Genomic DNA, 271943 nt, shown 5'->3' on the forward strand with positions numbered 1-271943 from the left:
GTCAAAAGGATCAATGTCGTAAAATAAGTAATTGACTTGCATAATAAAGGATCAATTTAGCTGCGAAAGCAAGGCGATGGTCGAGCTCACTATGGCAGCTTTTTTGATCCTATCGTCTTGCAAGGGAAACAAGCTACCAATTGCACCACACGGAGGCATCAAACTAATAGTTGAATTTCTCGATCAACATTATGCAGAAGGCATCGGTGTGCAAGCCAGACTCGACAGCATAGCCACACTACACAACCTCTCGACCTGCCATCAGACTACGTCTCTTTGGGCGTAGTGTTTTCGTTGTTACAAATAATCCACGGCTTGGAAAAATCAAGCCAACTGGACGACATTGTTTCTTCATCGAAGACTCTGCTTAAGGAAACTGCAGGTACGTGCGACACAATCTGGGGGCTGGTTGAGACCATTGAAGAGGAATCGATGAAATGCAAGGAGCACGCTGCGAGTATCTTCCTGCTTATGTGCCAGAGCTGCAGAGAGAAGTACGGAGGACTAATACTGTGAGAAGAGCAATGCTCAGACTGCTTCGTGGGGGGGAGGTGGGGGGTGGTGGGGAAGGAGTTGATGGATGCTTGCAAAGATCAGCTGTGGACGATGATCTCGACCAAACTCTGAGATTTGCCATCTACGAGGACGCCGCCGCCTTTTTCGCTCTTTTGAAATTTGAGAATTCTTTGACAAAAATTATCATAAATTTTGACAGAATCAACGGTTGAATTAAAAGTCCAGCAAGCAAATCGAAAACAATCACAAGAGCTTAGAAAACACCACATCAAAGCAGTCTCAGAACAAATCCCACTATCAAGATAAAGCCATTCAACAGTATATTGGAACAACAAATCAGCTGTGTAAGCAATCAACTACGGAAAGGAATAGTGAAAACTTTTGCAACTATATACAGCTTAGCTCCGGGAAATCATCCCACCCTCCAAAAACGAACATATAGTGTAGCTACCATATTCTCCTGTCATATAAGAGCTCATTTTATTGACGTTATAACATCTTTCTACAAAGGAAAAAAAATATAGGGCCTCTACACCCGTGGCAGAACCCGACATGGATTAGAGTACGTTTCAGCCTGACCTTCTATAAAAGCTATAGGCCATGGCCACTGTTGCCACTGCTCCAACCACGGCAGCAGCTGCAAGAACATCGCTTTGCTCCCAGTTCCCAATCAAGCTTGACAGCTTCCCTAAGGCATCCTTCCTGGCACACGACTCTCTGGTTTCTTTCAGCTTCTTATTCTCACTTCCACCATTCTGCTCCAAACTTACTTCTTTGCAGCATGTAAATCCATTACTATTAGCAACTTGGCAACAGCCTGAAAAGTTCTCATTTTTCTGAATCTGATTGCCGTTTTCTTGTGGCTTCTCCTGGATTTTCTTACTTTCCCCTCCATTTGAAAGCTTCGGGTCATTAATTTTTTCAGCTTCATCAGAAGATACTCCCATTTGGCCCCTGTAAGGAATGAAATTGAATTTCGTGTTCAGTTATTTAAAGATTCAACTCTAAGTTTCAACAATAGCTATTGAGTAAGAACAGGTATGATCAAGCTTAATAAACAACTAGCATATGGGCACACACAAAGTGTGTGAGAAAATTTTTTATTTTTGTTTTTTGAAATAGAAGGAGACAGGAAGAGAGTAATAGAGAATGTGGGAGTGGAAAGTTTTTTTTTTTTTTTATTTTTAATTTTTTATTTTTTTTAATTAGAGATATGTTAGGATTACATGTAGGTGAGGCTTTGAAAAAAAAAAAAGCAAATTTTGGTTGCGTGAAATTACATTTCTGCCCCATATTTCTTATTCATGTTCTGTTTTAATTAGAGGGTTCAACTGGTAATTTCATAGGATTTTGGTTGACAATGAGTGTTTTATTAATTAGTAGAGATTTGACAACAATTAATCAGAAGAACATTACAAAACAGAAACATATACAGGGTAATGCCATTATATCCAATTCGCTAGATCTATTTCGCTTTCTCCATCTCTGTAAAGTGTCTACTTGACCACATCCCCCGTTCCCCAAACCACCTCTGGTGTGGTTTATCAACAAAAAAAGGGTAGTTTGATTTGGTTCCTCGATGTTAATGCAACTCTATGTCAATTATCTATCATACAACACTAGAAATAATCAGCAATTGAAAAATATGACAGACGCTTCAGTTCCAGTGAAATTTTCATCAGAAGGGGGTAAGCAAAACCAAAAACGCACAAACCTCCAAAGTCGTTCGATGATCTCTCCCTTCCCAATATGCTGATCAAGCAATTCTGGCACATCATCAGGAGTGACATAGCCATACCTGGAATGAATAATACATAATATTCACATTCCTTCATCAATCCCAATACAATAAATTTTAAATTGTTATGATCCGGATATTACCAATGGCCTGTTATGCTTCCATCTGAACCTGGGCTGTAGATAATCAAGTTTCCAGCATACTTGTGGCCTCCAATGTGAGAGCAAGCAGTAACAAATACCTGATTCATCAATCCTCGCAGCTCAGCCTCATCTTTGAACTTATCAATGAGAACAGGTCCACAAACACCACATCTTTTATCTCGACTACCATGTGCACATACAAATATGTGGGAGCCAGTCAACGCCTCTTGCACTCCGGAAGCCCATGGTTTGTCATTCACAAGGACATCATCAACAAAGCTGTCCACATCCGACTCTTTCAAGCCCCTTTGATCGAGAAACAAAAACAACCTCAGAATCACAAAAAGAAATTTACAGTAAACAATAACCTAACACTCTTCAATTCCTTGTAAGGCAAGGAATTAGTCATAAACTGAGCCATTAAATTCAATTGCTAGAACTAATTTCAGAAGCTAACACATATCTAATTATCTATTTAATTCAGTAAATTTAGCACAATCTTGTAATCAAAAGAGAAGTCGAAACAGAAATAAAACACTAAATGCGGTCGTAACTTCCATTCAATCAATTTCCATGAAAATCACGAGAACTTTTTTAGGTCCAAGAACATGGCCCGGTACACCAAATGTCATAATACAATTGGTTGAAAACTTGAAAGTTTACAACCAATTGTATTATTACTCTTAGGGTACAGGCCGTGTTCCGACACATTGAGAAATCTCTTGAAAATCACTATAACGTCAGCTCAGATTAAACAAGGAAAATTTCAAGGTATCAACACCAAAACTAGTCCAAAACACACTAAATTAGCTCGATTTGAGACTTCATACATCGAAATTGAAAAATCAAAAACTCTGTCTCTAGCTAGCAATCATCGAAATCTACAAGTCAAATAATGCAAATCTGAAGAATCAAAACACCATTCACTAGTTAATTATCTAAATCCTATAAATTCCGATTAAAGTTAAAGCAACTACAATACAAAGACCTCAAGAAATCACCGTGAATTTACCTGTATTTGATCATTTGTGGGAAAATCAATACATCGCCATCGGAAAACTCAGTTCCTTCGCGTCCTTCAATTACTGTCAGCAACGTCTATCAAAAACCAAGAAACAAAGTGAGTAACGGAGTCAACTCAGCTCAACACCAGAACTCAGTAGCTCCAGGGAATAAGAAACGGTAAGAAAAAGCCATCAGAAACGCCGACGAATTGAGCTGCAAAACGGACCTTAACGGCGATGTCGCTCTTGCGAGCTTTGAGAGCGGAGGCGAAGAGCTTAGGTAGTGGATCGGACTCAGAGCCTTCGACGCGCGACGGCCAGACCTCGGGGGTCTTGTAGCAGAGGAAGACGTGGCGGTCGTAGGCGTTGACGGTACCGGCAAGTTTTTCCTTGAACATCTCCGATCTCTTGAAACCGAACTTCTCGTCTTCGGCGGCGGTGACGGCGGCAGAGAGGTCGTCGGAGGCCATTGCTAGGGCTCCGAGAGGAGGAAGGAGGGGTTTAGCGGGGGTCGAAGTTGAAAACGATGAGAGGGAAAAGATGAGAGAGAACGAGCGTTGTTGTTTGGTTGTTTTTTTTTTTTTTTTGTCAAAGTAGTTTGGTTGTTGGTGTTGATATAATGAGGAGGCTGCGGAGGGAACGGCGGTGTCCGTATGGGTGTAGGTGCGCAATGCGCATACGGCACACGATGGGGTTTCTGAAGGTAGGAGTCGGGACGCGTGGGATTGGGCGCGTGGGGTTTGATTTGTAGTTCATGTATATACCTCTTTTGATATCTCCGATCATATTGGACTGAAGCTAAAAGATAATTTGTGCACGCAAAAATGGAAGGTCCTACAAAAGGAGGAGGACCACTCTCTGCACCCGGGAAGTGGGGTACAAGCGCGTGGGATTTAATTTTGTGATTCATTGCTGCCTGTGGATTTTTGGTTGGAGGGAACTGACTGAGGGCGAAATTGTAAAATCACCTAAACTTGGTGATGTGGCGATCTGTAATTAAAAAATCCTTTTCAGATCTCTTCCTCTTAATTTATCAAGTTCGGAGATTCAGATTATTGAAGTTTGATCAAACGATTATAAAAAAAGTTAACTTTAAAATTTATAATAACTTTAATCGTTTGATCAAATTTCAACGAACTGATCCTTAAAATTGATGCATTTAGAGAAAGAGATTCGATCTATTTCCCTGTAATTCGGCCTTCAAATTCTGTCAAGAAACAGGCCGGTCACTTCGTTGACTATGTCAAGCCGTAAGCCTGGTCCGACGTGGACAACTTCTAGAAGTCTTGTTTCTTTCATTTATTTATTTCTTGAGAATGACTTTTAATATTTGATTTAAATTTTTTTGGTTAATTATTGAATTTAATTTGTCAATGGCTCAATTTGTCAATGATACAATTTAGGGTGGTGCTATTTACGCAACTATTTTTACTTCTCGACATCCTTTGTTAATTTATGTCTTTTATCTTTTTCAATTCATTTAATTCGACGGCTGAAAATTGAAAGGGTTGTATGGAACTGTTGACTCTAAAATTTACAAAACCTACGTGGCGCGCAGGCCGAGTAACTAATGAGCTAACTACGTCCTTCGGTTGAATGCGGGGCGTGCCAACTCGTCGGCCGAGCCCGGCCGAGGAGTAAAATTTGATGTGGTCGCGTTGAGCGCGCTGTTGACTTCTGTATCTTGCGATTGCGACCGAGGAAGGAACGCTCTCGGTCTCTGGATTCTATAGCCTGAAGACAAGGCTACTAATTCTACGGAGTTCACGAATCGTCGAAGCCTGATTCGGCCACTGTGATTATATTCGTAAGAGTATAAGCACGCCGAACTGAGACCAAACTATACGGGCACAGGTACTCGAATGTGATATATGTCTTGATGGTAAACGTAGTTCGGCCCTCGGAATGCCGAACCCTGAAACCTACTTGCGAGTATCCAATCATAAACTCACTCGGCCTCCAATGCGCCGAGCAACGCAATACGTAACACCCAACTATGCCGCAACGGCTTAGTAAGATGACCTCTACCAACAAAGGTTCGAAAACCTCTCTCGGCCGAGACTGAGATAGATAATCGGTCGACCTCGACGCAGTGCTGTTTATCCAAACTGAAGGTGCTTCTCGGTCGGCTGATTCTGCGGCAGCAGTGCTGTTTATCCAAACTGAAGGTGCTCACCGGTTGCTTCCACAGTGCTGTTTATCCAAACTGAAGGTGTGTCGGCAGGAAAAGAAAAGGAAAAATCTCAAGGTATTTGAGAGGTTTTGCGCAGGGCAATTGTATGCTGATTCTGAAGGGGCCTTTCTATTGCGCAATTTCTTTGTATTTATAGCACCTCGCTCCTTGAATCCCATTCTGATTTGGATTGGGAGTCCTTACCCCATTTCACCTTTAACTCGAACAACCCTAGTCCTACTGGGATTCTGAATTCTCCTCCTTTTGAGGCTTTATCCCTTGCCGGTCGAGAATCCTGGTTGCACCAGGATTTCCTCGACCTTTCCTCATTTATCTGGACTTCTTAAGATAGGATCTGGCCGATCCTGCCAGCTGGTCCGGGTTTCATTATTCGGCCCATAGCATGTGTCATTACCTTGGGCCGAGCACATCTTGCTGCTCGGCCCAATCATAATATTTTGGGCCCAAACATTGCCCCCTCGCTTCTGAGGTCGCCGACTGTCACTCTTGGTCGGTTCTTCGGCCTTGAAGAAGCGAAAACAAATCCTTTCCTGGACCCTACTTCATTAATGACCATTATTCTTGCATATTTATGAGACATGATTGCACATCCCTCGTTGCCCCCAACGCGTGGCCACGCGTCAATTCTCCGCCGTTCTTAAAAGCTTCAATCATGGGCCTCGAAACTGTGCACTAACTGAACCGTCTTACCCTCATTAATGCATTGAACCTGTCGCCGCACGCCATCGTGCGTCCTGGGTTTTCGACTCCTCGATCCCATTTTCGCAGGTTCCCAAAATATCCGAAATGATTGCAGGCTTTCCCGGTTAAATTTCCCCCCACTTTAAACCAATCGCTTTTTGAATTCTAATGCCTTTCGAGATTCGGGCGTTTGATCTTCGATCTGAAAGCCTATAAATACCCACACTTTACTGTACTCGTATCTTACGTTTTCAGAAATCCCAAATTCTCAAATTTTAATCATCCTTGCTCGTTCAGACCAAACCCTCTAGTTTTCCTTTCTGCAATCTTTCCAGTTCTTCCAGATTACTCTAATGGCTTCCTTCATCGCGAAACTTTCCGAGGAGATCAACAAATGCAAAGACTTCATTGATCGGAGCACCGTCAAGACGCTGCGATTTGAAGAGGACATGGCCATCACCCACCAGATTCTGGGTCCCCTCTTTAGAGACGCAGTACCGTCGTCCGTTACTGACCTGCTCAAGGAGCAGTGTTTAACGCCCTTGCTGCAGGGGTTCGACTGGTCCAAGTGGACTCTGGCGCGGCCTCAGGGAGCCTGGCCCTCGACCACCACGGCCTGGGCTGCCTGGGTCGACCGGATGAGCACATTCTTCTCCAAGGAGTGGAAGGCTCTTGGCATCTATGATGCCATTATGCTGTCAACCATGGAGATCGCCATGGATAAGGAGCTGCTCCTGGCGGCCATGAGTCTATGGTGTTCGGCCACCAACACCATGGTCTTGCCTTTCGGCCCCCTCGGCCCCACCATCCTCGACGTCTCGGCCATCCTTGGGACTTCCCCGACCGGCCTTCCCATTGACGCCGCCCTTTCTGGATACCCTTCTCCTCTCGACCTGAAGGCGCTATTCGACGAAAGGGCCGTTGAAACACTGAGCCGGGGCGATCAGGAGCCCTCAAGGGAAGAAGTTCAAAAACTCCACAAGAACTTCTTCAACTACAACACCCTCATCCTGCATTTCGCCGGTCGAGGCGAGGAGGGCCTGAGGAAGGGAGAGCACGAGGCCTTCCGCTTCTACTGGTACAACAAATTCATCTGTTGTACCAGGTCGAACAAGTGCCTGGTGGAGAATATGCTCGTGGCCCAGGCACTGGCCAATGGTCGCTTGCTGGCGCTTAGTCCAGCCATACTTGCCAACCTCTATCGTTGCCTAGCTGAGGCGACTATTGGCAAGATCGACCCGCACCAGAACGGACCCCTCTGGGTGTTCCAACTCTGGTTGCAGGTCTACTTTTCCACCCTTCGACCGGAGGTTCCTGCCTTCGACCGAACGGCCGCCCTCGGTCCTCAACTGGCCTCGCGACCGGCGCCTCCCCACCGAGCCGACGAGGTCTTCAAACACTTCTTCAGTCTCGACGTCCTCTCGGATGACGAGTTCCTGGTGTGCCGGCACCAGGAGTACCCTTCCTCGCTCGGGCTTCCTACGGCAACGTGGGCCGCGTCCGAGGATGCGGACATTCGCCAACGATGGGGATCGTTCGTTGTGGCTCGTGACCTTCCACTGGGTTGCGATGCCCGCCGAGTCGGCTGGGAGGTTTATCACCCCCACTTCCTCGCCCGGCAGCTCGGCTATCTTCAAGGCTGCCCAGTCCCTCTGCTCGCCTCTCGATCCCTCCTGAGCCGAGGGCGTCTTACCGGTTCCTCTGAAAGGGAATGTAAGACGTCGGACCAGGAGTTCCAAGAGAAGTGCAGGAAATTTCGGATTCGGCCGGCGGCTCCGGAATCTCTTGGAACCGACACCTTCGGGGACTGGTGGGAGGAGTATACCGGCGAATTCTTCGGCGCCTCGGCCAAAGGTCTGGTGAAGAAGATCTTCGGCGACCGTCCCGGGTCAACACCTTCGGCTCAACCCAAGGAGTCGGCCCAAGGTAGTCTTTCCGCTTTTCTTCTCTTTCCGTTTCTTTACATCGCGTCCTTGATACTAATTACTTCGCTTTTCAGGGGGTCGCGTGTCGAGGAAGGTGGAGGTGGTCGCCGCGGTGGCGAAGGCGAAAAAATTGAAAAGGACCATCGCTACCGAGCGGGTAGTTCCAGCCAAACGCCCCCACCGAGCGGCCGAGCCGGAGGTTGATGCCCCTTGCCCTTCTAAACGCGTCAAGAAATTGGCGAAGAAGGGCGACCGGGAAATTCATGTCGTCCCCAGTGATACTACAGGGATGGCTGCTCCTGCCGGCTCTGAGGCCACAGCCGACCCTATCGGCGCCCCAGCTCCAGCCTCAGAGCCAGTCGTGGCGCCTGCCGTGGAGAAGCCGGCTGCGCCCGTCGAGGGACCCTCTTCTCCAACGGTCATTCTGGAGGTATAATTCTACTTCTGCTCGCTCCTTTAGGTTTTTGGCCCTAACGCTGAAGTTTGTTTCTCTTTTCGTTCAGGATGCCGAGAGCGAGAGCGAAGAAGTCCCCCTGGAACGCCGTCGCCTACCAGTCAGCACTCCTCCCGTCCATCCTCCTCTGGTCGTCGAGGCGACCGCTCGACCGACTCCTCCTGCGGCGGATCGCGGCAAAAGACCCATGGCCGATCCCGAGGCCACGGCCGAGTTGCCGATCCATCCGCAGGATGAAGATCTCCCCATTCCTCCACAGGAAGTCTCCTCGGCCTTTGTAAGTCTTTTTCCTTTTGCGTTAAAAACTTCTCATGACGCATGTTCTTAAAAACTATTAAATGTCAGGTGCCTGAACGGTCATTTCACCGATAATTCTATGCGCCGACGGGCGTTGTCTATATCTCTTGGCCACAATCGTGGCCATCAAATGTAGATAACCTCCATCGGCCGCGTGAATTGAGAAGCGGTCTAAGGTACTGGGCTCGGCCATTAAGTTCCCTGGGTTCGAACAATGACCCAGAGGGCATGGCCGAAGTCTCCTATCGGCAGGTCTAAAACAATCCTCTTTCTTTTGATGCACTATACCATGATATCTTTACTATTCTTCACAAAATTTCCTCTTATGTGCAGCCATCGTGGGAGTTGGAGCTTGACGCTCTACTCCAGAGCACGACCGGTGAGGCCGGCTCCTCCGCTGCTCCTGCCGAACCAGCAGAAGCCATGCCCGAGGCTGAAGTCTTCGTGAAGCTGCATGAAGTCCTATCTCTGACAGCCTCCCAAGCCCTCCGATGCAAGGGCCTTGACTCCGTTGGAGAGTGTCTTAACGCCCTTGCCAGCGGTGGTCACCTGAGCCCGGAGGGTATCTCCTTTCTCACCGATCTCCTGGAGCGGACTCGGCAACATTTTCTTATCTTCGAGCGAGCACTGCAAGCCGAGGATGACCTGAAGGTGGCCAGAGTCGCGCATGAGGCCGGCCGAGTGGAGATAGAGGCAATCAAGGCGAAGAAAGCCAAGCTGTCCGAGTTTGACCGTCAGATTTCTGACCTCCAACGTCAGATTTCTGATCTTCAACGGCAAAGGTCGGCTGCTGCTTCCGAGCTTGAAAAGGACTTTGAGGCCAACAAGGCTCGGCTGACGGCCTTCGCTGCCGGTGCACGGCGTATCCAGCAACTGCAGTGCAATAAAAAGACACGGCAGGCTGAGATCATTTTGAGCGAAGCTAAGTGGCTGGAGCTAAAAGCTGCCCTCGAGACTTTCCTTCCCTCGACCCCTTAGGGCCCTATCATTGTATTAGCCTTTGTTCTTGTAAGGACTTGTTATTAATACAGGTCGTTTGCTATTAATACAATGGTCTTACTCTTGCATCTCCCATGTAATTGGGTAGTACTTTTTAAAAACTTTCCATTAATCGGTAATTTGTGAACTGAACCCGTCCGATCTCTTAAATGATATGCCCCCTTGCCGAGGACTTTGTGAACGACGAATGGCCCTTCCCAATTCGGCGACCACTTCCCAAATCTGGGGTCTTTAATTCCGATAGGCAACACCGTTTGCCAAACCAATTCTCCTTCGCCGAACGTTTTTTGTCTTACACGCTGGTTATACGCTCGCTCGGCAATTTTCTTTTGCGCTATCAATAAGTTACCCGCGTCGATTCGACTTTCTTCCAAATCTTCTAAATCTTGCCGCATCGCTTGACAATATTCAATACTGAACAAATCACTTTGCTCGATTACTCGTAACGAGCTTATACTCAACTCGACCGGTAACATAGCGTCGTGTCCATAAGTTAACGCGTAAGGAGTGGTTCCAGTGGCCGACCGGGGTGAAGTTCGGTATGCCCATAACGCTTCATTTAACTTCAAATGCCACAAACCAGGTTTCTCTTTTATCATTTTTTCAAGGATGCCGATCAACACTTTGTTGCTTGCCTCGGCTTGCCCATTTGCCTGTGGGTAGTACGGCGTAGATTGCTCGAGTCGGATGTTCAAACTTGCCGCGTACTCCTTAAACCTATCGGCCGTGAATATAGTGCCATTATCAGTTATGATCGTTTCTGGCACGCCGAATCTGGTCACAATATTTTCCTCTACGAAATTGCATACCTCATTGGCCGTTAATTCGGCGTATGATCTTGCCTCGACCCACTTAGTGAAATAGTCAATTGCTACCATTATCCACGTGTGTTTCGCTGCCCCCGATGATGGCGTGATTTTGCCGATTACGTCCATTGCCCAACCTCTGAACGGCCATGGTTTAGTAACCGAGTGTAGTAATTCGGCCGGGGCTCTCTGCACGTGTCCATGAATTTGGCATGGTACGCATCTTCGTGCATATTCGATACAATCTTTTAATATACTGGGCCAAAAATAACCGTGTCGTCGAAGCAACCAGCGCATCTTTCGTCCAGACTGTTGTGCCCCACAAATACCTTCATGTACCTCGGCCATTGCTTGGGTGGCCTCATGTGGGCCAAGGCACAATAGTAGTAACCCGTCCTCGCCTTTGCGGTACAACTCATTTTGGTACGTCACGTAGTTCGTGGCGAGGACCTTCGTTCTCCGGTCGTGTTTCCCGTTGGGATTATCGAGGTACCGTAACATCGTCTTTCTCCAATCATCCGGTTCTACCTCGACGGCGCATACCTCTACGGGGTCTCCTCGTTCTAGTAGGGATGGGAGCGACATTACCCTTGTACGTATTACGTGTGTGCGCTGGAGGGTTTGCCGATCGATCAAGGCCGGGTATGATTGCAGGCCTGTGGCCGCGATTCGGCCGAGTTTGCCCCCCATGAGTTGTGCTCCGGAGGCGATCTGGGCGAGTTCATCGGCATCGGTGTTGTGGATTCGTGAAATATGTTCAAACGTGATCCGGTCGAATGACTCGGCCAGGTAGGTGGCGACCATGTGATATGGCGCTAAAGGACAACTCATGCAACGAAAAATGCCGTTCAATTGGTTAATCACAAGTTCCGAATCACCGAGGACAAGAATACGGGAGGCCCGTAGATCGTGTAAAACGTGGAGACCGATAATGAGGGCTTCATATTCGGCCTGATTGTTTGTGCAGCTGAAATCCAACTTGAGAGAGAAGTACCATCGGCAGTGGTCGGGCGACTGAATTACGATGCCGACACCCGCCGAGGTCGAAGTACTGGATCCATCGAAATGCATAGTCCAATGGGTATCGCGTGTGGTGACTAAACCGATGTTGACAATGCCCCCTTCAAAACCATATGGGGAAGGGTGCTGGGCCAAGAAATCGGCGAGAGCCTGCCCCTTGACGGCTTTTTTGGGGACGTACTGCAGGCTAAATTCGGATAAGGCGAGTGTCCATTTCCCGATTCGGCCTTTAACGATAGGCCGAGTGAGCATATAACGAATTACGTCTGTCTGGGCGATGACCTGCGTAACTGATGGGAGCATGTAATGCCGAAGCTTGGACGCGGCAAAAAACAAAGCTAAGCAAAGTTTTTCGACCGGTGAATAATTAAGCTCTGGTGCATTCAGATTTCGGCTAAGGTAAAAGATAGCTTGCTCACGACCTACGTTGTTGTCTTGCGCGAGGAGACAACCAATGGATTCGGCGGCTGCCGAAATGTATAATTTAAGGGGTTTGGTGCGACAAGGTGGAACCAGCACGGGTGGGGTCGAAAGGGCCACCTTGATTTACGTGAATGCACTCTGATGTTCTTCGCGCCAAACAAATTTATCGGTATCCTTAAGTTTAAGAAGAGTAGAGAATGCCTTCATTTTACCGGCCGAATTGGCAATGAAACGGCGGAGGAAGTTGATCTGCCCGAGTAACGACTGCAACTGTTTCTTTGTTGTGGGAGGTGGGGCGCTAATGATGGCGCGGGCTTTATTGGCGTCGACTTCGATGTAGCGATGGTGCACCAAAAACCCTAGGAAATTGCCGGCCGAAACACCGAAAGCACACTTGGCTGGGTTCATCTTGAGATTATTCTTGCGCATGCGAAGGAACGCTTGTCGCAGGTCATCCAGGTGTGTTTGGCGGCGTTTCGACTTTACCACCACATCGTCGATATAAACTTCGACGATGGTCCCAATTAAGTCGTGGAAGATCATATTCATGGCTCGTTGGTATGTGGCGTCGGCATTCTTGAGGCCGAATGGCATGACTACCCATTCGTACGTGCCGAGTGCCCCTGGGCAACGGAAAGCCGTTTTGTGGACGTCGGCTTCGGCGATGAAAATCTGGTTGTATCCCGCATGACCGTCCATAAAAGATAGTAGTTCATGATTAGCTGCGGCATCAATGAGCAAATCTGAGATTGGCATTGTATATTCGTCCTTGGGAGTCGCCAGATTCAGGTTACGGAAATCGGTGCAAATGCGGAGGGCACCGCTTTTCTTCAACACTGGGACGATATTGGCCAACCATTCGACGTACCGAGCGGTCCTAATAAATTCGGCCTTGAGAAGCCGAACCAATTCTTCCTTAATGCCGAGTTGTAACTCGGTCGAGAATCGGCGAGGGGGTTGTCGAAAAGGCTTACAACCGTCTCTGATGCGTAGCTCATGTTCTACCAAGTTTCGATCGAGGCCTGGCATTTCATGGTAACTCCACGCAAAGCAATCTTTAAATTCCTGGAGTAACTTACGGAGTTCGGCCTTCGTGGCTGGTGGGAGTAACGCGCTTATAAACAATATGCGAGGATCATCGGCCGTGCCTACGTTAACTTCTTCTAATGGGTCCTTGACTTGAGGCCGATGGTCCTCGAGTTCGGCCGGTGCAGCCAGAACTTTCTCAAGAGACAAAACAGGGCCGTCATCTGCTTCGGCCAAAAATTCAATTAAATTAATGCCAGAATGCGGTTGCTTGGTAATGGCGTATCAATGGGCCAGCAGACGTTCCATCGTTGATGAAACCGCGGCCTGACGCTGTTCTTGTTTGGTGTACTCAATCATCGGCATTGGGGACTAAATCTGCCAAGCCAAGTCTCGCCGAATCCTGTTGGACAGTCTCGGCGCCGACCTCAATCACTTTCTGCACTGAAATTCGCGTCGGCCGCCCATCCTCGTTAAGACCTTGGAGGGTGATGTAGCCGACGTGATCGTCATAATAGCGAGCCTGAATCATGTTGGTCTCAAATGGTTGATTATCGGCTGGATGGACGGTGACCGATTTGCCGTCCCAAAAGATGAGAACTTGGTACAGTGATGAAGGAATGCAACTGGTTTGGTGGATCCAGTCTCGGCCGAGTAATGCGTTATAGTCGGTCTTGGAATCAATTATGAAGAATGCCGTCATGTGTTGACGACCGGCAATGCTAACCTCCAATGGTAACACTCCTTTGGTCTGAGACTTGTCACCAATGAAGCTGCTCATAGTGATCCCTGACGGAATGAGTTCATTATCAGAACGGCGCAAAGCCTTCATGACAGATATTGGCATAATGTTGACTGTGGCTCCACAGTCGACAAACACTTTGGAAATAGGGAATCCTTCGATGTGAGCCGTGATGTACAACGGCTTCAGGTGTTGGAGATTAACCGAAGGGGAGCGAGGAAATAGCTCGGCCAAAGCTGCCTTAAGGTTGTCCGTGCTTCGAGTTTCTCTGTCGTCGTCGTTTGCGACGAAATCGACTTGTGTTGCTTCTTCAGCGACTACATCTCCGTCCAAGAAATTTGATTGGTAGGTACTGGGTTGGAATTCAGCTGGTAACACGTGGACCATGCTGATTTCCATTTGTTCGAGGACCGAAGGGCCCATTGGATCGTGGTCGTCGTCTTCTGCCGAACTAGCCACAGTTTCAGCCGGCGGAACATCCTCGATCAAACTTTTGAGTGTCTTGGTAAGAGCCGGTATCCGCGACGTGGGAACCAAGTCGAGTGTGGTGTGGCTATTTTCCTCGACCATGTTGACTGTCGAAGATTTATGTTGGTCCTTTGTTATACGGGCTCGTTCTTCATAGGCAATACGGGCGTTCCTCGTGTCGAGATAGGTATCCAACCGTGCTATCCGTTTTTCTTCGTCGGCCGTGAGGCCGAAGAGTGATACCGCCGAGAAAACTTCGAAATGATAACGCAAATGCTGAAGGTCATCGAGCGAGAAAGGTAATTCGGCGGTGTCGATATCTGTATAAGGATCAACATCAAAACCAAGTACCCGAGCTTCCCGTATATGTTGGAACCTTGCCTTAATTGCTGGGTCGGAGGTTTTCTGAATGATTTGCTCGGCATCGGGGCAAGTGAGAGCTAGGTCAAGGGCTTCCTGACACGCCTTGGGCAGTCCGTACAAGTCATTGGCGGAGTATTTCTTATGGAACTCTCGCATGTATTCCAAAGATTCGCCGAGGAATGGGGGATGTAAGTTGCGCCGTACTTTGATAAACGGTTCGCGCGGTGGTAACGGGGAGAGTTCCCTTTCGGCCTCTTGCGTGAAGTGTTCTAGCCGAGCTCTAGTTTCCCCAGGCCGGAGAAGGATTTTGATACGTTTCTCAGCATCCTCAATGGTGGTCTCGAAACCGGCAGCTGCTACTTTCTTCCCTTCGGCTAACTCGGTCATGATAGTCGGGGTTGGCCTTTCACTTATGCTTTCCGTGGCCTTCTTTGGTTGCCACTGGTTGGCAGTGCTGGCCTGCGCTTCTAGTCGCCGAGCCATGCAATCAATCCGTTGACGGCGACGCTTTTGGGACTTAGACAGCGCTGTATATAAACCAGTCGGGGAGTTGTAACTGTACCAGCGTTGATCCGATGTTCTGGGTGGTTTGAAGGTTCTGCGATCGGCTGACGAGCTGGAACTGTGGGTATTGTGCGAGTAGTAATCCTCATTATAGAAAGGCGCGTCGAAGTCAAGACGCCGCCTGACTGAGGCCTGGTCTGTCGGCCGTACTTGTGGACCGAGTCGATCGAACACTTGACGTCGCGGACCAACTTCCTTTGGTGATGTGGTCGGGGCCGTGGGTGGTGTTGAAAATGTCTTCTTCCCAGGTTCAACCGGTGTTTTACAATGGTCACATAAAACCTTTGATCCATGAGTTTCGTCTGAACTCGACCCCGTCATAAACTCATCGGCGAGGGGCCTCGATTGTTCCGTGGGTGGTGCATTCGAAAATATATCAAGCTTTAGCCTTGTTCGACCATTCTGTTTACGGATATGCTGCACCGGGATGTATTCGGCCTTCCCTTTGTTTTTAGGAAGATGAGCATCCACCATACCAATTGTTGTTGAAGGGAAGGGATTGACGTCGACCGCCATCTGCTTTTCCGGAAATTTCAACTTTCCTTTCTCGATCCAACTTTGGATTGTATCCCGGAACACGACACAATTATTTGTTGCATGCTTATTAGAATTATGGTACTTGCAGTATATCTTTCCTTTCAAATCATCGGCCTTAGGGATAATATGTCCCGGCCGAAGCTTGATGATCTTTGCCGCCAATAATTGATCGAAAATTGCATCGGCCTTGGTGATGTCGAAAGTGTATACTTTTGAAGATTTACTTATGTCCTTGGCGGCCGAATGGGCTTTGGTGTCTTTGCCGTGTACTTGAGCCAGAGCCTTGCAGACGTATGGTTTATCTATTACTATCTCGGCCGCATCCACACTGACGTACTGAGGGTCCCCGCTTTCGGCCGATGCATAGCTGACCGTGGGGTTCTTATACAACGTTCCCCGGGATGGTGACTTTGAGACCTTCTCTTCTCGGAGCAGGTAATCATACTGTTCGACATGTTGAGCAAGTTCGTACATATCGCGAATGTTTGCCCCCAGGAACTTCTTCTTGTATTCCACGTCTAATCCGTTGAGAGCAATCCTGACGAATTCCACTTCGGGGAGTGGTACTCGGCACCAATTCCTGGCCGACTTAAACCTTGTTAAGTACTCCATTGGAGATTCGTCGGATGCTTGAGCCATCCTGGCCAAGGATGATACGGACATCTCCATCCCTGGCCGATAGAATTGTTCATGGAACTTTTCGACCAACTCCTCCCAACTCTGTACAGAATTGGGTGGAAGATTAATGTACCAGGCGAAAGCGGAGCCTGTTAATGAAAAATTAAACAAACGTAGTTTGTAGAAGTCGCTATTAACGTCCCCACACTGCGCTGTGAACCGAGCCACATGTTCTAATGAGGACAAAGACGATTCCCCGGCGAAGAGGCTGAAATCAGGGATCTTAAATCCTCGTGGGTATTCAAACCTTTCTACGTAAGCCGGGTATGGATGAATGAATTTTGGAAACTTCGGCCCTTTCTTCAAGGCCGAATCAATCATTCTCTGGACCTCGGTCATGTTCACGGAAGCGGCTTCTTCTCCCTGGCTTGGTCCCTCGGATCTATTTCTCGGTCCTCTTTCTAAGGTGACTGGCTGCGGTCGAGCGGACGCTCTATCGGCTGGTATGGGCACGTTCGTCGAGAGCTGCCGAGGTTGGCCGACCTGGCCATCTTCGAAGGCTTTACTAACTAATATTTCAAGCATTCTGGTCTGTGTATCGTTGTTACTTCGTATTGCTTTTAGCAAATCATTCATCTTTTGACCAATCGACTGCTCGACCTGACGATACTGCTCATCAAGTCGTCTCCGAAGAAACGACCTAGTTGGTGGATCAGAGCCTTCTCCACCATCGTCGTCGCAGTCTTCCACTATCCCCTCCACAAATATGGGCGTCGTTTGATTCGGGATTGCCGCGTTGTGAGGTTGCCCGCCGAGACAGATCTCATTCTCTCGGCGTGTTACACTTGTAGCCTCAGGTGGCAAAGCAATGACCGGATTTTTTGCTGGGTGTGAATCCTGCCCAAGGCCTTGCACTGGTAAGTCAGCTGTTGACTTTCCCATGTTTGTTTTCTTCTTGGTAGACCGTGTCTCTACGGTCATGAACTCCGAAGGTTTAGCACAATGGTCCCACTGGGCGTGCCAAAATGTTGACTCTAAAATTTACAAAACCTACGTGGCGCGCAGGCCGAGTAACTAATGAGCTAACTACGTCCTTCGGTTGAATGCGGGGCGTGCCAACTCGTCGGCCGAGCCCGGCCGAGGAGTAAAATTTGATGTGGTCGCGTTGAGCGCGCTGTTGACTTCTGTATCTTGCGATTGCGACCGAGGAAGGAACGCTCTCGGTCTCTGGATTCTATAGCCTGAAGACAAGGCTACTAATTCTACGGAGTTCACGAATCGTCGAAGCCTGATTCGGCCACTGTGATTATATTCGTAAGAGTATAAGCACGCCGAACTGAGACCAAACTATACAGGCACAGGTACTCGAATGTGATATATGTCTTGATGGTAAACGTAGTTCGGCCCTCGGAATGCCGAACCCTGAAACTTACTTGCGAGTATCCAATCATAAACTCACTCGGCCTCCAATGCGCCGAGCAACGCAATACGTAACACCCAACTATGCCGCAACGGCTTAGTAAGATGACCTCTACCAATAAAGGTTCGAAAACCTCTCTCGGCCGAGACTGAGATAGATAATCGGTCGACCTCGACGCAGTGCTGTTTATCCAAACTGAAGGTGCTTCTCGGTCGGCTGATTCTGCGGCAGCAGTGCTGTTTATCCAAACTGAAGGTGCTCACCGGTTGCTTCCACAGTGCTGTTTATCCAAACTGAAGGTGTGTCGGCAGGAAAAGAAAAGGAAAAATCTCAAGGTATTTGAGAGGTTTTGCGCAGGGCAATTGTATGCTGATTCTGAAGGGGCCTTTCTATTGCGCAATTTCTTTGTATTTATAGCACCTCGCTCCTTGAATCCCATTCTGATTTGGATTGGGAGTCCTTACCCCATTTCACCTTTAACTCGAACAACCCTAGTCCTACTGGGATTCTGAATTCTCCTCCTTTTGAGGCTTTATCCCTTGCCGGTCGAGAATCCTGGTTGCACCAGGATTTCCTCGACCTTTCCTCATTTATCTGGACTTCTTAAGATAGGATCTGGCCGATCCTGCCAGCTGGTCCGGGTTTCATTATTCGGCCCATAGCATGTGTCATTACCTTGGGCCGAGCACATCTTGCTGCTCGGCCCAATCATAATATTTTGGGCCCAAACAGGAACGTAAAAAAATGTTTGAATAGCACACCCCTACAATTTAATATGAAGGAGTGCAGATTTCAAACAACGATTCATTTTTAAGATGAAGCTTTTTGTTTTTGAGTTTGAAATGAGCCATTTTCAGTTGAAAAAACGAAAAAACTATCGTTTTTCCAACAAAAAATAAAGACGTGTAGGGTGGGGACGGCATTTAAATATTTATGTTGAGAGTAAGGAAAAGAAAGAGGTGTGTAAAATTCATTTCAGTTCATACATTTTTGTGTTGTTTATGTTGGTCTTTCAATTATTTATGTTGAGAGTAAGGAAATAATTTGTACTTGGCAGTGTCAAATTACAACCCTAATTGAAAAAGATCTTGTTCGCCTGACCTATAGAGGCTTTACGGTGCATACCTAGGCACCCAGAGACGAGAAAGGGTATAGTAAGCGATGAAATGCTTCGGAGAGTTAGAAAATAAGTGCAAATCCAGAGATTCCTGAATATTTGACTGTTCCGAGCAATATGTAGGGCGAAAGGCGAACGATAAATAAACAGGTTATTCGAAGTAGGGATTCATAAACATCAAGTATACATCCTCAAAATTTTCAATGCAATTGCATTTCCTCAAATCTCAGGAACTACCAGATTGTAATGCTTGCAATGGAAAGGAACCATTGTGTACATGTAGCAACCACATGAAGCAGTAGGACACTTGTTTTTCATCAGAGGAAAACAAAAGGTTAAGAATCAAAAGAAATCAATCTCTAAATAATTACCCGAAGGCTTCAAATCAACGCCCGGCATCTTCCCGTTTAACGGTTCTTTCGGTGTGTCAGGAGTCTCCAATATGTAGTGCTTTGGCACCTGGGGTGGAGTTGTACAACGAATTAGTGCCCAATTCACGCTTTGGAAAAACGGATGTTGTTTAACTTCTGTTGCTCCCCGCCTATACGCAAGACGATGCTGTGGCTCCTTGACAAGTAAACCTCTGATCAAGTCCCTGGCTGCAAAGCTGACAGAAGGCAGCTCTGGAAATCTCAAGGGCTGGCCAACCACATTAAACAAAGTAGCCCGGTTTCCTTGCCCCTTGAATGGAGTTCTTCCGAACAAAAGCTCGTAGAGAAAGATCCCAAAGGTCCACCAATCTACAGCGCTGCCATGGCCTTCACCTTTAATGATTTCAGGCGCCAAGTACTCATGTGTTCCCACAAAGGACATTGATCTAGCACTTGTCGGTTCTGCAACGAGTTCAGGGAGAGGGCTCACTTGATTGTATACATCATTATCATTCTTCTTCACTTTGATCTTTTTATCTTTCTTGGGTTTGCCCTTGAAAATGCGTGGACCAAAACATGTGGGCGTAATGCAATTCGGCTGCATTACACAAGTTGGCTGGATGCATGCAGGCTGAACACAATATGCTGATTTCCTTGTCTCCAAACTTAAGTTTGAAGATCTTACCAGGGTGGGGGAAACGGCACATCTTAAAGAAAGGTCGAAATCTGAAAGCATTATATGTCCATCTTCCCTCACCAAAACATTCTCTGGTTTGAGGTCTCTGTAAATGATCCCGAGCATATGCAAATATTCCAAGGCAAGAAGAACTTCAGCCACATAAAACCTGCAAAAACAAACAGGAGATTAACACACTAGAATTATTATCTTTAGCATGTCCCCAACACTGGCAAATAAACGTGTGCAAAACACTTGATGTCCTTCTAGTTTATAGGTTTACTACTCCCTTTTCTCTGCAGGCTATTGAAATATGATTCCTATTGTAACCTAAACTGAAAGGGGAAGTATGAAGGAATATCTAACCTAGCAGCATGCTCCGAAAAATGCTTCCCAGGTTGTTTTTGTCTGAGTGCATGCAGGTCACCCCCGGGACAAAACTCCATCACCAAACAAGATACCTTCGCAGTCTCAAAGTGTGTATACAATGTTGGCAGGAAAGGATGATCCAGAGATTGCAGTATTTCCCTCTCTGTCTGAGCCCTAAGAAGTTTTTTCCTACTTGCCAGTAATGCTTTATCCATAACCTTCATGGCGAAATAAGTTTTAGTGCCAATCAGTTCAGCCAAATAAACGCTGCCTATATCTCCACATCCCAGTGTCCTCAGCAACTTGAAATGCTCCTTACCCAGTGTTCCATCATGATGAGATCGCGCAGCTTGCACCGCTTCCCAACTAATATCATTTGCCTTGTGGGGCTTGTACATGGCATTGCTCAAACTACTGGAGCTGCTCTCATCGCTAACATCACTGTCAGTGCTGCCTCTATAGATGCTGGTCGTCTTGCTCTCAATAAGATCACAGGAATTAGTAACTTCGCTGCTTTCAACAGACTTCTCCACACTGCTGATACATTCACTGACTTCTGTATTGGTGAAACTCTGCTTGGCTTCACAATACAGTGAGGCAGAATATAAACTGTTCTGAGGGCTTGCACAGTGAGAAATGAGGTGGCTATTTGTCTGCCCGGCTACTTCTTTATAAGGAACCAAACTGTGATTACTAGATTCCAGATATCTACTCGAATCACAATCATTAACTGGATGCTTGAAACTTGATTTTGCTTCCAGCACGGAAACCTTGTTCAGATAAGAAGTTTCGGCTGATTTGTTAAGAACATCATTTGGGCCTCCATGTTCGAGTGTTCCTTTATTCGAATTGTGGTAGTGTTTCCCCATATGAAGAAACTGTTCCTGCTGCATGCTATGATTAGTTGTCTTGTTGGGGTTCTTTTGATTATTTACAGAACCATTTGAGTAGCTGTCTGTCTTCACTGAATAAGTATGCGCAGTCATGCAGGATGGCGACGAAACCCCTTCGCTTCTTGATTGTTTTGGAGATGAAGGCTGAGAAGGACGAGGAGTCCCAGTTGTGGAAGGAGGGTTCTTGCCTACCTCGGGCGGTGCAGAATCGCGAATTTTCGGCAAAGAATTAACCCCATCAACCAGTGACCCCATGGCTTTCACACAGGCACTATCACTGCAAAATTCAACTGAGCACTATGATAATATGATATGTAATAATCTTACCGCTAAAGGCATTAAGTACATAATCATCAACTTAATTTGTCTTCCAAAATTCAAATTAACAAGGCAGATTGCATCAGAGCAGTCAATTCGAAACACAGAATCAACAAAAAATCTGCAACAATATACAGTCAAAGAAAATCCCAGATGAACCGAAATTCAACATACAAACTTTAATTCACAATCTAATTAATGGCAGCGCGAAAGGGGAAAAAATGCATTTCCTCGACAATCCATGGCTGCCAATGCCCCAAACGCCATTTTTGGTGGCAAGAAAATGTTGAAGGGGGGAAAATATATCAAAAAAGGATCATTTGACAAAATTTTCAACACAAATTTATCTTTTTATAAAACCCAGAAACCCAAATTCTCCAGTGATTGAACCCAAGTTCTAATTTTGATTCTTTTCAAAACCAAACCCGACTTTCCTTTTCTTTCGTTTCCCACAGTTTCCCGGCAACCAAACAGCAGAACAACGCAAAAGAACCTCATAGCAAAGAACCCAATTAGCCAAAGAGAGCTTAGAAAAATTACCTGATCAGAGAAGAGAGAAAGCTGACGACAGCAAGCAATCTCGCATGGCTGGTGGGCACAATGAGAGAGAGCGAGAGACCCAAAGCGCGAGAGCTCACGGAGAAAGTGAAACAACTTAGAGGGGGTCCCTGTTTCTGTTTTTTATCTTTTGGATTTCACTGAAGAGCTTCAGATCCGATCGAACAAGAAAACCAGAGGAGGATCAAGCAACATGACAACAAAGAAAGAAAAAATATGAATAAATTTATTAATTTTTAACTTCCGGGGAGAGCAGAAAGTTGGAGTTTCTCTGGTTTTTTTTCGTCGCGGTGCGGATTTGAGAGAAAAACGAAGCCAAAATTCGCAAGCATAGCGTAAAGCTTAAAAGGCCGTCTTTGTCTTTGGATGTTTTTTCCTCTCTATTTTGTTCTCCGAGACGAAAATGTGGTGGAAAGAACGTCTCTTTGCTTTGTTCTTGTTTTTGTGAATAAACTCAAACTTTTTAGTTGTATCATGGCTCATTGTACGCCAGAGATATTTTAGTGTGTCAAAAATATGGTCTGATGCGGTAAGTTTCACAATATAATTGGTCATAAAAATTTCATGCGACATATAGTGTATCAAATCATGTGCTTTTAAAGTGTGTCGAAAACATAATCCGATACGTTAAATGTCATAATACAATTGGTTGAAAAAATTTAATATGACAAATAGTATATCAAATCGTGTGCCTCTAAAGATGTGTTGCAAAAGTTGATTTCAATTTGTTCATTGAGGTATTTTAGCAATTACAATGAAAACAACCAGCGCAAAAAAGAGGTATGTAATGTCCGTAATCGAAAAAAAATTTCTCGCATGAAATTTTTTGAGTGCTCTCTTAACCAATAACCCGCTTGGAGAATTCAATCTTGAATGAATGAATTGGTCTTGTGAATGTTAAGAATTATTAGCTGTGATCAGACTAGTGTTACATTTTTTTTCTCAATGTTTGAATTCTCAGTACAATAAATTTTGAGGCATTCAATCGAACCTACCTGGCAAGGATGTAGATTTTTCAAACGTATATTTATAAGATATGAGGAATTTAAATGAAGAAACCAAACCCAAATTTTGCAATAGCCTCATTCTACAACTACATACTCAAATGCAATATCATACGCAATTATACAATATCAAACTCATTTTTCTTTTATTAATTTTCAATTGTTATCATAGTCTTCAAAATGTAACTTATTTTTCGAGCTGCCAATAACAACTCCACTTACATTTTATATGAGCAATGCAATTATCAACATCACGTGGCTCCTACATTTTTTCAAGACAATTATGTCCAAGGACGAATGTACATTGAGACCAAAGTGGTTTTAGGACCACTAGGAGTTTGAAAAATATACATGTGAATGTCTTTCGAGAAATGATTGGTACTAATCCTTCTTGTGCCCATTTGATGTAATGCATGCCAGAATATCTTGAGATGATGCGTTGATATCACTCGACAGATTCTCTTGATATCACTCATTAGACTGTTTCAACATATGTCATTATCTATTGACATGTTTCTATCTAAAAAATTAATATTAAAACTTTCAATGATTCTAATCTTAAATCCGCTACTGATTATGTTATCCGTTTTATCCCATGAGTGAGAGCAGAGGTCCTCAACATTGTCAAATTTTCAAGCATTCTTTCTCCTCAAATATTATTTTATTTTCTCACTAGATTCCAATAATACAATGCTAATAATTATTTTTCAATGGAATCTAATCCAAAGAGTGGAAAATATCCAACATCTAGAATGTACCTAGACAATGTTTTTGATTGACCGCAACACCAAAATCTTCGCCAAGTAAATTTCGGGCCACCAAACCCTGCAACTGATGAGAAGGCCCCATGGAATAAGGGGAAGTGTGTACGTTGTCGTCTTGGTTTTGTCTGGTAAATTGCGATGGCTTCAAGACACATTCTTTCGAAGAAAATGACATGGATAACTAAGGAACCACTACAATAGGAAATACCACAAATCAATTGAATATACTCAAAAGCTGCCTCCCAATAGCAACTATGAAAGCCACACTCTAAAAGGTTCGAATAGACATCCGATAGATAAGAGGGGTCGAAGACCTCCTCTTCCCCGAGCAACTCTTACTTAAATCAATTCCATCATGCCCTTGAATCAAGATTTCCTTACCCCGGAAAAGGCTACAGAGCCTTTAGACGACACTGATGCTGCCATTTCGAAATCAAGGAATATGATGACAACACCTGGAGATATCAGAAGTGAGAATGCTGACATGAGTAACGAGAAATCCTGTGAAAAACATGATCGCCTGCAAGGGAGCAGATATAGGACTTAATTTTCATTTTTTAAAACATTATTTAGGTCAAGATAATTAAATTAAATTATAATTAGTCGTAATTACATGGGGATTAAGTAACCGCACAAATCTCGTTAACTCCTTTCGCGGGAACCAGGAGAGAGGCCGCACATGCGAGCACGTGAACACCAGCGACAAAGCACGTGGACGGCTGTCATGCCCGTCGCGTGAATCTACGGTATGCCCGCGGCGAAACAAAAGGTTATGTTTAATCTGGAAGGACCGGCCGCCCGTATCAAATGTTACGGAGCTTTGGGTACGAGGGTCTACAATCACAAAAAAAATTCAATGTGTCGAAAATACAGTTTATTAAACAAAATGTCATTGTACAAGCAGTTAATTTTTATTTTTTTTTTCAAATATTCAACTATTTATGTTATAAAACTTAGTGCGTTAGTGCGTTTTCAGGCAAACTAAAAAATCTCACCACAATCACGCTGGGGTTCCCACTAATTCCATTATGTGGGGCCGAGGGTGGTGTTTTGTATTGTAGATCGTAAGTGCAGTGAGATTTCTATAACAACTTATATAAAACAAGTATTTTAATTGTAAAAATCAATTTTACTACACAATGTTTCGTGAAAACAAACCTATATTTGACATTGTGTATTAGTATCGGAACGTCCTAATTGCGATAAACACGAGTTGTACAAGTTATTCTTGTAAGGTTAAATCTACTTCCTTTTCGTTCGTGTAATAATATCAATGTAAAAAAGTAAAAAATAAAAAAGTCATTCTCGTGATGGTGACCAGATACACGTAACATGCTTTCCTAACGATGTGGGATCCAAAAAAAACCCATTTCAAACCATACGTTCATCAGACGGTTGTATAGGGAACGGATCCCCTCTTGAGCTTAGGAGGTAGCCTCCTAAGCAAATCACACGAGCCGTTGGATTTTAATCCAACTGCTACAAACAAGAAGCCCCTCTGAAAATTATAATAATTGTAACCGTTTGATTAAAATCCAACCATCCGTATGATTTACTCAAGAGGCTCAGGAGGAATCCGTTCCCGGTTGTATATGGTGCAGAACACTTGGTTCTGACACGGATAATTATTAGGAGGGAATTTAGACAATATCTTGACTAGTAGGGACCACCATTGGAGACAGATTGTCTGTCCCTCCTGTTTGGGTGTTATTCACATTCCTTCCTATTTGTACCGTCATGATTAAGTCACGTTAATATTTTATATATTTTTTTTTCTTATTATCTCTATAAAAAAGAATTAGCTTAATCGTGACATCACAAAATAAGAGGGGATGGGAAGGGCACCCAAACAGGAGAGCAGACAATCTGCCTCCTTTTCCATTTCTCCCGGTGAGCAATCTTTCAATGTACCTAAAACACAGCCACACAATACTAACATAGAGTTGTCAAGATCAGTTCCAAACTAAAAAACCTTAAGGCATTTTCTGATGAGCTGGATGGAATAAGTTGTGATCAATTAAAATAAACTTCAGTTCAATCCGTTATTTATTGTGTCAAATGTGAGATGGACAATATTAGTGCATTATGAGTTCATAATAGAGTGAATTATACGTCACTGCGAATTCAATCATATCCCTATGATCTAATCTCACCCATCACGCCAAACAAATCCCTTTGTGGCAACACAACATATTGACTCATGTGTGAAACTCATTGACCACACATGCTCCATATACAAACAAGTAACTTTTTCAGTCAAGCACTTACACTATCATGTGATTTTACGGATCTATTCATATTATAACATATGCAACTATAACATTTAGTATACGTGAATTAGTAACATCACGACGTAGATGTCCCACCAAAGAATTCTCCATACAATTACAAACTAGAAGCATTAAACTAAACATTCCTTTCCTTCTCTGTGCATGGGCGAACTAGCAAGGAATGTGATGAGGAAACTAACATTAAACAAGATGTCAAGATTGTTCTTACAAGTTTTCTAGGTACAAATTTAAGACGTATCTCGCCGTTGACAAAACGTCAAGCCTCTTCTCGCTCGGTTCATACTTCCCCTTCCGGAGCCAGTACCGACGAGTTACGGCCCAGATTGTGTAAGTTTGGCCTTCTATTGTCACACTGTCCCCGCAATGTAGGTTCTGCAGCATGGAAGGTGCAATAAGAATACACACAAGGAAAATCAAAAGAGAAGAAAATAGCATATTCGGTCGCAAATTCGATGTATCACACACATCCGTAGGGCCTGCCGCTCCCCCATGGATGAGCAAACAAAGTAATATAGACAGCAAGACAGACGTAATCACACTAATCATAGTTATTCGTATAAACGAAACCAACACAACAGAGTAATACTGACAGCATGCCGGAGAGAAACGATCAGTTTGGATGCAAGTATAGTTTTAGGGAAGGTTCCGGTGCAGTTTCCTGAACTCGTGCGAAGGGGTGCCCTCTCCCCGCACAAATGTGATGGAGAATGAAACAGTGTGAGAACTTCAAATCTCATAGGTGGTGATCATTTGCCTAGCCAAATAAAAAGGACCAAATTTGATCCCGTACGTGAATCATCTTCCATGCCTGTACATCTTAGAACAACATAAAACGGCGTTTAGACACTTAAGAAAAGAAAATGCCGCAGCACAAAGACTTTGATCACCTTGTGATCCCATTCACCATTGCTCGGTCACTGTGTTCTTTAGGTGTGTGCAGTAAACACTGAAACTCGTGCTCTTAACTTCACGCTTAATTAAGTTAGCCACGAATGTGAATTACATTGCTTATCTTCATTTCGACATATTATTGTCTAAGTAATCTGTTAGTTTCTTACAGTTTCTGAAAGATCAAGACGACTGAGTACACGGTCGATGCTATGTTTTTACCCAAGCGAAACACTACTTTAGAAATGTTTCAAGCGAAACACTACTTTAGAAATGTTTTCACACCCGAAGAAGCCATCTGATACACATTTAAACGAGGACGCCTCACATCCTCGGTATGGTTTTGCATTTCTCGACGGCACAGTGATGCTTACTAGCCAAAAGAGAAAAGAAAAGGAAAAGTGGGACTCATTGGGGTTCAACCTCCTCCAAAAACCATAAAGGGCTTCCTCTTGTGACACTTCCCAAAGTCATCGCCAACACCAATCTATCAGAACAAGTGTATATGTCCCCCTAGAGCAAAAGGGATTTCAGTGACCAACTCTTTCAAGTTTCAATACATCGATCACGCAGCTTCTACCAAATTCACACTCGAAAAACTTCCTTTTACAGTCAATTTGTACATCTGTGACATCCTAATCGACGGCATTAGTGCTTAATCATTGCAGTAATCGAGCTTAAACCGCTCATAATACAATTAATATAATAAGCAAGAGCAAATGCAGCAGCAGCAGCACATGCATAATTCCCACTCAACAGACATTCACAGATTCAGAATTGATCCCCAAAATTATTACTGGGATTTGATGCTCTTTTGCCACAAGTCCCCAATCTGTCTAGCAAAGGGAAACATTTTTGCCTCTCATTTTAATATTTTCTTTTTATAGGGAGCTGATCCGTGACTCCATTTTTTACATAACTTTTGACATACATTATTTTGGAGTCCATTCCGTAATATATTTTAACGATCCGAACCATCACTCATATCATCCTTGCAAAAAACTTAGACAAATTTAAAACATTAACACATTCATGTGTTGAAAAAATAAAAAACTCTGAACACTTAATTCAACGGTCATATGGCTTTATAGTGGGGTAATTTTTTGAAGATGTAATCTTTGAGAAAATACCTAAAACATAAACGGTTCAGCTTGAAATACCATACGGAGTGGACCCATAAAAACGGAAAGGAATCCTCTCTGAATTCCTCTCTCCTAATCCATCGAGTCCGGAAATTCGGGCTATTGAGATTTGATCAAACTGCTACAAATAAAAGCCTATTTTAAAGCTTATAATAATTTTTACCGTTGGATGAAATTCCAATAGCTCAAATCTCTAAATTTAATGGATTAAGAAGAAGGGATTAAGAATGATCCCTTTCCCATAAAAACTTGGGTACTTTTTTATATTTTAATTGGAACATATTCTCTAGTTTTCTTAGCCAATTATGAAATTGCAATTCCTCAAACAAAAAGTAATTAAAAAATAATTCGCAGAAAAAGATTAATAATTTGCAAAAATGAGATAGGACTTACGGAGGGAAAGCAACGAAGGCCGAGATTCTTGGGCGGAGGCGTAATTTTGATGACTTTGTAAGGGTCATAGTTATCTTGATTCTTATCTCTCTTTCTGCAGGAGACTTGAAGCAGCTACGAGAACAAACAATGGCGACACCAAATGGAGATTTTCGCAGTTATTATTATTTTATAAATAAAATATGTAAAATAAATAAATAAATCTATGAGTCTGTGTGCACCTTTAGGCGTGGACTCGGGCTCAGATTCCAGGACACCGTCGCCATTCTTTCTCCATCGCGCGTGTGAAATTTTTAATTGTGACGCATCACATATTTTTATGTAATTGATGAGAAATTTTATTTTTTAAGTTAATAACTTTTTAACACATATTATATTTCATCATTTGTGTAGTGACACGTAGTGTATCACTTCATGCGTCGGTCACACTAAAAAATCTCTCCTATATGTGATTAATACTTGACACAAACCAGCTCGGAGAAAAGTCCTGCCTACCAGAAAAGTAGTTTCATCTTTTTTCTCTCTTTTTTGGGTTACTTATACAGGTCAAAAGATGCATCGATAATTTCATAAATTTATATAATAATATTTTCAATAATAATGATATTTTGAATACTGATCGAAACCATTTCACCCTTATGAAGTTAAGAAAATTGTACGAGTAACAATATACTGTTTTCTTAATCATTTTGTTTTGGTTGTAGGAGTCAAGTGATTCGAACTTAAAACTGCTTCCATCACTAGGAAGAGAAGCATCACCGAATCAAAGGTTAATTGGTACTGGTTGTCTAATTATTAATTTTTTGGGTTTAACTAAAAATTTCATACGAGTTAAAAAGAAAATATCTAAAAGCATGTATTGACACAAAGGGCAGAGCCCAAGACGTACAAGCATCACAAAAGATGGAGGACGGTGAAATGCTTTCCAAACAAAAACTAGCAAATCATGCAAAAATTGTTAAGAACATCTCCAACGGGTGAGATCCTAAAAGTCCCACGGACTCAGAAAGTAATAACAAAAATGGCAGTCTCTAAGCCATCGTACGAAATAAAATTCAGTGCGAGAATGCAAACATCTGCACAAATGTGCAGCCTGTTAATGTCAATTGCCAGGTCTCTTTAATCTCATAGTCCTGGTACAAATAAAGGGCTTCAATGAAATAAAAAGAATTCAACCGAAGATTATACGGAACGTCCTTGACACAAGGTTACCGGCCTCCATTGCCGCCGGGGCAAAAGAAAGAAAGAGAGAAATGAGACCAAGTGAAAAACTGGAAACACACGCCTGTAGGCTTGAAGCCAATAGCTACAAAGTTAGGTTCATTTAGCTGCGGACTTCTTTCATCCTAAAATACAACAGACCCTTCTACCTCCCATATGGATGATATCGGCCACTACCTGCACCGCCATATCCCCCTCCTCGACTACCGTAAAAGGAAGCTCCACTACCACCTCCATAGCCCCCCCCATAACCACCTCCAAAACCTGCATCATAGCCACTCCCATAACCACCACCACCAGCAGCTGCCCCGCCAGCACCTCCATATCCCCCATAACTCTCACCAGCTCCACCATAACCACCTCCCATATCGTAACCCCTGCTATAGGCTCCTCCATAACGGCCTGAATATCCTATGGAAGATTCTCCCCTATAAGCCCCTATACCACCGCCGCCACCATATACTCCATATCCGCCAAATTCACTGCCACCATATCCTCCATAAGCACTGCCTCTACCACCATAAGCAGCAGCTGACCTATAACCACCAGCACCACCATAACTGCTACCTCCAAATCCACCATAGCTTTCTCCATACCCACCACCATATGCAGGTCTAGAATCATTATAACGTTTTGATGGTGGTGCAGGTTGGTTTGGCTTCTTTGGCTCAGCCTTTTTTATCTCTACCTACAAGAAATAACAGATGAATCCAAATTATCAAGCTTCTTGAATGATCATAGATGCATTTACTATATGGCCAGACCGTCTGAGTACAAGTAAACTATTTTCTTGTACGCAAGTGAATTCTACCTTAGTTTTGTTTGGTCAAGCATACAGTACCATGGTTTCCTTATTCATCACTTCAAAAGTGAATAAAGCAATGCGAACTTTTTTTTGGTAATTAAAACAATAAGTAACTTTTAAGTAATTTACAGGTACTACTAAACCAAGCAACAATTTAGTGCAACCCATTACAAAACCATTATTCCACATCGATCAGCAAAAGCAGAAAATTAAAAAGAGGGAGCAAACACTCAATTGACAACATGAGACGACACATATAATAAACACAAAATCTTGATAAACAAGATACTGAGATGGCCATTCGTGTATGTCACTACTCACTAGTACTAGAATATGACAATTAACGAGGATATGTGGAACATCAATGCAAAATTCGGCACACCATAATCCTAAACTACAACCAATGCAACAGATAATGCATACGATAACTATTTGGGAATTTGCCCCATGTGGCATAATCATAAAGCATACAAGGGCACAGACAAATGTTTATCAGTAGACAACTCACCTGAGCTCCAGCAAACTCAAGCTTGTTCCCCTTGTCCAAGAGTTCATCCACTGCTTGCTCTGTGTCAAAGGTAACAAATCCAAATCCACGGGAGCGACCAGTGGAGTGGTCCCGCATAATCTGATGTTCCTTGACCTCTCCGTACTGTGAAAAGAAGTCGCTAAACTCCTCTGCCCATTTACAAAAAAACATAAGTACCTCATTAACTATACTCAAGAACTAGAAACTGAAAAGGGACAAGCACCAACAAATAAGAGCACCTTCATTTACAGTTGTTGGAATTCCACCCACAAAAATCTTCTTGGTCTTGAAATCCTTAGAACCCATTGCTCCCCGGGGTATTGTTCGCTTGATTTCGACCTCCAAATTATTAAAAAAAAAAAAAAAAAATTCATACGCAAGTTCCTTTTTTTACAAACAAAAGAAGTATACAGCTCAAAAATACCTACTTGTTTGCCATTGATAACATGAGCATCCTCAATGACTTTATCAACCACAGAAGGGTCTGCGTACGTCACAAACCCGAAACCACGGGGTTGGCCCGTCTTCCGGTCCTTCATTATCACCGAATCTATAATCTCACCGTACGCACCAAAATGCTTTATAAATTGCGCTGCATTACCAGAACAGATTCCCAATCAGAAACCCTAAAAACTAAAAAATCACAGTAATCAATCAACTAAGCATATACGAAAATTGAAAATCCTACCTGTGGTAGTCTCTCTTGCCAGACCCCCTATAAAGATTTTCCTACGGAATTAGAGAAAGATAGCTAAGCTGAGATTTCGAATTTTTTCTGGGTTTTCCCTAAATTTTCTCGGGAACCAAACGGAGGCGTGAAAGTAAAAGAGAAGAGAGATTACCCGGGACTGGCGCCGTCGCCAGTGTGAGGCTGGGACCTGCTGTAGTCGTCATCCTCCGCCGGCTCGTGCCGGTGGTCTGGCCCGTTAATGTCGTGAGCTTCGCCGTCGAGGTTAGGGTCGTTGGTATGCGAATCCATGAGGGTTTCTAATTCTGAGAGGAGGAAGTACAGAGAGCGAAGAGGAAGACCTAGAATCGACAAAAAGAAGAAGACGACCTAACAAAGTAGGAGGAAAGGAAATGTTAGCTGCTAAGGATCTTAAACCCTTCAAGTCTCAAGTCTCAAGTCTCACGAATTAAATATATTTTTATTTTTATTTTCCTATGTAAGAAAGAAACAAATCCCCAATCAATTGCGTACAATATTTATAGAGAAGCTAATATCAAAAGTACTAGTTAATTTGGACATAAGTATGACACTATAACGAAAATTTTGCGCCAGTATTATAAAATAGGATTTTTTTTATCATAAATGATCTTTGAAATTGACCTCACTTTTTATTTTAGTTTTTGAAAATTGATCAATATCGTTCTTGAAATTTGGTATCACAAATGAATCGTCCCTACCGTCCCATTCCATTTATTTTACTATTACTTTGATGACGTGTCAGACCTATGTGGTGCCACATGGACTAAACTTTTTTAAAAAGAGAGAAGATTTAAAATCATTAACAAAACTCCAAAAATAGAAAAACACGACCCACCCAACTCTTCAAAAGTTCATAACACCGACAGAAAAAAAAAAGTTTCTTCAAATCGAGAAGAGACTCACATTTTATGGGTTTTAGAAACATAGATGAAAAAACTAACCGAGCTACCTACTCAGCCACCTCCCTCATCTCCAACCATCACCTTCATAATACCCTCTTCAAGTTTGATTTCATGTTCATCCCTCTCTCTTTCTTATGAATTCCTAATACGTGTTTTGATTTCATTTTTCGCAAATCGATTTTGATCTTTACTTGATGGCATTTTTAATCCAATGATGATATTCACGAGGCTCGAATGATAATTTTTACGTGTAATGAAAATTTGAAGGATCGTCACAGAATGGGTTAGCTATCATATTTTGGTGCCGACGCTATCTAATATCAAATGTTTGTTAATTTTTAGTTTTCTAAATATTTTTAGAGGGCAAAGTTGATATTTCCACGTGAGGCCCAATTTCAACTTTACGTTGATCCCAAGCTCTAACAGAAAAGCCCAATTTTCCAGGAAACCCGCGATGGAGGCGGGAAAAAATAAACAACGGCCCAAACTCGAAACGCGGCGTTTCATGTCTTTCGACAATCCATTTTCTCCTCTTCCCTATATATTCTTCCAATAAAACCCTAGCTCCTAAGCTCCTCCATTTCACCAGCAGCCGCCCCCCAAAAACCCTAGCGGACAACGATGACGACGAGGTTCAAGAAGAATCGCAAGAAGCGGGGCCACGTCAGCGCAGGTCACGGGCGTATCGGCAAGCACCGCAAGCATCCCGGCGGTCGCGGTAACGCCGGAGGAATGCACCACCACCGGATCCTCTTCGACAAGTACCATCCAGGGTATTTCGGTAAGGTCGGGATGAGGTACTTCCACAGGCTGCGCAACAAGTTCCATTGCCCGATCGTCAACCTCGACAAGCTGTGGTCGCTTGTACCCCAGGACGTGAAGGACAAGGCCGCCGCCGCCAAGGGAGGAAGCGAGGCGCCGTTGCTCGACGTCACTCAGTTCGGCTACTTCAAGGTGTTGGGGAAGGGCGTTTTGCCGTCTCAGCCGTTGGTGGTGAAGGCCAAGCTGATCTCAAAGACCGCCGAGAAGAAAATCAAGGAGGCCGGTGGCGCCGTCGTGCTCACCGCTTAGGTTTTTTCAACCAATTCGATATTTCTTGTCGTTTTTCGGAGTTTTTCGCTATTTTATATAATGTGCTACCTTATTATTGAGATATGGTATTGGATTTTATTGCTTACTGTTAGATCGTCTTTGTTGTTTTATGCAAACAGAGAATGAAATGGGTTTTGTTGACTCAATTTTTACTTGCAATTTGAATCTGTTTCGATTTTCGGAATGTTCGTTTGGGTGTGTGGTTATGTGTTTGCTTGTTGGAATTAGTTATGCAATGAAAATGAAATAGTTGATGGCTTAAGAACTCTGCGTGGGTCGCACGGCCTTCATTCTTTTTAGGGCTAAGTAGCGCCTTCGCTTTGTTTGTAATGAATAGGAGAGAGGCTCTTCGGACATTTTATCCAGTTGGACATCTTGGCGATGTTTGAACACGGGCAATTAGCTGGCTGAACCTGCTCTGCTCAGCTAATTTTTGTAGGTCAATGACTCAATTTGTATTTGGATTTTGAGTTTGTTGGGTTTTCTGGTTTCCCAATTTTTGGTTGTATATTTGATTCCGTGTTTGCTTTTGGGTTATTAGTTATTCAAGTGAAATGAAATGCTTGATAGATTAAGAAAGAACATGGGGACATGTTGGCATTGTTGCCAATTCGCAAGCTACATGGTCCGCTTAAGTAGCTTTCTACGTAGCTAGCTTATGATTGTCTTTAACCTTCGTCGCTAGCAGTTCTGAGTAGCATGTGCTTGCTGAAGATCAAGCAATTAGCTAGCTACATGGTCGACTTAAGTAGCTTTCTACGTAGCTAGCCTATGATCATCTTTAACCTTTGTCACTAGTAGTTCTGAGTAGCATGTGCTTGCTGAAAATCAAGCAATTAGCTAGTTACATGGTCGACTTAAGTAGCTTTCTACGTAGTGTTTCTGTATACTCACTGTCGTAGTTGATGTCTGTTTCGAAAGGATTGTTTAGGTGCTATAGGGGTGTTGCGGTTCTTTTGCTTGATCATATATCTCACCGATCTTGGTGCACCTTATGTAGTTGTAGGTATTATTTAAAATGGGCTATGCCTATGTTCTTCCCGGTTCTACCTTGAGCCGGTGTTGAGGCCACTTTTACTTGTACGTTATATACAATCTGCATGTCTGTAAAATCGATTTTCTGGAACCCATTGAGAATGTTTTGCTTTTCTATCGAATAACTGTTATTGCTGCGTGCGGAAGATCGAATTACTTTTGGGCATGAATGTTAAAGAACTCCGTAAATGAATGATTTTGTGACCGCAGTGTCAGCATGTAATTCGATTCGTGTGTGCTTTTTTCATGAGACGTGAAAGTAGTTTCGTGATTTACCAATGGTTATCAAAGGCAGTAGTGCAATTGACGTTATACTCCGGTGCATACTAGAAGAAAAATCCGTTGGTTTTGTTTTCTAAAACGTTTGAAGAAAAAAAGGAGGAAATGGGATAAGAGAAGAGGCCAGTGAGAGAATTAAAGCTCTAGCCCAAACTACCGAACATGATTACATAAAGTTTGTTTGGATGTGCTTTTAAAATGACTAAAAGTACTTCTAGTGAAAGTGTTTTTGGAAACAATCCTTAGTAAAAATGCTAGTAAATCCTGGAAAAGCACTTAAAGTGCTTTCTGGAAGAAGCACTAAGCACTTTAAGTGCTTTTGAAACCCAAAAATATTCTAACAACGTTTTCAGTCATTTTAAAAGCACATTTAAACGAGCTCATAGGCTATATCATATATTCTTCATACTTTGCTTCCTAATTCAAATCCTACATCTGCGTTTTAGAATATCGCTTGCATGCCAGTTAGTACTATAGTGAGTAGTATTAGGTTATATTCTACGTCAAACTAAACCGGCATGTTGGTTTAGGTAAACGAAGTGGTGGCTGGCCTGCTGATCAAGCTTTTTGCCAAAATGGCCCATATTATATCAGATAAGCCCAAAGGCCTTTTCGTCTTTTACCCAATAAATAAGCCCAAAAGCCCGATACCACCCTCAAGTCCTCAAGTCCAACCCGCCAACTCGGATCTCGTCGTCTCTGACTCACTTGCGGCTTTTAGCTCAGCTCTTCCTCTTCGTTCCCTACAAATGGACTCCGACTGATGGACTGCGAAACTCACACTTCCCCTAACAGAAACAACCGATCCCATCCGCCATCGGATTTCGAATCCACTCCGGAGAACAATGGCGGAGTGCGGTAGCGAGACCGCCACCGGAGCTAAACCTAAACGTAAACCGATCGTATGGCTGGGGATCTTCCTCATCTCCCACAGCTTCTTGTTCAGGTAATTAATTTAATTTATTTCTATATATTACATCCCCATACTAAATTATTATGGCTGTCACCAGCTAATGCTGATAACGATGAATTGGCGGTCGTTTTTCTCTTTTGTCAGTGTCGTTTTCTCCGCCGCCGGGGTGGTGGCGCTCTTGCTGCTTCCGGTTCTCGCCAAGAACACTTATATTTCCGAGAATGCCCTCATGCCTGGTCAGTTCTCCAATTTCTCTCTATTTTTCACTTCCGTTTGGGTTATTTGTCGAAAAGTATTCGGTTATGAACATTGTTCTGTTGCTGCTGATGTGGTTGCTTAATTCGCAGGCTCCGTGGCGTCTATGCTTTCGAATCAGGAGGTTGCAGAGGCGAATAGATTGGTAAACGATTTGACTAATTCGAATTCGAAGACTCTCGGTTCTGCAATGTATGTCATTCGTTTAAATTTTCGGTGCACTTTATTGTTTATGTTGATTGTAGTCTGTAGAGTGTAGACATTGCTGTTTACCGTTCGAAGTTACTTAAAAAACCAAAATTTAAACTTTTTGCTTCGGGCTCCGGCACTGGAGAGGGAAACTACTGTCTAATATTTAGAGGTTGATTTAAGTACCATGGTAGGTTGCTCAATCGGGCACATTACATCTTAAGTTTTCGACTTTGAAAGTAGATTAGTTGATCGTGTCAGATTTATCAAACTTTTACGGCATGTTTCAGAGGAAGTCAAAGAATCATTGCCCAGCATATGTCGAACTTGGGTGCTGAAGTTAGTTTTCACAAGTTCCATCCTCAGTTAAACCAATTTCACCCGCTCCACTTCTTTTCTAGCCCTGATTCTGGAAGAGTTGAGCAGAACATCAGTTGTGCGTTGCATGGGGTCAATACTGTTGGAATTATTAGAGCACCACGTGGTGATGGGAAGGAAGCTATTGTCTTAGTTACTCCTTTCAATTCAGCTAAAGTGAACCCGAATGAAGCCTTTTCTTTGGGCATTGCATACTCGGTATTTTCCTTGCTCAACAGAGTTCCTTGGCTGGCCAAGGATGTTATATGGCTCGTTGCCGATTCCCAATTTGGAGAGTATGCTGCAGTTTCTGCTTGGCTAAGAGACTATCACACGCCTGTATTTAGTGGACTGGGTACGCTAGATGCAGAAATGTGTCCTGAAAGCAATAATCTGTATGAAATGAATGAGAACCTGTCAACAGAAAGGGCGATTTACGACGGATTTAAACGTGCTGGAACCATGGCTGCAGCTCTTGTCATCAAGGTAGCAGATCGAAGTGAACATTTTGAGGATAGTCTAGGCATCTATGCTGAGGCATCCAATGGGCAGATGCCAAATCTTGACCTCATCAATGTTGTGAATTACTTAGCAGTGCATAGGCAAGGTTTGCGGGTAAAGGTGGAGAAACTTTGGTCTTTACTTGGCTTGAAGTGGCTCAAGACTTTGGGTGAAATATTAGAATCACTAGGACATTTTGCTAGAAGCTTAAATCCCAACTGGAAATTTGGTATCCCAGCTGCTGATTATGTCGAGGGCAGTGCTACACTTGCAAGTTCATTGTACAACCAGGTCAGTCAACTTTCTTTTTGTTGTCTTAGATTACTTTGTTGATACTTTTAAAATTAAGAAGCTAAGAATCTTTGTTTATAGTTTTGAATTTGATGTAAAAGGATATAAAACAAAGATATTTATACTTATATCAAATTCTTCATGATGCCAGGCTTTGGGTATCCCCACTGGTCCTCATGGTGCCTTCCGTGATTACCAAGTTGATGCAATTACGTTGGAAATTTTCCCCCAATTTTCTTCTTTGGAGAACATAGCCAGGCGAAATGATTTACTTCTACGAAGTGCCCGGTTAGTGCTGAATAGCATCTACTTCCTAGAAATATTGATTGCTAATAAGTTGATCATATGCAATTTTCATTTTCATTTGATATGTCATATATAAGATTTTTTATTTTTTATTTTTGGTTTCTGTAAGCATTTAAAGCTTTTTAGGGCATCTTCAATTTTACAGTTCGTTCTTTTTGTTTTCTACATATGCTGTACTTGCGTATGCATCTATGGCATGCAATAATATGAATATTCAGTATTTGAGTGTAAATTTTTGTTGTGGGTTTCTTTTTTATTTATGCAGATTAATTGAAGGAGTCATTCGGTCAGTAAACAACCTTCTAGAGAAGTTTCACCAGTCATTTTTTCTGTACCTATTAACGTCTCCGGCTAAATTTGTGTCAGTGGGAGTCTACATGATTGCTTTTGCCCTACTAGTTGCCCCACTCCCCTTGGTAGCAGCTTCTCTCTATGTTAATTCTAGTAACTCTGATTCTAGTGTGAAAAAAGGGAAACCTGCTTCCTCGGCCATCGTCACTCTCGAATCATGGAAATGGCTATATGCAACAAAGAAGGCTTTTATTGTCCACTTGTGGGGTTCTGTTGTTTCATTACTCCCGTATTTTATCTGTCAAATACCGAGTTGCACCCCAACAACCAGCTTTGCAATCTGGGTTTCGCTTTCAGTTCTCAGCCTTGTGGTCATGTACATGGTTTTGGCTTCTCCGTCTTCTCATGCCAATGAATCTCAACCTCAAAGAGAAGAATGGCCCATCTTGAAATCAGTGACTCTTTCAGCTGCCTTCACTGGTTTGTGTCTCATGTCGGTCATTAACTTTGCTACAGCAGAGATTGGGGGGTTACTGATGGTACCAATGTGCTTGATGGCTCATCCGTTGAAGCCCGATGTTAAAGCTAGGAGCATAAGAACACTTTCAAGGGCGGTTTGCAATCTCATTCTGGGGTTTATTGGGTTCCCGCCAGTTGCTTTTATAGTGTTGAAAGCAAAATTCGAAGGTTCTGGCAGCACTAATGTTGGTGACTTCTGGTCCTGGGTGGAGTCTCTCTGGGCATGGAACAGTGCTACTTACCTCTACATAGGTATGGTTCACCTGCCATGCTGGGCGTTGTGTATTCATATTTTGTTTCATCGTTCTTAACACGTTATAAACAACGTTCACATGAATTTGTAGCTGGTTAGACCTGCAGACAATTAGAAAATGAAGATTACTGCTTTTGTGTGTCTATATTATGTGTGTAGTGACTGTTGTGCAAGTGTGGGATGGGTTTAGAGAATGCATCATTGGACATAAAATTGAGGCTAGTTTCCATGTAATACATGAGAAAAACTTATCTGCAACGGGATGTCATTGTGTCGGTATCCCACATCAATCACTCAAAACAATGCGTTTTAACTTTCTCATAGGCTAGACCAGTGCATGCGTGATTGACTTGGGATACTGATATCTCCGTTGAACAAGTAGGATGGAAATTAAATGCAGTAAAAGAGACTGATGAGGACCTATTGCCCTGCTGGCTTAGGCCATTTGCCAGGTAAGGAATTTAGGCCGTAGAATAAAGATGGTTGTGGTTCGAAGGTCCTACACAACACAGCTAGTGTTTCATTTCTTTTTGTATTTTGGTTGGTTTAGTGTCACTTTAGATGTATAAATACACATTCAAGAGTTCTACGGCTGTGATTGCTATACCGTCGCATAACAAGGTGTCAATCAAATATAGAACAACCTTAAATACTACTACATTCAAGGGGTAAATGAATATACATTGTTAACCGCTTGAGCTACAAGTTTTATGTAAACACGTTGTGCGTGAATTCTTCTTAAGCAGAGATATTTTCATACGATCAGGTTTTTTGTTTTTGTTTTTGTTTTTTTTTAACAAACGATAGTATTTACTAAGGGAGTAGGGGATGAACTAAGTTTTACACTGAACCAGCCATTATAATGTGGTTCAATTTAGCTTTTGGTAATAATCAAATCTAAGACATTTTACTTACAAGTAAAGATGAATAATACTAGACCGTAATATCAAATGGTCTCAATAAAATTAGTATAAATACTTACATGTTAAAAATGCACTATCAATCTAATTGAATGATTATTGATATAAAAAATTAGTGACCTTGAATAGTTAAACGGATAGATATTTCTCTTCGTGTTAGGTGACGGATCTTCTCAACTTAAAGATTTAACATTTTAAGGATTTTCTCAACTCAAAAATTTAACATTTTACGGCACGACCTGATAACAATTATGATGAGAGATCTTCTAGATAAGTATCTTACATCTGAATTGGATTCTCCCTGATTAAAGAATTTTTTTCTAATTGTTCGGAAATAATTAAAAGATTTTCTAAAAGAAATACACGCATGGGAGAATCTCTAGGACCTTTATCATTCTCGTGTTGTAGGCTTTCCTTTTCAGTGGTTGAACTTGCTTGGGACGGGGTACACGATAATCACAAACTTACGGCTGCCGTTGGATGATGGTAGAGTCTATCATTAGTTACTTTTCTGGGTCCCACTGCCCCTCACTTCACACGCCTTGTCGCGCGTGTGAGTCACGTAACCCCTTGAGAACGTTGCTAAGAAGAAATTTTTAATTGTGATGAAAACACGGATGGTACATCACGTGGTTTTATGTAAGTAATGAAAAATTTTAATTTTTAAGTTATTAACATCTTAACACATGTATCTCATAATTTATATAAGAACATATGATGTACTATCTCGTGTAACGGTCATATCGAAAAATCTCTCGTTGATATGTGAACGCACTTGAAACTTTGAACTGCAATTAAAGCAAACTCCCCACAGAATCTAGTAAGCAAAACCAAATGAAAACAAAGCACCAGCAAAGCAAATAACCAAATAGTTGATGCTGCCAAAAAGTCTTTACACTTCATCTGCAATTCTGACGTTACGTGCCAATAATATATAGTTACCGATTTGTGATTTTACAGACACTAATGCTACGACGACGGTATACTCGTAAGGGGCTCATCTCCATTTGGGTAGGTGGTGACTCGAAAGTAGTTTTATAGAAGAATATATTTAGATGCTGAAGGTTACGAAAAATTGAGAAAGAGATGGACAAGGAGCTATGTGATGAACTACTTCAAGAAGTCTTCCTAAGGCTGCCACCATCAACCTCCTCCACCGTTTCTTTGGTCTCCAAGCGGTGGCTCCACCTCTACCGCACCTCCACCACCTCCCTCTCTCTCCGTCTCAGCCCTCATCCTTCCACCCTCCCTTCTCTCTCCTCCATCCTCTCTCACTACCCTTTCCTCTCTACCCTCTCTCTCCTCTTACCCCCCGACCCTCCCACTGTCGGAAAAACCACCGCTTTTTCCGACCACCTCCTCCTCCTAGTCTCCTCCTTCTGCCCCAAGCTTCACAGCCTCAGGTTCTTAGCCGGCCCTGTCTCTCTTTCCTCCCTCACTTCTCTCTCCTCATCATGTACCCACCTCACCTCTCTCTGCATCAATCTGTCCAGGCCTCTGTTCCTCATGTGGGTCCTCAAGTTTCGGTCTTTGAAGGAACTGTCGATCAGGGTTTGCTCTGGGGGCGGCGTTGACCCCAATTGGGAACATGGGTTTTCTGCAGAGGAGGATTCGGCTGCAGAATTGGGTTTGGAGAGTCTCTGTTTATCTGGAATCGGAGATGACGATAGGGGCTTTGGGTGGCTGTGGAGGAGCTGCAGAAAGCTGAAGAAACTGCAGTTGAAGAGCTGTGAAGGGATTGGGGATGGAGGGTCATTTTCGTCATTTGCCATGTGTTTGCAGGGTGTTCAGGAGCTGGAGCTCCGGACTTGTAGGGCGATAATCGACGGCGTTCTACTGAAAGTGGCGGAGAATTGTGATTCTCTGACTTCACTCTTGGTTTATGATGGTGGCAGCAGAGATGGTCTGCTTAGATTCTTCAGCCGAAGGCGTTGTAACCTGCGAAAACTCGATTTTCGATTGCCTCTCGACCTTAATAACGATCATCTGTTGGCTGTGGCGAAGAATTTCAGAAGCATTTCAAGTATTAAGCTTCAAAGTTGCTGTCTTGTGAGTGGTGAAGGCATCAAGGCTCTTGCTATCGCTGCGAGTTCTGGCCTCGAAGAATTGGCACTGGTGAATTGTGACGTGGTTGAAAGAGAACCGGGGTTGTTGGCCACATTAGGACAGAATTTGAGGCAATTGAGGAAGCTGGATTTGTCTTATAACGAAATGTTGGCGGATAAAGAGTTTGTATCGATGTTAGTTTCGTGTAATAATTTGGTTGATTTGAGATTGAGAGGGTGCGGAAGGCTTACTTATGCAGCCGTGGTTTCGATTTTTAAGAGCTGTAAGCATTTGGAGAGTGTTGATATCATGCACTGTCGTGAGATTCGAGCTGACGCGATTGAGTTTTTGGTGCTCAGCTGCCCTCGGCTGAGACAGGTGCAGGTGGAGCAAAGCAAGGTAACGGATGTCGCAAAGACTTGGGCCTCATGTGAGTTCGTTGCGGCTGATGCTTGATTCGGCAAAGCTACAAATGTATGTTTATGTTAATAACATGTTTCGAAGGAAGCGAAACAGGTATTTATCGATTCACTATACTTGTTCTGTTTTAAATTGTATGTATGTTTGTTGTCTGGAGATGAACTCCAGAAGAGCAGCTCGTGCTCCTCTCTGAATATGGTACTTGTATGTGTATGAATGTTGATTATTTATAAATCATAAGAGTATTGCATCGGTTACATCTAATTATCCGGTTTCGTTGGAAGCAAACCAGTTGAAACAAAATATATGATTTGGTTCTGCAGTCAAGAAAAGTAGTATGTTGCTCCGGTTGTATAAGATTTTATCTTAAGAACCCATGTGCTGCTGTTTGGCCTCGAATGATTAGTGAAGAGCGGATGAAACATGCCGCGAAGTTTACTTTTCGAGCTGAATTTTGATCCGGCTCTGATAGTCTCATGCTTGTGCTTGTAAATAGTTCATCGGGAATTCTTTGAACGTTTCAAAATGCATAACTGAGCATCTGTTTCAGTTCCTAAACCCTGATCGTGCAGCCACTGATTGTGTAAGACTCTGTTTTCGGGTTCTTAGGTGGTTCCGTCTCCCCTAGTTTCCGGCTGTTTTTTAGTTAGGTTGGTTGGTTGATTCTGTATGGATGCATTTAAAGATGCAAAGTCGTTCCCATTTGATTGGATTTCTGGATTAAAAGTCATTCTCTTGGTTGGTTGGTTGGATGGATTCGAAAACTCAACAAATTAACAACAAATGATTTAAGTTTTGCAAGGAGAGCAGTCCAACGGCAAACGTGGTCCGGATGTTCCTACACAAGTTTTTCTCTTGAAATACACGACCTGCTTGGGAAGCAAACATGGTTGTTCTCTGGTCGATATTGATCAGAGAACTCATTCAATCAAGATTTTAGTGAAATCTAAGTCTATTCAAAGGGTCATTGGTTCATCGCTCTCCATGGTGGCCGTCGGCGACCGCTCGCCAACCCTTTCTCCATTGCTGCGGTATCTAGGTTGAATTTCCGCTAACAGCCTTATTTGACCCAACAGGACACAAGCATAGCTGATAAGTGATGAGATTTCATCTTCTGGATCGGAAACTCCGTGAATGGCCTGAGAATAGAGAACGCAAACAATCATAGTTACGACCTCCAACACCGTATGAATTGAGTGCCAAGAGAAAAATCTCAGATATAAACTCGAGTTTATGCAGTGTAAACAATAGCTAAATGGAGAAAAAATATATAAAAAAAAGACCAATGTATACGTTAAGAGACCGTTGCAAAGTTTGCCTCTTGAGATGTCGAATTTCATGTCCCTAAATGTGCATATAACCGGAGTTTTAAAGCCATTTTAGGTCATTGAACAAAAAAACAGACATAAACGCATCCTACTTTGGACTGTTTGTCAATTAGGAATTATGAAGCAGTTGATACGTTCGTGGTGCCCGACTCCTATTCTTCCCTATCAGTCTTTTAACAAACAAGAAAAAATAAAACTCTTAATGCAAATGAATCGTGCTTCAATATATCCATATTTCCGCGAAAACATATATGATAAGTAACTCGTAAGAAAATAGAAAGTCAGTGTTCAAAGATGCATACCATTTCGGGTGAGTAGATTTCCAGTAGGCCTCTCGATCGGGGAAGGGGGCTGCATATGACTCGTCAACTGTACTAGTAAACCTTCAAACCTATTCATTTGATCTGATAGCAAACCCTCAAGACGACCAAATTGCTCTTTCAAGCCCTGTATCTCAGCAGCACTCTTTTGTTCATACTCTTCTTGTCGCTGCTTTGCTTCTTCAAGTTGCCTTTTGAGTTCACTAACAGTATATGACGATGACGATGACGGTGTTCCCCATAACTCTTTTGGGGTTACACCACCGTAACCACGTAATCTCGAGGGACGCTCAGGTCCAAAAACCTTGACAAAAATCTCGTCTTCTGTCATCTGTGAGTTCTCCGCAGCCATTTGAGCATACAATTTCTTGAGCTTTGACTGCGTTCACAAAATGGAACTCAACACACGTATTAAAATAACTAATAATTAGGCATGCTTGCAGCTTTAGTTTAATTACAGGTTCAATATATACCAATGCCTCCTGTGTAGCTGGATTTGGAGCCTGTCCATCAGGCCGAACATGGGTGCGTTCCCAGAAAAGTGTACGGCCAGGCTCATTTCCAGTCTTCTTTTTCTGCCATTGCAACCAAAAAACAAGAAGAGAGATGAGAATGCCAGTAAAATATTACTAAACACAAGATGCAGTAAGTGAAACAGGTCATACCTCTTCCTCGAGGACTTGCGAGAAACTCTTGGACCCACACGTGTGAATTATGGTATTCTTGGAACGATTCTCCTTGTATTGCTTACTGATTTTCTGCATTCAAGGAAAGGACCATTAATGTATAACAATCTAACTACAGAGTAGATAACTGAAAGGAAAATAGGGAATAACGTAATTCTTGATTTTTTTTTTCCCCTTGTTATCTTCTTTGATATCATGATATCTAACATTTGGTAGTACCTGCCATTCAGGTGAGGTCCACAAGTTTACAAGATACTGCCAATCCTCCTCTGTAACATTTGGTGGTACTTTTTCACGTGCTTCCTCAGTCGTCTCACATGTTTCAAACCACGTCGTCTTCAGATGATGCCGATAACTGTTGTAGGATCTATGAATCTGATCCAAAACCCATTTCATGTGATCTTCGACTTTGAAACGCTTCTGAAAAACATACATGAAGATATATTACACAATAAACATGGCAAAATGGGATTCAAGGGAAAATCAATTGTTACAGTGTGAACCAATTCTATGATTTTTGTTGTACTAACCAAAATATGTTCAAATGCCTTCTGTTTAATATCAGATGGGATTTCCTTCCATGACTTAACCTGTAGGGGTATCTCCCGGGTTTGCCTAACCAGGGCTGTACACTCTGATTTGAAGAAAGTGGTGGTTTGACCTACGGGTCTCCGGTTCTTCCAGCTGAGTTCAAATCTTTCCCCGATAGGAAGTTGAGCTAGTCTAAGGTTACGGGTAGGTCCTCGCGTCTTCCTTTTCCCCACATTAGAGCTTAGTAAAACTAAAAAGAATCTAATCAAAAATTTAACAAAAATGATAGTAGCCCACACTGGTAATGTTATACATTCATAAAAGTAATGTGAAACCCTTACGGTTACTTGCCCCGGGTTCTTTACTGCACAAACCAGCAGCTGTCCAATATTTCATGAATTTCTCCTCCACGCGTTTCATAAGGTTCAAAACAAAGTTACCCTCATTGTAATAGCTGCAACAGTTCTTCCAAATGCATTGGACATCCTTGAATACATCCTCCGCATTCATATACTTGGTACCATTTTGAAGATGGCTGCATATAGTTCCAAAATCCATTGGTGTATCTACGACATCAAAGTAATCCTGGTTCCAGAAAGGACAAAAAGAAACAAAAGAGAAGATAAAACAGTAAGGCAGAGAAATAATCATGATCGAAAGGAAACAGCGCATTTCAGAACACATATGACATGCATAACGGCGTTCAGCATTATATTGTGATTACCAAGAACTCATTTTGTATACCTACTACCTAGATAGCTAAGTCATAGTTCGGTGGACAAAACAAAAGACTCGGGTCAATTTTCCACTAAATTTCCAAGCTTAATGGTAGTCAAGTTTGTTACCACAGGCAAGTTTTTTACATGTTTGACATGGTACCTTGATATACTTGATGCTAAAAGCCGCAATCCCCTCTTAGAAGCTCTTAATACCCCAATAGAGATACGGGATTATTTCACTTTTTTACACACAAAAAGAAGACAGACACCAGATTGTGGTACATCAAAATGATCACCGAGTCATGCTATTACTTAAGAAAAAGATTAAGACTACGCATATCGAAAGTCACACTCACAGGTAATCTCATAGCAACTGGATCCACGGGAGTGTTGAAAGGTACAGCTGCATCCATTTTCATAACCTTCTTAATGACCTAAAATGTAAAATCGTTCAAGAACAGCAGTAACTAGTAAGTTCAATCACATTAAGCATAAGAATATAGAAAAGACTATACAAGCAGAGCCCGAAATTGTAAACCAAAACGATATGGAAACCTGTTACAAAATATATATCATACCGCCAAGGCAGCACTCAATTCTTTCTTGTTACAGGGAGGATCCTGCAACGGCATTACTTGCTCATTCTGGACTCTACTCCAAGAACCTAAGACGGTCAATGGCATATTTTGTGCGTGATCGTTCTGGTTGGATGAGTTTCCCATCTGGAGATCACCTTCACCATACCTGCTAAGCAAGTTCTGCACCACAGTGCTTACATTTTGATCACCATCTGACCAGTCACTCTCCATTGAAGAAGGATCACTAACCGAATCATTCTCCAATTCAGGGTTACAATCCTCATCATCACGGTCTTCATCATCAGATTGATTCCACCCAAAATCATTTCTTTCTTCTTCAACGTTCTGGTTAACAAAACTCAAGAACGCTTTCTCATTCTCATTGACCACTCTCTCATTGACCAATCTTTCACTGACCACTCTCTCACTGACCACTCTTTCACTGACCACACCCGGAGCCGGATTTTTTCGTGGCCTTCCCCTTCCCGTTCCCGGGAATGCTTGTTTCCGCTTCATGATCTACCTACAAATATTCAAAATTTAAAGGAAATCAGATACATTATATACAACAGCAATCGTATGCCAAAACGAATCCTATTTCGGCTATTAAAAGCTTCAAAATTCGTTGAATTCATTTCAAAGGGAAACAGAAATCAGTCAAAGATACTATCTTTTAGTGACAATTGAGCGGCATAAAAGCTTAGTTACCGTAAATTTCACTTCACGGCGACCTATACATACACACATATTATAGATGTAAGTTTATCTGAAACAAAAGGATGCAAGACCCAGAATCGTGTAGTTACCTCTTTCCTGTACGAATTGGATCGCAGGAGATCAGGATTTGGGGAAGTTGGACAATTGGGGATTTAGGGTTTTGAATACCTGGATTTTATCTGGAGTCCTCGCAGTGACAACCAGCACGCGCATTGTCGCGGTAGGTGTGTATTGTGGGGACATACCGCTTAAACTGTTACGGATACTTTTATAAAGCCAACCAACCAGAATTTTGTCATTAATGAGTAAATGGAGGGTTTGGTCACAAAAAAAAAAAAATTGTAAATCAACGGATTCGTCGCAGCTCAATGGGCTAAGCACTTCGCCCTTCCGTTTGAGGTCTCGAGTTTGATTTCTCCATCTTCAATAGTGCTTATATGAAAGAATGTCAATTACATTAGATTCGATTCGGTTAAAAAGTGAGCAATTTTTTACACGTTATGGATGCGAGACTTTTTGTTTCGTAATATTTTTTTTTTGTTTTGTAAATACGGTACATTTATTTTGTAAGCAAGCAAGTCAACTATCGCTAAAAAGATAATTCAAACTGAATTCGACCACTTGGTAGAGGAGTAGGTGATATTTTTTAGTGCATGTTTTCCATATTGATAAGAAGGTTTTGTTACTTTTTAGGAAAGTCAGTCATATTAATCCACTGTACTTAATGTACTCATTATTTGTGTCTTATCTCCGTTAATCCAGTTACATAAACCGTTAAATTACTGACGCACAGACATACCAGTGAGCCCTTTGAAATATTCGGCCCTGGGCTAGCTTGCCAATTGAGGCTGCCCTTGGCCCAAATATGGGATGGATCTTTTAGTCAAATTCATTGTGGACCATGACTGGACATGATCTTGGGCCATTTTCAGCTAAATGAGGCCCTTTGGACCAGTGCACACGGGGGCCCATTTTTAGACCAAATCTTTCAACGGTCAGGAATTGGTATCAGTGGGACCCAACACAAAATCAGCGGTGCTGTGACAGCTTGGAGAAACATAGGAAAAAGCATCTAGCCGTCACACGGCTCTCACGTTTAGCGGGGCATCAAAACTTTTGGCGCGAAAATAAATGAATAAAAAAATTGGTGGTTTTCAAAGGGGCAAGTTCCCGCCAAAATTGTCGGGCAGTTCGGGCAGGCAGCATGGCGGGTTGGGTCTCTCTTCTCTGCTGGGGACATTGGGGTGGGCAAGAGCCGGCTGAAACCGCGTGAAAACAAGTCAAGCTTGTGAGGGCCAACGGGCCAAACGGAACGAAATTCGATAAAATTAATTAAAAATTGCAGGAAAAAAAAATGAATATTTAGTAATTATGTAATTTGTAAAGGTAGTGCTATTTTCACATATCTGATTTTATCTCACACATACTTTTATAATTTTCGTCATGAATTTTCTTCAATTTATTTGACCCGATGATCGAAAATTAAGAGGGATGTGAAATGTAAAATGGGTGTGTAGACCCTTTGCAAATTTGAGAAAAGTTGGTTTAACGTTACTATTCTAACTACTTAGTACTATTGTCTCATGTTATTCATCTTCACTTGAAAGTAAAAGATCTTAGATTTAATTCAGGCGAATTCAAACTCTACTATTAAAGGTAACTCATTTTGAAGCTTATAACACTCCCTTCATCTTGTAATGTAGATAATATCGTATGTCCTAAAAAAAAGTTATTATTCAAAACATTAGGATTAGAATCTTGAGATGGTCTTAGGATTCCTTGGAAGGACCATGTGTACGTGTTTACCACCTTTCTTTCCATTCATTGGATTCCTTCGTTCTTTTTACCCAACCCTAACCCTATCTCCTACCCCCTAACCTGGTTGCCCTCCCTCACGACAGAAATTATAAAAAGGCGATCATAAAATCCGATTCAAGTAATTTGATTACTATGCTTAAGAGAGAAAACTATTCAGATTAGTATGCTTAAGAGAGAAACAATTCAGATATCATGATTGATAGCATTATTTATGACATTCGAAAGCTAGCGACAGAAGCGGAGTCCGTTGAGCTTTCCTACGTGCCTCGAGCTTGCAACAGGGTAACTCACTCGATGGCTTCGTTGGTAAACAGAATGGGGCAATCACAAATAGGGTTTACTTTTTTCGAAAATTCTGCTTAGTATTATTGATGAGAAAACATTGATATTCGTCTTAGATTCAATGAAAATTTGACGCTCGACAAAAAAAAAAAACCATTACTATATACATATAGTAGACTGAATAATTAATTATCATTAATTATAATTTATGATGCTTAGTGCTATGTTTCACTAACTACCATGCATTATATTTTGGTATTTTGGTTGAAGCCCACATGGGTAGTGTATTTGTTTAGCCCTTCGAAGATCTATCTGATCTTGTGTTTCGGTAATGCATACATGCTTCTGTAATAATTAAAAATTTTGATTAACACATGTGCTCTTTACTAATCAAATTTTAAGGAGCTCAAACCAACTTTTGACTACCTTGGAAGCATGGTTCATGGAACAATTATTCTCTACCGCTCATAAACTATTGTGGAGGTCGTTTGGTATAACAGATCGGATAGGAAGGAATAACTTTAGTTCTTCAAGGCACAATGAAGGTAAATGAGAACGATTCTTCGTTTCTATGAGATTAAAAAGGATTGGATGTGTAGAAAACTTCTTTCTTCTAATTCTCTCATTTTTTTGAGAGGATTGGAATGGATACTTTTTTTTACTTGAGTAATCCTTCTCCTACCGTTAAGTTAATCACAATGTTTTTTTTTTTTTTCTTCTTTCCTGTACCTTAAAAATAGTGTCTTATCCCATTCAAGTTCGATCATGTTACGAAACGAAGTCTTGAAATACGAAGACTAGTATAACAGTAAGAGAATTGTTATCAGCACATCAAAATTCTCATTTTGCACCTCAAACTTCTTTATTTAAAAAGAAATATATACTTATGAGAAATGCGAAATGAGATTTTTTTTTTTAATACCAATAGCAGTTTTCTATCAGTAATTGAACTAATAATACCACCAAACGATGTTATAGGGGAGAAAATTTTCATTGTGATGGAAATACGAGTGGTACACCACGTGTTTTTATGTAAGTGGTGGGAAATTTTATTTTTTAAGTTATTAACTTTTTAACACACATATCCCACAATTTGTATAATGACACATGGTGTACCACCTTGTGTGCCGGTCACACTGAAAAAATTCTCGTTATAGGGACTAAGAAACTCTCTTAAATCAACAACAAGAAAGTAATTATATCGTTGATCAGGAGACAAACCATCACTAATTTGACCATAACGAGAAGAAATAAATAGTTTAGTCTGGCTAGCAAGACTTGAAAGTGGAATTTGAATGATGTTTCAAACCCTAATTAAGATATTTGTGACAATTAAAAAGGGTCAATCACTTTAATTAGTTGAACTAAAATTCTGTGGAGACTGAGAAGCAACTTTCATGTTGTCTTCTTCCAAGGAGACGATGTATATTTCGATCCTCGCAGACAAGAAATCGAGGATTTTAGCTAGCCAGCCGGATAAGGACATGGCTAGTGCTGTTCCATGAGGACAAGCACAAGTCCAATTCATCAGGTCTATATTCCAATTTCGTGAACAGTTTTATCTCAGAGATCTGCAAATTGCCCCATTTGAAAATGATTGTTTGCCTTGGTGCTATTACAATTTACAAGCAGGTTGTGAATTTGAAGAAGCGGAGAAAAACTCGCATGTGACGGGAGTACATCCCGTGCCTATCGCTTTCAATTGATGAGCGAGGAAGGGAGAGAGGGGATATGTTCTAGGGATGGTAAGTATTTATTGAAGGAACGACACATGCATCCTCTAGACACTACTGAAGATTTTTTTTTTTTTTTGGGACAAAGCGATATTCTAATTTTATATAAATTATTAAAGAGGGATTTGAATGCAGAATTGTGAGCGCATACTATTTAAATCAACTTAATTACGCTTAAATTTGTAAACAATCAAGGTTTTACGTTAAATTTTCAAAGATAAAATGAAAGAGAGTGAGTCCACTTCCATACAAAATGGTGGTTTCAATATTGGTGTTACAAATTCTAACTGCTCCAAAATCCATATAGAAATATTCTTGAGAATTGCATGCAATCAAAGCAAGGTTCTAAAAGACGCTAGACACTAGTCGGACGATATGTTGGGGCCTAGCAGACTAAGTGGATTTAAGTAAATCTATTATATTTCGTGCATAGAAGTGTTTGTTTATACTTAAAATATATATAATTTCATCACAAACTACAAAGTAGAATGATATATATATTATGAAGTATTGGAACATAATGAAAACATAGGGAACAAACATATAATGTGTGTTCATTTAAGTATACAACAAGTCCCTAATAATTTTATTGTAAAAAATAAAATGTAAAATTAAAGTTATCTATTTTCTGTCTAAGTGAGTCGCAAGTTAGGCAGGTCTGGGCAAGCTCGGCGGGCGCCTCAACAGGTCTAGGCGTCATTTCTTAATTTTCAAATACCTAGGCATTAATAGGGGGTGATCAGCCACCGAGCGTCTAGACGGCGCTAAACGGAGACTTTTAAAACAGTGAATCAAAGTATTGCATCTTTGTAATATCCAATAAACAATACAAACCAAAAAAGAAAAAAGAAAAGCAGAAAGTCAAAATTAACCATCTGACTTCTCATTAGAAAAACCCTAATAAACAATCAATTTCATGTGACATCCAAGTCTAACTACACCGCTAAGATGTCTATCCAATCCGAAAAATGTCCCCAATCAAAACAAAAATAGGACCTTAATTTTGAATAGAGATCCTCTCTGGATTTCTGAGTTCGAAGTCCAAGATTAGGAGATTCATACCACTTATTTTAAATACTATAACACTTATTAGTCTATTTCACTGGTTTACCTCACACAAATCAAGAGTTTGAATCTCTCTTTCTTCAATGGCTTTGATCTCCTAATCCTTAAACTCCGAACATAGATATCCCAAAAGGATCTCAATTCCTTGTTTTTAACTAAAACTTGTTGTACGCTTTCTTTAAAAGCCAAAAGAAAAACCTAAAGGATTCTAATCCCTAGAACCCCTTTGTTTAATCTCGCTTAATCACGTTTTTAAACAAATCCCCTGATCATGCAAAAGCATATCCTCCCTAATCCATAAAAAATGGGTTGTTTGGGTGCAAGATAAACATGCCCTAACCTTATCCAAAAAGAGTACACCAAATCGACAACTTGTCTTTGTCATCAAGTGCCGAAAACGTTTAACTTGAAGCTCTACCAAACTAGGCCTTCCAGCCCCACATAGGATTCTAATCTATCACCTTATATTGTATTGTGCTTTGTCTTTAACAGTGAAAGAAGCCTTACATGGAGATAGGGTTTCGAGGTGAGGTGGGGACATCTGATTGGCAGATTAAAAGCAGAGCATGGAATTAAAAAGATACTTGAAGTTGAAAATCAAAGCATCCGTGCAGCAGCTGTAGCATCTCAGCCATGAAAAAGATTTACTTTTACATGCTTTGGGCAAACATTAGGGTTTTCAGCCAGTTTTTCTCTCAACAATATGCTCATTCTTTGTTATTATCAACAATGTTTAGCATACAATATATTAATAACAAAACGTATTGACATATTATCAATAATCCGTCTTTTTTATAAAGAACAGACGTCGTACACAGGTTTAGCTACTCAACCAGCTAGACATACAAGTGTATGGTAGGAATTATGACCCTCAACGCATACAGTACATGTGTGTTTGTGCACTAAAAAGAGGAAGGTATTGGAGGCACAGGCTTAGCTAGTTTCCCAGCCATCTCTCAGTTTAGCTCAAAATATCTCTGCTCAAATGCCAATCATTCATTTGTTTCTGGGGGGTAGAGAGAGAGATTCACTCTGGCAGCCGTTTATTTCAGCTTCACTAAATTCAGCATCCATGTAAACCAGTGAGAGAGCTCACTTCTGGTTGTTGCAGGCTGCCAGCTGCCATGTTTAGCAATCTCAAAAACTACAGTAGCTTAAAATTTTGAAAACAATAATAACTAAAACATATTTAATGATTTTCACTTGCAGAGTTATTTAACTAAAAATATTTAGCATTTCTGTGTGATCCATTTTTGAATTTTCGTCATTCTAAAAATCTCATTCTACACTTATCATATCCCGGTCTGGGCGGGACCACTTCCCGGGTCCGACTCCACCGTAGCACGATATTGTCCGCTTTGGGCCTCCAACACACCCTCACGGTTTTGTTTCTAGGAACTCACACGAGAACTTCCCAGTGGGTCACCCATCATGGGAGTGCTCTCGCGCGCTACTCGATTAACTTCAGAGTTCTAACGGACCCCGAAGCCAGTGAGCTCCCAAAAGGTCTCGTGTTAGATAGAGATGAGAATATACATATAAGGATCACTCGCCTGGGTGATGTGGGATGTCACAATCCATCCCCCTTAGGGGCCCGACGTTCTCATCGACACACCACAACCAGTGTTAGACTCTGATACCAAATTATCACATCCTGGCTCAGGCAGACCACTTCCCGGGCCCGACTTCACCGTAGCACAATATGTCCGCTTTGGGACCCCAGCACATCCTTATGGTTTTGTTTCTGAGAACTCAGACGAAAACTTCCCAGTGGGTCACCCATCATGGGAGTGCTATCGCGCGCTACTCGCTTAACTTCAGAATTCCAACGAAACCCGAAGCCAGTGAGCTCCCAAAAGGCCTCGTGTTAGGTAGAGATAGGAATATACATAAAAAGATCACTCCCCTGGACGATATGGGATGTCACAACACTCATCATAAGTGTATTTTTTTTTAATTATAAAAAGTTTAAAGTACAAAATGAAAATTTTAAAATGCTAATAACAATTCCCTTCAAACATTCAACATTAAAGAGTTTTATGATAATCCATAGTAATCAGAGTCAGCGTTATTACCAATATTGCAATTTTCAACTAAAATTAGCCAGTATAGTTTAATGTACCAAATGAATTAACGAATCATTATATTATATGAAGTTATGAACTAGAACAAAAAAATTATAAATTAAAACTTGTCAAAATATATGAAGTTATGAACTCAGCTTCTCTCTGGGAATAAAAACTTGACCTAAAAACTAATCTGGAAAATAACCATTACATAAAAGATTTCATCTTTGTACAACACAGGTGCTTTTGCTCTGCTGAGCGGCGCCAGGATTTAGAGAGACAGACCAACAGCCCACTATTCACTAAGACAAATAAATAAAAGTAAAACCACAGCAAAAACTCCTAATCTCTGCTCTAATTCTTTGCTCTTGGCAGCCTAAATATTGAACTCAGTTTGCTTTCTCAACATGGAGCTTGAACACCGTTTCCAAATCCGGCGGAGTAAAAAACTCCTTCACGCCATTGAAGTTGCATCTGGAAGGAGGCCGGCTCTTTCTCGGCGCCGGCGGGCACGAAAATATCTCCGGTATTCTTGTTTCTTTCGTTGTTGGGGTTGTCGAATACGCCTCCTCTTCTTCTCCGTCGTCGCTCTCTTTCCCCCTCGCCGGTTTCGTGTTCACTGGCTTTAAGCAAGTCCGGACTGAGATTCCGGCGATTACCCACTTCTTCCCTTCGGATTCCATGCCTCCGTCCGCGACCTGGGACTTCTTCGAAAAACCCATGTCTCAGTTTCTGAAGCTGTTTTCCTCGCGGAAATCCAGCCAAAACAGAGCAAAAAAGGTGGGATTTTGATGCGAGAATCAGAACAAATCAAGTAAAAAAAAGATGGGTTTTGATCTGGGAATCGGAACAAACCAAGAGAACAAGCTGAGAGAATCGGAGGGAGAAAGATTGGAAGAAAGAGTGAGAGAAAAGGGTCTTTGCTTCTTCTTCTTTGAGGAAGCTAAAGACTTTTAAGGCGGCTGGAGAGAGAGAAAGAGGAGGGAAATTGGACGGTTTGATTGAAAACAAAAGTTTTTTAGAGAGAGAAAATAAATTAGAAAGAAAGAGCTTTTGTGCTGAGGAATAAAGATGTATATATATATATATAGATACATGTATATGTATTGGCAAAAGTTAAAACAAGGCTAATCAGTGTGGGAATTGAAAGAGAGAGCTGCCCGGGATTTTGCGGGCAGCCCCAAACCGAGTGAAATGGATTTTGGCGCCCAAAGTTTTGAGGTTTGGTTACCAACGGCTCTTTTTCCCGCTATGGGTTGAACTGTGAGATTACGGTTTTGCCCTTGTTAAGAATTATTACTTTCTGGGGACTGGTGCTGGCCTGTCAGTGCACAATCACCGGCATATGGAACGTCGTCGTGTTAAGGTTAAATCAACGGTGTACTATTTATTGTCTGGTTCTGACCAACCTTAACCTGGGCCTGGGCCAAAATCAGCAGGCTTCAGACTTCAGTTCAGCCTTTTGGTTGAATTATCTGGTAAGGTCCAAAAAGGGAACACCTCATGTTGGCCGAGTGCCGCGCTGACAGCATCTCAAGTTAATTATGTATAATTATTTATATAATTGATTTGAGATAATGTCAATTAGTACAACTGCATGGAGTTCTTTTCTCATAACAGACCGCTTTACAAAAATTTTAAAGAAAAATTAAATAGTCAAAACTCAAAAGGCAGAATAAGTAGCGTTTTCAATGGCGAATGGTTGTCGAGTGTGATTCATCTATTTACTTAATTCAAATGGGAGTTATGAATCAAGAAAAGAAAAATAATGCATGTGTACGAATCAGCTTGGCCTCTTTATTGGCATATTTCTTGATTTTACAAGTATTTGATTACGTATTTTAAGACGTGCTTTTTCGGTTCTACATATATTAGTAAATGTTTATAAATTAGAATAATTCAAATACCTATAATTTAGTGAATACATGGAAACGAGAATTGGAATGAGTTCAATTTCCTCTTTATCTACAACACATCATAATAGCTTTTTCAACACTGTGTCGGTGTGGAGTTTGATTCACTTTACAACTACACTATAAATTTAGTCTAGTTGACAATCTTTACTTCCATTATGAAATTAGCAAAGAACTTGGCTTTTTAAAAAAAATAAAAATAAACTAAAACAACTAATGACAAGCCACAGTTTTACATTCCTTGTTACTATCAATATTTTTAGAAAATTAGCAAACAATTATGCATGCTGATTTGCAGTTGGATGATCGCCAAACTCCATTCACATGATTTACTCGCATACGGGAGAAATCAGAGGCGAGATTTTCTTCGATGCCAGGTGTGGGGCCCTCCATGGGCGGCCAGCCACCTCAGCCACCCAACTCAAATCACGTGCGTCTTACGTAGTGGGCCCACATAACCTCTGGCCAATCGGATATCGCAGAAGGCAGTGTCAGTTGGCCCATCGCTGCGCTTGATCTCATCTTTTACCGGCTACAACATTTTGTTTTTCTTTGGACGATGCTGATCCACATCACTGCTCGTCAGCTCAAAGCCGTGGAGAGAATGGTAGCCGTCGGATATGGGGCAGCATTTGCTTGGTGACTGGTGACTTGTGACGTGACACTAATTCTTCTTGAGTTTGGTTGGACCTGGACAGTACATCCTAAATATGGCGACATTGACCGCGGTTTGACCTCCTTATTTGAACAATACCTAAGTCCTAGGGTTTTCATTTTTATGGTGATTTTGGTAACATTCAATACAAGAATATTATATCTCTTTTGTTACATGACACAATGTGTAATTCGATTTGAATTATTGTTATAAATGCATGGACTATTGCTCGCAGCATCTATAGAACAATGTATAATAATCAAACACTCTTTAATCTTCAGAAATGACGAGTTCATTGTTTTCACTTTGAGTAGAGAAATAAAAACTACAGTTGGATGTGAAATGCATGACATACAATATTGTACGTAAAATCTCTTACTTCCAACTATTTCAGCCAACAAGTAATGTTTTTGTTTTGTAATACGAATTTTTTAATTTCATTTAAACATTTTCAAAGCATTTTAAAGTAAGACGTATAAGCATGCTGCATACCATAAGCAAGGCCGCAAGTTTCTTCCGGAAGAAGTGGTCAAAGTGTAAAATAATAACGTTATTTTTCTTGACATATAAATATATATATATATATTCATTTTGTGGAATATATGCCTAGCAATTTCTTATACGACCCATTAAACCGACATGAAATAATATGAAAATAACAGGTTTTGGATCAACTCTGTTAACGAGTTGGATTGTTACCCGACAATATATCGTTTGTCAAATCTAGATATTAAACACGACAATTTCTTGTATGACCCGTTAACCCAACATGAAACGACACGTTACGATAATGAATCAAGTCGTTGTCGAATCACTTGTTAAAACCTATTAAGATAAGTTTGAAATGATATTTCTATTAAAATAACAAGTATGACACAAAAATGACATGAACACAACAAACACAACCCGTTTGAAGTCTAATTCGAACAAGTACACCCAAGTTGCTATCTCCTTTTGCTTATCCACATAGGGGCGGCGAACGAAAGCAATCCTATGCTTTTATTGGGTCGGTTTTGATGGAGATTGTTGTCTTGTAATTTTATGATAATTTTCATATCCAAACACAAAGTTAGGTATACTATCTGAATTCTTGAGCAATTTTAATTTGACACAATTATTCTATCTATTTGGACGGTGTACATGGTCATCAGTACAGATCATCGAGCTGGATGATGCACCAAAAAAAATCCACGTCAGCCCGATACTCTTTCGGTTTATGGTCCAAAAGGCCAAAGCTTGTGTTAGAACAATCAGATCACGTCATTTATGAGTCATCTATTGTGAAAACATGATACTTTATGTGTTTTGATATTACTTGATTTTACCACCAAAACTGAGAATTGGTATAGTCAGACAGCTTTATCGAAGTTTTACTCCTATACTTATTATGGTAATTCTGTAAAATTCCTAGAGATAAGATGAATGATGCAAATATTGCTAACGATTTGCTTTCATTTGTTGGTAGAGAATAAACGGAAAAGACATGAGGACAACCGAGGAGCGATGGATGAAGAGGGATGGGAGAAATGTAAAATAAGAAATATACGTGGCGAATGACATACAAAGTGAAAACTAAACTCAAATTGAAATAGGTTTCTTTGTTTCTTTTTGAAGTTTTTGATTTCATTACATTTGCTTAATTTTTAATCGACCATCCATTTCAATTTCAATCTGTAAACTTTCTTCCGATTCACTAATAACTTTAGTAAGTGATAAGTAAAAGATTTAACAAAAGGGAAAATAATTGAGGGAACAAATGATATAACTGAATAATTTTGTCCTAATAACACCAACCTCCCTCAGTATAATTAACAACAAAACTAGTATTCCAATCGGATGTTGAGATTCAATGAGATGGTTTCTTGGAATTCAGATCATCTATGCATCTCGCAGTCAGAGCCAACGAATTGAGAAATTTGGACCGTTCAAGAGAGGGAGAGAGAGTTCCAAATTTTTGAGGTTGGTCTGTAAAATTAACTAACGAGAATCGTAGAATTTAAAATGAGTTGCTCAAATCTCCAAGTCTCTGAGCCATAGAGGGCCTCCAGGCTTGCCAACGTGGACCTTCATATTATATTTGTTTCATAAATTTTCAGATGGGTGTTTAAGTTTAAATATCATAATCACGATCGTTATCTTGGAGAGAATATAGTCTTTGGACTCATTATAAAAGCAGGCAACCAGAAGCACTTGCTGGAAAACTGCTTTTTTATATTTTCTTTCACTAAAATAACTCAGTTTAAGACGATTTGTTAACTTCATACGTAATCTTCCATGTTGATGTGTGCAACTTGCACTTCAAAAACTTTCGAAAGCTGTCTGCAGCTAAACCATCACAGTGATCAGGTTAGACATCCAATCTCTACTTAGTACTTTGTTAGAAAAACCTCGTCAGTTCAAAATTCAAATATCATGAATGATACACAACTAGACTTGGAATGTAACTTAAATTGGCAGGTCAAGTAATTTTGAAATCAATGATCAACAATAGTAATAATACTAAGTGATTGAAAACGTCAAGAGTTGTCCCGCATCAAAAAGTTAAAGAAGGATAATGAGTTGGGTTACTCTTATTTTAGGTTAGAATCTCAACTTCTTTCGTGATATAAAGCTCAAGTGCTACACATGTTTAAAGTCATCCGATATGCATTTTCACATATTTAGCTTGAGTCTCCACAAAAAAGAGGCGTCTAAAAATATCGCACCTCAACTTCCTTTAGCAACAGCAAGTATAAATATTCACCTTAAATAAGATTTTCTGCAAAAGCAAGTTGTATTACGCAGATTGGGGAGCTGTAAAGTTGTAAACCTGTGGTCAGACAAAAAGGAAACTGTCAAGAAGTCTGGCTGCTTCCATCTGTAGGTGGATTAAAATATCCTAATCAATCTTATTAAAGAAAAAACCGATCACAAGTCAACAAGACTCTTTATAGTCGGACATTTATCGTAAGAAATTTTACCTTTGCTTTATAAAAGGGCTGTTTTGAACTCGTGACTTTTCAGGTATTAAAAAAGCAACTTTTTCGTTGCGCCAACGCTTGCCATTGTAATCAATCTTATTAGCCTTAGAATTTAAGAAGTTTTAACGAAAAACCCACGGTACTGTTCATTTTAACGAAAAACCACATTTTTACATTAAAAAGTCAATCCTAGTACTATTCACTTTACCCTTTATTTTGTCTTTATCGTTAAAACTCAAAATTTTCAAACCATTTTCGTTAATTTTCCTTAAAATTTATTGATCCCAATAAATTTCCACAGCTTCTATAAAATCTGCATTAGTGTTACAAGGCCATGTGGGAGATCGATCAATCAGTAGCAGTAGGACCATTGCCTTAGTGGCCAACTCACACCAATAGAACACATTCATACTATACATGGAACTTTAACAAAAAAAACTCACAATATTGTTCATTTTAACGAAAAATTATATTTTTACACTAAAAAGTTAATCCTGATACTATTCACTTTACCCTTTATTTTGTCCATATCGTTAAAATTCAAAGTTTTAAGTCATTTTTTATTAGTTTTTCTTAATATATATGTATATATTATATATATCAAGTTGCAATTTTGTCACTTCTTTGGCTGCTTTTTTCCTATATACCAATCAAGTGAATAGTACAGATATCTAATTATCAAACTTTCAACTTTAAATCCCACACGACGGATTCAACTTAAAGCAGCAAACCTTTAAGCTGGCTTTTGAAGTTCTGATCAGAACAAATTTTCTTCATGCGACTCAGAATCCAGAAGAACACCGATGGCAACGGAAGCTGATGTTCCGGAATCCATATCCGTCACGGTACAGTTTCTTCATCACTCTTAGTCAATTAACATACCGTGTTTTTTTCTTCATGTAATATTATGATCGATCGTTGTTTGTGGGATATAATTATATCTTATACGATGGTTTTCGTAGTTTAATCAGGTAATCGAAAGATTGATCTGTGTTATCTTACGGTGGTGCGTAAATATTATTTAGGCAAGATCATGTGTTACTAGTTTCACCAGTTTGTTTTTTGAGCAAGAAATCCAGATAGAAACGTAGATAAAAAACAAAGACCACCCCAAGCCAACAAGACTCTCCGCTTTGCGATGGTCAGAGAGAAACGTTTAAATCCAAATAGAAAGTAGATAAGCGAAAAATTTCAACGTAAACTAGTATGGTTATGCTTAAACTTGTTTATTTCTTGATTAAGATTAGTGTTATATAGTCATTTTTTTTCATAGAAAAATACAAATGTTGCCATTTCTAGATTCATAATCAAAGATCGAATCTAGGAAATAGTTGTTTTGACTAAACAGTTATGGATTCTTTTACAGTTTATGTTAATTCGAATCGATTAGTATGGTATATTTTTCACATTAGTAACAGTACGTCTATGTTTCTGCTTTACGAATATGATTTTTTCTGGGCAGTTCTGATAGTATCAAGTGTTATTCCTATTTGGTCATTTCTAATCTCCAGAGTTTTAACCCAATTAGCAAATACCTTAAAAACTTTTTGAGTTATGGATCGGGAATGGAACCAATGGAGATGCTCGGTTACAATTTAGAATATGTTATTTATATGTTTGCTCTGGTTTTTGTTGTTTTTGATGTTTGAAACGGTTTTTCTTTATCCATGGACAATGAGTTTCGATGTATTGGAACTTGGGAGTTTCCGTATTTATAGAAGCTTTAATTTCCGTGACATTCTGCGCAACGAAAAAGAACAGAGAAATGAGGGGATTCTAGTTACGAATTCCATGCTTAGATTGATATTCTTCGTTGTATGACAGTTAGTTTATCTCATTTCGCTGAGCAACGAATGATCTCTTGCAACATCTTCTTTGTAAAATAAACACGAAAAGTATAGGAGTTAATGAAAAATTAACAATTCCTTTGTAATGCAGACAGAAGCGGGAGACGGATATGTGTCAACGGGGAAGTTTGACATAACTGTCGACCAATGTTCCCCATTACAGTTGAAAAAATCCGAAGGCCAGGAGGATCAACATCCTGAACCGGTGAAATGCCTTGTAGAGGGTGAAACGGCGCGTGTTGAAAGCAAGAACGGAGTCTCAGAGTGCGGAAATCCTTTGGAACCACTCTCAGATCCAAAGGTTGGCAAACAAGAGACCTGCGTAGCGGAGAGTGTCCAAGTTGATGAATCAAATCAAGCAGAAACAGGGATTCCAGATTGGGAAAATGGAGAAAAAGGAAGTGAAGAAAAGGAAGCCGTGGAGGCAACGGAGAAAAAGTCTGAACAACATGTTGAGAGTAATGGCATTGTAAATGCTGAAGCAGCGGAAGCATCGAGAAGTAAGATAAACCTTGATGAACACGTTCAAGTAATCTCGGACCAACAGGATTCCGTGGATGAAATTCCACCGCAGAAGTCTTTTGCCATGGTGTATGAGGAAAAGGGTCCTGAAGTAACCTTGGAAACTAAAGAAAGCGCTGAGGACAAGCTCGAAAGTGCATCCATGTTAGATGAACACGAAGAAAAAGCTGGACTTGGAAAGGAAATCCAAGAGAAGAACATCCCAGATACTCCATTACCCACACAAACAGAAGATATCATTGAGGAGAGTCCAAAAGAAGTTAAGAACCAATATGAAACCGTTGAGGAAACTCCCGAAGCTAGTAGCGCTGCAAGTGAATCAGTTAAGGAGGATGAAAATGCAGAATGTCAGGTTGAAATTCCATGCACCAAACGCGAGGAAGATACACTGAAAAAAAGCGAGACACTGGATACAGGAGAGGCTTCAGTGGTGGAGGAGGAAGTTCTTAATGTTTCAACTGTGAAATGTGACGAAGGTGATCGGGGAGATGGTACCAACCCAACTAAGGATGACAAAGATGTAGACACATTTACCGCCAAAGTGGCTGAAGATACTATTCCAGTCACAATTACAGAAACGAGCGCGAAAGTAACACCAAATTATGAAGAAAGTTCACCACAGACCTTGCAGAAATGTGATTCAGGAGAGGAGCTTCAACATTTGCGGGACGTGATGCCTGAGGAAACTAAGACAGAAACATCCCGGGAGAATGCAGAAGAAATTACCTGCACGAAAGAGGAAACAACAACTCAGAACACGCAAGAATCCTTGGACGAAGAAAAGAAAGAAGCCACTGAAAACACAAACAATTTAGAAGATGACAATGCAAGGGACGAGGTAAGATTGGAGTTAACGCTTTTTATGAGTTTTTATGTCTGGTTTATGATCTGTCATCCCAGTTTATGATGGTTTCATCGCTAATGCAGGTGCTTGAGACTGCCGGTACAGAACAAGAAACCGGAGAACACGTGGTTAGGGAAATTCATACGGTCGCAGAACCACCTCAAGATTTCGTTGATAAAGAAACAAATGAAGAAACCTCCACGGAATATCAGGTTTACTTGAACACAAATATAAACCCTACAGAAAGTGCTATCCTATTTCTTCATCTCCAAGTATATGACCTTTCGTTTGTTTCAAATTTTAGGCTTGTACTGAGGCAGCTGATTTGAGTATAAATACAGCGGAAAAGAACTTACAGGAACAGGCTATTCTGGAACTCTCTTCACCGTTGGTAGTAGAAGAAACAGCTAAGGAAATCCCAAAGGATGAAGAAACCGATGTACTTGATTCTAAAAGAAGAGGTTAGCATGATATCAGAATTTTCGATTGTTACATTATAGTATTCTATTACAAATTCCAATCAACAATTGGTATCCACTTGCAGAACAAGGAAGAAGATGCAGAATGTAACGAGCCCGCTGAGGTAAAGAGTATGACACGTGAAGCACTACCTGAAACCACAGAGGACATAACAGAGTCAAACAAGGACCTCAATGCTCCAATTTCAGAAGAAAGCAACAGACACATTTGTTGAAAATATTTCCTCTCTCGCTGAGGTATCTGAGACGGAAACTGAGAAAAATATTCAGGAGAAAGATGGCCTGGAGGTTAGCAATTCTGACTTTGTGTCGGGTGAAGTGAGTCATGTAACAGGTTTGAAGGAAGCTGAAACAGAAAATGAGAGCAGAAAGAAAATATTGATACTGCTCCGGAAGAGAAGGCTCAAGCAACCATCTTAACAGATGAAACTGGCCTCGGAAGTTGAAGATATTGGTGTACAAGCAGAGGAAAATTGTGAATCAAAAGAGAAGTTGGAGGAGCATATTCCAACAGCAGCAGATGAGGGTGAAACATTCTTGAAGGAAGCCGAGGCAGAAAAGAAGGAGCAGATAAAATATAGTGATATTGCTGCTGAAGAGAGGGAAGCAAACATCTTAACAGATGAGACACCCTTGGAAGATACTGACGTGCAAGCAGAGAAAAATGTCAAACCAATAGAGAACTTGGAGGAGCAGATCCCAATACGAGCAGATGAAGGCGAAACGTTCCTGAAGGAAGCCGAAGCAGAGAGCAAGGATGAGATAAAAAATACTGATGCTTCTCATGAAGATATTGATGGACAAGGAGAGGAAGTTGTCAATTCTGAGGAGAACTTGGACAAGCAGATTCCAACAGGCGACTGTGAAACAAGCTTGAAAGAAGCCGAAGCAGAAAAGGAGGAGCAGGGAAAAAGTACGGATATTGTTCTGGAAGAGAAGGGTCCGGAAATCATCCTAACAGATGCAACATCCTTGGACGTCGAAGATATTGAGGTAAAAGCAAAGGACTATGTTGAATCAAAAGAGAACGAGGAGGAGCAGATTCCAATAGCAGCAGATGAAGAAAAAACTACTTATATTTCTCTTGAAGATATTGATGTACAAGCAGAGGAAAATTTCATTACACGAGAGAATTTGGAGAACCCCATTCTAACAACCTCAGATGAACAAGAAAGAGGCACGGAAGAAACCGAAGCAGAAATTAAGGCGCAGGTGAAAAGTATTGATATTGTTCCTGAAGAGAAGGGTCTAGAAACCATCTCAACAGCCGAGACACCCTTGGTCCTCGAAGATATCGATGTAAAAGCAGAGGAAAGTTTCGAATCAAAAGAGAATGTAGAGGAGCAGACTCCAACAGCAGCAGATGAAGGTGAAAAATCCTTGAAGGAAGTCAAAGCAGAAACCAAGGAGCAGATCGACGAGGAAAATTTGAATCCACAAGAATCCTCAGATAAGGAAAAGGAAGAAGTGACTGAAATTACAAACACAATAGAAGATGACACAGAAAGGGAGGAGGTAAGATCCGAATAAACTTTTTTATGAGTTTTTCTTTCTGGCTTATCATCTGACAAGTTCTCCCTACACGGTTTTGTTATTGGTCGAGATGCAGGATTCATAACGTATCACTGATAGATATGAACATGCGAAAAAATGATGTTTTATTTTAAATGGCACAAACGGTCTATTTTCTCCTTATATATCATGACGGTTTCATCTTTAATGTAGGTGCTTGAGACTACCAGTACAGAGCAAATAACTGGAGAACATGTGGTGCACGAAATTCATACTGTTGCAGAACCCCCTCAAGATTCCATTGATAAAGAAACAAATGAAGGGAACTCTGCGGAACATCAGGTTTATCTGGACACAAACATAAAGCCTACAAAAGTGGTGTCCTTTTTTCTTCGTCTCCAAGTACATAACCTATGTGTTTTTCTTTTCCTTCCAATGTTAGGCATGTACTGAGGCAGCTGATTTGAGTACAACAGCAGAGGAAAAGAACTTAGAGGAACATGCCATTCAGGAACTCTCTTCTCCGCTGGTAGTAGAAGAAGCAACTAACAAAATCCCAAGGAAGAAGAAACCTACACCACGCTTACCACGCTTCTAGAAGAAGAGGTAATCTAGCATACGATATCAAAATTTTAGATTAGTGCATTGTAGCATTATCTTTCAAATTCAAATTTACAATTCATATCGACAACAGGGAAAGGAAGGGTATGCAACATGTAACGAGGCCACTGAGGAATATGCGGCTGGGATTGAGAAAAATATTCAGGAGAAAGATGGCGCCACACCTAGCAATTCTGAATCTGTGTCTGGAGAACTGAGTCATGTAACAATTTTGAAGGAATCTGAAACAAAGATCGAAATGCAGGACAAAGACATTGATACTGTTCCTGAAGAGAGGGGTCGACCAACTATCTTAGCAAATGAAATGGCCTCGGAAGTTGAAGATATTGATGTACAATTAAAGGAGAATTTTGAGTCAAAAGAGAACTTGGAGGAACAATTTCCTATAGCTGCAGATGAAGGTGAAATATTCTTGAAAGAAGCCGAAGCAGAAAACAAGGAGCAGATAAAAAATGCTGATATTGCTCATGAAGATGTTGATGTACAAGCGGAGAAAACTGTCAATTCAGAAGAGGACATAGATAAGCAGATTCCGCCAATAGCAGATGAAGGCGAAACAAGCTTGAAAGAAGCTGAAGCAGAAATTAAGGAGCAGGTCGCATATGCTGATATTGTTCCCGAAGATAAGGGTGTAGCAGCCATCTTAACAGATGAGACACCCTTGGAAGCAGAAGATACTGGTGTGCAAGCGGGGGAAAGTTTTGAATCAAAAGAGAAGTTCGAGGAGAAAAATCCAATCGAAACTGATGAAGATGAAACATTCTTGAAGGAAGCCGAAGCAGAAAGCAAGGAGCAAATAAAATATAGTGATATTGCTCCTGAAGACAAGGGTCTAGCAACCATCTTAACAGATGAAAAGGCTTCGAACATTGTAGATATTGGTTTACAAGCGAAGGAAACTTTCAACTCGAGCAAGAACTTGGAGAGTAAGATTCCATCAACAGCAGATGAATATGAAACAAGCTTGAAAGAAGCCGAAGCAGTAAATACGGAGCAGGTCAAATATACTGATATTGTTCCTGAAGAGAAGGGTCTAGCAAACATCGTAACGGGTGAAACATCCTTGGACGTGGAAAATATTGATGTAAAAGCTGATGAAAATTTCGAATCAAAAGAGAACATGGAGGAGCAGTTTCCAACTGCACCACATGAGAGCGGATCATTCTTGAATGAAGCTGAAGCAGAAAATAAGGAGCATATAAAAAATACTGATATTTCTCCTGAAGAGAAAGGTATAGCAACCATCTCAACAAATGAAGCAACATTGGATGTGGAAGATATTGGTGTACAAGCAGAGAGAAGCTTTGAATCAAAAGAGGACTTCGAGGAGAAAATCCCAATAGCAGCAGATGAGGATGAAACTTTTGTGAAGAAAGCCGAAGCAGAAACCAAGGAGCAAATAAAATGTAGTGAGATTGCCCCGGAAGAGAAGGGTCTAGCAAACTTAAGAGATGAAACATCCTTGGACTTGAAAGATATTGATGTAAAAGCAGATGAAAGTTTTGAATCAAATGAGAACCTGGAGGAGCAGATTCCAACAGCAGCAGGGGAAGGTGAAACACGTTTGAGGGAGGCCGAAGCAGAAAACGATGTTCAGGTCAAAAATGATATTGCTCTTGAAGAGAAGGTTCTGCCAACCATCTCGAAAGATGAAATGGCCTTGAACATTGATGATGCTTATGTGCAAGCAGAGGCAAATTCCGACACAAAAGAGTTCTCAGACGAGCAGATTACAACAGCATCTGATGAAGGTGAAGGGAAGATAGCACATGGAAATGTAGTTTTGAATGACACACCTAGAGTACAAATTCTTGAAGAAGCAGAACCGAAAGTGGGAGTCGAGGAGAAGAGTTGCAAGTCAGAAGATCAACCTGAAAAGACTAACACGATAGTTGAAGAGGTACACAATAGAAAATGTGAATGAATGTATCCATCTGACACGAACACACAGAATTATTTCTATATCTCTCCTTATTCTTTACGAAAATTCAATGTCTACAGGTCTTTGATGAGCCAAAGATCACAGGCCGAGATTTCAACAAAGAAGAAATCGTAGAAGGTAATGTCGCAAGTTTTGCACAAGAATCAATTGAAGAGGATACAGTTAACAAATCTCAAGAAGACGAAAATGAGAAGAAAAAATTAAAGGAAGAGGGAAGCTGTATAAAGAGCTTAAAAGAAGGCAATGGTGATGGTCTCTCACCGGAGTACATTCGAGAAGATGAAAGTGAAGCGTTGAAAGATGATGAAAAGGATGCAGTGAAGTCCGGGGGAGAGGTCAGCTTATAAGGCACACTTTGTCTCTACATGAATTTTCTTTTTGTATGTGTATGTCTATATATAAAATATAAGTTATATTTGTGCAGATTCTTAAAGAGCCACAAACTGATGGAGTAGATGTGAGCATCACATGCGAGACAACTACGATTGCTGAAAGGTCTGAAGAAATTGTTAGTTCTTCACCGTTGAAATATGAAGTCGGCGAGCAGAGAGAAAGTAGCAGTCCGGGTTCAAAGGAGGAGGGTAGCAATGAGGACACATTTTCTATCAAAGTGGCTGAAGAGGGCAATGGCGATAGTGGTGCAGTCACAGTCACAGAAGCAAGTGCAGACGTAAATGAAGAAGAAGGTTTACCACAGGCCGTGCAGAAATATGAACTGGTAGAGGGGCATGAAAAATTGCCGGATGAGATGCCTGAAGAAAGTAAGACAGAATCATCGAGCAAAAAGGCCGAAGTAGTTAGCTGCACAAAAGAGGAAGAGACAACACCCATGAATGATACAAAAGAAAATGAAACTGAAGTAGAGGAGGTAAGATTAGCATAAACAATTTATGACCTTTTATTTTTGGAACTTATGTCACAGTTTATAATCCTTTCATCTCTGATATAGGTGTTTGAGATTGCAAGTACGGAACAAGAAACAGGAGAACATGCAACACGGGAAATTCATACAGTAGAGGACAACGCTCAAGAGTTCCATGATAAAGAAACAACTGTAGAAAATTTGAACGAATATCAGGTTCACTTGAACATGAAAAAGAAAAGTGCACTGAAATACATGCTCACTATTTTAGTATTCTCCAATTGTGAAACTCTTTTTTTCCATTTAGGTGTCATCTGAAGCAGCAGATTCGAGCACAGATATTGTTGGAAAGAACTCAGATGAACAGGCCAGTAGAGAACTCTCTTCTTCGCTGGTAGGAGACGATACAAGTAATGAAAGCTCAAAGCAAGAAGAAAACTATGTGTCAAGTCTGAAAGAAGAGGTCAGCTTGCATACAATGTAGAAATAAGTTTATTAGATTGTTCGATTATATCATAACTTTAAGATTGTCGGTTTACACATTATACTAGGAAAAGGAAGTGAATGTGGAGTGTAAGGAGCCGGTTGAGGGAGCAAATGCGACACACGAAACAAAATTTGAAACGTTAGAGGACAGTATAGAGCCAAAAGAGGACCTGTATGCTCATATTTCAGAGGAAGAAACCCACACAGAAGAAAGCAGTAAAGTAGTTAATTTGCTGCAGTCTGAGGTATCTGAGAAAGATGGCTGTTCAGATTTGGAGGGTGCTGAAGCAGAAACCAAAGAGCAGGTCAAAGATATTGAAATTGATCATGAAGAGAAGGGTCTAACAACCATCTTAACAGATGGAGCCACCTTGGAAAATGTTAACTCAGAAGAGTTTCCAGAGAACCAGATTCCAACAGTAGCAGATGAAGGTGAATACAACACTGAGCTGGCGGGAGATAAGGCTGCTGAGGAAAGCCTTCAAGTGCGACGCCTTGAGGAAGCAGAACCAAAATTGAGAGTTGAAGATGAGAGTCGCGAATCTGAAAACCATCCCGAGAATAAGAACATGATTGTTGAAGAGGTATGTAATATACAATATGATGACTATAAGCATGTGACACCCATGCACACTTATATAGAAACGCTAAATTTGTATTCTCTAACTTTTCCTTTTCTTTGTGAAGCCTCAACTGCTAGAACAGGTCCTGGATGAGCCAAAGAGCACTGACGGCGATTTCAGTGAAGGACAAACCACAGAAGGCAATGCCGCAATTTGTGCACCAGAAATAATTCAAGTAGAAACTGCTAAGAACTCTCAAGACAGTGACAAAGAGACAGAAAATTTACAGAAAGAGGGCAGTGGTATCGAGAGCGTAAAAGCATACAATACTAATGACCTGTCACAAGAATTTACTCCGGAAGATGGAAGCAAAAATTTTGATGATAACAAACAGGATACAGTGAAGTTCGAAGGAGAGGTCAGCTTATAAAGCTTAATTTGTCTCTAGGGAGATTATTGTTTGTCTATTTTGAATATAAACTTATTTTTTGTACAGATACTCAAAGAGCCAGAGATTGATGGAGTAGGTGAGAGCACCACATATGAAACAAATCAGATCGTTGAAACATCTGAAGAAATTTTGGATGCTTCACCAGTGAAGTATGAAGAAGGTCAGCCGGGAGAAGGTAGCAGTCAAGATTCAGCAAAAGCTTCAAAGGAGGAGGATGTTAGTGAAGTTGATGACAATAATGGTGCGGTCACAGTTACCGAGTCAAGTGCGGTGGTAACATCAAAAGGAGAAGAAGATTCAGCAGAGGCTTCAGAGAAATATGAACCGGAAGAAGAGAAGGTACCGGTCAGAATTAGTGATGTACCAGATGCGAAAGAGGTTTGCGACTTGGAAGATAAAGCTTCTTTTGCTGAAAAGACAACAGAAGAGACAAGCTTGCAGAAGGAAGGGCATGCAGAGGTTTCTGAATTGGCTCCGGAAAAGCTAGATGTTGATGCTACTGAAGAAGAATTCAAAGAAAGTTCTGAAATAGTTCCTGAATCTGATTCTCGGAGCATTGATGTAGTTTCAAAAGATGAGATCATTGCTAGTCAGACACTCGACAAAGGGATGTTACAAGAGCAAGTTGAAATACCATCTTGTACATTGCTTACCGAGGAAAAGGAGATCGAATCTTCTCAACATGAGCATGAAACTCCAACCAAAGACAAGGATACAGAAGAAGAGCCCGAAAAGGAAGTGCCAGCTGATGGAAACGTGGGAGATTTATTTGCTTTGAGGTCAGAAGACAAGGCACCGTTGCAAAAGGAAGAGTCCGAAGAGCTCAAAGCTTCTGAGTTGGCTCTGGAAAAGCTGGATGCAGGTGATACAGAAAAAGAAATCAAAGAAACTTTTAAGACAATCTCTTTATCCAATTCTCAAAGCACTGATGCAGTTTCGAAAGATGAAATTGTTGCTGATCAAACACACCTTGAGGCATCTTATGCTTTGCTTCCCAAGGAAGAGGAGCTCAGAACTTATCAAGACGATCGTGAAACTACAACCCAAGACAAAAGTATAGAGGAGTATGCCAAGGAAACAGAAGTGCCAGCTGATGAAAATGGCAGAGATTTAGTTGCTGCAACGTTGGCAGAAGAGACACTGTTGCAAAAGGAAGAGCCCAGGGAGCTCAAAGTTTCTGAATTGGCTCCAAAAAATCTGGATGCTGGTGAAACGGAAGAAATCAAAGAACCTTTTGAAAAGGTGTCCAAATCTGATTCGCAAAGCGCTGAAGTTGTTTCGGGAGATGAGACGACTGCTTATCAGACACTCAATGAAGGTATATCAAATGAGGAGCTTCAATTACCATCTTACACTTCACTTCCCGAGGAAAAGGAGTGTCAGGCAGGTGAAAGTGAAGTGCCAGCTGCTGAAAAAGGGGGAGATTTAATTTCTGCAATGTCAGTCGAAGAGACAATCTTGAAAAAGGAAGAGCCCGGGGAGCTCAAAGTTTCTGAATTGGCTCCAGAAGAGCTGAATGCTGGCGAAACTGAAGAAGAAATCAAGAAAACTCCTGAAACAGTATCTGAACCTGATTCTCCAAGCACTGACGTGGTTTCGAGGGATGAGGCCATTTCTGATCAGACACTCCATGAAGGAATATCAACAGAGAAACTTCAAATACCATCTTCTATATTGCTTCCTGAAGAAAAGGAGATCAAAGCTTCTGAAGAGCATAGAACTACATTCTGTGACAAGAATATAGAAGAAAACGCAAGCAATTTGCAAATGCAAGTTGATGAGAACGTAAAAGCTACAAGCATGGAGGAAGAGACAAGCTTGATAAAGGAAGAGCCGAGGCAACTCAAAGCTTCTGATTTTGAGCTTCAACTTAAAGCAGAAGTACCAAGGAAAAGTTCAAATGAAGAGGTAATATTTACATATGGACTCATTCATCGTGTATCTCTTTTCCTGCAGTTATCTATATGTTACAGCAAAAGTATTAACCTGGGGTAAATTAACAGATCAAGAAGGATGAGAAACTTCCAGAAGAGTCGGAGCCATATTCTGTCAGAGAAGAGAGCCATGATGAAAACAAAGCAAAAGGTGAAAAACAAGGAGAGCAGATTGATGAAACATCTACGATCAAAACAAATGAACATCAGAACGAGGTCAGTGAATAGAAAACAAACGTTCCTAATTATGGTTTTAACATAAATTCTCATTACTTATAATTTTGAATTTTTAATCCTATAATCCAGTTGTCTGAGGTAGATGGAAAGGGAATTGCTAGTGACAAGTATGAAAGACAGCTTACATTTGAAGGCCTAAGTATCAAGGAGAAAGACCCACGCTTTATCGAGGATAAGACAACACATGACGGCTTTCCAGAAGAAGAGAAGAGAGTTGAGGAGGCAGCTTTTGAATTTGGTCTTAAAAATCAGGGAGATGAAATAAACTCTAAGAGCAGCATAACATCAACCCAAATGGAAAAGGTCAGATTGCATGAGACCCTCACTTCTTTCTTGCCACTCAAGCTATTTATTGCACACAAAAATTCTGCTTAGTTATCTACAAGAAATAAACATTCCTTTATCTTTCTAACAGAAATTTCAATCTTCTTCCTTAAAAATTTTTATATTGTTGACCGAAAAAATCGATTTTGAAGCTTAACCATTCATCTCACAAGCAGGATTCAAGCACTGAGGTCAGCCGTAAGGCTCCTATTGTTGAAACTTCACAAGGGATTGAATCAAATGAATGTGGAAAAGTAATATCGACTGAATCAGGGACAGTTTCGTTACCTAATCTTGTGCCTGAATCAACAAAAGAAACAGCAACAGCTTGCAAAGAACTGAAAACAGAGGAGGACGAAGAAGAAGAGCACGAAATTTCTGAACAAGTGAAAACGGATGAAGAGAAAGGAGAAAACGAACACAAAAACCGAGAGGCAGGATATGAGTCCCCCATCATGGTAGAAGCCTCAAGGGATGCTGATGTCAATGTGAAGGTCGTTTCACATAAGAAATCTAATAACATTCTTTCGGGTATCAAGCATTCGATGTCCAAGGTGAAGAAAGCCATCATCGGTAAGTCTTCTCATCCAAAGACGCATTCAGAAAAATGAATGAAAAAAAATATGCAAGAATCCAGATGAGTTCCAGCAGTTGAAGAATTGGGTGCTTTAAGGAATTTTGTGGGTGTGCTTCCAAGTTCCGATTGTTATCGATAACATTGAAGAGATTTGAGTGTGATGTGTGTGATTGTGCAGCTTGAGTTAATATTCGTTGATGTGTGAAGAGTGAGCTAAATGATTGCAGGACTGTAAATTTGTAATTTGTGTACAGTAAAGGTCAATTGTATATGTTTCTCACTTCGATTTTTTGAGTGAAAAGTGAGATTTTTGAATATTTAGTCACAATTTTATGTACCAATCCTAAATTTGAGTGTGCTAGCTCTATTTCGAGTGGCAATAATATTTGCTGGTGGAGTCGCAAGTATTAGGGTTTGGAAAGGTGATCCTCTCTTGCATTGAGGACACAGAGTCCCAGTAACGTTTTCCGTCCAATAGATGCTATCAACCAAAATTTTTTTTCAAGTTGCCAACCAATTTTAGTATTACACTTGGTGTACCGGGTAGTGTTCCGGCACAATGAAAAATCTATCCTTCAGCATACCATATTCAAGGCTACCAATAGACAATAAGATGGCATGAGCAAAGACGAACTCAACTAACTCTTTAACAATGATCTAGAAATAATGCATTAAGATCATGAGAATATTAATTTAGTATTCAATAAAATCTACTGAATGAAATAAACGAGTGAAAATATTCAAGTATTTAAACCACAAAAATTCATGAAGATCCAAAAGCTTGTGAAATGATGATAATGGATTAGGCTAGTCGAGCAACACACAAGGCTTGGTTGTCGAACTACAATAGTAGAAACCTTACCCTCTTTACCCACACAAAGCGGAAAGAATGAACCAAGACTCATGATTAGCCATCAACTACAAGGAGGCCACTTCTTTCCGGCTCCTACTTAATCAAGTTGCTGAAAATTTGGTGTGAACCATACAGTTTTAGAGTGGAATAGACTAGTACGAGGTTCCTCGCCGGGAACAGTAAAACGCTTGATGCTGTCGTTCGCCAAGGAAAAGATCCCGAAATCGCGCCCCGTGGATGGTGATGCTAGACAGGGATTATCAAAAGCAAAATAGATGCAGTTTTCTTCAAATTCCGTCGTGTAATGGGGACTAGTAAGGCTACTAGCAGAGATTACTTTGTTGCTTGCCTCGCTCATAAACAATATCCGATCACCAAGGTCGTCAACCTTTTTCCACCGAGAACCACTGTTGTTACACTCGAGCTTGAACACCCGAAATCCATGAGTTTGAGGTGGAATGACGTAATTACAACCTAGGCCGGACCAAGGAATTATTGGTTCTTCTTCATAAGCAAAACTAACATGATGGAAAATCATAAACAAGTCCTTCGACGTCGGATCTTTTGCTAAGTAAACTTTTTCACATTCGGTATAGCGCACGACTCCAGGCATGGTATTTGTAGAGTGCAAGGAAGGAACTGGACGGGGATGAAGCATAACCAACATTTTAGGCGGTCTCCTGTAAATACTACCACAAGGACCGGCATTGGCATGATCGTCAACATATAATGTTTCAAGGTCATAAACGATTAACTCCGATGAATTCCGAATTGAAGCAAACAATCTCCCATCAATTATTTCTATATCCTGAATCCTTAAACGTCTAGCGTCCGGCATCGGATCAATGCGTGTCCATAGTTTATCAGTTGGTCTACAAAAGGCCAAATAACGACCTCCTGCGGAAAGGCCGGCGACAAAACACGATGGGTTTAGCTGACGATGATGACCTGGAGACGATGTCGTTATTGGCACCGATGAGGCCACTATTTTCTTGAAGAAGAAAGGTCTGCTGCTGTAACCATATCGAACCGTAGATTGTGACGGGAGCATGACTCGGGCACCCGACGTTGGATTCAAGAAGAAGTTGACAGTCGCGTATGGATACTTGAGGTTGTAATCTAGCAAGTGCAAGCCAAATGACCAAGGATACAAAAAACCCTCGGGACGCCAAAACTCGCTGTCGATCATGATCAACCACCCCTCAACTGAACCAACACAATCCCTTCTGCTTATATAATCATTAGGGTTGATAGATGAAGACTTGTAAGTTTTTTGGTCTCCAAGACTCAGAAAGCGGTGTTCTTCGAGGGAGAAAGGGTGAGAACGGAGCATGAGCCATGGAAGTTGAGGGCAACCCTTAGGTTTAGTGGCACTAACCGCCGCTCGCCAAGAACGGCATACAGTACCGCACCGTAGATGGTCCGATACGCATAACCGCCGTAGAATCAGTTGCATGATTTCTACGGGCAGTTCACCGGACCACCTACTGGTACGAATATTTATCAGTGGGAACGTTGTTTTTACTCTGACCTTTGCACTTGCTAGCTTGTGGAGAACAAAATGGAGAGGGAGGGAAAACAGCTTTATTGATAGGCGGCAGTAAGAGAATGTGACCTGAAAAATTGCAAAAACAACTTGAGTCAGCTTCATCCTTGTCTCCGGGGAAACTTTTCTGATCGGCATCCTTGCGGCGGTCGACGGGGGATTTCGTACGAATGTCGACTTGGATTTTCAGTTGAATTTGAGTTGAGAATATTTGTACAAGTTAATGATCGATGGAATCTCTTCCCATATATATATAGGTAACTGAGGAAGAAATTCTCCAAATTTGTATTCGGTATCCTAAACCTAATAGAACTACAGTTTTGTATCCGGTAACCTAAACCTAATAGAACTACAGTTTTGTATCCGGTAACCTAAACCTAATGAAACTAGAAACACACGTAAGATAGAGAGAATTAATTAATTATGGATAATGCTAGGGCCAACAAATTTTAAACTAAATTTTGTAAACGAAATGATGTTGTTATTGATAATTGAATTATTAACGTGTTTATTTTTTTATTGGTAACATATTATTTTATTTAAAAAATAAAAAAACTAATAAAAAAATAAACTTCAAAACTTTTAAATTTAACTAAAAATAATCTTATAATGATAAGGAATAAAAGTACGAAAGTAACTTTCTACTTTTGCTACAACATATTGGACTTGTGATTTGAAAAATACAATGAAGAGTTTTGGCAATGAAGGGATGTTTTGAATGACGTTACTGTAATTTCGTGTTTGTTAGTTACAAGGATTAGTTTTAGCGAGACTAGGAGGGACTCGCTTCGATTAAATTCCTCACTTAAGGTTTTTAGCAAGACCCTTCGAAAGGTAGCGGACTGCTAAGCAAGACGTTGCTCGCGTCCTCGTCTCGACTGCGTCTTTGTGCTCTACTCGACTGCGTCCTCGTCCTTGCGCTGCTCGACTGCGTCCTTTCGCTGTCATATCATCGTAATCTTACAGAACATGGTATATCTGCTATCCAAATAAAATCACTCCGAAACACATTTTCCACTTGCATTGCTTTGTTTTTGCTCTTAATAAAATGAAAACTAATGAAAATAACTTGATAACTTTGAGTTTTAACGATAATGACAAAATAAATGGTAAAATAAATAGTACCAGAATTGACTATTTTATAAAAAAATATAATTTTTCGTTAAAATAAATACTATCAAAAACTTTTTGTTAAAATTCCCTTAATAAACTTTCTTGCAAATATTTGATAACATACTGACATCAGAGAGCAAAGGAGAGAGCAACCCAACCGTTGACAAAGCAAAATTGTGGTTTGGAAAGCTTTTGTTTTTGCTCCAGTTATCCTTTATCTTTTATCTTTTTATTTCTCAGTCTCTTTGGTCAAAGTTGGATGAGACTTGTGGGTCCATCCATTCACTCACTCATATTTTATAAAAATTTAAATCACCTTTTTCAGATTAAATAAGCACGGTCTATAAAATTTAAAATAAAAGTTTTTTTTTTCATTTTCTTTTGGATTGCAATATTATTATTTAACCCAGACAACATGACACAAACTTAAAAAATTTGTTAAAATTACAGTTTTGAAATTAAAATAAGAATTGTTTATAATACTAAAGAATAAAAGTTTTTCTTCAATTTTTTTTTTGTAATAGTATCATTATTTAGAAATGGTGACAACTGTTTCTAAAAATAGTAACCTAGTTTTTAGAAATAATCTATTGATTCTAGAAATATTATAACTGTCTAGAAATGGTGACCACTGTTTCTAGAAATAGCGTTAATATCTAGAAATTGTGACTATTATTTTTAAAAATAGTGACACCGTTTTCTAGAAATTTATTATATTTAAGAAACAATATTTCTTAATAATAAAATTTTATCAAGTGTCTTTTATTACAAATTTGTTGATAATATTTTGTTGAATTTTGACATGTGATAAAGTTCATATTGTTATTATGCCTTGAAAAATATGACTAATTTTTTAATTTTTGTACATAAAAAACATTAAAAAGAATAATATATGGGCATCAAAGTAACAAGTTTTTGCTGTTTTCCCTTCCCTTACCGACATTTATCATAATCTTATTTCTCTTACTTCTCTCCCCCACTTTTTACTTTTCCTTTTTTAAATTTTAATTCCAATTTAAAAAAAAATTATATATATAAACACACACAACTTTTATCTGGTATATTATAAACAAACAGAAAAAGAATTAAAATGAAACAATAAATAAAAATTTAGACTTCTAGAGAGAAATAATTTCTGTTTGTATTCATACAAGCTAATCGGAGTTATATGCTACATCGGAATCTTACAACTGTAGCTAACAAACTAACTAGTCAACCACTAATATGGTGACACATGGCTCTTACCTCAACCACTAAGATGGTGCCACATGGCTCTATCAACATACAAATGACACGTGTTCATACACTCCTATACAACTATCTTGGATGTGCAGTCATGCAGCAGATCAAGAACGCCAAAGCAACAGCAATGACGACAGTCCACGCTGCGAATGCAGTAAGCACCTGCAAGTTCGGGCAGCGGCCAAGATTGTTACTACTAGCGTTTCTTGGGTTGGGGGAGTTGACGCAATCTTCCGCACGCGGGGTCCAGTTGTCTGGCCATGGAACTTCCTCCGGCCAGCTACTCACCGGAAGCTCGTCGTCTTCTTCTGGCCAGTCGTCGTCCTTTCCTTGAGTGAAGGTAGTACGGCGGGTTAGGGTGCTTACGATGGTAGGGGAAGCAGGGTGGCGGCAGGGAGAGTGGTGGTGGTAGGTGGGGCGGTAGGGAAAATGGGGGTTTCAGGGGCGGAGGTAGGTAGAGTGGGGGTTGCAGGGACGGAGGTAGGGAGAATGGGGGTTTCAGCGGCGGAGGTAAGGAGAGTGGGGGTTGCAGGGACGGAAGTTTCAGGGGCGGAGGTAGGGAGAATGGGGGTTGCAGGGGCGGAGTTGGGGAGACTGGGGGGTACAGGGACGGCGGTAGGGACAGTGGGGGTTGTAGGGGCAGCGGTAGGGACAATGGGGGTTGCAGGGGCGGCGGTGGAAGGTGGTAAGCCGATAAACCATACGGATGCCAATGAGAAGAGGAGGATGAGAGTTCTTGTTTGGGCGTACATGTTCCTTGGTGAAAGAATTATCGAGAGATATTTTGATAGCGATCGCACAGAAATGAAGTTAATTTCAATTGGGGGTGCGGTTTATATAGTTAACGGCAGTATTGCCTCTGAAGAAGTACGCCCCTTGCGCCGTCATCATCATCCCAAGGGATGAGGACCACCGTTAGGATGCTGCCACGTTGCGTGACTAACATTTCCCAATTAAAAAAATGGTCCCTCACTCCCCTACCAACCCTACTCAAATACTGAGATAATTCGACTCAAGAGAGCAATATTTGGCTTGTTAAAATATATCTTAACAGTACCAATCCTTGGCAAGAAAATTCACTAAAAAGAGACGGCATAAATAAATTTGTGAAAACTTACGTAAATTAGCGATAATTATAAATTGTTTGTATTGATAATATGCTTGGACAACAGCTTAAAAGTTCAACGTTCAAACATAACTAAAGATTACAGAAGTCACTCGGTCAATAACAAAATCAAACCCAAAAATTTCCACGGCGGCATCAACACCCTCCAGACTTTTGAGCTCCGAAAACAGCATGTCAATAACAACACCGTATGACGCAGACTTCTTGACTGCCTTAGCCCGCTTATTTGTTAGATTCTTTAAGTTTTCTCTTCCGTTCTCTGATGACATCAACATGGTCCTTCTTTCGCTTTTTGCCTTTCTGTATGATCAAAACATCCAAGAATCCTTGTGTTGGAAATAAGGTACAAGAAGGAATTTCTGAAGTTTTCGGAAAATACATCAAAATAGCAGGACATTATCAATAAACTTACCTCCATAGCTTCAAGAACACCCCTCTTCTTACGGGACATTAACATTTTAGACATATTGTCACGATCGGTATCAGGATCAAACTCTTCCATATCCTCGGTGGTTTCCTTGGCAGAGTTCTGATTATCTACATTCGAGGTAGATGATGAATGTTGGATGCCCTGAAGCTCCATATTCAATTCGTCATGATACTGCTTTTCAAGAGCCATCATCTGTATTGCATCAGAATTCAGTTAGCATCAATCAAAACCAATCGATGAAGTCTCTATGCACGTCATGAAATCAATTAGCAGAAAAATCACACATCTCAGCATTATTATTTAAAGCTTCTTTACCTTCTTCTTTCTCTCTGCAGCTTCTTTTGCTTTTGCTCGGTCAATAACACCTTCAGACAGTAAATTCTGAGGATCTTCCAAATCTTCTTGTCCCACACCTGGCAGGGGGAGGACTTCACCAGCAGACTTCCATTTTTTTATGGTCTCAGCGTAATCAGGAACATAACCTTCTGCCTCATTGTCAACAAATGGTGACAAGTGTGGCGGAGGATCCCTGTTAAAGAGCAACCAAATTAACAATCTTACAATCGGAAACTTTGACTATCAAATTATAAAAAGAAAGGGTAAGTAAGGGTCCACCCATCCAAATAACCTAGGCGTGCACATACAAACATATTAGTGGATGCAGCAGAACATACTATATGAAATTATAACTATTCATTTCACCAAGGTCCAAGGCAGAGAGTTAACAACTAAACAAAATAGTAGAAAACACGGACTGATATACAAGGAAAACAAAGAAATATGTCTCCTAATATTACCTGCCCGCCAAATAACCCCCAGTTGGCAAAATGATCCGAGCATTTATACAGTCATAAACCCATTGTGGTTGAACATATTCCCTGGCAAGGGTCTGACGACCATGCATTGGCCTGTCAACAATCTACAAAATAAACAAACAGTGTTGTCAGCCTTATGATCAGTTCTTTTCGGTTTTTTCTTCTTTATTTTTTTTATTTTTAATTTCTGTGAGGGGAGAGAGTGAAAAACCAGATCAGCCAATGATTCAGCCATAAAAAATTAAATAAAACAGTAATAGCTTACCTGATGGGTAATGCTGTCATCAGCTTCCTCAAATGGAGCCCCATCACCTTCCCAGGAAACAGTGCCACCAAAAGCAGGAATGACAAAAAGCAACGACTCTCTGTAAACCTGAATACAGAAAAAATATTAACATATCAAACCCAAACACAATTCTATTGCCTATCATGTAGCCTATCAACTAGAAGAAACAAAGTTGACTAGTATTCCAATATTAATCATGAAGTGAGTTTATCCATTGGTTTTTTAAAAGATAATTGCCTTTTAATATTCTCTTCTATCAAAGCACCCTTAAAAGGCCTCACCCATCAGACCTATTTGTTGGTAGGAAAATAACTTTTTGCAAAAATATCCACTACATTGCAATTCAAATTTTAAGACTCACCTCACGGTTCAAGAAAAATTTCATATCCTTGAAGAGTTGCTTACACTCCTTTGTATCATTATCCTCTTCATCCTCGCCAGAAACATCTTTAACAAGGTGCATCAAGGCACCTGGTTCATTCGAAGGCAGTTGATGCTGAAGTTGAGCAAGTCTTAGTTCAGACTCTTCAAGCGAAGTCTCAATCTTCTTGTTCTCACCATTCCCAGATCCAGACAAACTAGCAGCTTGAGAATCCAACACTGCGGACCGAGAATTTGCATCAAGGTATCGTGCTAGTGCATAAAGTTCTGAAAAGTTGAGGAAATCCATTAATAGACACGCACAAATGTACAATCACAACTCAACAGCATTAAAAACTCTAAATGACAAGGTAGGACCTTGTAAAATATCATAAGCAACTAGTAAAAACTTTTACCTGCTGCTAAAGCTTCCAATCGAGAATCAAGAATCGGTGGGTACTTCACATCTATGGAACGATATAAATGACAATTCACAAAGGCAAGAAGAGCCTGCACCATACGAAGCGCAAGAGTTTATTTAAGTACTTGATTCGTTGGAATGAACCACAATTACAGCACAGAGGTTGATAACAGAAAAAAAGAAATACAAAGTACTAAATATAACCGAAATATAACCTCGTAAAATTCCAAAAAGTTTAGCATGATATTGAAGTCAATATCATCAGTCAAAACTTGCTGCAAAGGGTGAGGGGTCAACCATGTGACTTTTTGCCCCTTAACCTCGGCCTGCATGGACAAACAACGGAAGAATTCATACCCAAATAACACAAAATGCACAGTTGAAGATTTAATAAGCAGTGTACAGTACATAACCAAACCTGATAATATATGCCTTTAACAGATACAAAGACTTTACGCAATTTATGAGTCCGAGATATGTAAGCTTGCCATTCATGACTCAACCTGGTACGAAAGCAACACCAATAGTAAGAGAAGATTCCACAAAACGATTAACTCCTAGAAGTAACTAAGCATCATGTCATACTTCAAAACTCCTTTTATTTAGAAAAATTCAAATATCTACCTTCGACAGTTATGAATGCGTTTGACATCAATTCTGTCCTCAATAGCAGGTAATGCCGCAAAGAGGTGAACCATTGTGAGGCAGTCGTCTACATCTCTGAGCGCATCAACGAATTTTGGATATCTGCAGTTCCAAACATACCAAACAACGACTGTCAGGCTCGGCATACAATAACAGACATGCAACTAACTTTTTAACAGTAAGAAAAACCCAACAAACCTCTGCAAAATAATTCTATCTAATTTGTAAGTGGGCCTTCTCTCTTTCAGGAGAGCAGCCCGTTCCTTGTTCTTCTTCGCATCGGCTTTCTTTACTTTCCTTTCGTATGCTCTTATCTCTCTCAACCGCTCGAGTAGCGGTTCATGCTGAATGAAAGAAACATCCTTCAAATGATAATAGGTATGGTGATTTCCTTTCACCTTTTTCTTCGGCTCCCGAGGGAACACGCCCTTTAGAATACACAATTTCCTAAAATTTCCAACAGCATGAACATGTATTAAGCAATCATACAATAATTCAATCGATAAACCCTACATTAACATAAATTACATAAATCATGTGAAAACACAGAAATTACAACTTGAATACCACAGACGGACCTGAAGAGGGGAAGACTGACTTGAAGCTGCTTGACAGCTTGTGACCTGGTGACGTACCTCGCGGCATTTCCTTCCTTCTTCTTTCCCTGCAAATTCGAGGGAAAATCAACTGGAAGTGTGAGAAAATGGTGAAATTAAATATTGGAAATTGTTCTTTTAATACTGATATGTATATAGGTGAGCTTATCGGAGACGGAGAGGTGAATTAGAACATACGGCAGGCCTGTAATGCTTATGCTTCACCGGGGCGGCGGGGTGCTTCACCATGGCAGCGGCGGTGGAGAGAGAGAGAGAGAGAGCACGCGCGGAGGCTGAAGAGACTGTAAACGTAGAGGTTTAGGTTAGGGCTTAAGCGGAACAGAGCAGACTTCGAGTTTGTTCATACGGGTCGGTTTTAAATGCGGGTTTGGGCTAGCTCGGGTCATGTAACCTATAGTTTTGGACTTATTTCTAAATTGGTGTACATTAAATAGGTCCATACGAAAAGAGTTTTGCTCTTTCGTACATTTTCTTTTTCGATAACAAATATGACACGTGAATAATATATTTTGAATTTTTTTTTTGAACAAAATATATTTTGAAAATTTGAATATTCCTCTAACATCGTCAATTTAGTTAAATTTTATATGACCAAATTAATGATTTTTGCTTATTGTTATTTTGTGAATTTAGAGTCCATTTACTAAACAGGAAAAAGATCATAAAGTAAAATAGTTTTAAAAAGAAAGAGAATTTTAGCAATGATCCCTGAATTTTAGGTCAATTAAAGCTTTAGTCCTTGAATTAGAAGTTTGTGCGTATTAGTTCTTAACTTGTTATAATGTGGAAGGTCCTTTTGATTAAGGGCTGGTTTGGTATTGCTGTGCTTTGAAAAAAAACTGTTTTTGCTGTGCTGTGAGAATAAGCTCATTTTTGTTGTTTCACGTTTTCAGCTTTTTTTCATTCAAAATTGTGAAAAAAGCTGTTTTTAAGTGTTTATCAAACACCTTTTTTTAGCTCTTTTTTTTTTTGATACTCACTTTTTATAAAAGCATCTTAGTACCAAACTAGTACTAACTCTCAAAATTTTAATTTAGAGACCAAAACTCCAATTGAGTTTAAATTTAGGTACTATTACTCTATATTTATAACAAATTTAGGAGTACATATTCATGAATTTTTAATTTAAAGGTCAAAACTTTAATTGAGTTAAAATTTAAGAACTGTTGCTCTAATTATCTCAAAAATAAAATAAAAAAGTTAAAAAAAGGGTGTAGGAATTGGAGAAGAGGAGAAAATAGAAGGGAAAACCGGCAAACGTCAGCCCCGCTTTGGCGCCAGCTGATATCCGTCAAAGTTTCAGCAATTAAACATCAAACTCATTTCCCGCCAAACTTCACTCGCGCCAACTCCCCAAAGATACATAAAGGAAAAGAAGATGATGAAGAAGAAAACCCCTTATTCTCCGCCAAACATCCTTCCTCCGCAGCTCCGCCGTCTGCTGCTTTTAACGATTCTTCAATCCAATTTACGGTCTTAGGGTTTCGATGGAGATCTCAAAGCCCCAATCGTTCTTCCAAGACATCAGATCTAGAGAGCTTCACGGATTCAGAGGTTCCTCTCTCTCTCTCTCTCCCTAAATCTACACTTTTTAGCAATCAATTTGATAGCGCATCTCATGATAACTAAACGCTGCGTTTTTTCCCAGCTCGGAAGCGGCCGTACACCAATGGCTTGGCATCAGATTTCTACGAAATTGGCGCCATCGCTGCAGAGCACAACGGCCCTCCGATGGCGATTTCGTTCGGCAAGGTAAACAAATATGTTCCTCTTGGCCTTTTTGAATCGTGAACTAAATTTTTGGAACTAATCAAAATCATATTTTTCATTTATCATTTTAATTTCGGTGCAGACTTGGAAAAGCTCGCACATAGTCGCCATGTCCGACGAGGATGGGTACTTGAGCCTGTTCGATACACGTCGCAAGTTCTCCGCATCTGCATCTCACCAAGAAAACGCAGGTTGATTACTTGGAGATCGAATCGATTGATATAGATTGTTGATTGCTATGGTTTGTGTTGTATGGTGACTAAATTGATTGTTTGGGTTTATTGTTTTCAGATAAAACTAGGGTTTGCGATTGGGTTGCGCATCAAAACACTGTGTTTGATATCTGTTGGATTAAGGTATAATCCATAAATTTTCTCTCTAATTTTGAATTATTCTCTCAATAATCTTCAATTGTAATAGATATTTGTGTATGCTACACACAATAGGTTATTGAATGGCGGAATGGGGAAGCCGGAAATTCTTGAGGAGTAGAATGTTACATGTCAACTATTAGAAATTGGGAAGTGATATTGCTGTTAATTTGTTGACTGGAAAAAATGACGTTGCTGTTAATCTGTAACTAGCTGTCAAAAGTGCAAATCCTTTTTTTAAGTATTATTGGTGTTAATTTAGTAGATGGGTTAACAAAATCGGAGAACAAAATTTAAGATTGCAAAGTCTTCATCTTTTTAGTGCTAATGTGTCTTTTGCAATATAAATGTTTTTGCAGGATGACACTCAAATTATGACAGCTTCTGGTGATCAGACTGTAAGTGATTAAGTTCTAGTCCAGCCTCTTTACTTGACGATTTTACAATTGTAGCAAACTTTCATTTCTGTAAAGGAAAGGGAATTGTATTGAATTTATTAGGATTAAACTCTTACTGCAATGTGCTACATAACTCAGATAATTAAAGTTATGAAATTTGATATACCTTGTAAGGAAAGTTGCATTAAGTAGTTCTCATTTCATATCACAGCTACTTCAGTTTAAAGATTGTGTTTTCCTTGGCCTTTTCTATTTTCTCCCAGATCAAGGTATGGGATATTCAGGAAAAGAAATGTACTGCATTACTGATGGGGCACACAGGAAGTGTGAAATCTCTTTGTCCTCATCCAACTAATCCCGGTAGGTTTATATTCTCATCTGAATGTGGGTTTTTGTATATTTATTTGCTTGTGCTATTTTTGTGTTATGACTAATGAGAAATACAACTAATTTGAACTATTGCTTCTCATCTGACAGAGATTATTGTCTCTGGTTCGAGAGATGGCTCCTTTGCTCTTTGGGATATGAGATGTAATTCAAGCTCCACAAATATGCAGGGGGAGCTTTCTATACGGTAAACAACTTCTCGTAAAGTATATTTTCATTGTCGATATAAGTTTGATTTATTTTCTAATTCTAATCCATAATAATTTCTTTCAGCTCAACTGCCGTGGTTACAGGGGCTCACATTTTTCCACGGGCAAAACGTGTAAGGCGCGGAAAGGTATGTTTCTGATAATGGTTCTTATAAATTATTATGTACTCTTCATTCAGACTTCAGCTTTTACAGGCTGTTTCCATGAGCATCACGTCAGTTCTTTATCTTAAAGATGAGGTCTCCATTGCTACTGCCGGAGCTGTGGACAGGTATATAGGGACATTGGAAATGATACAGCATAATGGAACGCCAAATTTCCTTGTCAAATGCATATCATACTAATGTAATCTTATGGTTCGTTTCAGCATTGTCAAGTTTTGGGATACCAGAAGTTTGAAAAATGTTGTCACACAGACGTGCCCTCAACCAGAGTCAACTGAGAAGGTATGTCTGGCACTCTGTGATGGTACTAATTTTCTACTGGTTAAGTGTCTTATGTAAATTAAGCTGTGAAGAACTGCATATATTTTTTCTGTTCACCTTGATGATATCAGGATCATTTCTGGTTTATGGTTTCTTATATTACAAGGATTAAAAACCTGAAACAAAATAAAAACAGCCAAAGGCTCATGACAGTTTAGCAGAAAGCAAGCAACAAGTGGTTGGATTATTTGATGATGTCTTCATAGCTAGCAATTCTCTTAATTTCAGGAAAGACGATTACACGGTATAACTAGCTTATCCCAAGATCTAAACGGAGTGTTTCTTTCAGCTTCATGCATGGATAACAGGTACCTTTTTCTATATTAGCACATCTTTATATGCTCGAAAGATATTATCTGAAATTTGATGCCTTGAAATTCAGCGCATATCCCCGTACCATACAACCATCACCTTAGTTGTTCCTAGCATAAGAAACTAATATTTCTTTCAAGTCTTGTAAAAACTAATCAATTTTTCAACCTATAACACTTCTTTTCCTGTGTTTTGTCAGCATATATTTGTATAATGTACTTCAGCTACAAAAGGGTGCTATGCAAACGTTCACTGGATGCCGGATTGAAACTTTTTTTGTTAAGGTAAACATTGCTGTTGATGAGTGCACTAGTCCAGTTTGCGATTTCCCACCTACTTACACTTTTTGTTTCAAACATGTAATTGCAGTCAGTTATTAGTCCTGATGCTGCTCAAATACTCAGTGGCTCTAGCGATGGAAATGCCTATATTTGGCAGGTAAGGTTTCGTTTTTAAGGCGCTACTTGATACTGCTCTTGGATCGAGAATGACTTTATCGGTAATGTCAACCAGGTAAACAAGCCTCAGGAAGACCCCATTATATTGAAAGGCCACGACAGGGAAGTTACTGCAGTGGATTGGTATGTATCCTATTCCATTCCTACCCTAATGCTGCTGGTTTTCAATATTTCTTGACAAATGATTGAACTGTTTTTCAACTTCGAATAGGTCCCAGTTTGAGGTCGGAAAGATGGCAACTTCGTCAGATGATTTTACGGTATGCAAGATAGTTCATGGATAAGATTGTACATTCATCAATTTTCACAAGTACATGCTATTTTCTAAAACGTATTAAATTCGACCCTTCTCCTGTATTTTTCATCTCGATAGGTTCGCATTTGGAACTCTCAGAATAGTGACTCCCCAAGCACAAGCTCTCCATCTACCATTCGAAGGAGAGTCATGGCAATCCCAAGTGCAGAGTGTAGAAAGCTTCTGATGAATGAATCAACAATGCATACCTCAAAGGATTCCGGAAATCTGTGTCCATCAGATGAAGGATTAGACAAAACTAACTCACTCAATCCGATTAGTATGCATAAAATGAGTACTCCCCCGTCTCAAAAGAAACAATCTACGTCGGATCCTGACTTTAGCAAAACCTTGGAGAAGACCCCCGAAGCTGCATTGGACAGCCCGTCTTCTGTTCTGCACCCTCCCTCCTCTCTAAAAAGGAAAACAATTCGTGATTACTTTGGAGTACCTCCCTTAAACTTGTAGGTCTTGGGTTTATTGTACAAAGTGCTGACATTGCCTCTGAGTCTACTGCTTCAGAACTGGATCGATCAACCCCATTTCAGATAATTTCTACCGTAAGTACAAAAATTTCGCTGACGCTTTGTTTTCTCGAAATCTCATTCTTTGTTTCGAAGTTTGATTTTTTTTTTTTTTTTTTTTTTTTTTCCTGGATTGATTTTGTGCAGGTTTCTATATTGTATGTAAAGCGTATACAGAAGGATCTTTTTGATGAAAATCGCTCTGGTCGCATTGTATTTTTGTGCCACAAGCAACTGGGCGTGATTCAGAATACAGTTTTAGACGCTTACTGAGCAAATCTGATGAGTTCTTTTTCATTACAATCTAATCCTGATTAAGAAGAGGCGATTTGAATTTAATTAAAGTAAATTAACGGGAAATATAAACACACGATTTTTTTTCCCGGAAGGGTAGCGCCCCTTGAGCAAATACAGAAATAAAATTTGGAAACCGTATGATAATTATTTTATTTTTTGTTTGCATTTTTTTGAAATTAAAAATTTGTTTGGAAACTGAAAATTGAATTTGTTATCCACGAGATTTGAACTTAATCTCATTTTTAAATGAAGAGGAATATTATCATACCGTAGTACTGAGAGGCTTTCAAACCTTAAGAAAGTAGAAAACTAAGAATATTTACGAATTAAGCGTGGTTGGTTGTATGAATTTTAGAATGCTAGTACGTTTTTTCTTGGAATCTTTTTTCAAGTCTTCTTAGGTCTTTTTATCCTTTTTACTCGGCCTTTCATAATATCATCTTTTAACTGGCGTATCCATAGGTAATTAATTCAAATGTCCCAAAAACATGTTAACCAAACCAAGGGAATCTACCCCGGCACCAGGGCGATGGGACCTGGCGAGGCGGTGGTGGATGGTGTGTTGCTGGAGTGCGGTGGGTGGTTGACGGCAGTGGTGGGGTGATGGGTTGGTGGCATAGGGGATCAACGGATGACTGTATACTTCGTTCGATATAAGTTACAAATAACAAGGATAACTACGAATATTATGGACAATTGACTACAAGTATGTTAAATGATACATAGCAAGTCTGCTCACGAGAGCTTTTGGCCGTAAATCGAATTTATCTTCGACATCACATCACACACTGATAACTTATTCCGACAGTAAAACGGGATCATCCACTTTTTACTGCATAATGTAAAGTTCTTGTTTAGCTATGGAGTAGCAACCAATTATGTTGCTCGGCTCCATGATGAACTGCTCCTGAAACGTACCCATTCGCTTACTCGAAATATCAATGGAAAGATCTTTGATGCTTGGCAACCCCTCCACTTGTACGCCATCTCCACATATGAGGAACTGATTCCCAACAATGAATGATCCGGATACCCTAATGGCCACTCCATCCTGACCGTGGGCGCGGCACTGAAGCTTTTCTACAACGTGCACAAGTCTTTCAGGAGGCCAGTCACCAGCTAGTGTACTCCGGATACTTGATAGAGTCGCAAAGATATCATTTGGGCCGACATGTTGCTTTCCTGAGAAACTAAAAAGATAAAAGAACTCAACGACCCACAGTGATTCCGCAAGAACTCAACAACGCCGTCTATATCAATTAGATGCTGGAAATCAAAATTATAGTAGCACTGTTCAGTACCTGAAAACTGAATCTTCGTTGTATAACGTCCTTGAATGTTGCCATTGCTCATCAGGTCCATCAAATAGTAGGTAGTAATGTATCGTAAGCATCTGGTAAAAAAAAATTAATAGCTTAGATCAATAGCAGTAGATCACAAATTGTTAGAGATAAGATTTAGACTTAGCAATTTTAAGCGGTTTTTAGCGCACATTTGTTGGTATAAAGATAATGCAAGGGTCAAGTACTCACATCTGCCAAGTCCTTCATCCTTTGTGTTGGATCAAATACGCTTCGGACAAATGCTGCTAAGTCCACTTGGGAATCCTCGTACTTTGTGATGAAGGGGTGTGAAAGTAGCTGCAGGAGGAGAATACTAGTTAAACAATGTTGATGTCAAGCTACCGTCTCCCAGATTGAAATCTGTAGTTAATATGATCACCTGCTCTGCTGTTGGCCTAGCATCTTGATCCTTTTGCAAGCAAGCTTCAATAAACGAGCAGAACTCTGGTGAAAATTTGTGTTTTGAAGGTGTAGGTGATGGATCTTCCAGGATCTGCCAGTGACCTCAGCACTTTAGTTGCAAAACAACGACGAATGTAGGCAATGGAAAGCATATGATTGCAGCATAAGATTGGCAAATATAATCATGTTACCTGCAGCATAAGATTGACAGGTCCTTCAGTAGCTGTATACGGGAATTCTCCAGTACCACACTCAAAGAGAGCAAGACCAAGGCTCCAAATATCAGCTGGATAAGAATAATTCTCATTTCGAATTCTCTCAGGCGACATGTATGTGACCGTCCCAACAAATGTCGCACACTGGTAATTACATTGTTAGATTTGTTAATACCGAAAGACCACTTTTAACATCTATGAGTCATATGTAACATGAAAGGAGATGCTGCCAATAGCGGAAATGAATGCAGTTAAGAAACCAGTGATGAATCATGATGATTAAATCAAAGTACAAGGATCACAAACCATTGCCATTGAATTCTCTAAGCCAGCACTTATACCAAAATCTGTTATTTTTGGCTCACCCTTCAGATTCACGAGCAAATTGGCAGGCTTTATGTCTCTGTGGACTAGATGTCTAACTCCGTGCAAGTACCTCAGACCCTTCCACATTAAAACATAAGAATAAGAAGCTTAAACACCATGCAAATGTGCCAATATTCTGATAAAATCTAGCTGAAACCCAGTGTGCATATGCTTACATGTAGAAGCTTTTGAAACATAGAAGAAAGTAGAGGTTCGGGTATTCTTTTCTGCAATCTTAATACATCCGCCAACGATCCTCCATCCATATACTCCAAAGCTATGCTTATCTGTCCAGAATCCGGTGTATAAAATGCGCCGTGAAATTCTACAAGGCCTTGGTAACAAGGTGCTTCGCATAGTGTTCGTATCTCAGTAAGCAGCTGTTGCCTTTTCTCCTATCATGCAACAAACAACACTAATTCAATTCCCACACTCAAAATTTGCCGGGTTTTTCGCACCATTTGCATTCGGATCTCTAATCACTAGCATAAAGCTTCTAAATTTGGAATTTACACTGGGCAAATCAAAGTACATACTACTAAGCAACCATATAATCCCATTTTTTACTGTAAAAATCAAAACATAAACAGAATATATCCGAAAAGGTGAAAAATGATACCTTCTCGAAAATGTTGATCTTCTTGAGAGCTAGAATCCGATGAGTGGGAATGTGGATAGCTCTCTGCACAACACTGCTGGCACCGCTGCCGATTGCCCCAAACACCCTCATCTCCCGCGAGGCGCACCGGTAGGTCTTCTCGGCGCTGTCGTCCACCGCCAAGGTCGTGCATTTCTGCAATCCGAGCTCATTGATGTTGTACACGCCGTACGATCTGCTCAGCAAGTTCACCGTTCCACTGTCCGATAGCTTCACCACAAAACCCAGAATCAAATTTCCACAATTTCCAGAAACCCAAAATTCAAAATTCAAACTTTGATTATTCGGATTGCAGAAAAAAGTCAAAAGTGCTTACAGTGTAGGAATCGCAAGGGTCGAGCTCCAAGGAAGGGCCGCCGGCGGAGAAGCCCTTTTCGGCGTCGAACAAAGGAGTGAGCTTTTTTCTAAGTTCTTCTAATCCAGCCATTTGGGGATGATGGGTTGATCGAAATTTGGTTCGATTTGATTTGTATTTGATGATTTGTTATGTACGTTGATGTTCGGGTCGTTCATCTTCATCCTTCGAATCGAAGGGGAAACCTCCACTTGGATTCTAACGCCGTTATGTTCCTGCGGTTATCCCAGATTCCAATTAACAAACCAAAACAGTGTTTTAAAAGGATTTTCTTTTTTAATTCTCGAATATTATTCCTACTATTATTACAATAATTTTTATTATATGTGACTTAGATTGGTTCTTTTTTGTTTTTTCTTAAAAAATGGTAAGCTTTGACTTCATCATGACAATATATTCTTTCAGAAACGAGAATGAATCACAAAAATATTTTTACTTTTATTATCATATGATTTATCAGCATTAAAAATCAAATTATAACGTGCCGTGTGAAATATAAAAAAGTTGAGAATTTATCTTTCGTATTTACTTAGCAATTTTTTTTGTTGGAGTAGTTACATGGCTAGTGCATAGGATCCACGATTGTGTAATTGAATGCCACATGAGTTAAATTAAAATTGAATTGAAAGATGTGTTTTTTTTTTCCTGCTTTTCACATGTCAACATTAGATTTAGATTCGCATTTCTTTTCTTATGAGTTGAATTATTTTTGGAAATTGTTATTAACATTCCAAAAATCTCATTCTACATTCTGCACAAAATGTATTTTTCTTTCTAATTATAGAATGTTTGAAATGCCAAATGAGATTTTTAAAATGTTAATAATAATTCCCTTATTTGTTTGTTGGAAACTTATGAGTGGAAAACATGAAATTGATTTTGCATTTCTCCATTCAGAAAATAAGGTAAAAATAAAAAAACAATTCGGTGCACATAGCAAGCTCAGACAAACTCCAGAAAGTAACATCCGTTCATAAAACAGCAGGCAAGGCAACAAAACAAAGTGGCAGAACCCAGCGACTGAGAAAATTTTTAATGTGTTGAAAATACGATTTAATATATTAAGTGTAACAATATAATAGTTGAAATTTTTTTGTTTCAAATGTCTAACTACCTATAGTATAATTTTTACCAAATCGTATTCTCGAAACATCGAAAAATTCATATACGCAGAATGTGGCAACAAATATTCCTACAGAAAGTCACCTCAACGTTTCGAATTAATTTTTTTTGTTTCTTTCAGTAAATATATATTTTTGGTTTTTCTAATTTCCCAAAAGTTGCACTGAAACTTGTTCCACATGCAAAGCCCCAACTCACCCTCACACCTTACGTGTCACCGCCTCCTCCTCCTATAAAACCACCACATCGCCACCTCCTCTTCCTCCATCTCTATCCTTCCACAACAATTCTCCAAGCTCGATCTCTCACTCTTAAACTCTCCCTCTCAAACTATCTTCATCAATGGCAGACCGTCCTCAGCCACACCATATCCAAGTTCGCCCCACCCAGCCGCGCTACGGCGAGCACGAGTACGGTGAACATGGTGGCCGCTTTGGCGGCATAAAGGGGCAACAACAAAGCGATGGCCCCTCGACCGGGCAAGTTCTTGCAGTGATAACCGGCCTTCCAGTCGGTGGAACCCTACTGGGGCTTGCTGGTCTCACTTTCATAGGGACCATCATTGGTGCTCTCGTTGCCACCCCGCTCTTCATCATCTTCAGCCCGGTTCTTGTCCCTGCTCTCTTCGTCATCGGGCTTGCTGTCACCGGATTTCTGACCTCCGGGGCTTTCGGGCTGACCGGGCTGTCGTCGCTGTCGTGGATCGCCAACTACCTCAGGAGGTCATCGGTGGTGCCTGAGACCCTGGACGAGGCGAAGAGGCGCGCGGCGGAAATGGGGGAGTACGTGGGGCAGAAGACCAAGGAGGTTGGCCAGGACATCCAGAGTAAGTCCCACGAAACAAAGAGGCAAACCGGGCATACTGAAAGTCGTTGAAGGGAAGGGAATGGAAGATTTGAAGAGGTTTTCGACAGTTTGTATACGAAAATGGAAGGGGAAATAATGTTGTAAAACCTCTATGTGGTTTTTTTCTGTAGTTTGATGTACGTAGCTGGGTACCTGTAGACTGGCAGTTCTTGCTTTTGTGTGCAAAGTCTCTCTGTCTCTCTGTCTCTCTCTGATTTCCGGCACTCATCTATCACAACAACGGATCAACCGATTTCCGTGCTAAAAGAATTTCACACTATATAAATGAAGAGAATCAGTAACTCCTCTAAAATCACAATTAAATGGCTACTCTAAGTCAACAAGTTTTCGTTATGCGACGGTCGGGAACATCTCTTTGCAAAGAGGTGGTTTAAAGGTGGTTTTTATGACACGAATTCGTGACCTTACGCTCACAAAGGAACAACAAATTCGTGATCTTACGGTCACAAAGAAATAACAGAAACTACTCTATTTCGAGGAGCAACAGTAAGGTCTTTCTACTCTCTTTCGAGGAGCAAAAGGAAGGTCGCAAAGAAGGGAATCCTCTTCCTATCATTTTCATGTAATCTTTCTCATTAAACAATTCGGACAAGTTTGATTCAATGATTAAAATTATTATAACTTTTAAAGTGGGTCTGTGTTTTTAGATCAAATTTCAAAGATCTGGATGGGATCCTTTTCACCTAATATTTCTCATCAAACAATCCAGACGAATTTGATCCAACGATTAAAATTATTATAATTTTTAAAATGAATTCGTGTTTTTAACCGTTGGATTAAATTTCAAAGGTCTGAATTATTTGATGAAGAGGATTAGGTGGAAGGGATCCGAAGAGAATCCCTTTCGGCAAAGAAGCAACAGAAACTACTCTCTTTCGGGGAACATGTACGTGGTCGCTTGGGTTGTTTTGAAGACTCGAATTTGTCTAAGCAATATAAACAACTCTTTTCGGTCTTTTCGGTCACAAAAGTGACCTTTACTTTCACGTGGTCGCTTGGGTTGTTTTGAAGACTCGAATTTGTCTAAGCAATATAAACAACTCTTTTCGGTCTTTTCGGTCACAAAAGTGACCTTTACTTTCACGACCTGAATCCATGACTTTTCACAAAAAGCAACATAAACCCGTGACTTTTTAATCACAAGAAGCAACGTAAACGACTCTATTCGGTCACAAGAACAATCTTTTTGTTGGACCCGTGACTTTTCAATCATAAGGAGCAATATAAACGACTATTCGGTGGCAAGAGCAACCTTTTGTTGCGCTAGGTGGAACCACAATTAAGAAGTTTTATTGGTAATGTACTAACGTCACATAAAGTTTAAACTCATTACAACATGCTAGACTGTACTCTTATCCTACAAAACAATACAAAATTTGAGAATTTATCGGATCGGCCCCGGTGATATGGCAAACCAAAGGGTTTCACTGGGAAGGATGCTCGGGATCGGCAGCACCAGCTTCGGTCTCCATGTGAGTAGGCTCGTTTGCTTCATTAGGTATCCAAAACGTGAGAACGCTTGATGCGGCGGCAAACATGGCTCTGCGAGGAGCCCACTTCAAGCATGACGGAACTCCGATGTGACTGTCCCAGCATGCCACCTATGGAGAAATACCAATTGATAAGAGTCAATATTCGATAACTTTATCTCACAATCTATTCGATTTAAACTTACTCCTCTCATATGGTTTCATCACGTATGGGGTTTTTGAGAAATTCAAGCAGCTAAAATACTGGCGGCCTTCGGGATAAATCGCGAAATGCTATGTAATTTGAAGGTTCGTTTGGAACTTGGAAGTGCTTTTAAAATGACTAAAATTGCTTTTAGAGAAAATGTTTTTGGGTTCCACAGGCACTTAAAGTGCTTCCTGCAAATAGGAGTTATGTGCTTTTTGTAGAAAGCACTTCAAGTGCTTGTCCATCACTTTCATTTCTGCTAAAGATTAGTTCTATAAAAATTTACACAAAAAGCGCTTTTAGCCATTTTAAAAGCTAAGTTCCAAAGGAGTTCGAGATAATTGCGAAATGCTATGCAAGTCGATAACAACTAAAAGGGCTGAAAGGGTAGTAGTAGTACTGGTGATATTAGGACTCACTCAGATAAGCAATTGAAATGCTTAATGCTTTTAGTCTAACACCCCATAATTCTTTAGAGAAGAGAGGTGTGGGAGAGAGGCAGGGGGAAGCAATAGGGACGGTCTGACGGTCATATTCTATAAAACAGATAAGCTAACAGTTCTCGTGAACTAGCATCTAAAACCTTCACCGTGAGCAAATTTATAAACAAATTGATACCTCGTTTCGGTTGTTGATGCTCCAGGCGTGCAAATTTCCATCTCCAGAGCCTATGACATGGAGTGAAAAGTTAACAATCGGGAATGGATAAGATGCCACATTGTAACCATCAGCGGAAAAATACTATACCTGACACCACATACTGGCCATCTGGGGTAAAAGTTGCCTCGATAATTACATTTGGAGAGGGTTCCACACTGTACCCACAACGCTGCACAGGGTAAAGTTTCGAACCGTTATGCATATCATTATCATAACACGCCTATGGGAAGTATAAGACTATCTAAATACAAAAGTGCACCTTCTCCCCTCCATATGCATCAAGAACATAGATATTGTTGTTTGTGGTTGTCAATAACATTGATTTGCCATCGTTGCTAAATTTGATATCACAAACTTCAGCAGTATCTCCACCAACTAAAAAGGTGTCAAATGGACCCTAATTAGGAAAATTTTAGTTAAATTCATGATATGAAAAGTCATAATGGTGGCAATAGAAATTCAGTATTTCATAGGTTATAACCTTGTCATAGGAGCGTGAGTCAAACAATTTAATCGCACCCCCTTCCATTGCCACGGCAAAAACAAGACCTTGCTGATCATAGGCAACTGTAGGTCTACCACGCATATGTAAAATTCCCTACAAGCATGAATTGCAAAGTTGTCTTAGAACTGCATCTCAAGTTATCTAGAGTACTTTTCCAAATTTAGCCTACATGTAATGTATTGAAACCAAAAACCTACCTGGCAGGCATTTACACGGAGATCCCATATTCTGACGGTGTGGTCCAATGAACCAGACATGAAGCTATCATTCACCGGAGACATACAGAGGGAGACAATCCTACAGAAGCAATTAATATCATATGTAATGTAATGTAATGTATTTCCAAATTTACTTTTTGATGTCTCCTTTTGAATCGGTCATCTTCTGCAGTGATATTCAGTAAAACGTACGGATCCTACTGCCTTAAATAGACAATTAAAGACAAATAAGCACTTCTATATGACAAACAGACGACAAGTATTCCAAATTAAACCTTATGCTTATTGTTAAAGTACTAAAGGTTCAAAAGATCCAAACCTCTCTTTATGTCCTTTGAAATAGCGAAGGCATCGATTATCATACATCGACAGATACCGCAGCGATTCTGGTAGAGAAACAGATGGAATCATTAAGAAAGTAATGCCACAGAAATTAGGAGTTAAATAATGAATGAAAAGTTATAAAAAGTGACCTCCGGTGGTATCCAGATTGTGTTTTGAAGAGCATATAACAGAACTTGGGTGATGGGTAAAGCATATACGATCTGCACCATGTTTCTTATGAAATGTAGTCTTTATCAACCTGAAGTTCATGTTTAAAACTTAAATTTCAGATACAGGAAACAATTCGAAAGTAGACAAGCACTTAATTACTGGTTAATTGTCAGGGGGACACGTGAGCCCGAATAAGCAGAAAACATGCTCAATTGTTTAAGATCCCGATGAAGTCTCGCAACAACAAAACATGGCATAGAACAAGCTTAGATACCACATATCGTTGATAACAGCAATATAGTACAGCAAAGCAATTAACCAGTCATGCAGTCCAACATTCAACTCCAAACAAACGAATACCTAAATCTTCAATTAACAACAATAGGATCCAATTTAACAACATAAAACCGTCTTGAGCAAATATTCCAACTTACAACAAAAGCATCAATAGCTCAAATAAAGGCACACTGTATACTATGCAAACTTCATCCCATGCTAAGGAGACTCTCAAAAGTCAGACTCTCCATGGACCCTCTACCACCTCACAATTTAATGTCAATTCCCGTGCCAACTTTATAGAATATTGTGCCAAATCTATGAGGCGGCAGGGAGTCCATGGAGAGTCTCCTTAGCATTTATACACACACACACACACACACACACATATATGTATATATATGTACGTATTTGTACATCTATAATCGATTTCTTGCGACATAAACATCTATCTGGTAAGAGTTAACTCACTTAGCAGTTGCAATGTCATAGAGTCGAACAGAATCATCCTCGCTAGCAGTAACTAGTAAATCGTCCTTTCGATGAAAATCAAGCGAATTTATCTTCCCACCCTGAAAATCGATACACACTTTCTGTCAAAACCTATACTTTTAGATTTTACCGAAAAAAAAAAAAAAATTGAATTTAATAAAAAAAAAAAAAAAAAAAAAAACATGATTTCTTCAACGTTTTCCTCTAATTAAAGATTAATCACAACATTACACCCTAATCTAAACCAAATCAGCAACTCCAAGTAATTTTTCTGGTTATGCAGAAAATTCAAGATTATGATAACTGATCGAAGAACGAATTAAGCATGTAAAAAGGAGGGAAAGTGGAGCTTACGAAGTCCGAGAAAACGGCGCCAATGGCCATGCTGCGCACCGTTTCGTCGTCGAGCTCTGTCATCGACGTCTTCATCCTTGCGATTGCAGGCTATGGAGTCTCACTTGAGCCACTAAATTTACCAAGGGAAGACAGAAGGGAGAGAGTTCGTTTGCACGTTGTCGGGTTTATAAACGGGTCAGGATATTTCAAACCCGAATCTTTATGTGGACCTGGACGTTATAAATGAGCCCTAATTTTTTGGGTTAAGTGAGGGTGCATTGGGCTCAAGCTTCTGCGGGCCGAATCTCTTGCAGAGCAATGCGACGTCGTTTAACTTAAGGCCTTTCCTCCCTGAAACGCTTATTCCCCGCGCTCTCTCTCTTTCTCTCTCTCTCTCTCTCTCAATGGACTGGTACACTCCACTGCTGGAGAAGACGCGGGTACCCCAACCGTCACTCCAGAAATACGCCGTGATCTCAATCTTCTCGAAGCTCCGATCCGCCCCAAAATATGTGGACTCTGACTCCGAACCCGGAAGAGAAGCCATTTCGCAGTGCCTCCGCTCCACCTCCCCTGCCGTCGTGGACCAGTCGGTTCGCGAGCTATGCAGCCTCGTGACAGACTCCAAAATTGATATTTCCCGCGGGTTTCTTGAGCTCCAGTCCGCACTCGAAGGGTCCGCCCCGAAATTCGTCGACCTTTTCGTCAAAGGTTTGGGTTTTTTGGTTCGGTTAGGGTTTCAGAGGAGCAATGGCAAGCAGTCGTTTATTACAGCGGAGACTCATCCGTTTGTTAAGGTAAAAGGAAATCAATTGTTTTGGACCGTGTTTGTTTGAAAAGAAATGATTTTTCTTAGCTTTATACTTTGCGGAATGAATTTAGGAATCTAACGGTTTAGTGTAATTTGAATTCAATTCTGGTTTAATGGGAAAGTTGAGGCAACCAAACAGAGTCTTATTTTTTGAATGTTTTGATTGTCTTTATTTTTTTGAATTTTATAGAAATGCTGGTAAGTGGGTGATGGAGTTGGAATCTTGATGATGGTTTTAATGGTTGACAGGTTCTGTCCTGCCGATCAGATGCCGAGTCGGAACTTGTGCAGCAGGTTTTGCTGTTTGTGGCAAAGAATAAGCAGTTGGGAATGGTGGAAATATGTGACTTCTTAAGACCGTTTTTGAATTATTCAATCTTAAGGATACCTTTTTCAGAGACTTCGGCGTTGTTTGCAAGGCATCTAATATCGTCAACGGCCTCTCTTTGTTGCTCAATTCCTCTTGAGGCACTGCCTGTCTTGAAAATGCTGACAGACTGTGTCGTACTTGTTCCACACAATAATTCAGAAGTAGGTATACTCGCTACGTGTATTATGGTATATATTGGTTTCTTCTGCTTTTATTGGAGATTGGTGGAGGCGGTTGACTGTTTCCCCTTGGCTTGATGCTAATTAGGTTAATTCTTGAAAATTTTCAGGATTTTAGGAATTTCATATATTTTGTGGAATGTATGGTCGATGCATATACAGTGGTTCTGAGGAATTTGGCTGGAACTGGATCGGTATATTCTTAGCTTTTCCAATTGTGTGGTTTGATCATTCTTTTGTGTGTGTGTGTGTGTGTGTGTCTTGGTTGATCATTTCCTTTCTCTTTTCCTACATAGTTAAAGATTAACACCTTTTTTCCTGTTCTTGTTGGCAGCTGATCGCTGAGGCTCATTACTGTGGTTTGGAACTGCTTGAGAAAATTCTTTTAATTTCTTCAGCTGGCCACATGCACTCTGGTTTGATTGAGCCCGTAGTTGAAATGTCCAAGAACTTATTGATTGCCCAGAAAGATATTGGGTTGCCTTATGTGCCTAAATTATCATCAACTATGCTTACGCTGTTTATTATCCTCGTTCAGTCAGAGCTTGAGCATGAACAACTTTCTACATTGAAACTTCTTCACCTTCTCTTGAAGTGGAAGTATGGGGACGGTAAGCTTTAATTTTTTTTTCTTGAAACTTTGATAGTCTCTACGTTTTTGCAGTTTTTTATAGGTCTTGGTGTCTCTAAGAATCTATTAGGAATTGCTAGCCAGCTTATCTTACTATCTCTGTCATGTGGTACTGATTGAGCAAGAGCTGCATCGTTATATTTATGCTTTGCTTCTTAAATGACTTCACATTGACTAGTATCTCACTTTTATTTATATATTTATATGTTTTGTAATAAAAAAAGAATGAAATCAGTGTTCATTTTGGTTTGTTGTGTTCTTAATTGGATTCCATTCCCATATTCAATGTTTTCTACTTTTTGCTTATATGAATTTTACTCCCTCTTGTAGAAGATGTTGTTCACAGAACTTCATGTGCTCCGAGCGAGGAGCTTTTATTCATATTCCCTGTCATTAGCCTACTGTCCTCTCCTTCTAAATACATCAAAGGAACAGCAACAGATGTGCTTGTCGTGTTACAAAAGCTCTTAGTAACAGTTATGATAGCACCAAAGGATAAACCAGCAGAAGAAGCAGGATATCCATCTCTTAGCACACCTGGATCTATTGTTTTTAGAATCTTACAGCGTCTATGGTTTCAGGTGTATTTTCTTTTTCTCTCTCATTATTGGACTTCTTTTCTTTGTTGAAGTAAGGGGTTGTAAATTTCTTCCAAATCAAAGCATCCTTTAATATTTATCTTATGGTCTTCATAACCCCTTCTTAAAATAAGAAAGAAAATACTTTTTGTCCACATCATATGTAGAATGAAATTATTATTAAAGTTCTAACAGAAAACTGCAACTCTTTTCAGGATCCTGCACTGTCGAGTTTCTTCTTAAGTTTTGCTTCTAGTGGTAGAACTGATGGCAAAGAGATTTATGATGTATCAAGATCTTGGACATCTCAATTACAAGAGTACACTTTATGGATTGTTAACAGACGAAAGTCCTCCCTACCTCTCTCCCAGTCTCAAGAGAGATTCGTTACTGGTAAATACTTAGGGGGCACCTTCATTTCCCTGAATTTTATTTTGGAACTTGGGACCTCTTCCAACTTTGGTGCATTTGTCTTAATAATTACTTTCCATTTGCATCATATTCACATTTTCCCCACCATTTGTTCTTGTAGGAATGCCCTTGTTACTCTGTGCGGTTGCTGGTGTTTTAGTGATGCATCAGTTACTTGGGAGTACTGCTTTAGATTCGTTGACTGCCATTGCTACTATGGATCCTAAAGTGGGACCTCAACTTTTGCTGGCTATCCTATTCTACAATAACATATTCACTAGAAAAGATATAAGTCGCTATGGTATGTTGGTGAGTTTTCATTTCGTATCCTGGATTCCTTATGTCTTATTAGAATAGGCACACATGCTTTTCTATGTGGCTCTCTTTTTCTCAAATTTTCCGTAATTACTTTATTGAACTGGTGCTGCAGCCCAAACTTTTGACAATGCTTCCAGCACTTGCTTCACATTCTATGATGATTCCACTTGTTGTTCAGACTATCTTGCCAATGCTTCAGAAGGATGCTAAACCGTATGTACTATGTACCGTTCTGGAGAAGTTTTCTTATTTATTAATAATTTTAATTTTGTTTGAAATCCTTCATTTGATGTTCAGAACTTTGTATGCGACAGCCATTCGTTTACTTTGCCAGACTTGGGAGACCAATGACCGTGCCTTTGGGAGTTTGCAGGTGAGGTTTTACTTTTTTATTTCCCATTTTCTATCACTGAGTTGTTCTCATGTTTTGCATTTTCCTTCACAACATTAGGGAGTGTTGCTTCCAAAGGAGTTCGCTGAATTAAAGTCTGAGAGAGATAGAGATACATGCATCAGTATGGCCGCATCAATACGGGATGTTTGCAGAAAAAATCCTGATAGGGGTGTGGACCTCATCCTGTCTGTTTCGGTATGTTTCTCTAAATGCTTTTTTTTTTCTTCTCTCTCTCTATGCATTCAGTTCTAAGGTGTTTCCTGGTTGTCCTTGAATCTACAGGCTTGCATTGAGAACAAAGATCCTATAATTCAAGCTCTTGGTTTTCAAAGTCTTGCCCACCTTTGTGAAGCTGACGTAATTGGTAATTCTGTTGTCTGTTAACTTGTTTATTTCTGTTGCTGAACTAATAAATTTGACTGATCCCTGCAAATTTATTTTCCTGGGCAAGACCGATTTAAAAGTTCTCGTGGCAGTAAGATTCACAATTAAATTTCAGGGACTAGGAAGAGATATTAGCTAAAGTCCTGGGGCATTAGTGAAATTTACCCCATTTTAAACTATTTTTCTCTTGTTCAGATTTTTATACAGCTTGGGACATCATCGCAAAGCACATTCTGGATTACCATGCACACTTAGTTCTTGCTCATAGGTAAGCATACGTATAGAGTGCTACTTTAGATTGTGTGTCTGCTTGACAATAGCATGAAGTACCTCCTTGTTGCTAGATCTACCTTTTTGTCCCCGTAAGGTTAAGGCGAGATGTTGAGTTCAACTCCTAGAGGGAGTCCCTCATGTTTTTCAATCTAGATAAAAATGACTTGTACATACCTGAGTGTTGCTCATAGGTTATTGTTCTTTCAGTTCTGCTTTTTTATTTTTGCGGATACAAGGTTAAAGAGTCTTTCTATTATCTCTTGAAATGTAAATATACTTATAGCCCTTTAATTTCTGCTTGATGGCAGCGTTTGCCTTCTTCTAAGGTGGGGTGCAATGGATGCTGAAGCACATCCTGAAGTCTCAAAGAATGTCTTGCAAATCCTGTGGAGTGTTAGCTTGTCTGCTCACTCTGGTCTGGAGTCACAATGGGAAAAGGCAAGGGCCTCTTCCTTAGAGGCGTTAGCACAATATGAGGTAAGTTTTCTGAATGGATGCAATCTATATATTGACCTTGTCCCAGTTCTGATGACCAGGTTATCATAAATCTTGTGATTTTTTCACTTTGTTGGCAATTTATCTAATACCAGCATTTTTTTAAAATTTTATTTTTGGCATAGTCCTTACAGTTTTTTTTTTATGTTATGAAATGTCATCCTAGATATCACATATTGAACAAAACATTCAAGATTTCAAGAACAGGAGTATGGAGCTGCTTTTCTCTGAAGCAAATATTACTGTGCTCAAGGCCTTGGAAGAACTTCAAGTCAAGATCATAACTTACGAGCACCTGTAAGCAATACATTTTCTCTAATCCTACCATTATCCAAGTTCTTTGTTTAATCCATCACTTCCGTTTAAGTGCTGAGAATCTTTTTTTATATTCTTTAGTACAAGGCGAAGATTAGTTAAGGAGAAAAGAGTTTTAGGAAGTAAGATCGAGAAGCTACTGGATGTGTTTCCACAGGTGATCTTTTCTTCAGGTATCAAGAGATCGGTTTCTTATATGTGTTTTTGTAAAGAGAAGTTGGTGGACATATACAGGCAATTTGCACGCACGAGTCCTGGTTACTTTTTTTTTTTTTTTTTTTTTATTGTTCGGTAAAGAGAAGGTCAAATTTACTTTAATCCATAGTTTTTTTTGGATAAGTTTTGGATGGGAGGTTGTGTTAGAAGAAAATACAACATGATTACTTGTGTTCATTAAATCCATGTCATTAACTTATTTATTGTTGATTGTGATTTATCAAACTTAATTATTTTGATGTGCTCTTGTTATTTTTGACTTGCATAGCATATTTCAATCCTTATCTTTAGTCTGAGCATATGACATTACATTTGTTGCAGGAAAAAAAAGTGACGCTAGAGAGCTACCTGGTGCAGCCCTGCTATGTCTTTCCTTTACTCCTAAAGATGTAGACACCGTAGGGACATCAAGGGTAAGATATTATCGTCCATATACAATTATCACCCATATTCTTCTCTTTACTGTACTTCAAATCTCCATTATTAATGTGTGTACAGGGATTCCGAGATACACATGCTGGATATAAGGAGGCATTGGTGAAACTAGCTTCATCCATTCAGCTTTCAAGAAATATTTTTGTTGCCCTTATTTCACTGCAATCTTGGAAGTCCTTTGTGCGGCGTTGGTTGAGGGCAGACATCTCATCCTTTGATACTAAAGTCTCCTCTGTTGTCTTGGATAAAACTGCTAAAGCTGCTAGTGACATTCTGAAGGTTCACTGTCTTGTTTTGCTTTATGTTCACAGCATTTACCCCCTAGTTATTTGAGCCCGTGTTGAATTTTCTTTCTTTTTTGCTTTATCTAATGTTCAGAGTATGATAAAAGCAGCAGAAGAGGCTATTCCTAGATCTGCTGAAAACATTGCACTGGCTGTTGGGGCACTTTGTGCGGTAAGAGCAGGTCTCTTGTGCTTGAATTTTATAGTTATTATGCCTCTTTACTATGTCTCAATGCTTTGCTCGGCCTTAAGTTTTGCCTATGTTGGATGTTTGTTAGGTCTTGCCTCCATCTGCTCATACTGTTAAATCAGCTGCCTCAAAATTTCTGTTGAAGTGGTTGGTCCAGCCTGAACATGAACACCGCAGATGGTCTGCTGCAATATCTCTTGGATTGATCTCAAGTTGCCTACATGTAACTGATCATAAGCAAAAGTTTGAGAATATCACTGGACTTGTCGAGGTTTGTAAGTTCTGTTTGATGCTATTCTCGTTTCTGTCCTTTTGTATTTGATTTTTTTTTTTTTTTTTTAATTTGGTGTTGATCTCCCTGCCTATGAATTACCAGAGATCAGAAAAATAATCTTGATAGTTACCTTGATAAATAGGCATTGGAATAGTTTTGTGAGATTATCTGCATGTATTTTTTACCGTTAGTGCATGATTTCAGGTTATGTGTAGAAGCAATAGCACCCTCGTCAGAGGAGCTTGTGGGGTTGCCTTGGGTTTTTCTTGCCAAGATCTTATTACCAGGGTTGATGCTGCTGATAAATCTGACGTGGACAAAGAAACAGGCAAGATGTCAGAAACAGACTTGCTTGGTATGATAGTTAAGGCGTTGTCACTGATGATAGGTCAGCTCACTCAGTTACAATCTGATGTTTTGGAAAGTCTGTCTGAATATTTCCCACCTAGCACATTTGGTATAGATGTGAATGTAACTTCTGAACTGTCACATGAGAATTCTGATGACTTTCTCGAAGATATCTGGGGTGTTGCTGGGCTTGTTCTTGGTTTGGCGAGTTCTGTAGGTGCAATGTACAGGGCTGGGGCACATGATGCTGTTCTCAAGATAAAGGGCTTAATAGTTTCATGGATTCCACATATGAATACTCTGGTTCAAGGGTCTGGGTCTTGCTCTCGGGGTTCTGAGATAGTCTTATCAGTAGGGTCCTGTCTTGCACTTCCGATTGTAGTGGAGTTATGCCAAAGAGTTGAACTGATGGATGATAATGAAGTGCATCATTTAGTGAATGGCTATAAGAAGCTCATTTCTGAATTAGTGTCTGTCAAAAAATCTGGGACCTTCTATCAAAGCTTACTGATGTCATCTTGCGTAGGAGCCGGAAACCTCCTGGCCTGCGCACTAAACGGAGGGTTGCACTTTATTGAAGTTGAACATGTAAAAGGTCTACTGGAATTGTTCAAAAAATGCTATTCGAATCCTTATCCTCCTTTAGTCCATTTGGGTGGGATGCTTGGACTTGTTAATGCTATGGGAGCAGGTGCTGGGGTCCTGTTTGACATGCAGCCTCCAACCTCAGTGCAGACAGCTTATGACCACAAGGTATTTATATTTGTCTATTCTAAGAAAATGTATGCCTATTTTGTTGTTTGGTTTTTCTGATTCACGTGTATAAAATATTTTTGGTTGTGCTGAACAGGAATCTTGCTATCTCATGGGTCCTCTACTTTCAAGTCCTACTTGTGAGCAGTATTTGACATCGTTGATGCAGGATTTATTTCTTGTTGCACAGAGTTCTGATGACCATCAATTGCAACAATATGCTGCATGGGCAGTTTCGTTTCTTCGAAACCATTTGTTCTCCAAGAAAGTTGTCAATGTTGACAATAGTCTCAATACTGATGCAGGTGGTTCAAAATCTGTTTCCCAAAGTTTTGCAGATGACAGTTCAGTTTTGAAGCTTTCTTCATGGCTGATGCTTCTCACTTCTAGCGGGGTACATCTCTTGCTACTTGTTTTGTAATGGTGCACAAGTGTACTTTTTTCTTTCTTTTTCGGCCGATGAATACCTGAGACAAACTGAAATCAGGTATTTCATTGTTGATGCTAATATGGGTGTTTTCTGATATATTGAATTATTGTGTTCAGATAGGTAATGCTCCTCATGTTTGCACGGTAGCAACTGTGATAAGGTGCCTTTCACAAGCCCCTAGGCTGCCAACCTTGGATTGGGGTGCTATCATCAGACGCTGCATGAGATACGAGGCTCAGGTTGCTGAGTTGTTTCCAATAGACTTATCTCTTGAAAAGGGATCCCTTAGGGAGGAATGTGTAAAGTTCTCATTGGTTCATGCAAATAAGTTCGATCCACTTCTAAGTTTCCTTGATGAGCTGTCTGACTTGTCCAGATTCAGAACGCTTGAGTTAAAGCTGCAATCTTGTCTTCTCGATCATCTTGTAGATCTCATCAAAGTATTCTCAGGTTCCAGGCTTGAGAAAGTGTTTGATGATGTCTGTAGCTACTTCTCTTCGGTTACTTCATATCAATCATATGACACCAATGAGACAAGCTTATTACGGATTTCATGCTGGAAGGGTATCTATCGGTGTTTAGATGAGGCTTCTCTTGATTCTCTAGAGTACATATCCCACATAGAGAAGTGCATGGAGGTGCTCTTTTCCTTGATGCCTATGACGCAGTTGGCTGACACAGTAGGAGTAGGTGAGTGGCATTCTGTAGAGTGGTTGGAAACAGTCAGATGCTTTGGCAAGGCTCGGAAAAGTTGGTTGTTGAAGTTCCTGCAGGTATGCTTATAACCATATACTTCCTGAATCCTAATACATGTTATATGCAGTTCGGGAAGCAACTCTTATTATAGCTTGCTCTGCTTGAAGAATATGCTGATAATGAAAATGAGTTGCATCTTGCAACCTTCAGAAAATCCAATGATATTTTTTCTGTTGCTATTCAAGCTCAGTAGTTTAATCTAGAAAGTTATAGCGCTCTATCACTATGTTGGCTTCATTGTGTTGAAAGCCATTAAGATACGGAAGTTTTAATTGAACCTGCTTCCGCACACATGTTCAAGTCATTTAATTGCATTGACCTTACAGGTTACCCAGGAGGACTTGCAGCAAAGAGATGGACAGATTATCGAAGTTCTGAAAAAGATTCAAACCAAAGCTAAGCTCGTTAGAGTTGGCTCCATCCCACTGACTGAGCTGGGAAGGCTAAAGCCTTGGATATTGAACACTCAATCAAATGGTTAGGATTTTTTTAATTCTCCTTTCATTTTTGAAAACTGTAATATGATTAGTTTCTCTACGTAAGGGTTAATCAACATAAGAAAATGGATATAGTCTGAAAGGTTTACTCGAGCAATTTTGATATCCTTGACCTTGCTTTGAACTTAACATATATGCAGGTATATGGGATGTGCTCGTTGAAGTTGTAGCAGCTTTGCAACATGCAGATGGAAGTGTCAAAAGACAGTGGCTTGTTGATGCAGTTGAAATCAGCTGTGTATCGAGTTATCCATCCACGGTACGTGATGAGCTTTAATTCCCCTCGTTGATATTGAGAATTGCATTCACTCCCCTCCATTGAAGTTCATCTGGCTCTGATAATTAATAGCTATACGTGTTTGCTGTATCTAAATTTGTGGTCTCAATAAAAACTTGACTTTAATGCTTCGTTAGGCGCTACAATTTCTTGGGTTGCTGTCCGGTAGCTGGAGCAAATATATGCCGCTTCTGATTCTGGACCAACGTGCTGTGCTGAGTGATTTACCAGTTACTCTTTCCTCCCTTCTTTCAGACTCTAGTTGGGAAGGAGTTGTAGAACTCGCCATCCCTTCTCTTTTTGCGTCGACAGAACGCATTTACAATTGGGCTTCACATATCATGCGCGGTGAGGATATCCCGCCTGACATGCAAACTATTGACAAAAGTGAGAGTTCCATGGCTGTTTTCCTATCAAGAGTGATGCATGGTACCTGTGTATCTTTGAAGGATTACCTGCCTCTCGAGAAGCAACTGAAGCTTGCAAATATGGCGGTTGCTTGACATAAGATCGACCGATGCTGAGTCTGTTAACCGTTGTGTGCAAGTCAGAATGAGAGTTATCGGCATCTGATGTTTCTCTTTCTGAATCTCCGTCGGCATGCCTGTCATTTCCTTTATAGCAGAAGGGGGTGGAAAACTCCCTGATATCGACTATGGTGATCTGTGGCGACTGAAAGACTAATGTAATGGAATTTTGGAGTGTAATGTTGGAGAAAATTTTCAGCCTGCCGGAAACACGGTCTAATACTCAAAGTGTCGTAATATGATTGGTTGGAAATTTTTTTTTCAAATTTTCATCCAATTGTATTTATACACTTGTTGTAACGGATCATGTTTATGGCGCATCGAAAAATCTCTCATAATGTTGGCGGTTGCTTCCGAATGCCATACTGAAGCTCAGACTTCGTATGATATGTTGTTTTGATCAGATTATTTCAACATGTATACAAGTAATATTTTTTCTTCAAAATTATGGACTATAAAATAGTTGTATAATTGATATGTGTTAGGTCAATTAGTCAAGTTCATCCTTTTTACCTTAGCTCAAATCACCTTCTCCAAATTGGAAAAAAATAAAAAAATGTCACTTTACGAGAATTTTGAAATTAAATGAAAGTGTCCTTACCAAATAGTAAAAATACGGTGTCTTGCTAAAAAATGACGTTTGCAAGTTAACAAGGTTTTTCGTTTTGTGAGGGTTAAGAGAATGCCTATCGTAACGAGTAATTTTTTCACTGCATCAAAGCTCGACATAAAAGAATATACCCCGCTCATTTCTTATTTCTAAATAATCACATGACGAAAGTCCGTCAAATGATTATAAAAAGTCATAAATGCCCTTACTTATTCCGGTCTATAGGAGGGTAGAAAAGACTTTATCTATTTTTCTTTTTTGTCGAATTGACCCCAAGATCATTTATCTTTATTCGAAAATATTTTCCGAATGGTCCCAATATTTTGTTTATTTACACTTCCAGATGTCCAATTACAGAGTCACAGTCACAGATGCCTTTCTCTCTCGCGCGCTCCTGTCCATCCCTCTCGAGCTAGTAAATGAGTCGCGCTTCAACTCGTTCCGTAACTCGGACCTGGGTTTTACCGACGAACTCTCGCAGTCGCAGAAAACCATTTTCCTCCATTAATTTCTCACCAAAAATCTCAGCTTTCTCTTCTTCTTCTTCTTCTTCTTCGTCAGCACTGCAGACAATCCCAGACTCTCCCTCCAAATCAATCTCCAACCCACTTTACCATTTTCTCCCCCAAACCCAAAACCCTAACAACACAGTCGATCTCATCTGCTCCTCCCTCAAGCAAGGAAAACCCCATCTTGCCCTCCTCCAAAACGACATCAAAGGGCTTCTTCCCCACCTGGGTGCGCGGGAAATTTCGAGGGTTTTACTCAGGTTTCAATCCGATCACTCCTCGGCTATTGCTTTTTTCAACTGGGTCAAAAATGATTTGGGTCTCAGACCCTCCACCCAGAATTACTGCATTTTTGTTCATATTCTTGCGTGCTGTAAAAAGTTCCCGAAAGCCATGAATTTGTTGAGGGAGTTGATAGTGTTGTTGGGTAGAGATGTTTCACCAAAAGATGACATTTTTCGGAGTTTGGTTTCGTGCACCGAAGATTGCAACTGGGATCCGGTTGTTGTCGATATGCTCATCAAGGCTTATGTGAAAGCAGGTATGATCAGAGATGGTTTAAGCACTTTTAGAAAGATTGTAGATGTTGGTTTTGTTCCGAGTGTGGTTTCTTGTAATTGTCTTTTGAATGGGTTGGTGAAGTTGAATCGAATTGATCAGTGTTGGGATGTGTATGAGGAGATGGGAAGGATTGGGATACACCCAAATGTGTATACTTTTAATATTTTGATCAATGTTTTGTGTAAAGATGGAGATGTCGAGAAAGTGAATGCGTTTATGGAGAAGATTGAAGAAGAAGGATTTGATCCGGATATCGTGACGTATAACACGCTGATCAGTAGCTATTGTCGAAAAGGAAGGATGGAAGATGCATTTTATTTGTATAAGATCATGTATAGGAGAGGTGTGGTGCCGGATATGGTTTCGTACACTGCCTTGATGAATGGTCTTTGTAAGCAAGGGAAGGTAAGGGAGGCTCATAAGATTTTTCATCGGATGGTCGATAGAGGGTTGGATCAAGACGCTGTGACGTATAACACTCTTATTAGTGGTTATTGCCGTGAGGGGAAAATGCAAGAGTGCAGATTATTGTTGCACGAGATGATCAGAAAGGGAATTTGTCCAGATGATTTCACTTGTCGGGTAGTCGTAGAAGGATATGGCAAAGAAGGTAAACTGCTCTCTGCTCAGAATTTGGTCGTCGAGCTTCAAAAATTTCAGATATCGATTTCTCATGGTATTTACGATTATCTAATAGTTGCATTGTGTCGAGAAAATCATCCGTTTGCAGCTAAAAGTCTATTAGAAAGAAGTTCCCAGGATGGTTATCTTCCTGGTTTGGATACCTATAACAATCTAATCGAGTCTCTCTGCGAAAGCCGCCACGTTACAGAGGCATTGCTTTTGAAAGCCAAGATGGTATGTAAGAACATTAAACCCAATCTTAAGACATACAGAACTCTAATTTGCTGTCTCTGCCAAACAAACAGAACAGCTGAAGGTGAATCGCTAATGGAAGAGATGGTTGAATCCGGTTTGGCTCCTGATCTCGAAATATGCAGGGCGTTGATAAAGGGGTACTGCAACGAAAGAGATGTCGATAAAGCGGAAGCTTTGTTAGGATTCTTTGCCAAAGAATTTCAAGTTTTTGACAGTGAAAGTTACAATGCACTTGTCCAGGTTTTGTGTGAGGATGGTGATATGGCTAAGTTGCTGGAGTTGCAGGAGAGGATGATGAAACTAGGGTTTGCGCCGAACAGCCTTACGTTCAAGTATGTGATCCATGGATTGTGGAAAACTGCAACGCCGGATAAAGAAAAACTTTGTGTGTTATAAGTCACGATTTTTTATCGGTTTCTGCCAATTTCTTGAAAAACCATTGAAAATCCTGTTTCATGTCATTTCTGTTGCATCCTCAGCTTCTTAAAAGTTTTTTTTTTTTTTTTTCTTAACAAACGATATTATCTATACTAATGAGGAAGAGCTAAGCTTCTTAAAAGTTTATGTTAGCCATTTCAGAGATTTTCCGAACAGTCGGATATGACTTCCGAGCCAAGCTAGTATTTTGCCCTTTTTTTTTTTTTTTTTTTTTTCAAACTTAAAAATTCTTAAAAGTTACTTTTTGGGTCTCGATAAATTGGAAGACCGCTCTTAAAGGCTTACTAGTCAATTTTTATTTTTTCACAAAAATGACATGAAAAGTAAAAGTAATTATCGGAACGTCGGTCATGCCGTGACTTGCATCTTTCTTGGTGCTTTGGCCAAGCCAAAAAATGCCGAATGCGCGTCATGGCATGCCAAGCCTCGCTAGATGACATGTCGGCTACCTAAAAGTTCACGAAGATAATCGGCTAAAATTAAAATCAAAAGGAAAAATAGACAATTCCTAAAAGTTCCAGGGGAAATTGGCGAATACCTCTGTGTACGCATTCACAGGGCAGATATACAGAAACGCAATGGCATCGGACTCCAGTGAGAATTTAGTAAAAGAAGTGGATTTGGATCTATCAACTTACATAAAACAGAAAGGGAATAGAAACCCCAAGTAATTTTTCTATGTAACAATTTAAATGTTTCAACAGAAATTTTCAACTTTAATGCTTATTCTTGTTCCTACACTTATCTAAGAAGAAAGACGACCGACGCCGACGGACATGATACACCACTCAACTATCCTCAGGTGGATGTCAAAAATTAAGGCAATTCCCTTTTTACAGATCCCATGCGTGCAATAATAAACACTGGAAAAATAAAAATTTAAACAATTGCTAATTTAAATAAGGTTTTCCTGGAAGAATTAGAATTTCTCCGATTTAACGTTTACCTGACTGTACAAATCCGAAAATTAGCCCGCGTTTAGATTACAATGCATCGCCCTGAGATGACTCTTTGTCGCCTGATGTTGACCTTGGACTAGGCTCGGCATGTTCATCCGATTCCATGTCCTCAACACCACTTATTTGTTCAGAATGTTCCGGTCCATTTCCTGATGCAGCAGCTTCCTGGGAATCAATGCATGCTTCTTTATCTGCAGGCTGAGCATCAGCTAGTAATGGCCCCTTAGGAGTGGTAGATGGAGAGTTTTCTCTACCACTGCGGTCATTGCCGGTACTAGATGTCAGCCACATAAATTTCAGATCGTGTCCTTCCCAGCATTTACCATTGAGAAATGCCCTCTCTGCTGAGCGGCGTGTTGTGAAAGTTATACGAGCTGGCAATCTTTTGAATTTTCCAACTCACTATCACCTTCACGGGATTCCAGATCTTCTAATTCCGCATTAGAAAGATCACCATAGGGTGAAAAGTGTTCCTTCATAATAGCAACCTACAATGAACAAAACATCAGTTTACCTTTCGTTGGTACATACATAAAATATCTCAAGCCAGACCGATTCCAGACCATTTCATTATGATAAAACTGAAAATACGAAGGATATATGGAAAAAAAAACTTAAAAGGAGAAACAAAAAGAAGCCTATTTGCATGGCGTCGGCTACTTGAATGAAAGGAAAGAGTGAAAAGAATTTAAATTCCTAGTTGAAAGAAAAACTGCAGGCTCTCATTGTTACACGTTCCCATTTAGTTAATGAGGGTCTTTTTCACCTTTTGCGTGCAAAAATCTTTACTACGATAATCTTTTTTCATGAAAATACTCTTTCTTCTTTTAATAGACAAGTTAAACTAAGCAATGGCCAAAACCAAATGCGTAAGGTAAGGTCTTTCATGACTAGAATTTATGTTGTAGACTAGCATGTTTGCATTCGATAGAAATGATTTTGTGCATCTGCTAGAACTTTTACCTGATTTCTTTAGTAATGGGATCTAAAGTATTGCATGAATTCCTAATCAATGGTCCTAATGCCTCATCTCATGTCACTATCTTTCAATCTTACCATACTAACTAGAAAACAGACGCATTGCTTTATTGCTCATGATTATAATCTACATAATCTCGGACATCAAAGAGCAGAGTGTTTTCCTATTAGAAAAGTGCAACGATAAAATACAATTTCCAAATGAGAGAGAGAGGGAGACTTACATTTGCAAATCCAGCTGGTAAAGGAGGAAGAATTTTAAAACCAGTAGGACGGTTGTCTAATTTATATCTATTCAAAGGAGAAGGTAAACCCAGTGGTCCCAATGGACGGATAGTCTGCAGCTTCAAGCTAGGAGATTGCTGCAGCACCACAGGTGTACTGGGTTTTGGACTACAGGACACAATGCTCTCCCCTGATTTGTTCTTATCAGTCATTTCAGCATGCACTGCATCCGCAGGAGCAGGATTTGAGGAGCTTGGAGTCACAGCTTTACCAGCTTCGGTTGTTGTTCCCACTTTGGGTCTCTTAGCAGCTTGCTCTGTGTCTGTCTCACCCTTGGGTCCAGTAGCCTGCAAAAGGTCAAACCTTGATAATCACTGCTAATGAAAGAACATAGTTCTATAACTACCTCACTAATAAATTTGCCTCAACAACTTTATACACATCAATTTCAAACCCTTTTCAGGGTCCTCTTTGAAACCATTAAAACAGATTGTCTTGGCAAAGAAGAATAGTAATGCACATTAACATAGCACTATAAATTATAACATAAGAAAATTAGCAAGCCAAGATGTTATATGCCTCATACCAAACAACATTAGCAAGAAAATGAAACATTCAAGGCAAGGGCATTTGGTTTACTTGTTTCTCAAGCTTGTCCAACTGGCGACGAAAGTCATTCCTTTTCTGGGCCAGCATTTCCTGCTTCTTGCGAAGTTCCTCCTTCAACTGCTCTAAACTATCTAGCTTTTTCTGCAGAGGTGGGGCCTTGGGACCATTTGAGGTGATAGGCTTGGAGTTATCAATGGCAGGTAGAGAAGCATCAGATGCATGGACAATACTATCCTTTGGAGCAGCAGATTGAAGATTATCCTTGCTAATACTAGCACCAGATGAATGGGGTGGCACTGAACCAGTTGTTACACCATGGGGAGTTCCAGAAAAAATACTGGGAGTGCCTGTCCCCTCATCAGGAATCCTATCACGATTAGCCCACCACAACCTGATAAATCGGTTACCCATTACAGCATCAGGTGCCGTTAAAGCAGCTTCAGCCTCTTCCCTCCTTGAAAACTGGATAAAAGCTCGTTCACTATTTGATGGAATATAGATGTCAATGACCTCTCCAAATTTTTGAAAATGAGAAAGAAGAGCCTCCCTTTTGTTGTTTTTCTGAGGGATGCCATATACAAATAGAGTACGCAGTGCTTTTTGAGATGGCCTCCGAATGTTACGAGTGGAATCAAAAGGCGTCTTGGGTAATGAATCCATGGTGTTTGGGCCATCCTCTGCAATTATACGCTTTCCTTGACGCAGTGGCGTTTGAATGTTGACTAATGCCTCCTTACCTTCCTTTGTATCACTCTCAATATAATCTGAAGAATTTATTACAGGATCAATTTTCTCCTTCACATCTAATCTACTTTTTGAACTACCAATTCTACCCCACACGGACATGCTTGTACTCTGTGAACTGGAAGCTGTCCCAACGCTTCTAATTGGGAATTCATTATCAGCATCGTTCGACAAGGTTTCAGTTTCATCATTCCTGGGTGATTGCAGGCCTAGTAGGGCATTTGAGGTTTCGGGACAGTTATTATTCCACAGGGGTTGATCAGGGTCATACAAATCAGCACCATCTGCATAACCAGGACCAGAATATGAACCATTCAAGCCCAAGCCATCATCAGTGACAGCAGTCTTGCTCGTTTTTCCATATAAGCTTTTGCTATTCAGCAATGCAGTTGAGGATGCACTCACTGATGGTAGAGATCCAGGGCCTGTGGGTTTTCCCAGTAAGTGTGCATTCGGAATTGACACAGGGAGGTTGAACTGAGAAAGACTCTGTAATAGAAAGAAAATAGGACACAAATAAAAAACAGGCCAACAAGGAAATAAAGTTTAAAAATAATGAAACTCACATCCAAAAGAAATCCCAGCATTACTAAATGCATGAATGAGTTCAAGTCAAGCGATTCATTTGTGTTGTGAAAATAATACGACACCAAAAAAAAAAAAAAAGCTCATCTAGTCACAACCTATAGATTTAAGGCCAAAATATGGCATGCACATGCGAATGCTTCTACACTATATAATTAAACAGTCAGGCATAATGACTGGAAAGACGGTTGACGGTGCATACTGAAATATAATGCAGAGCTGCATCATCTCTCCCTCTAAGTACTTGCATGAAACATTCAAGTTGTCGCCAAGTTGTTAAATAAAACATTATAATTTGCCAAGAAAAAAGTGCTACATTAAGGTGAATTTTTCACATAAAACACCTGAACCCAGGGGATGTGGAGTAATCCTCAGTCAAGAGGCTTTGCCACAAAAACAAAAAAAAAGATCCCTACTTTTCAAGACATTGTGCAGTGTCAAATATGCTACTGATGTTCAAGTAACAGGAAAGATGTACAAGATAAATGTACCTGGACATCTTCAATAACAATCCGATTCACACCATGCTCCATTGGGCACATATCTCCTCTAAGACAAAATCCACGCTCCTCAAAGTCTCTACATCTTGGGAGAGGAATCCCCATGTTTAATGAAGAATGGATTGGTGGTCGGAGTGTTCCTTGCAAGCCAATGGAATGTAGTGTATCCATGGAACCATTTGGTATTCCTGGAATCAATCCAAATGCATTCCAGGATCCACTTTGTGCACTGGAAACATTTGGCAATCCACGCCCGGGAAAAAGACTCGGACGAATGGAGCCCTGCTGAACCATTTGAGAAGCAAAATCTGAGTTGAACCTAGGACCACGTTGGCTCCATGATCCAAAGTCCCTTCCTCTTCCCCTACCAGGACCAAGGTCTCCAGGAAATGCTTGGTTTGCCCGGATTCTTTGATTTAAATCAAAAGGTGCTCGAGGCAGTGATGTTGACCCCGGGCGTCTTTTATCAAACTTTACAGAAAAGTCAGTGGAATTTTGATTTCTCCATGGTGTACTCGCTTGAGAGTCATTATCCCTAAAAGAGTTCCCATTTACAAAAGGTTTGTTTCGGTTTCTGAATGGCCTTGTTATAACTTGATCAAGAGTATCTGTCTCCAAAGACTGAGAGCGAGTGTCTCGTCTACGATGCTTGTGGTTTCGATCGTCATCATCATCATCACTTAATTCCTTCTCCTCAGGATCACTAATGCAATCAGAAGGAGAAAGGCACCCCGGTTTTGGAGATGAAACTTTTAACTCCATTGATCCCTCAAAATCAATAGAAAGTTGGCTCATGCCACCAATAGTTCCAGTTTCCAAGTGCAGAAACCAAATCACTTGTTTGCCTACAAATATTCCAGCGAAAAAGCCTATAATTACTTTCCAAGAAAGACAAAAAGAAAAATGAAAATAATCAGAACGGACAATCATCTCCATTTAAGAGAAAATACGATTGAGACACAAAAAAACATTTGAGGTGCCCACACACCGAAATCCTTTCACCATTACCGTATCAACTTAATACACATAGTGCAATCAACATACACGCGCCAACGCAAATTTATAAGCTACTTAACCGCCACCCTGAAATAATTGAACTTTTCTATACAAGAATTGCATTCAATTTCAGTACTTCATCTTCACTAATTATCTAAAAAAGAACAATGATCGTCGAACCACTTAAATCAACATTCTAATGAAATGCTTGATGCCCAAAGCAATGATTAATATACCGAAAACCCAAATAATAATCACCAACCAATACCTAAATACAATTTTATAGATATTGGTAGGTGCTACCAAATTAAACTCCTAAAACCCATAGGCTTTCATGATTACATAAAAAACGATAAGTAATCCAATACAATCAACAGAATTAAACCTTACGAATTTGATTAGGCGATCATAATTTTAGGTTTAGAACGAACAGCAAAATAAAATCAAACAATTAAGCATAAAATCTTACAGATTGTTCCACAAGAATCGAGCAACAAATGCCTCCTGAAGCTTCACGCATAGGGATTGGTTCAGCTACGACACGCAGCGCGAAGCAATCCGCCGAGGGCATGGATGCAAATTTACGGAAGATACATAGCTGCAGAGGGAAGGGGGTGAGGGGCAAGGATCGTAAAAAAGTGGTAATCGAGGGGGGTTTATCCAAGTGGGAGAGAGAGAGAGAGAGAGGGGTTTTGCGACTGTGACTTGTTTGGGGGTTTGGAGAGCTTGTGCGGAGCAAAACAGGATTTCTGAGAGAGACGACGCTGTGCCAAAATTTGGAATACATGAAATAGTGTGGGGACGAAAAATAGAGCTGCAAAATTGCAATTTTCTACTATATCTTTTGTAAAATTATGAAAGTGTCTCAAAAGATTTTATTTTTTACAAACAAGCCATAATGCGCCACACCTAATAAGTATCAAAGTATCAAACTTTCTTTAACAACCGGTATCTCAGTGCATTAAGAGCATTCACTTTGCACCTAAAATCTCGAATTCAAATCCACCTCTCAAATAAATAGTATCAAACTTACTACAAACATTTCGTTATTGCATCCTTGAAAATGAACATAATACCTTCGTTAACTAGGTCAAGACCAGATAATGCCAAACCAACCATTCATACGGAAGACTCTTGTTTTCATTTTTTTATACAAGTTCAGAAGGGATTCTTTCTTTATTAATGGCACCTTAATACATCCATTTCCATGTCGAAGTTAGGTCAATTGACCAGAACACTATGCCTGCTTCCTTCCAATCGGAATTAGACTAGTTGACCAGGACACCGAGCCTTCGTTCCAATCAAGTTCGACCCCGTCTAATATATTAGAATAGTTCCACATACCAATTGTCAAGTAAGATAAAAATTACAAAAAAGAAAATGTACAATGAGTAAAGAAGTGGTATAACACAACATACCACTTCCACTTATTACGAGTAAATACACAAATGATAGGTAGAGAGATCGAGCAAGAGAAATGAAATACAAGAGAAAAAGCAAAGCACATAAAGGGGTGTAATCTCCTAAGTTCCAAGCGATAGATGATCTAGAAACAAGTGATACTTCATGTACATTCAGTCCGAAACCCACACCATACTATCGGCCATACCAACCCCGGGGCGGTTGAACATCCCCGTCATTCATCAACTTATCTAGCACCACATTGAGGTCAACTGACTGGCCGCTGTCTGTCAGCTTCCGAACTGCAGCCCTGACTTGGTCTCTGGAGAAGCCCATAGTTGCCACTTGGTCAATCACATCATCAATGGGTGCTCTGCTTCCACTACCGGATGAAGGTGAACTGCCACCCGGCCCAGATGGAGTAGGATTGGCATGTGGTAGCACCCTAGCAGTTGGGAGCTGTGGGTAACCACTGCCTCCACTTTGAGCTGTAGTAGCAGAAGAGTGATGTTGGGGTTTCATTGAAGAGCTGCCGCCATATTGAGAAGGTGGTCCACTGTATTGGTACGATTCACCAAGCCCAGATGGAGGGTTATACCCGGAAGGATACCCTGAACTGGGTCTGCTAGAAGGTGGCTCATATACATTTGCAGCTGGACTGTAATACTGTTGGGGTGGGGGAAGACTGCTGGGCGTATGAGAAGGTGGCTGCCGAAGACCAGGTGGGTAGTTCTGGGAAGGAATATAAGGCGACTCTTCAGGGTGGTGGCCTAGTGTAGGCTGGATCTGAGAGGGATTAACAGGGGCAAGCGAAGGGTGCTGTTGAGGCAGCTGAGGTGGTGGCTGGGAATACTGTGGTTGAGTGGTAGGTTGAAATTGTTGATGTGGTGGCACTGGAGGAGGCGGAACTGGCTGCTGGCCTGGAGGTAATTGGTATTGCTGATTTGGAGCTTCTTGAGTTTGACCAGGGGCTGGGAAATAAGGGTCTCGCTGAGGAACGGGAGGGATCTGGTTCTGAGAGAACTGATTTGGATGTTGAACTGTATGTGGTACACTTTGGGGCATAGGTTGGGGAGGAGCATTTGGATGAGAGACAGCAGGAAGTGAGGGAGGAAGGTTCACGGGGGGATGAATTTGTTGGTGAGAATGTTGAGGAGTAGAGGCGGCTGTCTGCCCAGAATCCACATGTCCAGCATTCTGAGGTTCCGGTTGAGGGTCTACCTTGGCATTGGATAATTGTATCCTTGCAAGATTCAGTTGAGCCTCTACTATTTCTTGCTTATCCTTCATATCCTTAACACCTGTTTGCACCTGTGTGTGTTGTTGACAAAAACCAAAGGGAGAAGAATGTTCAACAAAGCAGCATGAACACATTGGCCAACAACAAAGAAACATAAACATATAGGGCTAGTAAAAAAATATACTTCCGTCCGGTTTTCATGCTAAATCAACCAAAAACAATAAACCTTACTAGCTAGACCTTTCTGTAATCATACTTGGAGTAATCTTGTCGGGGTAAACATGTTTCCCAAAACTACCAACTTAAATGCCTAGAAGGGGATAAGTAGACATGAATTGGCCGTGTAGCACACAGACAAAACTTAAGAACAAATGCTGGTCAGATGAATAGATGAACTACTCCAAGATGAAAAGAAGACCAAATGCAACCAAGATGTAAAGTGCACACCAAAAAATAAGGGTAAAGAGGCAACATACATCTCTAAGAATACCCTCCAACTGTCGCATCTTTCCATCAGCATTCCCATGATTGTTTCCAACAGATATCTTCAAATCATCGACAGAATTCTCAAGATTGCGGGTTCTGCTCTCTAGTTGTGTTAGTCGTGCACTAACACCTTCCAACACATGTAGCAAATTATCAGTATGCTTCTTCATGGTCTGGTCAATCTCTGACACAATTGCGGCATTGTGTTCCTTCTCTAAAATAAGTTTTCCAGGTTCCAGGGAATCCATTGAACCATAATTCTGTAGAAAACAAGGAAAGAGTAGCACCATGTAAATGTAAATAAACCACACGATAAAACCCACATACAGTTACCGCTCATATATCCCTTTCCAATTGTATACAACAAGGATAAAAGCCCATCATGGTCGACAACACATTAATGCTTCTAATAACATCATCTACAACCGATCTGCTCCTAAATAATACATAACATAAGTCGAAACAAGATCAATCAAAAAGCCGCCATGCTAGGACAGGCTCCGCCCACGGGAAAATTCGGTATAATCCTCCATTAACAACAAACCCAAAATTTCAATATGCTAACTACAAACAAAACTATACAAAATCTCACTACAGAAAGAAATTAAACGTATATGTTGATGCATGTATTGACTGCCTACTTATGAAATTGTTCTTACTCAACTGACCGGTCATTCAATTCCCCAAGCAATCTAATGTAGCTTTACAGAAAAATTGCAGATTCAATTAGATCAATAGTTCTTGATATCATCATATAATCTATTGGACTTCCAACTTTAAAAGTTAAATTCAAGTCCAAGTGAAAATCGAAGAACCAGAAAAGGCTCCGCGATTCCGATTCACTTCCGATCACTATGACGAGTTTACACGCAAATGCAACCATGAAATTAAGCAGTTAATGGAAGAAATTATTACCCTGATTGGAGATGCAGTTTTCGACTTGGACTCGCCGGAGTTCCAAGCCCTAGTCGCTCCTCCTCCTCCGAGATTGGGCGCAGCATCTAAACTCCGCGACGGCGAAGAAGCACCGACGACGGGGCGAATCGGCTGGAAATCGTAGCTGGGAAGCATCTCCTGATACTCCTTCTTCGAGATCCCATTTCCAAGGCCGGCACCGCCGATCTGATGCTCTTCTTCTCCTCCGCCGTCTTTGCGGTGGCTGTTATTAGCGTTGGTGTTCATCTTGATCAGGTCGATGAAGTCGTCGCTGTGATGCTGCTGCTGCGTCGAGCCCTGCGACAGATCCATTATCTGCTTGTCCATAAACGACGTCGTGTTCATCGAGGAAATCCAACCGCGGACCGAGATTTTGGATGCTCCTTCTCGGGTTTTGGGAAATTGATATTATATTGATGTTCGACGAAGTTACGAATTAAAATTGCTTCGTTGCGACGTAAAAGCCGAATTATATAGGACTTTGGATATCTTAATTGCATTTATTTATTTATTTATGTTGCAATCATATTTAGAATAAAATATAATTGTGTAAATTCTAATATGTATATATGAATATATCTAATATTCATATTAGGAGTTGATTACCTGTTGAGAGTCGTAATTCTAAAAGGGTAAGGTTTTTGACTATCGTACTAGTATAAATAAAGGCACAATGAGATGATACAAAACATATCTCACAATTAAATCACTATCTCCTCTCTCTAATTGCCGTGGACCCCTTCTCTCTCTAATCTCTTAGATAGTTCAATCAAATAGGCTTACAACATGTTATTAGCACGCTCTTACCAGAAGCTGAGAAATTGACGGATTGTATGAGGATGCTATCTTCCACAAAATTCAAAGGCTTATCTTAGTTTTCTGCTAATCATGTACACTTAATATAAAGGAAGATATTTGAAACGTCCACGAAAACTAAGGAATTGACAGATCGTAGGAGGATGCTATCTTCCACAAAATTCAAAGGCTTGCCTTGGTTTTCTGCTAATCGGGTACGTTTAAAATAAATGAAGATATTTGAAACGTCCACGAAAGCTAAAGAATTGACGAATCGTAGGAGGAGGCTATATTCCACAAAATTGAAAGGCTTACCTTGGTTTTCTGCTAATCAAGTACGCTTAAAATAAAGGAAGATATTTGAAATGTCCACAAAGCATGAAAACATTCTTCATGATGCATGAACTCCTTTATGTTTATATTTTCCTTACAATTTATATATTGTGTATGTTTATATATTTGTCAATATATATATATATATATATATATATTTGTTTTATGCATTACGCAATTATATTTGCTATGTGGAATTGTGAGTCAAAGCATATAAAATAAATTACAAGCAATTTTAGGTTTTTTTAAAAACCCTAACATGTCGGAAAAAAAATCTGGGTTGATTAGCCCTAGGGCTTGCAGCCCTCGGTCCAAACCCCTGAGTCTAACACGGCCTAACCTATCTGATGGGCCCTTAGCTTGCTGGGCTTGACCCTCCCAATCTACGTGTCGCAAAGCCAGCGTAATAGGTTAGGTTTCTTTTGCCCCAAACCCAACCCATGGCCAGTTATTGCTGGCCCTGACACTTACCCCCCACCCTCATTCGCCCCAAACCAGAAAACCAGTTGCGGTTAGGGTTTCTCTCGCACCCGTATGCCTCTGGGCTACCCATGCACTATGGTCTTGGCCCAATCACACTAGCGGCTTGCTGCTGGGCTCCTGTCACTCGGCCCGTGGGTTGTTATGGCAACCACACTCGAGCCCTTTGCTCACGGCACCTAGCCCAATTTTGGGTTATGGTATTTTCGACCCAACGTTATTATTTTAACATTATTTTGCTTCTACAGTCGACCATGTATGGCCCAATTTATTGAATTAATTAAAAGTGACTTGCAGTCCATTTATCTGATAATGAATCCAAAATTATTGACCTAAATATCACTTTTGGACATTAACGATTCAATAATTTATTTTTATACTTTGAATCGTTCACATACTTTTGTAGTAACAAATCTCTCACACTTGAGTTCCTGAAGAACTTCAAATCCACTACACTTAAATTAGTATATTGCATTCTGTGTTTCTTGTAGGAACATCTCCTTATGAACTAATTGTTCATAAAAATTAAATTGAACCTGTTGTTTCAAATTTAGTGCTTTTGAAACCCGAAGTTTTCATTCAAACCATACCACATGAAACTTGTAGTTTTCATGCATAAATTAAACCAATACATGTTTATAGAACCTGTGTGTTTTACGATATATGTCTATGGTTTACCATATGACTAATCACTTTTTTTTCCCTCCGTTTTAGGGACATGTCGAACTTGAACAAGCTCAATTTCATCGCTCTAGAAGTCTCTGGAAGAAACTATCTGAAATGGGTTCAAGACGTGAGGCTCCATGTAACTGTAAAGGGTATTAAAGCCATCATCAAGGCACCCGCCGACAACAAACCTGTCGACAAAGCTCAAAAGGCTAATGCAATGATCTTCATTCAAAGACACATCCATGATGCACTGCAGACCGAATACCTCGCTGAAGAGGACCCACGCACCCTCTGGCTTGCTCTGGCTAACTGTTTCGATTACTAGAAAGGCATTTACTTCTCTGAAGCAAGACATGACTGGCAGTATCTTCGCTTCCAAGACTTTAAGTCCGTGAATAAGGACAACTCTAAAGTTTGTAGAATCTGTTCACTGCTGAAATTCTGTAAAGTGGAACTAACCGAATCAAATCTCCTGGAGAATACCTATTCGACATTCATGCCACCAATATTCTCCTGCAGCAAAAATATAGGGTACATAAATTCACCAAATTTTCAGATTTGATCTCTATTTTACTTATCGCTGAAAAGCAAAACCAGCTTTTGATGAAGAATCATCAAGCTCGACCCACTGGTTCGAACGTCGAGCTTGAAACGCATGTGACCAATTCTAGCATCCACAAATGACAAAAGAACTATCCTGGCTGTGGCAATGGGCAGCAAGCCCAACCACCGGCCCAAGGTCAACAGAGTGCTGCACCTAAGGAAGGAAATGTGGCCCAATAGTGTCCACCACTTGACCCTAAGGCCCCAAACTTTAAGAACAAAGGAAAGCTCCCGTTCATTTAGCTTCTACTGAAATGGATATGTGTTATCGATGTGGATCAAGGGATCATTGGTCACGTGTATGCCGAGTTTCCCCTAAGGCTATTGCCAAGTATCATTCTCGTCGTGAGTCTAACCTTGCACTTGTGGATCATCTGGAAGATACTACTACATCAATGGAGATATCGGATTTTTAGGAGGCGTCAACTCCTATGGATGAATAAATTAGACATATTTTTAGGGTGTTTACCCCTATGGCTGAACCTACTAGGAGTGGCCGGCCCCTTCCCCTTATTTTTCTAGGTCTATGGTTTAATTTTGAACAATTTTTCTAAGTTTTTGGAATAATTTGTTTGGTTTTGGTTTGTTTTAAATTATGGATTGTTATGTAATGGATATTATTTCTTGAATTGCTTAATTGAATGAATGAATTATATTTATGCATATGACCAATTCAATCAATTTATTTCTAGGCATGTCTAGTGGGGAAGTTAGTTGTCTGGGAGATAATGCAACCACGCACATCATATTGCGTGAACGACATTATTTATTTTACTAACTTAATACCTAAGAAAGCTCATTTGACAACTCTCTCAGTCCCGTCCAACCTGATTGAAGGATACGAAAAGGCCCGTATCATGTTGTCCAATGGTATTACTTAACCATTAAGGAGGCACTCTATTCTCCACGTTCTGGAAGAACGTTGCTGAGTTTTAGAGATATTCGAGATAATCAATATCATATTGAAACTACTGAAGATAATGGTTCTGAATTTCTTTGTATCGCTTCGTACGAATATGGCCAGAAGCGTATTCACGAGAAGTTGGAATGTCTCCCGAGTGGGTTGTACATCACAACCATTCGCGACATAAAAGCCCACAATGTGGCTGGCCTTATGCCTGAGTTCCAAGACACTTTGTTGCTTTGGCATGACCATTTGGGACATCATGGACGTGACATGATGTGCCGTATCCTCAAATCATCACATGGGCATCAGGTTACCTCTCTATATTGGATTCCTGCCATGCAAAACATGTTCTATAGGGAAGTTGAATACTCAACCCTCACATACAAAGATTATTCATGACCCCCTCTAAATTTCTTCAGATGATTCAAGGGGACATTTGTGGACCTATTCAACCAACATGCGGACCATTTCGATACTTTATAGTGTTGGTTGACACAATAATGCTACAATTTAGCAATAATTATCTACAATTAAAATATTTTCTTTCCAAAATAGTTTTAAATAGTTTTAAATCCCCCAAAATCAAACGTATCGAAACAAGTTTTTCTTTTAGTATGTTAAGAGAAAATAGGATTGGAAATAATATAAATGTACCAATACACAATGTATACAAAATAAAATGTACCAAAATAAAAATAATGTACCAATATTAACAATATGTATCAAATCAAACGTACCAAAATTGCAAATAAATGTACAAATTAATGATTTTTGCAAATTCAAACATACTCGCAAATAATATATAAGTAATGTATTGTACCTAATAATAATTCGTCAACAACTATACTTAAAAAAACAGCAAAAAAAAAAAATTGAAAAAATTACACCGAGCTTTTATGTTGATCACCAACTATTTGAAAAAGAAAAAACCATGTGGAAAAAGGAATAATTTTAAATGTTTGCATAAAAAAAATAAAATAAAAACTGTGATCGAAAAAAGCATATTTGGAGGAAGATAAAATATAGTTTAATTACTAATATCTCCTTAAATAAGAAAAAGTACATCATGCAGATAAAAAGGTAAATTCAAATTTTATTTTAATTTAAAAAAAATAGAGATGACTATAGGTCAAAGTACTTAATCAAAGTTTAAAAAGGCACATATGTTTAATTTAAATGACATAGAAAAACTGTAGGGGGATTCTAATTTCCCCCTTTTTATATTATATTTTTATTGTTTTTCTCCGTTGGTGTCTGTGTGCACCCCAAGACACCATTTGGCATCAATGTAACTATCTCCTACAATGCCACCTATCACTTTACTTACAAGTAATTTCCGTTTCTATGGTGCAATTAGCCCAGAAAATAAAAGGAGTTTCACGTCAGGCACATTTATGATTGCATACTTTTCTTGTTGAGTATTATCTGAAGTTAGACAACTAATAATCTTTATACCTCAACACTAGACCACCACCTAGACTGCTGCTAACATTTTAAAATTACTACTTTTATGCATACAACATTAGTATGATTACTATTGAGATTTGATCATGTGACCATTGGATGAGATTTCAAATTCGATTTGATCAAAATTTGTAGTTTAATTGCTTATAATTGTCCATTTGTTGCGAGTCATAACTTAAAAGGTTTATGACTGTAACCATAATTTTTTTCATTTATTTTTTTGGCAACAAGAATTCGATGATGCCTCGGATTGAGGCAATAAGGTTGGACAAGAATGTGTAGTGGATTATATTGATCAATTTACAACTTATGAGGATATTCAAAGGAAAAGATGTGTGTTAATTACTTTTAGCATTTTACTTCTAAATAAATATGTGTTACATACATATATTCAAAGGAAAAGATGCGTTGATTAGATGGGTTCGTGAATAAGGAAAGCTGAATAATATGATAATTGTTATTATAAGATCTGATTTAGGAGGTGAAGGTAAGATTGTGAGTCACCCTCAACTAACACTTGCTTGTGAAAGAAACGGTACATATCCGCCATACAAGTGTGTTTTAGCATATGGTCAAAGGTCAAATGAGATTGGTTACACACAAAAAACAATCTAGGAGTTCTTGTACAAAAAAAAATGTGGATGTCCATTCTTGTTGAAAGGTGTGAATATTGACGATGAGGACGATTGGAAGGTGTGAACATTTTATCCACCTTTTGTATATTCATCACCTATTCATCTCTTGTTGTTATAATAATCTTGCTGCCCGGACCAAACGATTCATGTTCTATCGCCAATTCTTCTAATTGGTCCACATCATCTATGTCATCAACTAGGACAAGTACCTTCATGCTTCCAAGTCTTTTCTCTATCTCCTTGGTCCCTTCAACAACACTGCTTACCTTGATGTCAGGCTGTTTCAAAATATCTCGAAGAAGTTGTTCTTGCACACCACCCATATTTTTCTTTTTACTCATCACCTCTTCAAGGTAACATTGACCATTGAAACTATGCGGATATTTGTTACAAATGGCTCTCGCAAACGTTGTTTTGCCTATACCATCCATACCAGAAATTCCAATTATTTGAACATTAAGTGAACCTCCAACATCTAACTCCAACATCTAAGTGTTGAGTATTGAAGTCTTGCACTTGAAAAGCTATTCCAATTGAGCGCTTGGCTTCTTTTGAGTTTGTGATTTTCAGTAGTCCCTTGATGTCTCCAATAATTTTCTCGATAAACAATCCTTCACGTCTAACAATTAAAATTCAAAATTATATAAAAGTAAGATTCATCATGCAACTGCAAGATTTATATGAACTAAATGCCTCATTCATCATGATTAGATATTTTGATATCGAAAACGTTTGGAATAAATTAGATTTGACCGAGGTGAATAGTTAAGCTCAATTCAACCATGCTTCTGAAATGCATTATAACCGTATAAATAGACATGCTTAATAGTTAATTGGATTGCTCCTGGTGAAAAAATGTAAAGGATTCGCCCTTCACGCATTACCATCAAATCAAGCATGTGACATGTGTTTCCCATGCTTCATTTTAATGAAAATTCTCATACAATTAGGCATAAATGATCCATATTTCACATTTTGTTAAATTCAGATACTAACACTCAACGTTTTTTTTTTCTTTCCCCTAAAGACGTATAAAGTCAAAGTCTGATTATAATCTCCTTATTTTTGGTGGACTAGTGAGTCTTAGTAAATTGAAAGGAAGAATAAAAAATAAAAAAATTTAAAGTAAACAAAAAGTAGTACCCGTCTGCAGTGGTTTTGAGATTCCGGCCACTCAAATCTGCAGAAGCCTTAAGATCCTTTCTCCACTGCTTGACTTCATTTGGATCTTCATTCCTTTTGTGCTTCTGAAATGCTTTCGAAAAACTACCATTCTGTTTCCTGACTTGAGAAGGGTCAACGTTGTAGAATATTGGATAGACTATTTTCCCCTTTTGAACTTCTCGGCACCTCATGATCTTCGACAGCTCCCTCAGGCACCATCGGGACTCCGCGTACCTCTTCGAGAAGATGATGACGGCGATCCTCGACTCTTCGATTTGTCGGTAAAGTTCACTCTGTATATTTTTTCCCATTCTGAGCTGGTAGTCTATAAACGTGTTGATTCCGGCATTGCGTAACGCAATGGAGAGGTGGTCTGTGAAGGTATTGCGTGTGTCGTCGCCTCTAAAGCTCAGGAACACCTCGTACTTCCAGCTGTTTGAGCGCCTCGAGGGAGACGAAGAGGAGGCAGCGGCTCGATGGGCAAAGTTGTTAATACCCTTTGCAGCCCTTTGAACGCCGGCTCGATGGGTGGAGTTGCTGGTACCCATTGCAGCCTGTAGAAGAGCAGCTTGACTTTCAAATACCTAAAGTCAAGTCTTTCCCAAGATTACACTGCGTAGCGGCCTTTTAAAATTTTTTGCATTGGTCAATGATGTCACTGAGTACGCGTTATTGCTATTCCTCCCATAGTTTAATTTGTATAAATGTTACTATCAAATTTTAGAAAACAAATTTGTATAAATGCTTTACGAATTATGAAGCAATTTCCTTTTTTGTATTTATTGAGAAAACTGTAGCCCAACTTTGACCAGTTTCATGTCTGTTATTGTATTTTAATGATGATTTATATGACAAGTTGAAAAAAAAAAGTACGTAATTTCATATGACATTTAAAAAAAAAAAAAAATCATGTTCTCAATTGTAGAACATAACTCTAACCATTTATTGCTGAAACATGTTAATCCAGACGATGATACGCTTGTTAGTTCTATCTCTGCTTGTGCTCAGTTTTTATTTTGGACTTGGAAGTTGTGGGCACGGTGTTGCTGTTAGAAACGGATTCAACTCTGATGGACCTTTAACTAATGCATTGGTGACGGGTTCTGTCAAAACCGCTGCTAGCTTGTTCCGGTTGCGGAGAAAAATGTTATTTCTTGTTGCTCTATGATTGCCTCTTTCACAGCAAGAACACTTACATCTATGATAGGTGAAGAGAGAAATTTCCATGACATGAGTGGTTTATAGAACACTCATGGCTCAAGCCACCCCCTAAGATATGTCTCTAATTAATGGTGTGTAAAGACACATTTACATGTAAATTTCTCTAATGTCACAGATCAAATTGAAAATCATTAATTTATATTTGATAAGATGATAAGTTACTTATGTTTAATTAAGGACCCGTGACATTACTTCTCTAGAAAGTGCTTAAGCTAGAAGTGCTTCTATTATAACCACATTGAAATTTTTATTAGAAACTCAAGTACATTCTAAAAAACCACTCAAGGATGCTTTTCGAAAGGGAAAAAAAAATGGCGTATGCTTCTGCATGAACCGCTTTTTAGAGGAAAAATGACATGATTGGGTGAGATTTATAAACAAATTGCTTCGTGCTTCATAATTACTTGGCAGTTTGTAGTAAATGTCTATGTACCTTCCTTACAATTCTCTTACCTTCAATTCACTGTTGTTTCTTCATCCTCAAAGCTTTCAATATTGAGATCAAACCTTAATATTTTGCAGACCTCATCAGATGAATGATTGCTTAACTTTGTACCGTCATCAGTGTCGTCATCAAACTCATATGGTATAGTCTAATAGTCCTCCTCATCAGACTCACATGGTACACGCTCATGGTCCACATTTTTTTTAATTTCGGAGGTCAACCTGTTCCCATCCTACAAAATTTACTCTTGTTTTCTTCAACTTAATTTGATGATCATCCTCTGTTCCAAAAAATTTTGCATGCACACGAACCTTGTCGCCACTTTTCAGATTGAACTTTCCGTTTGAAAGACTTCCCAGCCAAAGATAATCTTCATGGGAATCAATTATGGTGGCATCTGTTCGCCAGATGGAAAATTAAATCCGCTGGGTATGATTAACCACATCAATGCATAGAGACCCACTACACTGGGATGGTCCGAAGAATAATCGATGCACACAGCCAAACCCTCCTATATAATCAAAACTTGGCAGCACTTCAAATTTGACATTTTCTCCCTCTCACATGACATAGGTTAACCATTAAGGAATAACATTTCAAGAGCGACAAATTCCACCAAAATCCATCCCCCACCTTCCATTTCTACAACACGGCGTGCAAAGTTTTTATAAGCGACAATACGACAAGGGGGGGAGAGAGAGAGAGGGAGAGAGAGGCTGTCATGCAACAAAATATAAAAACTCATATAGGACAATTAGGACAATTATGACTCATTGTAATCTTACAAGAGTAAGGTTTTTGTCTATCCTGCTAGTATAAATAAAGGTATAATAAGGTGATACAAAACACGCATCATAATTAAATCACTCTCTGCTCTCTCTCTCTCTAATCCTTTAGATAGTTCAATCAAATGGGACTATAACAATTTATTATTTTTCTTTTGATTTGTTTATTATTCTGTTTTCTAGACTATCTTGATGGAAGGCCTTTGGGTTTTATATTGGGCCAGAAAATCCTTTTGGTGTTCGGACCCAATTAGTGTGCATTTTATGGGCCAAGAACTAAGGTCATCTCCAACTGACCCGGCCAAAGGGTCATAGGGCTAAAAATAACTCAGAATGACACGAAAACCATCTCCAATCAAGGACTAGGCGAAAGGGCTTGTGGGCCCCACCGGGCCAAAACCCCAAAATCAGGCTAGTAGGCTGGCCATTTCCAGCCAACCTTCCAGAGCTAGAATGTCAAGCTTGACATTTTGCTAGCCCTCCAGCTTAGCCTATTTGAATACCAACAGTTGCCGTTAGGTTATCGTTGGAATTTGAATTTTTTTTGGACGAATTTTTTTACCTATAAATACCTAAGTCATTCCTACACAATTTCTCACATACTTTTCACTTTAGCGTTACTCACTTTAGCGACATGTATCACTCAAAATCCTATCCGAAAAATTATTAAGATTACATAAAGTTAAGAAATCTGGAGAGTTACTCACGTTACCAACACATGTCACTCGAAATCCTATAGAAAAAATTATTGAGATTATATAAAAATAAGAAATCTGAAGGCTTATTCATTTGGCGATAAGTGACACTCAAAATATGTCTAAAAACCTTATTTTAATATGGTGGTTTAATTTAATTAACCATATTAATTCAATTAAAATAATAAATTATGTTTGCCCTATGACCCATTGGCCCTCTCGGTTGGAGATGATTTTTTGTTAAAGGGCTATATTTGGCTTATAGCCCTTTGGCCCCTCGGTTGGAGATGATATAAAATATGGCATGACATTGTTCATTAAAATATAATTTCTTGGGAGCTATAGAAATAAAGGGAGCCTTTTGGCCCTCATTTGGTTAAAGATGGTCTAAAAGAAAGATGGTCTTATTATTCCGTAAGGTGGTTCGACCTGAACTGAACTATTTCAATCAATGTGAGAGTCATGGTGGTCGGGACTTTCAGTTGTCACCGTCTTAACATATCCATCCCAAGCAATCTTATAATTAAAAAAATTTCATCTGTTTTTTGCGTGGCTGTCAGCCGTTACTAGTAAAAAATGAGGACCAATGCTCCAGCTTATCTTTTGCGATGTCTCAAATCTAGCATGAATGGTTGTCTATTTTAATTTTTTTCGTCGTTTGAATTATTAATTTGAGACATCGTCACTTTGATCTCCTTGTCTTATGCACAACAGTACAAATCATTCTCGATAAACAGGCTCTTAGGAAGAAAAACTAGTGAGGTATATCAAACGCTATGCCCTTTGAAAGAAAATACAAGTTATTCGAGTTAACTGACTACAATGGCCCACTGTGTCTCCGCAACTGCAGGGCTGCAGAGGCCCCCGTTGTGGGGTTGTATTGGAGTAGATCCAAGAAAATTGAAGCAAAGACCAAAACCCTACATATAACCATTACATCTGAAATATTGAAGACTTGAAAGTTCCTAATTAACGAAAGAATGCAATGGTTGCTTTTTATTTTTTGATCTGGGTGCAATATGCCACCCTAACCCGAGAGGGCTCGAGGCGTGCTTAATGTGATCTCAGTATGAGGTGATAATGAATCTCTCACCGTCTCGACTTAAATCCCCATACAACCATTCACTTCAATACCGATTCTTATTTTTCTTTTGTTCTAAAAAGAATACATACCACAGTAAACACCTTTACCCCCACAAAATATACACAACCTCCTCTTTCGTTTATTCCTCTCATTGCAAATCTAATTACTATTTCCTACCATGGATCAATCACTAGCCGGTTTACCGGAAAATAAACTTTACCACCGGTTAGACTTTAATCGTTGCTCCGGTTGAGTTTCAGTGCAGTCTGTCAAATTAAAACATGATCATGTTGATGAGCAAGGGTACTGGAAAAGGAAAGTGAAAGTCGAGGAAAACGAACAAGAGCACCATGACTCAGTTCTGAAATGTACCGTGTTAAGAAGCCTGAGAGCAGCAGGGCGGGTAAATTTTCGAGCAAAAAGAAAGCAACGAGATGGTTTTCCCTTGCTGCTACACCATTCTCTCCGGTATTCAGTCTCGTAGTAGACATTATCTATCTCCTGAACATAAATTCATCAAATTACATTAGGAATCTGATAGTCTCTGTAAGTTAACTTTCCAAATCAGCTGCAAAGTTACGATTAAATTCAAACGACGTTCCAGAAAAATCTCTACTGATATCAACGATTAGACCATTGCAAGAGTTTAACGGTCTCAAAACTTGTGAAAGAAGAGAAACATTTGGATTCCATTAGTCTCATATAATTTCTTGTGAAAAATTAGTGAATGCACAGGTTGAAAACTTTGTTGGACAACCGTGCCGTTTCTGTCAACTTGACTGTATTATTTTCCTGCCATTAAGCCAGTAGTAGAGTAACTTTGTGCCTGATAACTACCCCTAAAAAGTTTCTTAATGACTTGGATGGTTTAATCTAATAGTTAGAAATGAGATCCGTCATCTTGTCATTTATCCAACCTCTACTGTATAAATTGCTAATGAATGTCTTGCGGCCGTGTCAAATATACACATACTAGCCGGACAAGAAAAATATATACATACCTTTATCGATTCAATAAGCGTGGGAGTAGCATCTGAATATTTGTAAGTCAAAGGGTGCCATCCACGGCGTTCACGGTCTCTAGAGGATGATAAATCCCATGACGTGTGTGTCAGTGATCTACGTGTGAGTTCTCCTTCAAGGCCTTCTTGCTGAAAATCGAAATATAGCTTTCTTACAGAGCTAAACTATTATGGCGATGAAAGAGATACCATCACCGCTGTTTGAGCTTTCCAAAAGAAAGAAAATTTATCTTACAGCCAGTAATGTCTGAACATAATGCTCGTCCGGAATGCAATTGTGCTCCTTGGATGTATCAGCGGGCTGCAAGATTGCATAAATTATCAGTAGTAGTGTTGGTGCCATACTGCTTTGACCATGAAGCTGATTTCGTAGTTGAATAAAAGTTCAATTGTCTCAAAGACGAATAAGGGTACTTACAATGGGACGATCCCGCCAAAACTCAGGTAGCGATTTTCTCTGCACGATGCCACACATAGAACATGTCAAATACGAGGAAAAAAAAAAACAAAAGCAGCAAAAAAAATTTCCAAGGGAGCAACTTGATGAGATTACAAAGAAAAGAAAAACGGGGTAATGTCAGCATAGCCGAATTACCTTGCAGTGCAATTGAAAAGCTGTATCTGCAAATGGTCATACAACAATTAAAAGCCGAATTACCTTGCAGTGCAACTGAAACATAGGAAGGACTGTATCGTCTTTCACTACAACCTCGGCATGCTTCCTGGTCAAAACAGTCCACTGCAGCGGGAAAAAGAAAATGACAAGACTAAGATGAACTGTAGGGAACTTGCATGGTAGAAGTAAGAAGCACTTATTAGGTTTTCTATTTAGTGGTGCAATGAAATTCAAGGGGCAATCAATTCATCATGCCAACCCGTACCTGTGATCCTTTTCTCCAGTTATGGACAGGAATTGCAGGATACATTTTTGGATTATAGCGGCCCTCTTTCGTATCAGCAAAGCTGCTCCCAAAAATTAATGGTTAAATATGCTTTCAAAACTGTCCGTCATAAGTACGACACAAAGATATAGATTGTACGAATCTTTAGGAGATAACATAAAATGATTCATTATGAAGTAGATTCACATCGAGATGCAGGTCGCTAATGATATGTGTACACTCTGAAGATGAAACCGAAATGGCCCCTCTATTGATTATATAGAATGCAGATACCGACTGATGACTGCAGACCACAGACAAGCGATTCTTTCAAACATACACAACGACGATAATAATAATACATATTTGATGTGGTTTATTCACCTGTCTACGAAACTGGTTCTCTCTGACATGATGTAGTCATATATATAGCTGAAATTGTAGAGGGGAATGCAGCTGAAAAGAGATTGAGTAACTGAGATATTGTTAGATGATAAAAAATCACAAAATTTTATGAGAAAGAAACTAGCAGGCCCCAATTTATGCGACTGCAACCTAAGGGGAAAAAACGTCGAGACAATCTTCACCTATCAGAAACAAAGGCAAAGCGTTGATTGAGAGGATCCTCGAGTGCGTGTCTGAGTAATATACGCTCTGCTTCAATCATGCTTGCTTCTCCCCAATCTACCTGGTATAGAACACAAGAAATAACTATAACATCGCGACGAAAGACAAAAAAATAAAAAAATCATCTTTATTCACATAGTTCAACTGAATCTGTAAGTATACATAAAAGTAAAGTTCACTCAAGTAGCTTGTGGATCAACTCTCTAACTTAACACTTTGAAGTTTTCAAGGGTTTAGGGCATGTTTGGAAGTGCTTTTAAAAAGGCCAAAAGCGCTTTTGGTGAAAATTAACCAATCCTTAGTAAAAGTGCAAGTGAATCATCAGGAAAAACACTTGAAGTGCTTTTGGAACCTAAAACATTTTATGTATAAGCGCTTTCAGTTATTTTAAATCACATTCAAATGAGCCCATTATCTTCCATATGCTCATAAGTCATACCTATGACATATATCCCTTAATTTATCAGTTCGATACGAAGCCGAGAAAACAAATTCAAACTTTTCCAGCTTACAATACACATGTTTAGAATTGTGCTTTTAGCATAGCTGAAAGTGCTTTCTGCCAACTGAGAGATGCTTTTGACAACATTTGGCATTAAGACTTAAAAGTGCTTCTGGGTCATAGAATCACTCCCAAGAGAGGTGCTTCTACAGAGGCACTTCCAAGCGCTTTTTTAAGAAGCACTTCCACTTGGAGTTTGAATTAAAATTTCTAGTGTTCCAAAATAAAGTGCATTTTGAAAAAACGCTTCTGATACACATGACATTGTATCTAATAAAAGCGCTATTAGAAAAAGCGCTTATGATACACATATGACATTGCATTTCCAAATTAAGAATTCAAGTTAGGAAATAGAACAGTAACTCCCACCTGTATACTATCATTGACTTGACGATTCAAGAAAAAAACTGATCTTGTGGTGGCCTTGTTGAACAGAAACCCCGGCCTTGAGTGAACATAAATCGAAAACCTACTCTCCCCTCCCTGCAACCAAAAATAAGAACAACAAAAACTCCATCTTTAATACAAAATGCCAACTTAATTACACTCCTAATCACTCTATTAGATCCAAAAACAAGTAATTAACTACTTAATTACCTGAAAGAAAACATCCCAAAGAACGTCTAACGGAATGCGATTGCGAGCGATGAACAAGAAGGCGATCTTAGGCCGTTGATTTTGCTGAGAATTTCGCAACGAAACGAGGGTCATAATCCGACTGTAGCGAGTGTGCATCAGCAGCACCAACGCCCCGAAGCAGAGCCCCACCAGAATCAAAGCCAAAAGCTTCCTCTTCCATTTTTGCTGCGCTTTCTGCGGACCCGCCTTCCGCTTCATTACTCACTCAATTAATAAGCTGCTTTTGCATTAAGCACTTTCTCAGCTCCCAAAACGGAAAGCTTCAGAAGTAGCTCACGCTCTCATCTCTCTCTGTTTCACGTGAAACCCAGAAGCCAGATCCACTTCCTTCAATCTCTGGATTCTGGGATTTCTGCGGCGGTAGAGGATTTGCAGCTTAAGCTTAATTAAGCTGCTTAAAGCTTAAAGCTCGAAACTTTGCAGGGATTTTCAGAGACCCAGAAGAAGTAGAAGTAGAGATTAAGCAGAATAAAGAGAGTGGGGGTTGGGGTTCCAATTTCGTAATATTTTTAACTTAAAGTTCGTTGTCGTGAAGTTGGGACTTGGGAAGTGTTCATAAGTTAGTTGAGAGCATCCCCACCGTGGGGTTTAGCTCGGGGGACGGGCTCCAAAACGGAGGCCCGAGTGAAGGTGGACCAGCTCCAGCGTTGGGAAGCCGGGGGGAAGGGGAAGGCCCGAGGGCCAGGCCCGTGAGGAATCGACAGGCCTTGAGCCCGGGGTGGGAGTGACGCCATGCTGACGCCAGCGTGGCGTCAGCCTATTATTTTATTTTTTTTGTGTCAGGCGCGTGCACCCCACCCGCGCGTGGGGGCGCGTCCTGACACATTAATCAGAAAAAAAAAAATGTTTGTCTGTTACCGTTGGGAAGCCACGTGGCTTCCCACGGTACGTTAGATCGTAACGGTCACTTAATGTGGACCGTTAGATCTCAACGGTAAAAAATTTTCAAACTGTCAGATTTAATATCCACCGTTCGATCTGAGATCAACGGTGGATATTAAAATGCTTTAAAAATTAAAAAATAAATGAAAAAATAGTTTTAAAAATATGAAAAGTTACCGTTGTGACACGTGGCACAATCTGGAGCGTTGGAATTCAAATTTTTTTATATCCAACGGCAGAGATTAATTAATTGAATAAAAATTCAAAAAAAAATGTAAAAAATTCAAAAAAATTCAAAAAAAAATCTGAAAAAAATTGTAAAAAAAATTGTTTTTACTTTTCTATAAATACCTTCTCATTATCATCTACCTTCACAATAATTTCATATTTTCTCAACCACTTTCAATCACATTCCTTTCTTTGTCTCAAAGTTTGAATCAATTTTTTTTCAACAAAATGACCACTGGTGCAGGTACGAATTGGTCGCTTATTGAAGATGTTGCGTTGTGTACTAGCTGGGTTGAAGTTACTCATAGTTCGCTTACGGGTAATGAGATGCAGTTAAGAGAAATGTGGAGTCTTATTCATACCAATTATCTTGAGAAAATTGGTGGGAAAAGAACCAAAGAATCGATGTCCAGTCGTTGGAAATTACTTAGCCAATCGTTTAGTACGTGGAGAGACGCTTTGGCACAAGCTAGTAATAATATTCGAAGTGGGGAAAATTACTCGGATATGGTAACAAGATATTATTATTTATTGTTTGTATTCTTTATTTGTTACGTACAAAATTTATTATTTATTGTTACTTATTTGTTACATTATAATTATGTTGTTTGTTACATTATAATTATGTTATTGTTACTTATTTGTTACATTTATTTGTTACATTATAATTATGTTGTTTGTATTATTTATTTGTTACTTATTTTCATTAAAATTAATGTATATATATATATATATATATTTGTTAATTATTTTCATTATTTACTAAACTTGAAGCCTTCTTATTTGCTTTGTTACTTATTTTCATTATCTTTGTTACTTATATATATATATATATATATATGTATATATTTGCTAGTTATTTATTTTCATTATAATTATTTATTTGTTACTTATTTTTATTGTGTAGGAACTTCAAGCACAAGCTTGGTATGCTGCCAAAACCAAAGGCAAAAATAAATCATTCAACCGGTGGGAATGTTGGAATATTGTCAAAGATTGTCCTAAATTTAGAGTTGTGCCAGTTGGTCCAGAAGTGCACATGAACAGCACCCCTCTACACTCTACACCCGATCATGTTCATGAAGATGATGCAGAAGAAGTGCCCGAAACGCCCCTCCCTGAACAAGCGTCGGGTTCGACCCGTTTTCCAATTAGGCCTCAAGGTAAGAAGGCTACAAAGAGAAAAGGGAGTGCTTCCAAGAACGATTATGCAAAGTTCATGGAAGAACTTACTCGCCAAGGTGAATTGACTTTGGCGAGGGAACTGGCGAAAGATGAGGCTGATAAGGCTGATAAGGCATCAAAAGCAGCAGCTGTTGAGAGAGAATTTTATGCTAATGAGAGAGAAAGAGAGCTACTTAGGCAAGAAAGGGAACATGTTAGAGAAGAAAGACGAGCTCAACAAGATCGTGAGATTATGAACATGTCTTTAGAAGGGAAGTCTCCAAATTCTAAATTTTTTTGGAAGTCAGAGAAAGCGGACGTGGTGCGAAGGAGGCGTGCAAGAGAAACAATAGCAAGCCAAGGTGGTTCTAGCACCGCAAGAGAAGATCATCCTAGCAGCACAAATTGGTTAAGTGATGATGAATAGAGTACTTTTTGTAATCGGAGCCCATAATTTTCCAATCACTTTGGGTTGTAATTTATTATTTATGTTGTTTCCATGTTCATGAATATTTATTCAAATTAATTTGGTAAGTTATTTATATTAAGAATTAATTTGGTAAGTTATTTATATTAAGAATTAATTTGGTAAGTTATTTAATTTGGTAAGTTATTTATATTAAGAATTAATTTGGTAAGTTATTTAATTTGGTAAGTTATTTATACTAAGAATTACATAAACATAAACATAAAAAAATTACATAAACATACTAAGAATTACATATACTAAGAATTACATAAACATACCAAATAATAAAACACACCAAATAAAATAACATAAACATACCAAATAAATTAACATAAACATAAACACACTAAAATGAACTTAATTATCCTCAGCTTGTTTCAATGCCCACTGGTGCTCTATCAAGTCAATTTGTCGGGCATTGTGCATGTCTGGCATTTGAAATGCAGTATATCGTTGAATGAGCCTTTCATTGTAACGTCCATCCCTTTGTAATGGCTCATGTTGCACGGGGTCATCGGTGGCGTCATGAGCACAATATATACGTGTTCTTGAATTGTTCATCGGGTCTGGCTCATATTCATCAACAGCTTCATAATCGTACTCATCTTCCACAATCATGTTGTGAAGAATGATGCACGTCATCATGATGGATCGAAGCGACTCTACATCAAACAATCTGGCCGCACCCCTGACGATCGCCCAGCGAGCTTGGAGGATACCAAAACAACGCTCCACATCCTTCCTGCACCCCTCTTGACAGCTTGCAAAGTGTTTTTCCTTCGCACTCCGCGGACGTGGCACTGTTTTGACAAATGTTGACCAGCGCGGGTAGATGCCGTCAGCTAGGTAGTATGGCCCGTCGTACATACGTCCGTTGACCTCATATGTAACTTTTGGTGCCTTTCCTTGCAGGACATCGTTGAACACTGGGGATTGGGCAAGGACGTTGATGTCATTTTGAGCTCCCGGGACCCCGAAAAAGGCGTGCCAAATCCATGTATCAAAAGATGCCACCGCCTCCAGAATGATACTTTTTTCCCCTTTTCTGTCCCCGTAAGCACCTTGCCATGCACTTGGACAGTTTTTCCACGTCCAGTGCATACAATCAATGCTTCCAATCATCCCAGGAAAGCCACGCATCTCCGCCTTCTTTAACAGCCGCTCCAAGTCCATGTGTGTGGGTTTGCGGAGGTACTCAGCGGTATAGATAGATTCGATTGCTCCGCAAAACCTCATCAGGGACTCAAGAATGGTTGATTGCCCCATCCTCGTTATCTCATCCACTTGGTCTGCAGATGCTCCATATGCAAGCATCCGCAAGGCAGCAGTAATTTTTTGCTCCGGCAGTAGACCCATAGCACCAAAAGCATCTTTTTTTTGCACAAAATAAGAATCATGGTTGCAAACAGCAATCATGATTTTGTTGAACAAATGTCGTTCCATTCTAAAACGACGTCTAAAGTACGTATCAGGGAATGCACTATTAGGAACAAAATAATCATCCAAGAGTTCCATACCTCGTCGTTGCCTGCTTCTATCAATGTTTCCGGAACGCCTGGGCCTGCAGATCTGAGCTGCAGCTTGGATGACTCGACGGGAATGTGAGGCTCTGCCCCTTCTTACGTCGTCATCTCTCATTTGACGCTCCTCATCTTCTTCCCTCTCATTTCTTACCCGCTGCTGATTGAACATTGATTCTGATTGGTTAAACAAGTCTTCCTCTTCCTGATTCAATTCCCACATCATCCTTGACGAAGAAGAAGAAGACATTGAAAGAAAGAAACAGAAACTATGAATATTGAAACTAATTTTTGTGAATAAGGAAGCAGAAATTATGAATAATGATAGAGATTTTGAGAATTTTGGTGTGAGATTTCTGAAGATGGAAGGTGGATTATATAGAGGATTCAGAAAGGATTAGGTTCTGCATAATGCCACGTGGCATGCCGTCATTCGTTAAAAATCTGATGGAAATCTATCATCCAAGATTGTTAACAGATTATGACACGTGGCATGCCGTCATTCGTTTAAAATCTGATGGAAATCTATCCTCAAAGATTGTGAACCGATTATGACACGTGGCGCGACGTGATTGGTTAATAATCTTATCAGAAATCCATATTATAATTATTTATTTTGTATTATTTAATAATACTTAGGATAATGACACGTGGCGCACCGACAACGATTAAAAATCTTATCCGATATTACATTTAAAATTATTTTGTATTAATTTTATAAATAAAAAAAAAACTAATATTTTATTGCCTATTGCCAGGGCTATAGAAGTGTAACGGTGGAGATGCAAAATCTATTGCCAGGGCTACTTACTGTTCATTAAGGGCAATTACTGTTCATTAGGTGGATTGAATAGTGAATTGCCAGGGGGGAGGGCTCCAACGCTGGAGTTGCTCTGAGAGAGTGGCGTGCGATGTGGGGATAGAATAAGAACCCTTTTGTGCGCCTTTTTCTTTTGTAACAGTTTTTCGACTTTCCGGACAGTAAAATGCTGATTTGGGCAAAGATTATGTGTATTTACTCTTTTATCTGTGCCTAAATTGTGGACTGTTTTTCCAGCAATTGAGTTTTGGAACGGACAGATAATCTAGACCGTTCAAGAGAGATCTAGCGGTTTAAAGGCTTGACTTGGTTTGTACTTATTCAATATTGAATTGTAGTTTTTTTATTTAAAAAATAGACCAGATGATGGTTTCGTCACGTTAGTTTTCTCTTTCGAGGGCTAAGAAGACTCACAAAGGTATTTCAGCTACCTATGACCACCGTCGGACGATTCTCCACCGTTAAAAATCGAATCTAGAACGTACTGTGTAGAATATAGGTTTAGAATTCGTCTTCAACTACTAAACCAACTCTGTGATGATGAATAGTGAACTGAAGTTTATTGCAACTTGTAATGATTGCAAATGACAACACTACGTAGTGAAGGTTTCAGTTACATATCTTTTAATTCATGCATACTATCATTGACTTGACGACTCGGAAAAAAAAAAAAAAAAAAAAGCGATCTTGTGGTGGTCTTGTTGAACAGAAAAACCGGCCTCGAGTGAACATAAAAAGTTATAATTTAAGATAATAAACAAAGTGGGAAATGCAGTATGATTATTAGGGTTTGTGTAAATGAATATTTGGTTGGTGACGGTGAAAGAAACATATCAACTAACAACCAAAAGTTATTAATATCAATTATGAATTATTTGGTGAGGGTTCATCATATGCATTAATAACATTAGGCACATGCTGCATTTGTTAAATGTAAGCAATTGACCTGCTAATAAGTTAATCTGGAAAAAAAAAATTGTAGCTCAATTTGTTAAAAGCATTTAATTTTACATATGAGATTTCAAGTTCGAATCTCTTAAAATGAATGGTTTTTTCCTTTGATAAGATGAAAAGGCAAAAGTATATTATAATTATAAATTCTTCTATAAAAAAAAGGGATCAACTGGTGATTTCGTCACGACAGTCCATCTTCCGGGGCCTGAAAAACTCACAGAGACATTTCTATCTTCCTCTGGCCACTATTTTGTGATTCAATAGTGCCAAGAATCAAACCCATGACATACTGTTAATATGAGTCTGAAATTCGTTTCAAATCAGCGAGTCACTTTGTGATGGTATTTCAAATTATAAATGACGTGGTCCTTTTGGTGTTTCTTTGACACCCACTTATTGTCACGAGCCCAATAATAATCGGGCTTGGGCTCTATGGGCCAAGAGGTATCTCCAGGTCCAGGAATGTCCCTCTCAGTTGAAGGAATAACAACGACGTCGTCCCGCTCATCGATAAGAGAACCGTTGAAGCTCGGCTCTTCGCCGCCAAAAGATGTCGATTAGGTCGGTATCCACCCGCCCCCAATTTACCGCCAAAAGGTACAAGTCTCAAATCCCTCCATTTTTTCTTCCGAATCCGAATCCGCATCGTCTTTTGTGTTTTTACAATTTTGTTTTTCTGTGTTTGTCAAATCGAAGCTCGCCGGCGAGCGAAATTGGAGCAAGCCCAAGCTGCGCAGTCCTCAACTTCTCGAATTTGCAGAGAGGCCCCTCAAGAAATGGAAATTTGAGCAGAAGGTTGTGCAGGGGTAGCGCCAATGGAGGATTCGGACAGAACCCTCACGGGGTCTGTGACGGAGACGGGGTCATCATCGTCGACCATGGTTCGCGCCGCAAGGAATCAAATCTCATGCTAAGTAAGCTAATCAAATATTTGAGATTACGGATTGAAATCGCAATTTTTCTTTTGATTATTGTAAAAAGTTTGGATTTTTAAGATTGTTAATAGGAAATTGAACTGTATGAATTTTTTCAGATGAGTTCGTGAGCATGTTTAGAGAGCGAACTGGGTACCCAGTTGTGGTGGCAGCTCATATGGTACAATAATTAATTAATTTTTGTAATTAACTTTTATATTTTTAGGTGAATGTTGACAATGCGTTTTTTGATGCTCTAATGTTGGTCGAATTCTCATTTTGTGGATAAATTTTCGATGAGTAGGAGTTGGCGGAACCATCAATTCGGGATGCATTCAGTTCATGCGTTGAACAAGGGGCGAATCGTGTTGTTGTGAGCCCGTTTTTCCTCTCACCTGGTAGGCATTGGAATACGGTAGCTCAACTGACAATTAATATCGACGGGGTATTGTTTTTAATAGCTCACTCTACGAATGGTCTAGAAAACACGGTGATTGAATGGATTAGAGCGTTTTATTTTACAGGATATTCCGTCCCTGACAGCTGAAGCTGCAAAGGAGCATCCTGGTGTATCTCATATCGTAACTGCGCCTCTTGGCCTCCATCATCTACTCGTGGTATGACTATGGGATTTCCTCAGTTGTCAGTTTTTTCTTTGCCTACACGTCACAGAATTTCTCGAGCTGTGGTGAATTTATGTTGATGCTTAAATTGATGGTTGAATGTAGTTTTAGAAACAGATAGATTTAGGTAGGAAGATTGTGCTTGTTATAAATCGCTCAACTATGTTTTTGCTATACTCGATGTGCATTTCAACTGTATTACAGTAATGTGCTTTCATTCAAAGTCATGCAAGGTCTCTGGTTGCAGGATGTTTTGAATGATAGGATCAATCACTGCATAAGCCATGTTGCTGGAGATGCAGAGGAGTGCGCCGTTTGTGCTGGAACAAACAAATGCCAGCTCCATTGATTTATGCAGAGCTCACAGCAAAATATTATGGCGCTCATAATCATGGGACCATTTCAGCTTTAAAACCAGGAGATTGATCCTCTAACGAAGCGATTGTTGTGGTTAGGATTTTAAGGGCGTGTGGCTTGCTTTGGAGGACCAGGATTCACACGACGATCCCCCAATTCCCAAATATTTGGAACAGGGCTTTTCTACTTATTGATTGCTCGATGGATGGCAAGTCGATATTTTCATGGCAGCGGAGGTATGCTCTTGTGACGTAGAAGGAAATGAGGGGATATCGCAGGTATTATCTTAGGACCTCAAGTACCAATCCTGTATCATACATTTTGCAGATCAATCTGCATGTGTTGAAGGCTAATCTTCGTAAATATTTTCAATTGTATATGTAAAATTTTTTAGTTGCAATAATATGAAAGGTAATTGCAAAAGCCATCCAGCCTATTGTAGTCTTATTTACTACTTTTAGAACAACAATCTAACTATATATTACAAAGCCTTTTAGTCAAATTTTTGCTTGCTTCATGGAACTTGAGGCTCGAATCAATTTCGAGAATGCTATTGGAGCAAGTGATACTGGTTTGTTTCAGTTTCTTGTCCGTTGAGACGATCGCCATAGCCATAGGAATGGCCGCAGAACATTCCACCCCACTGAGGGAAGTAGATGAGGGAGACTGGGAGAGTGCACACAAGCATCATCACACCCATCAGAGAAATGCTCGTCTGCTTGGAGAATTCCGTGCCTGAAAACAACAGCAGCTGGGTTACCACCGCCCCCATCGTCCCTCCGCCGCCTGTGATCCCTGATACCACTCCCAGTGACCTGCATAAGTAAACAGAGATGTTTACATGCTAACTATGCATGCAAACTGAAGGAATTATAGTTGATTCAAACCTACGTCAGAGCACTATAATTAGTCATAGTATAGCTAGCTAGTCACACTCCAACAGAGTTATGCTAGGATCAGTCGTAATTCTCGTGTTTATTGGTTTTTGGCTTGTTAATACGAGATGATTGTTGGTGCTGATGGTGCATGTCACCAGCAATCCCCATTAGCACCGATAATCATCGACCACTTAACTACGTTACCGACTGATTTTTGCGTGAGTGATTTCTAACTGTTGGTGTTCATACGTCACCAACTCCCATCAATACCAACAATAATAATCACCGGAAAGAAATCCTTTCTTCATCTCTTCTTCCAAAGTTCAGGGATCAAATAATCCGGATCTTTAAAAATTAGAAAAATTAATGAAAAGAATTTAAAAACTTTGAGTTTTAACGATAAAGATAAAATAAAGGGTAAAGTAAATAGTACCATGATTTACTTTTTAATGTAAAAATATGATTTTTCGTTAAAGTTCCCTTAATATTTTGATCCAACGGCTAAAAATTATTATAGCTTTTAAAAATTCTTACTAATTTCTCTGTTTTTAACCGTTGGAACAAATTTTAAAGGCCTGGATCACTTGATCCCTGGGCTTTGGAGGGAGAGATCCGGAGAATCCGGACCTTCCAAATTTTATCCAACGGCAAAAAATTATCACCTTTTAAAAGTTCAAAACAAATGGATCGTTGGATGAAATTTGAAAGGCTCGAATCACTTAATCTGATGACCTTGATGAAAGAGACATAATCACCCAAACATCGCGTCATCAAGAATAAGTGGTAGAAGTGGGACCAACACAGAGAGGAATATGCCTCGTGGAGTGTCATTTCATCGTTCGTACCTTTTGGACACAAATGGCACCACACCAAACGTAAGGCCGGCGGCAGCTTGTACAAAGACAGAGAATGCACACATGACAAGTATGGACCCCCAAAGCGAGTTGACTCGTCCGAGTAGCAAACACAACAACCCCGCCACCGTCTGCGCCACCCACAACCCCCACAACCTTCCCCTCATCCCGAACCTTCTCGCCAGCCTATCGGAAACCAACCCGCCGCTCGGCCTCGAAAAGAAATTCGCCATTCCGAAGCTCGCCGCTATGATCCCCGCCACCTCAAGATTCACACCAAATCTGTCGTAGAAATACTCAGCTATGATATTATCAGTGGTCAACTCCACCCCAAAACTGAAGGCATAAGTCAACGCCAAAATCCATGCTCTATAATTCTTGGCCCCATTAAAAATAACACTTAACAAGCTCTCTTTAGACTTGTTGTCGACATTCTGAGAGCGTTTGTAGCTCCCAGAAGGTAGGTCTTGGCCAAATGCCAGGACCAATAGGGCAGTCACAGTTTGAAAAATTGCTGGCACGAAGAACGCCAGCCTCCAAGCAGTGGAGGAAGGCACGTTGAATGACATGATGAGAGAATAAATGAGTGGCATGACCATCTGGGTGACGCCGGAGCCCATGTTGGCCCAGCCGGCAGAGAAGCCGTTGGCGAGGCCGACAACGCATCCCGAGAACATGCAGCTCATCCAGAACTGGTTGGCGACGAAGTTGGCGAGGGAGAAGCCAGCGAGAAAGCGGATGGCGATGAAGGAATTGGGGGAGGAGATGAGAGAGGTGGAGAGGATGATGGGGGCCGTGAGAAGGGAGAGGGTGCCGATGGCGATGCGGGGGCCGATGAGGTCGCATATAGGTCCCATGGCAATGCGGGAGACGATGGAGCCGACGAAGGCCGCAGTGCCGGCATAGCCGGTGTCGGTGTCGGTGAGATTGAGGTCGTTGCGGATCACGGCGAGGAGGGGAGGGATGGAGAAGGTGGAGAAGAAGTTGGAGAAGAGGGAGAGCCATGCAAGGTGGAAGGCCAGCATGTGGGGTGGTGCTATTGAAAATAACCTCAACTCTGTGGCCTTTTGATCAGCATCCACTGGTAGTTCAAACATATTACAATGATCTTTTAGTACTTGTTCTTCGTCAGCATCAGCTTCCATTGCGGTGGCGGGGCGGTGGTGGCTGCGGCGGTGGTTGTTAACTATTAATTTGTTTAGTGAATTTTGTGATTTTCAGAATTTTTTTCCTTTCTTTGAAAAGCTTAAGGTAAAGAAGGAAAAGGAGGCAGAAGCATTGCACGCAAATCTTCCTGTCTGACTTTTTTGGTGCTTTAGGTTTAGATGCTGTGTCAAACAAGTTTATAGTTACTGCGCAGAATATGTCGATAACAATCTTATTAGTGGGAGATATTTTCAGCGTGTCGAACACAGCCTGACACATTATATGTTATAATATAATTGGTTTAAATTCTTTTTAAGTTACCAACTATTTGAATTATGATATTTGGTGTATTAAGCAATTTTTTGATATATTAAAAAATTTCTCTATTAATGGCTAATAATTCTATTATATAACTGTTGATATACGTTGATACGCCTTTTACCCACTTTATTATGTGCAAGTATTTTGGTGAGTATTATTATTTTTGCTTGTACTCATCAACAAATATATATATTGGTCATTAGCCGATGTAATAGACCTCTTTTTATGACATTCCAATTTAATAACACAGTAATATATGAAGAGAAATTTATACATACAATTATATTATTATACTGAACTTATAATAACGGTGAACTCGCTATATAACTCATTTCTCTTTCAATTAGTCATATGTATCAATTTGCGGATCAATTTGCTTTCACTAGTTCCAACCTTTGCTTTCAAGTGTTCAATTGAACACTAGTTGGACTTATGTGGACAAAGACAAAAGATGAAGGGGTACGTGTCAAAGGAGAAAATTTTAGGTCGACAGTTTAGACAAATATTTCTTCTCTCTTCTTTCAAATATCACGATAAGGAGAAAATTTTATGTCGACAGTTAATTTAGACAAAATTTCTTTTATATTTAGGTATCACTTGATTGTAATTAAGTACAAAGTCCAATGCAAAGGAATAGTTAAGCACAGGTAAGGTTATTTACATACTTATTTTTACTTCTCATACACCTTCTCAATTTTCAACTGTTAGGTCGTATGAATTGAAGATGATCAAACAAAAGAACGTGAAAGATAAAAATCGATGTCTGAATAACACTTTCCTTAAATACAAAGCCCAGCAAAAACGTTTCATTCTTTTGCGAGTGGGTCAGACATTTCATATAATCTGACTACGGACACAAAAATTGAATGGTAGGAGACAACCATGTGTCGAGTGGTGCGTTTTATCCTCTCAAATGGTGATGGATATTTTCGCCTTTGTTTGGTCAGCCTTGATCTAGATTTATACTCGGGACGGCTCTATATACACATATAGCAAATTTCGTAAGTGCATGCATATGGTCTTTTTTTCCTTTTTCCTTTTTTTTTTTTTTTTTTTTTCTCCGGCAAGGTTGCAACTGCTCTTATTTTCTTACTTAATTTCAGATATACATTTTTTTCATAAAAAGAAACAAGACATAACAACCTTGTAATCTTTCGCAAGGAGCTTCTCGTAACTCAAGTAATTAAAAATATTTATCTGAATACCCGAGATCTTTTAAGTTTGATTTCCCCTCTCTAACACCAAGCGTGCGAAAAGATGAAAAGATGTAAATTGAGTTATAGGATTCCAAGTGAAGGTTAAGGTAAGTTGATCAAAGTAAAAGGTGGATTGAAATGACATTGATGGGGTGGTTATGACTGACAAAAAAAAAAAAAAAGTGTGGAGAAGCATGGATGGAGCTAGAAACATTTTTAGTGAGAGCAACTTCGAATAATGAAATTAAATTAAAATTTTGATACAATGCTATTAACTTAATGTTCAACAACATGATTTTGGGTAATTGGTGTTTAGAATGGTGAAATATAAATCATTAGGTAATGGAAAAAATTACATGGCTCAGAAAGTGTGAGAGAGTAGAAATAATGTAGAACTTCATAGAGTATTTTAAAATAAGTGTTTGAACTGATGCTTCATTTCTAAGTGTATAAATAATTTGGCATATGTTGCCTCCGTCCATGTGAAGAAGAATCAAATCAAATAATGGGGGAAAAGATTACTATTTGGCATTTCCTTTTTTGTAGCATTTACTGTGTGTCCAAATCATGATCTGGAAATTTTCAGTAAATAGAAATTTCCTCACATCACATAACCACGACAAAAGTAACTTGGAAGACCAAAGCACCCTTAATAGCCTTGATAGGGATGGACAAACTTTGTCATGCTGAAAGTAGAATTTAGTGAAGTTGGCTAGAGCAGACAGGCGTGAATAATGCATACGAGTTTGAGTTGTTATTTTGTATAACTCAGATTAGTTAAAATTTGGAATTAAATTCAGATTAATCGCTTTGAAATTGGGTTGGATATGAATATATTGCTTGAATCGATTATGTAACATTTGGAGTTGGATTGAAATGAGGTTTTTAAGTATATCGTTCATAGTGGTAGAGCCAAATTCTTTGTGAGAGAGGGTCTTTCATATATGTATAGATAAAAAATTTCAAAATCTAACATTAACAATTGAAGTAGTCTTCACAAAATTGAAAGACCCATTAAATGTAATAGAGAGAATAAAAAGAAGTGCATAATACAACTAAATGAGAGGTAAAGAGCAGCGTAACTAGTAATTTTGAAATTATAAGAATAAAATTTAAACATATATGATTTGAATTGTTTGACAAAAAAAGGATGGCAAAGAGGATATATAGATGCAAAATAATAATGGACTAGGTTGCTTTAGAAATAACATTAAGTCGATTTTAAAACCTCATCCCTTGAGTTTCACTAAACCACAAAGACAAAATAAACAAAACTGTTAGAAAAATATAAGACACGACATCGTAAACTCAAATTCTTCGCGAGGACAATTCATGTTCTTTCTCATGTCTCATAGCTCTACAAGAGCATGCTTGAGGCTGTTAGAAAATTTTTACACAGTGATCAGGATAATCCGAAACCACTCTGTTCCAGTGGCTTGCATTTATAGATCATCTTTTACAAAAAAAAAAAAAAAAAGGCATATTCAAAACAATTTAAATAATTTTTCAAAATTTACTTATATTTTTACCAAAAATTAATTTCAAAATTTTTTTCTCAAAAACACTTTTAACTATTTTAAAAGTAATTCGAAACATAATCGGTAATGCTACCACATTTTGTCATTGCTTGAACGTTCACGCATTTTGCATCAGTGCGGTTCCAGACCCTTCTCCCGCCAAAAGGCCCAACTCGGACCATATAAAAACCTTTCAACTTCATTTGACAGTCCCCGTTTTCCTTCACCTGCACACTGCAAAGTCCAAACCTCTCTCCATCGCGCGAGAGCCGAAGCTTCGTCCTAATCTCTCTCTCTCTCTCTCTCTCTCTCTCTCTCTTCATGCATTTGGATTGAACTGACCGAGTTTCTGGACCGACGACCAGCTCGGGAGCTGCATTTTCAATCGACAAACCGGTCAGTATATTTTCGAATTTTACTCCAAGAGAATTCCTATATATCGAAATCGTGCTGGTTTCAATTTCGCGACCATTTTTTAACTTCGGATTGTAATTTTGCAGTTTCATGGAATTTTAAAAAATGGAGCTCGATCGAACTAAGAACTTAACTATTTGAATTCATTCTTACATATTTGCTGCGATTTGCTACTGCTGTGGATACATTTTTGGTTTAAGACTTTGAGAACTGATTCTGTTTGCAATTTAATTCGATTTCAAAGATCCGAAGAGGAATTTGAAGAGATTTAACATGTTTATATGCTGCTTGTTATTTGATCGCTGTAACTTTGTTGGATGTATGATTTGTCAAGCGACTTCCAGTAAATTTCTCTTAATTTTGTTTGAAATTCAAGTTTGAGACTTCTAATTTGGTTAATCATTGTCGTTTGATTTTTGGGGAAGTTTCTGGATTCTGTTATGCATTTGAGCCTTTATATACAAATTTCGATTTGAATGGATCTGCACATGCGAGGAATTGAAAATTTATGCGCTTCGATGTCTTTCTTTTGATACTTTGATATGCAAAAAGATATCTAAGAGTGACAAATGCAACTAATTATGTGGATCATAATTTGATGATTCATTTCCTCCACTCGGTGTGTCAGGAGACGAGTTCAACCATGGATTCGTATACACTGAAGTCCATGTCAGATTTGCCTGCTCCCTTTCGATCATCGTTTAATTTTAGGTAATCTTCTTTCCACTGAAGTTCTTAAAGCTCAATTACTGGTATCAGTTTGTTTTAGATGTTTCCGATTGCTGCATATTTCTAACACTGAAGGTGCATAATAGCTTTTGCTTTGAACGTTTTGATATCTGCATGATTTGATTATGTGTATACTATCCACATGGTGTGCAGTGAGTTGTTCTTAAGATGTATTCCATTCCTATGCATGTAGGTACTTCAATTCTCTGCAGAGCGAATGCTTTCCTGTTTGTTTCCACTCAGATACAAACATGGTTGTGTCAGCACCAACTGGGAGTGGTAAAACAGTCATCTTCGAGCTTTGCATTCTGAGGCTCCTTTCACGATTCCTCTCTGAGGATGGGAGGCTTGGTCGTACAAATGGAACTCTCAAAACAGTAAGTTTTTTGATGTCTCGAACTCTCAAAACAGTAAAGTTTTTTTTTTTTTTTTTGTCTCGAACCCAAAGTAGGGTAACAAACATTAGGTAGTACTACAATATATGCGTGGGAGCCTTAGTTTTCTTGATTTGGGCTTTTAATGGAACCACATACACTCTCACTGATTTTCTTTTATATGCCCCCTATTATTAATCTAGTCTTAATTCTCATTCATACGATATGTTCTCTTCTGATTTAGGCTTTGGTGTGCCAGCCAAGTTTTCTTTTGTCCTTTTTCTTATTGGACAATCCATGCTCTTCCATTGTTGCACATGGTCCACTCTTTTGGACTAGAAATTAGCGTAGTCTTTTTCTTGTTTCTTTGAATGAAAGCTTATGCATAGTCTCACTGTGCGGCAGTTAGTTATTCATTCTGTATAACTTATTTCCTTGTGGAATCAAGATCTATATAGCCCCATCAAAGGCTTTAGTCCAGGAGAAGGTTCGTGACTGGAACCAGAAGTTCGGGTCTTGGGGGATAACTTGCTTGGAGCTTACTGGAGATAATGAATCATACAACGTCAGGAATATACAGGAAGCAGACATTATATTAACCACTCCTGAGGTATGTATGAAGATGTATGCTATTGCTACACAAATATATATAGTTAAAACTTAATGATACCAATGGAAATACCCAATCCCTTCAGGTTCCTGCCTTGTCTAACCTGTGTCAACCTGCATTCTCTTCTGGTCTCTCCTTTTTAATCGCCTCAACTTGAATCCAATCCCTCCTTGAGGATCCTGACTTCCATTTGCGTTCATACTTACAAACATATGCTTCTATGTAGTTCCACGTGTATAAATTCTTTATGAGGCAGGTTTCATTCTCAGTTATCACATTTTTTTAAAATGGGCTTTATTACGACACATTAGGAGCATGACTAAATGGATTTTTTTTTCTTCTTTAAATAGAAATTTGATGCAGTAACCAGGTATCGTGCAAAGGATGGTGGAATGAGCTTTTTCAGTGATATAGCACTTCTACTTATTGATGAAGTTCATCTGTTGAATGATCCTCGTGGAGCGGTTTTGGAGGCAATAGTTAGTAGAATAAAAATGCTTGCTCAGAACCCTGAATTAAAATCAAGCTCTCTGGCTCACGTACGTTTCCTGGCTGTGTCTGCTACCATTCCAAATATTGAGGACCTTGGTGAGATTTGCATTCATTGGGGGTTCTGATTGTTAAAAGAAACAGTATGATTACAGTTTATTGTGTTTACTATGTTTGAAAGACTACAAATGATAAATGATTATACAATTACACACTGTAACTGTATGCAAAACCACTACAGCGGAATGGCTCAAGGTTCCGGTCCAGGGAATTAAAAGGTCTCTCAAACTTTAAGTTTATTTCATTAGGATATACTTTACCTTAATTAATATGAGCATCCAGTTATTTATTAATCTATCTGATGTAACTTTAGGTTTGGAGAAGAGATGAGGCCTGTAAAGTTGACAACAAAAGTTTTTGGTATCCACTCTGCTTTCCTATTCTTTTCTATGAAAACTCACTGCAAACACTCTCTGCTTTTTGTCAAGATGCTTTTAAGAGGAAAAGCTTCCTGATATATCCTTTATTGGAGGAAGACGAATGTTTGTTAGTTATCACTTTGTGCAGAAGCACAGTGTTTTTTTATCATTTTTTGTTCCCATTTATTTATTCATACTCAAAACTACCTATTGTGCAGGCTACACCCCCGCAAAAAATGATTTCCTATTCGAAAAGGTAATTGTTTAGACTACAGTGTACACTTATGATAATATTAAACCATATGCTTCTATTTTTTCAGAAATTCCATCATTCCATGTACTAGGAAAGTAGATACTTGACAAATAAAACCAATATTCACTTTCTGATGGTTTATACTTGTTCCCTTTTCCAGCGCCTTCAAAACTACATTTTCGGTAAAGACAACGCTTCAATAGATGCCTGCCTTTAAATCTATATTTGCATTAAATCTATGTGTGATTTAGTACATCAATTCTTAAAGACCATCAATAACTTATATGCTTAAAACTGACTTACAGATGTCCTCATGCAATATTCAAGAGGGAAATCTGCTTTGGTTTTCTGTTCAACTAGAAAAGGTGCACAAGAAGCAGCACAGAGGCTCACGCAGACAGTCATGGCCTTTGGCCACTCAAATCCATTCATTAAAAGCAAAGAACAGCAAGAGAGGCTAAGGGAAGCTTCATTTTCATGCGGTGACAAACAAATGCAATCTTATATTCCCTACGGTGGTAAGGGCTACTTGTTTTTCTGTTTGGTTTGCAGTAAACTTTGATGTACTGCAAGGCCCACATTGATTTGTTATCAAATAAATTGCTTGTTTGCAGTTGGTTATCACAACGGTGGCCTTTCCATGAAGGATCGTAACCTCATTGAAAGTCTTTTTCTTAAGGGCGATATTCAAATTTTGTGCACAACAAATACCCTTGCTCATGGAATCAACCTACCAGCACATACAGTAGTCATAAAATCAACACAGCACTTGTACGTTAAAGTTCCATCTCTTCCAACCAATGTATTGAAGCTTGAGAGGACCTCTTCTCTTTATTCATGAACATGTGCTTTCTGTCCAGCAACAAAGAAAAAGGTCTCTACATGGAATATGACCGGTCTACAATACTACAGGTTTGTCAAGATTCTATTTGAAAGAAATGACGACAAGTTTTTTAAAATAAAATAAGATCTTGTTCTATCAATTCCAATTTGAGTTTAAAATTATGTTAGTTGTACTCACCCTGCAGATGTGTGGGAGAGCTGGCCGACCACCATTTGATGATACAGGAATGGTTGTAATCATGACAAGAAAAGACACGGTAGTTCGATGCCTTTCCTCTTCCTACTCTCTTGTGCATTGGTGGTGGTGTTGAACTACTTTTCTTTTTTCATTTTTACTTTATTTTTTAGCAATTAAACTAATTCTGTATGATCTCAGAAGTCCTATTTTTGGAATATATTAATTATGTTCTTGATCTCAGGTTCACTTGTACGAAAATCTATTGAATGGATGCGAGATGGTGGAATCACAGTATGTACATAGTTTTTAATTCCTGAACGAATTTAGTGAGCTAGGCATTTGAGGGTATATTGTTAAATACTGCATGACTTCTGATGAGGTTGTATTGTCTCGTTCATTAGATTGCTTTCATGTTTGACGGAGCATTTAACCGCTGAGATAGTTCAATTGACTGTCTCTGATATTCCAAGGGCAATTGAATGGATGAAGTGCTCTTTCTTGTACGTGAGAATGAAGAAGGCATGTAATCACATCACCTATTTAAAAGATATCTTCATATATTTCTTTCTGATATAAACTAATTTCAGAAATGTTTAATGCATATTAGAACCCTGTGCACTATTCAGTTAGAAAAGTGATTTCTAAAGACCGTATAGAAAAGCATATGCAAGGTACTGAAACTGTTTACTTGTAGAATTATCGCTGGATCCCCTTTGCCCTTATACGTATCCTTCTCTCTCTTTCTCTCTCACTCATTTGATTATCACTGTTATTTTCTATCAGAGGTCTGTCTGAAGAAAGTTAATGAGTTGTCACAGCATCAGATGATACGGACCGATAAAGATGGTTTTCTTTTGAAACCACTAGGTATCAATACCATTAACCCATGAAGTGGTACCTTTCAGAATTCGCTGATGACTTTCTAATTTCTAACATTATTTTTCTGCTTTATTCCGTCAGAACCTGGGAGGCTGATGACAAAATACTACTTGAAATTTGACACAATGAAACACATTATGCAGACACCTGTAAACTGCAGTTTGGAAGATGCTCTTCATGTTATATGTCGAGCTGAGGAAATTTCATGTAATGTATTGTGTATAGTTGCTTACGTTTTCACTGGTTTTTGAAAAGTGAAATGAAGGAATTATGTGTATCTATCTGCTGCTGTATGAAGGGATACAGCTCAGACGCAGTGAGAAGAAGCTTTTAAATGACATAAATGCTGATAAAGATGGCCGACTTCGCTTTCATGTCCTTGGTGACAAAGGGAAGCGACAAAAGCGTATTCAGACCAGAGAAGAAAAAACATTTGTTCTGGCTAATGACTGCTTGACGGGTGATCCTTTGGTTCATGATCTATCCCTTACCCAGGTTTCATTCTTCATATTCTTTAATGTGTCCCTCATAATCTTGATCCCCTTTGCATTTGATTATGTTCAGAGCTACGTTGCTGAAACCAAATTGGTTTCTTTGCCACAGGATATGAACTCTATATGCTCAAATGGCTGTAGAATTGCAAGGTGTATGAAAGAATTTTTTATTTACCAAAAGAACTACAAGGGAGCCTTGAACTCGATGCTTCTGGCAAAGTCGTTGTATCAAAAACTCTGGGATGACAGCCCATACCTGCTGAAACAATTACCCGGGATTGGAATGGTGACTGCAAAGGTGTTCAACTTCATCTGTTTCGTGAAAAAGACATGTTTCTGTATTCTTGAGTCACTCGAATACTGACTCTTTGCAACTTTTCTTCCTTCAGGCACTACATTCAATGGGAGTCAGATCGTTCGACACACTGGCTGAGGCTGATCCCAGGAGAATAGAGATAGTCACTGGTCGAAAATACCCATTTGGAAACCATTTGAAAGAGTCTCTACATTCACTACCTCCAAAAGTTGAGATGAAGGTCGAAGAAAATGAGTGTCAGAGGCAAGGGAAACTGAAGCTTGTGGTAACACTGACTAGGCTATCAGCGACACTCCAACCAACCAAACGACATTATGCTGATATGGTATGAAGAATGATTTCTCAATTGCTGTTTCAGTTTTAACATTATACAAATCAAATTCTAACGTTGTATTTGCCACAGATTATTGGTTCAGAAGAAGATAACCTGATTGTCTTTCATGAGAAAATAAGGTGATCTTAAGTTCCTAACTTTGTTGCTTCCTTCTAATCATCGGAATTGTTCTTTCTGCCAAGTAGATGTTTCATATATCTAACATTCAGCTTTTCTTTTTTCGGTCGTGGTGGTTTGGTATATATCCTGTTTCCACTCTATTACCTCTGGCTGCAGAGTGGAGGAATTCTCCAGGTATGCAGGCTTAAACCTTAAATTTCTTCTCTCTTTGAAAACACGGTGGCATGTTGAGCATACCTGTTTAGAAACTTCCTTAAGCATATCAGCAGTTTCAGATTCATGATTATTACCTTGTTTAGGCTGAGTTAGGTTGTTTTCGTTGCAGCCCCTATAGCGCAACAATTCTTCTGTCGAATCCCCAACAAGGAAAGCTCACTGTAAAGGCTGATCTTGTTTTTGAAGAATACAGTAAAGCCCCTCCTTGCCCTCTCATGATATTTCTAGTTTCTTCCACTTTACAATAGCCTTGTACAAAATTTCCCTGGTTATTAACTTAACGATATCTGATTTGTTGTTTTGTTCATGCAGTCGGCATTGATCTCTCCCAGAAACTTGTATTAATGAAGGAAAGCAATAACAAGCGGGGAAAAAAGCCGCCTTCTTGTCCTCCACCTAAGGAAGTATGTGTCATAGAGGATGATGCTGAAACTATACGTCAGGCTCCAACGAAAGAGCATCCCAAATCGACCAAATCCAAAAGGGTAGATGGTTCCATGTGAGTCTTTCTTCACCGGTACTTGTATTTCGTTTCTGATTATTAAAACTGCTTTTCGGGGTCTGAAATCTGGCGTGGTTACTTAACATTTTACTTGAATTATTTGGATTATATAACAGGCCGAGTTTCAACCTCCTGGATGATGAGTTTGAAGAAGGTAGAGTTTAATTGATAATTGACAATACTAAACATCTGAGAGTTTTTAAATCCTTCCCTCCTAATCACCAACAAATTTCACCTCGAATTTCTGAAGACGAGGTTGCTGCCAACATTCGAGAAGATGAGGTCGCTGCCAAAGCTGAAGAGGAGGAATGCAAAATCATCACACACCAAACGGTATTTGATCACATACGTGAAAAGGCAAAGAACTTCCCCGTCTTGGTGGCATCAAATGGTGCGCATTCTGCATCCACAGAACCCTTGGTTTTGACAAGAAAACGTGCTCGTGAGAAGCAGCTTGAACCCCATAGAGAATTCGAGGTTCTGGAAGAGTTAGAATGGAATAAAATTCCAAGGCGGACTGCGGTGAATCCATCTTCAGAACCCAAAGAGGCAGAACAAAATCAACATAACATGAACAATCTCCCTACTCCCAGAAGCTCAGCTACCATGAACCCGATGGATGACAGAGGTAGGATCGTTACCCAAACACACGCAGAAACACATACTAATCACTCTTTAGTCCTTATATATGTAATGTGGAGCTGTTAATCATTACATTCTACTTTGTATGTAGAAGCTGGTCTTCCTCTTGAACCCGTAGATGGAACTTTCAAAACTTCAAGAGAAGAAACAATATTTGAGCACATTCGAACAAAAGCCAAGAATTTTCCGGTGATCAATAAATTGAGGGTGGTGGATTCTGGTTATTCAACCATGAAAGAACATCCTTCCAAGAGTCGCCTTGAATTGAGTATGGATACGACTGGCACGCTGAAAGGAACAACAGAGTCGAACAAAGTTCTGAGAGACACTGCATTCGTCTCAGATTCGGGAGCCAGAAAAGCATCAAATGTGTCTCCTAGAGGTTTAGGCGACGGTGCTGCAAAAATGCTGTCTTTTGATATCTCCATGTTGAAGAATACGAAGAAATCACCGGAACCAGGCAGTGCTGGCAAGAGGAAACATGAGCTTTCTCCGCTTGTACCACAAAGGCAATGGTGCTCGTTGACATCTGCTGGCAAACCCAGGGAAGCAGACACATTTCTTGGATTTGAGAGTATCTTTTCGTTCCTCTGATGTTTCTTTCGATGCACGAAACTGCGAGTATCGAGTCACAGCCTTGATTTCTTATAGCTTTAAGAGCCTGATGATTGCAAATTTCCATTTAAGAGATGTACCAGTTTTTGCCTTGCTGGAAATTGTTAGTGTGGCGTACCAAACAAGACGTGAACGCACGAAATAAGCATGATGTGCTAGCCAAGTTAGTTATGCCCAAGTCCGTGTATTTTTTTTTTTTTTATCTTTTTCTCTTTTAAGAAAGGGTTACTATGTTAAAAGTGACGATTTTAGTGTGAATTCTATCAGGGTTGATTGCGGCTTATAATGCCCCACTAGGCAAACAACACTTCGTTTGGCCACCTTTGGTTAACCCTAGATTAAAACTAAACCCTACCCCCTATGGTCACAGTCTATAAATGACCCTTGCCACCAATACTTCGTGCGAGCAACAATGGTTGACCCGTCCACCAAGCCTGCATTGTTGCGCATGGGCTCACCTTGTTTAGCGTGCTCCGCTCCCACCACATTTTTCGTGTGCCGAGGTTGCCTCATTTTGCATGTGTCAGTTCGCCCACGTTTTTCGTGGGCTAGCCCACCTCATTTGCGTGGTGCATTTACCATATGTTGAGCCTGCCTCAGTTTTGCACGATTCGTGCGCCCAAGTGCTATTCATTTTCTGTGAGCAGAACCTGCCTCGTTTTGCGTGCATAGAGCGAGCCTTGGTTTACGCGACTGATCCCACCTCATTTTCAGTGCGCTGAACACATATTGTTTTGCATGCCAAAAGCTTGCTCCTTTTTCTGTGAGGAGAGCCGCCTCGTTTGTGCTGCACTGGAACTTGCCTCGTTTTCCGTGAGCCCGAGTTTGTCTCGTTTTGCGCTTGTTAAGTCCGCCTAACACCCACATTTTTTGGTAAAATATTTTCGTGGAATATTTTGTGTGAGCATTAAGCAAAAACTTTATAAGACATTTGAAAGCATTTTTACGAACATTAAGCAATAAATGTGTATTTAGTAGAATATTTAAGCCAAAAATTAATAAAATAAGTGAAAAATATAGTAGTAAGGTCCAAACATTGTTAAATAGGGTTTCATCTCAAGAATATTAACGAAAGTCTTATTTTAATTTTAAAACTTCATGGTGAGGCAAAAGTGAATAAATAGATTGAACGATAATTTATGTACGAATTTGCAAAACTGACTAGAAATCGTGAGTGTTAACCCATGTTTTTGTGAAAAATGCAAATTTTTTATTTTCTTGTAATATTTTCCATGAACATTAAGGAAAACATTATAAGACATTTGGAAGCGATTTTACGGTTTATTGAGCAATAAATGTATATTTAGTAGAATATTTGAGCCAAAAGCTAAAAAAAATAAGTGAAAAATATAGTCATGAGGGCCCAAAACAATGTCAAAATGAGGTTCCACCCTCAAGATATCAACGAAAAGTTTAACATTAATTTTCAAAATTTCACGGTGAGGGAAAGATGAAAATAACAGATGGAATGATGGTTTAAGTACAAATTTTAAAAAAGGAAAATGTATTTTTTGTACATACCGGTTCATGCAACAACTCAGAAATGTGCAAAGGCCTTGCTTACCACTATTAAACTCCACACCTTTTGTTTGCCCATGATCTTACCGGTAAGAACACGTACAATATTTGAGCTAAATATTTGCATAGTTTCTTACTGGTAAGAACACGTTCAATATCTAAGCTGAATATTTACATCTTCTTACCGGTAAGAACATGTGCATTATTTGATCTAAATATTTTCAAAAACTTTACGATGAGGTTAAGGTGAAAAAAAATAGATATGTACGAATTTACAAAACCGATTAAAAACCATGAGTGTTAATCTTGATTAGATCCTTGATTAATAGCTAATGTATTAATCATTGATTTTGGAATGTCATTGTCTTTCTTAAACTTTCAAAGTTATTGTTAATTTGCAATTAATTCAATATTATTGTTATATACATCCGATTTCTTTCTCTCTAACAACTTAATTATCGATTAATAGTATCGCTTTACGCAATTAATTCAAGAGGTGGGGAGAGCTGATGACCAAGCTCAAGTAATCAAGCGTACTGGGGTGTTTTGAGTTCTATTCTTCGTCTTCAAAAGTATAAAATGATGATGTGTCGACTTGCTATGTCATGAATCGGAGAATGACTTATATGAAGCAGGTTCATCATCAGGTAGTTTTTTTTTTTTTTTTTTTGTCTAATTATGCTTGTCATGTATAAGTTTCTCTTCAAGACAATGCATGATTAGATAGGAATGCTGTGCAGCGGATGAATCTGTTTTATGTAAGTTACTTTCGACGAACTTATATAGAACGTGTTCATTGTTTCATGGTGTTTTTTGTCCAATTATGTATTGCCATGTATAAGTTCTCCCCAAGATAATGTATAGTTGAGTAGAAACGTCATAGACGAAAGGTCTCCAGCTGCTGCCCAAATACTAGGTTCTTCTTTGGTTGATGAAACGGATTCCTCAAGATCCAGATCGAGTTAAAGTAGCTTTAAGGAATAGTTTAATGTTACCGCGAACATCCTGACCTATGCATATCAAGGAAAAGCTCTTCTCCAACAGATACCACATCTGAAACTCTACATACCTTGTAAGGAGAATGCTCGAACTGTCAGAAAGATATCAATCGCAGAAGAGAGGAAATATCTCCACTAATAGGTATCAAGTTGTTCCATAAACATTTTTTTATAGAGAGGGCGCAGGGAGGAATCGGTGTTCTAAAGGAAAATGCTTTTGTTGTACATACCGGTTCATGCGACAACTCAGAAATGTGCACAAGACCTGCTGACCACCATTAAACTCCACATCTTTTCTTTGCATGTGTTCTTACCGGTAAGAACATGTTCAATATCTAAGGTGAATATTTCCACAACTTCTTATTGGTAAGAACACATGCATTATCTAATTTGAATTTACAAAGGTTATTACTGGTATGAACACTTTATATATTTCCTAGATCTTTTTATTTGTTTATAATTATTCCAAAATAGTAGGCAAAGTGTTAGAAAAATGCATGGCTTGTAATGACTCGTCTTGACACGCTAACCTTCGTATCGTGGCACGGCATAACAAGCGTCGCGGCCAACAACGATGTTCTGGCATGCCGCGATGTGAGGGTTATTGTATCAAGACTAGGCATGACATGCATTTTTCTAACACTTTGACACGCAAACCCTCGTATCGTGGCACGTCAAAACATCGTTGTTGGCAAGTGTTACCCAAAAAGGAAAAAACAAAATTGCACAGCGGTTCGCCTTCCTTTGAAAGGAAAAAACAAAATTGCACGGCGAGTTATAAATTTTCACCATATTTTTTTTTTTTTTAAGGAGTTACTATGTTAATAGTGACGACTTTAGTGAGGATTCTATCAGGGTTGATAGCGGCTTATAAATGCCCAAACCCTAACAATGCTTCGTTTGGCCAACTATGGTTGACCTCTGAGATTAAAGCTAAACCTTACCCCATATTGATAACGGCCTACAAATGCCCACCCCCAGCAACTATGGTCAACTCGTGAAATTAAAACTAAACCCTACCACCTATAACTGCCCTACCCTAGGCACCAATGCTTCATATGGGTAACAATGGTTCACGGTGAGGTGAAGATGAAAATAAATAGATTGAATGAGATTTACATACGAATTTTCAAAACCGAATAAAAACCGTGAGTGTTAACCCACGTTTTTTTGTCAAAAATGAAAAATTTTCATTTTTGCAAAATATTTTCCATGGGCATTAAGGGAAACTTTATAAGGCTTTTGGAAGTGGTTTTACAATTTATTGAGCAACAAATGTATATTTAGTAGAGTATTTAAGCTGAAAACTAAAAAATAAGTGAAAAATATAGTAGTAACTAGTGAGGCCCAAAACATTGTCAAAATGGGGTTCCACCTTCAAGAATATTAATGGAAAGTCTTACTTAAATTTAAAATTTCATAGTGAGGCGAATGTGAAAATAAATAGATTGAACAATGATTTATGTATGAATTTGCAAAGCCGACTAAAAATCGTGAGTGTTAACCCACGTTTTTTGTAAAAAAATTCAAATTTTTATTTTCTCGAAATCTTTTCGTGAACATTAAGAAAAACTTTATAAGGTATTTGGAAGCGGATTTACAATTTATTGAGCAACAAATGTATATTTAGTAGAGTATTTAAGCCGAAAACTAAAAAAATAAGTGAAAAATATAACAATGACTAGTGAGGCCTGAAACATTGTCAAAATGGGGTTCCACCCTCAAGAATATCAATGGAAATTCTTACATTAATTTTTAAAACTTCACGGTGAGGTGAATGTGAAAATAAATAGATTGAATGATAATATATTTACTAATTTGCAAAATTGACTAAAAAACATGAATTACCCACGTATTTTTTTCGCCAAAAATGCAAAATTTTCATTTTCGCGAAATATTTTCCGTGAGCATTAAGGAAAACTTTATAAGACATTTGGAAGCGGTTTTAGGATTTATTGAGCAACAAATATATATTTAGTAGATTATTGAAGCCAAAAACTAAAAAAAAAATAATTGAAAAATATAGTAGTGACTAGGGAGGCCCAAAACATTGTCAAAATGGGATTCCACCCTCAAGATATATATTGACGGAAAGTCTTACATTAATTTTTAAAACTTCACAATGAGGTGAATGTGAACATTGATTTATGTATGAATTTGCAAAACGAATAAAAACTGTGAGTATTAACCCACACTTTTTTTGTAAAAAATGCGAGTTTTTTATTTTTGTGAAATATTTTTTGTGAGCATTACGGAAAACTTTATAAGGCATTTGGAAGCAGATTTACTATTTACTGAGCAACAAATGTATATTTAGTAGAATATTTAAGCCGAAAACTAAAAAAATAAGTGAAAAATATAGTTGTGAGGCCCAAAACATTGTCGAGGGTTTATTGGCAAAAAATAATTTTACTGTTTCTTTTCTCTCAAGCACAGCCAAGTAACCTTAGTGGTTGTCCTCATTTTTTCTTCCGCCTCTTTTTCACCTTTATTTTTCCAAATAAAATTAATTTTTAGTGATGAAATAGTTATCCATAAATAGTCGTTAAAGATATAAACAACCTCTTTAATGACAAAAAAACGTTTGAAAGTCCTCCAGCAAAAAGATTTAGCGACTTAAACCGTTTATATTTTCTCTCTTTTGGAAATGTTATTTTCATTATAATAATACATGTGTACAATTGCTAGTTTACATAATATCAAGATTGTCCAGGACAATTTGCTTTCGATAAAATGGAACAACATTGATAGCTTATCGAGATGTAATTAAACTACTTGATCGAGTAACCGTGATATTGATTGGGTTATGTTAAAAACTGAACCCAAAGAAGTATACAAATGAGGTGTAATAGCACATGTGGATAAAAACTTGCCTACACACCTCTAAACACTACTGTGACACACCTAGGGGTGATTTTCCGTTGGATTGGATCGGAAACAACTATTTTAATGTCAATTAAAAAAAAAAAATCATGGAATCAAATATTGGTTCTAATTTCAGAATTTTATATTATCGGAAATTTTGGAACATAGTTCGGATCTCCTACATTTTGCAAGACTTTAAAAAATTTTGCGAACTTTTAGTATCCACCATTTAATATTTTTTCCGAACTTTTGCGATATTTGTATGTCATTACGTATGTGTATAACATAAAATCATATCTTAGACAAAATAAAAGAGTAACGATTAAAGTATATCTAAATATAAAAACAAATATGTTAAAATAAGAACATGCATGATTTTTTTTTAATAGTAGTTAGTTTGAGAGATTTTGGATCAGAATTTTTAATTTTGAATTGGATAGGTATTGCCATTAATTTTTTGAAATTGGATATCTTCGGACTCAGGACGGAATTTTTTGGTGCGGATTGGAATTTCCAATCTAACTTGCACCTGGAATTTCCAATCTAACTTGCACCCTAGACACACCAAACCAATAACACGAGTCACACATTTTAAATTTTTTAGATTTATAGCATGATTGATTTGAGATTTCATCACCTTAAGTTTCCTTTCATATAAATCATTCTTTCACGTGGTGAAGAAAAAAGTAAACTCTTATAATCTGTGATTAGTGGCTGACAAGGTGAGAAGCTATATCTGGGAGTTAGACTATATGGTCCGCAGACTCCACACCATGCACATTGAAACAAGCAATCAAAGGAGAAAAAAGGAATCTAAGGCCCCAGCTTATCCTGCTAAACACCAAAACCCTAAAATGCAAAACCCTAAAAGCCCATTTTGTTGCTGAATTCGCTTTGTCCCATTACATTCCATAACACCGACTCTTCGGCTGGGTGTACTGATTTGATGGGTTTTCGTAAACTCAGGAGCCCAGAGAATGCCTGTCTCTCCTTTAATGCAGTATATACTTTTTGTGGGGTGTATGTAGAGTAACTGTCCTCTCCGCTGGCGGCTAGGGGCCGGGGAGAGAGAGAGGGTAAGTATATTATATTTCCAGAGTGTTTTATAAGAGCGATGTGCAGGAAGGAAGATATAAACTCGAAACCTCGGGTGCAATTAAGGGATCGAGCTTACAATATATTGGGAAAATAAGAAAAAAGGAGATTTTCTCTGATTTGATATATCACAACTCGCACAATTTTTTATACAAGCGATACTACAGGAAAAAAGATTCAAACTAGAAACCTCGAGTGCAATAACAAAGAAAATTGCTCTCAATCAACCAATCGAGCTTTACGGTGTGTTGGGAAAATCAGAAAAAAGGAGATTTACTTTGCTGTGATATATCTCACAACTCACACGTTTAGATGAACAAAAGAGAGTTTGAATTTGTCGCTTTGCTAGTGAAATAGACCAAAGAGGAAGTTCTTTTTATTGGCATCTTGCTGTTTAATGTCTTTTTCTGATTGAAACTCGATCTGGGAGTGACAGGTCCCTTTTTTTTTGGCAGCTGCCTATTTCCCAACTTTTCAGATTTTTTTACACTGTATTGAGATTCTTATGTGTAACCGAAAATATATACGTCAATTATGTCTCACTAACTCTAACTAGAGAGAGAGAGTTTTATACTTGTGCCTATAAATATATTATCACACGATTATATTCTCGATTACCTCTAAGTTTTCGGGCCTCAAAAGTCTTATCATTTTTTTGAAACGTACTAAAAGTTTTACCTTTTCTTTAGAAAATTTTCATTTATTTTGCCTTTGGTTTCGTCCTTTCTAATCATATGTCAAAGTCAGGAAGAATGAAGATTGGTTGTCAACAGGGCTTGTGAAAGATGGCTCACAGGACATCCTGCTGGATTCAAATATTCCGTTTCAGACTCCATGCATTGCACACAGTGTATTTTTCTTTCTATATCCAAAAGGGTAAAGAAAAATATATATATCATCTCATCTGTGTGAAATTTTTTTTGTTGGTACAAAGAAGGCCTACAACCACAAATACAGAAACAACTAAACAAATATGGGTCTAGCAATCCCCTATAAATCTTACTGAATTAAACAACCAACACATGGGGAGGAGCCTAAAAAATATGACAACCATACTCCAAAGAAGGACCAATTTCTGCTAATTTATCCGCAACATAGTTATGTAAACTTTCTCAATCACATTAGAAATTAAGTATGATACGAAAATGATGAACTAATTATCTTGGAAGTAAAATAGCTATGTTTTGATGATTTGATACCTAACCTAATTTAAACTAAAAGAGTACCATTTTTTGAGAAACATAAGTTGTAACTCCATTAATGTTTAGAAAGAGTTACAAGGTTCGGAGTTGAAATGGCCTTTGAAAAAACCTTTATCGGAAAAAACCCAGTGGGAAAAAACCCTAGGTGAGTAAAAAGAGCGCTCCCCACATTACGTATCAGCTGTAGAGCACACCGGAGGTTCTTCAAACTAACAGTGCTCCCACCAATATGTAAATAAAGTCGAGCCATACAGTGAGCTACACCATATGTTGGATGGCGAACTTGAACTGCTTGAAGGACCAGCTGGAGCCTGCACATGCACGACTTGAATCGTCGAAATTGATGTTCGATCACCTGTTGTGAAGCGGGTTTGCACCATGCGGTGTGCTTCTCTTCTGTTCTTCATCAGGGACATGATTAGGAGCAGCTGGTCGTCGGAAGCCAAGGTTGCTAAATCTTCTGTTTTTGAGGAACTTGCAGTTTCTGCAATTATTCCCAGAAGTAGTGTTGTTGTAGTAGTAGTAGTTGTGGTTGAAGTTCCATACTTTGAAGGAAACCTTTCCTTCTGGTGAGCTTAACGACCTTACAGAATACTCCTTCACATTGGTTCTAAAATATTGCAGCAAAGTTCCTTCCAGTAGCATAAACGCAATTAGAATTGCAATTTTTGATTTATTGTACCTCATAACTCTCTCTCTCTCTCTCTCTCTCCCCCCACGCATATAAAAACATGTTCAAGTGTATTTATAGGTGGAGCTCAAAGATTGTCAAGTCACTAATAGAACAAATTAGCTAGTATCTGACATACTAGAAACACGTACTCAGAATGAACGCTTGAAGATATCATTATCATCATGGTCCATCGAGTCACACATTTGACATTATATCGGTCTACTACAGCATCACGTAGGTCATTTGTTAATGTTCATACTCATGTGTGGTAATACTGTTATGAAACCCTTTAACAAAGATTTAGATAATCTAACCCTTTCATACTTATTATAAATTGAACTTAATTATTAGGTTTAGATGCATCACATATGTGGTACCAATGATTTAACTCCAACAAGCCGTTGCTTTGTAAGTCTCACAAACATGAATTTTCATAATTATTTCACACACTTATGTGTAATTGGTATTAGCAGTTTTTGTGTGTGTGTGTGTGTGTGTGTTCAATTATATAAGAGGAATTCAACTCTCAACATATTATAATCCTAATTTTATTATCCTATCTCTCACATAACACGGAACGAACACAAGAGCTTGAACGATTCTAAACATGTCCTTACTAACAATACCATAATTCTATTTTGCATGTGGTCCAAATTTTTCGTGGATATATAAGGTGTTATACTTCCATTCATGCTCGGGAGTCGAAACTTCCACATTTTCTAAATTATTGAAATAGTCTCAAAAACCTCCCCTTCCATGTAATACCAATAAATTAAAAAAAAAAAACCATAATTCTATTTGAAATTATTCAAAATCAAACTCTTCTTAAAGAATACATATATAAACAGACGAAACCTGAAAAATTATAGGTTGGACCTTGTAAGTAAGTAATCGGGTTGGTTTGTGTGGGCCTAGTGATTATCAAGCCCAAGGCTTACAGAGAGGCATTTTAGCCTGGTAAAGTCGGCCTGGACTCCGGACTCGGGACCCTATTAGGTTTGGGACCACCACTCCATATGCTGATGTGAACACCAAATCATCGCCTCAATCAATCTTCTACGGTGGCAGTTCGTGTACAATTTTAGTACGCAACACGATTAACGGTCAATGTCAATTCAAACATGGCAAGAACATCAGTTTTCTCAAAATTTTAAAAACGAAACGATTATTAAACAAGTTATGCAATAACGTTCGGTTTTAATGTTGATGAATACGAAATCATTCAGAAACTATAATTTTTACACAGCTTGAATAATTTATTTCGTGCTATACGTGTTATAAGAGTCGTATATAAATTAAAATGAAATGTGATAAAACGTGTCAATTTTGAATTATTATATATTCACAAGTAAAATGATATGTTTGACGGGTCGATAGAGATCTAGTCAACCTGAATGTTTTTTTTCTCACGTTAATTGTAGTATAACTTTCGTTGCTCTTCTACTTCCTAACAAATACCACTAAATGCGTGTAGCCAACTCAAAGGTACCGTTTGGTACGTGAAACGGGACGGAACAGAGTGGGACAAGGCGTTCCGTTCCACGTTTGGTACACCTAAAACGGATGGAACGAGCTGTTCTACGGGACGAGTTTTGGGTGAATTTTCGTTCCACCTCATCCCCCTGGAACGACTCGTTCCACATCCGTGGAACACAAAATTATAACATCTCCGTCTCCTTCTTCTTCCTCCTTGTTTCCATCCGAGGGCATCTTTACTCCCGCTCCATTCCGTTCCGTCCTGTCCCGTCCCGTCCCGTCTGCATACCAAACGATACCAAAGGTTTTTTCGTCTTTTCGGAGTCAGTCGGGCAGCCACTTCGGTCCATGCTAGCATGATGATCCTACCGTCCTAATTGATCCAACGCGTCCAATATCTTCCGTCCGATGAGAATACTCAAAAGACCCAAACCCCCTGCCGGCCGAAAACCGTAACAAAAAAGTCGAGCGCTGAAGGCCGTCTGATCTCATTTCTCTAAGCACCCAAACGCGGTCGCAAATCGAAACGCGAACTCAAGTAAACTCAGTACGCCCGTCCCACGAAAATTGAATGCTAAGAGCGCGGCCGCAATTGAGCGCCATGTCGCGCGCTGCAATGATGTCGTCGTTGTCGTCAGCTTCGTCGTCTGCGGCCATGAGAAACCCTAGATTGTCCTTCTTTTCGTCGCCGAGGCTCTTTAACGGAGTGCCTCTCGGGAACCGCGTCTCGTTCGCCGCTCGCTTTCGCCGCACGTCGCTGCGGTGCTACGCTTCTTCCGCTGGCTTCGATAAAGTTCGGGTTCAGAATCCGATTGTCGAAATGGACGGTCAGTTCCCTAATCGATGCTCTGTTTGGTTAGTGAGAAAGCAATGAGAAAATGAACAGAATTAAAATCACAAGATAATGGAAACTTGTGTAAAAATCCTTTTTTTTTTGAACCAGTAAAAATCCTTTATGTTGTTTCATGTTTTCATGAATTTTAGCAGCAACCAAACGGATCATAACTTGTAGGAGTAGGATGATGCTTGTTCTTGAGCTTAATTGTGGATGTTGTGATTGTGTACTGTATTAATTATGGTATTATTTTGTCAATTAGGTGATGAAATGACGAGGATCATATGGACAACGATTAAAGACAAAGTGTGAAGATTCATTTCGATGTGAATTTCAGTTTACTGATGCTTTTGTTGTAGAATTTGATTTGATTTAATCCAAGTTTTTTGCTCGTATGCTCTTGCAGCTTATTTTTCCCTATCTGGACTTGGATATAAAGTATTATGATTTAGGGATTTTGAACCGTGATGCGACCGATGACAGAGTTACAATAGAAAGTGCTGAAGCCACTCTTAAGTAAGTAGTTTGATTCAGAATTTGTTTAGAGTGTTTGTATTTCTTACGTTTGGATTGCTAGTATTTGCTTCTTCTGTTTGTTTGATTTTAACCTTTTATGCCCTGCAGGTACAATGTTGCCGTGAAATGTGCTACAATAACCCCTGGTTAGTTGTTTTGCTTTTGTATAATGCTGTTTTTATGTATTATCATGAGGACGTTGAACCCTTTACGACAGACATTCTGGCTGCTCCGATACTTTTCTTAGCAGTAAGATGATCTATCTGCTCTGCCAGGTAGTTTAAATGTTGTCTTATCTAATTTCAATTTCTCATATATCTTGCAGATGAGACCAGAGTGAAGGAGTTTGGGTTGAAATCAATGTGGAGGAGTCCCAATGGCACAATTAGAAACATTCTGGACGGTTTGTATCTAAGACGTTGTCTCCTTTTATTAGAAAACAAATTTTAATACTCTTAGTTTTGTTACTCATTTTCATTAATAAGATGCAACTTAAGTTAGCATCTGAAGGATACAAACTGTTTGAACAATTTCTAATTGAAATGTAATGCTTTATTTTTACAGGTACTGTTTTCCGTGAACCTATCCTATGTAAAAACATCCCTAGAATAGTTGCTGGTAATGGCTCAAACTCATTTCTAATCTTGAATGTAAGTAAAATGTCGTGGGAAGTGCCCAATATGTGTCCAATTTACAGGTTGGAAGAAACCCATCTGTATAGGTAGGCATGCCTTTGGTGATCAGTATCGAGCCACTGATACAGTTATCAAAGGGCCAGGAAAACTTAAAATGGTTTTTGGTAAGTAAATGTCAACATTCTAGATCATACGATTGTGCTGGTGAAGTAATTTCCCTTGAATATGGTTTTCTGCTTATCATCTATCTGTTTGTAATGCTCAGTCCCAGAAGGAGGAGATGCCCCCGTTGAACTTGATGTTTACAATTTCAAAGGGCCTGGTGTGGCCCTTTCTATGTATAATGTTGATGAGGTTTGTGTTACCACAATGGGCATCACATACCTTTTTGTGCATTTAGGCAAATGTGCTTTATAAGCAAACTCTGCTAACAAAACCTTGTTTTCTTTGGCAGTCTATTCGAGCTTTTGCTGACTCGTCAATGTCATTGGCTCTTTCCAAGAAGTGGCCACTATACTTGAGCACCAAAAACACTATTCTTAAGAAATACGATGGGAGGTAAATTACCTTTGTTGGAAGAATTAGTCCACATTCAACTATCAATTCTGTATCATTTATTTCTTATAAAGAAAGAGAATTGTTATTAGCACTCTAAAAATCTCATTCTACACTCCAAACTTTCCATATTAGGAAAGAAAAATACACTTGTGAGGAGTGTAGAATGAGATTTTTGGAGTGCCAATAACACTTCCCTAAAGAAATTATAAAAAATGTTGAGTTCTTTGACTGCCACAGGTTCAAGGACATATTTGAGGAGGTTTATGACGAGAAGTGGAAGCAGAAGTTTGAAGAAAATTCTATATGGTTTGTACTGTTTATCATAAACACTATTCATCCAATGTTGGGTCGCATATTTTGAAATTGCTAATTGAAGATTCTTTTGGCATTTAGGTATGAACATCGGCTAATAGATGACATGGTGGCTTATGCACTCAAAAGTGAGGGTGGATATGTTTGGGCTTGCAAAAATTATGATGGAGATGTCATGAGTGATTTGCTTGCTCAAGGTGCTGTTGAATTGCTCTCTCTCTCTCTCTCTCTCTCGCTGCCTCTCACCATCTCTCTTTCTCTCTCTCCCCGCCTCTCACCATCTCTCTTTCTCTATTTATCTCTCCCTTTTTTTTCTGGAGTTAAATAGTTTATTTTCCTTTTTGCAGGATTTGGCTCTTTGGGCCTCATGACTTCTGTGTTGGTACGTATCACCATTAACTTTCCTCATTTTTATGCTACAAAAGCTAACCACAGTGTGTGCAGTTGTCTTCAGATGGCAAGACAATAGAAGCTGAAGCAGCTCATGGGACAGTAACTCGTCATTTTCGGTTACATCAGAAAGGACAAGAAACAAGTACAAATAGTATTGCTTCAATATTTGCATGGACACGAGGCCTAGAACACAGGTACTGTTTGCAAGCCAAACTTCACTGTATCTTAGTATACTATGGTTACATTTCGGATTAATGAAATGCGACAATGTGCTTTCCAGGGCAAAATTAGATAAAAATGATAGGTTGCTGGATTTTGTTCGCAAGTTGGAGGCTGCATGCATTGAGACAGTGGAGGGTGGGAAAATGACCAAGGATCTCGCCCTCTTGATCCATGGCCCCAAGTAAGTAGATTCTTGGCCCTGTTTAACGAGGTTACTGACATTCGGTTGGATTGTGCAATAAAAAAGGAAGTTGAATTGCCACCGTCCAAAAGCAATGGAATAAATTAGATTTTTTCCCTTAGTTTGCTGTTTAGGACTCTGCTGTATCTGTCATCTGTTCATGGTGACTACATTAGCCCAACGGGATTGTTATTAGGGGGACTAAACTAAGATGCTTGCGTTGCCTGCAGGGTATCGAGGGAGTACTACTTGAACACCGAAGAATTCATCGACGCTGTTGCCAAGAATGTTGAGGAAAAGCTTCTGGAACCTGCAGCGGTTTAACTAGGTTGATGTGAATCTACAAGATGAGCATGTAAGATAATTGCTTCAGTGAGAATTTGTGCAGTTTTGTGGTTATGACCGTGCGGTTCATGGAAATTTTTTTCGTTATAATCAAACATTCAAATAGAGATTTAAAATTTCCGAATGGAGTAGATGCACAGAAGTATGAATTAGAATTATTAATCTTTCAAATACTTTGTATGACTGGTGATCATCAGTAGCAATAAGAGAACCTGTTCAAGAATTCTTAGTTCGTTCAATCTTTCTGGCCCTTGAAAGGGGTGAATAACCGTGGTATGCCACTAGTTGTCTCCCTTTTGAAAAAAAAAAAAAAAAAAAAAAAACTGAGTTGAATATATGTCATATTAATTTTTGCAGCTTATTTATTTTTTCAGACAAGTTATTGTTCGTAAATTTGTATGTGTGATGCATCTAGTTGACTTTAGTTTTGGTCAAATATTTTTAGGGATTGTTTTGCAATTTTATTAGTTGCTGGGCTTGATGACAAAAAATCATGGTGTATCTGCCATGTGAACATTCAACTCTCATTTTTTTTAGTTTAGGTTTGTTTCGTCTGCCGTATATGTGGCGGATTTAAAATTGTGTGCTTGTGTAATTAACTTTATACTTGTTTTTGAAAATTATCTTTAGATTATTGAATTTGTTACTGAAAAATGTACCCATGAGACAACCTTGTATTTGTTCTTGTTTGTTAATGAAATCACCATCGCTTCTTGTCAAAAAGATGAAAAAAAAAAGAAAAAAAAAAAAGGAAAACTAATGAAAAATGTGGTTTTTCGTTAAAATGAACAGTATCGTGGACTTTTCGTTAGAACTCCAAAAAAAAAAAAAAAAACTCTCATTTAGATCTAACAAGAATATTGCCAAGTTGTGTACATGAAAAACTTATTGAAATATCAATGTGACAGTATCCTGATTGCATGAAATTTCTTTTTTTGCCGACAAACATCTGGAGGGAAATTGCTTCTTTTTTTGCCGACAAACATTTGGATTTTTTGCCGACAAACATCTGGAGGGAAATTGCTGGATGAGGATTGATTTTGTGTGACACTACGCAACCCCATGAACATGACCAAGACATCGGTATAGTGATTTAAGGTAAAACTTGTCGATCTTGGGCAACAATCGACCTCAGGCGTTAGAAACGAATCTTGTGGCTCACAAACAAAAAAAAAATTAATGAAAAAGATTTAAAAACTTCAAATTTTAATCAAGATAAGTGATTTTTAGAATAAAAATATTATTTTTTATTAAAATAAACAATACCAAATACCAAAAATGTTTCGTTAAAGTTGTTTTAAAAAAAACCACTACGGCCCACAAAAACTAATAAAAAAATCGAAGACAGACGTGGCACCTCCCAAAATCATATACCTTTTTTGCCCCTTTTTATTGGTCAAGCTCCCAGCTACATATACTTGCACGTACGCTGTCTGCAATTTTTCAGACACAGAGAGAGAGAGAGCCGAGAGAAGAAAATTGTGAGGAAATTCAAAATTTTAGGGTTTGTGAATTGAGTGAGCGTTATGGAATTGACGAAGGCGAAGGAGCTCGTGTCGACCAATTCGGTCGTCGTCTTCAGGTTCTTGATTTTTCTCGTTAGAAAATTAATCGCGATTATTGATTAATTAATCTCGTGTTTAAGAAATGCTAATTGTTATATATATATGTGTGTGTGGATCTGTAATTGCAGCAAGACGTATTGCCCGTTCTGCGTGAACGTGAAGCAGCTCTTGACTCAATTGGGAGCATCCTACAAGGCATTTGAGTTGGACTCTGAAAGTCAGTTTCACTTCCCCTCTCACTATTATATCTGTATTTACATATTGTTTGTATCCAATCCATGTGTGTGTATATGTATGTATGCATACGAAAATAATCAATAGAAAAGAAAGAATCGGAATTGATCGATATATTTCTCGAAATAAACGAAAATTGATCGATATATTTCTCGAAATTATCGAAAAGGAAATGAAAGACGAAATATTGGTTAAGAATAAGAAAGAGGAATCTCATGCAAATACCATTGAATAATGTTTGATCCTATGCATGGGGATTGCGTAAAATTTCATTCCAAAAAGAGAAGGTTCGAAAGAATTAGGTATTTTCGGTATTTGATTACGGGGTGGATTTTTCTTTTGTTTGCTAATTACATGTGATATTGATAGCCAGTCAAAATTTGAAACTCGCTATCGCGTAACCCGTATTGGATGTAAAGTTTGCTTTTGAGCTTCCTCATAAATGTGTTGTTGGAAGAAGTCAAATTGTTAACTGGAAATTGGTGTTTTTATGAGTTCCATATTCTTCATGCATAATGAGACTATTCGGCACCCTCTGCACCCTATTTCCCCTTGCGTAGTTTAGACTAGATTAGAAAATCGCTCGACTGAAAAAAGCCGAGAATATTTACTATTTGGTTAGAAACAATTGACTAGCAATGTGGTGATTAGGTCAATTAGATTAGAATTTAGGCCTCAATTAGATGGTGTGCAAGATGACGTTTTTTAAGTGTCAAATTGCCGATGGCAGCACCCGTTATATTTTGTAAAATGACATAGACATCTCCCTTCTCCATCTTATGCAGTATGTGTTATTTTTCGAGTATAAATTTTGTCCGAGTTTTATGGATGCCGGTTTTGTTCTCCGGTTTGAAGGTGACGGAGCTCAGATACAATCAGCTCTGGCAGAGTGGACCGGCCAGCGGACTGTGCCCAATGTTTTCGTTGGTGGAAACCACATCGGTGGATGCGACGGTAAGATTTCGAATCCCTCAACTGCAATGGATTCTTAGATACAACCGAAGATATATCCCGATTACAGAGCAGAATCTCTCCTTAACCATGGCTATTGGAATAATACTATATGATGTCGTCGTGCAGAAACAACGGCATTGCACAAGGAAGGAAAACTGGTCCCTCTGCTAACTCAAGCCGGAGCTGTTGCCAAAACTTCTACTTAAAAGGAGTTGACAATTGGATGGATGATTAGTAGTAAAGTAGAATAATTTCAGTTATGTGCTTCAGTTTGATCTGTTAAACAATTTCCGAACGTAACGCACATTCAACTTGAATTTGTATAATCTCCGTTAGTATTTTCGTGTTTCGATTCGGATACATCTGTGCTTGAATTTTCTTGATAATGGGTCGATTCTTGGTCATCACCGGATGTGAGTTTTCGGGTACCCGGGAAGTCATCATCTGTCTTTCCGGTCACACCATACCTCGTCCTCAACATCGATAAGAGTGGGGAAACCATTTTGACAAGAGGTAATGTTTTAACTTCACGATTAGGGCAAAGATACCGTAGCAGGGAATGTGCATCAATCCCATCAAGAAGTACCTGAAATTCAGTACGTTATTAGACTAAACATGCAGTTAAGACCTAATTAACGGGGCGTAACGCCGAGTGGTATAACAATGCGTAGCGAAAACATACCACAACGGTGCATATGGCGATGACAAGTCAAGAAACGGGTACGGCCACCTGCAACAAAGTGAACTTTGACAATCTTCTTCCATGACATTAGTAATTCCAGTTCCTGAGTTGTGTACAAGGAAGGGTTAACGAACGTTACCGTACTGATACGCAAGCGTGGATGGTCCACTGGAAAATGACGAAGACACCGGTCCATAAAATGAAGTAAGATATCCGAACAAAGGGGACATGCTGCAGAAGTTTGAAAAAGTTGGAACGCGGAATAAACTTTCAGATATACAAGTGCAAAGTGAGAGAAATTGCTCATGAGAAAATACCAAGCAATTCAACATTGCATCGCCGAGGAGTAAAACAGCGTTAATTGAATGCATATCCACCGTCAGCTGAAATAAACTGAACGTTAACAAAAAATTATAAACCTTAAGCTACGAAATATGTGGTAAGAGGATGGATATGAAAATTTGTGGTACTTACGAAACTCATTTTGTAATCTATGATGGTGAAAAACGGAAATATGACGAGCCAATAGATGCAATCAGTAAGCATCACTGCCCCGGCACTCATCTGCAATTCTAAATTGAATAAAACGGAAACATAAGGGACTTAAGAGGCAAACAAAGCTTTGCATGAATTAATCGTTGAGCAAAAAGAAAATATGACCTCGAACATAGCTTCAAAGACACGACTGCATTTGGCTGCTGCTCGGGGAAGACAACTTTCGTCTTGGGGACTTGAGTCTTTCTCCTCATTTTCAAGGGGAATGTATGTTCCATTTTCTGCATCTGTCCCGACATGATCATAATCTCCTAGAGTTCCCGTGCTGCTTGTTTTCTTGCACCAGAAGCACCCGTAAACGGAGAGAAGAGATCCAAACTACAACGAAAGTGAGAAGAAAACAAACAAAATCTCAGAGCCCAGTTAATAGAGAGCTGTTAACAATTGCATCAATTATAAAATGCGTAGACACTGGAGATCTCAACGAAAACATTAAGGCGATTCAGTAGAAGGCTAAAAGAAGATCAGAGACCATACCCCGAAGTAGATGGTAACCAAGGTAAAAGTCCACCTGTTCAGCATACAGAAAAAATTTACATCCTTGAGTTCAAAGCATCATAAAAAAGAACATTTCCTAGCTATCCGGGAACCTGATGTTATGACTGAACAAATGTGTCCTACGCTGCTCAAGAAAGAGACGAATTGAGTTGCAAACCCGGTTGAGTTTTCACATTTAACTTTCGGTTGTGAAGGATCTTTAGATGACCTTAGAATTCACTACATATCACTAGATGAGCATAAACATAAGACGAGGCTTACTGAGTATAGAAGTAAAATATGCGACTGCCAGCGATAGCAATTTTAATGATCAGCGTTGCCAAAAGGAGAGAGAATGAAATAACTCGGTAAATCAGCAGCCAAACGGGATGAATTTCTTTGAGGCAGGGTCTCCACGCTTCATCGCCACAGAAATCCTGGCTTATGTCCTGCTGAGCATCTCTTCTGTCAGATTTTGAATGGTCTTTACCATCATATTTCCATATCATTAGGAACGCTATAACCATTGGCACAAACACCCAAATTGCGCATAGCAAGACTCGCCAGGTCAACCAATAGCTCAGGGTAGTAGTATCAGCAGCAGTACCCTCTAGCTGCATCCTGCTAGGACAAACGACGAGTTACTTCTAAATTTCTCGGTTGCTGCATCGTCTCGTAGTATTTTTTTCAAAAAAAGTACAATGTAAAACGAAAGAATCCACGCCCTCGACTTTGAATTGTATACAAAACCAAAAATTGCTAATAAAACATGACTGTAAAGGTGGAAACAAAAATAAAGGGCGACCCCAAGCCAACAAGGCTCTCCGCTTTGCGAGGGTCTGGAGAAGCTAAATAGTTAACATTGCTATTAATATGCATATGAAGATTAAGCGATATCGCTTAGGACCCTGACTGGAGGGATAAATGTTCTTAATCACTCGAGCTACAATTCCCTTGCGGAGATTATGCGATCTTGCATATTGAAATTAAAATCATGATGAAACATGGTCTATCTTCAAATAAAGTCACTGCTTTTTCTGATTATTTTAATAAATCAATAAGAATTACAGAAATTTAAATTAAATCAACTCATAAATCTTCACTCTCTCCTAATGTTACGTCATATATCAAGAGAAAAATACGTTGAAACAAATTTTATTGGTCAAAGCAGAAAGCACGAACTAACAACAATGTAAGAAACAGAAAATATAAGCAAGCAGCAAGCATACCTGATTAATTAGTGAGAGACGGATTAATCAACGAGCTCAAAGTTTGGTTCTCGCTTTCGGGTCGTTTCGTTTGGTTGCCGAGAGGAAGCTGAGATGCTCAAACAGCAAAATCTGCTGCAACCCAATTCAGTATTTTCCTTCAGTTTCTCGGCAACCAAACAGATATTAACACCCGGAAACTAAAAAAAACCCAAAGAAAATGCTTCTCTCTGTCTCTCTCTGCTGAAACCAAGTGTAAATACAGACACCGTTTTGGTGACGATGATGATGTTCATTGGGAATGAACGAGGACCCAAAATTCAAGTCGGTTGACTCGGTTCTATCCACTACATGCTTCGGTAAAAAGCACCAGACTTTGTCTGTTTCATGGGCTAAAACCTACAGCCCAGCCCAACAGAAGGCCCAAATTTCCCAGTCCTCCCTAAACCTACGAATCCAACCCTCTCCCCCAACGCCTTCTTCTTCCTCTCGGCTCCTTCGTTTCTTCACTGAAACTGTAAAGCAGAAACGCAGGTTCCTTCCGTCGTTTTCTTCTTCTTCCTCCTCAGTTCTTCCTGTGAACCCAGTCCTCCTTCCGCTCCGGTTCTTCTGCTTCTTCTTCTTCAGCTACTGTTTGAGGGGTTTCATATCACCATCTGCCCGATTGAAAAAAGTAAGCACATTCTACTTTTACTTCGAACTTTTTGACTATCTTCTTTCTTCTGTTATTATTTTCGACACGACGATATTCTAAACTACTTTAATTTGCGGCGTAAGAATTTGAACTTGGGTATTCTAAACTACTTTAATTTACAGCGTAGGAATTCGAACTTGGGTGCATAAGGCCAGCCACACTTTTAGTTGCTTGATAAAAGACTGCCCCTTTAGTTGTTATAATGCTAAATTTTTTAAATTTGTAATAAATTTGTTTATACTTACGAATGTCAATTTATATTTAAAATATTCAGACCAGGATTAAGGATGTTGCCTGTTAATCCGACAAAGAAGCTGTCTTTTACTCGGTCCATTAATGATGGAGATTTGGTCATTGTCTATGAGAAGTATGATACAATGAGGCTGTCAAGGTGTGTGTCGGTTCTGTGCTCGAAAACCGGTTCGGTTTGTTTAAGCATTCGGACTGGATAGGGAAGCAGTTTGGTTCCAAGGTTTTCAGCAGCAAGGGCGGATTTGTTTACTTGTTGGCTCCGACACCCGAGCTTTGGACTTTGGTTTTAAGCCACAGGACTCAGATTCTGTACATTGCGGACATTAGTTTTGTGATCATGTTCTTGGAGTTGGTTCCGGGATGTTTGGTTCTCGAGTCGGGGACTGGGAGTGGATCTTTGACTACTTCACTTGCAAGGGCTGTTGCTCCTAGAGGACATGTCTATACGTTTGATTTCCATGAACAACGTGCGGTCTCTGCTAGGTAAGAACTCGAGATGAACACCTTGTTTTCGTTGTTTCTTATGGTTTTGGTGTCTGATGGTTTCTGTTTACTTCGGTGTTTCCTTTCATGTACAAGATTTGTGTATGGTTTTGCCTTCCAGAACATGCAAACTTTTAGTTTAGAATATGAGTTGCGAAGTAAGTGGATGAATCGGGTAATATGCTAATGAATTGTGAAATAAGCGAGCGATTATTTTCCGTGTTTCTTATGAATTTGGTTTAAATTGGTTTCTATTTGATTGGGTGTCCCCTTTCGTGTACAAACTGAAGACAATTAGATCAGCTGCCCATGAAACCAGCGGGTTCTGAACTAACATTGAGCTATTTCCTCTACTTCAAGTAGATTATATCATTGTTGAAAGGCTAACAGGATGTTTTACTTTTATAGGGAGGATTTTGAGAAGACGGGATTAAGCAACGTGATCACTGTAGGAGTTAGAGATATTCAGGGGGAAGGGTTTCCGGATGAGTTTTCTGGAAGGGCAGATTCTGTCTTCCTGGACCTACCCCAACCCTGGCTGGCCATCCCTTCAGCTGCGAAAATGTTGAAGCAAGATGGGGTATTATGCTCCTTCTCCCCATGTATTGAGCAAGTGCAACGAGCGTCAGAGACTATGAGGTCAAGTTTTACGGGTAGGGCTCTTTGATGCAGTTATCTCCTTTCATGCTTTATGAAGTGGAATTTTTTGGACTTGCTTTGCTTCTTTCGGGTGTTCTCTCTCACAAATGTACTCACACTAAGATCTGTATCTTCTGCTTGTGTATAGATATAAGGACGTTTGAGATTCTTCTTCGCACATATGAAGTCCGAGAATGGAAATTGGATGACTTCCAGGGAGATGAAGCTGGTTCTGTTGGATCTCATCCACGTAAAAGGCGGCAGCGATCAAGTGAAGGAAGCAATGCGCAGGAAACTACAGGATCTCCCACTGTCATGGCCAGGCCGTGCAGTGAGACCAGAGGCCACACTGGCTATTTGACATTTGCAAGACTCAAATGCCTCTCATAAAGTATGCAACTGTAATCTAGTTATAGACACAGCCTGGTTCCAAATAGTTGGGATGAGGTTTCATTTTTGCTGTTTCTGTAACGTGAATTATTCTGCTGATTCGGAAATTTAGAAAATTTTTAATGGAGAAATGCATTGTCCATTTTTTGCGTTCGATCGTTTTCTCAACTTCAATCATGGACGTTTCTGGAGCAATTTCTTTTGATTCAGTATCTTAGTCGTTGTCAATATCTTGAAAATTAGTGTTTGGGATTTTTTCGTGTATCAGAAGGGAAAAGAAATCAGCCTCAAAATTGAAGTGCTGAAGGCCACATGTTTGCCTCAGCAAATTTGGTACACAGGATTGCAATCCATTCGTTCCACTACTAACTAAGCACCATTCAGTACTAGCTTACAAAACCCCTAAATCTCACTCGTCGGCCCTTCGATTTCTGATGCTGGTGAGGATGCGGGATCAATACCGGAAAGTTTGAGTAACCTTATACAGACTTATAAGAAGTTGGTCTACTCCCCCATAGCCGCCGTCATCCTTCAGTTTTGTATTCATGCAAAGGCTTAAAAGCCTTTAGCGGCCTGAGCTTCTTTCTCCACTTGCTTTGCTTCCCAAATTCCAAACCTTCTGGTCAAGATGCAGAGCACTGCGCTTGCTCTGGCTCCTTCCACCTCGTTTCTCAAACCTCCGTGTTGGAACTCTATCCCTAAAGCCACTAAACCTTCACCCTCGACGTCCTTGATACAAGACAGTTTGACTAAAGTTCACAGGCCTTCATGGCAAACACCTCTTCACACGTTTTCTTCTTCCAATGCTTCCTTCCTTTTCTCGAATCGCAGATATGATCATTTGAAGGTCAGGGCTGCTTCTGTGCCTGAGAGTGCTGACGAGGGCTCAAAACAGAGCGGGCTGGTTAAGACCTTTCAGCTTGGTTCAATGTTTGGAATTTGGTACCTTTTGAATATTTACTTCAACATCTACAACAAACAGGTGCGTTCACTGTCTTTATTCATCTGCCCTCCCCATATTTTTAATTGCCTTTTCTTGTTTTGAAATGCATGTTTTCGCTTCTTGTTTTCGTCGATTTTGGCCTAATAAAAGAAGCTAGAATTTGAAGGCCAGAGCTTGTTCATAGGTTCTGAAAGTCTATCCATTTCCAGCAACGGTCACAGCGTTTCAGTTCGGCTGCGGGACTGTGATGATTACCCTGATGTGGGCTCTTAACCTCTACCCCAGACCAAATCTCACTCGCTCACAGGTACCTACTTATTCCTTATAATTGCTCGAATGTCAAGTCCCATGTCCGACGAATTAGAATACTACATATAATACGTGGTTTCATTACTAATAGCACCGAGACTTTTTGTATAAACATGAACTAGTACGTGGTTAAATACGAGTTGGGATAATACTGGTGTGATTAGTAGTACACTACTACTCTGTCTCTTTGAAATCTTTCGACTTGGATGGCAGCTTGCAGCAATTCTTCCACTGGCAGTGGCACACACAATGGGGAACTTATTGACTAACGTTAGTCTTGGGAAAGTTGCTGTTTCTTTCACTCACACAATCAAAGCTATGGAGCCGTTCTTCACAGTTTTATTCTCTGCTCTTTTGCTTGCGGAGGTAAGAAACTTTCAGGTTCTTCTGTCTTCCTACTTGTGATTTAACCTTCAGAAGGCGGGTGCAAATCTGAGGTAGCGATTTGACTGTCAGTTTTTTTCATCATGCTGATTGCTTTGCACACAGATGCCGAATATTTGGGTCGTTGCTTCTCTTGTACCGATTGTAGGCGGAGTGGCATTGGCATCCTTCACCGAGGCCTCTTTTAACTGGTAAGACATCCCGGAAGACAAATTTATGCACGAATCAAATTTATATGCAGCTTCTTGGATTACAGTCTTCTAAAAGGAACAAGTTCTAAATGTATATATCTGGATATATAGCTCGTGATCACTGCCGAATTCCTCTTTTTCTTGAATTACAAATTTACAAGTGTTTAACTATTGTATGTTCTACAACAGGATTGGTTTCGGTAGTGCAATGGCGTCTAATGTTACGAACCAATCACGTAATGTACTCAGCAAGAAGTTCATGGTTAAGAAAGAGGTAAAACTAATTAACCTACAGCTGCAATTTCTTTATTTTCAGAATTCCTTCGTGAGGTTTAATAGTTTTGTTTTGTAATTAGGAATCTTTGGACAATATCAATCTCTTCTCAGTGATCACTATCATTTCCTTCATCCTATTGGTTCCTTCGGCGATTCTCTTGGAAGGCGTTAAATTTACTCCTGCATACCTGCAGTCTGCTGTGAGTAGTAATACTATTAAGACCCGTTTGGGACTACTTTTGTCGGAATTACTTATGCTTATGAGAGCTTTTCCTAGAAGTACTTCATGAAAATGCAGTTAAACGTGGTTCTTAATGCGCTAGCTTTTCTGTACGCATTATTTTCATTAATTATATATTGTATACCAGGCAAACCAAGGATTGAACATCAAAGAGTTATGCGTGAGATCACTTCTGGCTGGCTTCTGCTTCCACACTTGCCAGCAGGTGACAACATATATAGTTTCACACTCTCTCTAAATTAAACCGAAATTGAATTACGTGTTTCTTGTACTAAAACATTTAAGTAGTTACCGTGTACTAACAGCTTTGGCTTAATCACACGCTTTGGTGAAGTTTTCAATCTCTTACAGAATAACAAAATCCACTTAAACATGACTTCCCCTTTGTTAGAAATGATCAGTAATGTAGGCTATATGTGTAGCCATACCAAATGTAGGACAAATATTACTGTCCACTTCTTATATATAATTGCTTGGTTAATTTGCATAAGTTGTATGGGATGCAGGTGTCCTATATGATACTGCAGATGGTTTCACCGGTGACTCACGCGGTTGGAAACTGTGTGAAGCGTGTGGTGGTGATAGTCTCCTCAGTCATCTTCTTCCAAACACCTGTCTCACCGATAAACTCCCTCGGTGAGTACCTTGTATATTTGCATATATGACACATTCTTACACATGGCTTGCAGAGTTCCTTGACTAACAATGACGGGGGTTATATTGCAGGGACTGCTGTGGCTCTTGCTGGAGTGTTCTTGTATTCAAGAGCCAAGAGAATAAAGCCAAAGCCCAGTTAGTGTTGCATGCATGAATTTTAAATATATATTATATATATGAAGCAAAAAAGAAAATCATCTCATCAACTGTAAAGATTAGGTCTATGATCTATATATATTCTCATCATATATATTGTATGCAAAGATATATTTGCTGCCTCCAAAATAACTTTTATATTATTGATAGAGAACATTGTTAACCAGTTAAGCTATAAGCAGCTCAAGGTCTGTTGAGACTGCTTATAAAAATGCTAAAAGTGCTTTCTGTTAATTATAATTTCAACTGGGTCTTAATAGATGCGGTTCTAGCAAAGCGTTTAAGAGCACAATGATTATTACGTGAGTTACCATTGATAATTTTGAAACCCAAAACCCAGCTACAAGATCATCTTGATATAGCGGTTTCCATCAAAACATCTAGCTAGTGAGACTCCTATATGGTTCTTGTTTAGGAAATGGTTTCTGCATACTCCTCGCCATCTACTGCAAGTCTTCCTCCCCCTCCTCTTTTTAGCCACTAAATTGAAAAAAAAATAAAAAAATCAAAGGCTTGAATTAAGAGGAGGTGTGAAGAAGGTGAAAAAAGGAGTGCAGAAATCTCTTCCATTTTAAGGGTAGTGGTGTTATCCACACACCAATTTTAACCTTTCACGTATATCTTAATTTTCGACCGTCAGATCAAATGAATTAAAGGAAATAAATAACATAAATTAACAAAGAATGTGTGAGAGGTAAAAAGAGGTGTATGCATAGCATCACCCCATTTAATTTTCTATCCTTTTACCAAAGTTTGCATAATTGGCTCTATCCACAAAAAATTGAAGCGTTATACATTAAGGTTTCCACAATGGCTTAATTACTCTATTAGCGATGCGGAATCCTAGTACGACCAACATGGCATAAGCAAGATCTCCATTTATGCATATTGCTTACTTTCTAGGCACTTTACGTGACCTCAGAAATCCATCACAAGAATTTCTAGCTAAATATAAAACCTCCTACGTAGATTATGGTTAGCAAATGACTACATTTTAACATTTATAACATCAATAATAACAATTGTAACAATAGCAATCACGGCGTATATAAATGACATATCGATGACATATTCCTATTTTCTTTAAGTACAGTTATCCGCAACCTAAAAAACCTCTATAAATAAATAAATAGCAAATTTGGACAAACATGCATAAACAAAACCAAACTGAATTTAAGTTTGAAAACAACATCAACAACTGTGTTCCAGTTAAACTATCCAAATGAAAATGCTGAAAGGAAATAAAAGTCTGAACGCTTTCTAAACATGAAAGCCTAATGACGCACAAAAACTGACAAACATACGAAATAGCTAGGGGAACACCGACGACAAAGCACTTCCTGCAGCTGCACGAAAGTCGAAAGCTCACACATTTCCCTTGAAATGGAGCATCTCCATAATATCCAGCTCTTTCTTGACATGGTTATCATGTCCCTGCATAAAGTTGTTCGTCTCCAGTGGCAAAAATGGCAGTTCATACGCCATGTTGCAGCTCGGATCCTTAACCCTAGAAGTGCTGCTGCTCGCCATTCCCTGCTGCAGGTATCCACCAAGCCCATAACTTTCAAAAACATTGAACATGTTAATCTTGTCGAAATCAGAAAGATTAACACCAACACCCATGTGGTTGTTCATGTTGGACGCCTCACTGTCAATAGGTTCGGGACGATAACCCATGAGATCCCAATTCGCAGAGTTGGTCGCGTCTGGGCTCTCGACAATGTTGTTCTGATCAATGTGCATCCCAGACTGATGATCAGGTGAGACCACAGACGACAGCCCGGCTTTGTTCTCCGTTGTTCCGGTAGAGTTAGGGGAAGCAGTAGTATCGGTAGCAGTAGTACCGACCAAGCTCCTGATGTAGTCCTGCAAGATGGAGCTCTCATTGTAATTGTTAATGTTGGAGTCCTGCTTGTTGCTCTTCCTCTTTGAGTTTTGCTTCCTCTTTGTTGCATTCCAGTGGTTCTTAATTGTATTCTCCGTCCTTCCAGGCAACATCTTGGCGATTTCTGACCATCTATTCCCGATTTCCTTGTGGGCTTCGATCAGTATCTTGTCCTCTTCCTCGCTCCACATTTCTTTCTGCAAGTTTCAACACAGATTTAATTAGTTGCGTTCACGCACTCTATATAACTGTATAAGTACATACATACATACGTACATACATATATATATACGTATATGAATATATATGCTTTCTAAAAGATAATATATAAAATTCAAAAGCTGATTTGATATGGTACACAACAACTGTATTAATTTAAACCAACGTTATGCACCAGCTAGCTAGATTTGATCTGTAACTGTCAATTTTCTGTTAACACGCACGTCCAAGTAGAAAACAATGCACGTACTTCCTATGCTCATGTATGGTCCTAGGGTTTTGTTTTCCCGGTTACAATAGTCCTAGGGTTTTAAATAGGAAAACTCAAGATGCATGCATGCATCGTCTCCTTAGTTCAATACCATCAAATCAGAGAGGAAGCAATGAAAAAAGGGTGCAACAATTATTTGTTACAAATCAAAATTAACTTAATACTTTTTTTTTTCATCATGATAATAATTAACATTTATATATGTGAAAAAGTAAATTACAGAATTTAAACTTCATTATAAATGGTTTTTGATTGAAAAACTTCATTATAAATTACATAAATTCAAAAGTCACTACATATTTACAAAAGAGTAACTTATTGCAGAGTAAATTTATATAAATAATACATAATAATTCATATATTTTTATTATTTTAGTCATTTTAAATTTACTTATTTGATATAAATTCAGACTTATAATAAAAAGGTAAATAAATTTTAGGTCTTGAAATGGGTTCGACTTTCACCCGATTTTGGTCCAAATCGGATCCTAATAATTTATTGATTAAAATTGAAATGAATTTGAATTCTGATATATACGCATAAACCAAACCTGACATAGGTTGTTTCGGAAATGAATAATGTTAGAGAGACTATCTGTTTAAACCATATGACGTGTTACTGGTAATTGAATTATTACTTAAATATTTGATTAACGTACCTATTTTCTATTAGTGACACATCACATGGTTTACAAATATGATCTAAAAAGATGACCTACCAAGCATTTTCCTTCGGAAATTCATAACGTGTCATGGTTAATTATTATAGTCTAATTCAAATTCTGCAATCCAACCTAACCGCTGGTTGAAACGCATGTTAATTTTTCATTGTGAAGCAGATATTGACAAATACTGGATAGTACAACGTCAATATAAACTCCACAAAACGTATAAACGGACATATAAGGTAGTGTATGAATTTTATATATTTTATGACACGCGTCAAAATATTAGAATTACAGTATTTTCTAATAAATATATTGCCAAATATATGCAAATGCCATATATGTATTAGCTATTATCTTTGTCTACATTAACAAAATATATGTATTTGCATAAATCTTTTGTTTTTTATTTCAAGGAGAAACAAAAATTTAGTGAATGAAAATGAGCTATACGCATGCTTGTATGTAATTTATATGTTAATGAAGTTTGTGAAATAGTGAAGAATTAAGGGAGAAAAGGATGAAACCCTAATGTCAGGCCGCAGATGGTTGTGCCATCTTTCTCTACATTGCTTTCCCACTCTCCCAGTCAGCTGAGTTGCAATTTGAGACCACTTCTTGATCCCAAACCTCCCAACCAATTGCACCAAGTGTCTGCAAAGATAGATTTAACTGAGTTAATTACCAATTTTTACAGATTAAAAAAAAAAAAAAAAAAAAAGACCTCTTAATAATTTAAAAAATAAAGATAAGCATATCATATATCCTCCAAATTCTGAAAAATACATGAAGAAAATATAAATCAACACTCTGATTAACCAAATAATCGACTAAAATCAGAAAAACAAAATACCTGTCTTCCTCGGGACTCCATTGACCTTTGATTATATCAGGTTTCTTCTGAAGCATTTTAATGGCTCTTCTTGCACACAACCTTTTGTTCTTCTCATCAGCTGAGAATCTTCTCCCAAACTCAATCTCTGCGATGATAGAGTTGGATGACACATCATCCGAAGGCAAACGCATCGCCGGAACTGATGAGGACCCAAATTCACCATAATTGACCAGTTGTGGGAGCTGCACACAGCTCTCTGCCCCCATCTGCTGGTCATGAAGAATTTCTTGATGATGGGGTTGATAACCCAAAAAGCCTCTAACACCACCATGAAATCCATGCATCACCACGGATTCGCTTTCTCTACAATCGGATGTCATGAAATCATGGTGATGATGATTTGCGGTATAAGGTGAAGGCTCAAAGGGATTATTAAGGGTGTTGCATGTGGTTGAAATCTTGCTGAAAGGGTTGGATGAAGAACTGGCCTCAGTGGTGGTGAAATGATTTATCTTTGGAGTGAGATTGTACTCATGGGAATGAGAATTCCAGTTAAACCCGTGAATGGTGGAATTGGGGTGATGAAACAAAGCCTTGGGAGAATTGGGTGGTGGTGGGGAAGATCTAGAGACAGAATAAATATTCCCATTGATGGTGGTGGTTTTGGTGGTGGTGGAAGGAGGTGGATCTCTGGTTTCATCAATTTCAGAGGGTTTGAAGAATCAGAGAGAAGGGTGGAAAGGAAAGGAAAATTATCTAATTCCCTCAAGTTGGTTTCCAAGTACTCCATGCAAGCACAGGGAGAGAGTTTCAGAGCTCTAGAGAGAGAAACAAAAGCTCAAGAAGGAAGGCTGGTTTAATGTGTGCTAGCTGCTCTATTTCTTGGTTTTTTATTAGTGAGGTTTGAGGGCGAGCAAGGGCAAATGCGATGCGGACCCCACTGCTTCTCTAGCATTGTAGGGCCATCTTTACCATCCAAGGGCTCACATTTCTTCCAGTCTGTGTCCATTGAACTTCCCTACCAATAGTTTTTTCTCATTTTTTTGAAACAAAAAATTGAAATATTTTTTTTTTTAAATAAAACATAAAACATATATAAGGAATAATCATTAGGTCGTTAGACTGGTCTTGTATTTTAGGGAAATTCCAAGACAGGTTTGTGACACATGGCGGACATGTATTGTTCATGATTCTGTTTTATGACGTGACATATCATATTTAAAATAATGTGTTTCATAGTGTACTTAGTTTTTATAAAACTACAGTCGTCGATGGAAAATCCAACGGTAAATGCCAACTAGAAATACGCTCAAAATAACACCGAAAATCTAATTGTATACCTAAGAGACGAGCGCCTCCCATTAAATCACTTTTGCATAAATGACATATTTTTTTTGCATATTCCAATTAAGAAAAAACATATTTTCAGCCCCTTTTAGATAAATTGTAGCTTTAAAAGCTGCATTTTAATTATGAAAGAGTCAAGTAGCCAGCTAGGAGCCAAGGAATTATCCTTCTTCTTTTTTTTTTTTTTTAAACAAATTATGATAGTATATACTAAGGGGGATGGAGGAGTGGGCTAAGCCTCACACTGAGTTAGCCATAATAATATGGTTCAACTTCACTTTTGGCGAAAATCAAATATAAGATCTCTTACAAGGAATACTACAAGATCGTAGTACTAAGTGGCAGCCAAGGAATTATCTTAAAGACCTCCCAAATAATTTTACTATCAAATGATTTTTTTCATTCGTATCTTTTTCAAGAAATGATAAGGGGCTCTCTATGGACTCTCTGCCCCATCATGTTTTTTGTACAATATTTTATAACATAGGTACCAGAATTAACATTAAATTATGAGGTGACAGAAAGTCTATGAAGAGTCCCCTAGCATTTCTCGTCTTTTTTTTCACCTCATCTAGCTTATCTAAGTCGCACTTATCAATTGTAAATGCATATTAGGAAGGTGTTCATAACAAGTATATATGGAAAATGTGAATCACTTGCTTTGGCATAATTTTAATTGGCTTAAATATTGACCATACATGCATTTTGTAAGGCTCAAGTACTTGAATCTCATAGTAAAAAACATCCATATCCGAAACTTACCATTTAAAAAAAAAACAAATAGTTTTGTAATAATTCGACTCATAAAATAATAAGAAAAATAACTTACAAACTAAGTATTTGGGCAATGAAGTAATTTTCAGCTGGGTTTTGTAACAATATATTTATCTCAAGACATCCAATGCACTTCTTTTTTTTGTAACTGAAGTTTTGAATGCATCCTCCTAAATTGGTATGTAATTTAATGGATATATATTTATTTTTATAATATTTAAGGTATTACCAAAATTTTGCATTGGATTTTATATTTTCTACCGTTACGAAGCAATTGCCACATTGTTAAAGGCTATTCTCCAGCATAAAACTATTTGACTATGTTAGTTATTTATTTATTTTCTTGATTTATTCACTTTAAAAAAAAAATATTTCCGCTTCACACTCTATTAGAGAAATTTTTCAATGTGTCGGAAACACCGTCTGGTGCATCAAGAGTCATAATACAATTAGCTGGAATTTTTTTTTTAAATTTTCAACCAATTGTATCATTACACTTGGTATACAAAACAATGTTTCTGGTACACTGAAAAATCTCTCAATATCATTGAATTTGGGAAATTTTATTAGCATTAAAAATAAGTTGTCACTTATTACACTTCTTATCGTGAGGGCTGTGTTTTAGCAATAATTAATTATAATTTTAAAGTGCTTTATTTTTAGTAAAAATGGCATAGTAAATAAATTTAAAAAGTCAATTATATTAGCTTTATTTTTTGCTGTATTGAGCATGACAAACATGCCCCAATTCAGTACCTTTTGTCTCTTTAACCGCTGAAATAGATAAAGCAATATTTTACCTTCCACCTGAAATTTAACAAGCACTTTAGTTGCGATTTGTTTAGACTCAAAAATACTTTTCGAAACTGGGAAGCTTTAGTATTTACTAACATAAAAAGTAAACAAAAGGTGAAATATAAGAACTTTGGCCTCACCACAAAAAGGGTGACAAACATGAGTAGGAATGTCCAGCCACGTTATTTGTCGACATCTCTTAACAAAAGCAAAGCATAAGATGCCTTGTGTTTTACTTCACTTGACTCTACGCAACTTACGTAGTATCCGAACTTCACTAGTCATGCAACCTTACCAAAATTTCTCTCGTAAAGAGGACGTAATTTTTCTTAGTCTGTCGCCTTTTACTTCGCCTCAGCCCACCCTAATGGCACCGGCATAAGAACTACCAAGAGGATCCTCGCCAGATTCTCTTTGTGAGGATCTTGAGGATCCTCCAATCATATCCGTTCATCGTACATTGTGCGGTCAAAAATCATTGTAAATTTTTTTTATTTAAAATTAAATATAAACAATACCTAACAAAAACTGACCGCACGTTGTACGATGAACATATGTGCTTAAAGGATCCCCAGAATCCTCACAAAGAGGATCCGGTGAAGATTCTCTCTCTAAGAACTAAACTAGTCAAGCAACCACATAAGAAGTACATCATTTGTTCCTCTGTTGGGAGGAATCTGTGTTGGTTTAATTTCCCACATGACCAAATATGTTTCCAATTTTCAATCGAAGGTGAAGCAAATAATTCGAATTACGTAATTGCTTAATAAACCATCAATTTACCCTTAAACTTGTAGGTCACCCAAAATTTAGAAAGATTTTTTGTTGTGTTGAAACATAGCACGGTATACTACATGTCATTATAAAAATGTTTGAGTTCTTAAATAAAGATTTTCAATCACTTGTATTATAATATTTGATGAACAGACTGTATTCTGGTATACTGAAAAATTTCTCTAAAATTGAGACTTAAAAAAAGTGAATTTCCGTCCAATTTGCTCTCAAAAGAAGTCATATGCCAAATGTGTCAAAAAGTAAACAAACAATGAATTAGATTTAGATAATAACAGTGCTAATGATTACTATAATTAATTAAATTTCATAGTAACTACAAATTGATTACATGTAAAAATATTAATTAAAACCAGTAATATTACTCTGCTGCATATTTGTTCCCTTCTTTTTTTTCCAAAAATCCAGAGACCAAAAATGGAGACCAGGAGAGAGAGAGAGAGAGGAGGTTCAGCAAGGGTACATCAAAAACAAATGACAGCACCAGAGCAGATGGCGGTAGACGTGTGAAATTACTCTGGATGTATCATGCCCTCCTCAGCTTCCTCAGCACTGCGTTTACGTGGAGGCGACAACCGCTCCCTCTCCCTCTCCCGCTCCCGTTCCCGTTCCATCATTGATTTGTGGAAACTCCAACCACCAGCAGAGCCTCCACCTGTTGGCAGAGCCTTGCTAAACCTCTCAGGACTACGGCTACGGGCTCTATATCCTGACGCCTTGACAGGGCTGGGACTGCGGCCTCTGTCATACCCATTGGTTTGACCATACCTGTCACATACAAGAAAATGCATTTCCAACCATCACTTCTCAAAGTACTACCATCGCATGTTTAGCACATCTGACATAACGAGCAAGCAACGTAATTAAACAGCCTGAATTTAAATGTAATTATTTGACCATACCTGCCAGAAGAGGGAGTAAATCCATATCCTCCTCCCCTTCCACCATCCCTTCCACCATAACTTGAATCATTTCGCCCACCACGACCCCCATCACGACCACCACTGGGCCCAGAACCCCAACGTCTGAACCGGTTCATCCCGCCACCCCGGGAAGCTAGCTCACGAACCTCCGGGGGGACGCGCTGATTAGCCCCTTCCAAAACTTTGATGAGATCTGATGCATACTTAGCATCCTGATCACCGAAAAATGTGTAAGCCAGGCCAGTGGCGCCCGCCCTTCCAGTTCTCCCAATCCTGTGAACATAATCCTCTACTCCAGTAGGGAAGTCGTAGTTGATAACCACCCTGTAACAAAAATTACCATGACAAAGACAATCCTCCTATCAGAAGGGGACACCACAGAAAAATTTGCTTAAATAGATAGCCAAACAAAAACTAACTACTCGTTCTTAAAATGACCCTGACAAATACAATCCTCGTATCAGAAGGGAACACCGCAAAATAATAAGGATCCACATAATTCAATTGAATTGTTGCCTACTCTTGCCACTTGACTAAAAACCTTACATTTGAAAGAAAGACAGGTGATTCACCAAACCACAGAACCAACATATATTTCAATTCTAACAGAACAAATATGTGACAATAAGCTGGGAAGTACAAAACCTTATGTCCTTGATGTCCAATCCTCGAGCTGCAACATCAGTTGCTACAAGAATTGGAGTCCTTCCAGAGCGAAATTGATTCAACACATAATCCCTTTCACTCTGAGATTTGTCGCCATGAATTGCAGCAGCTCCAAACTGGCGGGTTAGGTTGCGAGAAAGTTGATCGCACATCTTCTTGGTTGAACAAAAGATTATTATCTTCGATCCTGGCTCTTGAGATCGCAAAAGCTGCTCCAGTCGTCTGTGCTTCTCCATTGACGTCAGTACTTCAACATACTGTAAGACAGGATATGATTTTTTGTTAAGCTGTATGCCAAGTTAAAGACTATACAAAACATAAATCATACAAAAAAATTGATAGTTAAGTCCTCCACGCTGGGTGGAGGGAACAAATATGTAAATAATTTTTATCCTCTTTAGAACTCTTAATTGATCATCGTGATCACCTAGAGTGATATCCTAACATATAAGGAAACATGCACATGATAAGCCAACATACTATGGACTAAAACATGGACAGCATTGCTGGAGTTAATGTACCTGTGTGATAGACTTATTCGCAACCAGTTCATCAACATTGCCAATGTTAACCTGAACAGGTTTGACCAGCAGATCAGCTGCAATCTTCCGAACCTCCTTCGGCCAAGTTGCTGTATACATTAGGGTCTGGCGACGAGCAGGTATCTCCTTCACAATCTTCCTTATTTGTGGTTCAAACCCCATGTCCAGCATCCGGTCAGCCTCATCCAACACTAAGTAAGAAACTTGATGGAGACTGATTCTCTTCATTTCAAGAATATCATTCAAGCGACCAGGAGTGGCAACGACAACATCTGCTCCTCGGTCAATATCTCTCAACTGTGGACCCTTTGGAGCTCCTCCATACAAACACTACACACAAAAAAAGCAAAAAAAATCATTTAATTAGATAAAAAAATATTAAATGGACCTCCTCCATTTAATTCTTAAAAAATCTCGAAGTTCAAGATGTTGGTGGAATAACATGTCTAGATTAGATTCTAAAACTAAAGAGGGGGACCAGCCGAAGCCCTTAGAAGGTCATCACTATAATCAATTATTCTAGAGCGAAACATGGCCAAAACACTCCACAATATAATATTACTTTCCCTGGGGAAAAAGCCCAAAACAAAGAAAACACAATGAACCACTTATATATTGAACAAGATTTTGTAAGGCATGTGACCGTTTAAGTTACAACTTGAAGAAGAAAGCCAATTGAGTTGATATAACCAGCAAGGTCAAGTTGGTCAATGAAGTCACTGCATGTCAACCTAGTTTCACAGTGGCCAGGTTCTACATTAGGGAGTCAGTTTGAGTAGTCCATAGTTAAGAGTCTAATAAGTTGAGTCGGGCAGCATTGGTGTTTAATAATAACCATAATTGCAACTCTCTAAATGCACATGCATGACAATATTTAACTATATGATGTATGCACACAAACGCATATGCAGCATCAAACAATACCATTCTTGAAGACATTTTTATTGTTTATCCTGGAAAAACATAAAAAGGACCAGAAGATACATACCACACAAGATATCCTTGACGATTTCCCGAACTTCACTGCCTCATCTTGAATCTGTGTTGCCAGCTCCCTAGTTGGTGATAACACCAATACAGTTGGACCCATCTGAGGGTTATTGCGGGCGCGCTTGAGATGGATAAATCCTGGAAGTAAATACCCCAAGGTCTTCCCGGAACCAGTTTTAGCAATGGCTACTATATCTCTACTCTGAAGAGCAACCGGCCAAGACTGTGCTTGAATTGGAGTTGGGGCAGAGAAACCTTCTTTTTGTACCTGGAAAAAGAAAAAATTCCAGGAACCCCCATAAGCAGAGGTACTGGCTTCAAGATTTTGATTTTTTTTTCTTTTTGGCCTTATGGAACAGTGGAATGGCAGAAGAAGCAACACCCCCATTGCAGGCGACCAAAGCTTGCAACAGCAAGCTGGAGCATGAGGAGGCCTCTTCTTTCATTCGGACCGAGTGGCAGACTGAATCACCAACAGCAGTCCCAGCCACAAACTTGGGTGATTTGGAAAGCCCTTCCCAAAAATTTGTCCACGCAAAAGGGCGCTCCAAATTAAATGCAAGCCCCCACAAAGAGGGCAGCACAGCGTACGACATTAGCTCCTCCCAGGAGCAAATATCGCACCTGCGACAAAAAGTACAGATGGCAAAATAAATAACATGAGTCTGAAACTCAACATTGGACCTCTAGCAATCACAAAACTTTGCACAAAACACTCGGGTTACTTACACTAATGGCCACCAGTATTACACAAAAGAAACACAAAAACATAAGCATAATTCAATACCTCTCTAAGAATCTCAGATGGGAAGCCAGTAGATTCAAATGAAGTAAACGGTGGAGGCACATTATCACCCTAGCAAAACAGGTAAATCAAATGACGCTGTGAGCATATCAAAAGTTGGTACAAGACAGCCAGGGACTAGAACATCACTCAAGACAAACAAAAGAAACATTTAAAAAGGCATAACAGCAACTAGCTAACAAAATCACGGATTCACCTTAGTAGCTTACTAGCCACAAAATTTAATAATAAAAGTAATAATAATACTCTCTAACGATAACAATGATAAACTAGAGAGAGAGAGAGAGAGAGAGAGAAGAGTGATGACGTAACTCCATTGAAGACTCCTAAAACAATCAGCTGATCACATTCACGTATGAGAAGCATCTCTCACTGTGCAAGACCAGTGCATTTTGCACCATAAATCTTTAATTGAAGATTCAAACCATGACTCTATAAAACCACAACTACAACAATACACACATACAAATTATGCACAACCCCAAGAGAAATTCTTAATGCAACAAAATGATCAGGCTAACCTAACCAATCCCAATGCAAAAGTGTGCGGGCAGAAGATATAAAGATTTAAACCAGACCCTACGGAGAAAAGATAGACGGTAAAAGAAACTAAACAGAATGACCAAGTAAAATATACAAACAAGAAAAAAAAAACAATATGAACACTATGATATCAAGCTTGTATAAGAAACTTGTTAATACTCACAACAACAGATATTTCATGTCGGCGACTATAAGCCTCAGCAGACAAACCGCTTCCAATGTCTGATCCATTTCCTTTCACAGAAGATCCTCCATGTGCACTTAGTGTCCCACTCGGGGTATTATGAGAAGACACTGTTGCACTTCTTGCAGTCTAATGCACAACCAAGAAAACCATATCAGTTCCCATAAGAAAATGTTTACCAAGCAGGTTGCAGGGAGCTGCAACTGTGTAAGAAGTCACCCAAGTAGCAAGCTTACTTACCTGCTGATTTCTTGATCCTGTGTCAAACTTGGACACACCATTGCTGCCTCTGCCATACCTATCATCTCCCTCATCAGGGCGACGTTGTCCTTGTGAAGATTGATGAACGTGAACTGAAGAGCTTATAGACTGTGCTGAAGAAGGCTTTGATGGAGCAACTGAACCCGTCGGCCTATCATATTGGGTGACATTGGTCTCGGGGTTCCAGAAGTAAAGATACCCAGTTTTACCATCAACTAGTCCTCTCCATGGTTTGGGAAGAGTTGGGTCCTCCGGTGCATATCGAGGACCAGCGGCAGTTGCAGCGGCAGCCATGGGAAGAGTGCACTACCCTATAACATTTTTTAAAAAAAGGAGAAAATGCATCTATAAGTAACAAATTGAGATCAATATAAAACCAATCAATGAATATGTCAAGCAAATCACATGCTTATGGGAAAAGTATTTCGAAAAACATGAAAAACGTAAGCTGCATGATACAAAATTAAAGCCCAAAAGTCTGACAGAAAAAATAAATAAATAAATGAGATTACATGTATGGGTTTTACACCGACCAAGTGTCAAATAAGCTTATCTCCCGTTTGGCTCCCGAGAAAATAACAAAAACGAAGGAATACAAAAGCAAAAACCAACAAAAGCAAGCAATTATCAATCATTCTACAAAATCAAGCACAGCATGCAATTAAAGGTCACAACTTTCTCTCCCTATCCTTTTCGGACATGCAAAAGACCCTAGAACCAACTCAATCGAATCACGAATTTGAATTGACCTAACAGTACGAAAATGCAAAGTTCAGATCTAAGAGATCTACAGAGACGGGAGGTAGAGGGTTAACGACGGAGAGAATCGGACCTGACGGCGACGTCTTGGAGAGCAGAAGGAACGAGAAAAGCTCCGATGGGATCTGATGGTGGAACCCCCTGGCTGCGAGAAAGTGAGACACTACGCTTCCGAAGGGGGAGAAGCGTAGAGAAGAAGAGAGAGAGACAAGGGAAGGATCCGATAGGTTATTTATAGAAATGTCGGCCGTATACTTGGGTTTTGGTGCGTTTATTTTTTTATTATTTATTTTTAATTTTGGCGGAATTAGGTGGGTGAGTTCGTTTTAATTTGACCATTTTGTTTTTTTTTTTTTTTATATTCTCTCAACAAAATATAGGTTGGTTGGTACCTGGAAATTTCTTTAGGAGTACAACTCGGACGGTTTGGGAAGTCAATTCAAGTCTAGTTTGAACTTTTACAATTTGAACTTAGGTCGGTCTGATGGCAATAATTAGTATATTTTTGTTCGTGTTGGGTTAGGTCATCTAGAATTCGGGTTACGTAGCATTTTGATATCTTTTTAAAGTTTTCTTTTCCAACAGATATGTCAAATTAAATTATTATTTTATTAATTTATAAAATAAATTATTAAACTAATTAAAATTTAATAAATGACATTTCAAGTTTAATCAGTAAACTGTTCATCTTCCTTGATTGAAAAGAAGAAAAAAAGATAAGAATGCATCGATCAACTAAACATTAATTATAATAAATGATTAAACTAATTTAAAATTAACAAAATACATTTAATAATTAATAAATATACATTTGAAGCTGCTGTCAAATTTGACAGCAAACTCTTTTGCTACCAATTCATGTCATCGTCACATAGGATTTGGCACTTTGGTTGGAAAATATTAGTATGATCTTTTTTTACTGTTATAGCTGATATGTACATTTTGACATCTCATTTGGAGACGCTCTTGTTATGCTAATAGCAGTGAAAAGCAATTTTTTTTTTTTTGTTGCCAAAGAAATTCGTCCAAACACACCCCTTGTATAATAAAGGCCAGGACCAATATGTAATTAAAAGGAAATTACTGGTTTGGAACTCGAATTCTTATTTGTTCTAATCAACTGAACAAATGCAAATTTGACCCGAAACAAAGAAAAAGAAATGAATTAAGACCATCAGTTAACATGGAGTTCGATCCATTAGGTTCTTCAACTTGTTCGGAAAAGAAACGAGAGACAAGAATGAGCACTAACTAAAACCTCATTTATAAGCAGGTTCGAAACTCCAATTAGTACAATTGTTTGTTCCTCGTGAACAAAAGTCAAAACTTTTGCACAGGGGGATTAAATAGAATCGGATTACCACAAGTAACCAGCCGACCGCACTTAGTGGGATAAGACTTGGTTGTTGTTTATTACCACAAGTAACCAGGAAATTGAATCGAATCAATTGTTTCTTCCCATCATGCTCTTAACTAAGTCCAATATCCGGAAGTAGTCGTAAAAAAGGGAAGACTCCTTACCCTCCAGTCCATCACGATGGTGCCGGTTGCTGCCTGCTAGATTGTTGCATGGACTCCCACCAACCACCAGATCAAATCCACCGAACTCGCTCATGTACTGCTCAAGGCAATCACCATTCAGCTGCTGCACGTCAACAAGGTGCTGCAACCTCCCCTTCTGGTTGGTTTGCTCCCACCAACTGCTCACAACGTTTCTGTTCACTTCTGAGATCTCTACGGAGACAACGTTCTTCAGAGGGACACCAAGCCGGTGAAGGGCCACTTCAGCTCCACCAATGCCAGAAAAGAGGGAGAGGACGTTGATGCCACTGGGAAACATATCCTTGAGCACAGACAGATGATATGCCACAGTGTCAACCTGCAACAAGTTCAAATCATAAGTAAAATGCTAATGAAACTTATGACACTTTTGAGAGAGATTAAAATGCTAATGAAACGTAGAAGTAATTCATTACCTGGAAGGAGTTCCCAAGTGACTTGTATCTGTCAGTCCGGCTTATTCCCCTTGTATGGTTCTTTGGGAATCCCAAAAGCATCTCCACCTCATCAGGCTCGAGTGGGGCGACCTTGTTTCTCCCTACCCACACCAGATTCCACTTGCGGCATTCATCAAGGACATACTTCTGGACTCGCTCTGGTGGTTCCCCATCATATTGCTCAAGAGCCTTCCTGATCCTCTCAGTCAACTTGGCACTCGCAATACACGTTTGCAAGCAGTTTAGCTTTTCTCGCTTGTCCCAAGAAGGCCACCATTTCCTTGTCAAGGGAAATGCCTTGGATATGGCGTCTGGGGGCTGTGGCATGAGAGGAAACCTGTTCTGGATTGGGAGATTGTGAACATAACCTCTCTTCCTTGCAGCAGCACAAAAGTACTTTGAGTCCACAAACTCCGGCTGCACATCATACAGGAAGCGGGAGATGGTGGTCCAAACCCCTTTAGGAGCTAGTGCGACATTCTCATAGTAGAAGTATGGAGGTCCTACAGCTGCCTCTGGAAGAGTCCTATGTGTCAGCACATATGGATCACTTGGGGTGCCAAACCCAACCATTGGATTTGGGAGATGAACTGTCTCATCATCATCCCCTTGGTTTCCACCAAGCCGCATCTGCTTCTTTTTCTTCTTTAGCATCTCAAACTCAAGAAGTTTCCTCTTCTTGTCTAGATGTGATCTAGGCTGTAAAAATGAAACAACAATCACGATCTATAAAAGTGATTATGTAAGAAAAAACAGAAAACGGTTATCATATTCTATATCAGCAAATACCTTCTCTTCAACCGCAAAAAAGACATCTTCTGTCCGTGCCATTTGAGCAGCACATATAAAATCAGTCAACTCAGCAACAGTGGAGTCTGTACCTGCAATGTTGAAGGGAGAAATAGAGCTAAGGAAGGAGAAACAGGCAATCAAAATTCTACTAGAACTGAGAAGGAAACTTGAGAAAGTGTGGCACAGGCTTAACTAGCAGAAAGTGGTTTACTGCCCAGAATCCTAGCAGGGCATATAGCTAGGAGGATGTTTCTTTGGCCCCCAGATCATATATAAAAGACATTCTAGTCAACGTAATCCAAGAAATTCTTCTGACTATGCATTTGGTTCGTGATAAAATTATACCAAAAGTAAATAAACAACATTTTACAGGATATCAACTTAATCATCCAAATCAAAGCAAAAGTAGCTAACTGGAGATGTGGACATGCATTTGTGGGCACACAACTATGATCCCGGCTACCCACAAGGGAAGCAATACATTTTTCAAATATTGAAGGTGAGATGATAGACACTAAAAGAATGTACTTTTATCTATTTTTCTGGAGTCTAAAGTTATACCAGAAGTAAATAAGTAGCATTTTCCAGGATTTCAACATAATCATCCAAAAAGAACCAAAGCATAACTAACTGGAGATGTGGACAGGAAAATGATAAAAGCAACACAAATCAACATTATGCATATATATAAAACTAAACGTATACCACATCTTTCAATTGCTATTAAGGCCTCCTCCCTTGTGTAACCCATATTGACCAAGGTCTGTATCTTCCCTTTCTCCGATGTAGGATTTATAATTTCCTGCAAAATAGGTAAATGAAATTTCTATGAGATACACACATGTGTGACATGTCTTTGACTCTTTGTCACGAACCCACTATCCTGTGTGTATTGGCATATTAGCACATAAATAGTACGAGACACGATTTAATGATATTGGAAAGCGATGTAATGTTTTTGTTGCTTGAAGGATTGGGGAAACAGAAAATGAAAAGCTTGGCAAAAAAGGGAAAAACCAATATAACATACAACTTGTTAGTAAGGCCAATGACCTACCTCGGTATCAGAAAAGCCATCCAAGTCTGAAAAATCATCCAGAAAGCTCTCATCATAATCATCGAGAGAGAAGCCATCAGAATCAACTTCATGTGGTTCTACTTCCTGTGGTGTTTCTACTTCCTGCAGTGTTTCTACTTCCTGCGGCGTTTCTACTTCCTGCTGTTCTTCAGGGGAACTCTCAAGAGCCTGCAAAAATTATTATCAAGAAAACTCTCAGGGCAGGAAAACTTGTGTTCGTAAGATATGTGACCCATTCATCTTGATAATTTCTTATAGGATCGCATGTAATTTTGATTTAACAGAACTCACTTAATACTAGTCAAGATAATACAATAAGTAAGGAATCCAGTCTTACAGCCATATTCGGCAAACAATAAATGTAAATCCTTTAGTGCATGGACTAGTATTAAGTGCTGTTATACCAAACTCACAAACCCAAATAATCAATATCGTAAAAATAAGTATCTAAAGCAGAAATCTTGACTCACTGAATATGTGAGGAGGGTTTCCAGAATTGAATCTGTGTTTTCTTCTCCTGGATATTCCATCAGAGTGGTGTTAGCATTCATATCAAAAATTTTACTGAAATGAAATGATACGATGATCTAACCATGTTCCTGAATTGCTTTGACAACCATCTTTTCAGAAAATCCCATCCCCACAAAGTGATTAAGAACTTTGGTATTGGAGGGACCGGCAGATGAGCTCCCCTTCAAGAAGAAAGAGGAATTGTGTGTTAATTATGTAACAATATTAATATCCCATTTAAATAATCATCAGTTATCCTTAAATGTTTGCAAACTCATCGAAAGTGATAAAAGTATAAAGAAGTAAATTCAGAAATTTTCAATGGAGAAATGCCTAAATATCACTAAGAGGCATCATGTGCAGTTAATTACATACACAACAGGAGTATTTCATCTATGCCCCAGATGACACTATGAGTGTATAGATTGTTTTAGCCATCTCCAAAAACATATTCAAATCAAAGAAGACATTTTAGAACTAATGCACAAAGGTTACCTCCCCAGATATCACAATAGCTTCTCCACCAACTGTCAAACTTGAAGTAGACAACGTAAAGTTCTCAATTTCCAGCTCATCATCAGTATTCCAGTCAAAATCATTACTGTATTCACCATCCTGCACAAGTTTATATTATACACGTAAACAATTAAAAGAAGTAAAAGGCCTCTTTTTATATATAGAAGAAAGGACCGTTTTAGTCAACAAGGGGTCACTCAAACACTACAACCATAGTTCACCAACAATACAACTCTAAACTAGCCAAACAGTCCAAATCATAAAACCAAAAAATCAGCTGCTGAATTCCCACATGTTTGGAATAAAAAAAAGGGTCAGTCAAGCCCAACAAATTGAGTAAATTAAAAATGAAGAGTGACTAAACATTAGCAAAGGACTAAATGAAATGAATGAATAAAAACTTAGTCAGAAAACAAATACCATTTCTCTGTAAGCTGTGTTTGGCCCACGCAGCGATTTCCAAGCTGTCCAAGTAATACACAGAAAGAATAAGTGCCAAACAACTGCAAATTTTGACTATAAAAGCCAATAAATATATTAATTACCCAACTTCTGCAAGAGGCTTTATAGTAGACAATTGAGATTGCATATTCATGACTACGATGTATCGTGTAGAGTTAGAATTGGAGTTGACTAGTACTTGACACGATACAGCAAGAACACGATACGATGAACAGTGCCCTTTTCAAAATAAATTCAAGAATCCCGAAACGGCGCAGCATACATTTCGAAGAGTACAGCATCCACTACGGTACAAGTTCAAAATATCCCTCAGCATGCTAAATACACTCAGATTTTGATTAGATTCTTTAAGCACGGCCAAACCTGTTTGAATAGACCCAACCACATCCCCCCTTCCACTCCCCCCCCCCCCCCCCCCCCACAAAAAAAAAAAAAAAACATACTTCCTAATTTCAGGATTTGAAAGACACCATAACATCCACAAAACCCTAAAGCACCCATCTTTCTGCAATACCAAACACAATAGAAAACAATCTTTACTCTCTAGAAATGTAAGCCGTAAAACCCCATTTTGTTTATTTACACAAATTGAGGCAAATGCAGAAGAAAATATTTCACAATTTCTCCTCCCTTCAAATAATGAAAGAAAAACAAAAATTCTAAAACCACTGTTCCATCCCTTCATGTCCTACTTTTCTTGGCAACCAAACAGTGTATTTCATCAGTGGCATAGAGAAAATTCCCAATCTTTCACATAAACACAAAATAAAAACCCTAACCAACGACAAAAACAACACCACCAGTAAATACCCACAACTCAAAATTGCGATTAAAAATAAAAAAAAGGAAACAGCTTTGGTCAAAGAAAGCTTACCTCCGCGGGAGGGGCCTCTCTGATAAGCTCTCCTCGCAAATACCGGCAATGCACTTCGCCTCCGTCAAAGCCTCCCCTTGCGGCCTTGCACGGAGAATGCGAAGAAAGCTCCGCCGCTGATATAAGAACCCGCAGAAGAAACTCGCCGCGAAACGATAAAAGCTCGGTGGAGGGAAATCTAGAGAGAGAAAGTCTATGAGTCTAGAGAGAGCCGTTGCAGGTCAAATCACAGAATTGCGTAGACAGTCCGTGGACATATTTCGTAACGCGAACCAGAGCGCCGATGAGGAAGGAAGATGGGGCGCCCGGTGCGCGCTTGGAACCACGCACAACGACACGCCGTTGGGTGATATTCTTTCAAATACTCCGCGGTTTATTTTTTAATATTTTCTTTTTACGAAAATTTATAAATTAGTCCACAAAAATTAGCTTCCGGTCCTCTCAAAATTGTTTTTTAAAGTTTCTGACGTTATGTTTTGGAGTGTAAATAGCGTCTCTCTTTTATGTAATCGATTAATATATGTTAGTGGGAAAAGCAAAAGTGGGGTCCATTTTATGGAATTCCTGCTTTTGCTTTTGTTAGGTGAGGTGGTAAAATGTGGTGAAATAAGAAAGTAAGTTAATTTCATACTCTCGAGAGTATGAAATTAAAGATTCTTGTTGCTCCCTAGTGGATGGTGACATAAGCAAAAACTGAGAGAAATAAATATTCTATCAGAACAGTTCTTATCTCAACCACTTTTTTACCTATAATTCATCACGTGACGAGAGAAACAAATATATACAATTCTTATCTCAACCACTTTTTTATCTTTAACTCATCTAATCACGTGACGGGAGAATCCATAACTAACCTAATCATGTGACAAGAAAAAAGACTTGAACTTGTAAACACACAGACACCGAATAATCTTTCCATGTCAAGAGATTTAACATTTCACTTCTTACTTTTAACTTTTATGTAATTAATCAAGAAACTATAAGAAGTTAATTTGCAAGATTACCAAATTTTAGTAAACAGAAGCAATGTAGCTTTAACAAGAATCATAATATTTTTGCGATGTTTACATTCACAGAGTGCAAATAATTGTTCCTAATTTGGACTGTAAAATTGCTCAGTTCATTATTTATTTTCCTTTCGAACATGTTTTCGTTGGTATTTTTGTGGTCTTTTCTTCCAAAAATCAGCCATCATGGCTAGCAAATATTGGCCGACGGTGGCAACAGTCCATCACCACCGTCGGCTCTAGCAGCGATCAAATCAACCCACCTGAGTTATCAAATTTGGAGAGAGAGAGAGAGAGAGAGAGAGAGAGAGATTCTATTAATTAAGTCGATAAACTTAGTACATACATGATCCATTCACTCTTCAGAGTCTTAGTAGTGTAATGTGCCGGATCGAAAAACCATAAATACAGCGAAGGAGGTGCATTACAATGGTACGGTTGATACACACGGATTTGTCTTGGCGAGGGTTATCTAGGTACCTAGAAAGGCACATTGCTTTCGGGCATGCTCGGGTACCAGTTTGGACAGAAGCTCGAGAGTTGCTCCTTTCAGCTCTGCATAATCGATCATCATTTGAAGCACGCAATATCAGCAGCATGTTATGTACATGGACAGGCATATGCAATCACAGAAACGAAGAACAAACCTTGGGGCTTGAAGTTGAAGAGCGGAGGCAAAGGGCGTCCATTAGGAAGACGAGTACTAGGATCACGGAGTTGGTCAAAAAATGGGTGGACAAGGACCTCGAGCTGCCAAAATAAACAATTACAGTTGATACTTTGTTATTTAAAACAGACATAAAATAGTTCATTACACGGAGACAACGTGATTTGCATTTCTTATTAATAGAAATGGAGGTCCACCGTAACTTTCTTGATTATGATTCTCTGAAGTTACTATATTATAGACCCACAAGAATTGAAGTTCAAGGGAACAAAAAGTTGAACATTCAGTATCCGTTCAGATAGGATGGGGTGAAGGGAAAGAGAAGATATGTGAAGAACTAAATCCTCGCTCCTCATACTTTTACAGTTTGCGCATGACGACTTTGAAAGAAAATGGCTACTTACAGCAGTGAATCTTAGGCTTGGAGAATATTGAAGCAGTCTTGACACAAGATCTACTGCTTCTGGAGGCATGCGCTTGTGGAATATCTGCACGCAAAGAAGATAATAAGAACGAAAATAGCATGCAAAAGTATCACAGAAGAAATGCAAAATTCTCTCAACTAGGAACTAGAAACTCACTTTGTGCCAAGGGTGAGCCTTGATTTGTGGGAATTTGAATTCTGTATAATTCGGGTTCATACATTTGATTTCCTCACGAGTTGGTGTGCCCAGTACCTAATTACATAGAAGCAATGCTAATTCAGTTCATATTGCATAAGGTAATTGATCAAGATTTTGAGTTGATCACATGATAGATACATACTTTCCACCGTGCACAAGGTCACAAGAACTTTACCTTAATAATCTCAACAAGCTGATCAACTCCACTTTCACCTGGGAAGAGAGGCTACAGCATCGAGGATCGCCATTAACAAAGAGGGCAAAAAACAACCAAATGTGAATTCATCTTTGGCTAAAAACTAAGAGAATAGGTAGAACTTTTTATACAGTATAGACTACCTGTCCAAGAAGCAGTTCAGCGAGAACACAACCGACAGACCATATGTCAATGGCAGTACTGTATTCAGTTGCTCCAAATATGAGTTCAGGTGCTCGATAATAACGAGAGCAAATATATGATATGTTTGGTTCGCCTTTGACCTGTCATGGATAATGATAGAAATGGGTCAACGACACTTAGCGTCATCTGCATAAGCATGAAAAAGAAAACAAGTACAGTAATGCATTCAAATTTGTATTGGGGATGGGGATTTATGAAATCATATATGCGTTGTATATTGCTCTGAAACTAACAAATGTCTATGCTAAGATATAAGACTCTAGAAGAAGAGAATACCAGGACTTTTGCACTTCCAAAATCACAGAGCTTAACTTGATGAGTATGGGGATTAACCTGAAACAACAAATTGTAGCGGAAATACAATTAAGCATAAAAGAAGTAATATAAAAAAAGGTAAAAAAAGAATAGAGATTCAGGTACGAACCAAGAGATTCTGCGGCTTAATGTCTCTGTGGCATACTCCAATGCCTCCATGAATATATGCCAGAGCTCGACAAATCTGACAAAAATGAAAATCGAGCAAAGTAAAATTACCAAAAGAACTTTTAATCGTTGACTCTAAGACTTATTGATATTTCCAGAAAACCCCAACAGCTTTGTCATACATGTTTACTCCTAGAATAACTTTTGCACTAAAAATATTTTTCTATTTGGTTTCTGACCTTTCAAATGAAGTTTTCTTCAAGTGAGGACTACAAATTGAATAATTAGAAGAAGACTAAGATAAAGGTGGATTACAATAAAACTACAGCCATTACTACAGATAGTCCAAAGAAGAGCAACTACCTGGTAAGTATACAGTTTCACATATAGCATAGGCATCCTCTGATTGGCCTTGCTATAGTGTTTTGACACACGATAAACAGTCTCGGGTACATACTCAAGCACGAGATTTAGATAGAGCTCATCCTTATCCGTTGTAGAAAAGAAACAATGTTTGAGTGACACAACATTAGGATGGTCAAGAAGACGCATTGTTTGCAATTCTCTGTTCTTGTATCTCTTGTCTTGCAAAACCTTCTTGATTGCAACAGTTTCTCCAGTTTCTAGGCATTTAGCCTACAAAGTGATATGTGAAATTCAAGACGGGTTAGCCTTCCTATTATAAAAGTTTCTTTCTCTTCATAATAACTAGCTTAGAAACTGTAATGCAGACATTACCTGAAATACAATACCAAATGAGCCTTGTCCAACAACACGCTCTGCCATGTAACTTATGGTCTGCACAATGAATCAGAGAGGATTTAATACTACGAGCTTCGACATGTCAGATATGAGTTTGAGATACTTTAACTTAAATATATAACCGACACTATTAAATATATCAAGTTTCTAGCATGATGTAGTATTTTAACTTGTAAGGACACAAAAATTGAAACACTCCTGTTTGAGGTTAAACAAATACTGAGTTGTGAGACCTTCTATGCCTTTTGGTTTTAACTTAAATTCATCTGTTTGTTGAAACTTAGATATTCTGCGCTGACCATGGCGAGCCAAAATGAATGTCTAACTGGCAGTTTATGAGCACATGGTTTCTGTATATATCACATCAGTAACAGAAGTTGAGGTTCCAGCCCAAAACCAATTGGAAACGTGGGAGTGGCATCTCCTTATAAGCCTATGCAAGGTTCCCTCAGCATTCCCATGTGCGACAACTCTTCACCTCCACACATGGCCCTCACGTGTGGCTACACTGTAAGCCAAACACATGGAAAACACATATTGGGTGACCTGCTTTAATACCTCTGAGGAAGTTGAGGTTCCACCCCGAAACCAAATGGCAACGGGTGGAGGAGCCCAACTCCTTATAAGCCTATGAAAGGTTCCTTAACTTTCCGTCCTGAGACAACTCTTCACATCCTCAAAAACAACATATGCTACGAGTTCAACAGCTAAAATATCCAAAATAGTCCTAAAATTACTCCCCGCGATAAAAGCAAAGAACATCCTTGAATTCATGTCATAAAGTAATGCAATTTAACCATTCCTTAGTTCTACATCTTAACCAGAAGCAATTCAACTACGATTACAAAACTCAGCACAATGCACCTGCTTCGGCTGACCATTTCGACCACCGATCGTAGTCACAATAATGTGCCCCGTTTCAGTTCCATTCCCATTCACCACAGCTGCTTCTATTTCCTAACAAAAAAGAAACAAACTTTCAACACCAAAATAAAATCACAAACAAATATACATACATATATATATATAGAAAAATACAGAAAAACAATAATTCAACAATAAATAACCAACCTTTTCATCTTTGATCTTCATGTCATTAATCTCCTCCGGCAACTTATCAGCAAACATCGCGCTGCCGCCCCGATTTTTAACCGCCGAAGCAGCAGGTGCCGTACCAGCTGAAGCCATATGTATCTTCTACTCTGTAAACCAAAAGGCTCACGCGTTCAACGTCTACGGGAGCTACTGAACTTTATAATCTGAAATCTCGAAGAACAAAACAGAAATCAGAACCTGTTTGGTTCCCGAGAAAATTAAAGCTGAAGCCTGAAACCAAACCTTTCGAGCTGCAAGTCGCTCGCATTCTGCATTCGCAAGCTCGCCGATCCGAACAACTCGAAGACTGAGGAGCTGGGCGAGAGAGAAACCCTAGAGATTTTAGAGAGAGAGAGAGAGAGATTGGTGTTCGCAGTTTCAGAGACGTTTTCTTTGCGAGTGTTGACTGAGGGAGACCCCTTTGGATCCTCTGTGCTTTTCTGATTTCTGAACAAACAGTGGCGGGACCCAACCGGTTTTATCAAATCTAGTTATGAGTTAGTTGATGTCCATTGCTTTAAGAACTGAATTTAACACGTGGCGGTGAGCTGGACGATTTGCTGACTTGGTGTGTGCGCGTGTACACTAGTGTAGTCTTGGGGAAGGATTTTGAGAGGTCATGAGCAAAGGAGATAGAGCCTTCTAACCCAAATACACGGACGGTTAGATTTTGATCCAACTGCTATAATTATTATAATTTTTAGATGGATTCCTTATTTGTAGCCGTTGGATCAAAATCCAACAACCCGTGTGTTTGGGTCAGGAGGATCTGTCTCCCTTGGTTAGGAGAGGATCCAAATTTCAATGGCACAGATTCTCTGATTTGATCCCTTGCTTAGGAGAGGATCCAAATTTCAATGGCACAGATTTCCTAATTTGGTGGATTAAGAGGAATAGATCCGGATTATAACTTTTAGATAACCCGTGTGTTTGGGTTAGGAGGATCCGCCTCCCTTACTTAGGAGAGGATCCAAATTTAAATGGCACAGATCGGAGAGGATTTTCATCCATATTGTTTCTTTGGTCCATGTACGAACACATGAACATTGATATGTTAATCTTTTATTTTTTTTATATTTTTAAGGACAACTAGTGGCAAACCACGGTTATCCACCATTTTCGGAACCCGGGAAGACTCGCAGCGGTATTTTAGCCTCATCCTGGCCCCAAGTTTGGTACCATCAGTGGGTTTCGAACCCAAGACCTCCAGTTTTTAATTTAAATGAAGCCTCGTAATCTGCCATTTACCACTGAGCCACCAGCTCGTGGTTAAGTTAATCTTTTTTTTTTTGGTAATATTGAGGGTTGGATGCATCTAGGCCTGACAAAAGGGTTGTGTTTGTTGTATTCATATTATTTTCATGTCATACTCATTATCTTCATGGATCGTGTCGTGTTAAACTCGTTATCTTAACGAATTCTTAATAGATGACTCGATAACGACACGACTCGTCAATATATCGTATTGTTTCGTGTCAGGTTAACAGGTCATGCAAGAAATTGTTATGCCTAATGTATAAACTTGGAAAACGATATCTTATTAGGTTCTTAATGGGTGATCCAATAATAAACTGACTCGTTAATGAATTTTTAATAAATTGACTCGAAATCTATTATTTTCATATCATACATATTAATTAATAGATCGTGTAAAAAGTTATCGACATTAGGCTCAAGAAATTTTTGGGTGCAGTTCTGGTTGCATAAGTTTAAGATTTAGCAACAACCATTGAGATTGATCTAACGGCTATACTACTGATGTGTAAATAACGTGTGCTTATTGGAATGTGCACTAGAGACCCGTTGTCGTTGTTTGAATACGGGCTCAGCAACATGCTACTGCAAGCCCACTAATTCCCCGTCCAACTAGCCCAATACTAATATATAAAGCCCAAATGCTATCCTGTTTCTTTTATCACTGTTTGATATTTTTGGTCGAATATCATTGTTTGATTGTTTGATTTTTTTTTTTTTAAAGGAAAACTAATGAAATGAGCTTAAAAATTTTCAATAATAAGAAAAAAACAAAGGGTAAAGTGAATAGTACTATGATTGACTTTTTAGTGTAAAAATGTGATTTTTCGTTAAAATAAACAGTACCGTGAACTTTTCATTAAAACTCCTTTTTTTTTTTTGGTCATGTGCATGGTTTGCATAGGACTCGAAAGGGATTCGAACACCGTAAATGATGATATTCAATCGTGTTAACAATGTCCATATTCAACGGATATTTTTTTGATATGTTGTTGATATTGCGTCAATATTATTAATATGTATGTTGTTAATATTCGGTATAAATTTGTCATCTATTTTGTCTAAGTTGCTCTTTCTGATTCTGCACAACCCATGCGCACGACCCACATTTTATCAAAATTCTGATAAATAAACTGTCATCGAAAATGACATTGCCCCTCTTGAAGGGGGTCATTATTTTTCCATAAAAAATTATTATAAATATTCATTTAATTCACTGCTCAAACTCGAGTTTATAGAAGCAAGAGAAAGAAAACATTGAATTTGTAATTCAAAAGCAACTAATTGTATATAATATATCACAGATTTTGTATCTTGTAAATTACAACTCCTTGTAACCATCATTGAGCCTGATAATTTATTGCATGACCAATTAATTTGATAAGAATATGACTCGTTATCGGGTTCTATTAAGCATTCCATTAACAAAATTGATACGACATGATTGATCATTAAGATAATGAATATGACAAGAAAACGATACGAACACGATAAACATGATTCCTTTGTTAGGCCTAATCAACACCCTATAGTCTTACTCTGCTTATCATAAACAAATTATTAAAAACATAATTAAGCTTATGAGACGGCGTGATCAGTGTAACCTTGATGCCATTCGTGCACGAGCAAGCAATTTAGCTAGAGTAGGCTGTTTTCAATTCAAACATTGCGTCTTCTACCAGCAAAGTTTAATATTTACTAATTTTATATTGCTGATGAAGTGACCTTAAGCAGCCACAATGTACACTTTCATCACGGAATTAAGGAGCAAAATCGTAATTTCAGGTATGGGAACCAAGACAGTTTATGAATCTTAGATATGCTATGAGTCGTATTTCGGTGATTTCGTAACACCGTCACAAGCATCATTTTACTATACGCTCATGTTATAACACGTGACCTATTATCTGAAGTCCTTATTAAAAATTCTTAATTATGCGATATAAAATGACTTGAAGTCCTTATTAAAAGAAGCATTTTTATTATGTTTCTTTCATGAAATATTTTAAGTATTTTTTAAAGAAGCACTTGCATGTTTACTAAAATTTTATATATGTTTTAATTGAAGAATCAAGATTTCATCATAAAATCAATTTGAAAATGTTTGACTTAGAAAGTTAAAAGTTCTTAATTATGCGGTATAAAATGACTTGAAGTCCTTCTTAAAAGAAACACTTTCAGTGTATTTCTTTCATGAAACACTTTAAGTGTTTTCCAAGAAGTGTTTGCACGTTTACTAAATTTTTTGATATGTTTCTAATTAAAGAAAATCGAGGTTCTATCATAAAATCAATTAGCAATATGGTGAGTAGTCCACCTATTTACATGCACATGCAAGGTCTCTTCCCTGATGTGGGATTGAACGCTCAACACCTTCTCTCACGTGTGATTAATTTTCAAGCATAACATGTCGCCAACACAAATCGGATGACATAAAGCACGTGTGACCTTTGAGCTTCACACGCGAGACAACCTACTCTAATACTATAAAGAAGTTAAGATTGCACCATAAAACTAATTGGCAATGCAGAAAGTAGCCTAACTACTCATAAGCAAATAAAAAATGCCTTTTTTTTTTTTTTTTTTTCCAAGCGATAGCGTTAGTAGGTTAAAATGTTAAATATTAAGAGGAGAAGAACGAGGAGATCGAACCATTCAAAGTGCATAAGCATTACTGCTTTCCGCTCTGCATAAGCCTTTACTGAAAACGTCTTATGAGCAAAAACTGTTATTTAAAGAAGCGGAACCAAAAGACCCAGTACCTATACTAACCCGTCTAGTGAAATCGGTTTTACTTGTGATCAATAGGGTTGGCTCAAAAAAAGGAACCAAGTCGCAGGGAAAGGCATGAACATATGATGATGAAGTTTACCACGTAGTGTTGTGTTGATATAGATATACCAATCCCAAAAGCAATGACATGATACCTGGTGCAACTGATTCAACGGTTTTGTCATGAACGATAATATCATTCACATGCATGCATGATTGATGATGCAACGCACGTCACCTTCGCCCCCAGATTTTTCTAGAACTTTAGCATATTACAATTAATCCGTGTTTTTCTGTATTTATGAAAATTACAACCACTATTAGGCCAAAGAAAAAATAAAATAAAATTCACAAGTCAATAATTGTGCCATGTCCTCTGCCGCTTTTATTGGCTTCCAAGAGAATTTTAATGCGTTCTGTGATACCATGCATGCATGTCAGAAATTTTATTTTCTAAAAAGAAGATTAATTATAACTTCGTCACGAGAATTTATTATTTAAAAGATTTAAAAGACTTGCAAAGACATGTTAGAATTTTCGAGTCCACAAGGGCTTAAATCTGGTTTTTCCACTCTGCTTAAGTCTAATTTTGATATGAAAAGATATCATGCGGTAGATTGATGGTGATATAATGTTATACGATGATGCTACATGACAGTTGTGATCTGGAATTTCTTTGATACGTGCCATTCCAAATCGAAATCCTAAATCCTGATTAGCTGTTTGATACGATTGGGTATTATTTATTTATTAAGAGGAAGTTGTAGCATCCCACATCTCCCAGGGGAGTGATCCTTATATGTATATTCCCATCCCTACCTAGCACGAGGCCTTTTGGGAGCTCACTGGCTTCGGGTTCCATGGGAACTCCGAAGTTAAGCGAGTAGCGCGCGAGAGCATTCCCAGGATGGGTGACCCATCGGGAAGTTCTCGTGTGAGTTCCCAAAAAAACAAAACCGTGAGGGCGTAGTCGGGGCCCAAAGCGGACAATATCGTGCTACGGTGGTGGAGCGGGCCCGGGAAGTGGTCCACCCCGGGCGGGGATGTGACAATTTGGTATCAGAGCCTAACCCTAGTTGCGTGTGTGCCGACGAGGACGTCGGGCCCCTAAGGGGGGTGGATTGTAGCATCCCACATCGCCCAGGGGAGTGATCCTTATATGTATATTCCCATCCCTACCTAGCACGAGGCCTTTTGGGAGCTCACTGGCTTCGGGTTCCATGGGAACTCCGAAGTTAAGCGAGTAGCGCGCGAGAGCATTCCCAGGATGGGTGACCCATCGGGAAGTTCTCGTGTGAGTTCCCAAAAACAAAACCGTGAGGGCGTAGTCGGGGCCCAAAGCGGACAATATCGTGCTACGGTGGTGGAGCGGGCCCGGGAAGTGGTCCACCCCGGGCGGGGATGTGACAAAGTCGTAGTGCTGCAAATTTTGTTTAAATTACTTTTTCTAAAACTCAACCCTAGAATATCCACAAAGTTCATGAGAAACTATGAACACGTTTCTAACTTAAATAATCCACTCATGTTCTTATCGATTCCAATTCAATGTATATGTCTGCATATATTCCACCAAGGTTCATGACTATTAATTCATTTCAATTTAACTAATTATTGAGAGATTCGATCACAGAAAAATAAGAAACATAAAGAAACTAAACGTTTACATAATAGACAATTTCACATTGTCATTACACATTATTATGTGTCCACATGTCATAATTTTATAGGTAGTTATAAGTGACATATAAGAATTGATAGTAAAAACACTAATTTGTTTGCCCTTGAATTTGATAGAATAGTGGACGGAATCTAACTACAAGGAGTTAATTGGCACATTTCAAATAGTTCAGGAGGTTAATTTATCAAAAAAAAAAAAAAAAAAGTCCAGGAGGTCAATTTCAACTAAAGTAATAGTTTAGGGGGTCAAATGGCAGTTTACCCTTACATTTATGTGCAACTTCATTTTCTTTTCTGGGTAAAAGAAGAAAACTTTCAAGCCAAACAGTGAAAATCAGCCATGTAGTATTGTTTACCCTTGTATTGTGTGTGTGTGTGCGCGGGGGGTGTGTACAAGGCTATTGACATGAGTCAACATGCTCGCTCAAAAGCTGTTGGCATATGTTGGTCGATAGCCCTGCAATAAGACTTAGCAACTAACCTCATGTCTAACAAGACTCAATGAAATATTAATATGCACACTATTTATTCGTCCAAAAAATTTTGCTTTACCGACCTTCCAATCCTTTAAATCCGTCATTGCTGTATGTAGGTAGTAAAATGGCGAACATAATTTTTTTTTAATTTCTTTTTATACAAGCAAATACTACAGAAACATAGAGCCATAACTTCGGATGGAAGAATGAATGTTCTTGATCAATAGAACTAGTATACGTTGCGATAACAAAAAAAAATAATATTTAAATAATATAAGATCATGAGTGCAAAGATGTGGCATCCTCCCAGCTATGCTGCCATGCTTAATTCAAACGACAAAGTTAGGAAAAGATGAGAGCAATTTAAATTAATTTTTTAAAGGAATAATTGCTAGAAATATAATGTTCAAGCTGTTTGACATGAAATGTTAGGTCAGCGTATATTCGATCTGGTGGACCGGCCTCCTCTTGCTGTTTGAGTATGTTTTGTTGTTAGGGTAAAGCTAAAGCATGTCGTGTGAGTTCTCCGGCTGATTTAACTAGAAAAGAATTTGATGGGGGAGTTAATGACAATAATAATCCAAAAATCCGAATAAGATTATATTGAGAATATGAATCTAACATCGGAAAAAAAGAATCTTATATGTGCATATATGTAATTGAGCTACTTCTAATATATTGTCGATTGGTTTTATAGTGGAACCTTAACTTTTTCATAGTACCAGAGTATATTGTCTTATGTGTAAAGTTCAACAACTACACATGTTCTACATCATTCGATTTTTGTTGTCCACGTGTTAAATTTAAAAGCTTATCATGCGTAACGTGTCGAGAGATTACTTCATGAGGTTTCTGACCTGGCACATAAATAAATTTTTTGAATGCATTCGGAAGGTATAACCTCGTCGTTTTTTAACTGTACACTCATGTGACTGCACAGTGCAATGAGCCCTCGACTATAAATACAGAAACTTAAACTTCAAATCCTCATCTTTCTCGAATAAGTCAGAGGTTAATATTATGAGGACATTTAACCTAAAAACCCTCTTGTTATTTGTTCTCATTGCGTTTATTATCTCGTTTTCGAGTTTTTTCGAACTATGTGATGCTCGAGAAGGAGGCAATAAGCAGCACTGGAGGAAGAAACTAAGGGGTTATGGTGGTGATCATCGCCGCGCTGCTTCAAGGGGAGAGAGTTACATCACACCGGAGGAAACTGCGGTGACACTTGGAAAAAAGAGAGGCGGGGGTTCGAACGTGTTTAATGTGTTGGACTATGGTGCTAAAGGTGATGGAAAAGCTGATGACACCAAGGTGAATTTGAAAATTACATCTCGTTTTTTATGAAATTAATGCTGTAATTTTGTAACACAAATACTACTGGATGTTATTGTTGACTGGTTTCTTGCATTGCAAGGCAGGCATTCGAGGCGGCGTGGGCAGCAGCTTGCAAAGTGCAGGCATCAACTATAAGTGTTCCATCCGGGTCCGTATTCCTTGTCAAACCAATCTCTTTCTCTGGCCCTAACTGCGAAGCAAATATCGTGTTTCAGGTGAGTTTCAAATCTTAAATTGTCACCAGTTCATCTGTTAGAATTTTGCTGATATATATTGGTCGATTTTTAACGCAGTTAGATGGTAAAATCATAGCTCCAACAAGCTCAGGCGATTGGGGTTCAGGTCTTTTACAATGGATTGAATTCACAAAACTAAAAGGGATTTCGATCAAAGGCACCGGCGTCATTGATGGACAAGGCTCGGTTTGGTGGAATGATTCGCCGAAAGACAATCCTGCTAACGAAACAACGGATAGCAGTCTCGATGATTCGGTAACTAACCGTCCCTCCATATGCATCTTTCGAAATAGTCAAGTTAGGTAAAGCAGTGTACCCTTGCACCAGTCCGAACCCTTCCTATAGTTTGAATTAGAGTAATTAGAATATTGGTCGGGTGAAAAGAAAACAAAAACTGTCCATCCGTACCTTATGTCAAAGCCAAAACACAGCCGGCCAAATGCTTTTATTCAGCTTAAAAAAATCATCATGTTCACTTGTGTTAATTTATAGTGAAACTAATCGAGCATGCGTGCTTTTCTCATGTCAACTTCATCAGCAGGCCACAGAAAGCTACAGTGGGAAAATGCCAAGCACCAAACCAACGGTAACAATCTCTTCATTACCTTTCAACTCGATCTTTGCGATTAATTTTATCATCATGGTGCGCTAATACATTTTGATGTGCAGGCTCTTAGGTTCTATGGAAGCGACCTCGTTAGTGTCACTGGCATAACACTTCAAAACAGCCCTCAGGCGCACCTCAAGTTCGACGCCTGCACAAATGTTCAGGTTTCCGGTATAAGTATTTCATCCCCGGGCAACAGCCCCAACACGGATGGAATCCACCTCCAAAACTCCCAAAATGCCGTCATTTCCGCCAGCAGTATCGCTTGTGGTAATTTTTCAGAATCCGGTCTTCGGCAAGGGCAACCTTGTCCAAAAACCTGGGTGAAAAAACTGACAGAAGTTGTAAATCATAACATAAAATTAACTACGTAACCTGCGTATAGCAGAAGTTACTTCTTTAACAAGTAAGAAAGAAAGTTGACACAAAATCGACAACAATATAATGAACTGCAACATATAATGACTGCAGGAGATGACTGTGTATCGATACAAACTGGATGCTTGAACGTATACATACACAACGTAAATTGTGGACCTGGACATGGAGTCAGCATTGGAGGGCTAGGGAAGGACAACACGAAAGCTTGCGTTTCGAACGTCACTGTCCGAGACGTTAAAATGCACAGTACACTCACGGGTGTCAGAATAAAGACCTGGCAGGTACGTACTGCTACAGACAAAAACATACGGACCAAATCATTTTAAATCTCAGACAGAACCAAATTGTAAATGTTTTTCTAATTTGTAATGTAGGGAGGATCGGGGTCTGTCCAAAACATAATGTTCTCAAACATTCAACTAACAGAAGTTGAAACGCCGATCATGATTGACCAGTTCTACTGCGACAAGAGCAAGTGCCAAAATCAGAGCTCCGCTGTGGCGATTTCGGGTGTGAATTACGTAAACATACAAGGAACCTACACGTCGAAGGCCGTGCATTTCGCATGCAGTGACAGCTCTCCGTGCACCGGTGTGTCTCTGGATACCATAGAGTTGAAATCAGTTGATGAAGGGAAGCACCTGTACGACCCTTTCTGTTGGCAGGCGTACGGAGTGCTCAAAACAAGCACCTGTTCCTCGAATCGACTGCTTGAAGAAGGGGAAGCCAAGCACAATAACTCAATCCGGAAGTAGTGGTTCTTCGTGCTAAACTTAGCTTAGCCTAGGGGGTTGATTGATTAGTTACATTAGTATAGTCGCGTAGATACCTCAGAGTTTGCAGGGCATGTCTCCGAAGCCTTTCTTCTCGACCCTATACCGCCATGGAACAACGACGTTTGTAGTTAGAACGGCGTTTTCATGAATGTGTTGCGTGTTGCTTTCCCTGCTACAAGTTAAGCTTTTGTTAAATGGATTCTATTTGGCCTGCTGAATATAATTAATCAGATTGGGATTTGGACTGTTTTGGGTTGAACTCAGATAAATATTAATCAAGAATTATTATGGAGTGCCTAATTATAATTAAGCAAGAACCTGCAAATGTATAGTTTGTATGAACAATAAAATCATAAATTACAACACTGGGATTTCATATCTATAAGCTCTTTAAGTGTTTGTGGGAGCCTACACTAATTGTGATTTTCCAAAACCAGTAGCAGCCTTCATCCTTCTGCGGGTTTCAACCCTTTCAGGGCTCGGGAGTCCTGTCCTATCCTCGTACTTCTTTTCTAACGCCTTTTACCATAAGATGACAATCAGCAAATTAATACTAACACGGATTGAGTATCAGTATAAACAAACTAATTTGAAGGTTAACAATTACAAAATTCAAAAGCAAAAGAAAGACTATCAGCATTCCTACATACTAACCTGTAGCTGTGCACAAATGGTTTCAAGAACTCCTTCACTCATTCTATCGAAAAAGAGAACTCCCTGCGGATGAATGAGCCATATAAGACGGAGAGAAGGGAGCAACCATACAAATTTTAGTAACTAGGATCTGTTTCCGGATTTAGACTATAAAACTTTAAATAACGACAAAGCTTAAACAATCCAACAAATAGCACCATATCATAGATTTTTAACCTCAAGTCTCCGAAATAAGAATGATACGGTAGATGCCTTGAGGCAATTTATTGGTTTACCCAAAACACATTGGCATGTACTTGTATGAATTTTATCAAGTCTCTTGCCACACTTAGTACGCATTTACTACCCTAAGAATCTACTTTCAAATGTTAAATACTTGTCGCCATTCGTGGTTTCTATTGATACAATAATCTTGCAAAAAGTTGCGACATTCCATACTTGATTCATGTCAAATACACTTCACGAAGTGATACTCAAAGATAACATGAAAATAGCTCCCCACCTTCCTGAACATTTTTTGCCCATTTGAACTAAGCTAATCAATCGCTATTTTGGGATTTTTTTATTAAGTTCTACGTAACCTCATCATAAGTGGAATTTCCACAACTAATCCTAATCTGCATAGCACAGGGATCGGCAGTGGCAAAACGTTTATGCAAACTATAAGTTGATCAAATCCAATGAAATCTAGCACCTAACTGTGTAAGGTGTGCTTCCCCTAACTGACAGTAGCTTGAATAATAGTTGAATAAAGAACCTGCAAATGGTCGAATTCATGCTGGAACACCCGTGCTGGAAGACCTGATAAGCTGACTGTAAACCTCGCACCCTTGATGTCCCGTGCATCTATTTTCACAGTTTCTGGTCTCTGCAAACACAAAAATTAGAGGCACCAACAAAAGCGTAACTACACACACATAGTAAGCCGTTTAAGCTTGTTGTATGGCATGAAAGTAGTATGCAATGAACTGCACATCTAACAACTATTGCTGTTATACTAAGATTTATTTTCTTGCACATTTTTGTAGTCATTTGAAAACCAATTGGAAATTAAAAACAGGGTCAAAGCAGAAGACTTAGAAACCAGCATATACAAGAACAGCACTCACTACAACATCAGCATAAATCCCCGGGAAGGATAAGCAACCCTCATTAAAGGGTCGCGTTTTCTGAGAATATCTGGTAACCCTTGGATTCACAAGCACAATTTCCTCCCCTTCACCACGCTCACCAACCGGATTAAAAACCATGAGCTGCACATTGATCCCTACTTGTGGCGCTGAGAGCCCTATTCCATCAGTTCTGTGTAAAAACCAAGCCAACAACTCCTGTGAATAACAAGCATTTCACAAAAATCATAATTTGCATTTTGGCACCTAGCAAATAATTAACGATTCTTTATTTTCTCAAACGAGCAATGTTCTACTTTGAACTAATTTAAAATGGCGGAGAATCGGTGCATAGAGGAACACATATGCTCAACATAACAATTAACGAGTCATGGAACTCACTTGTACATTACATCAAACATTTCATCTACCAAATTCTTCAAATTATCGTCGAAAGAATCGATTCGCTTGTTCTTCGCTCTCAGAATCGGATCCGGGTATTCCACAATTTTCAGAGGGATTTCAAATTCCACATCCGCAGCTATACATTCATCATGCAATTCATTGCAAAATCAATAGTTACGAACGAACTGAGCATGTAGAGATTAAAAAGTTTCGTTCTTTGTTTCTGTTTCAATGGAGTTTTGGCTTACCGGAGGCCACTTCGTCTTCTTTGAGTGAGAACCCTCGCTTGGCCTGCGCCCGGACCGGGCTCAACCGGTTCATGGTGGATACTAGGCGGCTGGTTGAGGAGAAACTCTTGAGCCGGTGGAAGATGGCGGGAATCGTCGACTGGCGGCAGAGAGGTGGAAAGAGAGAGCGGGAGGAAGAAGACAGTGGGTGGAGCGAAGCAACACAAGCCATGACCACACAGTAAGCGTCAAACGACTGCGGAGAGAGCGCAGAGAAGAAGATATATGTGTCTTGTGGTCTGTTTGCATCTGTAACAACTTCGCCGCAAAATCGCTTTTGAAATAAGTGCTTTCTTACTTGTTAGCAACATGTTCAAAATTTTGGGCTCATTCGAAATAAGTGCTTACATTAAATAAGTCTTTTTTTAATAAAACACTAGCATTTGCCTACACAAACTTTGTGCGTATGAATACATTTTTTTAAAAAATGAGAAAGAGAGAGAGAGAACTGGGGACTACCAGAATTTTGTTTTTGGTTTTTTTTTTTTTAAATATTGTAGATATTTTAACATCATCTGTAGATGAGGTTTCAATTAAAAAACAGTAAATTTGGACCTGTGAATTTACATTATTGCCCATCATTTTTTTGTGTGATATAAGACTAAGTTATTTTTTCACCCTCTTTTGGTTGACAAAGAGAGTTTGATTAATTAGTAGAGATATAATTACTTATAACAATTAAAAGTGATTTCAAAATAACAAGTGCTTTTTAGAATCTATTTTGACTGTTTTTAGAATGACTAGACATGATTGTTTTGATAACTTAAAACACTTTTGATGACGTTTGAAATAAAAGATTAATCGTGTTTATAAGTTGTAAAAGCGCTTTCTAAATGATAATTGTTATTAGCACTTCAAATTTTATATAATTAGAAAGAAAATACCCTTATGAGGAGTGTAAAATGAGATTTTTTGAGTGCTAATAATAGTTATCTCCTGAATAAGCATATAAATGTTTTTTCTCCTTTTCAAAAAACGCTTTTAAGTACTTTTCCAACATGTACTATAATTTTTAAATAAAAAATTTCACATAATTGTGATAAAAGGACTTCAGGCATATAAGGTCCTCTCTAATCGAAGGAGGGGCTAAAGGGTCATAGGCTAAATATAGTCATTTGACAAAAAATTATCTCTAACCGAGAGGACCAAAGAGTCATATTTTGAGTGTCACTTGTCGCTAAACAAATAAGCCTCTGGATTTCTTATCTTTATATAATTTCAATAATTTTTTGGACAAAATTTTGAGTGACATGTGTTGCTAGCGTGAGTAACTCTCTAGATTCTCATTTTTATGTAATCTTAATAAATTTTTGGATAGGATTTCGAATTACACATGTTGCTAAAATGAGTAACGCTAAAGTGAAAAGTATGTGAGAAATGGTGTAAGAATGACTTAGGTATTTATAGGAAAAAAATTAGAATTTTTTTTATTCGTCCAAAAAAAATCAAACGGTAGCATGACATCAGCTAGTCGTTGCTAACTGGTGTCATGCTGACGCCAGGTAGCCGTTGTCATTTAAATGGGCTGAGGTGGAGGGCTGGCAAAATGTCAAGCTTAACATTTTGGCGCTAAAGGGATGGGCTAGAAGGCAGGCTAGTTGGAAATGGCCAACCTGCTAGCCTGATTTGGGGGTTTTGGCCCAGTGAGCTCTTTGGCCTAACTCTCGGTTGAAAATGATTTTCGTATCATTCCGAGTTATTTTTAGCTATATAATTATTTGGCCGGATCAGCTTGAGATGGCCTAAGTGCATCACATAAAATCCAATCAAAACCAGTCAAAAACACTTTCGGTTGTCAAAGCGCTTTGACAGCACTTTTATCCCTTCTATAAACAATCCAAATCCAAACAGGCCATTGTATTATTTGGAACTTCAGTTAAACGACAGCGTTCTGAATCTAACCGCGGTAGTTAATAACTGACCAGGGTCCAGGAGAGAGAAAAGGCAATACCAATAAAAATCGAGCCCTTCGTCCGTTGCCTCCTCTCATTTTGCTCCTTCCTCGTTCCTCCAGGTCAGTCTCTCTCTCTCCCCCTCTCTCTCTCTAGAATTTCTTCGTCCTAAATTCAAATTCTCCGTTACCAGATTTGAATCGTAGATCGACAGTTGCATAATCGATCTTTGATCTCCATGTAAATTGAAGCCCCTTTTCGTTGTTTTTCAATTCATCAAACGGATCTGATTGAATTTTGCAGTGCGATATGATTCATACGAATGAAAGTTGGATTGGTTTTTGCTTGATGTTGTTGTAAATTGAAATCAAATTCGCTAATTTTGATTTAACCCTCGATGATGTGTGATTGGTTGTGTGTGGCAGGTGAATTCGATTGAAAAAATGGGGCTTACGTTCACGAAGCTCTTCAGCCGGCTCTTTGCCAAGAAGGAGATGCGAATTCTGATGGTGGGTCTCGATGCAGCCGGTAAGACCACCATCTTGTACAAACTCAAGCTCGGAGAAATCGTCACCACCATCCCCACCATTGGTAAGAGCTTTGATTACCTAACATTCTTGTTATAGTTCCATCGGTTTCCATATTTCATTTGAAACGCTCCAATTTCGACCCGAATTTTGGATCAATTTCCCTTTTCGGGTGCAATTTGTTTTACGCTTATGAAGAATTCAATTGTATGTTGGTTTTGGTATCGTTGGTGCTTTTTTATCCTCGTGATCTGTTGCGGTTAAGATGAGGATTGTTTCAATTCTCTGATTTCTTGTGGATAAAAGTGTCGTAATTTGCATTTTCATTACAAGAGTGGTTTTTTTCTTTTTTGCAGGATTTAATGTGGAGACCGTGGAATACAAGAACATCAGCTTCACTGTTTGGGATGTCGGGGGTCAAGACAAAGTAATTCTCTTTCTATCTTTTGTATTTCCGCATGCTTGCTTAGATACGCACTTCGAATGTGTTGTTGATTGTGCAACAAGTCATTGTGGTTCTTCTTCTACCAAGGGAGTGAGATCCGCGGAGGCGGAATGCAAAAACATTTTATGTGATCTCTTTTTTTGGAATATATAGAGAATTGGATGGTATATCTACTTTAATGTTTACTTGTGTCCAACGAGGACATCTTTCTGAAGTTCTAATTATACATATCCAATGACTGATCTGGTTTCTTCCATTTGTAGATCCGTCCATTGTGGAGGCACTACTTCCAGAACACACAAGGTCTTATCTTTGTGGTTGATAGCAATGACAGGGATCGAGTTGTTGAGGCAAGGGATGAATTGCACAGGATGTTGAATGAGGTAGTTACTGACTCCCTTATATTTTCATTCCGCTTGTTTATGTTGCGATTTCTAATGTTCCTGTTGTAAATGGAGATGAGGAGGTTGTATGCCCTCCGAATTTTGTTTTGTTATTCCATTTTCTTCTGTACTTGAATTTGTGGATTCTATTAAAGTTCTTTTAATTATGATCCTTTTTGCCTTTGTTGCTTTGTTTCTTTATGTAGGATTCTACATCATTTGTACTGAGATAAAACTCTGTTTTTGTTCCCTGTAAATGATCAGAACCGTGTTTAGGATACAACAATGGTACATATTGTTGACGTATACTTGGAACTAGGGTTTGAAGTTAATATTATTAATTGCTTTCAGGATGAACTAAGGGATGCTGTTCTGCTTGTATTTGCCAACAAACAAGATCTTCCTAATGCAATGAATGCCGCCGAGATAACTGATAAGCTTGGTCTTCATTCTCTCCGTCAACGTCACTGGTAAGTTATTTTGGTAATTTTCACCCTGCAATAGTTAGTCCATATGTGAACCCTGTAATTTTCCTCCTATGGTTGAACATGCTGAGACTGAAATAATGGAGTCATTGATTTATGGTGTGAATCTACTTATTAGTAGTCTTCTCTCTTGAGCTGGATATGGATGGTTCAAGTTAAACAAATGAGTTCTTGAATATCAATGCTGAGATCTTCGGCAAAAGTTGAATACTGGATGTGATTGTTGTTCTTTTTCCAGGTACATCCAGAGCACATGTGCAACCTCTGGAGAGGGTCTGTACGAGGGGTTGGACTGGCTTTCCAACAACATTGCTAGCAAGGCAAGTTTAAATAAATTTTTTTTTTTTTTTTTTTTTGTATCAGTTCACGGTATTAATTTTTGGAATCTTTAACCACGAAGCCTTCATAAAACATGGTGGATTAGATTTGTTTATTAGCAAGATACCATCCATATTTGAATTCTATGTTTCTTACAGTCCCCTCTCTTTCTTTACAGGCATGAGAGAATTGAGGCCAATGAGTTTGGTTTCTTGCCTTGGAGATTCTGGGGGAGGATAGTTTTCTTTATTTCGATGAATGTTGTAATACCAGAATGTTTTGCCGAGACTTTCTCTGAATTCGTGTGTATTTGCTACTTTAGCTACACTGTTTAGCTGTAAACAAAGTTTCTATGTTGTTACGATTGTTTTGACACATGAGCCAAGGTTATATTTTATTGTGTTTGCTTCGTTAATCCGTGTTTGCACTAAAAATTTCTGTATGGTAGAAGATTTTTTTTACAGATTGACAGATCATGTGTTTTTTCTTCCCTCTCTTCTTGGGTAAAAGCAATGATCTGTTCTTTGATTTTTACCACAGAATTGGATTTGAGAACTTGTTAGATTCAAGGCTAGTTCTAACAAGGCTAGTTGAAATGAAAAATGAGGATGAACATTTAAATTTAACGTTTGGGCCCCAAATGGACCTTTGAGTTTGAAACCCAACGTGAAGTCTGTTGTCAAACCCAATTGGAGTGTCACGGCCCACGAGGGTTCTACTTCTACTTCTATATTACCAGAAGAAAAGGAAAATAAACTGAGAGACATTGCTATTTAGTACTACGGTCTAGTGGTATTCATCTTCATTTGTAAGTGAGAGATCTTAGGTTTGATTCTCTCCAAAGGAGAATTTGAACCATATTATTGCTAACCCATTGTGAGGCTATGCCCACCCCCTCACTCTCCCCCTTAATGTAGATAATATCATTTAATATCGTTTGTTAAAAAAAAAAAACAATATTAAACTTCAACAATATCCCAAACTACTTTCTAATTCTAATTTGTGTCCAAATTTATAGCCTATAATATTAAGGAACCTCTACAATCTTTATAATTTACAAATGTGGTCATCTAAAATACTTTTAAACCTGTATGAGTCTTGTAACTCAGTTGATTAAAAACATTTTCCCATTCACCTAAAGTTTTGAGTTCAAATCTCCTCTAATCTTGCTTGTGTCAACCAAAAAAAAAAAACTCCTAAACGTACATATAAATACGTAATACTATTATAATTACATGTATTAGCATAATTTTATATTAAGTTGATGATTATAACGGAGATACATAGACTTATAACAACAAAATATGTAAATAATTCAATATAATGTTGAAACACAAATGAAATTATGTTGATGATTATATCGAAGGTGGATTCATGCCTACACACTTTTGCAACCCTCCATCTCCGAATCTTTGAAGCGTCTCCTTCCTAGCTGCGAGAGTATTATTCTTCATGAACTTTTTCTTCGGGTTTTAAGCTTCAGCCCACAATCCAGAAAAAACAAAACCATTGCAGTTGAACAAAACTAAGTGGAAATTTAACAAATCAGATGAAGATTTCAACTTTTTGGATTTTCAAATAAAGTGCAATCCGCGTTTTGAGCTGAACCCATTATAAAGGCAATAACATGTAGATGTCGGTGAGTTTGTTATAAGTCAAATGACCTAAATCAAGATCTAATATCACACCCGAATTTGGACTCGTTTGGACACACAAAATTAATACACTTGTTGACACAAAACTCTTTAATAGGGGCTTACACTATTATCGTATATGAAATTTGAAGTAAGTTGAGGTTTCACCTATAAAACAAAAATCAACAATATGGGGAGTAGACTAGTCTCTTATAAGCCCTTGTAAGGTTTATCCTTTCACCAATGTGAGACTCTTTTATCTTCACATCCTCATACGCTCCCACACGTATGGTGAATTTTCAAGTCAAACACTTGGTCAACACAAATTGGATGACGTGGAGCACGTGTGGCCATTAGGCTTTATACGTAGGCCAACATGCTCTGATACCATGAAGAAAGTTAAGGTTCACCATACAACCAATTGGCAATATCAGGAATAGTCCAACCTCTTATAAACCCTTGCAAGATTTCTCCTTTTGCCGATTTATGTTAGGACTGAATCTTGATGAGATGAGGGACTTCGCATGAGCTTATAAGCAAGTTGGGCAATTCCTCATATTGCTAATTGGTTTTATAGTGAAACCTCAATTTTCTTCATGATATTAGAGCGTGTTGTCCCACCTGTAAAGCTCAATGGCCACACATGCTCCACGTCACCCGATTTGTGTTGTCCACATGCTATACTTGAAATTTCGTCACACGTGAAGGGGTGTGTTGAGACTGAATCCTATGCTGATGAGAGAAGATATTTTTCATGAGCTTACAAGCAAGTTTGGCTACTCCCCATATTGTCAATTCGTTTTATGGTGGAACCTCAACTTTCTTGAAAACAACCTTGTATTAGAGATAAATAATGTTTGCAAACTATGTCAATTTTGTGCATCTAAATAGCATCCCCTCAATTTTTTTTGTCAAGAATCTAAGCAAACCCTTATCCTTAATTAATGTCCACACCTGCACAAGATTTGGCCACGAAAGCGATCTTACTCGCACCATGTTACCACTTAATTGGTATGTCACAAGTCATTACTCTGTTAACATACATGAAGAAAACAATGCTTTCATCTAAACCCAATTAATTAAAATGACGAAAAAAAATCTATGAAATCCCATCAAATCTTGCTGTAACACCTAATTACTTAATCGATAGTGTTCAGATTTGCAATTGGACAAGCACCATCTTATCCGTAATGTGAGTTTGTCTTGTTCCTTTTTAGGGTGAGGATACAGCTTGCAGATTAGTCTATGATCTCAGCCACAAAATAGAAAAGCATCAGTTTTCTTGGCTGTGATTGTCTAGATTTCATTTTTTTTAACTCCGTGGTACATTCCGTGGCAAATTTCGTGGCCATAAAGTGTGATTGTTAGCTGTGATCACATGTCGTGGCCTAAATCAAGGGACCATGGTGGTGCTCATACAACTTCCTAGCCACTAAGGCCTCATCCTCTTTTCTTTGAGCACTTGATTCTGTCCAAACTATCTCTGATTCATAAGCAAAAGCATGCGTTCGTATATCACTTAACCCTATAGCGCACAGCTATGGATGGATATAGACATAATTTGCTTATCCAGTTGATATGTATATATCGTATTTATTAGGATGGGGCAAGTCCGGTTAAATTTAATACTTTCGTCAATGCAATGCAACAATTGATCAACATGAAATCATAGTGCACACAACTATTGATAACCGTTAATTGATGTGGATCATGCGAGTTTAGCAGTAAACAAAGAATTGTTTGTGTGATAAAAAGACTATACGCATCTTGGATTGTAGTTGGTTACTTAATTAAAATAGTCATTTTCTTAAGCTTAGCTAATTTAGACCCACAATGCACGGCAGGAGTAAGATTCTATCCCCTCTTATTTCCATCCTTTTCCTTCTCTCATCTCACACATTGTTTTTTATCTTATTATCTTTATAAAAGAATCAATATAAGATGTTAACGTAATTTAACTGTAACCGTTCAAATAGAAGGGAATGGAAAGAGAGAGAATCATCCTCCCTCGCGGCAATATGGGTTTCTAAAACGAGTATACTTCCAAATGACTTCGGGGAAGAGGACTTTCTTATTTAGTCATGTAATGAGTGGCTAATACGGCATTAGTTAGGTATTTAACTTAAAGATTTTTAAGTCACCTTCTGTACTTGTAATAAATGCCAACTTGTCCTCTTATGGCTTTCTACGAATCTACATTAATTAACATGTACGAATCGAACAAACATAGCTTTGATTTCCTTGCAGTAACAACAAAATATGGTAGTGCTATTTACACATTTATTTTTACTTCTCATACTCTCTTAATTTTCAGTTGTTGGATTGAATGAATAGAAGAACATCTATGGCTAAACAATAACAAGGTTTTTCAGTATCCACAAAATATTTGAATGAAGATGATAAAAATAATGTTATTGATTGCATTTGTATATTTTGAGTTTATATATATTGTTTCTGAGGATTTTTATATGATTTTTATGAGATTATAAGAGTATGTTAAGCACTTTTGACTTTTGCTTAAATAAGCACTTTTGATTTTTGCTTAAACAAGGACTTTTTATAGGTAGAACTTAAAAAGAAAAAGAAAGAAAAATCAACCAAAGACTGTTGTTGGATTTGGATAGAAAATCCGTCTATTAGGTGATTTGCAGCTTAAAAGAAGACCCAACAAAAGAAGAAAAGATGTTGAGAGTTAATCCACATCAGAAAAAGCAGGGAGTTTATAAGAGATTGGATTAGTCACCCCACCACAGTCAATTGATTTTATGGTAGAACCTTAACTTTTTTCACGGTAAAAGTTGGACTACGTGTCATTGGCTACACGTGTGCTATGTCACTCAGTTTGTGTTGTCTTCGTCACACGTGAAGATGGTGTGTTGAGAAGTAAATCTCATATTAGGGGATATAAGGAAGCTTGCGTGTGCTTATACAAAATTGAACTACTCTTTACGTGACCAATTAATTTTATGATAAAACCTTAACTTTATTAAAAAAACAATACTACAAACTCAAGAGCCCAATCCCTAACACAGGGATGGGAACGCGAAGAAATTAACTACAGACTTATAGTTTGGAACCGTATATATTTGTGTGTGTATAAGTTGTGCGTGCATGTAAAATGGAGAAACAGAAGTTGGATACTCAAAGAAACAGTGGAATCGACGATCGGTATCATGTCGTCAGCTTCTGGCTTCGCCAGAGAATTTCCAACTGTGCCGCACATGCATGCATTATGTTGACTGATACACACATCAGCAAAAGGTTTGACAGATGGCTTACCCGTCAGCTAAGGTTCTTAGGATTGTTGTTAGACTGTTAAAAGGATAAGAAAGTTAGTTAGCTGTTAGTAGTTTAATTGAGAAGCTAAGATTGTAGCCTATATAACAGAAATCCTTGTAGTCTCAATCAATTCATTCAATACAACAGTTCATTCACTCTCTCTCTCTACATTCTTCTGCAATATTTCTTCTTTGCTTTTCTTCTTCGATACTGAGTGTAGTGTTAATACATTATCCACACAGTAATACGTACTACTCCACATATAATTACTTTTGCGTGCTATTTAACGCAATAATCAAATTAATTAGGGAGTAAAAACATAGCACAATTTGCATATAGATGACGATGAACAAGCATCCGGCACACAAACATGTGTGTGTATATAACTGATATACTGATATAGTGATATGTGTAACTCTGATGTTCTTTTTGTTGGAAATAAATCAAATGTTTTAGAAATTGTCAAAAATGATATATAGTGGGTTTTCCCGTACACATGCAACGGTGGAAAGGATGAAAAAGATAACAAAAATAATACTTTACCATATATTTTGTACAAACTCTCCAATAAAGATGAGACCCACGTATGTTGATAGACTCTATCTCTATGGAAGAGATGAGACAAATGTGGTATGAAAATTGTGATAAGTGCAGCATTACTCAAATGATAATGCACATGTACCCATGCATCAAACTATATTAATTTCTAGAGCAACGAGTTAAGGACACACTTCATTTCGTTTAAGTGGCATAGTTATATATACAGGAAAATGCTACAGGAATACCATGTTTTAAAATCATATTTTGTAAACCACATGATGTGCCGATTGATGGTTGAATACTTTCTTTAATGATTTAAACAAAGAATCTAACAATCAACTATCACATCATGTGGTCTACACAATATGATTTAAGTAGATGACCTCTATAACATCACTAATATATATTGACCTGCATTACAATTTATTAGTAAATAATCTCTCTAGCATCACCAATATATATGGACATGCATTACGGTTTATTCTCGGGTTTCGAGAGTCCGAAGAATGAACCCTAAACTTTAAGTTCGACCGGAACAACGTTGAATTAATTACCTTCAAATCAATAAATTCATATGGAATCTGTTGTGATTGAGGACCATGAGTCTCTGAACACCTAATGCTTAGTTTTCGAATACTCATCGAACCACACTCTATATATATATAGAGTATATGCATATATATATATATATATATGATTATATGTATGTATATCTGTGTGTACGTATATATGGTCCTTTCAATTTGATTTTTTCTAAAAATTGAATATCTCTAAGACCTAAACTTACGCATGCACATGTTTCTGGATACATTATGCTTACGTAGGAGGGCATGTGTTTATGTTCGCGGATACATGGAAATTTTTGTATACAGATTTTATTCTACCCGAACCAATCGAAAGTCATGCATGCAAATAAGTACGTGTCATGGACAATAATATACATCCTTGTATAATTGATTGAACGAGTTAATATTAAAAGCTCTCGACTAATGCTGATTAACTCAGTAATATTGCTGTGAAAAAATATTTTGCTCTCCCTCTATAAGAACCCCCAGCTACCCATTATCTCTTATTATCTTGCCCAACTGACTCTCTCTCTCTCTCTCTCTCTCTCTCTCTCTCTCTCTCTCTCTCTCCAAAACGCACAAACATAGAAACCAAATGGATAAAAATCCATGCAATAGTTCATCCCAGGATGTTGAAGTGAGAAAAGGGCCATGGACCATGGAAGAAGATCTGATTCTCATCAACTACATTGCAAATCATGGTGAAGGTGTATGGAACTCCCTAGCCAAAGCTGCTGGTAATTAATTAATTAACATGTTTGATCCCTAGCTATTTATGTATATATCAAACCCCAGCTAGAACAATTCAATAATTTAGAACTACATGTCCACATATTATATAATATGTCACTAGGTTTATATTATGTTACTAGGTCTCAAACGTACTGGGAAGAGCTGCCGACTCCGGTGGCTGAATTATCTGCGGCCTGATGTTCGGAGAGGCAATATCACTCCTGAGGAACAACTTTTGATTATGGAACTGCATGCAAAGTGGGGTAACAGGTGATCATTCCTATTTTTATTTTTATTCACATATAAAACATTAAGGTAAGTATGTAAGTACGCTGATAATTTAACGACAAGGACAGGTATATACATATGATTTGATAAGTTGCAAGTCTTATGACCAACTATTCTACTTCTCCTCGTTACCTTCTTAATTTGGATGGCTAAGTAGCTAGGTTTCTTCTTTTTGATTCATCGGGCTTTGATCACTTGTCAGCCGCCCTATTTGAATAGTTTTGAACCTAACCGAGAGAGAGAGAGGTAATTGTGTATGAAGAAGTAGGGTTTAATTGCTATTTTCCAACAAAATTTTGACAGCAAAAATCCTGAGAAAGATCTGTTTCTTTGTATTTAGGGCTACAAAACTCCCAATTCAATTCTTGTCCTTCATTTTGATTCTGCATACATATTTTTCTATTACAGCAATTTCATCCATCCGGAAGATTGCAAAATCTTTGCTACATTTTTCAGCCTCAACCGTTCTCTGTGTCTCTGTTATCTTTTTGGGGGTAACAATAGAGAGTTTCGAATCCTAGATATAACCTACTCTTACTCATCACCGAGCATTGTCCCTCGATCTCTCATAGGTATGTTATAAGGTATATGGATTTCTGGAGGCTTGTGACAAATCATTGCAGTGGACGTATCCTTTAACTATTACCAATTATACCAGATTGTTGGATCTGTGTCAAGGGCAACATCATAATTATTGCTTACAACCCTTTTTTATTCTCCAAAATAATTTTAGATATCTCCAGGCCAGCTAATTTACTGAGAAGGACAAGTAATTGATCATTTTTTTTCTTTTATTTAAAAAAATTGAAATGTGGTACTTATCCATAATTGGTGTACCATCTTCAACAGTCGTTGGTTGAGTGGGTTTACATGTATTGGAATCCACCAAATCAACAGCTTAAAGCTCTCCCACGTGTGTTGCAGGACAACTCTGTGTAGCATAGCTTCTCTATATATATGTAATTCTCTTGTGTTGGATGGACCCATGAAATTGTTTTTTTTTTAGTGGGGGGGTGGCGTGTTTTTGTTTTTTTCAAAGTTCCGCTCTTATGACTTGTTCCAATATATATCGAGATGAACTGAAATAAAAAAATCATCGTGATGAAATGTCAAAAAAATTATCGAGATAAATCATTGAGATCAACCCAGTGGTAAGAATAGATGATGTAATGAGTAGAACAGTACGAGTAGGGTAGAAATTCAGAGAAACTATCATTTGTGACCAAATTAAAAGAATATATATGTTGAGGATGAATTTTTTGATATGAGAAGACGAAACGAGCTGTTATAACTGGTAACAAAATTAAAAATAATTAGAATGCTCTTTCGTGTTATTAATAAATCATAATCATTAATGATAAAGTCCAAATTACAGATTTGGAAACTGTTTGTCTATGTGGGAAGAAAAATACCTCAAACTAGATGTGGTGGTGGACTGGACTTTGTGATATATATTAAGAGGCACTTTGGTGAAGTCGACCCAAAAAAGTATTTGGAGCAATAGAAACCTTCCATTCATAGGTAAACCCCTGTCAGTTTCTCACATGCCAACCCTAGCTCTCACTTTGAAGTAAAGGACAAAACCTTTTACTTTGGTTGAAACCGACGTGAACCATACTGTTTTGGATGCTTGTATTCTTTTGATCGTACTAATAATATGCATGGAGGCAGCGCTCGCAACGAGAGCTTTCTGCTAAGAAATTAATCATAATTTAACTGCTAATCAAAGAGTTTAAAAATCTCAAATGATAGTTACTAATTCTAGGAACATGGTTAGGTAGGACACTAAATTATGATCAATATTAATGTGCGTTAAATGGAATGTACTATCTTGAAGAATTTTTCTCCTGCATTTAGCCCAGTTTTCTGCCAAATCAGGATAGTTTTTTTCGACCCCTTCACCTGATAAATATTCATGGACAAAAGGGCACCATATATACATATATATAAGTATGATATTATCCATAAGAAAGAATAATGGGATTAGTAATATCAATCAGAATACCTTATATATATAAAAAGATTCTGAGCTATCCCTTTGAAGCTCAAGGTATAAGTAAATGGGGGTTTGAACATGGAAACTTGGAGATCGAATGAACTGGAGGAGTTTGTAAGATCTGTGTATATAATATGAATATACACGTATGGAAAGTAAATGTTTCTGTGTTTATGTAAATGACGAAGTCTCTGTGTCCTGGTCTGCCTTATATATAAATAAAAGGAGTCCAGCTCCTGGTCTGCCTAATATATAAATAAAAGAAGTCCAGCGGGGACTTGTAGGATTTTCAATCTCACCCATGGAACATGCATGACTTGGAATTTTTACAAATAGTTAATTGCTATAAAGTTTTATTTCACACACACACACACACACACACACACACATATATTCAGTTCCACCCAAAGCACAACCATGGTCAAGTTGCAGGTATAATTTAAGGTTAGGGTTTATTGCTGTTAATTGGTTGTGTTTATAGCAGCTTTTCTCATGTTGTTCTAGTGAGTGTGCTTTCTAATTAAGACAGCTTTTTTCTTCTGGGATTTTTTAGCTAGCAACTACTATACCAGTACAAGTACTTGTCCAATCATTTATTAACTTTGGCCCATTGCAAATTTTTTTTTTTTTTTTTTTTTGACAGTGTTTCTTGCAATACTCAGGTGGTCGAAAATCGCAAAACATCTACCGGGAAGGACTGATAACGAAATCAAGAACTATTGGAGGACTAGAATTCAAAAGCACATTAAGCAAGCTGAGAATATTACACCAGGACAAAGCTCTGAGGTCAATGATCAAGCAAGCACAAGTCAAGTGTCAATCTCTAAAACTCTAGACACAATGGATATTTCCCACTCCGCACCAACACACCAAGCAAATATGGATGCTTATCCTCCTCCTTTACCTGCTGATCAATCTAATGATAACTACTGGAGCATGGAGGATCTCTGGTCTATGCAACTGCTAAATGGAGAGTAATTAAACAACCGATTTCATATGAAAACTTACGTTTGTCCATATGAAAACTTAGTATATAAATACATATATGTATGTGTGTTTTTCTTAAATATGTAAATATATGGTCTTTATATATACGTAATTTTAATTAGTTTGTAATAGGAAATTAAGCTTTTCAATTTTCTCCCTTATATGGCATAAACAAGAGTACCGGGAATAATGTGCAATCAATGTCAATGATTAAATTTTAGAACGAGCTGAAAAAGTTCGACATTAACCATTTAAATTAGTTGCACAGAACGAGCTGAAAAAAGTAGAAGTACGACAATGGCTAATTGAGGGAGTAAATCTTACATATCAGTAGCTAATAAGTTACTAGTCATTGAAGTTTTTTACTCACCTCATTATGTGCAATCAATGTCAATGATTAAATGTCAGATTTTTTTTTGTAGTATCGAGATTGAATATAATTATTGAGATAGACGCTTATATTGATCGTTCTTATATATTAATAAGCTTCACGATTTAGTTGAGTTGATCACACAGCTTTTATTTAGGATGAGTTTGCACATGAAAATTGGAAGTGGTGATGCCCATGAAGATTCGAAGAAAGAAGGATGAAGATACCCATGCCGTGATACAATTGATACAGCAAAAATGAACCGCTGGGAAATCGACACGCGGAAAGCTAATATGGCTATTCTTGTCAGATTTGGTCTCGGCTTTCCAGAGTTGTGCATGGCCATGCAAAACTGATGTTCGACGTGAACCTAACTTGCACCCACCGCAAGCAAGTTTTCACATGCTTCTTATTATACTCCATACTTTATTTTCCCTACAAATTTATACTTCTAATTTCTTATATTTTTATGGTATCTACTAGTCCAACGTGCTAACACATGGCAATTCTCATCGCACATATATTTTATAATTAATGTATCGTAATTAATCTGTTTTTATTGTTTTTGTTGAAGATATACAAAGTAATTAAACTGTTTGAGATTTTAATTAGTATAAATAGTCTTGAATCTTGATTCATAGTTTGCTTTCTTTATAATTTTCAAGATCTAAATCAATAATCTGGGCTCTGTATTTTTTTGCTCAACATGTTTAGGTTTCATCATAATTATATTTTCGTTTTTTTAATGATTTGATGACTTTAATTAAGGAACTATAAGCATGTTTATGTTCTATTATTTTTTTTATTTTATCCACTCGGCATGACTTGAGCCGATTTTAACAGGTTAATTAGTTCTTTTTGGATATTTTGATAGCTTTATATGATTAGTCAACGTACTTCTTCAAGGGAGATCGTATTAGTGCGATATTAGTTTAATCCATTCTTTAATTAACAACTTCTATGTTTTATGCCTTACAATAACAGTTGAGTTATAAGAAACAAACAAAATTAGGTTGTCCTGGATAGCAGATCGGACGAGAATTTTAATGAACCTTAAACTTTAGCATCCAACCTTTATCGAAAGAAACAGCTCAGAAAAGAACCTCAAGGGACCATTTCGTCGACTTTGCATTGCCAAATATGGCAAAATATGATCGAATACAGATCTTTGGCTGTTGCAAAAGGCAATAGGAAAAGCAATTTCGTCTCTCAGCCATTCGTTCTTTTCAGTCACATGTTTTATATGCTCAATTGAAATTGATCGCAAAGCACAAACGATAAAGATCACGTGGAAGATGGGAAAAATTCACATGTTGGGTCGGCCATGAATGTAGAAAACTTGTACATGGGTTCATGTTGATAACAAAATATCCTTGCTAGCTAAGTCCGTGAAATCGTAATCTAGTTTTAGTTAATTAATTGACTATCGGGCCTTTTTGGGGTTCACTAGATCTTCTCTAATTCAAATAAAGTTTTCAATTAAAGTGCCATTAGTTTATCGGTGGCCTGCAAATTAAGGACCATGGTTCCAAAGTCAATGTATGAATTAATGGATTTGGATATTGATGAGCCAAATATCGACTACAATATTTGTTATTTGTGAATTATGGAGTGATGAAGGTGTTATGACACTCTAAAATATGTCATTCAAGTGAGAATTCTTGCTAGATTTTTGTAAAGTAGTATGTAATAGGACAATTTTAGAGCGTCAACAGCTCCAATGTGAAATGGTAATGAAAGTCAATGGTGCAGACAAGGGTTTTGAATGGCATGCTATTGAAAAGTTATGTGATTCCATGATGACTACTAGTTGACAGGTTAGAGAGGGATGGTGAAGTTGCACACCCGAACTAAAATATAGCCGACAATATTTATGATCTGTGAATTTTGGAGCTATGAAGTTGTTGTAAAACTCTACAGCATGTCATGATGCACTCGTTCAAATGTAATTTCTCTCTAAATTTTTATAACATATTTTTGAAGTATCAACAACAGCACCAGTGTGAAATGGTAATAAAAGTTAGTGGTGTCGAAAAAGAATATAGATTTCATGCATTACAAAAGTTATGTGATTCCATGATGATCACTAGTGAACATGCGAGGGAGGGATGATGAAGTTGCAAACCTCAATATCGACTACTGTATTTGTGATTTGTGAATTATTGAGTGATTAAATTGTCATAATGGAGATGTTCAAGTGCAATTTCTCACTAAATGGTAACAGAAGTCAGTGGTGCCGACAAAGAATATATATGTCATGCTTTAGATAAGTTATGTGATTCCATGATGATCACTCGTGAAGATGTGAGGGATTGATGGTGACAAATCGTAGGAAATTGGATGAAAGCGAAAGTTCTTGTTCATCAAGGAAGAAGGTCGACATTGAATAGGTGATGAAAATATATGCAACCGAGATGTTTTCCCAATTGGAGGTTAAACTTTCGTCTTCTATTAATTGCATATGCAACAACCAATCCTTCTATTTATTTCTTATACATCACATATCAGGAAAACTGGACTTACCAACATCTCTAAAACGTTATATTGTCGGATTATTAATCTGAACTATGACCATTAAGATTGTTCCAAAGCTTTATCTTGGCAAATAAGTTGGCATATCAGTGGTTAGATTATAACTTCATGAAATTTTGATGGAAAACAATATTGTCTAAATTTATAGTCGAACAATATTATAGTTCACGCTTCTAATATATCGTAAAAAAAAGTAGGGTTCAAATAAGTTAAATAACCATGTCAACTATTTTAGTGATAGTTGATACCTTCGTCTTACCGTCCAATACCTTTTCAATTCGACTTAAAACTTAATTAAATCGACGCTTACCAAGACAATTGGATTCCAATTAGAGGACCCATTAAAAACGTGATCCATGCTTGAAAAACTTTGTTTAATTCCTCTCCTTTTATTTATTTACTAGACTTTGTTTAATTCCTCTCCTTTTATTTATTTGTGTCCAGAGCAGTCAGATTCAAAAAATTTGGACAACTCAACTTAAATCATGCGGTCCTCAATTGCTCTACGGGCTCATCTCACGAAAAATGAAATTTTTGAATGGTCATAATAACTTTTCTTGAACAGCTCAATTTTTTAGTCTAGCTGCTTCAAACACAGAGATCCGAAGAGAATCTCAACTCCACCTTTTTCACTTTTTTGAAGACTTGAAATTACCAAGAGAAAATAATGTGTTTAAAATTACTTATAATATTTGTTCAAAAAAAATTTTTATAAATATTCAATCGGATTTGGTGATCGATTTTGATGGCCCATAAGATACAACTGGACCCTGGTTTGGAGCTACCAAATGGACAAGATATAAGGCCCATAGCTAAAGTTTGACAACTTGCTTCCTTGGAAGGTTGTTGGGCCAGGTTTATGCCTTATACGAGGTTTCGAGTTTCGGCCCAAAGAAAAAGTAATTACACCAAAGAAAATAACAGTGTTTACCGGCATGCTGCGAAAATAAGCGCTTTGAAGGGAAGGATGGTATGGCCTGCTTCTGCTTTTAGCTGCCAGTGACTCGCAATTTTGAAAAAAAGAAAAAAACAACTTCTTTCCTTTTTATCAAACACAATTCAGATCTCAACTTTTTTTTTGTAAGGAAAACTAATGAAAAACTGTTTGAAAACTTTGATTTTTAATCAAAAAGACAAAAATGTGTTGTAAGTGAATAATACCAAGAGTGATTTTTTAGAGTAAAAAAATTATTTCCGTTAAAAATGAACGATACCAAAAATGTTTCATTAAAACTCCATTTTTTGTAATCTACTTTAAAAAAAATCACCTTAACCCCAAAACAGCCCTATAAACCTTAAACTAGGATTCAAACCCTCACACATTACACGAATCATGTCAATTAATGCAATCAAAATTAAAAAAAAAAAAATTAGTAGAAGTAAAATTTTCGTAAAGGCAAAGCATTATCTACTAAGAAGATATACTAGCCTTTATAAAAGTAAGACATATCAATTATATTTTAATTTTTTTATAACACATAAAATAATACGATATGTGAATTGCATTTATTGATATTAGTAAAATTTTCTAAAAACGTATAATATTGAAGAGATGGAGGAGAGGATAGTTCAAAGAAGGGAACGTGTGGCGGAAACACTAACCTACCTAATCCACGATTCTGTTGGCTCATAATTTTCATATCATCTCACTTCCATCCAACCTCATATTCCTCAAACTATTTCCAAAATTCCTAGTACCAACAAATTCTTATATTATCCACTCCAATCGTGTCCGTTCATCATATATCGTGCGGTTAGTTTTCATCAAGTACTATTCATATTTAATTTAAATAAAAATATTTAAAATGATTTCTGACCGCACGATATACGATGAATGAATATGATTTGAGGATCTCTAAGATCCTCACAAACAAGATCTGAAAAGGATCCTCATTCTTATCCACCACCACATGGCATGATAGCCGCCTTACACGTGTCACCACATCACTCGCTGGCCCGACCTCATAAAAACAAAAGAAAGATCCTCACGATCAAGTCGCAGGTCCCATAGATAATCCTCATTTGGAAAGATTTTTTAACGTATTGAAATACGGCCTGCCACATCAAATGTTATTATATAAATGACTAAATATTTAAAAATAATAATTTCTAACCATTTAAATTATAACATTTATTGTACCGAATCATCTTTCCGCATGTGGAAAAATTTCTCCATCCAACGGTATCCAGATGCAAATCCAATGAAGGGTAGATGGTAAAAGGAGGCAGCTCTGTCTCTCTCTCTCTCTCTCTCGATGATATCCTGTCTGACTTCACATTCAGCATTTGTTCATCTTCCTCGGGAGAGCATTTCTTCAAAGGAAAGCTCTCCCAACCAGAAAATCATAGAAATTAAATATACATATAATTCAATCTCTTCTTCCACACTCCAGTGAAAGAAGAAAAAAAAATAAAAAATAAAAAATAAAGGAGGGAGGGACAAGAGGGAAAATAAGGAGAGATGGGAAGGGCATTTGTTTATGTTATTCTGGGAGGAGGGGTGGCTGCTGGGTATGCAGCTCTTGAATTCACCAAGAGAGGCATCTCCCATGGTGAGCTCTGCATCATTTCTGAAGAATCAGTGAGTTCTTTTTTCTACATGAATTCAATTATTCATAGCTGATAATTCATTTGTTTTATCATGAAATAATATATATATATATATATATTAATAGGTGTGCAATTTGCAATTTGCAAGCTTTAGTTTTGTGTTTTTATTTTATGATAAAACAGGAAAAGATACATGATTCTTATATTATTTCAAATTCTAGGATTTGGGTTTGTATTGAAACATTGTTTAGTGTGTGAGGATGTGGAGAGTTGTCCTGCATGAGAAAGTTAAGCAAACTTTGCATTGCCAATTGGTTGTGGGATTGGAAAATGGACTTGAATTTTTTTAGCTGATTGGACTGAACAATGTAAACCGTTGGACCTACGATTATGAACCCTCTCACATAAGTGGTATGGAATAGTATTGCTTTGAGTAATTTTCGAAAACAAGAGTGAAACACTTTGAGGGTGAGGCCTTGGCACAATGGAAATGTAGCTCCTTTGTGACCAAAAGGTCACTAGTTCGAGTTGTGGGAATAGCCTATTTGCAAAGCAAGGGTAAGGCTAGTCTACTATAGACGTTCCCCCCAACCCTCGCAAAGCTTGGTTGGTTTGGGGTCGCCATTTTCATGAACCAACTTGTAACATAAGTGATCAATTCTGTGAAAGTAAATTCCATGATTCGGGAGATTCAACGGTTGCGATTATATCATTTTCAGGTTCCACCTTATGAGAGACCTGCTTTAAGCAAAGGCTTTCTACTTCCAGAAGGTATATAATGTTTCTATATCACAGACATTAGACATCAATGTTTGGCCGCCGTATTAGATACATGCCTTCAGCAAATGCTTTCTCATCATTGATGGTAGTTACTTCACACATATCTCTTTCTGAAATTCTGCATTGACTTGATTCTTGCAAATTGTGTTCATGTGCAGCGCCTGCACGCCTTCCATCATTTCATACTTGTGTCGGTGCTAATGAGGAAAGGTTAACTCCAAAATGGTATAAGGAGCATGGTAAGTATCTATGACGTCTTGCTTCTTTGACTTTATATGTTAATAGGAATCATAGGGGGTGGTATTTTTTTTGTTTGTGCTTTCCGTAATCACTTTTGGTAAAAACCGTGGTGCTTTATCAATAAAATCGAAGTAGATAAACTGAAATATAATTTGTATCTTCTTCTTTATAGGGATCGAATTAGTTATAGGAACTCGAGTCAAGTCTGTTGATGTGAGACGCAAGACACTACTGACAGAATCTGGAGAGACTATAAGTTACAAAGTTCTCATCATTGCAACAGGTGCTCGGGTATTGAAACTGATCTTATTTTACTTTTTGCTTTTCTTGCTGTATATGTTCTGTCATTGCTAAAAGAAGTATAATGGAAAGTTTCAAATACAATATAAGCAATATTGATGTACCACGAATTCAAGTAAACGAGTAACAAAACCTGATTGAGGAGTTAAAATGTTGTAGTAGACCTATAAAGTGCTAATTACCTTTTCTACAGCTGTGTTAATGTGGTTGCATCGGACATTATTTTCAGAGTATAGAACGCTATTAGTTTAAGGGGTATTTCCGAAGTATAGGATGCTAAGGAAAATTCATTTTCTCCATTTAATGGATATGTGTTTGTGTGTCGAAAATAGGCACTGAAGCTGGAAGAATTTGGAGTCAAAGGATCAGATTCTGAAAATGTGTGTTATTTACAAGATTTGGCTGATGCCAATAGACTAGTAAACTTGATGGAATCTTCCTCTGGTGGGAATGCTATTGTCATTGGTGGTGGCTACATTGGAATGGAGTGTGCTGCATCATTAGTGATCAATAGGATGAATGTAACGATGGTTTTTCCAGAAGAACATTGCAGTAAGTACTTTTATTCTGATGCAGACCAAACGTTGTTGCATCTTTTTTTCTGTGTTGGGGCCTGGGGGGCATCTGTTCAATTTGTGGTGAAAGAGTTCTTGTAAGCAAATGGATCAATGCTTTTGGTTTTTGCAGTGGCCCGATTATTCACACCCAAGATCGCAAGTTTTTATGAAGAATTTTACAAATCCAAAGGAGTGAAGTTTGTTAAAGGAACCGTTTTGTCCTCGTTTGACATTGACTCGGACGGGAAGGTAGATGTTAAATTCTTCTGGAATAACATGAACTTTGAGTGGTTATTGAGATGCTTTCGTCAAAACAAATTCTGTACTTTCTTAAATAGAGAAAACATTGGTTCCATAGTTATATGTATACATTTTCTTTGAATTTGATGCGATTGAAATGCTAAATTTTTCTGCTCAATCCTTGTACAGGTGACTGCTGTTAATCTTAGAGATGGAAGTAGTCTTCCTGCAGACGTGGTTGTTGTGGGAATAGGAATCCGTCCAAACGTGAGCCTGTTTGAAGGTCAACTAACGCTGGAGAAAGGTGGGATCAAAGTGAATGGAAAGATGCAGTCAAGTAATAGCTCAGTCTATGCAGTGGGAGATGTTGCCACATTTCCAGTAAAAGTATTTGGTGAGTCCAGAAGGCTCGAACACGTTGACTCAGCAAGAAAATCCGCAAGACACGTTGTTACTGCAATAATGGAACAAAACCAAGTTGATGAATTCGACTATCTACCATTCTTTTACTCGAGAATCTTCACCCTGTCTTGGCAGTTTTACGGGGACAATGCAGGAGATGTAGTCCATTTCGGAGATTTCTCAGGAGGCACATTCGGGGCTTATTGGGTAAGAAAAGGTCAACTTGTCGGGTCTTTTCTCGAAGGCGGAACCAAGGAAGAGTATAAAGCTATAGCCAAGGCCACCAAGCTGAAGCCAGAGGTTGAGGACCTAGCTGAGTTGGAAAGGCAAGGTTTGGGTTTCGCATTGACAATTGGGCAGAAACCACTGCCATCATCACCACCCCATGGTGTTACCAGTTCTGGCATCGTTCAGGAGAGGCCAATGTACGCTTTTCATGCAACTGCCGGCGTTGTTGTGGCTGCATCGATAGCAGCGTTTGCGTATTGGTACGGAAGGAAGCGCCGGAGGTGGTGAGCAGATGTTTGGGGACTGTACTATAACCGTGTTGTGTGTGGCATTGAAAGGTGTAGGAGATTGAGAGATGCCTCAAATATTTGATCAAATATATTGAGGAAGCAAAACTGTCGTTGTAAATAATTAATGAAATACAAAGAATTATATGCATCCGTGTACCAAAATCTCTGGAATATGGGCTTTGGGCTTAAAACTATTAAGTTGGGCTGCCATTTCAAATATCTGGATAGTTGATGTGGGCTTTGGTTGGTCTGCCATATCAAATATCTGGATAGTTGATGTGGGCGTTTTCGTTGTAAATTTTTTTGTGCTGAGCAATATTTGGGTCGAGCGCATAAATTTATGAGGTGTTGTTTACTTATTAAGAACGAGTATTTGAGTTACTCAAATTTCGGAAAAATATGCTGCTCACGATTACAATTTTGTAATCCAATATAAGAACACAACCGAGAATTAGATTGATTAGGAAGGATAGTTTATCTTGTTTCATCCAATCTCTTCTCAATTTTTGTTTTTCCTCATTTGAAGTGCTTTATCGTACTTTTTTTTACAAAGTGATATTTTAAATTGCTCTGTTGTTTATGCAAAAGGACAATCACACCGGTATAACCAATTAGCCTGACCAATGTATGGACATTGTAGTTGCACTTTAACATAATCTAATATGTTCTCCACATTGCTAGTGAAAGGTGTTGGTAAGAAACCAACCAATTTAGACCACAGAGAGAAGGCCTTGAATAAGAGAGATTTTTCAATATGCCTTAAATACGGGACGGTACGCCACATGTCATTATACAATTGGAGAGACACTTGAAGAAAAACTTTCATCTAATTGTATAATAACATACGGTGTTGTGCCCCGTCTAACTACATGATTTGAAATAATAATCAAGTCATAAATTTAAGTTCATAAGTGGGCATTTGGTCTAGTGGTATGATTCTCGCTTTGGGTGCGAGAGGTCCCGAGTTCGATTCTCGGAATGCCCCTGTCGTCGGCCTTTCTGTTTTTTAGGCCTTTTCAAAATGCTATTCACATACCTTTTGTACCCCTGAAGAACGACGGAACTACCGTGCACTTTGCAGGAAAATTATAACATTTCATAAGGGTAAAATCGTCAACCAAATAAAACCCAGCAGCTTCATCCGATATCACCCATTGACATTTTAGCTCCACAATTCCTTATCCTATCATCTTCCCACTCTCCATTTCTCTCTCGCTCTCCCTCTCTCTCTCTCAGACCTCAAAAATCCACAACAATGGCTGCCACTCTCTCCACACTCACATTGGGCACTCCCTCCTACCCCGCCACAACCTCCGCTTCCTCCTTCCCTTCTCACTCCCCCAAGCCCACCCTCCAATTCCCCTTCAACCCCCAAAACCCTACCCTCACCCACCGCGCCACCCACATACGCCCCCTCGCCGCCGTCGGAGCCCCAGAAAAGATCGAGAAGCTCGGCACTGACATCTCCAGCCTCACGCTCGAGGAGGCCCGCATCCTCGTCGACTACCTCCAGGACAAGCTCGGTGTCTCCGCCGCGGCTCTTGCCCCAGCCGCCGCAGTTGCTGTGGCGCCAGGAGCAGCCGATGGCCCCGCCGTCGTGGAGGAGAAGACGGAGTTTGATGTCGTCATCGAGGACGTGCCGAGCAACGCGAGAATCGCGGTGATTAAGGCGGTGAGGGCGTTGACGAGCCTGGCGCTGAAGGAAGCGAAGGAGTTGATTGAGGGTTTGCCGAAGAAGTTCCGGGAAGGAATTTCGAAAGACGAGGCGGAGGAGGCGAAGAAGCAGCTGGAAGCCGCCGGGGCGAAGATTAACATTGTTTAATCATGAATTAGCGCTTAATTAATCCGGTTCGGGCGTTTTAGCAAATGAGCTTTGTTTTTGTGTACTTTTTATTTGGAATTGTAGGTGTTTAGCGATATGTCATTGCTCTCTTGCTTCAATTTTCTCAATGCAGTTGGAATTGTAATTTTATGCTGAAAAATATATTTGATTGCTTTGGTTTTTGTAGTTTTATTTGGAATTGTAGGTGTTTAGCGATATGTGTTTTCACTAACATGTTGTCTACTAATGTTATGAGCGGTATATGTATCGATGATGTCGATGTTTGTTAGTATAAAAAAACAAGAGAATGTGTGATTTCATGAACTAGTTACTTCAATAATTGGGTGCATGTCATACATAAGAGCATTGTAAGGTTTTCGTAAAATTAGTGCATGGTTATGTTGGGCGAGCTCTAGCTCATTGGAAAGAATGCCTTTTTGTGATCAAAATGTCGCATAGCAAAGATGGGATTGCGTGCAATAAACGTTCCTCCCGATACTTCCAAAGCAAAAAGTCTTTTGACTTGGGTCGCCCTAGTGCTTGATTATGCTGTTTGATTGTTTAGCTAGTGGAGCTAGAAGTATACTTTGCTTGGCTTAGAGATGGTAAATGTGGGCACTTCTTATCACTTAAGAACGTTAATCTAGCTTTTTTGTTTAGTCCAATTTCCATCATATGCGATTGGGTGGTGCACATTATTTCCTCATCCATTTCGTTGCTTCATGTACATGTAGGAAGAGATCAACCTGCCCGAAAAGCCCATATTCTTTTCTGTCTTTGGTATCGGCATGTTGATAACTGCTTTGCCTTTTTAGAGCATCTATAAAGGAAATGTAAAATTTTAAGCATCAAAATGATAGTTGATAGCTTAAGTGGCAATTTGACATTTTGTACAATATTTTGCTCCATCCGATATGTTAAATAATAATGTCATTTAATAAATTTTTATCTTTTTGTGGAGTCCAATGATTAAGGTAACCAAACAAATATTTCAAAAATAATGTTATTTAATAAATTTGTATCTTTTTGTGGAGTCCAATGATTAAGTCAACCAATCAAATATTTCAAAAACATAACAACATTTATTATATATAATATTAATCTATTAAAATATTATTTAATAAATTTGACATCTGCTGGATTTGCCTTCAAATGACTCAGTGCCACCTAAGAAATTGAAGGCTCGGTTGGAGAGAATTTGCTGCCATTTTTTACTGTTGTATGCCTACATATCAATTTTAACATCTCATTTGGAGATGCTCTTATTGGGTCGAATATGTGCGAGTTCATCCTTAAGAAAGCAAAGCGAACCCCTTCTAGTTTGAGACAAAAATTATGAGCAAAATTCTCTTTTGACTAGATAAAAGTACAATTGAAATTAGGAATCGTATATTCTTTTGAACTTTCAAGGTGGGGGAATGAATAAATTCTTAGACGAATAAATTATGTTTGTCTTTTTCTATCATATGAAATGTATCTATACATATATTATGACACGTGAAATAGATAGAAGTGTTCCGAGCTGAAAAATTTATCTAAGAAAAGTCTCAAAACCTATTACACCATAAAACGATGTCGTTGTAAGCAGATGTTGGCTGGGATCACCAATCAGCAATTCAGCATCGCCTTTATGAGGGGATATGTTTAACCAAATCGAAACCAGAGGCTGAGTCTCCTGAGCAAAGGATCTGAGCCGTTGAAATTTGATCCAAATGCTACAAATAGGGGGGACCCTCTAAAAGTTAAAATAATTACAGTCCTTAGATCAAATTTTAACGGTCCGTGTGATGTGCTCAGTAGGGGATCCGGTTCCAACCAAATCCACAACAGACACGTGGCGATCATCCACATCAAATCCGCGGCTTTTCATTTAACGTCAAAACATAATAGCTTTTCAGCCGTTTGATATCCCCAATGCCGCATCGAACCTGCGATCATGATTACTCCTCTTCGAAATCCCTACAGTAACAACCACATGGCCCCATAGCACAGCGAGTACGCTCCCATTCCATACTCTCGCGTCTACGCACCTCACCAACCCAAATGTCAGCTGGGCGGGCACAAAACGTGGAGATGGCCGCTCTGCCAGAAAACGACAACAAGAGCGAGATAGCCGCTTCTTCTCAACTCCCACTCTCTCCTTCTCTACTCTCTCAGCTCTTCCCACCACCGCCACCACCGCCTTACGCCAATTTCTCGCCCGCTATCTGCGATATTTTCCCCCCGCCATCCACCATTTCTTTCTCTCCCTCTCACAATTCGAATTCGAATTCGGATTTTCTCTACAGAATACGATTCAGGGAATCCGTATTTATTTGATATCGGAGTTTTTCTCAATCATTTGCAGAGCTTGCAGGTTTTGTTGACCAGCAAAAGAAAAAAGCTTCAAGCTTTGAAGCTTTTGGTTTCTTCGGGTATATAATTTCCCTGTTCTCTTTATTTTTCGGTTATTATATATATATATATATATTATTGTATGTATGCATTTGTCCTCGTTTGTTAGTGCACTGCGCAATTAGATATTAATATAATTATATTATTCCAGTTTTCAAGCTCTTTTGGACATAAACCTAAACCCTAGAAAGTACTGATTTTTACATATTTTTGCATAATTTTGTGTTTTTGTTTTTGGGTTTTGGTTTTGTTTGTGATTGGATTCAGCTGTGAAATCAAGGTTTGAGCTTGAGCTTGATTTTTTTTCAGGAAATGGGGATGGTAGGGACGCGATCTACTACATCCCTGGAGGAGGGTTTGGGTTCTGCACCTGAACCGGAGAAGCATGAAGTTCCGGAGGAGAAGACGATCAGGGAAGTTGTGACCGACTCGGGAGGGTCCGGTCGGGGAGGTTCTGGCGGTGGAAGGAGTTTTGGGAACCTGAGTGTTGATGTCTCGGATGCTGAGGAGGGTTTGGTGAAGCTGAGAGGGAAAGGGAGAGTTGAGAAGTTGGAGTCTGTTTCGAGTAACGAGAAGAAGGCGGTGAGCGGCGGTGCTGAGGTTGATCATGGTGAGAACGGAGGAGGGGTTGGAGAAGATGGGAGTTCTTTGGATGGAATTGGAGAAGGCCCGGATGGGACTGAGATTACTGAGACCGGGACCGATGTGAACGGAGGGTTTGAAGAGAATGGGAGCTGTTTGGATGGGACTGGAGAAGACCCCGATGAGAAAACTGATGAGATTAGTGAGGACATGGATGATGAGGGACATGAGTTTCTTGTTGGTGATTTTGTGTGGGGAAAGATTAAGAGCCATCCGTGGTGGCCTGCACAAATTTGTGATCCTTTGGACGCTTCGGAGTATGCCCTGAAATTGAAGGCCAAAGACAGACTCCTGGTGGCGTATTTTGGGGACGGAACATTTGCTTGGTGCAATTCATTGCAGCTGAAACCGTTTGAGGAGAACTTTAGGGAGATGTCGGGGCAGAGTAGCTCGAAGGCGTTTGTTAATGCTGTGCAGCAGGCTGTGGATGAGGTTGGAAGGATTGTGATGTTGAAGATGAGTTGTGGGTGTGTAAAGGAAGAGTCCCTGAGTGAGGTTGGTCGGCCGTTGGCAGTAAATGCCGGAATTAAGGAAGGAGTTCTTGTGCCAGAAGGCAGGGTTGGGAAGCTTTTGGATCGTCTGTCTGACCCGGCAGAGCTTCTTGCTGAGTTGAAACATGTTGCAGAAGTTATGTCCTCGTCTAGTGAGCTTCAGCTGAATGCTTTGAAGAGTTGGTTGTCGGCATATTATTGTTCAAAAGGGGGCTATCATTTGCCTGTTTTCGTCGAAGCGCAGCCAGTTGCTGGTCTTGAGGATGATTGGAGGGCGGTGGATGTCCCGCTCCAAGGGCCATTTGAAGACTGGCTTTCTTCTCCTAGAAAATCAGGTCAAATTGATCAACCTTTACACGAAAATTCGGCTCAAGGTTTAGAGAATAGGCAATACCAAAGAAGGAAGCAGAAGAGCATTGCTGATATAATGGGAGAGGATGATGATATTCAGGCGGAAACAAAGGAAGGAGCAACATCAGAGAAAGCAGGGGTATCATCTGGGCCAAAGAAGCGGAAAGTTGGCGAGAATCATAGTGAGAGTAATTTGACTTCTGAATCCGGAAAGAGAAGGGCCAAGCTTTCAAAGACACCAACGAGCACGCAGATGAAAAAACTATCATGTGCTGAAAATGGTTCTAGTGACCGTAAGGAAGAAACTAAGAAGGGTGCCTTAACAAGGAGCAGGAAGAAGGCTGAAGGTACTGGAATTGAAAGCAATGGTGGCGAGACCAAAGAAGAAGCCGGTGATAGTCCTATTCTGCGCAGTGGCGGTTCACAAACTGACATGAAAGACCAAATTGATCACCCCTTTTCCACAAGAGAGAGGAAAAGGAGCAAGTACTTGTCCCCTCCCTTCATAAATCTAAGCACTGGAAAAAGGAGTCTAGACATAGAAGTGGAATCTCCGAAAGTTTATAATGAGAACCTAGTTGGGTCCCCGAAGATGCTGAATCCTTGCACGGAGACGTTACAGAAGAAAGACTCTACAGAACTTGGTCTTGGGAATGAGATATCTGGTGGCTCGAGTTCGAAAAAACCATCAGCAGATGAGAAGAAGAGCATTGATGAGATGAAAGCTAATGTATCTAATCGTAACGTGCTATCTGGAGTCCGCTCTGCAGCTGTTAATCCATCATCTCCAATCAAAAAGAAATCCTTTGAGATTGTTAAGGATTTTCTGTCCATATTCAGAGACTCGATTTATCGCAATGGATCCTACTACGACATATACAAGAAGAAGCAACCTGATAAGAAGAGAAAGAAGTTAGAATCTGAACCTGGCTCAATGGGGAAAGACCGAAATCAGACTGCAGAAAACCTGCCTGAAACTGAATCTGGGAAGAAGAGAATCAAGAAGAGCAGTGAGACATGGTCTGCTAAGCCTACACAAAAGCAAGCTACTGAGACACCAGGTTCAGAGCCTGGTAGTAAGCGAAAATCGAAGCATGCTTCTGGAACTCCGGATTTGAAGAAAAGGCGTAGAAAGACCGACGAAATAGCTTCACCTGCATCCCTTTTTGTGACATTTGGCCCTGGGTCCAATCTCCCCACAAAAGCTGATCTTATCAAGATTTATAGTAAGTTCGGAGAGCTGAACGAAATGGAAACTGAGATGTTCTACACCAATTTCTGCGCTCGTGTTTCCTTTGCAAGGCTAGCTGATGCAGAAGAAGCCTTCAACCATTCGCAAAATGACAGTCCGTTTGGAGCTTCCAACGTCAATTTCCGGCTTCATAATCTGGCAGCTGCTTCGAAGGTTCGTGAACTGAGTGAAATATCCAATTCTGCTCCTGCTAAGAAGTCCAGGGGCAAGACCAAAACCCAGGCATTAGCTTCACAGGCACCCGCTGCTGCTGGTGAGGCGTCGCAGATCGACTTAATCAAGCAGAAACTGGAGAAGATGACCTCAATGCTGGATGATTCAAATGGCCAAGTTTCGGATGTCACGAAATCGAAACTGGAGAGCGAGATAAAAGAGCTGTTGGGGACGGTAAGCACGATGGTCTAATCGTCGTCGTAGATCAGCTTCCCTGCTAGGATATAGCTAGTGAGCGAATATGTAGGTTTAGGGAGAGATCTAAATACTTTCTTTTGGGATGCTTGTGGATGAAGTTAATACATCTACATGTAACAACTCTCGATATTTTGATTTCAATTTCAGCAGTTAATTCGATGTACATTTCAGTTTTCTTCGAGTCCCGACCGGAACGATACGCAAACTTTTGGGGAGATGCAGAAGCATCCTCGAAACATCAAATCTCCATTTGACAAAAGCAACAAATATGGAAAAGAGAGAGTATTAAGCTGAATGTAAGATGATGAACAAGAAAGCCCGAAAACGAGCCCCCAAACTAATTGCAATACAACGCAAAATATTCAAGTTTCATCGTACAATTAGTGTAATTCCCCCTGCATACGATTTGAAAGAACTAAAATTCACACGACAGAAGGGATACATGTAATTTATTCCCAGTTGGTATTTAGGTACAAGGGTCTGGTGCCGGGAAGTGTACTGACGGAATCAAAGAAACAAAACATACACATTCCGGTAGCATTCAGTCATCGACAGGATCCTGGGGTGTTTCCTCTGCACTGCGCTTGATTGTGATGACGGGACACTCAGCATGCTTCACGCAAAACTCGCTCACGGTCCCAACAAAAATCCTGCACAGCACAGAAAAAGGACGTCAGCAATCTAAGAAGACTAAGAACTGTGGATATCAGGCATGTCTGTGAAAGGTAAGGACTTAGAGATACCTCTGGAAAGGACCAAGACCCCGACAGCCCACCACCAGAAGGTCTGGCTGCACACGCCTCACCTCACGGCAGATTACTTCCTTGGCATCCCCTCTTTTGATCCATGCTTCACAAGCAACCTACGAGATTCCAATATGTAGGTGTTATCTTAAAATAGAGTATTCTTCAGATGCAATCAATTAAAGTCGCCCCCCAACACAAGTCAGTACCCCGATTGCATGACATCTGTCAACAAAGAACTCCAGCAGATGAAGCCCTCTAGCTCGGTCTCTGTTCTTCAAGTTTTTAAAATCCTCCGGCGATGCATAGACACTGTCCATGTCATCAAAACCTATTATAGAAAGAGGGAACATATTATTTTCAGTAACAATTAGTTTCCAGTTAATACATAGCAACGAAGATCAGTTAACATCACATCATTAATAAGAAGGATAAAGAATCAGACAGTTTTCAAGGCAACCAAAACGAAGCACTAAGCATGCTTAAATCAACAAGAATATACAGAAGCTCGACTATTGGACTATAAGTATAGTGATTGACATTGTCCACAGTTCATACAACAATGAATTCAGATCAATTCATGATCACAATTTCACTACGCTATGATGACCGTTGATACTAGAGGACCGCATCAACAATAATTATGATCATGATCATGATGTTCGGGTAACACAATGCCTTTTGAAACAACGAGAAATTACATGAAGTCACGATATCAAAGCCAACTTTGAGACACAATCATAAACAAACTTGAACAGAAAATAGTCCGATCTTGTAACGGATCAAACTCGAAATTGAACTTCAAATAATAAACAATATTCACCGCTTAAACGAACTAAAAAATTGAAAGGAATGATCAGAGTACTTAAGAATTTATCAAGCACCTTCATACTCAATGGCCTCCCGTTTGGTACCAAAACCTTAGCGATTATTAAACACAACGCCGATTAGGTCAAATCGACAATCATCACCTATGTAATTTCAATTTACAAACCAAATGACACTAACAAATTACTCAATTGCAAAGCCAATTTAGTACTCTCACACAGTCTGCGATCCCCTAACACTCCTTGATCAAATTATTTCACTATCTTCCAGCACAAATTTACAGTTACGGTTTCGATTTCCCTATCCTTTCATTTTCTCTTCAAATTCCTCCGTTTTCTCAGCAACCAAACAGAGCACAAGCGCAATTATAACAAGCAAAAACATAAAGGTAAAAGCAGAAAGAGAGAGTGATAGTGAGAGAGATGACCGTCTTCGTCGGGGACTTGGACGTGAAGGAACTGGAGCTTGAAGCCACTGGTGTTGGAGCGCACGATCTTCTGGAGCGTCCACTCGAACGCCTTCCTGCTGCTGATCGAGGCGTGCGGGTAGCCCTTGATGGTCGACTCGTTCACTCCCAGCATTATCCGAGTTGGCTCATTCGCCATCTTCGCTTCGCTCAACGAGTCGACTCGGAACTTTCTCGAACCTCACTCGCACTCTCTCTGATGAAGTCGGTAGATGAAGCAAGAATCGTTTCGTTTGTATGGGTTCGCAGCCGTAAGCCCGATTAGGCACAGCGCGCATCTAGGTGCAGGATAGCGTATATCCAATAGAAAGGTACTAACCTACGCCGTTCAGTTACCGACATGTGCCACGCGGCAGTATATAAAAGCGTGCGTCATAACATATGCCATGGTTTGCCAAAAATTTGGCGGGGTCTCCTTTTCTATTATGAAAAAGTAGATTTGAACGCAAACTTTTAAGCGTACGAGATAATGTTCTTAATCGACGGAATAATAAGCTATTTGCATTCTTCAATTTTCTTTACATTATCAAGTATAAGAATAACTTTATCATGACATGTTGTTTATATTAAAAAATCATTTCATAATTATTTATATGTTTCTAAGTATAAGTTTTTATGTCAAGTAACTGATGATGTGACATCGACTTATTGAAAGGCTACGCAATGGCGTCTTCCATCAACCGACACCCACCCCCATTGTACGACCCAGATCGAAGACGAGCTCACCAAAAAATGATCGCTGAAACGAAGAAGAAAATCAATGGCAAACCAAATAGAAGATTGAAGGCCAAATTGAAGAAGAACAATCTGCATGCATGCCGATGAAGAAGAAGATTGCAAGACTTGTAAATCATGTATGAGGATGGGTTACATAACACGCCCTATTTTCCTATTTCGATTTATGAATCCAGTTTGTGTTACAATTTTTTCATCAAACTTAAGTTGAGTTACAAATCCAAATTAAATATAAATAACAGATCCCGTTCAACTCACCAAACATGACCTTCACTGTCGTTGATGCTTCCGGCATCGGTTGTTCAGAGGTAGGATTCTCTCCTCTCTTTTTTTCCTCCCTTCTCTCCCTTCCTAGTTGAACTGGTCACGGTTAAGCTACGTGAACATATTATATTAATTTTGTATGAAAAAGAAAGAAAAAAAATAGAAAATATAAGAGAAGAAGATAAAAGAAGATGAAAATAAGAGAGAACAGAATCCTAGTCTCGGTTGTTCATTTCTCAACATAACTTTTCATGATTTCAAAATATGACTGAGCGTGAGTTCACAGGTGATACTGATAGCAACACCTAGCAGCAAACAAAATAAGTAAATATGAAAATCAAAGTAATTAAAAGGCTGGTTATTATTTTTATTTTTCTTGAAAAAGGTAACCAACTCCCAGTTTTCCCTTGGCCTCATGCTGCCTCCTGTCACTCTCCCACTGCCACAAACTCACGTTTCCTGTCTCTCGATCTCTGTCTCCGTCTCCAAAACTACTCCATTTCTTGTGATTTATAACCCCTCCATTTGGAGGCAAATATGATACTTTAATGGCAAATATTATCGTTATTTTCATAAATTTACATATTAAACTTTTTACCGTTATACAAGAAGAAATGAGTCGTGAATCGCTTCTCTTCCGTATACAGTACAAACAATAAAACAGAAAGCAAATTGAACTGCACTAACCCCAAGTGTATACAAATTAAATTAAATTACACAAACAATTAATTTACATTCCCTAATTGCCCCTTATTTCCAAGAGACTGAATACCAGTAAAGGAAACTCTCCCGAAACCCAGATGTCCAATCTGGTACAATTCTAACCACACCCTCTCCGCCTCCTGCCTGGCACCGTCGCACTCCATTTCCTCCTCGCCGCCCCCACCCCGCCATGAAATCTCGGGAACTTTCCCCTCCTCCTCCCCTCTCTCCACCACCCACTCGATCCCACGTTTACTACTCCTACCCCCCTTGCATTTCCTCCTTTTTTCCCGCTTTTGCCCCTTCTTTTTCCCCAATCCCAAGCACTTCCTCCCCACCATCCATGGCACTTTTACGAACGCTAGGGTCAAAAAGTTCACCAGCGCGCAGGGGCAGCAGCAGAGCGCCACGCAGTCCGCGATCAACGCGCCGCTGCACGACTTGCAGAACCTTCCTGTGCATTCAATCCGGTCCCCCGCGCCGTCGTCGACGGCGTACCCGTACCGGCTCTTCCGCGCGGGTGTCGTGGTGGGTCCCGCGGATGACGTGTGACTTTCTCCGCGATGGTCGGACGACCCGGACGATGATGACGACGACGACGACGAACTCCCGTGGTGGTTACGTGACGCCCGAGGCGGCTTATTCTCGTCCATTGGATTTCACCTGACCTGCAAAAGATGAGAGGTTTTATAAATTTCAACGGTGATGCGGAAGGAGCGTAGATTTTGATCCCAAGTTTCTAGGGAGGGGTCTTTCCTACTTGCTTATGCTTTATACTGGTACGTGGGAGGAGAGACGTGAAGAGATTATTCTTTTTCATGCATTTTTAACTTGTTAATTATAGGAGGGCAAAATGGTCCATAAAATTGTTTTGAAAGAGAGTTACATAAGCCCATCTCCAACTAGCCCGACCAAAGGACTGAATGACACAAAAATCGTCTCCAACTGATGATTAGGCCAAATACTTGTAGGCCCATCGGGCCAAAACTCTCAAATCATATCAACGGGCTGCCCATTTTCAGCCAACTAAACTAGAAGCCCATCAAGAGAGTAACTTACATAAACGATTTTTATTGACTCATACTATAACATCGTCAATAACATATCTTCATATGAAAATCAGTCGGGAGTTTAAATGTTGAGTCTAGTGGGTCACGTGAGTTTAATTCTTATAATAGAGCATGTTTATTAAACTTGCACTATTAGAACGATAGGTGTTATTGAGTCTTTTATAGTGGGTCGGAAAATTTGAGTTGGATACTATAAACAACAAACTCACATAGTAAATCATAATATTTGAGTCAATATGAGTGAGTGTGATTCCTAATTACAATATTTAGCACTCATGAGTTTGAATATTCTTATAAATTTCAACTCCCACAAATATTAAACTCACGCCATTGAAAAATATTGCTATAGGAGTTAAACTCATATGATCTAATTTCTTTATATAAGAATTAAACTCATAAAACCGACATCAGAAACAAAATCAAACTCAGGCAACTCGAATCCTATAAAGCACATCAGTAAGAATTAGGGTTTTGGGTTGAATGAACAGAGAGATTTTTTAGTGTGCCAAGTACACGGTGGATATACCACGTATCCTAATACAATTTATTATAAATTTTTATTATAACACTTAGTGTATTTAATCGTGTTTCTGACACATTAAAAAAATTATCGAATGAATGAATTAATGAATGAAAAAGGTTAAAAGGTGAGGTAGAAAATGGAATGGGAAGGAGGACGAGACAGAGACACGTCAGGCAGAGTCAGGGAGGGAGGCCCGAGTTTATGAATAAGTTTCCCTCAATGTGTTTTCGTGAGACGAATGATCACTCCATGTCTCATGCCTAATTCAGCTCTCGAACAATTTCTGCTCTGTCGTCCTATGATCCTATCCCATCCCTTCACTCACCTTCCACCAATCGATTGAACTTTTGACCAAAAAATAATAACTTCACCACACAAACGTTTACATCAAATTGTCTATACTTTACAAAGATAAGATATAAATAAAGATTTTTATAGTGCAATAAACAAAATAGCGTCATATCAGTGTTGTATGTAAAATTTGGTGAGAATAATGTACATCCTTATGCATTTAAGTTTGAATTATCGTTATATAGGTAAGCTAAACTAGTTTACAATACCACTTGTATAAAAAAAGAAACATACAAATGGTCTTGGAATTACCATCCTAGTCCCATTGTGCATCCACTCCTGAGCAAATCGGGAGACTTTTTATTGAAAAAACAACGATATTTACTAATAAAACTTTAAAAATACATCTAAGACGTGCACAAGAAATAACTGAACATTTACTCTAACATTTTTTTTGTGAAATGCACTTTGATATTTTGGTTGAGAACACATGCAAATGTTGGAAGGGAAACACACATGCCAAAAGCCATGTGAAAAAGCAAAAGTGGTCGGTCGCTTTACCCCAAAAAGACAATTGGATATTGAATAATTTTTGTTAGGGTGCAATTCGATTGGAAATGTTACCATAAAAGTGTGACAAATGCAAAGGTGGTGACATGCTACCAAATTTCTATCTGATGAAAGTTGTACTTCATTTTCTTAATGCACTGTCAAAATCAACACACATCAATTATCCATATTGTAGATTTGGGAAAAAAAAGTATCACCTACTTTGAAAGCATTATTAAATCTCGTGTTCTAATAAAATATTGTCAATTTGGTCCTAATTTTTAAGTTATAATCTATGGAAGTCACATGGGCCCTAAATTATGACCATGATTGAAAAAATAAAAATAATATAAACACTCAAAACTGATTATATTACTACCACATTAATATAGAGTTTTTCTTTAAAGAAAAGGGATCAGCTGGTGGCTGAGCATAGCAGTCCACTCTTCTGAGAGTCGAGAAGACTTATAGAGGTATTTCAGTCCTCCTCATGACAACTACTGTGTGATTTACATGCGCTAGGCTCTTTATGCCCACCCTCGTGCGATTCACGAGCGCTAGGAATCGAAGCTAGGGTGTGTCGTGTGAAATATGAGTTTGAAATTTGTCCCAAATCATTGGGCCACTTTGAAATGATTTTACATTTAATCGAGAAAAATCCTAATGCATCATTTATATGAGGTTCATTTTATTAAAGAATGTATCAGCAATGTCCGAAATAGTTTCATCCTTCCCAATTGCCAAGTCTAGAAAGCAGAAAGAATCATTTTGTAGCAAACAACGTTATTTGGGAGAGAATCTAATGTGAAAACCAAAAACGATGAGATGGGAATTTGTAGTTTTGTGGTGTTGAATGAGGGAAAAGTGGATTAAGAAAAAATTAATAATTAATTAAAACATGGAAAAGAACATTGGGAAGAAAGTAAAAAGTCATTAATCAAATTTAGAAAAAGATAGTATCACAATCATACAAATATAGTATATAGATATCCTAGTCATTATTAGCCAAATTAAAAACTTTTTAACCATTTGATTACTCTCAAAATCATTCCATTATTATCGATAATATTTTGTTAACGATGTATTAACTTATTAACTGATTAGCAATTTAACAATATCATGTATATGTGTGTAAAATTGAATAGTAGTGTAAAAAAAAAAAAAAAAAAAAAAAAAAGCCCCTCCTCTCAAAATTCAAACAGAAAGTCAAGACTTTCTTCACAAGCAGATGGACTTGCAATAAATAGGTTAGACATGAGTGGGACCGATCCGCAGTAAATCAGCCAATCACCAATTAGTAATTATAAAAGGTAATTAGATTGAGTGAAAGAAATCACTCACTAAGAAGCATTAGCAAATCATATGTCACATCACACTACTGGCTTGCAATTGCATGAATCGTCTAGCAATATCTAATCTACATTCCACAGTTTTTCTCCTTACCCGAGGTCGAGCGATAATCTAATCTAATCTAAATAATACTAAGAGGTTCAAACAGACATTCGTAATCTTAACTACAAGAAAATGGATGAATGAAATGAGCAATGCAAATGTATATTAAGGAAGTGAAAGAAAGAACTGACCTGGAGAAGCGGGGATCAAATCAAAGGTTGAGATTTAAGTCAAAGCTCGTGATCTTGGGTTGACTTTGGATGATTAAAAAGCTCGATCGTTGAAATACAATGTGGAGTGTGAATAATGAAAGATGAACAAGTTGGAAGTTCGATCTGATCTCAAACGCCCAGATTTTATATATAACCATCGCTTGCATATGTAACATCTGCAAGCAGAAGAAATAGGATCACACACACACACACTCTCTCTCTCTCTCTCTCTCTCTCTCTATTTTACAGTTTTACTCTCTTTCTCTCTCTAGCTCTCTCAGTCTCAGAGTCTGTGCTACTTTTAATCTATTTGTGAACTGACTTGTAAAACTTTGTTAACGGGAGCTGGCTTTTTGGCCTCCCATTTTTCATACATTTTTATCTATTTTTATTTGTGTGATCACAGTTAAATCATGTCAACATTTTATATTACTGTTGTCAGAAAAGTCAGCTCCTTGTTAACGAAAGCAGAAGATTTTCTTCTATATAAAACTCTGAGCAAAGCAGAATAAAAAAAAGAGGTAAAAAACGGTGCTCATGCATCACTCTTGAGAGAGAAAGATGTGTGAGAGGGAGAGATGGGGTAGAGAAGAGAAATTTTTAGTTGTGACGGGAATATAAGTGGTACACCACTTGTTTTAATAAGAATGGTAAGAAATTTTATTTTTTAAATTATTAACTTTTTAGCATACATATCTCACTATTTGTACACGTAGTATACTACCTCCGTCTACCAATCACATTCAAAAATATCTCGGAGAGAGGAGAGAGAGTGAGGGCTTCGGCATTGGTTTTCATGAGTACCGATGACAGCAAATATAGGGAACTGTTCCTCATCTACCCTGCTCTCTGCTGCCCTAAACATCTCCGTTTATTCCTCCATTACGGTCAGTTTGGGATTACCTTCCTAAAAAAAAAACTTTTACTCATAAGCGATTATATTATAAGTGTTTTTTTTTTTTTTTGGTCAAAAGCACGTCAAATCTAGTTGCTTCTTGCATCCAAAAACGTTTTCAAATTTTTTGTCCTAAATGTTGTTAGGGATTGTTCGAAACTGCTTCTTCTAAAAACGTATATTTCAGAATTCTAGCCTTTTGAATGCTTTAATCTTCTCCCATCTCAGAAGAATTTATAAGGGATAAAAATACAATAAACTTAGTACCCAAGACAAGTGAATCTTAAGCAAAATACTTACAAAATAATCAAGACCTTAAGAAAATAAAATAAATTTCCTAATTCAGCAATCTCGTAATAATTTTCTTTTTCGATTTTTCAACACTCCCTCAAACTCACGATGCATCATCATGAATGAATTTTCCAAATATAAGACGGGCTAATCTTAGAAATAGTAATTAAACAAATCGCTAATTTTAACAAATTTTGTGAAAAGTGCATTTGCTAGAAGTGATTTAAAATTTGATCATGTAAATTTGTTACTTTTGTGTGAAACTCATGATTCTTTATGTTTCAAACTCCCAACTTGATTAATTAAATAAATTCAAAAAAGTGAACTGTTATGACGAAATTACCATCTGAACACTTTTTTACAAAAAAAACGAAAAAAATTAAACAAATTTGAATTACTAATATGTTTGACCGGCATACGGCTGTCAATTTTCAAGCAAGGCCTTGTTAGCTGTCACACGACCCACCAGCTACATATAGATTGATAAATTGGTACTCAAAATTATTAACCAAATAATAATCTTTGTTTTTTTGTTGTTAAAATAAATAAATAAATAAATAGTAATCATGATCACCACAATGCATGTCGACAATATGGTCATCTCTCCCATATCCGGTTGGGTTGACTCACGAGTAGTCATGGGCCCTTTGTTAAAATTGTGCTCTACTTTATAAATTAATTAACATTTAACAACCATATCTGAACTACAACTGATGACTCAGTGATTGGAACGAATTTCAAATTTGTATTATACACAATGAGTCTTCATGTGCCCTAAAAAGGTGAACTATCACCACTAGGATTTTTTTTTTGGGGGGGAGGGGGGGGGTGAGGGTCACAATTTTTTTTGACAGTATAACATGAAAAGTAGCATTTCATCGAGCTTTGGTAAACTTGAGGTTATTTGTCAAATCATATTGCATGCATGGCGACATATGTGAACAACTTTCGAATGAGCATGTTGATTAATGTCAATAGCTTTTGAGCAAGAATACAGATCGAAAGATGCTTATAGCAAAAGCATACAAATGCATGAGGCTAGTAGCTGCCCTACTTAGTGCCTATAAAGGCAATAGGTGAATAATTGGAGAGTAGCTTTTAAGGGTACCTCAGATTTTCAAATGGCAGTACCCAGTTCTTCCACAGAAAATCTTTGAGTTTGAAAAGCCAATTGACCCACCTTGTCCCAAAGTGAATTCGCATCTGACTACCGTGTCTTCGCCTCTTCGCCACCCGTTAACCTCCTAAAAAAGCAACCATATCTGCTTCTGTACTGTCCTTAATCTAAGAAAATGCTGCCGGCGTTCAGCGGCCTCAAATTAGAAAAAAAAGGAATGGGTGGCAAAAAGCTGCATGAAAAGCATTCATGGAAGGGCTCATCGTTGGTAATTTGTATAAGAGGAGACAAGGCAAAAGCTCTCGAGGGGTTAGTAGTAGTATACCACTTTTTACCTGTACGTACGTGCATCATGTGCAACGGTAAAGATATTGGAACATGGGAGTCCACGCATGTTAATTACATCGAGAGAAATAAATCAGTTGCTAAACTCTCCTTGGAGATTGCTTGACTACTAAACAATTGAGAAAATCTCTTCCTAGACCCCTCATATTTTATTTTATTTTAAAAGAGAACAGTTGGTGGCAAGTGATAGTTATCCATCCATTCCGGTAGCCGGAAGATTCATAGAGACATTTCAACCTCCTTCTGGTCACAAATCTGGCTTCTACACCAGTAGCGGGTTTCGTACCACTCACTAACCGGAGCAATCATTTAAATATCTGTTTCCATTCATTCCTCTCACTTACAAGTGATGATCACTAGATCGTAGTACTAAGTGATACTCGTTTGTTAATTTAGCAAGGAAGCATAGGCCCATAGAAAATGGGCTGAATTTACTAATCCAGTAGGGATTTTTAACGCCAATTGTGGTCTCACCTAAGTGTTAACCCTAAAGGCCCAAAAAGAAAAACTTATAAAACGCCGCAACCAATGACATCTCAAACACATTCCGAAAACCCTAACCTCACTCTTTTATTTCTTGCTCGCAGCTTTTTTTCTTCTGGGTTTTGCTTCTTCTCTCGGTTTTGGTTTTTGAGTGGTCAAATTTAATATATTTTTGGTGTTGTGGTAATATGTTTGTGTTTGTGTGTGTGTGTGTGTGTGTATGTGGTGTGTGTGTTGATACGGCAAAGATGAAGAGTGCTTTAAATTTCTGACACCTCTTGTATGAGAAGTGCCTGTAAAAGGGCTTTTCGCTGAGCACTGTTAGCAACTCTCTGAGCCTCCCTCTTCCCCCTGTCTCTTTTTTTTTTTTTTTTTTTTTTTTTTCATTTATAAATTTTCTTTTATCAATTTGCCCAAAATTTATCTGAAAACATGTTATTTAGTTTAGTTTCGTTCAATATTGTGTTCTCTGAAAATCTGTATAAAATCCAGAATTTGGGTCCTAATTCTTCAATGTTGAAGTAATTGACTTTATAGAAACAATAGTTTTGGGCATAATACTTGTACGGAGGCTTTTAAGGGAAGTGAGATTCCCATTTTGTTTCAAAATAGAGACGACCACATTGAACTTTGACGATCAAAACCGTCTATTTTTCATTTTTCAATTTGCATCTCTTGGATATTCTTGCAAAATATTAATCAAATTGAAAATATTTAATTGATTCTACAATTATAAAAAGTAATAAATTTTAATGTAATAATTAAATAGACAAATAATTTTGAATTAAATTGAACTTTTGTAATAATGATTTATAAATTAAATAGTTTGAATTGTTGAAACTGTAGGATGAGCTCCATATCGAATCCCACTTTTGTCCCTGTAATTTTCTGTTAATTTTTCCTTTGCACTTGTATTTTTGTCTTTTTTTTAACAATTTAGTATAACAACGGGACGAATTCTAATTGAAATGCCGAATTTGTTTATGAATTGTAACAGCAATGTACTCTTCCCGTCAAAAGATTTGTAAGCTTCTTGTTCGACAATTCGAATCGATTCTGGACAACGTTAGAGCCGCCGTTGCCCAGAATCTTGTTCTTCGACATGCCCGTCTCCTCCGCTAACTTCTCGGCCTCCTCTTCTTCGTCAATGACTCGATCGAACCAGATGTATCTGCCAAACGCTGACATTGCCTCAAACACGCCTACATGTGCCTCTGCCAGTCTTGTTATATCCACTGTGGCTAGCACTCCGCTTTGGTACATTTCTTGCGCTCCTGTGTTTACACAACCAAAATTAGTAAAAATTACAAGGGAACAAGTGGATTTTGACTCATAACAAAATTGTGAGATAGGATCCTCGTCGGATTCTCTTTGTGAGAATCTCGAGATTTTTTAATCTTGTCCGTTTATCGTACATCGTACGGTCAGTTTTCGTTAGGTATTGTTTGTGTTTAATTTTAAATAATATAATTTAAAATAATTTCTGATCGTAAGATGTACGATGAAATGACAAAATTAAAGGATTTCCAGAATCCTCACAAAGAAGATATGGTAAGGATCCTATCTCCAAAATTTTAACACACTTGGGCGGGTTTGAGCATCGCTTGAGGAGGTGGTGCTCAATGGGGCCATAGCGCTCGAGTGGAGCAGAGAGCCCCATGGGCTTGCTTCTTCTTATAGTGGCATTACGATCTGGTGACATTTCTTCACTTATAATTTGGATATTGTTAGACCCATTTGATTTGACTTACCATGTATAACGAGTTTGATATCAAATTTTTAGAAAACAAAAAAGGTGGGAACGAATAAATACCTTTGAGATATGAAAGAGTTGCGGTTGGATTTTTAGTGGAAATTTCAGGGCCGGTAATGAGGGCCGGGCAGATGGTGGTCAACTTCAATCCCTTTTCCTCAGCTATTTTCCATGCAGCTTTCTCTGCCCTCAGCTTGCCCAATGCATACCAGAGCTACCATTTCCAAATCAAACTTTAAAAAAAATTACTAATGATAATCATCCTTGTGATTAGCATAGAAATGTTATTGTGTAATTACTATTGTTCTAAAAATTCCTGCTTAAGCGCTAGATGATTGGCCACCATCACGATTAATTTCTAGGTATTTAAAAAACAAGAAAGGTTACCTAAACCTGTCTAGGCGCTTGTCTAGACTCTGCCTAGATGCCTACTGCCTTGCTACTCGGCTATCGCCTTTTAAAACCTTGGTAATTACCAGTAAAATAACTGTAAATAGTATTTTTTTTTATTAATGCAAAGTGACTCACTGTCTTACCACTCGGCTAGCACCTTTTAAAAATTAAAACCTTAGTAATTTCAGTAAAATAACTGTAAAAAGTACCTTTTTATCTATGCAGAGTGACTCACTGCTCCAGTGGTTATGGTTAATTACGGGGGAGAAGTTCAAATTCTGGTAGCTGTCTTGCCAAACGCAGGCTAAAAGGGAAGAAGTCAGCACACATTTTCTCACAGATGGCGTCATTACACATGCCTTCATCACATTCTCACTTGCCTTCACTTCTATCTCAGCCATGGATTTCTAATCACATCATTCAAATCCAACGGTCAGTCGCCATTTAAACGACACAAATAAATAGAATTGTGCATGAGCAACAAAATCAAAGGAATATGTGAAACTATTTAGTTTTACTTTTTCATGACGAACATGATAGACACAAAATTATATGCAATGCATGACGTACATGTAGAAGTCAGTCGGATGAGCTGATCATAGCACTAATTATTCGATTTTAAGCAATTTTGGTAAAATGTATGTACATTATCAATAAGAAAAGTGAATGTTTTCCACACACTCTATTTATTCTCCTCTAGACCTTCGTTGATAATCAAAGCACAAAAGAAGGACATAAATAAATACAAATATCCAATGGTCGCAGTAGAACAAGTACATGCAAAAAGAGTAAAAAGGGTATGCAAAAATCACTTCCTCAAAATGAAATCTAGTGTCTTGCGATAAGAAAAAAATAAATAAATCTAGAGTCCGAACGACCACATGGGACAACCGGCACAATAGACTTAGACCACGTAGCATCAAAATAATGCAGATGTGACTCTTTGTCAGAAGTCCAATGACCAGACAATCTGGGCTGTTTAAAATTGAATCTGACGGTCCTCATTAACTCGTTACCGTTGGTCCATCTCGCACAAATCTAGAGTTTCGATCTCTCTTCACAAACCAAGAGACCGAATTCTCTGATTCTTATTGTAACATCCCACATCATCCAGGGGTGTGGATTCTCTAAGCCTTATATGTATATTCTCATCTCTACCTAGCAGAGGCCTTTTGCGAGCTCACTGACTTCGGGTTCCGTAGGAACTCCGAAGTTAAACGAGTTCTCGCGACAAGCAATCTCAGGATAGATGACCTCCTGAAAGTTCTTGTGTGAGTTCCTAGAAACAAAACTATTAGGACAGTGATCAAGGCATAAAGCGGACAATATCATGCATAAAGTCGAACTCGGAAATAGTGAAGGCCTGGACCGAAATATTACACTTCGACATTGAACACAAAAGTTAGGAGAGGATCGAAATTCCTTTGTGTGCAGTTGGTTGCATGCCACGTAGAAGTTTTTTCAAGTTGGAGAAGAGTAAGACAAATGAAAAGGGTAAAGTAACTCACAGTGTAACCAGAGAGGCCAGCGGGGTCGACAAATGCAGAAGTGTGGAAAACGCCACGACAGCCATGGAACGCGTGTGACAAACTTTCAACAACAGTCGGTGTCAGTTAGCTTCGCAATAAATGCAGATATGCGATCACTGGTGGCGCCTCTTGTCCTCATCTCCCTCAATATTTCTACATCTTCTGGAATATACGTTTCGTGGGGACACGACAACACATTAATTCCGGATGTAATTAAACAAATTTCACACGACATTTTCTTTATGGGTACAAGTAAAGGAATAATATTCATATATCGCATTAAGATAAATCAATATTCAACCTAATCACATGCGCAATTAAGTTGATCAAAACAATATTTTAGTCCGACATGAACTCATTTTACTACGCTAGCATTACATGGGATGCGGTATAGATCTGTTCCGTCTGCTGTCTTTGTGGTAGATTTGAACCAACAATGCTTGTGCTAGTGAGTGTGCGGTTGTTGTTGCCAATTAGAGGGTTATATCCATGTGGCAACTCTTGTAATTGTCGTGATTTTTTGTAATTGTAATTCAATAATGAAATTTTACTATCGTTTCTTGTATAAAAAAAAAAAAAAAAAGGTAATCTAGACTACGTTAAAGAAGAGAAAAGATTTTTGTACCCTCTGTCTCTCTCCTTTCACTCTAGTTATTTATGCCCTTTGAATTAGATGGAAATTCATTGACAAGTCACAAAATGCATAAGAAGAAAATGAATGTACAAAAATTATGCTTAATTACAATTAAACTCATAAATTAATAGTCTTGAGACCAAAGAAAATCTATTAATTTAGAGAATATTAAATAATGGATAAATTTGATTAACTAATAGCTAATTAATTTATCAATATTTTCTTAAATATTGTACATTGTATTTAGTTTCTTGCCTTACAAACTAATAATTCTGTGTATTTGGTTAACAATGTAAAATTCATGAATATACTTTTTTTTTTTTTTTAAATATATTGTACATTGTTCAATGCATTAATATTATTTCATTTATGAACATTTAACCAGAAAAATTCTATTTAAATAACAAAAGTCATATTACCACAATACAGACAACAATGGTTTCTCACCTCAAAGGTGTAAAAATCAACAATGACGGATAAAATGTGCAAAGCATTGTGCGAGTACAATAAAAATAAACTAGATAACACTAAAAACAATTGCAATATTAAATTTATTCGATCATATTTAATTTATATATTACGTGAAATCTATATGACTTTTTTATAATGTATTATCTTAAAAGTTGGGACTCTAAAAAAATATTATTCAATCGAGATTATTAATTTATCGGGTATCAATTCCTAGAGGTTCTACTATAACTAAAATAGCGCTCGAATAAAGGAAAATGTTGCAATGAAAATGCAATTAAACAAGCGTCCTAGGTCCGATTCACGACGTCAGTGAATCGCACGATTGTGATCAAGAGAAGATTGAAATGTCTTGGTCAATTTCATCTCCCAAAATAATGGACTGTCCTAACGAAGTCAACAACTGTTCCTTTTTCAAATAAAAAGACAAACAATGAAAGAAATAGGGATAAAGGAAGAAACTTTCTATTGTCATTGTGCAACTTCATTGTGGAAGAGAATAGAAGACTTGGAAACTTAATTGAAGTCCAGAAAAATGTTTAAATTGTATAAATTGGAAATTCCAAATTCTCACCAAAATTGCTTGAACTTTTATAAATAACTTTCAAATAATAAAAACATCAGAAAATTTTAAAAGTATTTATTAATTATATAAAAGAGTTTCTTTAGTGCTTTTATGGAGAAGTGATTTTTCTCAAGATGTAATTTTAAGTGCTTTTCGGATTTTTATTAGGCTTCTGAAACAATCACTTTCAGTAAAAGCAAGCCGATTCAAATACGGTCACAAAGAAGTAGACATAGCTTTAACCAACTGAGTTAGAATCCAAATTGGAACTTGGATGGATAAAGCATTAACTAATGATGATTTAGAGTAATGGATAATTAACGATTACCTTGTTTGTCAACGATGAGGCGGACGGAGTAGCCACGGTGGAGGAGACGGTCGACGAGGGCAAGGCCGAAGAAGGAAACGCCGCTAGTGACACACACCAACATGTCTTGTTCATAATCACCCCTCGAGTCGAAACGCTTGTGGTCGGGTTGCTGGTGGTCGTCTTTTCTGCGGTGGAGGCCGGCGGAGGCCACCAACGTACTGCAGAACTCCTGCACCTCGATATTTACCCTCTCTTCCAAACCCACAATCCCCATTTCGACCGTGTTTGGGTGACACAAAAATGGCACAGAAAAAAAAGAAAAAGGTTTTGTTCGGAAGCTTAGTTTTCTCTTGGACAGAGATGGAGTGACACAACTAGAGAGACGAAGACATGAGTTTATGTAAATATTGAATTGTTGGTCTGTTGGCGTCTACGGCCAGTTGGAAGTCATGCAATGCTCCATTTAACACGTCTCTCTAAAGCCCATCAATAAATACGGATCTCATCTCTATTAGAAAATAATATTTTTCGCAGAAAAACTGCTAGCAGTTGCCTACCTAGCTAGGTCGGCAATAGGCTTGGCTTGTTTTGGTTTTGCACTTCAATTTTCATCCTATGTTTCGAGATGAATTTTCTGGCAAATGCGATTGTGAACGTAAGAGCAACTTTAGCGTTGCAAAGTAGGTAACTTATTATTAAATTCATCGAGTGAACAGTAATTATCTTTTGTATTTTACTTCTTAACTGAATAGTCATGGTAATAGACAATAAAATATTAATATTTTTTCCTCACCCAATCCATCAGACACCCCATCACCCTTTCCATTTTTTCTCTCATTTGACCCGTTCTCTCTTCAACAAATCAAGCTCAAAAATAATATTTTTGAAATCCCTGGAACTCAAGGAACCCAACCATGCTGGCATCGGTGCATGGTGCGAGGTCCTACCATTGAAGCTGAGAGCTTGAGCTCTCAATCTCGAAGCCAAGAGATGTTTCTATCACTATCTTGTGTTCTTAAGCTTTAAATCCTGTTGTGTTGCAATTCTTGTGGTTTAATTCGAGGGCTTAATTCCCTGCATGCATCCCATTCTTTTTTCTAGATTCCGACAAAGGAAAACAGACGAATTCAAGCCGGGTCACCCTGACATCAACCACACATCACACATCACATAGCCCTCAGGCTCTTAGGCCCACCAATTCGAGTCGGACCTCTCGCTCGGGCACCTCCCTCAGCCCACACGCCTACATGGGCTGGAGCTTACAGCTGGGGCTATTGGGATAGGGAAGTCGACGGTCCATTGGGCTAATGTTCCCGGTGGAGTTGCTCTAAAATGTACTAGATAAGAGTCTCGGTTTAGCTCTATCATCCTTCCATGGAGGCAAACTCGGGTTGGCAAATGGACTCTCGAATAAATAAATTCGATTTGATAATAAACCATGTTTCTTGTTGCTTATAGCTTGAGAATGACGTTACAATAAGTCACTTCTTGATAATTTATACGCCAAAAAAATCAGATATTTTGATATGGTACGAAATTATTACCAAATAGCACTGCAGAATGAGAACCTATTCATGTTACAGGTTGCTCAAATCTTTCGAGTAAGTTGTACTCTAAAATTTAGCTTATTTCAATCCGATTGAGATCGGTTTTTATCGATTTTACACTTATCTGATGCAGAAAATGGTAAATCCGCTTCCAAATGTCTTCTAAAATTTTCTTTATGCGCGCTGAGGCTAGCTCAAGAACACGACTATGATATTAACAGTAGACGAAGACGAGAGAAATTGAACCAAAATAAATTATATTTACAATATCAGTTCAACAAATTACATGTTGCACAACGGGACTCAAAGGAATTGCGTTCTCAAAATTTGAATGTCTGCACTAACACACATTCACACATATGATACACTAGGAAGACACCAGAAAAAATTTTGCTCCTGCGATTCAGCATTAACCGGCAGACGCCACGTACCATCAGAGCACCAGCAACAACGTCCGCCGGTGGCCACAGCACCGCCACCATGGTTCATCTGCTTTCTGTAGCATTTTCTATTTTCCGGTCAAAGCAATTATTCGACTGTCAGCGGTGGACATGACATTGCCTTCATGCATCACTTCGATTTCTAGCATTTTCGTCTTTGTTGGCCATACCTTTCAATTGCCTTTCTAACTGCAAACCAAAGGGAGATCTTTTAATTACTCGGAATTGGAAGAAACATTTTGATTAACAGATGGTTAATCTGAAAACATATTTCTTTTCTCCGCGGAACATAAAAACTCAAACAAAACCATTCAAGACAAATACACGAACCTGGGCATTTTTCAGCTTGTGTCTTTGCAATTGTTCGACAAGATTCCCAACACTGACATTATAGACAGATTATAAGTAGAATGTTTATATGCAGATCAGATTCACATCATCAAAAAGCGTTTAATTACTCAAATACCTCTGTTGCAGATTAATCACCAGAGACTGCAATTCTCTCTCCCGAGAGGAAGCCAGAGCCATCTGCATCAGTTTGACATAAAGCATAGTCAAGATCTAGTTCAAGCTTACAGTCCATAAGCGCAAATTATTATCATAAGTCGGACGTATCTTAAACTACATGTCCAAGACAATTTTGAACGTTATATACAAGTGAAATAATAGATTATATTACTGTTAAAGGTATGAATTACTTCAACCACGAAACAATATATACAGTAATTAAACCCAGGTTTTACCTGCAAAAGGTCACCGGTGCTTGCGTCAGTGGACTCCCCTTGTGTCTGTTCCACGTATTTGATCAATTTAACTATTTCGTCCTGTCACATGAAGAAAGAAAGTTGAGACACACTCTCTCTACAAAATGGGTTCAAAAACTGGCACATACTCTTTGTGAGGTGTTTTGCTGCAGAATGCATTGTAGTGAAGGGAGAACAGTGGTAGCTGCAAGATTTGCAGTCGCTGGACCAGTTGAACTTCCAGAAGGACCAAACAAGCAGTTTGAAGGACCCTGGAAAAGAGATAGGAACGGTAATGGTTATTAATGCCTAAAGGATATCCTGCTAAGTTGCACCCCTTCTTTATGATGTTAAACATCATAAACACATGACGTAGACATAAAACCCCGACGGGTACTGAGAACAAATCTGATGGAAAAACTGAAACCAATAGGTGCCTCAAATATGAAGCAATGCAATTCTATTGTAAATAGTCAATAACACTCCAGAATATATCAGTTATTAAATATATGTACCATGGGACTGAGGTCCGCTGAAGTAACCTTGAAGCGCCCCTTGCGTTGGACAACTGCTCCTTCAGAAACATCCTCAGCTGCATAAACAGATGCATAAATGATGTAATAGATTTTTAAAACGCACAAACAGGTGGAAGATATCAGACATAGGGAATAAATGATGAAAGCACATAGCGACAAGAGACAAACCAGAAGCATGGCCGATGGAATCTCTCTTCTGGCGATACAACAATGGACCACTGTAGCTCCGCTCAGGTTGATGTTTTGATTGCAAATGATCCCTTCAAAACATATAATATTTTCAACTCATAGCTAGTAGAACCACATTTTTACACGCAATTACACAAAATTACAATGATTGACAGATGAGGATACCAAAAGAATCATACCGTAAAAAAGCAAGACGACAATGACAATCAGGGTGCTTTTACACTGTAGTCTATTACCATCAAAACCATATTCATTATTGTTTCCTGAACTTTCACCGGGCAAGGCTCTAGGTGATAAAACCATGATTATCATGACAATTTCGACAGTGAAGAAATTTAATTACAATTTAGTTCAACAAAGGAAGGTTCCTCAGTACTCCACATATACAATATTATCATATGATAGTTTCAACGTAAAAAATAAAAAATACAGTGTGATTCCAACAAAGGATGACTCATAACAATACTAGGCAACAAGAATGTGCGTTGCGCAATTGTTGTGAGGAGCTCTAAGTAGGTATTATACTAAGCCAACAAGCAACCACATATGGAATTCAAAGAGCGTTTTATTCAGCCAGAGATAATGAGCATGCAAACAATGCTTGATGCAGGAAAGTGAAAAGGGGGAAGCTCACTTTCTTCTGATTGAGAAAAGTGGAAAACAAATAGAGCATTCTATCGATGATGTTATTCTAGAAAAAGCACATTAAACAACCCAATCAACTTCATCATAAGAACACTTACCTTTCACCGTTGCCAATAACCTTTTTGGGAGAAAGCACATAATCTGGTAACAGCGAACCACTCAAAAACTTTTTAGGCTCGGGATTAACATGACGTGGTAAAGAACTACATTGCCTTGAAGTCTCACCTTCACTTCTTCCATTTTCTTGAGCAATGTTTCTAGGACTAGATGCACTCACATCATCCTCACAAACATCAAAACAGCCTCTGCATCAGAGAAAACAATTTGGTAGTAAGATAAAAGAAATGAAAAAAAATTGCATTCAAAACGCTTAGCAAACATAGAAAAAAAAAACTTTTAAATCAAGACACAAGGTTTCTACAAGAAAGGAACAATTACAACCGCAATGAAGTTAATAAACACACAAAATATCTCAATAATTTTGGGAAAATCCATAATGAAAGTAATTACTAGGATGCTACATAAAATGGATAAAATGCAATAACTTGCAGAAAATAGTTAAGATATTGAATAATAATAATTTGGAGGACTGCATTAACAATCTGTTTGCTGACAAATCAGTTAAAGTTATAAGGGCTGAAGTTATTAATATGAGTGGATGATACGATTCCAGAAAAGGAAAGCATTCATACTTAAGCGCTTGAAGAGGTTTGATAGGAAATGCAGCAAGTGAGTTGTCCAAATCATGCAGATTGTTGAAGCCATCCTAAGCAGGCAGACACCGAATAAATAAAACAATAATTAGAACTTAAAAAACTGAACATCTGAGACAAGGGTGATGAGTTTAAAGAAGTAGTTCCTGTACCTCCTGATCAGGCACAGCATTTGATTGGATTTCCATCTCAGTGGCTTCCCTCTTCGTTGGAAAACTAACATCCTCGTCCTTGTCAATTTGCTTCTCACTTGATGCATTGGGCATGCCATCCTCTTCAATCTGCAGGCAACAGTATGTCAGTAATAATGTAAATTAACAAAATAAATGATTAATAATGTTAAATGAAGGCGTCGTGCATGAATCAGACCAACGGTTAGTTGATTAGGACTAAAATAAGTACACATAGGCTAGAAATTGATAAACTTACAAGGGCAGCCTCATTTTTTAAATCCTCAAGGTTGAAATTCCAGGCACTGATTCCTCGGATATACTCTTGCTGCAAGTAAGAATATATATTCAGGATGGTGTTGATAATAACTTAACCGAAACCTAGGAATTAGATTCTCAAATATTAAAGCAGAAAGTTTGATTACACAGTATATTAATTTATAGCACATGCACACAGACAAATTCAAAGAGTGAAAGCGGAAAGAGAAACCTTAAATGCTGATGCCTAAAGACCACTCAAGACTACAACTAAACACGCAACTACTTTTGTTTAAGGGTTAGCTATATTTACACCCTTGAGGTCTGAAATAGACCATGAGGTTTAAATTTTCTTCACCCTTAAGTTTTGAAATTGTATCGCCTTACACCTTTTCCCTCTTTGAATATCTAATCCTCCATTAAATTGATGAGTATTTTTGTCAATGTAATGCCAATTTGGCTTACATGTTTGCCCATATAAGGATCTCACACTCACTATATCATCAATTTAATAAAGGGTCAAACAATCAATCTGACCAAAGGCATAAATTGTTACAATTTTAATACCTTCATGG

General features: G+C 38.9%; 46 protein-coding genes and 2 non-coding genes across 61 annotated transcripts in view; 22 read left to right on the forward strand and 26 right to left on the reverse strand.

Moving 5' to 3' along the window:
• Nucleotides 1-786: 786 nt before the first annotated feature.
• On the reverse strand, nucleotides 787-4032 carry LOC103926977 (altered inheritance of mitochondria protein 32-like). Its single transcript, XM_009335866.3, has 5 exons — nucleotides 3629-4032; nucleotides 3410-3495; nucleotides 2398-2703; nucleotides 2231-2314; nucleotides 787-1470 (listed from the first exon to the last, which is right to left on the reverse strand). Exons 1-5 carry the CDS (start codon nucleotides 3869-3871, stop codon nucleotides 1086-1088), a joined length of 1104 nt encoding a protein of 367 aa, XP_009334141.2. The 5' UTR covers nucleotides 3872-4032; the 3' UTR covers nucleotides 787-1085.
• Nucleotides 4033-19175: 15143 nt separating this feature from the next.
• Nucleotides 19176-22673, reverse strand: LOC103926978 (protein kinase PVPK-1). Of its 2 annotated transcripts, none has more exons than XM_009335867.3 (3): nucleotides 22223-22673; nucleotides 20469-21641; nucleotides 19176-20271 (listed from the first exon to the last, which is right to left on the reverse strand). In XM_009335867.3, the coding sequence occupies exons 2-3, from the start codon at nucleotides 21617-21619 to the stop codon at nucleotides 19398-19400; spliced, it is 2025 nt and encodes a 674-aa protein (XP_009334142.2). In that variant the 5' UTR covers nucleotides 21620-21641; nucleotides 22223-22673; the 3' UTR covers nucleotides 19176-19397. The 2 variants fall into 2 exon arrangements, with proteins under 2 accessions (XP_009334142.2, XP_009334143.2); XM_009335868.3 differs by having other exon boundaries at nucleotides 20469-21654.
• A 3732-nt stretch (nucleotides 22674-26405) lies between these two features.
• On the reverse strand, nucleotides 26406-29226 carry LOC125474326. Its single transcript, XM_048577845.1, has 3 exons — nucleotides 28944-29226; nucleotides 28723-28836; nucleotides 26406-26671 (listed from the first exon to the last, which is right to left on the reverse strand). Exons 1-3 carry the CDS (start codon nucleotides 28986-28988, stop codon nucleotides 26504-26506), a joined length of 327 nt encoding a protein of 108 aa, XP_048433802.1. The 5' UTR covers nucleotides 28989-29226; the 3' UTR covers nucleotides 26406-26503.
• Nucleotides 29227-30055: 829 nt separating this feature from the next.
• On the reverse strand, nucleotides 30056-32336 carry LOC103926971 (heterogeneous nuclear ribonucleoprotein 1). 2 transcript variants are annotated; one of them, XM_009335860.3, is made up of 6 exons: nucleotides 32120-32336; nucleotides 31966-32006; nucleotides 31706-31869; nucleotides 31517-31616; nucleotides 31257-31426; nucleotides 30056-30631 (listed from the first exon to the last, which is right to left on the reverse strand). In XM_009335860.3, the coding sequence occupies exons 1-6, from the start codon at nucleotides 32254-32256 to the stop codon at nucleotides 30089-30091; spliced, it is 1155 nt and encodes a 384-aa protein (XP_009334135.1). In that variant the 5' UTR covers nucleotides 32257-32336; the 3' UTR covers nucleotides 30056-30088. The 2 variants fall into 2 exon arrangements, with proteins under 2 accessions (XP_009334135.1, XP_009334136.1); XM_009335861.3 differs by lacking the exon at nucleotides 31966-32006.
• A 1135-nt stretch (nucleotides 32337-33471) lies between these two features.
• On the forward strand, nucleotides 33472-34071 carry LOC103926970 (60S ribosomal protein L27a-3). Its single transcript, XM_009335859.3, has one exon. It carries the CDS (start codon nucleotides 33510-33512, stop codon nucleotides 33957-33959), a length of 450 nt encoding a protein of 149 aa, XP_009334134.1. The 5' UTR covers nucleotides 33472-33509; the 3' UTR covers nucleotides 33960-34071.
• A 1942-nt stretch (nucleotides 34072-36013) lies between these two features.
• LOC103926969 (glycosylphosphatidylinositol anchor attachment 1 protein) lies at nucleotides 36014-39314 on the forward strand. The gene is made up of 6 exons (XM_009335857.3): nucleotides 36014-36240; nucleotides 36352-36443; nucleotides 36555-36654; nucleotides 36942-37800; nucleotides 37952-38088; nucleotides 38372-39314. The coding sequence occupies exons 1-6, from the start codon at nucleotides 36140-36142 to the stop codon at nucleotides 39225-39227; spliced, it is 2145 nt and encodes a 714-aa protein (XP_009334132.1). The 5' UTR covers nucleotides 36014-36139; the 3' UTR covers nucleotides 39228-39314.
• Nucleotides 39315-41160: 1846 nt separating this feature from the next.
• On the forward strand, nucleotides 41161-42819 carry LOC103926968 (F-box/LRR-repeat protein 4). Its single transcript, XM_009335856.3, has one exon. It carries the CDS (start codon nucleotides 41176-41178, stop codon nucleotides 42589-42591), a length of 1416 nt encoding a protein of 471 aa, XP_009334131.1. The 5' UTR covers nucleotides 41161-41175; the 3' UTR covers nucleotides 42592-42819.
• A 731-nt stretch (nucleotides 42820-43550) lies between these two features.
• LOC103926967 lies at nucleotides 43551-47683 on the reverse strand. Its single transcript, XM_009335855.3, has 10 exons — nucleotides 47524-47683; nucleotides 46718-47240; nucleotides 46496-46573; nucleotides 45762-46005; nucleotides 45420-45670; nucleotides 45109-45309; nucleotides 44869-44961; nucleotides 44677-44778; nucleotides 44186-44582; nucleotides 43551-43694 (listed from the first exon to the last, which is right to left on the reverse strand). Exons 2-10 carry the CDS (start codon nucleotides 47231-47233, stop codon nucleotides 43663-43665), a joined length of 1914 nt encoding a protein of 637 aa, XP_009334130.2. The 5' UTR covers nucleotides 47234-47240; nucleotides 47524-47683; the 3' UTR covers nucleotides 43551-43662.
• Nucleotides 47684-54561: 6878 nt separating this feature from the next.
• Nucleotides 54562-55274, reverse strand: LOC103926966 (cyclin-dependent protein kinase inhibitor SMR6). The gene has a single exon (XM_009335853.3). The coding sequence runs from the start codon at nucleotides 55118-55120 to the stop codon at nucleotides 54788-54790; it is 333 nt and encodes a 110-aa protein (XP_009334128.1). The 5' UTR covers nucleotides 55121-55274; the 3' UTR covers nucleotides 54562-54787.
• Nucleotides 55275-60587: 5313 nt separating this feature from the next.
• Nucleotides 60588-73512, forward strand: LOC103926964 (titin homolog). The gene is given in 22 exon segments (XM_048577629.1): nucleotides 60588-60771; nucleotides 61865-63133; nucleotides 63223-63351; nucleotides 63444-63581; nucleotides 63583-63600; nucleotides 63684-63821; nucleotides 63823-63976; nucleotides 63979-64049; nucleotides 64051-65133; nucleotides 65344-65472; nucleotides 65573-65687; nucleotides 65979-67651; nucleotides 67753-68028; nucleotides 68118-68561; nucleotides 68643-68771; nucleotides 68863-69018; nucleotides 69107-69625; nucleotides 69729-70022; nucleotides 70101-71963; nucleotides 72059-72205; nucleotides 72296-72529; nucleotides 72727-73512. Coding segments are annotated over 22 exon segments (9456 nt in total). The 5' UTR covers nucleotides 60588-60729; the 3' UTR covers nucleotides 73162-73512.
• A 4731-nt stretch (nucleotides 73513-78243) lies between these two features.
• On the reverse strand, nucleotides 78244-78633 carry LOC125474195 (merozoite surface protein CMZ-8-like). The gene has a single exon (XM_048577631.1). It carries the CDS (start codon nucleotides 78631-78633, stop codon nucleotides 78244-78246), a length of 390 nt encoding a protein of 129 aa, XP_048433588.1.
• A 371-nt stretch (nucleotides 78634-79004) lies between these two features.
• LOC103926962 (pescadillo homolog) lies at nucleotides 79005-82919 on the reverse strand. The gene is made up of 13 exons (XM_048577846.1): nucleotides 82759-82919; nucleotides 82543-82628; nucleotides 82163-82411; nucleotides 81944-82066; nucleotides 81738-81822; nucleotides 81535-81645; nucleotides 81315-81408; nucleotides 80900-81186; nucleotides 80518-80625; nucleotides 80235-80356; nucleotides 79753-79966; nucleotides 79420-79629; nucleotides 79005-79307 (listed from the first exon to the last, which is right to left on the reverse strand). The coding sequence occupies exons 1-13, from the start codon at nucleotides 82807-82809 to the stop codon at nucleotides 79230-79232; spliced, it is 1818 nt and encodes a 605-aa protein (XP_048433803.1). The 5' UTR covers nucleotides 82810-82919; the 3' UTR covers nucleotides 79005-79229.
• Nucleotides 82920-83802: 883 nt separating this feature from the next.
• On the forward strand, nucleotides 83803-88093 carry LOC103926963 (denticleless protein homolog). The gene is made up of 17 exons (XM_009335848.3): nucleotides 83803-84135; nucleotides 84230-84333; nucleotides 84434-84542; nucleotides 84643-84707; nucleotides 85082-85120; nucleotides 85384-85480; nucleotides 85598-85694; nucleotides 85781-85844; nucleotides 85911-85987; nucleotides 86084-86162; nucleotides 86430-86509; nucleotides 86713-86797; nucleotides 86883-86951; nucleotides 87027-87094; nucleotides 87183-87231; nucleotides 87345-87826; nucleotides 87938-88093. Exons 1-16 carry the CDS (start codon nucleotides 84069-84071, stop codon nucleotides 87732-87734), a joined length of 1539 nt encoding a protein of 512 aa, XP_009334123.2. The 5' UTR covers nucleotides 83803-84068; the 3' UTR covers nucleotides 87735-87826; nucleotides 87938-88093.
• A 668-nt stretch (nucleotides 88094-88761) lies between these two features.
• Nucleotides 88762-91650, reverse strand: LOC103926960 (mitogen-activated protein kinase kinase 3). The gene is made up of 9 exons (XM_009335845.3): nucleotides 91388-91650; nucleotides 91033-91281; nucleotides 90590-90808; nucleotides 90354-90491; nucleotides 90024-90191; nucleotides 89810-89923; nucleotides 89620-89727; nucleotides 89389-89480; nucleotides 88762-89277 (listed from the first exon to the last, which is right to left on the reverse strand). The coding sequence occupies exons 1-9, from the start codon at nucleotides 91496-91498 to the stop codon at nucleotides 88917-88919; spliced, it is 1560 nt and encodes a 519-aa protein (XP_009334120.1). The 5' UTR covers nucleotides 91499-91650; the 3' UTR covers nucleotides 88762-88916.
• A 1063-nt stretch (nucleotides 91651-92713) lies between these two features.
• Nucleotides 92714-93581, forward strand: LOC103926959 (oleosin Ara h 10.0102). Its single transcript, XM_009335844.3, has one exon. The coding sequence runs from the start codon at nucleotides 92891-92893 to the stop codon at nucleotides 93422-93424; it is 534 nt and encodes a 177-aa protein (XP_009334119.1). The 5' UTR covers nucleotides 92714-92890; the 3' UTR covers nucleotides 93425-93581.
• A 1102-nt stretch (nucleotides 93582-94683) lies between these two features.
• On the reverse strand, nucleotides 94684-98249 carry LOC103926958 (protein ANTHESIS POMOTING FACTOR 1). The gene is made up of 10 exons (XM_009335843.3): nucleotides 98093-98249; nucleotides 97718-97818; nucleotides 96949-97058; nucleotides 96795-96861; nucleotides 96455-96554; nucleotides 96234-96350; nucleotides 96012-96149; nucleotides 95840-95921; nucleotides 95711-95760; nucleotides 94684-95016 (listed from the first exon to the last, which is right to left on the reverse strand). The coding sequence occupies exons 1-10, from the start codon at nucleotides 98165-98167 to the stop codon at nucleotides 94840-94842; spliced, it is 1017 nt and encodes a 338-aa protein (XP_009334118.1). The 5' UTR covers nucleotides 98168-98249; the 3' UTR covers nucleotides 94684-94839.
• Nucleotides 98250-98463: 214 nt separating this feature from the next.
• LOC103926957 (protein RST1) lies at nucleotides 98464-108691 on the forward strand. Its single transcript, XM_009335842.3, has 25 exons — nucleotides 98464-98871; nucleotides 99135-99416; nucleotides 99545-99628; nucleotides 99769-100045; nucleotides 100396-100646; nucleotides 100859-101036; nucleotides 101176-101363; nucleotides 101485-101585; nucleotides 101670-101745; nucleotides 101824-101961; nucleotides 102049-102130; nucleotides 102346-102418; nucleotides 102732-102900; nucleotides 103085-103215; nucleotides 103315-103406; nucleotides 103771-103862; nucleotides 103948-104163; nucleotides 104263-104340; nucleotides 104447-104629; nucleotides 104837-105733; nucleotides 105831-106127; nucleotides 106280-106936; nucleotides 107246-107396; nucleotides 107557-107675; nucleotides 107831-108691. The coding sequence occupies exons 1-25, from the start codon at nucleotides 98479-98481 to the stop codon at nucleotides 108194-108196; spliced, it is 5571 nt and encodes a 1856-aa protein (XP_009334117.2). The 5' UTR covers nucleotides 98464-98478; the 3' UTR covers nucleotides 108197-108691.
• Nucleotides 108692-109183: 492 nt separating this feature from the next.
• LOC103926956 (pentatricopeptide repeat-containing protein At5g40400) lies at nucleotides 109184-111240 on the forward strand. The gene has a single exon (XM_009335841.3). The coding sequence runs from the start codon at nucleotides 109250-109252 to the stop codon at nucleotides 111173-111175; it is 1926 nt and encodes a 641-aa protein (XP_009334116.2). The 5' UTR covers nucleotides 109184-109249; the 3' UTR covers nucleotides 111176-111240.
• Nucleotides 111241-111836: 596 nt separating this feature from the next.
• Nucleotides 111837-117588, reverse strand: LOC103926955 (zinc finger CCCH domain-containing protein 41). Its single transcript, XM_048577848.1, is given in 6 exon segments — nucleotides 111837-112553; nucleotides 112556-112664; nucleotides 113379-113726; nucleotides 114019-115221; nucleotides 115809-116662; nucleotides 117283-117588. Coding segments are annotated over 5 exon segments (2817 nt in total). The 5' UTR covers nucleotides 116613-116662; nucleotides 117283-117588; the 3' UTR covers nucleotides 111837-112200.
• Nucleotides 117589-118104: 516 nt separating this feature from the next.
• LOC103926954 (vegetative cell wall protein gp1) lies at nucleotides 118105-121025 on the reverse strand. The gene is made up of 3 exons (XM_009335839.3): nucleotides 120856-121025; nucleotides 119931-120200; nucleotides 118105-119525 (listed from the first exon to the last, which is right to left on the reverse strand). The coding sequence occupies exons 1-3, from the start codon at nucleotides 121009-121011 to the stop codon at nucleotides 118410-118412; spliced, it is 1542 nt and encodes a 513-aa protein (XP_009334114.2). The 5' UTR covers nucleotides 121012-121025; the 3' UTR covers nucleotides 118105-118409.
• A 5531-nt stretch (nucleotides 121026-126556) lies between these two features.
• Nucleotides 126557-128873, reverse strand: LOC103926984 (toll/interleukin-1 receptor-like protein). Of its 2 annotated transcripts, none has more exons than XM_018642508.2 (2): nucleotides 127906-128873; nucleotides 126557-127373 (listed from the first exon to the last, which is right to left on the reverse strand). In XM_018642508.2, exons 1-2 carry the CDS (start codon nucleotides 128472-128474, stop codon nucleotides 127238-127240), a joined length of 705 nt encoding a protein of 234 aa, XP_018498024.1. In that variant the 5' UTR covers nucleotides 128475-128873; the 3' UTR covers nucleotides 126557-127237. The 2 variants fall into 2 exon arrangements, with proteins under 2 accessions (XP_018498024.1, XP_009334147.1); XM_009335872.3 differs by having other exon boundaries at nucleotides 126557-127381; nucleotides 127906-128861.
• Nucleotides 126858-127193, reverse strand: LOC125474196 (TMV resistance protein N-like). The gene has a single exon (XM_048577632.1). The coding sequence runs from the start codon at nucleotides 127191-127193 to the stop codon at nucleotides 126858-126860; it is 336 nt and encodes a 111-aa protein (XP_048433589.1).
• Nucleotides 128874-132041: 3168 nt separating the features above from the next.
• On the reverse strand, nucleotides 132042-136392 carry LOC103926953 (glycosyltransferase BC10). Its single transcript, XM_009335838.3, has 11 exons — nucleotides 135786-136392; nucleotides 135558-135671; nucleotides 134647-134747; nucleotides 134444-134515; nucleotides 134060-134141; nucleotides 133837-133917; nucleotides 133597-133635; nucleotides 133414-133479; nucleotides 133158-133307; nucleotides 132529-132657; nucleotides 132042-132422 (listed from the first exon to the last, which is right to left on the reverse strand). Exons 1-11 carry the CDS (start codon nucleotides 136023-136025, stop codon nucleotides 132390-132392), a joined length of 1107 nt encoding a protein of 368 aa, XP_009334113.2. The 5' UTR covers nucleotides 136026-136392; the 3' UTR covers nucleotides 132042-132389.
• A 5910-nt stretch (nucleotides 136393-142302) lies between these two features.
• Nucleotides 142303-144185, forward strand: LOC103926952 (sirohydrochlorin ferrochelatase, chloroplastic-like). Its single transcript, XM_009335837.3, has 6 exons — nucleotides 142303-142461; nucleotides 142561-142778; nucleotides 142898-142959; nucleotides 143083-143223; nucleotides 143303-143395; nucleotides 143649-144185. Exons 1-6 carry the CDS (start codon nucleotides 142415-142417, stop codon nucleotides 143748-143750), a joined length of 663 nt encoding a protein of 220 aa, XP_009334112.2. The 5' UTR covers nucleotides 142303-142414; the 3' UTR covers nucleotides 143751-144185.
• Nucleotides 144114-146688, reverse strand: LOC103926951 (high affinity nitrate transporter 2.7). The gene is made up of 2 exons (XM_009335836.3): nucleotides 145482-146688; nucleotides 144114-144573 (listed from the first exon to the last, which is right to left on the reverse strand). Exons 1-2 carry the CDS (start codon nucleotides 146633-146635, stop codon nucleotides 144309-144311), a joined length of 1419 nt encoding a protein of 472 aa, XP_009334111.2. The 5' UTR covers nucleotides 146636-146688; the 3' UTR covers nucleotides 144114-144308.
• Nucleotides 146689-149596: 2908 nt separating this feature from the next.
• LOC103926950 (DExH-box ATP-dependent RNA helicase DExH17) lies at nucleotides 149597-158480 on the forward strand. Of its 2 annotated transcripts, none has more exons than XM_048577849.1 (28): nucleotides 149597-150066; nucleotides 150713-150795; nucleotides 151007-151190; nucleotides 151636-151797; nucleotides 152148-152385; nucleotides 152528-152564; nucleotides 152660-152706; nucleotides 152924-152961; nucleotides 153119-153140; nucleotides 153264-153476; nucleotides 153573-153729; nucleotides 153819-153870; nucleotides 153987-154058; nucleotides 154221-154270; nucleotides 154381-154498; nucleotides 154587-154650; nucleotides 154763-154846; nucleotides 154940-155065; nucleotides 155157-155353; nucleotides 155462-155650; nucleotides 155742-155993; nucleotides 156072-156121; nucleotides 156279-156296; nucleotides 156448-156530; nucleotides 156651-156837; nucleotides 156957-156994; nucleotides 157091-157468; nucleotides 157577-158480. In XM_048577849.1, exons 2-28 carry the CDS (start codon nucleotides 150728-150730, stop codon nucleotides 158074-158076), a joined length of 3624 nt encoding a protein of 1207 aa, XP_048433806.1. In that variant the 5' UTR covers nucleotides 149597-150066; nucleotides 150713-150727; the 3' UTR covers nucleotides 158077-158480. The 2 variants fall into 2 exon arrangements, with proteins under 2 accessions (XP_048433806.1, XP_009334110.2); XM_009335835.3 differs by having other exon boundaries at nucleotides 149598-150066; nucleotides 157574-158479.
• Nucleotides 158481-168483: 10003 nt separating this feature from the next.
• On the forward strand, nucleotides 168484-172144 carry LOC103926949 (isocitrate dehydrogenase [NADP]). Its single transcript, XM_009335834.3, has 15 exons — nucleotides 168484-168751; nucleotides 169022-169065; nucleotides 169166-169275; nucleotides 169384-169421; nucleotides 169601-169678; nucleotides 169840-169893; nucleotides 169973-170074; nucleotides 170176-170264; nucleotides 170365-170468; nucleotides 170706-170774; nucleotides 170862-170977; nucleotides 171128-171162; nucleotides 171225-171367; nucleotides 171454-171576; nucleotides 171807-172144. Exons 1-15 carry the CDS (start codon nucleotides 168496-168498, stop codon nucleotides 171898-171900), a joined length of 1455 nt encoding a protein of 484 aa, XP_009334109.2. The 5' UTR covers nucleotides 168484-168495; the 3' UTR covers nucleotides 171901-172144.
• A 1195-nt stretch (nucleotides 172145-173339) lies between these two features.
• LOC103926944 (glutaredoxin) lies at nucleotides 173340-175034 on the forward strand. Its single transcript, XM_009335828.3, has 4 exons — nucleotides 173340-173503; nucleotides 173615-173703; nucleotides 174576-174674; nucleotides 174801-175034. The coding sequence occupies exons 1-4, from the start codon at nucleotides 173448-173450 to the stop codon at nucleotides 174878-174880; spliced, it is 324 nt and encodes a 107-aa protein (XP_009334103.1). The 5' UTR covers nucleotides 173340-173447; the 3' UTR covers nucleotides 174881-175034.
• On the reverse strand, nucleotides 174906-177892 carry LOC103926945. Of its 2 annotated transcripts, XM_009335829.3 has the most exons (9): nucleotides 177618-177878; nucleotides 176671-177009; nucleotides 176389-176422; nucleotides 176017-176229; nucleotides 175831-175920; nucleotides 175674-175739; nucleotides 175496-175587; nucleotides 175357-175404; nucleotides 174906-175260 (listed from the first exon to the last, which is right to left on the reverse strand). In XM_009335829.3, exons 2-9 carry the CDS (start codon nucleotides 177006-177008, stop codon nucleotides 175149-175151), a joined length of 993 nt encoding a protein of 330 aa, XP_009334104.2. In that variant the 5' UTR covers nucleotide 177009; nucleotides 177618-177878; the 3' UTR covers nucleotides 174906-175148. The 2 variants fall into 2 exon arrangements, with proteins under 2 accessions (XP_009334104.2, XP_048433807.1); XM_048577850.1 differs by lacking the exon at nucleotides 175496-175587 and having other exon boundaries at nucleotides 175357-175459; nucleotides 177618-177892.
• Nucleotides 177893-178570: 678 nt separating this feature from the next.
• Nucleotides 178571-180196, forward strand: LOC103926946 (tRNA (adenine(58)-N(1))-methyltransferase catalytic subunit TRMT61A). The gene is given in 4 exon segments (XM_009335830.3): nucleotides 178571-178671; nucleotides 178674-179025; nucleotides 179434-179678; nucleotides 179813-180196. Coding segments are annotated over 4 exon segments (933 nt in total). The 5' UTR covers nucleotides 178571-178577; the 3' UTR covers nucleotides 180055-180196.
• A 225-nt stretch (nucleotides 180197-180421) lies between these two features.
• Nucleotides 180422-183487, forward strand: LOC103926947 (phosphoenolpyruvate/phosphate translocator 2, chloroplastic). The gene is made up of 9 exons (XM_009335832.3): nucleotides 180422-181036; nucleotides 181182-181304; nucleotides 181520-181672; nucleotides 181796-181881; nucleotides 182071-182155; nucleotides 182238-182357; nucleotides 182526-182603; nucleotides 182905-183034; nucleotides 183125-183487. Exons 1-9 carry the CDS (start codon nucleotides 180683-180685, stop codon nucleotides 183193-183195), a joined length of 1200 nt encoding a protein of 399 aa, XP_009334107.2. The 5' UTR covers nucleotides 180422-180682; the 3' UTR covers nucleotides 183196-183487.
• A 1089-nt stretch (nucleotides 183488-184576) lies between these two features.
• LOC103926983 (transcription factor MYB119-like) lies at nucleotides 184577-187430 on the reverse strand. Its single transcript, XM_009335871.2, has 3 exons — nucleotides 187105-187430; nucleotides 186779-186905; nucleotides 184577-185293 (listed from the first exon to the last, which is right to left on the reverse strand). The coding sequence occupies exons 1-3, from the start codon at nucleotides 187428-187430 to the stop codon at nucleotides 184577-184579; spliced, it is 1170 nt and encodes a 389-aa protein (XP_009334146.2).
• Nucleotides 187431-191066: 3636 nt separating this feature from the next.
• Nucleotides 191067-196700, reverse strand: LOC103926948 (DEAD-box ATP-dependent RNA helicase 14). Its single transcript, XM_009335833.3, has 9 exons — nucleotides 196541-196700; nucleotides 195688-196019; nucleotides 195427-195576; nucleotides 194703-194771; nucleotides 193914-194183; nucleotides 192905-193255; nucleotides 192363-192640; nucleotides 191697-192041; nucleotides 191067-191562 (listed from the first exon to the last, which is right to left on the reverse strand). Exons 2-9 carry the CDS (start codon nucleotides 196000-196002, stop codon nucleotides 191307-191309), a joined length of 2034 nt encoding a protein of 677 aa, XP_009334108.2. The 5' UTR covers nucleotides 196003-196019; nucleotides 196541-196700; the 3' UTR covers nucleotides 191067-191306.
• A 1008-nt stretch (nucleotides 196701-197708) lies between these two features.
• Nucleotides 197709-203058, reverse strand: LOC103926943 (DNA (cytosine-5)-methyltransferase DRM2). 2 transcript variants are annotated; one of them, XM_009335827.3, is made up of 10 exons: nucleotides 202697-203058; nucleotides 201781-201824; nucleotides 201340-201459; nucleotides 200927-201026; nucleotides 200805-200851; nucleotides 200314-200502; nucleotides 199962-200058; nucleotides 199254-199345; nucleotides 198444-199163; nucleotides 197709-198346 (listed from the first exon to the last, which is right to left on the reverse strand). In XM_009335827.3, the coding sequence occupies exons 2-10, from the start codon at nucleotides 201781-201783 to the stop codon at nucleotides 197912-197914; spliced, it is 1803 nt and encodes a 600-aa protein (XP_009334102.1). In that variant the 5' UTR covers nucleotides 201784-201824; nucleotides 202697-203058; the 3' UTR covers nucleotides 197709-197911. The 2 variants fall into 2 exon arrangements, with proteins under 2 accessions (XP_009334102.1, XP_018498029.1); XM_018642513.2 differs by having other exon boundaries at nucleotides 201781-201876.
• Nucleotides 203059-203999: 941 nt separating this feature from the next.
• Nucleotides 204000-208096, reverse strand: LOC103926942 (shaggy-related protein kinase epsilon). Of its 3 annotated transcripts, none has more exons than XM_009335826.3 (13): nucleotides 207917-208096; nucleotides 207650-207780; nucleotides 207443-207535; nucleotides 206555-206614; nucleotides 206180-206452; nucleotides 205818-205892; nucleotides 205670-205726; nucleotides 205333-205473; nucleotides 205169-205219; nucleotides 204952-205047; nucleotides 204775-204858; nucleotides 204351-204453; nucleotides 204000-204258 (listed from the first exon to the last, which is right to left on the reverse strand). In XM_009335826.3, the coding sequence occupies exons 2-13, from the start codon at nucleotides 207764-207766 to the stop codon at nucleotides 204176-204178; spliced, it is 1233 nt and encodes a 410-aa protein (XP_009334101.1). In that variant the 5' UTR covers nucleotides 207767-207780; nucleotides 207917-208096; the 3' UTR covers nucleotides 204000-204175. The 3 variants fall into 3 exon arrangements, with proteins under 3 accessions (XP_009334101.1, XP_009334099.1, XP_009334100.1); XM_009335824.3 differs by having other exon boundaries at nucleotides 207650-207837; XM_009335825.3 differs by having other exon boundaries at nucleotides 207872-208096.
• A 6776-nt stretch (nucleotides 208097-214872) lies between these two features.
• LOC103926982 (polygalacturonase At1g48100-like) lies at nucleotides 214873-217430 on the forward strand. The gene is made up of 7 exons (XM_048577853.1): nucleotides 214873-215166; nucleotides 215274-215405; nucleotides 215484-215681; nucleotides 215965-216012; nucleotides 216096-216303; nucleotides 216505-216695; nucleotides 216789-217430. The coding sequence occupies exons 1-7, from the start codon at nucleotides 214873-214875 to the stop codon at nucleotides 217167-217169; spliced, it is 1452 nt and encodes a 483-aa protein (XP_048433810.1). The 3' UTR covers nucleotides 217170-217430.
• Nucleotides 217431-217459: 29 nt separating this feature from the next.
• LOC103926941 (peptide deformylase 1B, chloroplastic/mitochondrial) lies at nucleotides 217460-219906 on the reverse strand. The gene is made up of 6 exons (XM_009335823.3): nucleotides 219607-219906; nucleotides 219356-219494; nucleotides 218954-219146; nucleotides 218602-218712; nucleotides 217845-217907; nucleotides 217460-217709 (listed from the first exon to the last, which is right to left on the reverse strand). The coding sequence occupies exons 1-6, from the start codon at nucleotides 219815-219817 to the stop codon at nucleotides 217599-217601; spliced, it is 828 nt and encodes a 275-aa protein (XP_009334098.2). The 5' UTR covers nucleotides 219818-219906; the 3' UTR covers nucleotides 217460-217598.
• A 1599-nt stretch (nucleotides 219907-221505) lies between these two features.
• On the forward strand, nucleotides 221506-224110 carry LOC103926940 (ADP-ribosylation factor 1). 2 transcript variants are annotated; one of them, XM_009335821.3, is made up of 7 exons: nucleotides 221506-221659; nucleotides 221963-222128; nucleotides 222421-222491; nucleotides 222773-222892; nucleotides 223244-223362; nucleotides 223616-223697; nucleotides 223874-224110. In XM_009335821.3, the coding sequence occupies exons 2-7, from the start codon at nucleotides 221981-221983 to the stop codon at nucleotides 223877-223879; spliced, it is 546 nt and encodes a 181-aa protein (XP_009334096.1). In that variant the 5' UTR covers nucleotides 221506-221659; nucleotides 221963-221980; the 3' UTR covers nucleotides 223880-224110. The 2 variants fall into 2 exon arrangements, with proteins under 2 accessions (XP_009334096.1, XP_009334097.1); XM_009335822.2 differs by lacking the exon at nucleotides 221506-221659 and adding an exon at nucleotides 221670-221777.
• A 6102-nt stretch (nucleotides 224111-230212) lies between these two features.
• LOC103926939 (MYB-like transcription factor EOBII) lies at nucleotides 230213-233853 on the forward strand. Of its 2 annotated transcripts, none has more exons than XM_009335819.3 (3): nucleotides 230213-230451; nucleotides 230587-230716; nucleotides 233393-233853. In XM_009335819.3, the coding sequence occupies exons 1-3, from the start codon at nucleotides 230310-230312 to the stop codon at nucleotides 233706-233708; spliced, it is 588 nt and encodes a 195-aa protein (XP_009334094.1). In that variant the 5' UTR covers nucleotides 230213-230309; the 3' UTR covers nucleotides 233709-233853. The 2 variants fall into 2 exon arrangements, with proteins under 2 accessions (XP_009334094.1, XP_048433811.1); XM_048577854.1 differs by having other exon boundaries at nucleotides 230324-230451; nucleotides 230568-230716.
• A 4944-nt stretch (nucleotides 233854-238797) lies between these two features.
• LOC103926938 (monodehydroascorbate reductase 4, peroxisomal) lies at nucleotides 238798-242354 on the forward strand. Of its 2 annotated transcripts, none has more exons than XM_048577855.1 (7): nucleotides 238798-239171; nucleotides 239889-239940; nucleotides 240108-240188; nucleotides 240362-240480; nucleotides 240822-241041; nucleotides 241177-241295; nucleotides 241476-242354. In XM_048577855.1, the coding sequence occupies exons 1-7, from the start codon at nucleotides 239100-239102 to the stop codon at nucleotides 242202-242204; spliced, it is 1392 nt and encodes a 463-aa protein (XP_048433812.1). In that variant the 5' UTR covers nucleotides 238798-239099; the 3' UTR covers nucleotides 242205-242354. The 2 variants fall into 2 exon arrangements, with proteins under 2 accessions (XP_048433812.1, XP_009334093.2); XM_009335818.3 differs by having other exon boundaries at nucleotides 238799-239200.
• A 765-nt stretch (nucleotides 242355-243119) lies between these two features.
• Nucleotides 243120-243191, forward strand: TRNAP-UGG. The gene has a single exon. It is a non-coding gene; the product is annotated as a tRNA-Pro (tRNA).
• A 215-nt stretch (nucleotides 243192-243406) lies between these two features.
• LOC103926937 (50S ribosomal protein L12, chloroplastic) lies at nucleotides 243407-244214 on the forward strand. Its single transcript, XM_009335817.3, has one exon. It carries the CDS (start codon nucleotides 243462-243464, stop codon nucleotides 244026-244028), a length of 567 nt encoding a protein of 188 aa, XP_009334092.2. The 5' UTR covers nucleotides 243407-243461; the 3' UTR covers nucleotides 244029-244214.
• A 1898-nt stretch (nucleotides 244215-246112) lies between these two features.
• LOC103926935 (PWWP domain-containing protein 3) lies at nucleotides 246113-249732 on the forward strand. Its single transcript, XM_009335814.3, has 2 exons — nucleotides 246113-246442; nucleotides 246732-249732. The coding sequence occupies exon 2, from the start codon at nucleotides 246735-246737 to the stop codon at nucleotides 249561-249563; it is 2829 nt and encodes a 942-aa protein (XP_009334089.2). The 5' UTR covers nucleotides 246113-246442; nucleotides 246732-246734; the 3' UTR covers nucleotides 249564-249732.
• A 139-nt stretch (nucleotides 249733-249871) lies between these two features.
• Nucleotides 249872-251756, reverse strand: LOC103926934 (universal stress protein A-like protein). The gene is made up of 4 exons (XM_009335813.2): nucleotides 251568-251756; nucleotides 250522-250643; nucleotides 250313-250431; nucleotides 249872-250219 (listed from the first exon to the last, which is right to left on the reverse strand). Exons 1-4 carry the CDS (start codon nucleotides 251743-251745, stop codon nucleotides 250111-250113), a joined length of 528 nt encoding a protein of 175 aa, XP_009334088.1. The 5' UTR covers nucleotides 251746-251756; the 3' UTR covers nucleotides 249872-250110.
• A 1387-nt stretch (nucleotides 251757-253143) lies between these two features.
• Nucleotides 253144-257569, reverse strand: LOC103926932. Its single transcript, XM_018642512.2, has 2 exons — nucleotides 257324-257569; nucleotides 253144-253975 (listed from the first exon to the last, which is right to left on the reverse strand). The coding sequence occupies exon 2, from the start codon at nucleotides 253958-253960 to the stop codon at nucleotides 253331-253333; it is 630 nt and encodes a 209-aa protein (XP_018498028.1). The 5' UTR covers nucleotides 253961-253975; nucleotides 257324-257569; the 3' UTR covers nucleotides 253144-253330.
• A 3147-nt stretch (nucleotides 257570-260716) lies between these two features.
• LOC125474584 lies at nucleotides 260717-260814 on the forward strand. Its single transcript, XR_007256054.1, has one exon. It is a non-coding gene; the product is annotated as a small nucleolar RNA snoR1 (small nucleolar RNA).
• Nucleotides 260815-261264: 450 nt separating this feature from the next.
• Nucleotides 261265-266697, reverse strand: LOC103926933 (cinnamoyl-CoA reductase-like SNL6). Its single transcript, XM_009335812.3, is given in 6 exon segments — nucleotides 261265-261749; nucleotides 262289-262442; nucleotides 262831-263028; nucleotides 264130-264219; nucleotides 264221-264312; nucleotides 266146-266697. Coding segments are annotated over 6 exon segments (1083 nt in total). The 5' UTR covers nucleotides 266402-266697; the 3' UTR covers nucleotides 261265-261456.
• Nucleotides 266698-267914: 1217 nt separating this feature from the next.
• The window catches only part of LOC103926931 (serine/threonine-protein kinase BLUS1), an 8477-nt gene continuing 4448 nt past the window's right edge, over nucleotides 267915-271943 (reverse strand). For 2 of the 3 annotated variants that reach the window (XM_009335810.3, XM_048577857.1), the window contains exons 10-20: nucleotides 271370-271438; nucleotides 271093-271221; nucleotides 270920-270993; nucleotides 270326-270532; nucleotides 269562-269653; nucleotides 269373-269449; nucleotides 269007-269129; nucleotides 268858-268938; nucleotides 268581-268642; nucleotides 268445-268496; nucleotides 267915-268303 (exon numbers count right to left, since the gene is read on the reverse strand). In XM_009335810.3, the coding sequence (XP_009334085.1) occupies nucleotides 268238-268303; nucleotides 268445-268496; nucleotides 268581-268642; nucleotides 268858-268938; nucleotides 269007-269129; nucleotides 269373-269449; nucleotides 269562-269653; nucleotides 270326-270532; nucleotides 270920-270993; nucleotides 271093-271221; nucleotides 271370-271438 (1032 nt within the window). In that variant the 3' untranslated portion in view covers nucleotides 267915-268237. The remainder of the gene's footprint in view (nucleotides 268304-268444; nucleotides 268497-268580; nucleotides 268643-268857; nucleotides 268939-269006; nucleotides 269130-269372; nucleotides 269450-269561; nucleotides 269654-270325; nucleotides 270533-270919; nucleotides 270994-271092; nucleotides 271222-271369; nucleotides 271439-271943) is intronic. The other variant, XM_048577858.1, reaches the window with a different exon arrangement.

This window comes from the organism of the source record quoted next, unplaced genomic scaffold (assembly GCF_019419815.1).
Source record: "Pyrus x bretschneideri cultivar Hongxiangsu unplaced genomic scaffold, Pyrus_bretschneideri_v1 Contig12, whole genome shotgun sequence".
Classification (NCBI taxonomy): Eukaryota; Viridiplantae; Streptophyta; class Magnoliopsida; order Rosales; family Rosaceae; genus Pyrus; species Pyrus x bretschneideri.

Coding starts and splice junctions, on each gene's coding strand:
- LOC103926952 (XM_009335837.3), top strand. CDS start 142,415: ATGTCGATTAGGTCGGTATCCACCCGCCCCCAATTTACCGCCAAAAG. Junction 142,779..142,897: donor GGAATCAAATCTCATGCTAA/GTAAGCTAATCA, acceptor GAATTTTTTCAG/ATGAGTTCGTGAGCATGTTT. Junction 142,960..143,082: donor TTGTGGTGGCAGCTCATATG/GTACAATAATTA, acceptor TTCGATGAGTAG/GAGTTGGCGGAACCATCAAT.
- LOC103926978 (XM_009335867.3), bottom strand. CDS start 21,619: ATGGGGTCACTGGTTGATGGGGTTAATTCTTTGCCGAAAATTCGCGAT. Junction 20,272..20,468: donor TTTTCGGAGCATGCTGCTAG/GTTAGATATTCC, acceptor TTGTTTTTGCAG/GTTTTATGTGGCTGAAGTTC.
- LOC103926968 (XM_009335856.3), top strand. CDS start 41,176: ATGGACAAGGAGCTATGTGATGAACTACTTCAAGAAGTCTTCCTAAGG.
- LOC103926963 (XM_009335848.3), top strand. CDS start 84,069: ATGGAGATCTCAAAGCCCCAATCGTTCTTCCAAGACATCAGATCTAGA. Junction 86,798..86,882: donor TTGAAACTTTTTTTGTTAAG/GTAAACATTGCT, acceptor ATGTAATTGCAG/TCAGTTATTAGTCCTGATGC. Junction 87,232..87,344: donor CTTCGTCAGATGATTTTACG/GTATGCAAGATA, acceptor TCATCTCGATAG/GTTCGCATTTGGAACTCTCA.
- LOC103926949 (XM_009335834.3), top strand. CDS start 168,496: ATGCTAAGAGCGCGGCCGCAATTGAGCGCCATGTCGCGCGCTGCAATG. Junction 169,066..169,165: donor GGACAACGATTAAAGACAAA/GTGTGAAGATTC, acceptor ATGCTCTTGCAG/CTTATTTTTCCCTATCTGGA. Junction 171,577..171,806: donor CTCTTGATCCATGGCCCCAA/GTAAGTAGATTC, acceptor CGTTGCCTGCAG/GGTATCGAGGGAGTACTACT.
- LOC125474326 (XM_048577845.1), bottom strand. CDS start 28,988: ATGGCGACGGTGTCCTGGAATCTGAGCCCGAGTCCACGCCTAAAG. Junction 28,837..28,943: donor GCCCGAGTCCACGCCTAAAG/GTGCACACAGAC, acceptor TTGTTCTCGTAG/CTGCTTCAAGTCTCCTGCAG. Junction 26,672..28,722: donor GCCTTCGTTGCTTTCCCTCC/GTAAGTCCTATC, acceptor TCCATGCTGCAG/AACCTACATTGCGGGGACAG.
- LOC103926944 (XM_009335828.3), top strand. CDS start 173,448: ATGGAATTGACGAAGGCGAAGGAGCTCGTGTCGACCAATTCGGTCGTC. Junction 173,704..174,575: donor ATTTGAGTTGGACTCTGAAA/GTCAGTTTCACT, acceptor TCCGGTTTGAAG/GTGACGGAGCTCAGATACAA. Junction 174,675..174,800: donor CCACATCGGTGGATGCGACG/GTAAGATTTCGA, acceptor GTCGTCGTGCAG/AAACAACGGCATTGCACAAG.
- LOC103926947 (XM_009335832.3), top strand. CDS start 180,683: ATGCAGAGCACTGCGCTTGCTCTGGCTCCTTCCACCTCGTTTCTCAAA. Junction 182,358..182,525: donor CTGCATACCTGCAGTCTGCT/GTGAGTAGTAAT, acceptor ATTGTATACCAG/GCAAACCAAGGATTGAACAT. Junction 183,035..183,124: donor CTCACCGATAAACTCCCTCG/GTGAGTACCTTG, acceptor GTTATATTGCAG/GGACTGCTGTGGCTCTTGCT.
- LOC103926983 (XM_009335871.2), bottom strand. CDS start 187,430: ATGCATGGATTTCATGGTGGTGTTAGAGGCTTTTTGGGTTATCAACCC. Junction 186,906..187,104: donor TGGAGTCCCGAGGAAGACAG/GTATTTTGTTTT, acceptor CTATCTTTGCAG/ACACTTGGTGCAATTGGTTG. Junction 185,294..186,778: donor ATCTGCGGCCTGACATTAGG/GTTTCATCCTTT, acceptor TGAAACTTGCAG/AAAGAAATGTGGAGCGAGGA.
- LOC103926982 (XM_048577853.1), top strand. CDS start 214,873: ATGAGGACATTTAACCTAAAAACCCTCTTGTTATTTGTTCTCATTGCG. Junction 215,682..215,964: donor ATAGCAGTCTCGATGATTCG/GTAACTAACCGT, acceptor CAACTTCATCAG/CAGGCCACAGAAAGCTACAG. Junction 216,304..216,504: donor CGCCAGCAGTATCGCTTGTG/GTAATTTTTCAG, acceptor TAATGACTGCAG/GAGATGACTGTGTATCGATA.
- LOC103926934 (XM_009335813.2), bottom strand. CDS start 251,745: ATGGCGAATGAGCCAACTCGGATAATGCTGGGAGTGAACGAGTCGACC. Junction 250,644..251,567: donor CCAAGTCCCCGACGAAGACG/GTCATCTCTCTC, acceptor TTTCTATAATAG/GTTTTGATGACATGGACAGT. Junction 250,220..250,312: donor GGTCTTGGTCCTTTCCAGAG/GTATCTCTAAGT, acceptor TGTGCTGTGCAG/GATTTTTGTTGGGACCGTGA.
- LOC103926958 (XM_009335843.3), bottom strand. CDS start 98,167: ATGAAGACGTCGATGACAGAGCTCGACGACGAAACGGTGCGCAGCATG. Junction 96,555..96,794: donor TTCAAAGGACATAAAGAGAG/GTTTGGATCTTT, acceptor TTGCTTCTGTAG/GATTGTCTCCCTCTGTATGT. Junction 95,017..95,710: donor GCATCAACAACCGAAACGAG/GTATCAATTTGT, acceptor ATTTCTCCATAG/GTGGCATGCTGGGACAGTCA.
- LOC103926956 (XM_009335841.3), top strand. CDS start 109,250: ATGAGTCGCGCTTCAACTCGTTCCGTAACTCGGACCTGGGTTTTACCG.
- LOC103926953 (XM_009335838.3), bottom strand. CDS start 136,025: ATGAAGCGGAAGGCGGGTCCGCAGAAAGCGCAGCAAAAATGGAAGAGG. Junction 134,748..135,557: donor AAGTCAATGATAGTATACAG/GTGGGAGTTACT, acceptor GTTCTATACCAG/GTAGATTGGGGAGAAGCAAG. Junction 132,658..133,157: donor CGCTTATTGAATCGATAAAG/GTATGTATATAT, acceptor ATTTATGTTCAG/GAGATAGATAATGTCTACTA.
- LOC125474196 (XM_048577632.1), bottom strand. CDS start 127,193: ATGGATGGTATAGGCAAAACAACGTTTGCGAGAGCCATTTGTAACAAA.
- LOC103926967 (XM_009335855.3), bottom strand. CDS start 47,233: ATGAAGCGGAAACAAGCATTCCCGGGAACGGGAAGGGGAAGGCCACGA. Junction 45,310..45,419: donor AGGCATTTGAACATATTTTG/GTTAGTACAACA, acceptor TATGTTTTTCAG/AAGCGTTTCAAAGTCGAAGA. Junction 44,962..45,108: donor GGACCTCACCTGAATGGCAG/GTACTACCAAAT, acceptor CCTTGAATGCAG/AAAATCAGTAAGCAATACAA.
- LOC103926938 (XM_009335818.3), top strand. CDS start 239,081: ATGGGAAGGGCATTTGTTTATGTTATTCTGGGAGGAGGGGTGGCTGCT. Junction 241,042..241,176: donor TTTTCCAGAAGAACATTGCA/GTAAGTACTTTT, acceptor TGGTTTTTGCAG/TGGCCCGATTATTCACACCC. Junction 241,296..241,475: donor ACATTGACTCGGACGGGAAG/GTAGATGTTAAA, acceptor ATCCTTGTACAG/GTGACTGCTGTTAATCTTAG.
- LOC103926939 (XM_009335819.3), top strand. CDS start 230,310: ATGGATAAAAATCCATGCAATAGTTCATCCCAGGATGTTGAAGTGAGA. Junction 230,452..230,586: donor CTCCCTAGCCAAAGCTGCTG/GTAATTAATTAA, acceptor TTATGTTACTAG/GTCTCAAACGTACTGGGAAG. Junction 230,717..233,392: donor CATGCAAAGTGGGGTAACAG/GTGATCATTCCT, acceptor TGCAATACTCAG/GTGGTCGAAAATCGCAAAAC.
- LOC103926937 (XM_009335817.3), top strand. CDS start 243,462: ATGGCTGCCACTCTCTCCACACTCACATTGGGCACTCCCTCCTACCCC.
- LOC103926950 (XM_009335835.3), top strand. CDS start 150,728: ATGGATTCGTATACACTGAAGTCCATGTCAGATTTGCCTGCTCCCTTT. Junction 150,796..151,006: donor CGATCATCGTTTAATTTTAG/GTAATCTTCTTT, acceptor CTATGCATGTAG/GTACTTCAATTCTCTGCAGA. Junction 154,271..154,380: donor TGCGAGATGGTGGAATCACA/GTATGTACATAG, acceptor CTCGTTCATTAG/ATTGCTTTCATGTTTGACGG.
- LOC103926960 (XM_009335845.3), bottom strand. CDS start 91,498: ATGGCTGGATTAGAAGAACTTAGAAAAAAGCTCACTCCTTTGTTCGAC. Junction 91,282..91,387: donor ACCCTTGCGATTCCTACACT/GTAAGCACTTTT, acceptor TTTGTGGTGAAG/CTATCGGACAGTGGAACGGT. Junction 90,192..90,353: donor TAGAGAATTCAATGGCAATG/GTTTGTGATCCT, acceptor TGTAATTACCAG/TGTGCGACATTTGTTGGGAC.
- LOC103926959 (XM_009335844.3), top strand. CDS start 92,891: ATGGCAGACCGTCCTCAGCCACACCATATCCAAGTTCGCCCCACCCAG.
- LOC103926932 (XM_018642512.2), bottom strand. CDS start 253,960: ATGGACGAGAATAAGCCGCCTCGGGCGTCACGTAACCACCACGGGAGT.
- LOC103926940 (XM_009335821.3), top strand. CDS start 221,981: ATGGGGCTTACGTTCACGAAGCTCTTCAGCCGGCTCTTTGCCAAGAAG. Junction 222,492..222,772: donor ATGTCGGGGGTCAAGACAAA/GTAATTCTCTTT, acceptor TTCCATTTGTAG/ATCCGTCCATTGTGGAGGCA. Junction 223,363..223,615: donor TCTCTCCGTCAACGTCACTG/GTAAGTTATTTT, acceptor TTCTTTTTCCAG/GTACATCCAGAGCACATGTG.
- LOC103926948 (XM_009335833.3), bottom strand. CDS start 196,002: ATGGCTGCCGCTGCAACTGCCGCTGGTCCTCGATATGCACCGGAGGAC. Junction 194,184..194,702: donor CATCTGAGATTCTTAGAGAG/GTATTGAATTAT, acceptor TTCTTTTTCCAG/GTACAAAAAGAAGGTTTCTC. Junction 193,256..193,913: donor CGTCAAGGATATCTTGTGTG/GTATGTATCTTC, acceptor TTTTGTGTGTAG/TGTTTGTATGGAGGAGCTCC.
- LOC103926977 (XM_009335866.3), bottom strand. CDS start 3,871: ATGGCCTCCGACGACCTCTCTGCCGCCGTCACCGCCGCCGAAGACGAG. Junction 3,496..3,628: donor AGAGCGACATCGCCGTTAAG/GTCCGTTTTGCA, acceptor GGTTTTTGATAG/ACGTTGCTGACAGTAATTGA. Junction 1,471..2,230: donor ATCATCGAACGACTTTGGAG/GTTTGTGCGTTT, acceptor CATTCCTTACAG/GGGCCAAATGGGAGTATCTT.
- LOC103926957 (XM_009335842.3), top strand. CDS start 98,479: ATGGACTGGTACACTCCACTGCTGGAGAAGACGCGGGTACCCCAACCG. Junction 99,417..99,544: donor TTCCACACAATAATTCAGAA/GTAGGTATACTC, acceptor GAAAATTTTCAG/GATTTTAGGAATTTCATATA. Junction 101,364..101,484: donor TAAGTCGCTATGGTATGTTG/GTGAGTTTTCAT, acceptor CTGGTGCTGCAG/CCCAAACTTTTGACAATGCT.
- LOC103926984 (XM_009335872.3), bottom strand. CDS start 128,474: ATGGGTACCAGCAACTCCACCCATCGAGCCGGCGTTCAAAGGGCTGCA. Junction 127,382..127,905: donor CTCAAAACCACTGCAGACGG/GTACTACTTTTT, acceptor TTTAATTGTTAG/ACGTGAAGGATTGTTTATCG.
- LOC103926941 (XM_009335823.3), bottom strand. CDS start 219,817: ATGGCTTGTGTTGCTTCGCTCCACCCACTGTCTTCTTCCTCCCGCTCT. Junction 219,495..219,606: donor AGAAGACGAAGTGGCCTCCG/GTAAGCCAAAAC, acceptor ATGAATGTATAG/CTGCGGATGTGGAATTTGAA. Junction 219,147..219,355: donor ATGTTTGATGTAATGTACAA/GTGAGTTCCATG, acceptor GTTTTTACACAG/AACTGATGGAATAGGGCTCT.
- LOC103926945 (XM_009335829.3), bottom strand. CDS start 177,008: ATGCAGCTAGAGGGTACTGCTGCTGATACTACTACCCTGAGCTATTGG. Junction 175,921..176,016: donor TCTTTGAAGCTATGTTCGAG/GTCATATTTTCT, acceptor TTAGAATTGCAG/ATGAGTGCCGGGGCAGTGAT. Junction 175,261..175,356: donor TCGCCATATGCACCGTTGTG/GTATGTTTTCGC, acceptor ACTGAATTTCAG/GTACTTCTTGATGGGATTGA.
- LOC103926951 (XM_009335836.3), bottom strand. CDS start 146,635: ATGGAAGCTGATGCTGACGAAGAACAAGTACTAAAAGATCATTGTAAT. Junction 144,574..145,481: donor GTGCCATTTGTGTCCAAAAG/GTACGAACGATG, acceptor TTACTTATGCAG/GTCACTGGGAGTGGTATCAG.
- LOC103926943 (XM_009335827.3), bottom strand. Junction 200,059..200,313: donor ATGGCTTTTCTGATACCGAG/GTAGGTCATTGG, acceptor CCTATTTTGCAG/GAAATTATAAATCCTACATC. Junction 198,347..198,443: donor CACTTGGGAACTCCTTCCAG/GTAATGAATTAC, acceptor AACTTGTTGCAG/GTTGACACTGTGGCATATCA.
- LOC103926962 (XM_048577846.1), bottom strand. CDS start 82,809: ATGGTGAAGCACCCCGCCGCCCCGGTGAAGCATAAGCATTACAGGCCT. Junction 81,409..81,534: donor ACTTTTTGGAATTTTACGAG/GTTATATTTCGG, acceptor CGTATGGTGCAG/GCTCTTCTTGCCTTTGTGAA. Junction 80,357..80,517: donor ATGACAGCATTACCCATCAG/GTAAGCTATTAC, acceptor TTTATTTTGTAG/ATTGTTGACAGGCCAATGCA.
- LOC125474195 (XM_048577631.1), bottom strand. CDS start 78,633: ATGTACGCCCAAACAAGAACTCTCATCCTCCTCTTCTCATTGGCATCC.
- LOC103926969 (XM_009335857.3), top strand. CDS start 36,140: ATGGCGGAGTGCGGTAGCGAGACCGCCACCGGAGCTAAACCTAAACGT. Junction 36,655..36,941: donor AAGACTCTCGGTTCTGCAAT/GTATGTCATTCG, acceptor GGCATGTTTCAG/AGGAAGTCAAAGAATCATTG. Junction 37,801..37,951: donor CAAGTTCATTGTACAACCAG/GTCAGTCAACTT, acceptor TCATGATGCCAG/GCTTTGGGTATCCCCACTGG.
- LOC103926954 (XM_009335839.3), bottom strand. CDS start 121,011: ATGCTTCCCAGCTACGATTTCCAGCCGATTCGCCCCGTCGTCGGTGCT. Junction 120,201..120,855: donor AAACTGCATCTCCAATCAGG/GTAATAATTTCT, acceptor TGTTTTCTACAG/AATTATGGTTCAATGGATTC. Junction 119,526..119,930: donor TGGAGGGTATTCTTAGAGAT/GTATGTTGCCTC, acceptor CAACACACACAG/GTGCAAACAGGTGTTAAGGA.
- LOC103926935 (XM_009335814.3), top strand. CDS start 246,735: ATGGGGATGGTAGGGACGCGATCTACTACATCCCTGGAGGAGGGTTTG.
- LOC103926942 (XM_009335826.3), bottom strand. CDS start 207,766: ATGGCTTCAGCTGGTACGGCACCTGCTGCTTCGGCGGTTAAAAATCGG. Junction 206,615..207,442: donor GAAATGGTCAGCCGAAGCAG/GTGCATTGTGCT, acceptor TTCATTGTGCAG/ACCATAAGTTACATGGCAGA. Junction 205,474..205,669: donor TTGGAAGTGCAAAAGTCCTG/GTATTCTCTTCT, acceptor TATCCATGACAG/GTCAAAGGCGAACCAAACAT.
- LOC103926971 (XM_009335860.3), bottom strand. CDS start 32,256: ATGGATTCGCATACCAACGACCCTAACCTCGACGGCGAAGCTCACGAC. Junction 31,870..31,965: donor GGCAAGAGAGACTACCACAG/GTAGGATTTTCA, acceptor CTGGTAATGCAG/CGCAATTTATAAAGCATTTT. Junction 31,427..31,516: donor TCCAACAACTGTAAATGAAG/GTGCTCTTATTT, acceptor GTAAATGGGCAG/AGGAGTTTAGCGACTTCTTT.
- LOC103926966 (XM_009335853.3), bottom strand. CDS start 55,120: ATGGGTTTTTCGAAGAAGTCCCAGGTCGCGGACGGAGGCATGGAATCC.
- LOC103926970 (XM_009335859.3), top strand. CDS start 33,510: ATGACGACGAGGTTCAAGAAGAATCGCAAGAAGCGGGGCCACGTCAGC.